Genomic DNA, 245,688 nt, shown 5'->3' with positions numbered 1-245,688 from the left:
GGTCAAGCCTCGTTTCCTCGTTAATTCAGAATTCAGTTTGCGTGATTACGAAGCTTTAGCCGCGGCTTGATACTGGCCCATGTTCATTCATGGTTTTAGCGCCACCTAGTGCTAACTAAAGCGTCCCTCCCTACATAGTGCAATACTAATGAGGGATCCTAAGTAGGGATCCATGTTGGTTGCAGCCACAGAAATCACAAGCTAATGTGCTAGTCACTGGTATTGTTACTTCATTAAGGCCAATGTAGTAATTTAGCGTGAGTAGCTAGCGCTGTGCTTTTTGGAGAAGCTGGTGTGTACCGTGACCCTGTGTTTGGGGTCGGTGTTCAAGCATGTGTCTACAGCAGAGCAGAGCTAAGGTGAGCTCATCCTAAAGCCGTTTGCACATCCTGCTCTCTGCGAGATTTCAGACACCGGCGGCTCAGGTTTCTGAGGGAAGGGGATGCGGAAGGGAGGCATTCCATTAGCGGGACAATTGATTAGCCACACAGGCATTTTTCAGCCTCCCTTCCCCCTCGGCCTGCCGGCCAGATGTGCGGAAGTGCGAAGGGTTCCTCTGCCCTTCCTCTCTCCTCTATAAATACCACCCTCATGCATTCCCTCTCCCTGCCCCCTCCCCTCTTTACAATGGGAACCAGGGCTGTATTAATAGCCCATTTCTTCATCTCCAGCATGATGTTTCTGATGTTTCCTCAGACCCTCTGCTTTTCAAACACCGCATTCCTTCTCGCTTCATGACAAGCTGATGTCGGCTGCCTCGGGCACAGGAAGGTGTTGTGTGCTAGACATTTGAGGCTCAGTTTACTTAGCCTCGCCTTTACTGTCAGGACTGTCGTCCTCGTCATAAAACGTCCTTCTCTTGGGGGAAAGGTAATTCAGCACTGGGGGAAGGAGTGACGGCAGGAGAAGGAAATTGCCTTTTATTTCCCCCTGACTTGACTAATAGCCGGGTAATCAGCAGTAAAGTGTGCTTTATTGCAGCTCTATTGTTCTCAGCTCGGTTGGGTGTGAGGAGGCTAGCGTTAGCAACAGGTCATGTGATGCCTTGGCGTCAGCGGTGCTAAGCCATTAGTGGTTTCTTTTCGTGAGCTGGGTAGGCCGGGTTTTTTTCCAGGGCTCTTGTCCTCTGTTTTGTTCCATGAAATAATACAAATGTCCACCAGTGGCGAACTTGAAATAGGTACTTTTTAAACGTAAATAAGGGAAAGCGGTACTGAAGAACTTCAGGGAAATCAGGTTCTGGTTCTGACTGGTTCAGATTGGTGCCTTCTCCTGGGTAGACTGGTGTTCGATTCCCTGGCTGGGCTAAAACACCAATCTACACCAATAAGAGTCCCTGGGCAAGACTCCAGTTCACAGCAGAGGTATGAGCCCAACACTAATATGAATAAATAAAGATGCTGCAAAGGGTTCTTCTAGTGATGCCATTGAAGAACTCTTCAATGGCATCAGGGTGTTTATGGAGCCAAAAATGGTTCATCTATGGAGTCACTCCAAGAACCTTTAAGGCACCTTTAAGAGTGTTAGTCTCATACCTCACCTGTAAACAGTTCCCTCACTAGTTAAGGTTCTTCTTGCACAGCTTCCACAAAAATGTGTGTTTATGGAGCCAAAAGTAGTTCTCAATGGAGTCACTTCAAGAACCTTTTGTAGCACCTTTATTTTCAAGTGTGTTGTCTCATACATGGTTCTTCTATGGATTCACTCCTAGAACCTTTTGTAGCACCTTTATTATTTGGGGCATTGGTCTCATACCTCATTCCTGGTTCCTCACCAGTTAAGGTTCTCCATGCACCCTTCATTAAAAAAATGGTTGTTTATGGAGCCAGAAGTGGTTCTTCTATGGAGTCACTCCAAGAACCTATTGGAGCACCTTTAGTCTCATACATTAACTGTTCTATCACTAGAAGGTTCTTCTTGCACCCTTCATTAAAAAATGGTTGTTCACGGAGCCACTTCGAGAACCTTTTGTAGTACGTTTAAGAGCATTGGTCTACCTCAACACGAGTCAAGGTTCTCCATGTACTTTTCACAAAAAATGGGTGTTTATGGAGCCAAAAGTGGTTCTTCTATGGATTCACTTCAAGAACCTATTGGAGCACCTTTATTATTTGGGGCAGTGGTCTCATACAATAACTGTTCTATCACTAGAAGGTTCTCCATGCACCCTTCATTTAAAAAATGGTTGTTTATGGAGCCAGAAGTGGTTCTTCTATGGAGTCACTCCAAGAACCTATTGGAGCACCTGTATTTTTGGGGGCATTGGTCTCTTACCTGGTTCCTCACCAGTTAAAGTTTTCCATGCACCCTTCATTTAAAAAAATGGTTGTTTATGGAGCCAGAAGTGGTTCTTCTATGGATTCATGCCAAAAATCTTAAGTAGCACCTTTAGTTTAGGGGGCATTGGTCTCCTACCTCAACTGTTCCCTCAACAGTAAAAGTTCTTCTTGCAGCCTTCATTAAAAAAATGGTAATTTGTGGAGCAACTAAAAGCATTAGTCTACCTCAACCGTAAACTGTTCCCTCACTAGTTAAGGTTGAAAAAGGTCGTCTCCCCCTCCCCCACTAGATTTGTTGTTCTTCCCCCAGTGTGGTTTTCCACACCTGATCGTGGGAATTGTAGTTTTAGTGACTGGTACGCAGCACTACTGCAAGTGTTCCCCCCCCCCCCCTTTCCCTTTCTTTGTTTGAAACTACAACCCAGCAGAACCACCACAAACCAGAAAGAGGCCTTCAACTACAGGCCCAAACTGATCTGAGGACGTCAACACCGAGCTCAGAGTACTGTTAGTGTACAAGACAAGAGTTGCTGCAGAGAGAGACGAGTTTCATACAAATTTATTATAGAAAAGTGAGGTAGTGGCCGGACATGTGGAATGACCTCATATGTAGCAGCTTATTCATGTGACGAGTCCATTTCAACACAGTACAACACACAAGACTAATAAATAGTGTTCCTGGTTAAGCTTACACACACACACACACACACACACACACACACACACACACACACACACACACACACACACACACACACACACACACACAGTGTCTCCTCAGCACTGCTCATGAGTGTGAGCACACACACACACACACACACACACCCTGTGATCTACACAAAGAGTCCATGACGTATCCTCAAGATACGCTGACAGGAAGCAGAAGTCACTGAATCTGGTGGTTTTGGGCGGACCCGCCATGCGTGAGCGTGTGAGCTCCAGCACCCTTAGTCACGTCTTCGTCAGCAGGCCACGTCCTGAGTGTGGTTTCGCTGGAGTTTCCAAAACAGCCCTGCTGCTCCTCCATGAATCAGCCATGACGCCTGGCCACAACTTTTGACTCAGAGGCGCTTCCTGTCGAGCTTCACCCCCCCCCCCCCCCAAAAAAAATGACCTGGGGGACCCCACACAGCCAGGGGCTTCCAGCCAAAGCTCGGTTAAGCTCATATCAGCCGTGGGGTTCAGCGCACCAGGGCTGGGGCTCAGGAGATCCAGGCAGTCAACGTTCAGTGTCCAACACTGAGCTCAGCCTCCAGACCTCAGCATGTGGCCACAGTCCTCGGCATGTGTGCGCTCGGCAGTGCGTCCGCCTCTCTGCCACAGTTACTTCTCAAAGTAGCGTCCTGGAGGATCCTCAGGACCGCCCCAGAGTCCATTTTGGCACGTTTGCACGGCAGGAAGTCGGGCTCCGTGGCCGTCTTCCCTCGCCGTTTTCTGGAGTGACGGTCAGCTCTGGCCGGGCTGCGGTTCTCCTGGTCGAGCTCCGGTTGTGTGGATTTTGGAGGCGCCTCGAGAACCATCGACTCCTCCCTCTCCTTCTCCTCCTCCTCCTCACGCGGTGGGTCCGAAGGGGGCTCGGCTGCCTCCTTCTGCTTCTCCAGGCTCTCCTGGATCTCCTGGTTCTCGCTGGCAACTCGAGCCGAGTGGTAGATGTCCCTGGCGGACTTCATCACCAGCGTGAGCAGGAGGCTCCGGTGGAGGCGCAGTCCTCCACGCTGCGACCGGGAGCTGTACATCTTACTGAGAGCCTGCACCATGATCCGCTTAGCCTCGGCGCTGACGTCCATGGCGTCCAGTCAAGTTAGAAAGGCTGTCTTTAGGAACACGGGGGGCTTTTTCTCCTCGGCTTGTGGCAACTTTGAGGACTTTCTCGGTCCTCGGCGGAGAGTCAGACGAGTCGAAGGTGAACCCGCTGACGGGAGGGCTTATATAGCTTCGTGACGTCGCTTGATTGACAGCTCGCCACGGCATGGCCCCGCCCCGCCCCGCCCCGCCCCGCCCCGCCTTTACGTTTTTTCCAGGAAAAGCAGAAACAGGCCAAACGTGTCCCGAGGACTCCGAGACTCCCTCCCTCACCGCGGCACGGCCGGGTGTTTTCACTGCCCGCTGGTTGGCAGGTTGCTGTCGCCGCTCTCCTCCACACACAGTCACAACACACAGCAGCCAGACGGCAGCTTTACAGGAGGAGCCGAAAACCGTCCTACTTTTCAATGGAAGTCAATGGAAACATCATTTATTCCGAGCAAATTTGCAGCATTTCTATTGGTCCAAACATCCTGACATTTTAACACAAGGTAAAGAAAAAATGTCAGATTCATAGTATGTTAAAAAAGTGAAAAGAAAAGATTATATACATAAAAATAGATACAACAATAAAATAAATATATACACATAATATATGTGTATACTTTATAAACATGTTATAACATTTTATATGTGTATAATGCAACAAAATAGAATCAACACAATCACGTTTATTTTATATATTTATTTATTTTGTTTATTTATATATATACTTTTTATTTATTTATAAAGTACTTAAATACTTATATATATATATATATATATATATATATATATATATATATATATATATATATTACTTTGCTTATGTTTTATTATATTTGACCTAATTTGTATGTATGTATATTTATTTATGAGCATGTTAACTTACTTACATACTTACCTGTTACCTGTTTAAGCATTTTTTTAATCATTCATCCAATTTGATGTATTTATGTATTAATGTATATAATAATAATAATAATAATAAGAAGAAGAAGAATAGTAATAATCATAACAATAATAATTGAATAAAATAAAAGTCCTTTACAGACACCATACGACTACTATTACCATATAATAATAATAATAATAATAATAATAATAATAATAATAATAGGCTTTAAAAAATGAAGACATGCTAATACAGTTCAGAGACAGTAATGAAGTCCAGTCCTATAACAGTTAAACAGGACGTTGATTTTTAATCAGTAAAGCTGATCAGACAGCCCCTCCGCCCCGCTGACCTCGCGCCTGTCCTTAGTCATGTGTGTATTGGAGGAAGGGGGGAGGGGGGAGGGGGTCCCCGCCGCCTCCTCTTTATGACCTTATTTGGAGTTTCCGGCCACTGCTCCTTTCAGCGGAAAGCCCGTGATGCGGAGGCGCCGCTTCCTGTTTCCATATTTAGCTGCGCAGTGGCGTCACCGCTCGATGCCTAAATATGGTCATGGAGCTACACAGCGCGTCGCACTTCCGCTGCCCTTATTCGGGGAACATGCAGCTGTTCAATCGAGCTGCTCTCTCACACTGCTGCACCACCACACACACACACACACACACACACACACACACACACACACACACTAGACACAGCTGCTGCCTCCTGCTGCAGATTGAATCTGCAGATTATAAATAAATAATTAAATAAATAAATAAATAATAATAGTGATATTGTCTGCGTATAGTACTGGACACTGCAGCGGCCACTGCGCTCAACAGCATTGCTCAGATCACTGGTTAAAAAAACGTGATTCAGTGACCAGTTTTACAAGCTGAGGTCAAAAAAGGTCAGGGTGCTTTTGCTAATGCATCATCGGGACTTTATTTACGCCAGCAGTTCTGGGGCAGTGGTGGCTCAGCGGTTAGAGCGCCGGGATATCGATAACAGGATAACAGGGTTCGATTCCCGGGCTCGGCAAGCTGCCACTGTTGGGCCCTTGAGCAAGGCCCTTTACCCTCTCTGCTCCCCGGGCGCTGGAGTTGGCTGCCCACCGCTCTGGGTGTGTGTCTGTACTCACTGCCCCTAACACATGTGTGTGTGTGTGAGTGTGTGTTCACTACCAGATGGGTTAAATGCGGAGGACACATTTCGCTGTACAGTGACAAATACGTGCACCTTTACTTTACAAGACTCCAAACAAGGGGTTTTGAGGAGAAAGCCCTGAGTGTGGTTTCACTGTTCTTTACTGGAAGACAAGAACAGGAACTGAAGACTGGAGTGAAGTTCACACCTGCAGAAATAAAGAAAAGAAGAACTTCAAGGTATGCATGAAGGAGCTGGCCAAGCCAGGGGCTGTGTGCAGGGGGCGTCTAGACGATGTTAAGCATTTGTGACCCTCTGTGAGAGGGGCCCTAACAAATGCATTAATTGAGTATTTTGGCAGAATTGTTGGAGTTGCGGGGCCCAAAATCCTTAGTAGTGCCCTTGACTGCATCTCTAAATAAAAGGCCTGATCTACATGCAGCCGCAGTAGCAAGCATACAGTCATTTGAGTGAGTTAGGACACCCCACGAACTTTCATCCTTTTTGAACATCTGGACCTTCAACCTTCACATGAACAATTCTGAGAGATGGAGGTAATATATTTATTTCTATGAGGAAACAGTTGGAGACCCCCACATTTATCACTACGTATCAGGTGCAGCACATCGGCTGCAGATGATTAGAACATGTTTAGAGAGGAGTCATGAAAACCTTTGTCTTTTCTAACATACGTAAACATCCGGACCTTCGATTTGAGCAACACTGAGAGATGGAGGTCATATTACTACTTAAAAACCCCTGCAGTTAGAATCAGGTGCAGCACCTCAGCTGCAGATGATTAGAACATCATTAGAGAGGATTTATCTGAACTGGACAGTGAAGCAGAAGATCTCTAATTGTTTGAGATCTTTTTAAATCCATTGTCAATCCTCTTCTCAGGGCCTCAGAGAGCTCTCTGGATCTGGTGTGGTGATCTTTACCACTTACTTCAACAATCAAGAGCAAACCAGACTAAACGTCTGAGGTTTCAATAAGACCGGCTCCCCCAGAATCCGCCCTAACCATGTAATCATACAAGGCTGATGTGCTGATGGTAATATGGTAATAAATGGTAATAAATGTGGCATGTCCAACGTTTTTCTCATAGAAAGTAATATATTACCTCTGTTTCTCAGTGTTGGTCACATGAAGATCGAAGGTCCAGATGTTTAAATATTTTTTAGTTTAATAATCTATCATAGGAGCCAATGGTCACATGTTTCAACAGCAGCCCACTGTAAGCAATGTGTGCTTTAGTACACACATTAAAACTTTGTCCATGCTAACTGACCATACACCACACATGATTTGACTGAAACACACTGGAGGATCCATTTAATGGGACATTAATGATCCTAGATCAGCTGTTCTTCTCTGAAAGGTTTTATGAATATGGCCCCCAGAATTTCTCAGCCCAGGCCTGAAGCCACCCCCACTCCCACTGCATGGGCATGTGTTTGTACCTGCACTAATAACTGACTCAGCTCAAAGAGGATCTGATAACTGTGTAATGACATGACTCACACACAGAGAAACCACTAAACCGCGGCGCTGGTGAACTACTGGGATGACGTTCAGAGCTATTTTATGAAGGATTTAGCATTTAGCTTAAGCTCAATTTGAAGTCTTTTCGATCAGAGGAAAGTTTAAGGGTGTTCTAATTGAGCGAAGAATCACTTTATGATTAGGATTTTAGGTCGCTGGATTCAGACAGATAATTCGGCCCCCGGGTTTAGCCATGTAGGTGCTAGGATTTTGGCAGATAGCCCATTTGATTTAGCTCAGGTAAATCATTGAATGTATTCGGGTAATTTAGCCAGATATAGCCACCAGGGTTCAACCAGGTAATTTGCCCCCCAGGAATTAGCTGTGTAGACCATAAGATTTAGGCACATAGCCCCTATGATGTAGCCAGCTAGATACTTGGATTTAGCCAGACAGCTGACAGGATTTAACCAAATAATGTGCCCCCCAGGATTTAGCTTGGTAGATTCTTGGAATTATGCCAGCAATTTAGCCTGATAGCCTCCAGGATGTAACCAGATTATGTGCCCCCAATATTTAGCTAGGCGGATCCTTGGATTTAGCCAGACAGCCACCAGAATTCAACCAGATAATTTGCCCCCCCACCCAGGAATTAGACAGCCCCCAGAATTTAGCCAGATAATATGGCTGCCTGATTCGGATCCCTGAATCTAGCCATGTTGATCTCTGGATTGAGCCAGATAATTTAGTCCCCAAGGTTTACCCATGGTTCATATGATTTAGCCTGTCCAATAAGATCATCTCCTCCATGAAACCTGGACCTAGGAATGATGTATAACACCATTTTATCTGTTGTTCCTGGTCCAGAACAGCTGGACAAGCTGCTTCAAAGCCAAACTGGCTGCTAAGGGTGTCTGCAGGCATCGTCTAGTCAAAATTATTGCTTAATATTTTCAATGCCACTTTAAGCTTAATTCGAAGTGCCGATCTGTACCAGATAAAAACAGCTCTCTTCAAAGAACTAAGTACTAAGTAGTTAGTCTTGTGCATCAACTTTAATTGGCGAACTGGAGCACACATACACTGGACAGAACTATATACACTGCGGGCCGGGTCCTCAGAAGCAAATCAAGCCTAGACTAAAAAGAATTGGCCAGTCTGAACTAAGGCCTAATCCTCGTAATCCTTCTTGTCCGGGAAACCAGCTCTATATGTCTAGAGGTTTGTTGACTCCAGCTTGTTTCTTCTGAAATCAAGGGTATTAACAGGACATTCGTTCCCTCATTACTGCAGCAACAGCCTCTACTCTTTTAGAAAGACGCTATGTTAGATGTTGGAACATTTCTGTGAGGATTTGATTGCATTCCAACACAACTTCAGGTAATTCCAAAGGTATTGGATGGAGCTCAATCACTCCAGAGCTCAAGGCTGCAGGGGCTTTATACCCCTCTAGCTTAGGCTTGGCATTGGGCACATTGGCCTTGGGCCTATTTTATTCTATATGCTTTTCTTTAGAGATCGTCAAAGCTAGTGTTTCCAGGGTTGTCAGGAACGGGTGCACTAGCTACATTTATCAAGAAGACCAAGAAAAGCCTACCAGCCAAATGCCAACAGTGTAAACACTCCACTACCCCCCCCCCCCACACACACACAGCTCAAGCCCTTAGCAGATTTGGTGGGGCTGGCATTTCCTGCAGACAGGAAACGATCTTGTGACGGCTGACATTCAGCAAGAGGAAGTGGGCCCGCTCGCTTGAGGTTAAACTCCAAAGCGTGTGAAAGGCGCTACCCTCAATCAGTTTCCACTGCGTTCAAAACTTTCCAGACTAAAGCTGGCATATCAGATGGATGGATGTTGGTGGATAAAAGAATAGTGCTGTTAGCTTTGTAATTCTTGCTGTGGGGTCGTTTAGAGTTTGAGTTGAGAGTTAGAGGTTGAGTAAGTTCAAATACTCAGTCCTCAATTGTCGTAGAATGTCCAGTGTATTGTCCTATGCCGTGCAAGCAAAGGACAAAAGTATTGGGACATCTGCTCATTCATTGGTTCTTCTGAAATCAAGGGTATTAAAGAGTTTATAAGAGTTTGTTGGAGTAACTGTCTCTATTGTCCGGTAGAAGGCTTTCTACTCGATTCTGAAGCATTGGTTAGTCAGGATGGAGGTCAGAATGCTGAACGATCACCACCTCCACACCTCACCCCCAACTCTCCAATTCCTACCAAGAATATTGCATGGAGCACCGTTAATCCAGAGAACACATTTCCACTGCTTCACAGCTCAATGCTGGGGGCCCACGCCTGGCATTAGGCATATTGACAAAATATTCATGTTTTTCTGCTACAAAGAGTCCTATTGTATTGGCAATACTTCTCAAAAGGGCCTGGACAAGCTGTTTGTGGGTGTGCATTCGCACCCAGTGTTCTCAACTCTTCAGTAAGTCAGAAGTCAGACACGCTACTTGTTAACGCATTACACAATATTTTGTGCATCAAGACATTATGGAAACACAACCACACAGCCGCTTTAAACCACTACACTGTATAACACTTGATGAACGATGCGCCCATCTTGGATTTTAATCTCTGGGTTGGTGAGGCCCCGCCCAACTTCCCCTGGTAGGAAACCCCACTCGTGGGGGCTTTCAACTTAAAACGTCCTACTTAGAACTTGGGAAATCCGACATCCAGGTTAAAATGGAACAAGTTAGTAACGCCACTCTCTGGGCATGTTGGTTAACGTTCAACTCCTGTAGATGAGCTACAATCTTTACTATAAATTATGAGGGTACTGCAGGACATCGTCAAGCCCTCAATCACATTTAAATTCCACTTTGACTCCAACCTATTCATTTATGCCCTAAAACGTAAACAGGGAGGCATTTCGGTCACAACGCTGGATCGTCCCGGGTCCAGCTCAGGACCTCCCTATTTAAACATGGGGGAGGTGGCATGTTCCCCTACAGTTACCCCATTTCCAGTCCTAAAGAAACCCAGCAGAATCTAAAGAAGAGCAAAACACAGGAAAATAAAAACAAACAGACAAAGACTCAAGATGGACTCAGAAAATAAAACTCTTTTGTTACAAACCTTTTTATTAAGATATCCAGATGTACTCTTTTGACTTTTCTTTCTTTCTTCTCTCATTTTTTTCTCTTTACAGTAGTTAATGTGCAATTACATTTTTGATAATATTGGGTCACAGTTAGGGATTCACAAAGTTATTGGCACTCTGAACACAGACTGAATGGAGTGGACTGGATGGGCACTGGCATAACAATGTCACTGCATGAGCACGGCTAGGGCAAATGGTGGTGGAGGTGGGGGGGGCTGAACATACACGCACACGCACGCACGCACACACACGCGCACACACACACGCACACGCACACACAGACATACTGCTGCGCTGGACTCGAAGAAGCAGCTTCTGGGTTACAACTCATGCTGTGAGTGCACAACTAGAACAATCAAATTTCCATTAGTGCTTCTATATAATATACAGTATATATCTTTGTATATTGTATAGGTATATAGTCATAGAAAGTGAAAAGGGTGGGGAAAGGAGGGTGGGGTCGTCGTGGACTCCCGCAACACGCACAAGAAATGCTGCATCATTTAATAAAAAAAAAACAAAAAAAGAAAAGAAAAAACAACTAAAAGATCTGCAGGAGTTCACACCCCCCTCCTGGTTTCATGTGGGTTTTAAAGTGAACTCTTGAGACTCCTCACCCCGTAGAACTGCATTCTGCGTTATTTAACAGGTATTTCGTTACTGTGTTAATGGATCTGTACATATAGTTATTGGCCACAGTTTTATTAATTTTTTTCACTTTTTTTAAACTTTTTTTTTTTCATACAAAACGTCAGCAAACTGGGGTGCCACGCTGAGGAAAACAGGTCGAAGGCAGGATGTTTGCTGGGGTTGAGAGGAATAGAAGAAGAAGAAGAAGAAGAAGAAGAAGAAGAAGAAGAGGTAAATCACAGGCATTCAGAGAGAGAAGAGAGGAGTCTGTAAATCCAACAGTACGCCAGACGCCACTCCATCCTCTCTCGCGTGCCCTCGGTCTCTGTTTCTAAATTCGTCTGCAGCGCGCAGCACCCCGGAGAGGACTTACGGCCCCACTCAAAAGCATGGAATCAATGTTTTTGAGAATAGAAAATCTGTTCGGCTGCAGGTACAACAATTAGTTAGAACAACCTCTCGAGCAGGGGCGCAGCCAGGGATTTTGGGAACCATGAAAGAGATACATTACACTGAGGCCCACAACTCTTAACAGCTCGGCCAATATACTCAATCAATACATTTTAAGGGCCCCTGTTATTCACAGGCCCTTAAGATCGTCCGAACGTTCCCTCCCAAACGTATGGCACCCCTGCTCCTGAGTGTTGCAGTTGGCATCGGCAGGTAGAGAGTTGAAAGCCCTAGGAATTCTACAAGCATTCATGGCTGCCAGTTTAACAGAGCTTCCCCAATCAGGCCAGTTAAGCCGGATATGTCGGGTTGGGTAGGGTGGTAAAGGAACAGACCATGCTAATGGTGAGAATTGGACGGGGAGGGGGCAGGGGGCTCTAACTGTAACTTTGGGCATCGACCTCATAGGTCTAATATTTAAACCTTCAAGGACCAAAACCAATCAACACAATTCCAAACTTTTGAATGGGCCGCGTGATTTGGGGGGGGGGGGGATTTTGGGGGGTGGGTCACAGAAATACAAACACGTAAACTCTCACACTCTCTTCTCACACACACTGTGGAGAGTCTGCCGTCCGCCTGGCCTCTGTGCTCATCGAGACTAAAATGATCCAAGGTGCCGTGGTGGGGGTCCGGGCAGCCGCGAACCCCCAGAAAAAGGTGCTTTTCTTTGGGCACGGAGGTCAGGCAGACGGTCAGAGCGATATGTTACAGTCTGATCCTCTCAGTACACTCTGGTCCCTTCTTTCATACAGAAAACACTCTTGTAATTTTTTTTCTCCTTTTTTTTAGGCAACTTTACAAACCGAACATCAGGCATCAGGTTTTGTCTTCTATTCGCTTTCAAAAACAACGTAAACAGGAGTTAAAGAACGGTTCCTCTGCTGTATAAACGGTAGATAAAAGGCCCTCCAACGGCTACGTTCACATTACAGTTTAATCTGGATTTTTAGGCTAAAAGTGATCCGATTTCAGATTCGACCACTTCGAGATCAGACACGTGGCCGGTGGTCGTCATTATCATCATCATAGTTATTATTATTATTATTATACAGCGTGGGCAGGGCTTCAGCAGCGGCTTTAACTTGATCGAAAGCGCGTGTGCAAGTCCTTTCAGGACAGAAGTGTGTTCACACCAACACAGATAGGGGTTCACGCACATGATTGTTAACCAGCAAAGAAGAAATGATCAGATTTGGGCGAAAAACAAACAAACAAACAAACAAACAAACAGTAACACAATAAGGCTTGTAATGTGAACGTAGCCACACTGACAGAATTTCAGTCTTCCAAAGCCTCAACAGCCCAGTTCATGGTGTGGCGCCATCTGGTGTCCACTACAAGTAGTGCATGTCGGCTGCAGTAGCGTCTTGTACACAGCAGGTGGCATCGGGAGACGCTATGCATGCAGCATATGTGATCTGTGCCATCAAAATGGAGGATGCAGGGGGAAAAGAAAAAAAAAAAAAAAGGAAAAAAAAAGAACCAACACACTGGCACCATCGCTGTCGAGTCAGGCGGTGAGCCTCAGACTGAAAATGGCTCCCTATTCCCCATGTAGTGCACTATGGAAGTCCTTGATTATTGGTTTCTGCACCCAAATACTGCACAGTAATGGTACAAAAGCACTGAACTGAACCATTAGGGATTCAAGTATAGGCTGTACATGTCTCTGGGTACACCAGGAGCACCCTCATGGGTCTTGTGAACTATATATATGAATACATTAGTGGATTTCTGAGCACGCAAAAGGTCTCAAGGTCATAAATTCAGGGGTTAACTTGAGAAAGATGAAAAAAACTGACAACATTAAGAGCGTAACACTAAAACTGTAGCAACAGTCACTGAAGCAGCGCTCTCTACTGAGCATCTCTTGTTTACTGCGGCCTGTGATTAAACTACGCAACTGGAAGCCACCCAGTGGGCGGAGAAGGGGCAGAGCTCTCAAGTGATTTGTGAAAGGAAATAAAGTCCAGTTATTAGGTATCAGGAGTTGTGATTTTAGGGATGCTGTTAAAAGCATTGGGAAAAGTACTACTGGAAAACGGGAACTATATATAGAGCTCCGTTTCGAAAAATCCAATCAAATCTTGACCTTAGAATCGAAAAAACCTGAATAGAAAACTGCAGCACTGTCTCATAGTGACCAATGTCCACTTTGGTGATATCTTACTGGTTAATTGCATAAACAGATAGTTACAATTTGACCTGGAGCATCAGAAGACTCCTAAAAAAAAGTTACATTTGCTTCGCTCTTAAAAATCTTAAAAAGGTGCTAAAAATGGTTCCTCGAGCGACGCCACAGAAGAACCACTTTCGGTTCCATAAAGAACCATGTTAATAATGGAGTTGTGTGACCGTGAAGAACCTTTACACATCAAGTAAGGGCTCTTTAATTCTTTTAAAGCCTATTATAACAGCATAATTGCTTGCTACCCTATCAGTTTCTCAACCCTGGTCCTGGAGGCCCACTGCTCTGCACTTTTTTGTAGCGGTTGTTGCTGCTCCTAACACACCCGATCCAACTAATCAGCTGATTAACATAAGCCCATTAACAAGTTAAAGTAAGGGTGTTCAAGACGGCAAAGCACCAAACTGTGTAGGGCAGTGGGCCTCCAGCACCAGCGTTCTGGAAAACTGCCATATAAGCTCTGAATAACTATAGTCTAAATTTGCTTTTTAGGATGCACGCAGGTACCCACGCATCGCGGAGCAATTCAAGAGTGTACCAGTTTGGGTGTAGAAGCCAACAGTTCCAAGACTAGCCTAGTTCACAACAAGCAGGGAATAGGAAGCCATCTAGGATTCAGTCTCGCAATCTCAAGGCCCTACAGTCATCCTGACGAGGCCAAGGCACCAGTGCCCTAACAGGTCAACATCTACACAGCACCAAACATAGCACCAAGATATGCCTGCTATTATCCTCCACCATACCAGCACTGTAATCAGTACAAACAAATGTAGAAAAAAAAATAAAATAAAATAAAAATAAATTCAAAAACAGTCTTGTATCATCAGTCATACATCTCTATATTGTTTCTTTTCCTATTCTTACAAAAAGACTTGGCAATTCAACTCTTTTGCCTTGAAATTAGTAGTATTTAAGATCAATACAGTACGCATATGATTATTTTTCATTAACATAAAAGAAAAAAACAACAACAAACAAAAACGGATGTGTGCTATTCTACGCGACTTAAAAACAAACAAACAAAAATCAAGATATTGATTTGGATGCATGTGAAATCATACATTTCTGCTTTCAGATCTAAAATAGGGTTATTTTTAGTCCTACAGTAGCCAAAGCTATCCTAACGGGAGACTTGCGTCCACTACAAAAGTCCCGCTAACAGCTGGAAGCGCAAACTTGGTTATGCAAAATGAAGAAAATGCAAGAAACGGCTAAAAGGAGAAAAAGGAAAAGGGATAAAAGATTTACTGTAAGTCACTGAGTGAAGTGACAAACATCCTAAAATAATAATAAGAAGAATAATAAAAAAAGGAAAGGTCATAAAATGTGGTAAAAATCTGTTCAACAGTCTCATCGATATTTACATCGTAAGTCAGCGTGACCGGACTGAAGCAGGGGTGCAAGCCCGCTCCTGTGCCCTACGCCGCCGCACTCTCACACACTCACACATCCACCGGTTTAGTCCAAAAGAAACAAATCCATTAACCGATTCTCTACAAAAGAAAAGGTGCACGATCCACCGCTCCTCTCCTCTACAAAATGGGTGCAAAAAGCACTGGTTCAGTCTACAAAAACAAAAAGGTGCAAAAAGCTCCATTTACCTCTAGAAGAAACCTGCAGACGGCCGGCCAGCCGCCGTGTCCCAGGAGACAGTCTTTGGGCCTTGCGTACACCAACCCACTACCCCACACATACATACACACAAAAGCATACCCTCACACCCACACACTCTCCCCCCTCTCTCTCTCTCAACTCTGTTAAGGTGCAACAAAAGGGTTATTGGTGTGATGCCCCAGAGGAACCACTACTGGCTCAATAAATAACCATTTTAATTAAGAAGGACTCTCACAGGTGTGTAAAGAACCTCTGAAAGTCAATGTAAAGGTTCTTTACCAGTTTGAAGGTTCTCACTCGCTTCCCTTTTTTAGAAAGTAAAAAGTAGTTCTTCTGCAGCATCCCCTCCAAGAACCTTTCATAGCCCCGTTATTATTATTTTTTTAAGGCTATAGAAGCATCTATTCACCTATACCTCTTTACAATAACTTTTAGGAGGTTTTTAGAAGTTTAGCCTAGGGCTGCACGGTATACAGTCACTGATATTCCCAATATTGTGACCCAGCTAAAGTGCTGAGGGTCCCGACCAAGTTCTAATTCTGGCCCTACAAAACGGTGAACGGTGCAGGCCTGTCTGCCAACACACCTGTGCACAACGGGCAGCGTCCAAGCCAGCACATACAGCAAACAACAGAGGAAAGTTGCAGCTCCGCCTTCAACCACACCAACTGGCTCTCGTCCTTGCATGTCCGTTACTTAAGGTAGCGTAGCTGAGAATGTGGCTGTGTATTGGGTGTGGCCTGAGAATGATGCTCAACCCATGAACCTCTGCTCTTGCCTTTACATGCATCTTCAGTGAAGTATAAAATCAATCACTTCCTGGAGCATCACAAGCATTTTTCTTTCTGTCATCAGGTGACCCCATCGCTTTACCACTGCACTTTTAACGTACAGTGCAAATCATAGTGCAATTGCTGGGTGTCATGATTATAATTACAGGATGGGATTTGGTCTATATCGTACAGCCCTAGTTCGTCAGACAGCAAGCCTGATTCTCTCTCCGATTTTTCCTCGGTGATCCACCCGCTCACGCAGCTGTACAGGAAAGAGCTTAGCGTTTTCAGTTGAAGGTACGGAAGCCATAGGCTACTGCATAAGTAGTGGCAAAAAAGATAAAGTGATTACTGTACACTACCTGCCAAAAACACCCGGACTTCCTTTTACATTTAGTGATCAATGTTTCAAATTTACAGTTACTTTCCAAACACGGAAACATGGAGAAAACACTACTTGTTAATCTTTTGGGTACATCTCTCATCACCACTAGCAGCTTTGACCCAAAAAGATAATTTATTTATACTTTTGTTAAAAGCAGATGTAAAACCTCCTTTTGGCCCAAAGCTTAGATTAGTTTTAGGCCACCTTTGGGCCAAGAGAACTTCAATGCATGCTTTTAACGGTTAAGGCAGTTCAGAACTGTTAAAACATTTGACTTGTGACAATCAGGGAAAACCAAGGCCTTAAAAAGGGGAGCTTTAGCATTAGCACGCTTTCTTTTTATATTTAAAAGCACTTGTGCAATAATAATAATAATAATAATAATAATAAAAATAAAGTGTACCACTACAAAAAAAGATTATATCATTTGAGTTGAAACCTACCAATCCTACTTTTCCCATCTTAAAGTAAATCCCCCCCCCCCCCCAAGGTAGGGTTTTCAGCTGGTGTTCCTTCAGGAAAACAGCTTTTTTTTCGGTAAATTAAGCATCTTCACAAGATTTGGTAGATTTCTTTCCCACAATTTTGTCAAAAGCACATATAGCTGTTTAGATCTGCTTTAGGCCAGAAGAACCTCAAAACGTGCTTTTAACTGTTGTAAAGGTGGCTTAAGACACCTGAAAGATTTGACTTGGTACAATCGGAAAACAGCGATCAAATTGGTGGACTTTGGGCCAGTTACATTCTTTAATTTCTGTATTTGAAGCATTGTGCAATAAAATAGTGTACTTTTAATTTATACATCAAGTGTAAAAAAAGTTACTTTTCTATTATAAAAACTAGCTACCTGCTATTCCTTCAAACATCAACATCAAGAATCAGTATGAACTGAGCAGGTGTGCTGATCTGAAGCGTAGCGTACCCCCCCCCCCCCCCCCCCCACACTATTGTTTAGAGCACATGGAGAAATACTTTTTGGCCCAAAAAAGTGTCTAAAAGCTGGGGCCCAAATCAGCCTTAGACCACCTTTGGTCAAAATAGCACCCAAAGCTACTTTTAAAAGCTCTGAATGCTTAGAAACCAAAGGACCAAATGGGTGGGCTTGGGCATCCCTCCCCCCTCAATGTAGGGCTTTTGGCATGTGTTCCTTCAGGAAATTGGCAATATAATATAGTGTACTGTTAGAAAAGATCATTTGAGTTGAAACCTACCCAACTCCTTTTCTTCTAGTATAGTGTTCTGTCTTTTTGGCCTTCAGCCCCCACCCCATTCCGGCATCCCTGTGTTGAGCTATTGAAAATCAAGGGTATTGACAGGCAGTGTAGATGAGCAAATATAGTGGGGAAAAAGGCCAATATGTCACACATCAGGCAATAACATCGATAAAACAGTGAAGCTGGTCTTGCTGGATTCCAATCGGGATAAAACTGCAGCACTATTCTAATCGTAATGGAAATCTCAGCAAGCAGTGGTATGCAAAGCGTCATGGGTTTTAGTAAAGGAGGTGGGGGAGCTTTAGCTAGAGCAAAGCTTCCAAAAAGCCCCAACACACTTCAGCTTGCACATACACACTCTCCTCCCTCCCTCTTCCTCACACTCACACACACACACGTACGTACAGAGAACAAGAGAAACAAACACAACTTCAATCTCAATCGAAGCATCACCCACATGCAAGCACACAGAGCCAACTATGTGCAAGGAATGTACACAGATGGTTTCAAGCGTACACACACACACACACACACACACACACACACACACACACACACACACACACACACACACACACACACACACACACACACACACACACACACACAGCTGCCCAAACAGGGGCATACACAGACAGGCTCAATCACACTCCACTGGCCCTCTCTTTCATTCTCCTGGGACACAAGCGCTGGAAACCATCCCCCACTGCCACACACATACACACCAACACCCACACTCACACTCACACTCAGGCCCCGTCTTTCAGACAGTAAGGTGACCATAACAATAGGAAGCACAACTTAAGCCCCTCCCCCCCAAAGGCCTTGTGTATGTATGCATGCATGCATACATATACATGTGTCCGTCCATCTGCATGCAACGGGGGAAGAGTGACCCAAACTAAGTCAGGGCCATACAGGGTCGCAGACCAGTACAAAACCATCATCACATACACTCTCCATACACTCGCCCCTCAGGATGAGCTGATCCAGAAGCAGGGAATGTTGCATTTCTCATTAAAGCAATAGTTAGGTGAAAAAGAAACCTTACTTTTTGTCCCGTACCTCAAATGTAGTCTAAGTTTTAGGGCCTGGCCTGAAAAACATAGGAATACTTGAGTGTTTGTTGGTTGGTATGCTGGTATTAGAGACTGTATTTAGTATTTGGAGGCTGTGTCTTAACAACTACAGCCTAAACTACAATGCTACAATTTCACAGACATTGGCTTTCAATCAAAAATGCATGCCAAGTGTCTAGGTCACGTCATCTAGGAGCATTCCAGGCCTACGCTGAAGCTAAAAAGAGCAAAGCTAAACGTGAAACACCTTGAAATTACCAGACGATAAGAACACTGCTGTGTGCAAAATTTGCGATAAGAGACTATGACACCATGAAGGCATGATTGGTCTGATGAATCTCAAGTATGTATACTGATCCTTATCTCTGAAAATGGGCTTGGTCTATAGGCCTTAAACACTACACGTGGCAGGTTAGCATCAGACAAAAAACGTTTCATATGTTTGCAGCAGATTTCAGTTCATTTGCGCCATCACTGGTATGCACTATTACTACATCACTGTCAACTACTAGATATTACTTATTTTACATACGTTTTCAATCAGGCTCAAAGTACTTCTACTTTGAACTGTAGTAACAAACCAACCCCCTAACTTGCAACCAGAAGGTTGGGGGTTCAAATCCCAGAACTGATTCTGCAAGGCACTTAAAGCACCTACTGCCCGAGACGGTGCCGCTTTGTCGTCAACACTGTGTTGCTGCCAGACTGGGCTTGGTTAGGGTGCGTTTACACTTGTCAGCTATGGTTTGACTAAAACGGACCCTGCTCGGTCATACGAGCATCACACGACACCGTTTCCCCTTAATTTTGGTTAGAATTGATTGATTACCAATGAGTCAGTATGATGACAAAGCAGACCAGGACTAAAATGTAACAATGTATAATTTTCTTATATGAACTCCAAATATAAACACACCCATAGGAAGCAAAACAACAACTTTTCATTGCATGTGGGTCCACAGTCAAGTATTAGTAACCAATAATCAGCACAATGCTATTCAGAAGTTCTTTGCCAGAAGTCATATAAGCAAGTACCTTTCAGACTACTTAACAACTTGACCCGGTTTGACGCATGATGCGGACAACTGCAACATACTAGTTGCTAATATCTGCATTAGCCTCAGAGGTAAGACTAAAGAAGCCAACTTCAGGCCAGTCTTGGCTGATTAGCTACATTTGGGGTAAGAGATTAGTAATATTAATATATTTTTAAAAAATAATAAATGTAAAAATGTAATTATATTTCTGCGTAAAAGATTTTTCCACTAATCTATCGCTTTAAACATCTGGATCCGGAACAGCCACCCTGGACTTTTTAAGTACCAGCACACTGTTACAGTTACAATGGCACCGAACCACGTACAAAAAACAACAAAACAAAAAAAGTCACAAATCAGTGAGTGGTGCAAACAGACAAGAGTCAAAGGCCAATCGTTTTTTTTTGTTTGGGTTTTTTTTTTTCTTTCTTTTTTGCTAAACAGCGTCGGCTATGGACCAGCCTACAAGAGCAGCCTTCTCGCAGCCGGTCGGGTACATCGAGCTAAGCACCAATCTTTTTAAAGATTTCAGTATGCAAAAATATTTCTATTTATCTTTCTCTATCTCTTTCCATACCCTCTTAAAATCCCATAGCTAAGGTGTCTCTTAAAACACTTAGAAAATAAAGTAAAAAAAGAAAAGACAAAAAAAGAAATGTAAAATTTCCACACACAAGAAGAGATTTTAAACAATCCCTCTCTCTTTCTCATTATGCACACGCTAAAGGTGCGAGTAGATAAATATATTTTTAAAATATGACTAAATCTTTCTGTCCCCCTTCTCTTTACAGTCCTACAAATCGTACATCTCTGGATCCACGTCTCACACGCAGAGAAACAAGGGAGGAATAATAAAAGGAAGTATCTTTAAAAAAAAAAGAAAAGAAAAGAAAAAAGAAACACAACGAGAGCTCAACAAAGGATAAAATTCTTTCGTTCTTTTTTTTTTTTTTTTCCTTCTCCCTCTTCTGGTCAAGCTGCCAGATTGTTTGAGGAAGAATAGGAGTAGAGGAGGGAATTAAATTCTTTCCAATTCTGGAGAAAGAGTGAGCCACCTACACCTTTCTCTTTCTCTCCGACTTGGTTTTTCCCTCTCTCTCCACTCTGTGCTCTCTCTCCCTCCACCCTGTCTACATTGCTACAGTGGCTACGACTCTTTTCTTCCCTCTCTTGGGCCAAAATACAATCGGCTAGTCTCGCACAGCCAAGCGCTGCTGACGTTTACATTCAAAAATGAAAGAAATGAAAAATGTATAGAATTTAAAAAAATAAAGTAAAAATCAGTACAGTGTGATCAGGGAAACCTCGAAACCTCCGCCACTTAAGAGTGTGTGCACATATATGATGTGTGTGTTCGAGAAAGCAACAAACAAAAAGGGGATTTTGTTGGAATTGGCGGAATAACTAGGAAAATCAAAACCGGATTTGTGATTATATGCAAAGCATGGAGGCAGGGGGCTTCTGTGCAAAAGAAGTTATTTAGTAATAATAAACGAATAAAAGTGAAAGATATAAAATGGGGGGGGAACAAAACAAACAAACAAAAAAAAAACATGCACCCCCGTCTCCTACGAAACTCCATGTGCTCCTCCATTATCCGTACGCTAGCCCACTGTTACCGTCCGGCAGAGTTGAGTTCTAAACCTAATAGCAGAAGACAGCCTTGGTTACCGGGAACTGGCAAATCAAGGCTTCCAGGAGTATTAAAGACAGGTATAGGGCTGCACAATATGTCGATTACTAATCATCATTGAGATATTAGCCTTGTGTTTGAGTGGGGATATGAAGTGGGGCTGTACAAGGTGAAGTTTGTTAATCGTTAGTGATCAATCAGAGAAGTGTTTCAATGGGACCGGTCAAGCCATTTAAATTATTAACAATAGTGCAAGTAATTTTGGACAAAATAAAGGTTGTTGCTAACTATGGAATAACTCCTTAAGGCCGCCCGCAATATCTTAACATGTAGCACTGTAGTCACAGTACTTGTGTTTGGTCAATATCGTGCAGCCCTAGACAAGATTTGTGGTTTAACTAAACTCTACACTCTCCAGGAACGGAATTTTGGGCACCCTTTGGAGGAGGAGGAGGAGGAGGAGGAGGAGGAGGAGGAGGGTTATTCACGAAGCAGGAATTCTCTGTAAAGCTGGAAATTTGAAGCCTGTCAAATAATCTTATCTCCTATTGGATAAGCTGGACTTTTTTGGGAGGGGGAGAAATTCAACTTTGTGAATGCTCGCTCCCCCGATCTTCAAGCATCTTCTCATCTTCAGACAAACGTCACCCACCCTTCACGCCCCCTCCACCTCCATCGCAAGCAGAAGCAGCGGAGTCCAGAGTTGCAGGCGGGGTGGCAGTAGGCAGGGTTTTTTTTGTTTTTTATAAGGAGTAGCAGAAGAACATGGGGAGAGCGGTGGGTGGGGGGGTTGGGGGTCTGAGGAGGGGGTTCCTTTTTTCTTTCTTTTATTCCCCCATCAATTCCCGTTTTCTCCAATCACTGGAACAAAGCACTGCCATCTCCGCCCACACCCTGCAGCGACTCGCCAGCCGAACCACCCGTCTCTGGAGTGCCACCCTCCAGGTCGGCCGGCTCGAAGCCCTGCTCCGCCCCCAGGGCGTCAGCCTCCATCTTGATGCTGTCTGGCAGGAAGCTGGCATAGGCGTCGCTTTCGGCCATCAGCAGCTTCAGCTTGGGGATCCAGCTTTTCCGCACCACACGCCGGGCGTTGGTGCACATATCTGCCGCGATTGCGTTCATCTCGCTCTCTTTGAAGCTGGTCGCAAAGTTCTGGCAGTAAACTGCAGATACAAAAAAGGTAGGAAGGAGAAAGGTCAAAAATCAGTACACTGTTGTGAAGTAAATTTAAGATGCATGTTAATTAACGAAGGGTTCACACTGAAGATTGAGGTGCTAGCTTCCAATTTGGTGCAAAACCAAAGAAGACCCCAAGCATCGACTACTTCTGAAGTAAGCAAGGAGTGGATCTAAAGAAGCAGGTCAACTTTCTTACTAAATGAACATGTATTGATGAACATCACCTTTTCATTCATCTATCAGATATTAAAAGGTGCACGAGCACAGGCACCCAGCTTCTACATAGCTTATGTTTATTTCTAGACCTCTGCAGTCATGAGCAGCCTAAACGGAACAAGTACCAAATGCAGGTATGAGACATCAGAAATCTGGAGAAGGTCCAGACCTGAAACTCTACCCTGCTAGCAGATTCTCTACTTCCCACTGCAACCGTCTGAGATGACTTTTAGCCCAGGACACCAGCCCAGGTTTCAGAGTTAGCCCCCCTCCCCAAAGTCTTCTGCTTTACGTTTGTTTCTCAAACCGCCATCAATCAAATGAAGGTGTGGTCTGCACTCACAAATCTTGTATTGGGAAACTCATGCTATGGATATTTTAACATGGCATAATTATCCTGAAATGTTGCCTTGGTTCAGGAATACAGGCACTATCATTTCCATAAGTGCTGACAAACTCCTGCATGGTCGATACCGTCTCAAGTGGTATAATCTGATTTATCTTTGCATGCATAAGCGAAGCCCACTCCCGCTGCTCCCAGCAGTTATACACTGTATGGACAAAAGTAATGGGACACACCTGTTAATCATATAATTTAGTCAACCGCTACACACATTAGTGAAAGAATTGGTGGTTCTAAAGAGCTTAATTGGTGAGATTTCTTCCCAGGAGCACAGTGTAAAAAAAAGTCACCAAATTTCCAAACCTCCTTCAACATCTACATCAGCTTCATGGCATGGGTTTCCATGGCTGAGCAGCTGTATGCAAGCCTTACATCACCAAACACAATGGCAAGAGTCAGGTGGAGTGGTGTAAAACACACAGACCATGAGCTCTGGAGCTGTAGAAAAGTTTTCTGAAGTGGAGTGACTATTCAAACTGCATTGTGCCAACTGTACCACGTTTGGTGGAGGAGGGACAATGCTAGAAGGTTGTTTTTCAGGAGCTGGCCTATAGGTCCCTTAGTGAAGGGAGCCCTTAATGCATCAGCAACAGTTAGGGGAAGCCCTTTTCTGTTTCAGCATGACTGTGTGCGCCCCGATGCGCAAAGCAAGGTCCATAAAGGCATGAATGGGTGAGTTGGGTGTAGATGAACTTGACTGGCACGCACAGAGCCCTGACCTCAACCCTCATTGAACACCTTAAGGAAATATTAGTACAGAGATGACAAACCAGGTCTGTTTTGCTACACTGATTGAAAGTGGATGGAAGGCGTCTGATCAGAGTAAATCTTTCTAAGAGACATTTAACTAAATATTGCTGTATGTTTATTTCTCACCCTGAGAGTTTCAAGGATTACAGGATACATGTTGGAACCCAGACAAAGAACAGTTTTACCCTTACGAATGCAACAAATTCAAGGTTTCTTGATCTTTCAACTAACATCTTTGCGATAATGCGGCACAGACATTCCTAAATCCGTGGATTTGAAAGTCAGTCTATGGTTGTGTGTGACCAAATGCTGGATTTCCGCTTCTCACCATTTATTTTTAATTGTATTCATAAATGTTTGTGAACCTTAAGACTCTGGTAAACCCAGAGTTTCTCAGGTTTAGGGTCAAAGCATCTTCTCACACTGCGCTCTAGGTCACGTGTCTGATTATGGAGAGAGCGGAGATTGTTCTGAACAGTTTGACATAAAACATGTGAGTTTTATCTTATATCCAAGTGCCGTAATGGCACATTTAAGAAGATATGCAACAATCGAGAATGTCCTTAGACTCCAGAGGGTTCAAGAAATCACAAAGACATTCATGTCCATGATCAGTTAAGTGTGTACAGCTGTGGTAAGAAGTTTACATACACTCGAGTTGTATCTGAGGACATTTTTGCTCATGCAAGCAACACCAGTGTGTGTGACCAGTAACGCTCACTGCAGCCTACAGAATGCGATTTTAGGCAGCTAGCTATTATCCAACACCCATAGCAATAATTACTCTCCACTTAAATGTACAGGTTTACATGAAAGCACTGTGTTGTCCGCTATGAATTTTGTATGCGTGTGCATGCATGCCTGTGCAAGGTTGAGAGGCGTTTCAGAAACCGAAACTATGCCCTACAGCACATGCACTGGTGACTGGTGCATCATGGATAACTCACATTTGACAGCGTGCAGGACGCGGCTGTCCAGCGGTTTGCGGCTGGGGTCATTAGTGGAGGAGCGGATACCCGTGCCACAGCTGTTGGCCAGAGTGCTCCTATAAAAAAATTTTAAAGAAGAGAGAGAGAAAGAAAGAAAGTGGTTGGTGGGTGGGGGGTTGCCCAACACATTAAAACCACTGCCAGGGTTTCTCCTGAAAGCAACAGATGTCTCAAACAGCACAGAGCCAAAGTTCATTTCTGCTTTTAACTATATAACAGTAGCCTATTGTTCAATAATTACTGCACAGCTTCACTATGACTGGGCAACACTCCCACCCCCCCACAGTAGAACTTGGTGAGAGCAAGTTATACTGCTCACTGCCTTCCTTCATACACACAAGCACATACTCACCTATCGAAGAAAGCAGCCAGCAGCCTCCTCAGCAGGACTTTGTGTCTGGTTCCTGCGCTTACATGGCAGTTCATCAGCTGGGCTCGTGAGATGAACACACCTGTGCCTACACACACACACAAAAAAAAAACATTTACTTATGTGGGTCTTTCAGTCATGTATATAAACTTTACATTGCCAGTGTTTTACTCTGGCCTGCTTGTTTGGCTGATCCAGGCTTTATTGAGAATCTAGTCTCTTTATTAGTAAGGATAAGGATATAAGGATTAGTCTCTTATTATTCAGCAGCTACAATAAATACTCAGTATTCACTGTTAATCGGACAGTAGCCGGGTTGAGGTAAGTTTTCACAAGTCACTCCCTAGCAAATACAAATGAACTAGCTACCACAAATGATTCATTAGATGCTATGAATTCTTCAGTAGGCACAAGTAGTTCAATAACTGCTATTAACCAGACACTCCAAACCATCCCAAACTGTTCAGCAGCCGCTACGCATATGCAAAATTATAAATAAATCATTCCAAAAAAATAATTTTCCTTCCATAATGGTTAAACATTTACCTCTTTTAGAGCAATGTGAGAGGTTCCCAATATGACATAAAACTGGTATTATGTTGCTATACTGCTATACTGTGACTATCATACCTCACAACATGGCGATAAGCAGACCTATTTTATTTAGACTGATCACTTAGAGGGCTCATTTGCATACTGCAGACTAAAGACGAGACGAGAAAAAAAAAAAAAAGAAAAAAAAAAAAAAAAAGAAAACCTTAAAGAATCTAAACATGGCTGAAGCTCTGTCCCAGAAGAGATTCAACAGGAAAGACTGTGACCATCTGCTGTCTGTGCATCACAAACTTCAGGATGTCTTTTCAAAGAGTATTCAACCAAGCATTTAGCTCCACTTCCTCACTGTAAATAACGTCTGCGCAAATGTTTTCTGGGTCCTAAAACGGGCGCCTGTGAATAAACTGTGATTTCATATTTGGGTTACATGAGCAAAACACTTCAAATTACAGTTGACAGATTACAGTGGGAGGAGGGGTGATATGGTAAAAATATAATGATCACAAGACCGTTTGCAGGAAAAAAAAAAAAAAAAAAAAAGACAAAACGCACAGTCTTGCTGGACAGCCACTCATGTTTGTGAGGAGAGAGATCACCATGCACCATATTCCTTTAGATTTCTTAACGATGGATTTAATGGAGCTCCACGGGACGTTCAGGGACCTCCTAAAATGTTTCCATTTTTCAACAATACCACTCACAGTTGATGGAATATTGAGGAGGGAAGAAATCTCAGTAGTAGTACTCAGCAGAATTAGACTTGTAGAAATGGAGGCATCCCATTACAGTCCCATGCTGGAATGGAGTCACCTTGCGCGTTTAAGGTGGTAGTAACTTCGGGGATGATCTGGCTATAAATACATGTGGGCTGTTCGACAGGATTCATAGATTGAGAAGAGGTGGAAAATGGGTGGCAAAGCAGATGTTAATGATGGGCAAAAAGGAGTGATTGCATTTAGGTGTGCCAGAGGCCACAGAGTGAAGGAAGTAGCTGAAGCTGCAGATGTAGGAAAGCGTAGTCATACGGGTCTACCAGCAGGGGCAGAAATCCCAGTCTAGAGGAAATTCTCCTCATTCTTGAGCAGAAGTGCGCAAAGGCCTCTTGTGTGCCACTCTGCTCGACATGTCCTTGGTATGCAGATCCCAGTTTTCTTTCAGACATTGGTGGTGAAGGACCTGCACTGACTTCTAGAAGCCGACGGTTCCTTTTTGTCAGTTTAATCTTTCGGCCACAATTCTAAGGCGAATTTCCTGTAGACTGGGATTTCTGCCACTGATGGTAGACCCGTATGACTGTATGCTTCCATGCACCTGCAGATTCAGCTACTTCCTTCACTCTATGGCCTCTGGCATAGAGAATGCTCTTCTCAATCTATTAAGCCCGCCATTCACCCCACAGGTATTCCGTAGCCTCATCATCCTTGAGCAAAGCCATCTGTAGGAGCCATATTTTATATCTATCTATCATATATCTATCTACCTATCATATATATATATATATATATATATATATATATATATATATATATATATATATATATATATATATATATATATATATTTATTAGATCTCCATCAGTGACAGTTCTGTAACTCTCAGCTCGGCAAGAAATGCATGTGTACAGTGTGTCTTTTAGTGGTGGCTCCAATAAATAATTCTACTTCCTGTAGGGGAAGCCCAGGAGCAAGGACTCTCAGTTCTTGTATAATGCTGCTTTAGGCTGCTTACGTTTAAGAGGTTTGCAATTAACTGTAACTTACCTTAGTCAAACTAATATGTGCAACATAAACCAAATATTAGTAGTAATGGATATCTAGCACTAGATATTCTTGCAGCATGAAGCAACACACACACACACACACACACACACACACAATTAGCTTACAGGCATTCAATAAAACCTGTTCTTTACCACAATACCAAGACACTACGTGTCCATACAATGTTAACTCATTCATCTGAACGACAGAGAGAGCGAGAGAAAGCGGGACAAAAGAGGGAGAGCAAGTGTGTGTGTGAGTGTGAGAGAGAGAGAGATCAGTGTTCATGGGCTACTGAATATGACTCATGGGACGTTATGATTGTAACCTAATCTCTTCATTCTCGTTCGTGGATAAAAAACATGTTCCATCAGCTCAGACTTTGCATGCCTCTGTGTTCTGCTATGGCTGACTAGCTGAGTTTGCTTACGGCCTCATTTGGAAATCGCATGTGTACTCTTCCTCCCTCGCGCGCACACGCATGCTAACGTGCACAAACACAAAACGACCCACTACTGTTGATGGACGGACAGCGCTGGCTGAGCTTGTTAACAAAATAAGGGTGCGCTTCTGTGACTGCAGTAAAGGGAGTGTAGAGGAATCGGACAGTCGCAAACTCCAGGACTGAAATAATTAAGTCAACCAGAAATTATTAAAAATCAACACATTATCGACAACATTTTAACTATATTTTCCTTGGCGTAGTTCAATAACAAGAGTTTGGTACATAGAGGGATAAACACTGTGGTCTCTATGCAAAAGAAAACCTGGCAGAACCAAAAAACGCAGACTCATTATATAGTTACACCCTCAAAATTTACACATACATAAACCCCACCCACTAGCAAAAGCACTAGTCTAAGCTGGTGAAATGCTAAAACGCAGGCGGCAACTTTAGAAGAACATGGTGGCGTTGATCCTGGAGAGCAGCTCATCATTAGAGTTGGAAACAGAAGTCCGTACTTCTGAGAACTGATCAACTTAGGCCTCTACTCTACTAAGTACCGTACTTGTTAGCCTGAAAGCCAAGTCCCCCCACAACAGCTGACGGATAAGAAATATAGTACAAATTCCAGGTACTGGATCAAATGTGATGATACTCAACCCTACTCATCACTTCCAGACTCTGTTAGTTATGGGAATATGGGTTGCTATGCTGTGCCAGTTGCCCAGAAGTGGAGCTCAAACTCTGCGCACAATGAAGCGAGGGCAAGAGGGAGCAACCAGGGAGCCATGCAAGGCTAAAAGCTTATGATAGGTGATCGGCTTTCACCATCTCCTCTCTCCATCGTCCGCTCTCTCAAAACAAACTGGACTGCCCACAGCTAAACCCACATCAGAAAGGAAAAAAAACACACGCTTAATATTTTACTGGTCAGACTCGAGAAAGCTAAACCCAGGAAAGAGTTGGGGGGGTGGGGGTGGGGGAGTGTGACCGATGGACAGATGAGTTAATGCTATGCTTGGCAAAAACCAAACTCAAAAAGCATGTGAAGCAGTATCACTGTTTGCTGCCTCAGGTTCAGGACAGCTTGCGGTCATTAATGGATGTATATATTTTGGATTGTACCAGCAAATTTTACAGGAGAAGGCCCTTCACCCAGCAGGCCTGATTTGTAAGCAAGCCAATCATCATCACAGGGTTGAAGCGCTCAGTAGATTAACTACTCAGGCTTAAACCATACGTCAGCGGCAGACCACGATCCGGGAAGTGAAGTGATGTGCTCTGACCTGTGACGAGCTCCAGTTTCTCAGCTGGATCGCCCTCCTCGTAGAGTTTGGGGTGGCAGCGGTTGCCGATCTGCGCAATTAACTCGGCCGGCAAAGACGCTAGGTCCTGCCTCCCGCGCATCCGGCTCCGAGTCTCTGAATGATCCGGGAGAGCCTCCACCCGTTCGCCTGCTTTGAGAGAGAGCGAGAGCGAAAAGCCAAGACAATGCAGAAAATAAATAAATAAATAAATAAATAAATAAATAAAATCAACCAACCAACCATAAAGAAAGAAAAAAAATAAGAACATTTATTTAATAAGGAATATAAAGACAAAAAAAGACAAAAGACAAATGATGCCAAACACAGAAATAGATAAGGGGAAAAAAAGGAAAAAGTACAGGGAAGAAAGTGAGAAAAGAAAGAAAAGGTTAATAATAATAATAATAATAATAAAGAAAACTTCCCTATTCCTTATTATTATTATTATTAATAATACATAAAATTATTAAGGAAGAGGAAAAATGATAAAAGACTCCCAAAAATAAATAAATAAGTGAACGAAAGAATGAGAAGTTTAGCGAGTCAGAACCGCAAACTAAGCTTTCATTGTCTTCGGTGGAATTACGAGCAGTTCAGAAAGCTGTGGTATTTGTTTGTGACAAAAAATGTGTCCTTTTTTTTATATATTTGTTTTTACAGGATTGGAAAACAAAACCCAAACTCTGGAGTCTTCTCTCCCAGGAACATTCCAGGTTTTTGTTCACATTAAATAAAAGTTTATAACGAGTACGAATGCACCAAACTGCCATTCCTGCTTAAAACAACAGATGTCCCAATGCTGTTGCCAGCGCTCCTTTCCACTAATTGTGTAAGAGTTTTTAAACTACACAACGCCGCTCCACTGTTTAATAACGGCCTTTATCGAAACACCTCGACTTTAACTAGGCAGAAACCCTCCAGGTTACAGACGACTTGTTTACGGATAATGAAGTTCTATATTTTCATGACCTAAAATAATCATCTGAAGCTCAGTCTTATAGAAGAGTGCAAACATCTGAGAGGCTTTGAATACACTCAGCGTTCAAAGTCGTCGAGAAGATGAGAGGACTCGCTGATTAAATATTCATGCTCCTGAAATGATTCAAGCTTTTAACAAAAAAAAGAAGAAAAAAAGAAGGAAAAAAGGAAAGGTTTAATAGAACTCGTGTAACTTTTGTAAGGAAGACGACGGCCTTGTACGAGAAAGGTCTTTCAGCTTCCCAATACCAGGCTAAGCTTGCTTAGGTCTACTTGCAGGAACGAGAGCTTCATACATGGCAACGTATTAAACCAGGGGCCGACGTTACAGGAGTAGTTTACAGAAGCCTAATGGAGATTTCCATTTACTCAAATGCGGTCAATAAGCCGAGAACGCGTTTTGCGTCGGATTTGTTTCTGTAGTTTTGCACAGGAGCTACGAAGCTAATATGGCTAACAGGTAACGTTAGGTTATCAGTATTCCAATTAGCAGCATGCAAACACACATTTACCTCAAACTATATTGAGTTGCTGAGCCATAGACTTGTTTGTTTATGTATTATCTAACATTTACGTTATCTAAGATAATGTTTGGGGCCTGAGGTTTATTTTTTTAGTTTAGCACTGGAGCGACAAGGCTAACGTAGCTAACAAATTTAGCTAAAACCAATGATATCAGTACGTTAGCCACATTAGCCTCATAGCTCCAGCGAAAACCAAAGCAGGACATATTCAACTGTTAAATCTTCTTCACTGATTCACAACTTTTGAGGAGTGTTAACACAAAACGTTAGCATTAATTGCTAGCTAGCTCACCAGCCAAGAACATGATGAGGGTGTGAAGGTATTTCGTTTTGCACAGGAGCTACGAGGCTAATGTGGCTAATAAATAACGTTGGGTTAACAGTATTCCAATTAGCATCATGCAAACAGGAAAATACAGAAACGAACAAGTCTATAAGCAACTCAGAGTAGTTTAAGGTAAATGGTGTCCGACACTTCAGTTATCTAGTTGCGGTCACATGAGGTTTATTTCTGTAGTTTAGCACTGGAGCTACGAGGCTAATGTAGCTAATAATTTTAGCTGCTCTGCACATATTAGCTACATTAGCCTCATAGTTCCAGTAAAAAAAACGAAAGAAACAAACTTTAACCTGCAAAATGATCGTTGCTGTAAGTGAACTCATTAGCATAAACGCCACAATGCAGCCCTTTACCAGCCAAGATCATGTTTGGGGCCTGAGGTTTATTTCTGTAGTTTTGCACAGGAGGCTAAACTGTGATTTCAGCAGCTCTAAACTCGTTAGCACCATTAGCCTCATAGTTCCAGTTTAAACTACAGCACACGTTTTGCAACAGGGGCTATGAGGCTAATGTAGCTAACAAGTAACACAGTAATGAGTATTCCAATGACCACCATTTAAACAGTCACGTTAAAGTCTTTAGAAGAGCTTTTCTTTGAAATTGTTAACTTACCATTAACATTAGCCCTATAGCTCCAATTTAAACAAAGGAAGCCAACTTAAACTTAGCTAATCCACTATATTTGGGGCAGGAAGGTGTTAAACTCTTAAAAGTTCGTATTCAATGCCATCTTCAATGCTAGTTTAGTTCCTCACCAGCCAAGAACATGTTTAGGGTCGGAAATTTGCTTCTTTAGGTTTTTTAAGAATTTTAGCTCAATGAAATGGTATCAACATGTACAGACAGGTTAGCTGGATTAGCTTCATGCCTCCAGTGTAAAAGCAGTAAATATCAGATGACATATTGTCTTCATCGATTCATGACATTTGAGGAAGGTTTAATGCTAGCTTTGTGTTAGAAAGTTCAGTGCAGTTTCTCGCCAGCCAAGAACCTTTTTTGGTGGTTTCCGACAGTACATAAGTGCATGATCACAATGTAATCTTCATAAATGTGAGCTAACCACTGGGCTAATTTGACTCACCTGCAGCACCCATGTTTAGCATGCTGTACATGGTGTACATGTTGCAGATTTGCCTGTACTGCTCCTCGGTGCCATCTTCAACAGCTTCTTCCTCTTCTTCATCGTCGTGGTAAGAGATGGGAGAGTCACTAGCGTAGGCGCTCATAGTGCCCGGGCTGGTGCCCTCTGGGGTGGCCCCACTGCTGGTGCCGTTACCGTTGCCGTTGGCTCCTCCCGTTGCCACTGCCAAGCCCATGTTCAGTCCCTGTTGCTGAATGGCGCTCCCTCGTGCCGCTTCTTGGGAAAATCGGGCCGCTTTTCTGATCCCTCCACCGCCAGAGCCTCCGGATCCGCCTCCGCCTTCTCGGCTGCCACCTTCCCAAAGCCTTTTGGCCACAGGGGTGCAAACTACAGAGTAGGGTGAAGCCTCAGGCTGCTCCGTTTTGACCCTAGACACCAAGGGCAGCGGGGTCAAACAGGATGCTGGGCGGCTGGCTGCAGTAGCGACCACTCCAGCTCCTCCTCCGTTGGCTGAAGCTCCGCCGGCCGTCTGAGTGACTGGACTTTGAGGTTCGGATGGTGGGGTTTCTTCTGTGTGGAGGCCTTGCGAGTCGCAGCTTGGGGAGCTGACTTTCAGGAAGAACTCTGTACCTTTCTCCATGATCTGCTGGATCTGCAGGAACCCGGCTGTGTACATGAGCAAAAACTGGTCACCCACGTTCATGCTGAGCCTCCCAGTGTAGCAGAAGGCCAGGATCTGCTGGAAGCTTTGCGGCTGCACGGCCGGTGGGAGCTCCACCACCGTGGGCGTCTTGCTGCCGGCACTGCTGTTGAAGAGGTCACGGAAGTAGGAGCTGCTGGCGGCCAGCACGGCGCGGTGGGCCTTGAAGGCATGGCCCTTCACCACCACCGACACGTCGCAGTACAAGCCCTGCAGCCGCTGCTCGTTCAGACACTCCAGGATGTTGTTGCCGAAGTTTGGGATCGCCATCTGAAGGGTCTGAGCCATGGCGCTATGGCCAGCACCACCGCAGAAAACTGAGGAAAACATCAGGAGAGAAGCAGAAGAGATGGGAGAAATATTGTCAGGGACTAAAAACAGAGTGACATTTTTAGTGATGTTATGAATGGTGAAAACAATTAACCCCTTAAAGCAGGAAGGCTTATTACACACTAAGGCGTGTTATTCAGTAACTACAGGGCTATTCTTTGGTAATAGAAGCTTGCAAAAACCCTTTCGGCCCACCGGCGGACATAGGCTGTTAGTGTTAATTAGAAATGTATTTTCAGTTATGCTCAGTTAGTCCAAGTGATTCATATATTTAGTGTATATATATATATATATATATATATATATATATATATATATATATATATATATATATATATATATAAAAATAATGTTAAATGATACCAAAACTAATGAGAAATTAACTGTAGTTCCAACAATTTATTCAAAATCAGCAGGATCATATAGCTTTACTTTAGCCTTCCATGGCAAACACCACCCCACTCCAATTGAGCTTAAATTATTACATAAAATTGTAACAACAATCTGATTGTTAATTAAGCGGCTAATAAGAATTATACAATGAGTTTCAACTACGGTTGCAATGGTATGAGATGTTTATATTTTATAATTCTTCTTCATAATAATAATAATAATAATAATAAATAGTGTAAAATTGGAAATAGTGTAAATACACCTGTAATTATCATTGTTTTGGTTGTTTTAACATCCAAGTGATGTATGTAAATGTAAAAATGTAAATGTATGGTGTATTAGTTACACCCTCACGATGAACCTCCCTCTCTACCAAGCGGATTGATTTTGGTAGGGTGGGGTGGTGGGGGGGTCGTCACTGAGAGAAAATAAGCGATTGGAAGTGATGATCAATCATTAGCCAGACTCTTAACTTTAGCCAGCATGTTAACTTTATATGGTATGGTTCACTGATCCCTTGGGAAGCCCAGAAGAACATGCAAGTCTTTTCTGGGAGATTGTGTGCTGGAATGCATGGGTCTGTGTTTTTCTTTAGGTTGGCATGAACAATTTGTCATATCTGACATGATTGAAAACATCAACAACAACAGCAGCTGGGCCTGAGGCAGACGACAGAAAGGAGTCTTTTGGAGGCCAACAGATCTGTTTATCTGTTAAGCGGGTCTAGCCCGCTGGGAAGAAAAGGGTTAAGAGCTGCATGAGTGGAAGATACAGACCACAGAGCGTTCCGCCTAGGAAGCTGAATGGTCCCCTTTGATTGACCCTTTTCACTTTAGTTTATGATTACTAAATATGATATTAATAATAGCAACAATAATATTCAGTTACAATGACCCTAACTTAGCTTTAAAAATAAAAGCATATGTAAAAAGTTTCCCTTTTGAAAAAACATTAAATTAACTGGAGCTCTTTCTAACCATTCCAGGTAATGATCATTTTCACTACGGACTAATCTTGCTAATTATTTACTACATTCATTCATTGATTGGTTTTGAAAATAGTAAAAACATAGGTGGGACCCTATGGTTGCATGTGTTTTTTCAATATCTGTAAGAAGCAAATATACACAACTGTCAATTTTCATACGATGATATACCTAAAAATGCTGCTGCAACCTTAGTTTCAACAATATTTTATTTTACTGTGATCAATCTGGTTGTGATACACAATATACTTTTCTGAGCACTTTGTGGATATGGTATATGCTTAAAGAGCACTGATCAACTGCACGTTTCATGGCAAAGAGTGTATAAAAATATCACATCAAAAATATCAATATTTAAAGACATTTTCATGATGCACTATATTAATCAGTAGCGACAGACTCTGAGAAACTGCTATACCAATATTCTCCAATACTGAGTACAGTGATTTATATTCCAAATGTGCTGCCCAACTCCTAGTACAAGGCAAACAGTATTTTAGTAGCAGTTTTTAAGACTCTTAGTAACACTACTGATGCATTTTGTCTAAATGTCATGAAAACGTCTTTAAATATCATGATACAGATTTAGTTTAGCAAATCACCCCCCCCCCATATTAAAGTAACAGCAAGCAACTTCAAATACTATTAACAAGAGATACCACACCACATTAAAAACTACCCAACTGTCAACAACAAAGTCTGACCAGAGAAACAAGCAAGTTTTAGTTTCTCCGCTTTATTTGACGTCCATAAGAAAGGTTAGCAGAGAAAGGTTCTGACAATATATAAAATAACTGAGATGTTCCTCAGTCTGTATGTTAGGGTTAGAAGAGGGTCTTTCTATGCATGCTGAGGTAAACACAACTCAGATGGTGTGTTGGCAGCACATAATTTGACTTGAGCATGAATATGCAAACTGTCAAGTACAGCATCGATGCAGATGAATTTAGTATAGTAGTCAAATTTCTTACGAAATGTTGCTACATGTGATTTAACTCTGATCAATGATGCTGAGCATCATTGATCAGACACCGTAAGACTGGCAACCTCGACATAATACCCTAAAAATAATAGCAAGCTTTATCAAATGAGGCTAGTTAAAGGCTGCACAAAATATATAGAAAACTGACATTACACTTTTTTTTCTGTGATATTTTTTTCTATATCCTTAATTTTGGAATTTGTTACCAGACTAAAAAAATAAATAAATAAATAAATAAATAAATTAAAAGAGATATATATATATATATATACCATGACATATGATTTAATTTGACTATTTGACACACTGCGATGACTACATTGAAATATATTACGCAGCCCTTTATCATTTCATAAAACATCATTTAGTGTGCATCACTTAACTCGTTATCAACCTCATAATTCCACGGATCCCGTGGCACACTTGTTTACAGTCAATCATTTTTGTTAAACAGAAAAATCCAACTTAGACCCTGAGTTTCAAACATATACATGACTCAGACTGCTGAAGTTGAGGTTATTCTGTAGCCAGTCTCGTTATTTATGCAACAAAATTATGCAACAGCTAGATTGATGAACTTAAAACTGAGTTTATAGGTATCAAACCAGCACTCAACACTACGGTATCTGGATCAGACTGGGACATCTTTACAGTACGGTAATAGCACAAACTGCATAGAAATCTTCCCCTCTCACTTGGCACATTTTTCTCCATTCTGACTTGTTGTAAACAATAGAAAAGCTAAATACTGTGAAAAAGAAAACGCCTTCCGCTTTAGCAATAATACATTCATCGTCCGCTCCCATTCTGCAGCCCTTCTTCTAAGCTAGACAAAAGCAAAAGCACAACGAAAAGTCCATATACAGTCACAAAGACAAAACTGCTACTGTTCAATAGACCCGTCTCTTCAGACAATAGCCAAGGCCACCGAGTGAAGTTCCAACAGAGGAGCGCGGGTGGGCGGGCGGTCGGACGGACGGACGAGCGAGCGAGCGAACGAACGAACGTGCGCTTCTGAACTTCTGAAAGAGTGCAGACGGGATGGTAGGAGGAAGAGTTAATGTGAACGTGATGGAGATTCAGCAGAGGGAGATAAAATGGCGCTTTATCTCAGCCCTCCACAGAGGTTGAGGCTTGCAGTGATTGAGGTCACAGTTGAACATGAATGTGTACAAACACTGCGCTTTGTCTGACACTGTAGACACTGTCAGCACTGTTTAACATGACACTATGAGGAAACTCTTCATTGCAGCCCACAGCTGTGCTCTTTCACACACTAAAATCTCACATACAATGAAAGGATCATGGTGTATCTAATATGGCTTGAGGGTTTCGAAAGAAAGAGGCACTTTTCTGCCTCATAACTCGGCAGAGAGATACTTTTCATCTCCGTGTTTGACGCTGCTGTGGCCCAACACTCGAGCTGACCGATTTTTCTTGAATATACGGCATGGCAGAGGTGTGTAGAGTAGCCCAAGCGAATAGTCATGTTAGAGAGTAGCATAACTTCATCTCTAACGACGGAGGGGGACTGATAGGGGCATTCTGGCCTAAAACTAGAGCTAACCAGGTTATCTGTCATGTTGAGAATTAGGGCTGGGTGATATGATAACATATTTCTCATGATATTTACAGACATTTTAACACACCATAAATGTGATCATAGACAAAATGTACCAGTACCACTTGATCATGAAATCAGACTTAATTACTCTTCTAGTTTCTAATAAGGATGCACCGATACCACCTACCACTCCTTTCCGATACCGATACTAGATTTTCAAGTATCTGCCGACACAGAGTACCGACACCAACTCTGACTTAAATACTCGATAGATGGCTATAAATTCTGCTAATCCTTTAAAAGAACAGCACATACCGTTTGAGTAACTGCATGTTTGAAAACTTGCAATAAAAATTGCAACAATGCAGTAAGCAAGTAGGGAAGCATAATCTTGCTAAGCTCGACCAAACAGCTTCTTATTTGGTGTTTCAAATTCAGACTTCATTAAAAGTACACTATAGTCTCCATGTAAAAAGCTGCTAAACTTCAGTGTATGGCCTTAAAACAAGCTGCTTAAACTCTTGGTTTTGGAACCAAAAACACCACATGGAAAGAAAAAGCTAAAGAGAGCTAAATGTTTCATAAACGTTCTGTTTAATGGTAATAACTATACAAGACTGGCTGTTTACAGGTTGTTTAAACGTTTGGTTTAAAGTATGCAAACCAAAATTTTCTCTGTTAAATAATAAAAAAGTACAGTAAGCTTTATGGTACTGGTGCTCTCTATTGCCAATACCAATACTATGTGTAAGTGTCAGTATCGGCGACGATACCGATACAGTATCGGTGCAACACTAGTCTCTAATGAAACCTGCAGTTGATCAGTGCTCTTTAGGCACTAACAATATTCTCGATACACTTAGAAAAGCACATTGTGTCATATTTCCCACCTTTATTAAGAATGATATCCCTCTTAGAGCACTGTTTGATATAAAGTTCTGAATTCTATTATTTAGCACCAGTGTTCACTACGACACCCAGCACTCATTAAACATCAACCAACCAACCACTGGGCGAACTCTACTTCTACTGTGTTCAACCAATCCTGACTGCTAGCCTAACTACCAAACTATGGACTAACAAATACATGCATTGGCATTAGTGCCACCATTTTCTTAGACGTGGAACAAAATCGGAAACCAGAAACGAACATTTTACCCAGAAAAGAGGCTCAATGAGGCAAAGAATCCAGACAGCCAGGTACCCATCTTCATAAGTTGACAGCTTTTAGCCCAAGACAAGTCATGTGCGTACACCGATTCATTATCGCAGCTTGTAGCTTATCGGATTTCGTTCTACATTCATAGGTGAACAAACAAGTAAACAAAAAAACTAAAATCCCCCCAAAGCAAGTTGTACTTCCTCCCACCTTCAAGATCCATCATCAGAACGGGGTTTTTCCCAAGTCTTTAAACCAGAAAATCTCACTCTCATGCTGAGTAACCTATAGCACTGCAGTGGAACTTCTTAGTAAGGGAACGAACCACTGCCCAGCAGTAGCGCTATTTCAGATTCAGTCCGTCTCTTTTTGGATCCTTTTGGTCTGAAATACAAAACGCGGATGCTCTAAAGCGAGACGTAACAGTTAAAGCAAGCAACCAAAATATACTAGAGTAAATGAACCCCCAAGAAAAGTGGGTAAGCCAAAGGTTCAAATATTAACGACTTAAACATCACTGAATAAAAGGCTGATCACTCACCCGGCTAAAAACTGTTTCACTTAATGTATATAAAATAACTCCAGTTACTAAAAAACAGCAAATCTGTCAAGTTCAGAACCGAGTAAATGTAATTACCCCTGGCATGTGGTAGAACCACAAGTGTGCCTAAGTTGAGCAGTCTTAAAAATCCATCATCCGTTTGGTGATCCTTAGTATGATGTTAATGGACCTGTTGTTCCAGAGCGCAATTTCCCCAGAAATTCCCTTTTTAATTCAGTAGCATACGCAATATGTCCAAATATTTGTAGACACCCTTGCTAATGAATGCATTTGGCTACTGTAAGTTGCACCCATTGCTGATACAGATGACCAGCTGTGTGTGTGCACATTTGTACTAGTCCCTGTAGAGAAGTACTGCCAATAGAATAGGAGTCTCTGAAGCAGATAAACATTGAGGCGTGGCCTAGAGGGGTATAAGCCCCCCAGCATTGAGCAGCTGTGGAGCAGTGGAACAGTGTTCTCTGGAATGATGGTTGGAGCTCCATTCAATACTTTTGTGATGAGTTTTTTTTTTTTAATACCCTTGATTTCTGAAGAAACAGTGAATGAGGTGTCTCAAAACTTTTGTCCATAGTGTACGTTACATATGCCGCCATAGCAACTTCTTCATCTGATTGCAACTTATGACTAAACTTTCTGGAGTATCTGATTGGAGAATTTCAATCAACTCATATTAGGAGAGTATAAACAACTGCTCAGAGGAAAATATGAGGGACGCACAATGACATCCAATAAGATCAGGTGGATTGGGTGGACCTATTGTTCCCCAGGAGAGCAAAACCTTTATGTTAAACTGAGCTATTGCTCTAAAATACATAGAAGCTTACAGAAACAAATGTCATATCTCTATGTAATGCCAATGCCAGTAAAGTAAATGTATCTGCTTTGGAATAAACCACGAGTTTCTATGTTTAATGGGGAAGCCCACCCTCACAGTAGCCAGAACAAATCATAAAATCGTTTTTTTTTTTGTGCATTATTCAGCCGAACGCTACAAACCATTCACGACGACAGTCAGATTTTATAAGCGACTTAAAATCTGACCAGTATTTTTACCACATTTATAGGATGGGAGCCTGGTCTTAGAAATAACCGTCAGGAAGCATTTTAAAGCCACCAAATGAACAGACTTGCCTCTAATGACTTTATGAAGGCCAACAGCAATAAGTACAAGCCTACAGGCAAAAATGCAGCATTAAAATCTAAATCAAACCATTTACACAAATCTGTAAAAATCAAAAAAAAAACAAAATAAAACTCTGCTATATGACTCCAATCAAATCAAATCTGCATCACATTAAGCCAAAAAAATATTTGAGCGAATGGGAACGTAACCAAAAACAGTTCTGGTTAACTGGATGCAGTGGAGCAAATAAAGACAAACTGGGCATGCATTCCTGAAGGAAACAGCAGTACTTGCAAAGCAAGAGAGAGATAAAAGTTAAAAAGTAAAGCGTGTCATTCATGACGTAGACACAGACTTTGGCTGCTAAAGTCCTGCTAGGTTGAGGCAGAGCTGTGTCCAGAAACTTTTGGCTAAAATGCAGGGTGCTCAAAAATGTTTAGGGCAAAAGCTCATCCAATACATCTGGCTTTAAAAACACAAAAAAAAACTTTTGGCTAAAATAAATAGGATGCAGAGACAGAGACAGTCAGCTAGAGAGTTGTAGAGGGATAAATAGAGACAGAGAGAGTTGCAGCCAGAGGTTCTGTAGACTCTAGTGTAACAGTTATACTGGGGGGGACAGGGAGAAAGGGTAGCTTACATTACATAGCTTACAAGTTTATCCTTAATATGTTTGAAAGTATGAAGCATAGAAAATAGACCATTTGCCATGTACAAGACCTACACAACCAAGTTTGAACGAAGTTTATACGTTAAGCGGTTCATCAGTTATTGATCCTGGAAGAGAACGGATAACAAAGTGCTTTTTATTTAATTTACTATTTTATATTTATTTATTTTAAATAGCACTACTATTAATACTACTATTTCATCCTCGTGTCAGACAATTGTGATACACATCACTTATCAAAAAAGGTCTATGTACCCAAATTGGGTACTGCCATCATCACCAACTCTACCATAGAGCAGTACTTTCAAAACTGCACTTTTCTGCATTAAAAAACAAAAATCAGACATAACTCCTGGGTCACCTTTGGCATGCCATGGTTTAAACCGACTTATTGATTTGGAAATCAATAAGTCGGAAAAGAACTAATAAAAAAAATAAAAAACTGTAAATGTGTTTAAGCCTGTACAGGCCTCACAATGTTGTCTAACAGCCTGAACACCACAACATGTACACTGAATGACATGGGGCTACTACCACGAAGAAGGGGTATGCAATAAACCCATGCAGTTTTGAGAACACCGTCAAGGTGGAGAGGGACACTCAGGGCATTGTATGGTAAAATAGTCCCAGTCCCTGGTGGTTTTGGATGGTTTATAAAATGGCTACATCTGTGTTGAAGACACCGTGACACCAGGCTCTCATCTCATCACCATCAAAAACTTAAGTCTACGAGTTTCTCTACACCAAACCATTCGACCTCAAACCTCTGACACACTGTGTACATCTCCACCACTGAATTATACATGCAGGTTTCCAGGCCCGACCACTGGAAATCCCCTTTTAATCATCACCACCTAATACTGAGAGACAAGTGGAAATTATTAAGATATCGAATGATCATCATCATCATCATCACCACCAACAACACCGCCCAGCACTGGTTCTATCACAAGATGCCACCACCACCGCCGCCGCCGCCGACACAGGACAGAACACATCATCCCCACCTGCGAGAGCCTCGTGGGTAGGAGCTGGAAAGCTAGCTCTTGATTTTAGGTGTTCACTGAATAGTGAGCCACACTGGAGGGTCATGGGTGGGTGAACAACATGGGAGTCACATTTTGATAGTGATAAAACAAGACACAAAAAAATGACTCCCTTTACTAGGTGGCAGTGGGGTTTCTGTGGTAAAAGAAGTGCCCTCTTTGTCTGAGGCCCTTCCCCACACACACACACACACACACACACACACACACACACACACACACACACAGACAAAACGGCTTGTTTACAGTTGGCCAGAGCCACAGCACACACACACACACACACATTCACACACACACACACACACACTCACTGAGAGGCCCGGGGTTTATTTAAGAACTTTTCCCTCCGGAGAGAGGGGGAGGAGAGAGAGAAAAGGGTCGTCCTGGGCACAACATGGAGACCAATTTCAAAAGTTGCACTCCAACCCAGACACCCACAAACACCCTCAAAGAAGGGCCAGGAAGGCCTACATGAAGAAGGCCAAGCCTTGAGACCTATCACAGGGCACTGATCCACTGCTCCACTCATTCTGTAGTCATACTAAGGCTGACAGGCTGACTTAACTATAAAAACTATAAGCCACTTTCCTAGTGGTCTACAAAAGCCTGAAATTAGGTGATCCCCCACAATAACAGAACAGTATCCTAAAAGTGTGTGTGTGTAGGGGGGGGGGGGGGGGTTGCCCAAATCAGACCAAACACAGACCAAAGCTTAAAGCCAAATAGAAAAGGGTGTTAAACTCCGACTCAATAGACAAGTTTAACTCCCATCCAGACCCTCTCTAAAATCTACAACAGACCACCTGACCAGCCCTGAGGCGTACATGAGCCCAAGCTTTAAAACCCAATCCATTCATCCTCTGATCATCATCATCATCATCATCATCATCATCTAGGTGGACACAGCTACCTGGACCTGCTGGCTACTTTCCTAGTGCAAGCCTGTCCACTATACAGGAGAAACGCTCTTCTTGTGGGCCACCACTCAGCACCGCATTACATTGTACTGTATTCATAGCAGGACCCCCCCCCCTCCTCCTCCTCCTCCTCTTCCTCCTCCTCACAGTACAGTACACTATCCTGAGAGTGAGTAGGGTGGGCTATCCTTTCACAACAGGCTGCCCAAACGATCAAAACACGACCCAAAGCTTAAAACCGAGTGGAAAAGTACGTAAAACTCAAACCTCTACGGAAAGGCGGCGAGGAAAGGCTCCAGCCGTGGCCGTGCCACGAGTTCTCTCCTGCTTGGCACGGGGGGCACGAACCCGGTGGGAGAATTGCGGCAGCCCTAGACACGAACAGGCGACGGATATAGGAAGGGGATGGAGAAATAAAGAGGAGGAGAAAGGACTGGGAGAGGAGAGAGGCCTCCCACTGTTGTTAGCCGCAGCTTAGCACGACGCGGCCGAGACTGGGGCTGGCCGCCCATCGTCCATGCGGTTGAAGCGGCGGAGGCAACACGAGTGCAGCGCTGGGGGAATGATTATGAGGCTGGCATAGCAGGCGGGTGTCTCTCTCTCTCTCTCTCTCTCTCTCTCTCTTTTCTCTCTTAATCGCTTTTAAAAAGAAAGCGACAAATTTAGCTATTTTACGTCCAAAAGCACAGTATAGCCCACCTTGTCTTATTCTACAGACATCAACAGGTCATCCCGGGACAAACGCAGGAACTGGGGGCGAGCCGGACTGAACCAACGTAGACGGGCAGGGGGGGGAGGTGGTGTGTATGTGTATGTATGCGTGTTGGGAGGAGGAGGAGGTGGAGGAGGTGGAGGGGGGTGCTGTTCGCCAGACATTGCCGCTAAGTACCGATTAACCACTCGTTATAAAGCTCAGAAAAACAGTCCAGCACAACACACAAACAAACAAGCGGAAAACACCGACACGCTCGTCCCCGTCCCCCGCGCACCGTCCGGCTAGGTTAACCCTTCACCGGCGCTCATTTGGACTCGGCAACAGCTGCCGCTCGAGCGCAGCCATGACGCCGCGAGAGGTCCGTGAAGTGGTTAAACTTTCTTTTTTGTGTGTGTGTGTGTGTGTCGGTACCGTTCGTCTGCGCCCATCCCCCACCACCGAAAAAAACACCGTCCAAAAAAACCCGCAGGGGGAAAAAATCGCGAGGAACATAAACAAACAAACAAACAAACAAACAGAGCAACAAATACAAACAAATCACACACAGAAAAAAAGCGCACGAGACGGAGACGTGCCCGGGACGGGACTCGTGCACGTTCCCTCCGCAACCTCACCTCACGCGACCTTCTTTTTTTCCCCCCTCGAGCGCCGTCCCGTTAATATGAACGCGGTCGCCAGCTGTGACGATACTCACCCGCTTCGCTCGAGAGCCGTTACGAAGCGTTTCGATGGACGCGTCCGACCCGCTCGCGCTCTCCCTCACTTTCTCGCTAGAAACGGCCATTCATTGTGAGGCGATGGCGAGGGCGCGCGGTCGATCGCCGAGCGATCGAGCCGCAAAGCCCCTCTTTTTCTGTTGGGCTCTTTTTTTTTTTTTTTTTTTTTTTTTTTTCGCTTTTCCCGGAGTCACGCGGAGGAGCGCCGAGTCACCGATCAGGCAGCGCGAGCCTGTATACTGCACACTGGTGGTGACGCGCACAGGGAATTTGGTTCTGGCCACAAGTACACAAGGTACCCTAAGGTACACAACCTGTCCAAATGTTTGTGGACACATTCAGCTACTTTAAGCTGCACCCATTGCATTGCCATCATTCCAGAGACATTACAGTTCCGCTGCTCAACAGCTGGGGGGGCTTTATACCCCTCTAGTCCACGCCTGGCGTTAGGCATGGTGCCAATAGGTTCAGTACACTTTGTATATCTGCTCCAGAGAGTCCTGTTCTATTGGCAATATTTCTCTACAGGGACAAGGCAAGTTGTGTGTGTGTGTGTGTGTGTGTGTGCATTTGCACATCTGTCTCAGCAATGGGTGCAGCTTAAAGTAGCTGGGGAGAGAAAGAGGAAAAGAAACAACATCAACAACAAAAAGAAAATAGATGGAAATAATAATAATAATAATAATAATAATAATAATAATAATAAACCTTTTTTAAAAATCACATTATTATAGTACATAATTATATAATTATATTTATTAGAATTTCTTTTCTCCATGTTATGATTATTTACATAACAATTCTGGAAAGTGCTTGAGCACTGGTCCCAAATTCTGTCCAAGACACCCCACATCCCCACACACCAAAATGTATATGTATAAATTCTCTTGTACCCCACATTTATGCGTGTTGCGTGTAGAAAAAAAAGTAAAATAGATAAATAATAATAATTATATGCTATATATTAATATATAAAAATATTATATTTTTTATTATTATATTATATATTATTATATCCTTTCCGTAATTTGTAGACCCAAAACATTTTCTAAATATTTTAATTCACTGTAAATAATAAATAATACGTTAAAATGTGTTTTTTTTTTCTGCAAGCATAAAAAAATAGCGATTTATATCAATAAATCTTGCGGGATTATACAGACGAGGACCGGGACGCGCGAGAAAGGCGGGGCGAAGGGGGGCGGGGCGGCGGATGGGAGCGATCGATTGTGCGCGCGCGCCCTCACGTTCCGTCGGCGCGTTCTTGCGCCACGTCGTTGCCATGGCAACAGCGGCAGAGGCAACGCCTAGTTTCCATACGTGAAACAGAGAGAAGTAGGCCGTACACACACACACACACACACACACACACACACACACACACACACACACACACACACAGGCAGCGACCTCGCAGAGATCCGCGCTAACCCAGCAGGTCCGCCGTTTTACTCGCAGAGCCGACCCTCACCTCTGCAGCCCTCCAGTAACAGCCGCACTCTCACTGTAGTGCTGATATGGGCGCCTTTAGCGGCGTCCCCCCAGGTCAGCCCCCCAAACACGCCTAATAAATGAAGTACAGCCACCTGACACCTTTTATAAAGGAGGGAATGACATTATGCAGCTTATGGCGACATGAAATGGCATTAAGTGCTGATTTAAAGCGTTTACTCACTCACCATATTGAAGCCTAATGCCTAGCTAATTTCAGAATGAAAGCATTCAACAGTTCAGGGCTTTTGTCCACGATTCCGGGTTGAAATAAGAAAAAATGAACCAAAACACAGCCTGCCTTAAAATGACCCGTTAAGTGTCCTCACGTTACCCCGGCCAGCCACATTTCCAATCGCATTTTTCCGCCTCAAAGCTCAAACACCACCGGGCTTCCGTAGCGAGGAGAACCGGATTAGCCGGGTTGCCAGATTGGTGTTCAGGGCAAACTTGGTAAAGTTTACTCACGTTTCTACTGCAAAGAAAAGCAGTGGCATTATACTGCTCTTAAAAGAGCCATATATTATTATTATTATATAAAATAATAAATATAATCTGAATTATACTGCTCTTAAAAGAGCCATATATTATTATTATATAAAATAATAAATATAATCTGAATTATACTGCTCTTAAAAGAGGCATATATTATTATTATTATATAAAATAATAAATATAATCTGAATTATACTGCTCTTAAAAGAGCCATATATTATTATTATATAAAATAATAAATATAATCTGAATTATACTGCTCTTAAAAGAGCCATATATTATTATTATTATATAAAATAATAAATATAATCTGAATTATACTGCTCTTAAAAGAGCCATATATTATTATTATTATATAAAATAATAAATATAATCTGAATTATACAGCTCTTAAAAGAGGCATATATTATTATTATTATATAAAATAATAAATATAATCTGAATTATACTGCTCTTAAAAGAGCCATATATTATTGTTATTATATAAAATAATAAATATAATCTGAATTATACTGCTCTTAAAAGAGGCATATATTATTATTATATAAAATAATAAATATAATCTGAATTATACTGCTCTTAAAGGAGCCATATATTATTATTATTATATAAAATAATAAATATAATCTGAATTATACTGCTCTTAAAAGAGGCATATATTATTATTATATAAAATAATAAATATAATCTGAATTATACTGCTCTTAAAAGAGGCATATATTATTATTATTATTAGTAGTAGTAGTAGTAGTAGTAGTAGTATTATTAAATAAAATCATAAATATAATCTGAATTATACTTTTCTTAAAAGAGCCATATATTATTATTATATAAAATAATAAATATAATCTGAATTATACTGCTCTTAAAAGAGCCATATATTATTATTATATAAAATAATAAATATAATCTGAATTATACTGCTCTTAAAAGAGGCATATATTATTATTATTATTAGTAGTAGTAGTAGTAGTAGTATTAAATAAAATCATAAATATAATCTGAATTATACTTTTCTTAAAAGTGGCATATATTATTATTATTATTATTATTATTATTAAATAAAATCATAAATATAATCTGAATTATACTGCTCTTAAAAGAGGCATATATTATTATTATTATTATTATTATTATTAAATAAAATCATAAATATAATCTGAATTATACTGCTCTTAAAAGAGCCATATATTATTATTATTATTATTATTATTATTAATAAATAAAACCATAAATATAATCTGAATTATACTTTTCTTAAAAGTGGCATTTATTATTATTATTTTTATTTTTATTATTATATAAAACAATAAATAAAATCTGAATTATACTGCTCTTAAAAGAGGCATATATTATTATTATTATTATTATTATTATTAATAAAATCATAAATATAATCTGAATTATACTTTTCTTAAAAGTGGCATATATTATTATTATATATTATATAAATAACAAATCTCTCTTTAAAGAGGAATATATTATTATTTTATATTATATAAATAATAAATATAATATGAATTATACTGGTCTTTAAAGTGGCATATATTATTATTTTATATCATATAAATAATAAATATAATATGAATTACTCTCTTTAAAGAGGCAGTTAAAGAGGGGCAAACACATCAACCAACTCCAACACAAGGGATACCTTTACTGGTCAGATATGCTTCTCACCTACTATTTGAAAATAGGAACCTATATTATCTGAGTTTTATATATAGTATCTATGAGTTTTAGCATCTGTAGTCCATTTGAAACAGAAGCTAAACAATATATTAAAAAAGAGCTGTAAAGACAATGAATTATAGACTAAACCCCACCCCACAGTACATGAGCTGCCTGTTACAACCAGTACAGATATTTACATATTTACAGCTGCCACTGTTGGGCCCTTGAGCAAGGCCCTTCACCCTCTCTGCTCCCCCAGTGCCACAGCAATGGCTGCCCACTGCTCCGGGCACATGTACTCACTGTCAGTCACTGTGTGTGTTTAATCACTAGTGTGTGTGTATGTGTTCACTGCATGGCTGGGTTAAAGGCGGAGGGCCTAATTCCATCTGTGTCCAACAGAAATGGCGAAGCTGGTTGTCTGAATTTCTAGTTCTTTTTTGGGGCAGCTGTGACCTAAAGGTTAGAGGATCTAAGGTCTAAGGCTGAGGTACCCTTGGGCAAGGCCCATAACCCCTACTTGCCCCCCAGGAGTGTGTTCACTGCACATTATTCCCTACAGGGACTTCTGTACAAACTGGTGGGGTTATTCTTTGGTGATAGAAGGTTGTAAGAACAAGGCCTGTCTCCCTCCACCCATCCTCACCCTCTTCTATAGAGGGACCATAGAGAGCATCCTAAGCAGCTGCATCACTGCCTGGTTTGGGACCTGCACAGCCTCTGACCAAAAGATTACATTGAATACATTGTGAGGATCATCGGAGTCTCTCTCCCCTCCGTCATGGACATTTACACTGCCCGCTGCATCCACAGCATTGTGGATGACTCCACCCACCCTTCACACTCCCTCCTGCCATCAGGAAGAAGGTACCGCAGCATCCGGTCCAACACGACCAGACTCTGCAACAGCTTCGTCCCCCAAGCCATCAGACTTCTCAACTCAACTCAACTTCTGAACTGATGTCTTTACTGTTACATGCACTCTCTCTCTCTCTCTCTCTCTCTCTCTCTCTCTCTCTCTCTCTCTCTCTCCAACCATTTACCCCAGATAAAATGGGAAGCATTTTTTTTTGCACAAAGCATTTGCACTAATATCTTTACTACCTCACTGGACTCAATATTTATTACACACTGCATAATTTGCACACTACCCCCAATTATTTATTATTCTCTGTCTGTACTGTGTTGTGTTGTCTGTCCGCACTTGTATTGTGTTGCACTTGTGTTCTGTGTGCACTGTGTCTATGTTGCACCATGGTCCTGGAGGAAGGTTGTTTCGTTTCACTGTGTACTCTGTATGTAGTTGAAATGACAATAAAACCCACTTGACTTAACTTGACTTGACTTGACTTGACTTGATATCATGTTCTAGTGAGCTGAAACGTCTCTAACGGTATTTACACAACATACAGTCTCCTGCTACCCTTTCACAACAGCCCCTTATCAATGTTTTTGCATATACAGATCCACATTATGGAGAAGGTGGAAGAGTTATTCATGTGCATGCTGAAGAGGACTCTCCCGGGACACCTCACTAGGCCTCATTCTTCTCGCCCCCTTGGGACGAATTATGCAACCAAATGTTTTGTAAAGATCATATAGACGGCCAGATTTAGAAACACTGAATTCAGACGTATGTGAGGACGCTTCTCCAGTCACAGTGAGAGAGAAAGTGTGTGTGTGAGAGAGAGAGGGCCTGGTTACCTGTACGTATGTACCTTTACAGACCAGACAAAACTTTTGATTCAAGCATAGTTGTATATATAATAACGTGTGTATATACAAATTTCATACATTACATACACTGATGGGATGAGCACACATTAAAAATAAAAGTGTGTTACATGTGACATGTCTAAATGCGGTAAAAGGTGTAAAAATAGCAGAAGAGGTGATTATTCATAAGAAAATTCCTCTGATTTGTCTGTATGGTTGATAATAATGAGACAAAAGTATCAAAAGACTGACAGGGACCGATGCTTTGTCCAAGAGGGTATTCCTGCCTGACCAGGCAATAAAAATATGTATATTTTGGCAAAATTTGTCCTCACCATTTTGCAACAGTTTAACATTGCATTAAAATAATATTTAATATGTAATAAAATGTACCTTTTACTTTCCAACTGATTTTTCATATACGCAAACTACGCAGTAAAAATAGCCAAGTTTAAATTCTTGTTATTATTAATTTTTGTGATGATCAAAACTAACCAATTAACACACTGTTCACATATTTGGCCCACAGCAGTTTAGCCCCACCCACTCATACTGGACTGGACTGTTGCTTTAAGGAGGAACAGTATAGGGAAGCCAATCAAAACAGGGGTTTTATATATATATATATATATATATATATATATATATATATATATATATATATATATATATACAACATTTAAGTGGGCTTAAAAAGCAGCCACAATCTATTTTTCTACAAAACGTATCTGTTTTAAGACTGATATCAGTCTTAAAACAGATACGTTTTGTAGAAAAATAGATTGTGGCTGCAGCTAATCTATTTTTCTACAAAACGTATCTGTTTTAAGACTGATATATATAAATATATATATATATATATATATATCAGTCTTAAAACAGATACGTTTTGTAGAAAAATAGATTGTGGCTGCTTTTTAAGCCCACTTAAATGTTGTAAGTGGACCTCGGGGAAGAGTCAAATACAGGGAACATGAGGGATGTGGGCTTGTGTGATGGGTTGGCTAATGGTTGTACAAAAATTAATAAATGAAAAAAATAATAAATAAACATAAAGAATTCCAAATAAATAAATAAAAGTGATTTAACAGTAGAGAAAGTCTTTGCCTCAGTAACAGATAAACGGTGGAGAAACACTGACATCTAGCGGCGGAACCTCAGTATCACCAAACCAGTCCGTCTGAACAGCCCTGACATTGCACTTATTTCCACAGGTGGAACTGTGTACTTTCCAAAACGACATATAAAAGACATTTGAACTTTATATGAAGAATATTGAGAGATGGATATGATAGTTATATGACTAAAAACTCATTTTCGTTAAAAATGATTTGTAAACAAATGACATAGGCACACATTTATTACTACTTAAGATGTCAATTTCTGGAGGAGCCTGTCTTACTTAGACCTCAGACTTCAGATTGATGAAGTGAGGGATAGCGATCAATCATCATGGCAAGATCCGAAAAGCTCTCAGAGGCCTTCAGAAAGAAGGTTGTAGGTGGGAAGGGATTTAAACATGGTCAGGTCTGGCCATCAAGCAAGAGCCAACCAAACCTTTATTATTTATTTGTTTTATTTTATTGAACTAATTTATAAATAACAAAATAATTGTATATAATGTATATAATGTATACCTTGCAATGCACAACTCATTTACACATTACAACAAATAAATGCATTTATTTTAGCCGGTAGGTATAACTGTGACCTTAAAAAATTGCCTTCACATTCATGCCCATAATAACGATATGTAAACTTTTGACCACAGCTGGATTTCAAAGCAATTGTGTGTGTATGTGTGTGTGTGTGTGTGTGTTTTATAAAGACCCTTAAGGGTCTCGGATTCCCAGACTGTCCCATAGAGAGCTGTGAGGTCACATTCTCGCGGGATTTCAGCTCCCCGTGCTGCTGGCAGCAGAAACAGCAGCTTCAGTCCCAGTTTTGAGCTTCTGCAGAGACGAGTGTGTGTGTGTGTGTGTGTGTGTGTGTGTTCTGCAGACAGACGGCAGAGGAGGAAGGGGTGGGTGGTGGTGGTGGTGGTGGTGGGGGGTGTTCATTATTTCAGCAGGGACACGAGCTGCCACGTGAGCGGTTTAAGCGAGAGCACGGGCTGCACGCGCTGCTTGTCGCCGCTAGATGGCAGCGCGCGCCTCCGGACTGAAGCTGCACCGCTGCAGTGTTTACTGCGGTACAGCCTGAATACCATCAGCAGCTGCTGATGGTACACACAGACAGACAGACAGACAGACACACAGACATCATAGACAACACATCACATGATTGTATTGAACTGATGAGACTGATGTGATCAGGCCTCTGGGGTTCACTTCCTTAGCTTTGCAGCGAAGCTACGAGGCTAACGTATCACAACATCATCCCAAGCCTGCCATGGATGCATCTGTTGAGTGTATTTGTTAAGTATTTGTCTCTGGTGTATAAACAGCTAATGTGCGACTTTGGCTGGGGGCGAAAAATGCTCAGATGTGGTTTTACAACCCTGTTTACCACCCTGTTATTTCACCTCAGAATGAAACGCAGGGTGTGTCCCAAGTAGGTACTAATCAGGAATACTACTTAGTGTCCAGTGCCCTGTTCACTGTCCCCTACAAGCGGAAATCCAGCTCACTATATAGAGCACTATTATAGGGCACAGAATTTCACAAGGTAGTGAACGATTTCGGGCTCGTTATGTGTGTGAGCTCATTGCTGTGGGACAGAAGAGTGCGTCGCATAGAGGGTTGCCAGATTGCTACAGTGGTTTCCAGCCGAACGTGTTTCAAAATCCACCAAAATACACGAAAAAACACCCAGCATTTCAGTGACAGTAAACCAAACAACCCAACATGGCCTAATAATAAACCGTCCATATGATAAAAATGTACATTAATTTATGTTATTTTCACGTGTATATTAGTTTTATAATTTATAGATTTAATGTGGTGCAACTCAAATATTTTAAAAAATATTTTTAATGCATTTTTTCTGATAGGACACGTGACCCTACATAATCAGATAGGTTCATGAAGCAATGCAGCATCACTGGGCATTCCCACACCCAGGTTCATTTCCTGCCATTCTTCTCTGCAGATCCTTTTAAGCACAGATTGGATGGGGACCATTTTCAGGTCTTCCCAGACATGTTCAATTGGGTGCAAGGCAGGACTCCGGCCGGGCCATTGAAGGACATCCACAGAGTCGTCCCTAAGTCAATCCTGAGTCATTGTCGTGTTGGAAGGTAAACCTTCAGCCCAGTCTGAGATCCCAAACACTCTGGATCAGGTTTTCATTAAGAATATCTCTGTACTACTCCATTCAGCTTACCCTCAACCCTGACCAGTCTCCCTGTCCCAGCCGCTGGAAAAACACCCCCACAGCATGATGCTGCCACCACCATGCTTCACTGTAGGGGTGGTATTGGGCAGGTCATGAGCAGTGCCTGGTTTGCTCCAGACATGAAGCTTAGAATTGAGGCCAAAAAGTTCAATCTTGGTTTCATAGGACTAGCGGATCTCGTTTCTCACAGTCTGAGAGTCCTTTATGTGCACTTACTGAGGAGAGGCCTCTGTCTGAGCACATTCCATGAAGCCCAGACTGGTGGAGCGCTGAAGTGATGGTTGACCTTCTGGAAGTTTCTCCCATCTGCACACAGGATCTTTGGAGCTCAGCCAGAGTGACCATTGGGTTCTTGGTCACTTCTCTTACCAAAGGCCCTTCTTCCCAGATGACATAGTTTGGGGGCGTCCAGCTCTGGAAAGAGTCCCGGTTGTTCCAAACTTTTTTTTTTTTTTAAGAATTCTGGAGGCAGCAGAAAGAAGGCTATTTTTTGTACAATAAGATCTGTGCCTCCACATAATCGTGTCCCTGAGCTCTACAGGCAGTTCTTGCCTCCTCATGGCTTGGTTTTTACTCTGATGACAGGTGTGCGCCTTCCCAAATCATGCCCAATCAACTGAATTTACCACAGGTGGCCTACAATTAAGGTGTAGAAACATCTCAAAGATGATCAAGAAAAATGGGAGGCCCCCTGAGCTATATTTATAAACATTCTATCACCAAGTGCAATGCAAAGCGTCTGATGCACCGCCACTGTACTCTAGAGCAGTGGAGACGTGTTCTCTGGAGTGACAAATTACGCTTCTCTGTCTGGCAATTCTTGGGTTGGACGAGTCTGGGTTTGGCGGTTGCCAGGAGAAAGGTACTTGTCTGACTGCATTGTGCCGAGTGTAAAGTTTGGTGGAGGGGGGATTATGGTGTGAGAGTCACCAGAGTACTGGTGTTTAAATATGCTGGTTTATGCCGGCCTGGGACTTGTTGACCCAGCATACCAGCATTCTGAACGCAATATATGGTGGATTTCACTGAAATTGTACCTCCATTTTTATGTTATTCACTTTTTTTTGACAGAATTCGAATTTGGGAGTACACTGTGTCACTATTTCAAGATGAATGAACCAAAAGAAACACTAAGAAGGTTCCTCCCCCTTCTTCTGTACAGTTGCCACCTTGCCATCCATCCATTTTACTACCCCCCTTCTTCCTGGTCAGGGTGGCAGTGGCTTTGGAGCCTACCCAGAATTATTGAGCACAAGGCAGGAATATCCCCACGGTAAAGGGCATCAGTCTATTGTAAGGTACTACACACACCTGCTCAGTCATACACTCACACCAGGGGGGATTTTTGGGGGAATCCACAGAGACACAAGGAGAACACCAATTATTCCCTCACAGAGACCAGAGCCAGGTTGGAACTCATAACCACAGACCCCTGGAATATTGTCACTTGTATAATATTCCTATATTACTATCTTAAAGTAATTTACACTAGGTGTCCAAATGTTTGTGGACACCACTTCTAATGAATGCATTCAGCTACTTTAAGTTGCACCCATTGCTGACACATACATGTGCAAATGCACACATACACACACACACACACACACACACATACATATACACAACTTCACAACTTCTAGTCCCTGTAGAGAAGTACTGCCAATATAATAGGACTCTCTGGAGCAGGTAAACATGAACCTATTGGCACCATGCTGTCTAATACCAGGCGTAGGCTACAAGGATATAAAGCCCGCCAGCATGTTCTCTGGAATGATGGTGCTCCATCCGGTACTTTTGGGATGAGGTGGGGTGGTCATCATCCAACATTCTGACTGAACTAAAGCCCTTGTCACTGCATGCAACCAAATCCAAAAGCAACGAGGATCCAAAATGTAGTCGAAAGCCTTCACTGGACAGAAGAGACAGTGCGTCAGATTTACACTCCATATGCATAAAATCAGCCTGTTCCCTTTATACAGAGACTTTCCTGGTCCTGAGCTAATGGTTGTTGATAAAGTCCCCTCACAGATACCCAGAAGCCCATCCCGAATGAGGCCATCCACTTCCACAGACCGGCTCAAACAAAGAAATGCAATTAAGTCTGATAATAAAACATTAGGGGAAATTTAACGGCTGGCTAACAGGGCCCACACAGTGTCCTGTACTGGGAAGGTCTTGAGCCGCAGACAGTTTCCATCCGTTCCTGGACCTGGATCCTTGAGTCTGCTTTCTGGGACGATCACAGTCACAATAACACCTGGCCCCACCTTTCACCAGTTTTGCGGTTTGCCCCAGGTACACATACTTCCCCTGGGAGTCCAAACAGCAGAGTCGCTCACTGTCTTCAACCGCAGACTGAAGACCCACCTCTTCCGAGAGTGCTTGAGCGAAGAGAAGAGTATTATGGACTTGTGTTTAGTAGTGTCTAAGCTTAGAGGTATCTGCGAATTTTTAGTCTTTTCAAACTAGCTGAAAGTTTTTGGAATTGGAATTGTTTGAAATGAGCTTAAAGTGATATTTGGAATTGGAGTGGTTTAGAATAGGTTTAAATTGATAGTGGGAATTGTTTTGGGGTGGGCTCATAGTGATAGTGGGAATTGTTTAGGGGTGGGCTCATAGTGATAGTGGGAATTGTTTAGGGGTGGGCTCATAGTGATAGTGGGAATTGTTTAGGGGTGGGCTCATAGTGATAGTGGGAATTGTTTAGGGGTGGGCTTATAGTGATAGTTGGAATTGTTTAGATAGGTTTAAAGGGGTAGTTGGAATTGGAATGGTTTGGGATGGGCTTAATTTAAAGGCTTGTCCTAAGTGAAATATCTATTTGCAAATATAGAAACCCCACTGGGCCGTCTTTCAAGATCAGATATGAGTGGTAACCAGTATGTAAGTATTTAGTGATGCAATGCTAATTGGTGGGCTATAAGCTTCCATTACTTGTCAGCAACATTAACCTCATAGCTCCACTGCTGCACTAAGAATTGGAAGTTCAGATGTTGAACATGTTTAGGGTGATCGTCTACATTTGGGGTGGGGCGGAGTGGCTTTGGGGTTGTAGGGGCGGGGAGAGGATCAGGGGTTGCAGGGGGACAGTGTAGGCTAATTGTCAATCTGCGTCTTTAAGACTGAATCCAGTGAGGACGTGTGAGTGTGTTTACTAAAGCTGCAGCCTCCAGACTCCTCCACTCACGACTCCCAACTGCTGCAGCTGCGTTCCCATGGCAACAGGCCGCAGAAGTGAGATGAGCAGCGAGCGAAAAGACATGTTAAAAAAAACACACCCCTTTCTCTTCCTTCTCACACACTCATTTGCTTCTTCTCTCCTGTTTCTCTCTCGCTCCCTCTCCTCTCTCTCTCCTTCTTAAACTCTCTCTCTCTCTCTCATTCTCCCTTCCCACTCTCTCTCCCTCCTTCCTTCTCTCGCTTTCATTTACTATGCTGTCTCCCTCTCCTTCACCTCACATCACTTTCCTCTCTTTTTCACTCTTTCACTTTTTATTACTCATTCTCTCACCCCCGCATTACTCACTCACATCCATCTCCTCCCTCTTTCTCTTGCTCCACCCATTTTTCTCTCCTCTCTCACTTCCATCTCTCTTTCCTCTTCTCTCTCTCTCTCACTTCCTTCTCTCTCTCCCCCCTCATCTTTCACTCTCTCTTGTCTCTCTCCCTCCCTTCTCTCTCTTTCTTTTCCCGCTCTATCATTCTTGTCTCTCTCCATTTTTTCGGACTCTCTCTCTCCCATCTCACCTTCTCTCTCTTGTTTCTCTTCCTCCATCTCTCTTTCTCTCTCCACATCTCCCTCTCTCCATTTCCCATCTTTCCCTCTCTCTTCCATTTCTCTTTCTCCCATCTCTCTCTCTCCCTCACTTCCATCTATCTCCTCTTCTCTCTCTCACTTCCATCTCTCTCTCTCTCTCACTGTCTCTCTCTCTCTCTCTCTCTCTCTCTCTCCTCTTCTCTCTCTCCCTCACTTCCTTCTCTCTCCTCTTCTCTCTCTCACTTCCATCTCTCTCTCTCTCTCTCTCTCTCTCTCTCTCTCTCTTTCTCTCTTCTCTCTCTCCCTCACTTCCTTCTCTCTCCTCTCCTCTCTCTCCTCTCTCTCTCACTTCCATCTCTATCTCTCTCTCTCCTCTTCTCTCTCTCCCTCACTTCCTTCTCTCTCCTCTTCTCTCTCTCTCTCTCTCTCTCTCTCACTTCCTGCTCTCTCTCCCCCATCTTTCACTCTCTCTTGTCTCTTTCCTTCCCTTCTCTCTCTTTCTTTTCCCGCTCTATCATTCTTGTCTCTCTGCATCTTTTCTGACTCTCTCTCTCCCATCTAACCCTCTCTCTCTTGTTTCTCTCCCCTCCATCTCTCTTTCTCTCTCTACATATCCCTCTCTCTCTCATTTCCCATCTTTCCCTCTCTCTTCCATTTCTCTTTCTCCATCTCTCTCCCCATCTCTCCTTTTTCTTCCTCTTTTCTTTCCCCCTCTTCCATCTCCATCTCTCTCTTGTTTTCCATCTCTCTCTCTCTCTCTCTCTCTCTCTCCTTCTTAAACTCTCTCTCATTCTCCCTTCCCACTCTCTCTCCCTCCTTCCTTCTCTCGCTTTCATTTACTCTGCTGTCTCCCTCTCCTTCGCCTCACATCACTTTCCTCTCTTTTTCACTCTTTCACTTTTTCTTACTCATTCTCTCACCCCCCCATTACTCACTCACGTCCATCTCCTCCCTCTTTCTCTTGCTCCACCCATTCTCTCCATCTCCTTCTACATCTCTCTCTTTTTCTCCCAGTCTCTCTCTCCCTCACTTCCTTCTCTATCTCCTCTTCTCTCTCTCCCATACTTCCATCTCTCTTTCCTCTTTTCTCTCCCTCACTTCCTTCTCTCTCTCTCTCTCCCATACTTCTATCTCTCTTTCCTCTTCTCTCTCTTTCTCACTTCCTTCTCTCTCCCCCCTCATCTTTCACTCTCTCTTGTCTCTCTCCCTCCCTTCTCTCTCTTTCTTTTCCCGCTCTATCATTCTTGTCTCTCTCCATTTTTTTGGACTCTCTCTCTCCCATCTCACCTTCTCTCTCTTGTTTCTCTTCCTCCATCTCTCTTTCTCTCTCCACATCTCCCTCTCTCCATTTCCCATCTTTCCCTCTCTCTTCCATTTCTCTTTCTCCCATCTCTCTCTCTCCCTCACTTCCTTCTCTCTCCCTCACTTCCATCTTTCTCTCTCTCACTTCCATCTCTCTCTCTCTCTCTCTCTCTCTCTCTCTCTCTCTCCTCTTCTCTCTCTCCTTCACTTCCTTCTCTCTCCTCTTCTCTCTCTCCCTCACTTCCATCTCTCTCTCTGTCTCTCTCTCGCTCTCTCTTCTCTTCTCTCTCTCCCTCACTTCCTTCTCTCTCCTCTCTCTCTCACTTCCATCTCTCTCTCTCTCTCTCTCTCCTCTTCTCTCTCTCCCTCACTTCCTTCTCTCTCCTCTTCTCTCTCTCCCTCACTTCCATCTCTTGCTCTCTGTCTCTCTCTCTCTCTTCTCTTCTCTCTCTCCCTCACTTCCTTCTCTCTCTCCCTCACTTCCATCTCTTGCTCTCTGTCTCTCTCTCTTACTTCCTTCTCTCTCTCCCCCCTCATCTTTCACTCTCTCTTGTCTCTCTCCCTCCCTTCTCTCTCTTTCTTTTCCCGCTCTATCATTCTTGTCTCTGCATCTTTTCTGACTCTCTCTCTCCCATCTAACCCTCTCTCTCTTGTTTCTCTCCCCTCCATCTCTCCTTCTCTCTCTACATCTCCCTCTCTCTCTCATTTCCCATCTTTCCCTCTCTCTTCCATTTCTCTTTCTCCATCTCTCTCCCCATCTCTCCTTTTTCTTCCTCTTTTCTTTCCCCCTCTTCCATCTCCATCTCTCTCTTGTTTTCCATCTCTCTCTCTCTCTTTCTCTCTCTCTCTCTCTCTCTCTCTCTCTCTCTCTCTCTCTCTCTCTCTCTCTCTCTCTTTCGGCTGTAGTGACATGCTCATTCTTTCCACCGTCAGAAGAGATGTTGCCAGGTCTCCATCCTCCGAACATCTGAAATTCACTTTGAAAACAGAGCAGCGGAGAGATGAATAAATGATGGTGTGAATAAATGAACACATGCCGGGATTAATAAGAGAGCGCTTGCTGAAGGAGCGGTTGCCATACGTTGTCAAGTGCCTGACGTAGCTTCACCCAGTCACTCTCTCTCTCTCTCTCTCTCTTTTATTTGTTCACTAAATGTGAAGAAACACTCATGCCGAACTGCACCCATAGCAAAAAACCTTCTATATAGTACTGAAAAGGGTTCTCTGCCTGGAACCCTTTCTACTGCTACAAAGAGACGACCTCTTGAAGAACTCGCTACACCCTCTTCCTCTTAAAGCGACACTGCAGCCTAATTTCTCTCGAATGCCTGTCCCACACTACAGGATTTTTATTCTTTTTTTAATCCTAACCGATTTTGTTTTTGATTGTTGTTAGTCATGAAAGTGCGCTACACTCTGTTACATCGCCACACACTACAGGATAACCTGTAGGAACATCATCGTTTACGATCAACCTGAAATCGGGAGGCCTGATTGTCCTGTAGTGTGGGCCGGGCATAAGTCATCTGTAGCATGTGGTCGATTACCGGTCGGTCAGTATTACCAGGCCCCAAGTGTCCCAAGAAAACCACCTCACCACCTCCACCACCCAAGACAAATTGGGTCCATAGCTTCATGCTGTTGGCACCAAATTCCGACCCTTACCCCCGTGTGTGCCTCAGCAGAAATCCAGACTCATCAGCCTATGCCCACAGCCTGAGCCCTCTGCAGCCTCAGCTTTCTGTTCTTGGCTGACAGAAGGGGAACCCCTTGAGGTCTTCTGCTGTTGTGGCCCATCCGAGTGGTTATCTGAGTTCCTGGAGCCTTTCTGTCAGCTTGAACCGGTCTGGCCATTCACCGTTGATCTCTCTCATCAACAACGAGGCTGTTGTGCTGACGATTCCAGGAGATCATCAGTTCTCGAAATAGTCAGACCACCACTTCTGACAGCAACACTCAGAGTGCCTGAGATTTCTGAGGCTTGCTGTGAAGCTGCTGGCCCTAAGAATCAGTAGGTAGTCCAGGTGTTCCTCATAAAGTCTTACAGCAGAAGAACTGTGATGGGCAGTTACTGCTCTGTCTTTCTGTCTCTTACAGTAACTATTTCATGCAGAATGGAAAATACTGAAATACTCAGTAAGAGATAGAAACAATAGGTCCATCCATAGCATTGTACAGTAAGCAGTGGAGGCTCTCAAAGCTGAGACAACTGCTTTAAATGGCCCTGGAATTACATCAATACGCCACATTAATATTGTAATTCATGTGGTTCAATAATCAGCTTAACAGCGACATTCACAGCCTTTCAAGACCATAAGAACACAAGAGCGCTCCAAGGCCACGTTATCAGAACCTCCTCTCCTGTAGCTCCAGCTTGCTGGTGTACAGTTGGAGACTGTGGTGGTGTATTGTCCTTCACCAGAGGTCAGTTTCTGAACGCAGAGAAGCTCTTGTTGCAACCCAACCCAACCCAACCAAGCACTTTCGAAGGTTCACCAATGCTGGGGCTCGGCTAGCAGAGTGAGATGGCAGGCAGGATGACCCAGTATGGTTCTAACCAGCGACCCTCCGGTCCTAGTGGCAAACCACATGGCCGCTGTTGAATATGGTCCAGGTGCTTGGTACTTGGGTACTTGACCTTTTTTTGGAACACTTTTGGTAGGTAGTGACCGCTGCATACCGGGAACACCCTGCAAGACCTGCCTGATGTTTAGGAGAGGCTCTGATCCTCCAGTCGTCTAGCCATCACAATTTTGCCCCCTGTCAAAGTAGCCCAGATCCTTAAGCTTGCCCATTTTCCCTGCTTTTAACACCCTCACTCTTTTATCTCTCTCTCTCTCTCTCTCTCTCTCTCTCTCTCTCTCATTCTCTCTCTCGCTATCTCTCTTTCTCTCTTTTTCTCTCTCGCTATCTCTCTCTCTCTCTCTCTCTCTCTCGTGCTATCGCTCTTTCTCTCATTCTCTCTCTCACTATATCTCTCTCTCTCGCTATCTCTCTCTCTCTCGCTATCTCTCTTTCTCTCTCTCACTATATATCTCTCTTTCTCGCTATATCTCTCTCTCGCTATCGCTCTTTCTCTCATTCTCTCTCTCGCTATCTCTCTTTCTCTCATTCTCTCTCTCACTATATCTCTCTCTCTCTCTCTCTCTCTCTTTCTCTCATTCTCTCTCCCTATCTCTCTTTCTCTTTCTCTCTCTCGCTATCTCTCTTTCTCTCATTCTCTCTCTCGCTATATCTCTCTCTCTCGCTATCTCTCTTTCTCTCATTCTCTCTCTCGCTATATCTCTCTCTCTCGTTATCTCTCTTTCTCTCATTCTCTCTCTCGCTATCTCTCTTTCTCTCATTCTCTCTCTCGCTATCTCTCTCGTTTATCTTTTTTACTCTCTCTCTGTTGTTTTCTCTTTTATATCTTTCTCTTACTCTCTCTCTCGCTGTCTATCTCTCTCTCCCTCGTTTATCTCTTTCTCTGTCTCTCTCTCTCACTCGCTGTCTATCTCTCTCCCTCGTTCTCTCTTTTATATCTTTCTCTTACTCTCTCTCTCTCTCTGTTGTTCTCTTTTTTGTTTCTCGTACTCTCTCTCTTGATCTCTTGCTGTCTATCTCTCTCTCCCTCATTCTCTCATTTATCTCTTTTACTCTCTCTCTCTCTTTCTATCTGTGTATCTCTCTCCCTCTATCTCTTTCATCTCTTTTACTCTCTCTCTCTCTTTCTTTCTTGGTATCTATCTCTCTCTCCCTCGTTCTCTCATTGATTTCTTTTACTCTCTCTCTCTCTTCTTTGCTGTTTACCTCTCTCTCTCCCTCGTTCTCTCTTTTATCTCTCTATCTCCCTCTCTCTCTCTCTGTTTATCTCTCTCTCTCTCCCTCGTTCTCTCTTTTCTCTCTCTCTCTCTCTCTCTCTCTCTCTCTCTCTCTCTCTCTTTCTGTCTTTCTTGCTGTTTATCTCTCTCTCTCTCCCTCGTTCTCTCTTCTCTCTCTCTCTCTCTCTCTCTCTCTCTTCCTTGCTGTTTATCTCTCTCTCTCCCTTGTTCTCTCTTTTATCTCTCTCTCTCTTTCTCTCTGTCTTTCTGTCATTCTCTTTTTTAGATGTTTCTCTTACTCTCTAGATCTCTCTCATTTGTTCTCTCTCTCTGTGTCTTCCTTGCTGTTTATCTCTCTCTCTCCCTCGTTCTCTCTTTTATCTCTCTATCTCCCTCTCTCTCTTTCTTGCTGTTTATCTCTCTCTCCCTCGTTTTCTCTTCTCTCTCTCTCTCTCTCTTCCTTGCTGTTTATATCTCTCTCCCTCGTTCTGTCTTTTATCTCTCTCTCTCTTTTCTCTCTCTCTTTCTCTCTCTCTCTCTCTCTCTCTCTCTCTCTCTCTCTCTTCCTTGCTGTTTATATCTCTCTCCCTCGTTCTGTCTTTTATCTCTCTCTCTCTTTTCTCTCTCTCTTTCTCTCTCTCTCTCTCTCTCTCTCTCTCTCTCTCTCTCTCTTCCTTGCTGTTTATCTCTCTCTCCCTCGTTCTCTCTTTTATCTATCTCCCTCTCTCTCTTTCTTGCTGTTTATCTCTCTCTCCCTCGTTTTCTCTTCTCTCTCTCTCTCTCTCTTCCTTGCTGTTTATATCTCTCTCCCTCGTTCTGTCTTTTATCTCTCTCTCTCTTTTCTCTCTCTCTCTCTCTCTCTCTCTCTTCCTTGCTGTTTATATCTCTCTCCCTCGTTCTGTCTTTTATCTCTCTCTCTCTTTTCTCTCTCTCTCTCTCTCTCTCTTCCTTGCTGTTTATCTCTCTCTCTCCCTCGTTCTCTCTTTTCTCTCTCTCTCTCTCTTCCTTGCTGTTTATCTCTCTCTCTCCCTTGTTCTCTCTTTTATCTCTTTCTCTCTGTCTTTCTGTCATTCTCTTTTATAGATGTTTCTCTTACTCTCTAGATCTCTCTCATTTGTTCTCTCTTTTATCTCTTTCTCTCTTACTATCTCTCTCTCTCTCTCTCTCTCTCTCTCTCTCTCAGTAAAATATGAAGAATCGCTGCATTAAGAAATTAATTTCGGTTCTTGATTCTAATTTCAAGCGTTGATTTCAATTACAGTCAGATTTGATCTCACCGCCCCCCTCAACCCCCCTCCCCCCACCCTCTCTCTCTCCCTCCATCTCTCTCTCTCTCTCTCTCTCTCTCTCTCTCTCTCTCTCTGATCCTCTCAGTAGTGAGGCACGCAGGCAAATCCAGCCTCACTCTTCCAGCGGATTCTCTCCAGCTCAGGTAAGCCGCTCTGCTGTTCTGCTGCTGTTCTGCTGCTGATCTTCTGCTGCTGATCTTCTGCTGATGTTCTTCACATGTTCCCACTGATCTGAGATCACTGATCCGGCCTCTTTTTTTCTTTTTTTCACCTCGTGGTTGCCCTGCTCGCGGGCTGTAGTCGAGCGCGTGCGTTGCTGTGATCAAAAACGTGCCGAAACCCCTTTAATTTAAAACGCTCGCTCGCTCTTCTCTGATCGTGAACGCGCCTCCGGTAAGCGGCGTGGAGAGGATGTACCGCGCGCGTTACGCATGTGTGTGTGTGTGCGCGCGTGTGTGTGAATGGTTCAGTGTAGCGCGCGGTGTGTTTTCGCGGGTTGTTGCTGTTGCGTTTGGCTTTGGGTGCACATGAAGAGCGATGGTGGACCATGTGTGTGTGTGTGTGTGTGTGTGTGTGTGTCGTTGTGACGCACCGCCAGTTCGCCCTGACAGATGTGCTGAGGGGATTTGGCATTAAAGAGTTTTTTTCACTGGAGAGCCTTGTGACACTGTGTGTGTGTGTGTGTGTGTGAGACACTGTGTGTGTGTGTGTGTGTGTGTGTGTGTGTGTGTGTATCTGCGTCGTGTTCTGCTGCTTTTCGCTTCTGATCGAACGTGCTGGTCAGGGATGGTGTGTGTGTGTGTGTGTGTGTGTGTGTGTGTGGATGTATGGGTTTGCAGGGCGTATGTCTGCTTGTGCGCGCGCATGTGTGTGTGTGTGCGTTCATGAGTGTGTATATATATATATATGTGCATGTGTACAGTATGCGCGTGTGTACGTGTCTAGGCTTTAAGGGTTCTTTAGTAAACGCAGTGGTTCTGTACAGAACCCTGGCAACCATTAAAGGAACCGTCTGAATGCTTCAGTGGTTCTTCACTATGATGGACAACCTCTCTATATAGAAGCACACAGGGTTCCACTGTTGCTACGAGTCAAAGAACCCCTATTCAGTGCTAGCTAGAACCGTACAGTTGAATGGTTCTTCTCTGTGATGGACTAGATCTTGCAAAGAACATCGTTAAAGAACATATTTGAAGTAGTTATTAGTAGGTATTCTTAATAGCACCTAAAAGGGTTCTGTTGTTACGAGTTCAGTGGTTCTTCTGTTTGATGGACAATCTCTTGTATAGAACCTTTAGAGAACCTTGTAGAAATTGTTTTATATTCTTAACAGCACCCAAAAATGGTTCCCCCTGTTGCCACGAGTCAAGGAATCCTTTTTACCTAAACTGTCTAGAACTATATAGATAACTGGGTATTTTGTGTGATGGATAGCCTCTTGTAAAGAACCTTTAAAGAACCTTTTTAAAGTGGTTCTATATTCTAAATAGCTCAAAAAAGAGGTGTTATTGCTACGGGTCAAAGAACCCTTTTTCAGTGCTAAATAGAACTGAATAGATAAATGGGTATTTTCTGTGATGGATAGCCTCTTGTTAAGAACCTTTTGGAAATTGTTCTATGTTCTAAATGGAACCTCAAAATGGTTCCCCTGTTGCTACAAGTCAGAGAATCCATTTCCCTACAATATCTAGAACTATATAAATATATGTGCATGTTCTGTGATGGATAACCTCTTGTAAACAACCTTTAAAGAACCTTTTAAAAGTGGTTCTATATTCTAAATAGCAACAAAAAGGGTTCCACTACTGCTATGAGTCAAAGAAGCCTTTCCCCTACACTATCTAGAACTATACAGATCATGCATTTTAATGAAAAAAAACTCTTGTAAAGAACCTTTATAAAATGGTTCTATGTTTTAAACAGCACCAAAATAGAGTTCAAGTATTGTAACGACAGAGAGAGAGAGAGAGAGAGTGTGCGCATGGCTGTATGTCTATGGGGGTGTGTGTGCCCGCTTGTACACTAGATGGACAAAAGTATTAGGACACCTGCTCAGTATTGGCTCACCTGGCATGGTGCCAATAGGGTCATGATTATTATTATTTTTTAAAATCTGCTCCAGAGAGTCCTATTCTATTGGCACTACAGATGTGTGTGTGCATTTGCACATCTGTGTCAGCTGTGGATGCAACGTAGTTGCAAAGTAGCTAAATACATTTATTAGAAGGGGTGTCCACAAACATCTGGACATACAGTGTAGGCATGTCTGTGGGTGTGTGTACGTGTGTGTCTGCTTGTTGTATATACAGGTATATTTGTGTGTGTGTGTGTGTCTGCTTGTTGTATATACATGTATGTATGTGTGTGTGTGTGTGTGTGTCTGCTTGTTGTATACAATGTATATATGTGTATGTGTGTGTGTGTCTGCTTGTTGTATATACATGTATATGTGTGTGTATATGTGTGTGTGTCTACTTGTTGTATATACATGTATATGTGTGTATATGTGTGTGTGTGTCTGCTTGTTGTATATACATGTATATGTGTGTGTGTGTCTGCTTGTTGTATATACATGTATATGTGTGTGTATATGTGTGTGTGTGTCTGCTTGTTGTATATACATGTATATGTGTGTGTATATGTGTGTGTGTGTCTGCTTGTTGTATATACATGTATATGTGTGTGTGTCTGCTTGTTGTATATACATGTATATATGTGTGTGTCAGTGTGTGTGTGTGGCGAGCATGATATTTCCTAGAGATCTAGAGATGCCTGTTACTTTAATGTAAGTGTGTGTGTGTGTGTGTGTGTGAATTATGATTTATGTTTCCTATAATTCAGAATGACGAGTAAACCTCAGGGTGTTCTCCCGACTCTGCTAGTAAAAACCCACCCTGCGAGCGATCGGACACAGCAGGGCTGTACTGGGGTGTTATGTCATCAGCATGTGTGTTTGGTTTGAGATGTGAGCGATTATTCCCGTGAGATGATGTAACTGATTTTCACGCATCACTAACGAGCCATTTCCCACTCTGGGATGGGACGGGGGGGCTGGGGGGGTGCGAGAGTCTCACACTGCTTCCAGGTCCTGCCTCTGTGTGGTTTTCTGAGTCCTTTTCTATTATTTACTCAACGTCCAAATGCCTCAGTATTTGGTGTGTCCACAGTCTGGAACTCTGTCTGCCTTTGACTCCAGACGTCTTGTAGAGCCGATACGTCGATACGTCTGTTTCCAGTGTTCACAAAGGTGGTCAGTAGGATGAAGGTGTGGAATTGGGGCATTTGATGAAGACTTGCATATTTTAAGCCCTTTTCAGACTGAAGTTTGAGTTTACATGAGGTCTTGGGATAATTCTGTGTTTCACAAAGGCTCCTCTGTGAGTCCTCCTGGTCAGCCTGGTTGACTGGCTTGGTCTTGCTGTCATACTGGTGGTCTAGCTGGGTTTGCTGGTCATGCATGCCAACCAGCTTGGTCTTCCTGGTCAGGCTGGTTGACTGGCTTGTTTTTGCTGGTCATACTGGTGGGCTAGCTGGGTCTTGCTGGTCATGCATGTCAACCAGCTTGGTCTTCCTGGTCAGGCTGGTTGACTGGCTTGGTCTTGCTGTCATACTGGTGGGCTAGCTGGGTCTTGCTGGTCGTGCGTGTCAACCAGCTTGGTCTTCCTGGTCAGGCTGGTTGACTGGCTTGTTTTTGCTGGTCATACTGGTGGGCTAGCTGGGTCTTGCTGGTCGTGCGGGGTGTCAACCCGCTTAATCTTACTTCTCATGCATATCGACCAGCTTGGTCTTGCTGGTTAGGTTTCTTGACAAGCTTAGTTTTGCTGGTCATACTGGTGACCTAGCTGGGTCTTGCTGGTCATGTGGGACTGTAAGATATTAAACACTATAGAGTCGTGTAAAACATTGATCCAAAAAAGTAGATCAGATAAGAATTTAGCCTGTTTATAGAAACTGTTACTAAAATAATGATTTTACTGAGGTTTACCAGTATGAATTAGCATATCTTACCTAAGCAGTGGAGCTGTATTAGTCATAGAAACACACAGATCGGGTTGGACCGGTATAAGGTGATAATTTGCGTTAACAGAATTGGATCGTAATGAGGGGTAAAAAACCATGACCGGGACATCCCTAGTAAACAGTAGCGTTAAACAGCCTCAGGTCATGCTGTTTTCACTCCATCAAGTTAAAAAATGTTCAACTCCAGCAGAAAAACTGCTCAGTCAGTGTCAGTTTTAACGTAGTAACCAACAAAACAAGAGTTAAACTGAACTGGAGTGAACGCTGGGCTGAACAGTGGGACAGATTGACTGATATTTGTAATGAAAAATGCTAGCATGCCAAACTCAGTGTTAATCCATTTAGCATCCACTCAACCCGAGTCAGCAAAGTTCGGTTGAAACCCTTTAGAAACAGACCCCTCAGCACCGGGTCTTGGTGAATAGCTTAATGTAGAAATACGAGGATTGCTCTTTGCTAGTTGTGATGTTCGGGGCGCTCACTAATCTTGCTAATGTTGCTATTGTTTACATAGACTGAGTAAGAGGAATGGTCTTTAGTCTGTGGTCTGTGGTGTTAGTCTAAGGAGACGCTCTGCTCCTTCTCTGCTTTGCTAAACTTCTCACAGGCTCTGATGTGCGCCGCTATCTAAACGTCGCCTTTAACACTGAACACATTCCCCTCAGCTTTGCATGCAGCGGTAAACAGCGTGTGCCGCAGACGTACAGGAACCTTTGAGTCTGTGTTGGAGGGACTTCCAGACATGTTGATGAAGAGGGAGGCTGAAAACCGGCGAGCACTCTGTTGAACGGTGCAGGTGGAAGTTCAATAATGATACTATTCAGAGCTTGACGTGACGACCCAGAAAGGTCTATTCAGTCTTATAACTCTCATAGCTCCCTATTTTCATTTTAGGGCACTAACGAGTGCGTCGGCCACTTTTCTTTAAGTGTCCGAATCGTGAAGTGGAATTCCAATGTGATTTTGAAGGCACTGTAACAGGTTTTGGTGAGATAACAGTGACACTGCGGTATTTATAAATGTTGATGGTATCTTTAATCAAGCAATGACAAAGATAACCTTTTCATGGGGCCCAAAATCCCAACCTGATGATAATTATAGACTTCCAACGTTGGAGAGAATATGACCGCCACCCCCCCCAAAAAAAAGTCAGGATAGTCAGGACCAAGTATAGCAAAGTGACGGTAATGCTGCCAGTCGTCTGGGGGTTAATTAATTCCACACGAGTCCCGTTTGGACAGGTGGCCTTGGGCCCGGCATGCTGTGATCTTGGAGGTCAGTCCAAAGGCCCTGTGTGGCAGAGGACGGTGAGGTCAAATCCTTTGACGGCATCTCCTGGCCTGACCGCAAGGTCTGAGGCTGTTTCTGTTTTGCAGCTCTGAGTGACCGCTTCCACGCCTCCGAGGCCACGGACCTCAATTGTCCTGCGCTGTTTTGCGTGTGTGTTCCTGGGCGAGAGGCAATCGCTTCTTTATGTGGTTAGGGAGGGAACAGAGCGCTGTGTGTATGTGTGTGTGTGTGTTGCCTTGCGGGAGAAGTTGGTCTCTCTCTTTTCGCCGCATTAAAAGGCAGTAATTATGATGCCAAGCCGAACGGTCTCCCGTCTCTCTAGATAAGTCCCTGAAGACAGCATCTCTGCGGGACGTCAGTGTGCCTTTCAATTAGAGCTTCATAATGACATAAGGAGGGGAGGGGTGGAGGGGAGAGAGAGAGAAAGAGAGAGAGGGATAGAGTACAGAATTAAAACAACAGAGTATGAAATGAGGGAGATGAAAGGTATGTTAAGGGGATGTAATCTTACATGACACTGACATAAGCCTTTCATGACAACTGACGTAAACCTACATAAGCATTCCAGCAGCAGGCGTATTCCAGCAAACATCAGTTGCCATAAGATGTTCTAGGGTGAATTACATCTGTAAAAGACTTTAGGCTTTAGGACAGGCCTATCCACGTAGGTGTCAAGTAGCCTAATGAATATGGCCCCTAGGTAGAGTACACTGCTATCAAAAGTTAAGCAATTTGAGGAATTTCACCTCTGTGGGAACTCGCACCCAAGGCCAAGAATCAGTTTGGGGGTAGGTGTCTTGTTCAATTGAGCCATTGAGGGACATAACTCCCAGTGCCCCCACTTCTTGCCAGTGCAGGGGATCAAACCAGCAGCTTTCCAGACATAAGCCTGGTTCCCGGAACTTCAGGCAATGGATGCCCCTGATGCTCTGCAGTATACCAGTAGTTTAAGGCCCAAGCTGACCCATGCGGACTGTTGAAAGAGCTATCAATGGACACCCAAGCCTCCAAACCGGATCTTGGATAAATGAAATAAGGCCCAATTATACCGGGTACATGTGTGCTGTCTACCAGTGGGAAGTCAAATCCATGGAGGCCCTACCTTGCAACCATTAAAGCCTTGCTGAGGTCTTGGTGCTATTGGAGAAAGCTGTTTTGGTGAAGTACCAATAGCATATTAGGCACAGATCATAATGTTTTGGCTCATGGGTGTGTAGATTGCTGTGTGAAGTTGAATAGATCAGGAAGCTTAGATATCCTTCTAGTATTGTTATAGGTCTTTGTTTGTAAGAGTATTGTTGGACAGACAGATGATGTAAGGGCTCAGAGTAGGACTCGAAGGACCGCTGCCATATTCTGTACTTTCATCAATAAGTAATCAGTTTAATTTAGTCATAAAGCCACTAGGTCAACGGTCGGCAGCCTGCAGCTCTTTCTCTTCTCCCTTGCGGCTCCACAGCATTCAAAAAGTACGGCTTGTAATTGCCGGAATCAATCTAATATATAGCTGTAAATGCGCCTCATTTGAAGCGTGCACGCTAGTTTCACTGCTTGCCTGGTCTTCGCCAGCTTTAACTAGAACTAGCAGGGCTTTCAGGGCTTGATGTAAGAGTCCAAAGGTGTCTTAATGTTAGGTCTTCAAAAGGTTCTTCACACTCACTCATATCTCTATTACAAACGTGGTTCTTGAGGGAACCGAAACGTAGATCTTCTATGGTATCACCCAAAAAAATCTCTTGCAGCAGCAGCTGCGTGTGTGTGTATGTATTTGGAGCACTGTCCACATTTGAGCTGAGTTAACTTTCCCTACACTGGAAGCTTCAGGCGTGATTTGTGTTGAAATGGAACAGAATGGCTCGTCCTCCCATTTGGGTTGCTGACCCCTGCACTGGGTGAATTGGGAGCACGCTGGCCGTCTGTTACACCGTCAGGGGCCTGAGGTGAACCTTTATGCAGCTCATAAATTTGCATATTGTTCCTGTTGGAGCAGAATCCCTCTTCTTTATTTTTACAACTGCAGCTGTGACCATTAGGTAATGAGTGGGTCGGCAGGACTACAATCACAGAGGGTTCTTTAGTCTACCACATACAGCCTTTATAAATGTCTGTGGTATCTCAAAACAAGGATGGTATTACAAAAATATGACGTGTCTGATGTGTCCAACGTCTGTTCTGTATCTAGTATCTAGTCCATGGCCAATAAGCTTATTCCCGCATGTGCATTTAAGAGGGACATTTAAGAGTAGGGGCGCTGTAGGCCCATCATAAGACAAGTTTAGCAACATGCTGAGTACGATTGAATGACAGAGCAAGCAAACCTGGCTGAACCAGTCTGCTAAATGTGCCTGAAAACAGTCAAAAACACTCCTAAGACCATTCACTTGACTTTGTGCTGTCAAATATTAGGCTTTATTCTCTAAACCTGTGTGATTTGAGCCTCAGTTAGCTGGAAAAAGGTCTGTGCTGTGGTGTTTAACCTGCTAGCTGACTTATCTAAGCCTAGATAGCCGGCTACAGTTAAAAAAAAATGGCAGAATCGGTCTCTCATTTCGCTTTTCTGTTACCCCCAACATCAGTCGCTCGACTTTGCTCTCTCAGATACGAGGGTTTATCATCAAATTTCGCTCAGCGGTTAGTCAACAGAAGCTGCACTGGGTTACCTGATACTCGCCCAAGCTAGCTAAGCAAAGGATGGCTTAGCAAGTGGGCTACAGATCCAAAACCACAGGGTAAAATTAATTTCCCTTGATCTGAGTCAGTCTTGTCTAAACGTTTATCTAAAGTGGGCTTTCAGTCTGCCAGACTGTTATCCTGCTAACTAAGCTAATGCTAACCAGCTTCTCTTTCCTGATTCAGAGCAATTGCAGTTGTTGTCAGACTGACGGTTTAAACATTTGTTGGTATTTAAAACTGTAGTCATTGACTTGTATTAGAGTGATCAGCGCCGCTATCGTTGCTACTCTGGACTCAGCACATCAGAAGCTGTGTTACTTTGATGTAGTGGGCGGGATAATGCTGGCGAGACCTGGTTCTGCGTGTCACAGCTTGTCCAGAAAAGCATGGCATTCGCTACATAGCGAACTGACTAGAGGACGACCAAAACACTTTTCAGACACATTACATTCAGTAACACTACTTCATAAAAGAGGTCTGTCAACTGTGGAACGGTAGCTAGGTTACTGATTTGGGGAAATACATGCTTACATGTTTACATGCTTACATGTGGTTGGTGTGGCGCAACAGATAACACCACTACCTGCCACTGAGCTACCACACCATGTGGGAGACCAGGGTTCGATTCCCGGTCTGGGTGCCTGTGCTGCTCTACACCAATAAGAGTCCTTGGGCAAGACTCCTAACACTACACTGACCCACTTCTGTAATACGAGTTACCTTGTAAGTCGCTCTGGATAAGAGCGTCTGCTAAATGCCGTAAATGTAAATGTAAATGTTTACACACCTAATAGACAAGACCATTTATATTCGACACAGATGGAGGTTTAACCTTTAACCCATGCACACAGTTGACTCACCTAGTTTAGAGGTGGTTCACAGTGTAAATTACACTTCTTGACTGTAGGGAAGAGAGACCAGTTCTCCATACTGCTCCTTTAACCTTCAGGGGAATAATGAAATGCCACTTAAAGAACATCAGGAGAAGGCCACGCCCACTTATAGTTCAAATCTGAGTACACATACAGATAATGGTATTGAGTCACAGCCCTAATGTGGAGTCCCCTTGGCAGTGTGCCTGGCAGGAGTGAAGTATGTGAGCGAATGCGCTCCTCTAGAACTTCCATTGTTATTAACTTTGCTTAATGTGTGTGTGTGTGTGTGTGTGTGTGTGTGTGTGTGTGTGTGTGAATAGCTGTGCACACTGGGAGTCTCCATCATTTGCTGAAATGAAGCAGTGCAAAAACCACCATTGCTTTAAAATGGAAATGATTATCATCACCATCATCATTTAGTGGCGTGTGTATGTGTGTGTGTGTGTTGGGGGGCTGGGGGTCTGCTATGCAAACAGTTGGAGTTTCCATCAAGGCACAATGTCTATCAGGGGACGATTGGGAAGGGAACCCAGAATGAACCTATTCTGGAATAGCTGAATAATGAGAGTTCAGTACATGGAAATGACAAACCAACGAACCTCACACGGTTGGTTCTTTAAACACTTAGGATGCCATAACAACCATCTAGTAACAAACTAGCTAACCCAAAGCATCCACCTAGCAACACCATAGCAACCCCCTAGGGTGCCACAACAACCACCAGTTGCATGAATATGGTGTTGTTGATACTGGAGAGCAGCTCATCACCTCCAGACTCTGCCAGTTACGTGAATACAGGTTGCTATGGGAACCAGACCTCCTGACCGTTGCTTTTCCTGTGTCAGTGTCCGTAGAAGGGGATCATCTCAAACAAGAGGTTCAAAGCATGAATTACACTGCCTGACTATAGGGGGAGCCCATGAGCAAAATTAACTAATTCTTCATAGCCTAGCAGCTTCAATTTCAATTTCATACATCAAACAACAACTAAACCACCTGGGTTACCATAGCAACTGCATAACAACCTCTAGCAACCAATTTGCAACACCAAAGGAACCACCAGGGATACCATAACAACAGTCTACCGAACATTAAGGAAATCAATTAACAAACCCAAAGCCAGGGTAACCATAGCAGCTACCAGCTAACCTTTAGTGCCTAAAATACTCAGTAGTTGCAGCATATTGCACCTTTTAGGGTTAAATGTATAACCAATGGTGAGGATAATGAAGATAATGTTGATGATGTTGGTGGTGATGATGTTGGTGGTGATGAAGATAGTGACGCCCTCAGTAAAAGTGATGATTACAGCAGCTCGTGCCTGTGTGCATGGTCAGATGGTCTTTTTACTTTCAGCAACTTTCATTTCCATTTCTCTTCATTCAGCAGAGCTGCTGAGGTTGTGATGCGGTGAGCATAATGCACACAAACACACACACACTCTCACACACACACACACACACACACTGTTTGCATACATTAGCATGAATTACAGTTAAGTTTTGCGTGAAGCCTATCTGAGCCTCCTGGAGCTTGGAGTGGCAGCTCAACTGAAAGCACTTTGAATTACAGTGAGTGTGTGTGTGTGTGTGTGTGTGAGTCGGTATCTCCCTGTGAATGTCCTCCATGATAAATCAAATGATGCTAACAACAGGCAACACACACACCAGGCCCTATTTGTGCTGTATTGTGGCTGGTATGGGTGAAAATCCGCACATTTGTGAGATGTAGTGGGTAACAACACCGCCCTCCACCGTGGCTAGACTAGGGTTCAATTCCCTGGTCAGAAAAGCACACCATAATACACCAGTAAGAGTCCTTGGGAGACTTGTGTAACAATTCCTAGCAACACTTTAGCAACGCTATAGCAACCACTTAACAACACCATAGCAACCACTCTGGATGCCAAACCAATCACCTAGCAATATCATATGAATCTACCACCTAGCAACAAATTATCTAATACAAAGCACCCACCTAGCAACACTATTGCAACCAAATAATACCATAGTAAGCACCTAGGATGCCATAGCAACCACATTGGGTGCCATAGCACCTACCTAGCAACACTATAGCAACCACCTAGGATGCCATAACAACCATTTAGCAATACCATAGCAAACACCTATCAACAAATGACCTAACCCAAAGCACCCACCTAGCAACACTGTTTCAACCAATTAACGCCATAGCAACCACCTAGCAATACCATAGCAACCACCTTGGGTGCCGTCGCCCACACATAGCAACATCACAGTAACCACATAGGATGCCATAACAACCACCTAGCAATACCATAGCAACCACCTAGCAACAAATTAGCTAACTCAAAGCATACACCTAGCAACACTATAGCAACCACTTAATACCATAGCAACCACCTAGGATGCCATAACAACCACCTAGAAATACGATAGCAGCCATCTTGAGTGCCATAGCACTCACCTAGCAACACCATAGCAATCACCTAGGATGCCATAGCAACCACCTAGCAATCCCAAACGCTGTGTCCAGCATCATCGTCTTTTCTGAACAACTCTGCTGTAGAAGTGTGTGACCAGGTCTGGTACATTTATAGCAAAAAGCATCAAAGCAATTCAGTAATCGAACAAAACGAAAGCGAATCTTTGTTTATTAACGTATATTTTTCTCTTTAAACATCACAATACTGTGTTTGAATTTCCTTTCCCTCCTGCAGGGAAGGGAGTATCTGCGTCCTGTCAAGTGGCGCGAGTGTGTGTTAGCGCTGGCTGTGATTGCAGTGTGTGTCATCATTAGAAGAAGCCTGTGATAGTTTAATGAGGCCTGCCTGTTTACCTTACTGTCAGTCCCCACTGCCTAACAAAAACGGCTAATTACCCACACTGCACCCACAGGGCCGCTCACAGCCGTCTTACTGTAGGCTTCGCACTTTATTAGGTGCGGTTATGAACACTGACCGGCGTCCGTGTGGGGACTCTTAACTCTTCACAGTGGTTTATCAGGAATGCAATGTACTGAAGACTGGGTTTAGTTACATTTAAAGGAAATACATGTAATATGTGATTATATAGGACAGTAGTACTGACAGCTAGCTTGAGAATAGTGCCAGAGGCTACGCATTTTATCTGGGGATGCCTCAGATCGGGATGATATCAGCAGAGCATTCTGGATGTCTGTAATAAATAAATCCAGCCAAAAGAGCACAAACTCACACAGTGTGATCTCTGTTGTTAGCATTTGTAGCTATAGCTTAGAAGATATAGGTTTAATATATAATACGAAGCATTTGGCTGATGGCGCTGAAAGGTGGAGTGGAGGAGGTGAAGCTGGGAGGTAAAGGGGAAGGAGATTGAGCTGCAAGGTGGCGGGAAGGATGAGAAAGCTGGAAGCTGGAGGGGAAGAGGTAGAGTTGGGAGGTGGATTTGGGAGGAGGTAGAGTTGGGAAGTGGATTTGGGAGGAGGTGGAGGTGGGAGGTTAAACTGGGAGGTAGAGCAGGGCAATTGAACCTAGGAGGTGAAAGATGGAAGATAGAGCTGGAGCCTGGAGGGGAGGAGGAGAGGGTGGAAGTGTAGCTGGGAGAAGGAGGGGAGGAGGTGGAGCTGGGATAAGAAGGCAGGGAGGTGAAGCTAGAGGGGAGGAGATAAGGCTGGGAGGTGGATGGGAGGAGATTATGTTGGGAGGTGACCGGGGAGGAGATAGAGCTGGGAGGTGGAGGAGATGGAGCTGGGAGGTGGAGGGTAGGAGGTGGGGTTGGAGGTTGGAGAGGAGGAGGTGGAGCTGAGAGGTGACGCCATGAGGCAGAGCGGAGAAGGTGTAGCTTTCTATCCATCTCCATATCTGCTCTACCTCGCGGCCCTGATGTTTCACAATGCGTGCCGCCGGAGTTACTCTGTACCATGGCTTGGATGTTCTCCGAGGCTAGAACTAGGCCATGACTCGTACGCTATGTGGGGATACAGTATGTCCTGGAAACATATTCGCTATTTGTTTCAGAAATTCCATCACTGCACCTCTAAGACCATTTTTCTGGCAAGACCTCATCGTCAAATTATGGAGGACATGGATGAACATCGGTGGACTAGCACTGGGCTTCAGAGCCATTCGTTAGTTCTTACTTAATTAAAACTTAGCAGTGAGAAACTTCAAATTGCAAAAGAAGACAAGGTGTCCTTAAACTTTTGACAGGCAGTGTGCATTCATAGCGGTGCTGTGTGCATGTTCAGACCTGCCTGGCATTACTGTGGGAGTCCACATGCTATAAATACATGTTTAAAGCCGGTATAAAAGCTTGGCATGTCCAATAAAACCCATTGTGTGCGGCAGGTGTGAATGCGCTAATGAGGATATTTATGATTGGAACAGTGTGTGTGTGTGTGTGTGTGTGACAGTCACCCTCTATAGGTGCAGCATAATGAGCTCAGTGCCAGTGATCAGTCTGTAAAGTATCCTATTCCCTCTTCTCTATATAACTCTCACACATTGGCCACTTTATTGGAAACTCCCTGCCCTCAGAACACTGCAGTTTAATTACAGTATTCTGGGCTGATGGCAGAAGGTAGAGGGCGCTGTTCCCTACATATTATTGGATATGGGTCGATAAGGGTGTAGCGATTTCAGCTGAAGCAATCTGAAGTATCTGAAGTACTGAATTGCTGTAGTGAGCACTTTATTAGGAACAGCTCCCCTTTGCTCCCAATACAGCTGCAGTTTCTCATGGATTCCACAAGGGGTTGGAAACGTTCCTTGGAAACGAGATTCCAGTCCATGTTGACCTGATTGAGTTGTGCAATGCCTGCAGATTTTTCAGGAGTACCTTCATGCTGTGTTCAGATCCAGTATGTTGCTTCTTCAGCATGTTGTATGTGGATCTACGTTGACCAGATTCTGTGTAAAATGCTCGTTAAAATCGTCTCCGTTTTGCTTCCTGTAAACAACAGTTCCTCATCAGAATTGTCCTGCTCCAGGGAAGGTGGTGGTTCCTCTACAACGTGGTTCTCACATTTCCGTAGCGGCTCTCTCAGAAAATGACGGGATCCGGCTAACACATTCCGACGTTTGCTTTGAGCGAAAAACGCCCACTCAACATTGCACCACCCCCAGCAGCCTGGTTTGGTTCATGGATTCATGCTCTTGGTGCCAAGTTCTGGCCCCACCATCTGTGTGCCTCAGCCGAAATCCAGATTTATCAGACCAGGCTACGCTTATCCAGTCTTCAACTGACCAGTGTTGGTTGGCCGGTGCTCACTGAAGCCTCAGCTTTCTGTTCCTGACTGCCGAAAATGGAGCCCATGGTCCTCTGCAGTTGTAGCTCATCCACCTTAATGTGTCAGTAAGGCATTCGGGATAATTCAGCTGTTCTTTAATTTGGAGAGTCCAAGTTCAGATGTGTAGATGTTCACCTGAGAATCACTGATCATCTAACAGCTCTAATACAGACCATCTCAACACCCTCAACCAGCTGCTATAGACCTGCTGCTGAGACCAGTCTGCAACTGGAGCTTTACTGGATTAGGCTGAGATTAAGGGGTCCGGGTAGGGGTTGGGATTAGGTTTTGGATTAAGGTTTAAATGTTAGGATTAGGTTTTATACACTGTGTGTCCAAATGTTTGTGGACACCCCCTCTAACGAATGCCTCCTAATGGCAGCATTGAGTGGTGGAACTGTGCCTGACCTTACAAATGCTCTTGATGCTGAATGCAATCAAATCCTCACAGCAATGCTCCTCTAAAATCTAGTAGAAAGCTTTCTTCCCTGGACAGTAGAGAGAGTTACTCCGGAAAAATTCCCAATACTTTTGTCCAAGTAGTGTACATGTATAAAGAGGATGAAGGCTAATCAGTGTGTGTGTGTGGTGGGTTGTATCGCTGCTGTAGGTGTGTGTCGTGTCAGTTGTCTGAGGCAGCGTGGTCGCTGGAACTGCACTGCTTCTCAGTGCAGCGTGTTTGATCTCTCTCAGGCGGAGCGTTCGGAGCGCTGGGATGGAGTGATGTAGTGGAGCGGTGAGAGGAGAGAGGTGATGCAGGAGGAGGGAATTAATATTCCCCACACATACAGCCTCAAACACACACACACACACACACACACACACACACACACCACAGACCTCTCTCAACCACTTTCTCTCCCTGTCTCACACTTTATCTTTCTCTCGATTTCTCTGCTTTTTTCTCACCATTTCTCACCTTGCTCTCTCTCTCTCTCTCTCTCTCTCTCTTTCCTTCTCTCCACTCTCTCCTTTTTTCTTATCTTTGCCCTGCCCCTCTCTCTTTTCACCAATCTCTCTCCCCCTCTTTCCTTCTGTCTACATATCTCTCTTAACCCATCTCCCAAATCTCTCTCCCCCTTTATCTCTCTCTCTCTATATATCTCTATATCTATCTACCTGCTTATCTCTCTCCCCCTCTCTTTTTTACATATGTTCCCAATCTCTCTCTCCCCACCTTTCTCTCTTTCATTACCCATCTTCCCAGTCTCTCTCTCCCTATCTCTTTACCTGTCTGCCCTAATCTCTGCCTCCCTCCCTCTTACTCTTGTTTCATATATTTCCCCAATCACCCCCTATTATTTCTCTATCTCCCTCTCTCAATCTCTCTCTCTCTATCTCTCTCTCTCCCCCTCTCTTTCTTTACATATCTCCCCAATCTCTCTCTCCCCCATGCCTCTTTCTCGCCTTATCCCTCCCCAGTCCTTCTCTCTTTCCCTCTTTCCGTTTCTCTCTCTCTCTCTCTCTCTCTCTCTCTCTCTCTCTCTCTCTCTCTCTCTCTCTCTCTCTGTCCCTCCACTCTGGCATTTAATCAGGCCTGATGTCACACTGTGTGTGCTCCGAACTGCCACACAGTCACTCCGGCCTGCAAAAGCACGCTGACAGTCCCGGCGCATGCGCTCACTGGAGATAAATCCCAGAAAATGACCTTTCCTTCAATAATTAATCCGTGACATCACAGTCACGCAGCCGGAGTAGCAGCGTTACTTCTGCATGGATTCCTCTGCTCTGTCAAGGCTGCAGTGACGTCATCCTTTCTATAGTGAAATTACACTACACATGCACACACACACACACACACACACACTTGCTCTCACACTCTTGACTGAGCTGATCTGAGCTGCACTTTAAAACCTCTCAGAGAGCTTTTACAAAATCGGGTGGCCGAACAAGCTTTTTATAGCCAGAGATATTCTCAGCCTCGATTCAGAAGTTTCAGTATTTTGAGCGCAGGGTGAGCGGAGTGGGCTCGGGCTAACGGTGATGTAAGCATGGACCATGGAAGCGTAGGTTTTCCAAGGTTGGGAAGGCTGGCTTAAACTGACTGCATTTAAAATGGCGCAAATTTAAAGCAACACTATGTAGCATTTTTACCTTAAACTAGCAGATTAGGGAGAATAGCGCCTCTATCGTTGCTACTCTGGTCTCGGCACGCTGCCGCTATGCACCTTTGGAGAAACTTCGGGTAAGACGGCGCTTGTAAGAACTGTGTAACGCAGCGTGACATTTGTAGAAACCTCACTTCTCTTAGCTACCATTATCTTTCTCTTAGCTTGTCCGGAAAAGCTTGTGTATGTGTTATGTGTTATGTAGGGGTGCCTCAAAGCATGAATTCCGCTTACCGACTGTAGGGGGAGCCCAGGAGCAAGAAATTCCAATTCTCGCATAGTGCTGCTTTAAACCAGTACATAAAACAACAGATGCAAAGCAGACCCGATCAGGTTATTTCGCTGACCCAAGTCTGAGTATGAGCCGATACCGATCTTTGGGTTTGTATAAATAATACAGACACACAGTTTAGATTAGCATGTGCTGCTAATTAGCTAATATGTTCTGTAAAATCTCTTTATTTTAATTGTCAGTTTCTATAATCAGACATTCTGGACTGACTGATTTAGTTTAGTCACGACTTTTCTGAAAATTACTGGTTTATAGTGTTTAATATCTGATAATCCAGTCTGACTCTCCTGCCTGACCAATCAGCTCCCAGCTCCTTTAAATCACTGCAGTCTAATCACTTCCTAATCACTTAATCACAAACTCTGCTAATGTCTACTGGTGTGACATAACTGGTTTATAGTGCGTGAATGTGCTGTGTGTGATTTGGGTTTCTAAAGCATGCATGTGTGTGTGTGTGTGTGTGTGTGTGTGTGTGTGTGTATTAGTATTAGCATTAGCATTAGCGTTAGCCACTTAGTTCTAAATGTGCTATTCAGTGCTGGTTTATAAACAGAGAAAGGCGAGCGGTTCTCCCGCTGGTAAAACAGAGCGTTTCAGTGATAGTTTTATAAAGGTTCAGATATTATGGTCTGTTTTCATGTTCCACTGTAAAATATAAACAAGCGTGTTGTTTTTTTATTAATCAGGTGGAAAACATCCGTACAAAGTCTGAAATAGGAGTATGCATCACTTTAGTGGAAATGCTATGTTCGCTTTAATGCATATGGCCCCAGGTGTTTTCCAGCTCTAACACACCTGAGCTTCTAATCAGCTCATTAACAAGCTCATGCTGAGTGAAATGTGTGTGTCAGAGCAGAAAAAAACATGGAATGTGTAAGTGTGGGTTGGGAAGCTGTGTTGGGGCTTGTCATTGTCTACTGTGAACTATTTAATATATACTTAGTTTAATATATACTTAGACAATAAAATCTTTCAGAGCTGAGTATGATGTATTCAGTACTTACAGTGGGTTACTTAGTAATCAGTTATTTAGTACATGCAATTAATTATTTAGTACCTACGAAGAATTATTTAGAATATATCATTATTTATTGGGCACAACAAATTATTCAGTACCTACAATGTAGTTCAAGTATTCTATGATCTATAATGAATTTTTCAGTATGTACTAAGAATTATTCAGTACCTACTATGAATTATTTAGTATATACATTCCATTATCCAGTACCTACTCTTAGATATGTAGGATATAGAATCAATGTTTCAGTACATTTAATGAATTATTCAGAACCTACAATGAAATATTCAGTACTTATAGTGGTTCATTTTGTTTATGCAATCAATTATTTAGTACCTACAATGAAGTATCTTTAATAATCATTCACTGTGTACTAAGAATTATTCTGTACTTACTGTGAATTATTTAGTGTATACAATAAATTATTTGGTACCTCCAAATAATTACTTAGTAACTATTATAAATTATTCAGTACCTAAAATAAATTATTCAGTACCTACAATAAAGTATCTATAATTAATCATTCACTGTGTACTAAGAATTATACAGTACCTACTGTGAATTATTTAGTATATACAATCAATTATTTGGTACTTCCAAATAATTATTCAGTATATGCAATGAACTATTCAGTACCTAAAATGAATTATTCAGTAACTCTAATGGAATATGTATTATCCACTATAAATTATTCAGTACCTACTGGTAATTACTCTACTATTGAGGATCCACTATGAATTATTCAGTGTCTACTAAGAATGATTTAGTATCCAGCATGAATTATTTTTTGTCTCCTATGAATGAGTCAGCATTTACCCTAAACTAATTAATAACGACTATAAATCCATCTACACGACTACATCCACAGGGATGTAGATGGATAGACAGGCAGACGAACAGACAGATGGATATACAGACAGACCAATAGAAAGGCAGATGGACAAACAGATGGATAGACAGGTAGACACTTTAGAAAACACAGCCAGGAGACCATCTTCACAGTATTCAAATGTGCATAACACAGCATTTACAGACAGACTTCCATAAGTCCACAGTCATTATGAACCTTGTTTAAGAACATTTGTAAGAATATTTTTAAGGCCTCACACCACAATAGCCTGCGATTGTAGATTTTCACACTCTTCATCGCACCCTAATGTAAAAACAAAAAGTTAAAAATAATATCTGTAAATTCATGAGTGCCGTGACCTGGAATTAATAGAATTCCTTTTTTCTGCTTTTGAGAGCCCCCACAATACACCACAATACGTTTCTGTTTTTTCCCTCTTTTTGTATGCGGGCCCTCCACATTAGCTCTCTGCTCTGTGAAGAGGTCATTGTGGTTATAGAAATGGAGTGGCTGCGGCGGGAGGTTGACCCGTCAGACGAGAGCGAGAGAGATATAGAGAGACACAGGGAGAGAGAGTGAGAGAGAGAGAGAGAGAGAGAGAGATACAGAGAGAAAGAGAGAGAGAGCGAGAGAGCGAATATTGAAGTATATTTTTTATTTAATATTTTTCCAGCAGCCTAAACATCTGCTTCAGTTTGGTAACAAAGGGCTTTTTTTTTTACCATTAAATGATACTATCTTCAATAGCCCATGATAGCCTTTATTGATTTATGCATCACTGCATTCTGAATGTCTGTGGTGGTCTGCAGGCAAGTGGTCTCCAGACACCAATATACGAACCTAGTGGGGTTTTTAAGTCTTTCTCAAGGATTGAATGTTCTAGTACATTGGCAGTAGATTTGTGCTAACCTACTACAAAGTATCAGTCAGTGTCCGTGGCCTAAAGGTTAGAGAAGATGATTTGGAACCAGAAGGTTGCTGGTTCGAGCCCCTGGATTGGCAGGACATGACCAAGTAAGCTTATTTCCCCCTAATGCATTTAAGAGAGCCACAGACAAGGAGTGCAGTGGGAGGTCACGCTCTGAAAACAGGTGGGGTGGAAAAAAAAGTTAGCCCACTGTAGTTGAGAGCTTATCAATGTACAATGAGTTCAGTTACAAGGGGGAGTAAGCAAACCTGGATGAACCAGTCTGCTAGATGTGCCTGAGAACCGCATAAAACACCCATCAGACCATTCACTCAAAATTTGTGTGTGTTATTTGAGCCTCAGTTAGCTGGAACACGGTTGGTCTATGCTGTGGTGTTTAGCCGTCTAGCTAGCTTCCCTAAGCCTCAAGAGCCCCAAACACAGCAGAACTTGGTCTCTCATTTTTAAGTATCTAGGATCACCCATGGCCTAAAGGGTAGAGAAGATGAATTGGAGCCAGGAAGTTGGACAGGTAGGAACTACGGTAGGCAGAGTCATAGTCAAGACCACCATCTGTGTCAGAATTTGGCTTCCACCTTTAACCCATTCGTGCATACACACTAGTAAACACACACACACCGTGGCAGCTTGCCGAGCCCGGGTATGAAACCCACAACCTTGTCATGAATAGCTCAGAGCTCTAACCCCTGAGCCACCACTGCCCCATAGTCATGGTTAACAAGCCCTTCACCTAAGGTGCCATGGTAGTTGCCCACTGCACCGGGCATGTGTTCTCGCTACTCTGTTCACTAGTGTGAGTGTGTGTTCCCTGCCATGGAAGGGTTAAATGTGGGGGTTGGAATGATTTGTGTAGATGAATGAGTTGGTAAGCTAGGGTGGCCATATTTTGGTCTTCAAAATAGAAGATACAGAGAAAACGGGTGTCAGCAGTGGCTAGGACATTGTATCCAAAAGGCTTCAATTTTTCATATTTTTGGTTCACTGTCATTTTATAAAAGCAATAAGCCACTTGAAACTGTGTGTTACTGCGATTTTATCACGGGGAAGGAAGGTTTAGACATGCTGCAGCCTCTTGTGGCTTATTGCTTTATTAGAACACCTCCTTAAGCAACTTAGCATTAGCCTCAAGGCCCTCCAGGACGCCGTATGTCAAGGAGAGTGGGGGGGTTGGTGTTCGTTTTTAGGTTACATAACAGAAGACTTGTTAATTTAAGCATATGTCACGGGCGCTAAAAAGCTTAAGTTCGTTAACTTACGGACCACTGATCCAGCGACGGGATACACAAACAAGATGCCATACACAATGGACTGATGGACAGATAGCGATGGCAGCATTTGGGATACAGGCCTGTGTGGACATACATGAAGTGTGTAAATGTGTTGGAATGACAGAGAACATGTGATGGACTTTGTGTCCACAAATTTGTGTCTGTGAGAGAGTAAAAGAGAGCGCGAGAGCGCGCGAGAGAAAGGGCACCATCTGCCATCTGCAGCGCTCTGTGCCAACAGCGTTTTCCTCCAATCATCCACTGGTGAGTGTAAGGAATACAAAAGAAAGAAAGAGAGAAAGAGGCTCTTAGTTGCTAATCAGGAATTTCCTGATGCTTCTATTTTCTTCTCATCATCTCTTTCAATTAAAAGGTGATTGCATCTCAGATTGCCTCTCTGATGTCTGACACGGAGCAAAGTGTTGGGCGGTATAACAGTAATACTGTATACTCCGGTATTGCAAAATGATGACGGTTTTAAAAATGAGGACATGTCTGAAGTGTCTTCTGTGTCTGTCTAGTACAAGGCCAAACAAGCTCATTCTCTCCTTATGCATTCAAGAAGCATGCTGTGGGAGCTCACTGATTGGTGAGGTCACATTCTAAAAACAGGTGGGGAACAAAATGTAGCCTACCATACTTGAGAGCTTAGCAATGTGCTGAATTCGGGTAAAAGGGAGAGTAAGCAAACCTGGATGCACTAGTCGACTAAATTTGCCTGAAAACAGTCTAAAACACGACTCTGTGCTTTCAGAGATGAGGCTTTATCCTCTAAACATGTATGATTTGAGTCTCAGTTAGCTGGAATATGGTCTATGCTGAGGTGTTTGTTTCAGAGCAGCAAAATATGTCCCAATTTTTTATGTCCCAGGTTAGCATTGTTAGCAATGCCACTTGATAACACATTATGCATTATCTCGTGCATCTAAACACCAAGAAAACATGTAGGAATGTTTATTAGAAATGCTAATAAACTGTATAGAGCTTTTAATACTGTTGATTTATGGTGTGGCCATCTTGGATTTTGAACTCGGGGGGGTTGGTGAGGTTCTCCTGAAGCATTCCAGTTGAAATGTCCTGCTTGGAATCTGACAGAAATAACGGTCATAGAAAAAATAAAAGTGCTACAAAGGGTACTTTGAGCGATACCAGAGAAGAACCACTTTTGGTTCCATAAAGAACCTTCACTGGATGCAAAAGGTTCTTCACATTCACGTTTGCTTTATCTCCTCAAAGTGATCCATTGTGAAAGCAAAAGTGGCTCTTCTATGGCCTTGCTCAAATAAATTTTCATAGCACCTTTATTGTTAAGAATGTAGTCTCTCGCCAGTTTATTGGTTGTCCTTACTTGGACAATTTTTGGTAGGTACTGACCACTGCATAATAGGAACACCCTACAGGACCTGCCTGATGATTTGGAGATAGTATGACCCAGTTGTCCAGCCATCTGAACCATCACTCAGATCCTTATGCTTGCCCATTTTTCCTGCTTTTAACACATCACCTGTTTTTCAACTGGCTTCCTAATACATCCACCCCTTGACAGATGCCACTGTAGATAATCAAAGATAAGTGTTTTTAAAATAAAAGATAATCAGTGTTTTTCAGTCTTTTGTATTGTTCTGCCATTAGAAAGTTAGGATCAGTAGTATAGTCCAATGTGTGTATACAGTTAGTCTGCAGTTTGTGTAGTAAGTGTGCTAACTAGCTAGAAGAAAGAGCTCACAGCTTCAGCCAAATTGGCCTTTGCGCTAGTTAACGCACTTGCTCTCCAAACTGCATTTTGGCAACCTTGTTGTTTTGTCTCTTTTGTTTAAACACCACATTTACACCAGACTGAAGGCTTTTTTGTAATAAAGGGCTATTTATTTAGAGCCGCAATGAGCCGGATGGTGCTACAAGCTGCAGGAGAACAGCTTTGCAGTAAAGGCTGTAATGGACGTAGAAAAACTGACAGGAAAAGTTAAGTAAAGCTAGAAACGAAAAAAGGCCTTATTCATTTCCTGTCCTAGAGCTGGCGGTGGTTTGTATGTTGTTTTCTCAAGCTGATATTTAGTGAGTCCTAAATCTTGAGTCAAAAAATCTAGTCATGTGTCAGTTAAGGGCAAGTCTGAGTCAAGTTGTGAGTCAGTGAACATGTGACTTGAGTCCCTAATTCTGGTAATTAATGTCTGCGATTCCAATATTGGACCGCTAATAATAGAATAATAAATCGTCCGCCAATTCACCATGCACTCAGAGTTTTTGGCTCATATCTCTCCCACTCATAAACACACATACAGTTCTTCTTCAAGCCAAGATCAATCTCTAGGCTTTGTTTGCCCCAGTAATACTGAATAAACGCTGGACCGTTTGCAGTGGCCATTTACCAAAGCTACGCACACAATAGCCTTGTAATGAAAGGCTACCACAGAGACCAACATGGACGTTGTGCCAGCAATGACCATGCAGTGTACTCGTCTAAAGATTTTTTTGTGATGTGTGCGGTTATTACAGCCGTATTTCATTTTCTGTTACCGCTCAGAAGTCTAGAGGTATCACCGGTAATAAAAATGTTTTTTTAAATTATTAAAAAAATATTATTTGGAGCTCATTGAACCAAGCAGTGAAGTCCTGAGGAAAGTGCTGGTTCTAAACCTTTAATATAGTCAAGACCACCTTTGTTGAGTGCAAGTCCAAACTTGTCAAATACAAGTCTGGGCCAATCCAATGAGAGCAAGACTTACTTTAGTCTAATTTCCATCAATTGAGAGTGAAACTGAGTTTGGAGAGAGTCCACATAAGAGTGAGAGCATCTAGACCAAGTCTAGGTTGAGTTCAAATAAGAGTAAGACTAAGTTGAGTCCAAATTATAGTAAGACCAAGTGTAGAATGAGTCCAGTTATAAGTGAAACCAAGTCCATATAAGAGTTAGGCTGATTCTAGACCAAGTTCAAATGAAAGTGAGACTAAGTCTAGACCAAGTACAGTTGAGACAGAAATCCAATTTAGTAAATCCATTTCCAAATGAGAGTGACATTGAGCCTAGACCAAGTTCAGCAGTGTGAGACAAAGTCTAGGCCAAGTCCAAATAAAAGTGAGACCAATTCTGAATTGAGTTCGAATGAAACTGAGGCTGATTCTAGACCGAGTCCAAATGAGAGTGAGACTGAGTCTAGACAGAAATACCAAATAATAGTCCAGAGTTATGCTAAAGTAAAAAGTTATGAGTAAAACTGAGTCTAGACCAAGATCAGATGAGTCTGAGACACAGTCTAGACAGAGTTGAAGGCAAAACCAAATGAGACTAAGTGTAGACCAAGATCAAATAGGAGTGAGACCAAGTCTAGGCTGAGTTCAGCTGAGAGTTACAAAGAATGTAGACAATGTAGTTCAAATGATTCAAATGAATATTGCATATACCATGGACCAATGGACTAAGTCCAATTCAGTGTGAGGCAGGATCTAGACTATAGTCGACAATTGAGTTCTTTTTGAGAATAAGCGTAAACTAGTCTTCTAGCATCCAGTCTAAATTTATTTGTTTTTTTAAAGCGTTGGATAGAGTCATTTAAAAGTAGACCATATCCATACAGATTCTGATTACAAATTCCAATAATGGTTCAGATTCCAGAACTATTACTTTCACTTTGCCAAACTTTCTAAATAAATTGTTGTAAATGAATCATTTAGTACATACCTGTTGTATTTAGTACATACCATGTTTTTATCAGCAGTTTCAGGTCTGTACTTCCATTTCTTGATCATTTGTTTTTGTCATTTAATCCCACCCCTTGTGCTGCAGTAATAACCGCTACTCTCCCGGAGGATGTGATCACAATTAGCCAGGAGAGCATCAGTGAGGTGAGGTACTGATGATGGGTGATTAGTTCTGGATTCCTAATGCCACTCCAACCCACCCCAAAGATATCAGATGGACCTCTATCAGTCCAGAGAAGTTCCACTGCTCCACAGCCCAAAGCTGAGGGATCTTTTTTTTACCTCATCAAACTATATTGGACATGGTAACCTTAAGTGTGTGTATGTCTACTCCCAAGAGCATCCCATTCTATTGCCAGTGCCTTTCTATAGAGATTATACAAGCTGTATGAGCAACAAATGTCCGTGTCACCAGTGTGTGCACATTCATATAGCTGACTTCAATGTCAATTATAATGGAGATCTGGACACTTTTGGACATGTAGTGTATGCAATTAATTATAAGTAATTACATTTAACTAGTAAACCAAACCGACAGTAATAACGGCAGATGTCTCACGGTGGAATCAGGCTGGTGTGAAGGGACGTCTTTATTAAATCGTAATTGGACATTTTCAGTCTGCTAAATGTAATTGAAGCTTTTATAAGGGGGACGCACAGACGAGGGGGAAGGGAGTCAAGAAAAGAAACACCCACCGCTCCGAGGCCTCGCGGCACTGTGGGATTTTTCATTACCTGGGCCGTAATGAATTCCCAAGCCAGCCCAGAACCGGCGCAGGTGAAGGCCCGCGTTATGAACATGCCGCTGCAGAGCCGGAATTAATTCACCGCCGGTTTCCTGCCCACTCCCATCATGAGCGCATCATTTGACTCCGGCGCGCATCACTGAAAAAACAAAAAACAACCGAAACGCCGGTCCGCTCAAGCTTGTTAAGGACCGTCTGGTATGATGTTAAGTGTTCCCCATACATATTCATGCCGCCCATCCGCTGCAGGCACGTTAATGCTTTTAGCAGGCCAAATTACCATCCTAATGCATTATTTTTTGCAAACCTGGCTTGTGGTGAGTGTCAATGTAAATTGGGGGGTGGAGAGGGTTCAGGGCTCTGTGTTCTACATTTATCTTGTATTTTACTTTTCTCCATTTGCAACGTTCGTGTGGATTTATGCAACAGACACAGCTGTTCGTCTATCTGTATTCCTAAGAAATTTAGCTGTTTTTGTTACTGTGCCTTTTTAGACCTCTGTCCGCAGTGGCTGCCCTGTATTGCGCCAAAAAAGTAAAAAAAGAATGAAACTGAGTCTGGACCAAGTTCAAATGAGGTGAGACCAAGTGTAGTCTGAATAAGGAGAAGGATGATACAGAGTCTCCCTAATATTGAGTAGGTCCCTCTTGTGCCGCTTGGAGGGCCTCCATGAATTGCATCACTGAACCTTAGGTACCCATTACCTTGTTGCCAGTTCACTGGTTGTTCTTTCATGAACCACTTTTGGTAGGTACTATCCACTGAATACCAAGACCTGTTGATGTTTTGGAGACCCAGTCGTTTTTCCATCATAATTTGACCCCTGTCAGAGTGGCTCACACCCTTACACTTGACCATTTTTACTGTTTTCAACACATCACCTTCAAGAACTGATTGCTGGCACATGCTGCCTAACATTTCCAGCCCTTGACAGGTGCCACTGTTTTTTTTTTATACAACTGCCAGTGGTGTTAATGTTATGACTGATCAGGACACATTGGGACAAAAGTGGGGTAAACACATTGGGGACCCAAAGAGCACCAATGATACATTCATCACCCCAAACACAGCACCCCTGCCCACCCTAACGACCCCCTCTTCTCACTGCAAAAAAAAAAAAGTGAAAGTTGGTAGCCCCGCTCTTTGTTCATTGTTTATATCTAAAATCTGTGTTTCCATCCCGGTTCCCCAGTTCTGTCCATGTTCTCTGCATCACGTAACTCATCAGGCCCCCATAAACCCAGTCACCTCACATCTCTATGGTTGTGCGAAAATGTAGAAGAAAATGACGGCCACTGATGTACTGAAACCCTCTAGGCTTTCACCAGAATGAGGGCTGATAGCTGTTTGGGAAAAAAACACACACTTGGGCGATACGCTGCCGTTCTGAATTCAAGGCTAACGCTGTTACGGAAGCAGCGAGAGAGCGGATTGAAGGGCCCGAAACAAACGACAGAGATAGAAGTGGAGAATAAATGATGTCCTGTGGCAATAATTCTGAGTCATGCCTGACACAGAGCGAGACACAGGGGTCAACCAAGCATCTTAGCTGCGTTACAGTGACTGACTGTGTGCACGTTAAGGCTTGTTGATATGGGAGAAAAACAACAATAAAAATATAAAGTACAAAATATTATAGCTCCATATCTGAAGATATTGTCACAGTATGTGATATGAATTACAGTATGTATTGGTTTGTGAAGATGTGCACCAGCAAAACAACAAGTAAACAAGTGAAGAAGGAGGGAGGAATCAAACAACTGCTAAAAAGTATGTGAATAATGGACTGCCGTCCAATCAGCTGTTTGTTGTTACCTATAGGTTGGTAACTGGTAAACAGCTGGACACACACACATGTGTGTATATATGTATATGTATACACATAAAACCTTGAGGCCGATGGGCTACAACAGAAGAACAACAGCAGAAGACCCCACCTCAGTTTCCACTTCTGTCTGCCAAGCACAGAAAGCTGAGGCTGCAGTAGTGTACAGGCTCAGCAAACCCGGACAGTTAAAAACTGGAAAACCGTGCCATACAAATGACAGGGTCAGAATTTGGGTCAACAGTCCAGTCTGGTGGAGGTGGTGTCATGGGTTTTTGGCACACTTTGGGTCTGAACCATCTTCTGACAGCTTTCCAGCATGCGTCAAAGCAAAAGGCTTCAACATCACAATGAGTTCAGTATACGTCAGTGGCCTTCCCAGTCCCCGAATCTGAATCCCGAAACATGGAGAACATCTTCGGGATGGGGTAGAACCGGAGATTCACAGCAGGAAATCACAGTCATCCGTGTTTCGCTTGTTGGAGTGGGTTGGGTAATTGGCCATTCAAATTGGGGGAAATGTGTAAATGTGTAAAAAGAAAAAAGCATAAATGTATCAGAGAGAAAAACATGGTCATCATTTTAATTTATATTTAAGTGCATTTGCATAATATTTTTGACCCTAAATTGTGAAATTTAACCATCATCATGTGAAAAATGTAATTGGTAAGGGATGCAAATTTGTATTTATTTTGATTTCTTCTATGTTAACTTTTTTGTTTTATAGTATAGTATAGTATAGTTAGTATAGTTTATAGTAAAAGGCCCTCTATGTTAGTCATTTTTATTATGAAATGAATATAATCAAAATTAGCGGCTCCAGTAAAAAAGATGTGTACGTTTGATTCAAGTACATTCAGTGCATTACTTTCTGCAGTATGTATGATAGTGGGGGGGTCATCTGTATGCATCCAAGCTGTCTTTGGGGGATTATTTAATGCGTGTCAGTGGACTGGTTGCTTGTATTAGTGATAATTGGAGGATGCTGTTGAGGAAGGGAATGTCAGACAGGACTCATTCAGGGCAGTGTGTGTGTTTGTGTATGTGTGTTTGTGTGTGTGTGTAGGGGTCACTTGTCTGGCCCAGGCCTTATCAGACTGACATGTCCACTCAAGCACAGCATGTCTGTAAAGCCTTCAGCTCTAAACATCCCTCCCCACGGAGCTGCTCCGAGTTTATAAAACAGATAGTTACTGTTTCAAAATCTAAGACACGTCCGAGCTATTGTAAAACGGCAGAAAACAGTAATCGTGCCGCTGAACCGTTAGAAAAGCATGGTAACAGATGGCCTTGAGTGGCTAATTGTGTTATTACATTGCTACTCTAGAAATGGAACAGTTATGCAGTGACACACTCACGCCGTAGCACCCTAGATGCCATTACTGTGATTGTACTGTAGTTCTATTAATGATATTTATTAGATTTAGAGACAATGAAGACACAAAGAGCCATGAACTAGAAAGTTATTTACACTCTGTGAAGACAAATACCTCATAAATCACTTTCTCCTCATCTGCGTCGGCCAATTTTGTGACCTGTGTTTTAATGAAAGGCAGCTGCCTTTCCTGCAATGTTTTTGTTGAAGCGTGGTTTGCAGTTAGCGTGTTAGCTTATGGTTCCTCACCTTGCAGTTAATGGTTAGCACTTCTGTTTACTTCACGGTTAGCACATTATCTCGCAGATTATAATTAGCGATGTAATTTTCTTCACATTTAGCACATTACCTCATGGTTTATGATTAGCGCTTTAGTTTACCTGACGGTTAGCATGTTACCTCTCTGTTCATGGTTAGCGCTTTAGTTTACCTCACGGTTAGCATGTTACCTCTCTGTTCATGGTTAGCGCTTTAGTTTACCTCACGGTTAGCATGTTACCTCTCTGTTCATGGTTAGCGCTTTAGTTTACCTCACGGTTAGCATGTTACCTCTCTGTTCATGGTTAGCGCTTTAGTTTACCTCACGGTTAGCATGTTACCTCTCTGTTCATGGTTAGCACTTTAGTTTACCTGACGGTTAGCATGTTACCTCTCTGTTCATGGTTAGCACTTTAGTTTACCTCACGGTTAGCATGTTACCTCTCTGTTCATGGTTAGCGCTTTAGTTTACCTCACGGTTAGCACATTACCCTAAGGGTTCATGGTTAGCGCTTTAGTTTACCTCACGGTTAACATGTTACCTCTCTGTTAATGGTTAGCACTTTAGTTTACCTCACATTTAACACATTACCCTTAATGGTTTATGGTTGGTGCTTTAGTTTACCTCATGGTTAACATGTTACCTCTCTGTTCATGGTTAGTGCTTTAGTTTACCTCACATTTATCATATTACCTCATGATTTATGGTTGGTGCTTTAGTATGTCTCACAATTGACATTACCTCACAGATTATGGTTAGTTCTTTAGTGTATCTTGGTGATTACTGTTAGCACACTGTCATATGGTTTGGGATTAGTGCTGTTGTTTACCTCACATTTATCACATTACCTCATGGTTTATAGTTTGGTGTTTTATTATGTCTCACAATTGACATTACCTCATGGTTTATAGTTTGGTGTTTTATTATGTCTCACAATTGACATTACCTCACAGATTATGGTTAGTTCTTTAGTGTATCTTGGTGTTTACGGTTAGCACACCTTATGGTTTGGGATTAGTGCTGTTGTTTACCTTACATTAGGACATTACCCCATGGTTTATGGTTAGCACTTTAGTTTACCTCACAGTTATCACACTACCCTTAATGGTTTATGGTTAGCACTTTAGTTTACCTCACAGTTATCACACTACCCTTAATGGTTTATGGTTAGCGCTTTAGTTTACCTCAAGATAATCACATTACCTCATGGTTTATGGTTAGCATCTAAGTTTATCTCATGATTGCCATTACCCTGGAGATTATGGTTAGCGTTTTAGTTTACCTCATGGTTAGCACATGACCTCATGGTTTATGGTTAGCATTTAGGATTATCTCACGATTGACTTTACCCTGCAGATTATGGTTAGCGCTTTAGTTTACCTCATGGTTAGTATGGCTTTAGTATATGATCTTGTGGTCTCAATATATTATCTTGTGGTCTCTATATATTATCTCATGTCTTCAGTATATGATCTCTTGGTCTCAATATATTATCTTGTGGCCTCAGGATATTATCTTGTGGTCTCAATATATTTTATTTTGTGGCCTCAGAATATGATGCCTTGGTCTCAACATATGATCTCCTGGTCTCAACATATTATCTTGTGGTCTCAATATATGATCTCATGGTCTCAACATATTATCTTGTGGTCTCAATATATGATCTCATGGTCTCAACATATTTTCTTGTGGTCTTAATATTTTATCTTGTGGCCTCATTATATGATCTGTTGTTTTCATTGCGGTTTCTTTACAGTTAATAAGATTCTGAAGCAGTGGTAGAAATATTTAGCAGAAACGTTGCATACATTTGATAACTGTAACTAAAAAGTTTAAGGAAGACTTCCACAGTTCCTGTACCTGTAATCTCAGACAGTGAAAGCCATTAAATAAAAGCCCTCTGATTTGTTTCTATACCCTTCCCATGTTTTGTAGCCATCAGTCAGCTTCAATTCTAGAATGTATGTCAATAAAATATGTCATTTTTCCAGGGTTGGCATTCCTTGTCGTTTCTGAGACTGAGACTAAGGATTCAGAAGAACATGTTGTGCAGCCCCACCATGGAGCTATTCTGAGACTATACTGTTTTTATTGTAGCTGAAGTCTGCTATAGGCCTCATTTCTATAAACAACCTCCCACTCCTCTCTGCTTCCGTAAGGTGCAAGAGAACTTAAGCAGTCTAAATGGAAAACAGAAGGCTCTTCGACATGTAGAGTTGAAGAGAAAAGAGGGCGCATTGATGAAGAGACTGTGGCACAAAGGGTAACACATCACCAGCGATTACTAACACAAAAACGTAACATCTCCTTTTTCACTTCCACGCCATCTATCTGTCTCCATTATTTCTTCCCTGTTCGCTTTTCCTCTCCCCTTCTTGTGTTGGCTTTTGTTATCAGAGCCATGGACCATGCTCAAAACCAGCTGCACCACTAAATAGTTCTATATACTGCATTTAAGCTGTATTCACAAATCCATGTATTGCTTTTATGTGTAATATAAAAAATTAATATTTTTATCCTTTGGTCTCAATATATTATTTTGTGGTCTTAATATACACTATATTGACAAAAGTACTGGGACACCTGCTCAATCATCGTTTCCTCTGAAATCAACAGTATTAAAAAGAGTTGATTCCACTTTTGTTGGAGAAACTACTCTCTACTCTCTACTGTTCTACTGAATGCTTTCTACAATATTTCGGAGCACTGCTGTGAGGATCTGAATGCATACAGAGACAAGAGCGTTAGTGAGGTGAGGATGTTGGATGATCACCACCCTAGCTTATCCCCCAACTCCCCAATTCATCCCAAAAGTACTGGATGGAGCACCACCATCATTCTAGAGAACACAGTTCTTCCAATGCTCCACAGCTCAATGCTGGGGCGCTTTATACTCCTCTATCCCAGGCTTGGCATTAGGCATGGTGCCAATAGGTTTATGCTTATCTGCTCTAGAGAGTCCTAATCTATTGGCAATACTTTTCTACTGGGGCTAGACAAACTGTGTGTGCATTTGCACATCTTTGTCAGCATCGGTTGCAACTTTAAGTAGATATATGCATTCATTAGATGGGATGTCCACAAACATTTTTTCTCACTCAATGTATTATCTTGTGGCCTCAGTATATTTTCTCATGGTCTCAATATATTATCTCGTGGCCTCAATATATTATCTTGTGGCCTCAATATATTGTCTCATACTGTCAATATGTTATCTCATGATCTCAATATATTATCTCATGGTCTTAATATAATATGTTATGACATCAATAAATATTATCTCATGTTCTCAATATATTATTTTGCGGTCTCAATATATTATCTTATGGTCTTAATATACTATCTCATGGTCTTAATATATTATCTCATTGTGTCAATATATTATCTTGTGGCCTCAATATATTTTCTCATGGTCTCAATATATTATCTCGTGGCCTCAATATATTACCTTGTGGCCTCAATATATTGTCTCATGCTGTCAATATATTATCTCATGATCTCAATATATTATCTCATGGTCTTAATATAATATGTTATGACATCAATAAATATTATCTCATGTTCTCAATATATTATTTTGCGGTCTCAATATATTATCTTATGGTCTTAATATACTATCTCATGGTCTCAATATATTATCCCATAGCCTCAATATAAGATATAAGTTGAAACACTCTTCCACTACTCATAACTTTAGCCTGAATGGGCAGGGCTAACTGTGTTGGTTTATTTGACAAACAAAGAAAAGAAAATGGGCTGTTTTGTGTCTATGGGCTGCATGGGCTTGAATGTAACATTTTGAAAGTTTGAACAGTGCTGACTTCTTCTTGGAAACTGGGTTTTTCTAATGTGGGTCTTGTAATCGAACTCATCCCTCAATGATACTCATCTCCAATTTTAGGTTACCAGACTCAACTGTGGAGATGAATGCTGGCGGAGCTCCAGGGCCACTATGCTAGAGTGGTGCTTCATATCTGTGACGCTGTGAGGCCTTGCAATCATGTCCTTTTTCTATGTAATTACGAGGATGTCTGTTCCGCTTCACTGCATGCTCACCCTATTCATTTCGCTTGCAATGCAAAGAGGGTTTTGCTGACATGAGTTTTTTTCTGCATATTGTGACCAGTTAACCTGACATGGTATGGCATGCTCTTGCACATTATTTATGTGACTATTCGTGTTCCACTGTTCCCATGACATTGCCTATGTAGATTAAGCAAGCCATAAAAGGGCAGAATTTCAGAACGTAGATTGATGGGATAGCCAGCAACAGCAGCTACTGGTGAGAATCTATCGGTGAAAGTTAGCAACAGGGTGGGCCCTAATGTAGCTTTTTGCACTCTGAGCATGGCAAGGAAAGGAAGCACAAAAATAGCCTCAATATATTATTTTGTGTCTTTAATAAATTATCTTGTGGCACCAATATATTATCTTTTGGCCTTAATATATTATCCCATGGCCTCAATATATTATCTCATGGTCTCAATATATCATGTCATAGTCAAAATATATTATCTTGCAGCCTTAGTATACTTGACCTCAGTATATTATCTTATGATATCTTATGTTATCTCTATATATATTATCTTTCGACCATAATGTATTATCTTGTGGCCTCAGTATATTATCGCATGGTCTTAATGTATTATCTTTTGACCTTAATATATGAACTTGTGGCCTCAATATATGATCTCATGGTCTCAATATATTATCTTTTGACCATAATATATTACCTTGTGGCCTCAATATATTTCCTTGTGGCCTCAATATATTATCTCATGGTCTCAATATGTATTTAAGACTGAAGAAAAGGGCTCTGATCTGATTGACTGCCCTACAAAACACTCCTCCACTACTCATAACTTTAGTGTGATAAATGTAGGTAAAGCAACAAGGTGGGCCCTAATGTAGCATAAAAGAGCAGAAATTCAGAACGCAGATTGATGGGATAGTAATAATCAGTTCAGTAATAGTCAACAACAGCAGCTACTGGTAAGAATCCCTCCGAGAAGGTTAGCAATAAGGTGGGCCCTAATGTAGCTTTTTGCAATCCAAGCATGGCAAGGAAAGGAAGGACAAAAGCAGCAGTACTGTGTGAAAAGAGAAGTGCTAGAATGAAAAAAAGAGAGATATAATGCTGGTGTGAGAACACATGAGGTGATAATATGATATTAAAACCACAAGCTGTTTTTAGAACTCCTTATCTCTGAAAAGGACTTAAGATTTAGTCTCACAAAAGAGCCTTTTGTTCTCATGTGAAACAGGATGTCTGGATAAAACCTTGTCTGAGAGAATTACGATATTCCAGGATGGGATTATGAGGCTGTTTTCCGTTAATCTCACATGTTCTCCTGAGTGTTTGATGACATGTTTACATAACAGTAAACATCAACCTTTCACAATGATATTTAACACCAGAAATCATCACTAATTATGGTTCCATCCTATAGATTTTTTTTACAACCTGTGATTGGTTATGCTATGGTTAGCCTATGATTAGTTATCTTGTGATTGGTTAGGCTGTGATTGGTTAGCCTATGATTAGTTAGCTTGTGATTGGTTAGGTTATGGTGGGTTAACCTATGATTAGTTTTGTAGCCTGTGATTGGTTAGGCTGTGATTAGTTATCTTGTGATTGTTTAGGCTGTGATTGGTTAGGCTGTAATTGGTTAGGCACTGATTGAGTAGCCTATGATTAGTTAGCTTGTGATTGGTTAGGTTATGATGGGTTAACCTATGATTTGTTTTGTAGCCTGTGATTGGTTAGGCTGTGATTAGTTATCTTGTGATTGTTTAGGCTGTGATTGGTTAGGCTGTGATTGGTTAGGCACTGATTGAGTAGCCTATGATTAGTTAGCTTGTGATTGGTTAGGTTATGATGGGTTAACCTATGATTTGTTTTGTAGCCTGTGATTGGTTAGGCTGTGATTAATTATCTTGTGATTGTTTAGGCTGTGATTGGTTAGGCTGTAATTGGTTAGGCACTGATTGAGTAGCCTATGATTAGTTAGCTTGTGATTGGTTAGGTTATGATGGGTTAACCTATGATTTGTTTTGTAGCCTGTGATTGGTTAGGCTATGATTAGTTCTCTTGTGATTGGTAAGGCTATGATTAGTTAGCTTGTGAGTGGTTAGGCTGTGATTGGTTAGGCACTGATTGAGTAGCCTATGATTTGTAGCCTGACAAAGATTGGGTAGCTTACGATATGTGTGTGATAGGTTAGTCTATGAGAAGAGCCTGTGATTGGTTAGTTTATGATAGATTCGCCTTTGATTTGTTAGCATTTAACTGATTAGCCTTTTCTTTGTTATAGTGATTGTTACGTTTCTGATAGTTTAGCCTGTGATTGCTAAGTTCATAATAGGTTAGCCCATGATTAATTAGGCTATGATTGATTAGCCTGTGAGTGTTCATCCTGTGAATGTTTAGCATTGTTAAACTATATACTATATATAGTTTATATTATATATTATATAATATTATATAATATAATATTATATATTATATTATAATATATAATTATAATATATAATTATTATATAAAAATATAATTTCCAGTTAAAAATACCACCCTTTACTGATGTTGCTAGTATCAGTTGATCTACCAGTTGGGCCATAATTTTTACTGGTTAATGTATAATGTTTGTGGAAAGCCAGAACCACCCTGTAAATGAGTTCTTTTTTGACATCAAATCAAATGTCTTAATTGTGACCTTCATTTCATTACTTGCTTTTAACTAATGAAGGCCCAGAAAACAGCATTTTAACCTTAACAAGTCTTCTAATATGTACTATATTACTCGACTTCTGAGGGTAAAATGCTGTAAAATGTTTTTCAAACTTTACTTGACTCTATGATTCATCAGTGGATTTACCAGGAGGGTTTTTGTCCATCCTGTGATGGGGCTTCAGCTACAAAACCGGGTCCCCATGAGCAGGAGCTGCCAGTTGATCAACTCGTCAACTTGTCCTAAACGTTAATGAAGGACAGTAAAACCTGGGGCACCTGTAGGCATCTCTGCCTACCATGGGAATATGCAATACAACATGAACACACTGTACACACACACACACACACACATATTTCATAGCCCTTGCTGATGACCAGCCATGACGCTTTGTGGTCCATGTGCAGAATGCGTGTCAGATTTGTCCTGCGTGAGTCACATGTCATTGTAAAGGATCTGTTGGAGCTTCTGATTGCGTTCTTCCCCACATGGTGCAGCGAAGACAAATTAGATCCGATAGGTATGCCGCAGCGGTAAAAGAGCTACAGAAAACCTCTGACAAAACTGCAGCCGTGACCTGTCTATAGCGTGGGGGAAAAAGATGCAGTTGTAAAGCACCTTGTGCGATTCATTATATGATAATTCATCACAAGAGGGACCTTCTGGGAAAAGAATTGTCAGGTTAGACCAACAGATAGTGACTTTCTACAGAAAATACCTGCTGAAAAAAAGAGCCTGGCTAGCTCAAGCTTCAGCTGGTTGAGTTGGTTGACCTGCTTGGCTCTTGACCATTATAGGGTATGTTTACATTTGATGGTTTAGCTGGTCTTCAAGCATTATCAACCTGACCAACCTAGACCACCAGTATGACCAACCTTGACCATGCTGGTTGATCAGCCTGACCAACATGACCAGCAAGACTAAGTTGGATGACCAGCATCACCAAGCTGGATGATCAGCATGACCAGCATTGCCAACCTGGTTGACCAGCATGAACAAGCTTGACCAAAATCACATACAGCATACACTGTGCTGGTCAAGAGCTGGTTAACCAGCTAACGGACCAGCATAGTGCATGTTGTTTCATCTGAACATCCAGCTTTTCAACCACCTTGACCATCGAAGACCAGCTTAGACCACCCAAAACCAGCTACCAGCAAAAGCTGGTCTTAAGCTGGATGTTTTTCTTCAGCATAACAGTAATGAAGCTAACAGAGCTGAATGAGCTGGATGCTGACGAGGACCTGTTGCCTTCACAAGGTGATTTCTTAGGTAATGAAGCCTAAACTAGCCAAAAAAAAAAATTCAGAGCCCATGTGGTACAGATGCAATAAAATGATGAGCTGTTTAGCTGCTGTCTTTTGGGTGAGGCACAGTTCGGATGGCCGCTAGCTAGCAGGTTAACAGACTTAGAGACTGGAGACTGTAAAACCTTCAGAGCTAATTCATTACAAGAGGAACCTTCTGGGGAAAGAACTGTTAGGCCAGATCAACAGGTAGCGATTGTTCGATGTAGCCGTAGAGCACCCAATGACATCCTTAGCTGTGTGCTTATGGTAAGGCAACTCCTGGTTTGGGCCCTTTTCACGCTATTAAAATAGACCACTCTATGCCCACCCACATACATATGGACCCTTTGTTATTTAAAGATAGAAAGAAATAGAATTTATACAACATGGTATATGCATATTACACTAAATGGAGGGTTGCTGGAGCTTCCAAACGTTGCTATGTGTGAACATCTGTCCCGATAAATTTGCGGGAGAAGGTGTAGGCGTGTTTGTGTTTGTTGAGGCACGTGCCATGCATTCCCATTTAGTCCCATATGGCGAGCAGTTGTCGAAGTGCCTGTGCAAATCTGCCTTTATTCTCCACAGGCGAATGGAGTTTGATTTGATGGTTCAACAAATGCTGTTCATTGCTAGTATAAACCAATTAGTATGCTGTGTATGTGCTCTCTGTTACATAACCGATGATTTAATGATGGCTGGTTAAAGAGAGACGACTGGAAAAGCTATGCAGAGCCTCCAGACAGGTAGAGAACGGGAATTACGGAATGACGACATGACATAAACTGTATGAATTATGGAACGATAGACAGCGTGACAGTACTGTCTGTGATAATGAGCTTTTGAGGTTGTTTTGTGGGCTGTTGCAGATAGAAAGCCGATAGTACTGTGTGCTGGGTTTCAGTGAGGCCCAATTCCCTGTGGAAGAGCATTGAATTACGGAATGGTGGTGAGTTACACAATTACGGAATGACTTGTAATGTGACGGCGGCCTCCGTGTTGGTGAGAAATCTTGATTTTGCAGTGGAACATTGTATATTGAACCGTATTAGGCATATCCATACTCCACCCACAATCGGCCTCTTGTATAGGCCAGCCATTCCATGGGAAAGTGCCACTTAGGAAATTTGATAAGTGACCACTATTGGTTCCCTAAAGAACCATGTTCGAACGAGAGACTTGTGAGTGTGACGAGCCTTTTGAAGGTTTGGAGAACCTTTGCATAATTGTAGTGGTTTTATTCATATGTAAAACGTTCTCTCTAGAACCTTTTTATTATGTGGAGGTTCTTTGAACCTTTAAAAGATCTCTCTCATTATTAAACAGGGTTCTTTAGGGTCCAAAATAGTTCTTCAGGGATTAATTAGCTGAATGTTCTCTGTGCATTATGTGGAGGTTCTTTCCATTATGTGGAGGTTCTTAAATGGGTGCTTCACCCTCATGTTACATAGACAAAAATGATTCTCCTTCCTGCAGATTCGTCAATGATTTGCTCATTTGCTAAAAAACCCTTAGACCCACCTATGGGATACCATAGCTACCACCTTGCAACACCATAGCAACAACCTGGGAACTGCTTAGCAGCACCAAGGTGACCGCTTGTTTCTTTTGGCACATGGCAAGCTTTATTAGTATAGTCACGGCCCCCCGTGGCTATGCATCATGGATCTATTTGAAAGGTTCTTTAGGAAACCAGAAGTGTTCCTTCTTTGGAATGAACGTGAATTCCAGAAGGACAATCTCTGAATGGCCTTGGGTGTGAGTGGGTGGAGCTTGCAGGACGAGGCCATTTACAGACCACTGATTCACACTAGCGCACCCCGGAAGCTCCGCGGCATCTCTCTCTCTGTGATGAAGGCTGCGAGAACCGCTTGGGGAGGATGATGGAGAGGGGAAAAGGGACAGAAAGGGTGAGAGAAGCATGCAGCTAGAGAAAGACAAGAGTTCAATTTCTGCTCTGCGTGCACCATGGGCAACGGATATCTTTAGTAAAAAAAAAAAACTATTTCAAGGGTAATATAACTACCAAGTAATAGACGCTTAAACACGCGATAGCATCATCCAAACCGCAAGTTTTTTCATAAACATGTCATGATGAATAAACAATGTCAGAATGAACAGACCAATAGGAATGCTCCAAAATTACCAAAATTACGTAAAATAAAATGGATAAAAAAGAATATGGATGAGAAAGTGACTGAGGAACGTTTCTTGTAGCCTTGATTGTTGATGTTGTATAACTCCACCCTCAGCTTCTCCTGACTCTGTTTCTTGCGCTCACATTGGCTGTCGCTAGTCAGAGCTGCGCTAACCTCGAGCCACAACACTTTTCACACTAGCGGATTTAAAGTCAGTCGACAGGTCCAGTTATTAAATCTGCTAGATATTTGACACGGGCTTGCAAGGCATTGGCGATCAGCTAGCTCTTAAATTGCAGTTCACACATAGCGACCGATGCTGAGCAAGCGCCGATTTGCCTCCACCTTAGAATTTATCTGAGATCTTCAAAGAAATTGTATGTAACGAAAACCAGGGCGAAAATCGTGTAGTGTGGATCTGGCATAACAGGTTTGCCTCAGGTTGATGCGGGCTAACCCTAGCTAACATGTTTAACTCAATGGCTGGCTTGGTAGCTAGAAAAGTATTCACATTCATTACTCAAGTAGAAGTGGAGATACTAGGGTTTAAAAAGACTCACTATTCCACTATTCACTGGTTTCAAAACTACTTGTTTTTTACTTCTAAAGTAAGGAAAACAAATGGTAAAAGCTTAGGCCGCGCCACAGGGGCCTATAGTGCACTGCCCCACCTCCCCAAAAAAACTTTTTTCTAAAAGCCATAATGACGATAATGCTCTATTAAAATGTTGGGCTGCACTAGGCTGCCTGTTTGAGCTGCAGATCTGCCCATTGAAAATGAAGCATTTTAGTAATATCAGATCTATTAAAGGAGCGTCTCTTTGCACTACTGAGCATTAACATGTGTTTCATGGAGGGAAAATATGATGAGAGCTGCCTATGAATATTGTAATGATGATGCCTTCAGAGGCATGTGATCAATAAGATTTATTGGAATATAAATCTGTAGCTTAGTTGAGACGCTTCACCTCTTTTCTTGAGTCACTGCCAGGACTATGCTACATACGTCTGCTATGTCACACTTTCTGGATGGCGCGTATTATCCGGATAGGGTTTTTTTAACAGTGACAAGCAGGAATGAAAACAAACGGAAATTAAATAGGAGTAACGAGGCTGTTTTTAAAATGTAAGCAGTAGAAAGTACAGATAATTGGGTGAAATGTAAGGAGTAGAAGTGAGGTCTGAGAAGTCAGCTGAAAAAAATTACTCCAGTATGGATAATCAACATAATAATAATAATAATAATAATAATAATCTACTAAAGTAAGGTAATTAAGTAATTGTACTTCATTCTTCATTCTGCTGAGTAATATGTAATAATTGTAATATTAATGTAATAATATGTAATACTGTAATATTATAGTAATAGTAATACTGTAATAGCTATAGTAATATAGTTATATGTATATAGTTATAGTAATACTGTAATAATATAGTGTGTAATGAGCCATGGAGTGTTACAGGGTTAGTCAGGATTTTAACTGGAAATGAAATAAATAAAGGATGGGCTTTGATTGTATTTACAGTACTGTTCTCTTCCCAACTTCATATTGAACCTGTATTAAAAAAAGGACACTGTTTATAAACCTCTGTCTTGCTAACACACTTACACACACACACACACACACACACACACACACACACACATAAATGCAATTGCCAGGTGATGTGAATGTGATACGCTCCTGTGGGTGCAATGAGCTGTGAATCTGAAGGGACCCTCTTTCCGTGTCCTGCATTTCTCCCTCTTTCCCCTCTGTCTTCTTTAACGCCCTCCGTGCCCGACTATCGGTCAAGTGGACGGGCGAGGTTAATTCTGCAGGTAGTGAGTGACTCACTGTTACAGCATAAGGCATGCAGGGTGAGGGGTGGACGGAAAACTGGCCGGAAAAACAACAGTGACTAAAAGGAGCTGGCGCCGGGCCCTCGGCACTGGAGCAGCTTGTGGATGTGTTTGTTTCTGTGTTTGATTAAATGTTGGTACTAACATACACTGAACGTACAAAAGTATCCAGACCAGTATGAGTGAGTTCAGCCACTTTATGGTGTTCCTTCAGCCACTCGATTGTGCATGCACAGCTTATTTAATTGCCATAGAAAAGCTCTGCCAGCATAACAGGATGCTCTGGAGTAGCCATGCATGAGTCTAAAGTCACCATGCCCAATGCCATCCGGTAGATAGAAGGGCATAAAGCGCTGGAGCACTGGGCTGTGGAGCTGTGGAACTGACTGCTGGAGCTCCAGCCAATACCTCTGGGGTACGTTTCAGTGGCATTTTTCATATACAATTAATCATCCATTATTAGAACCTTACCTCACTAATGCTCTCATGGCTGAATGCAGTTAAATACTCCCAGCAATGTTCCAAAAGGGCTGTGCAGGCTGTTACTGCAGCAAATTTGGAAGAAAAAAAACTCTCCCTATTATTACGCTTGATTTCAACTCCAAAAGAGCAGGCGTCCACAAACTTTTGTACATGTAGTGCATGTATATATATATATATATATATATATATATATATACATACATATGACACATGAATAATATATATGTAGTGTAAACTGTGGCGCCTGTCACGCAGTGCCATAGAAGAGCCACTTATGGTTCCCTAAAGAACCTTAGATAGATGGTTATTTAGAAACTGTGATCCATGATATATAGCTAGACGGTTTGGCAGCGCCAAACTGTGGTGGCTAGACGACTGGGTCAGATCATCTCCAAAACATCAGGCAGGTCATGTGGCTGCTGTCAGTACCTACCAAAAGTGCTCTAAAGGAGGACGACCGGTGAATCAGTGGCAGGGTCATGGGCTCCTAAGACTCACTGATGCTCTTGAAGGCCTCTCCTTGCAATGTGCAGGACCTAAAAGATCTGCTGCTAACATCTTGATGCCAGATATCACAGAACCCCTTCAGAGGTTCAAGCAACAAAAGGGGAAAGGGCCACCATATGGAGAAGATAAGACAATTTGTCCAAAATAGGAAATGTTAGATATTTAGATTGAAGGAAAAGAAAATGAACGCAGTTGTGCTGAAATGTGGGGAAACTGAGAAGGTCATGAAGGTGAAGCTTACCATTATGAAGTCAGACTATGCTGGTAATAAATGACTAGTCTTTTATACAGCTCCTGCAAATATCTGGCTTCATTACAGTTTTCTGGATGCTATTGTGTGTGTGGAGAATGTGTGTGATTTAAACACAGAAGACTTTTTTAACGGAAGACTTCTTGTTCTACTCTTCTCTCAGCAGGAACTGCAGTGAGAATACTACTATAAACCTCTCTCTGTCTGTCTGTCTGTCTCACTCACCAACCCGCCATCACTCCCTCCATGGAATTCTAACTTTTTTAGTCTGGAGACTGTCCTTGATTACAGTAAAATGCAAAACTCATAGAAATATATGAAACTGTATATTATATAGTCAGTTATGTAATGAGGTATGTGAGGTAAGTCTGAGAGTTTTTTTTCAGCATTTGTTTTTCTATAAATAGATTTTCTTTTCACAAAAACATTTGCCTTCAATTTTCAACCATAATCAATGTCTGTATGATCATGGGTTTTGACGCCAACCTGCATTTTCAACTGAAATTCAACATCTGTCCCATGTTAGAGTCCAACGTCTTTCTGCTAGGTAGGTTGACTATTTGGCAAGAGACAAATGACTGCTGCTCTGTTTAATCATTTGCTATAACTGCCTATTGATGATATAATAAAAAATCTCTAAAATTGAGATAATTATTTATTTATTTATTGACCCTACTTTAACGTAAAAGTACCCTTTCAAAGGTTTACGAATGGGTCAATATTTGTTTATGAATGAGGTAACACAAATCATATATAAGCAGTTTCTTACTTTGAAGTGGCAAAAAAAATCACACATATATATTACTAAATATAGAAAAATAAATAAATAAAAAATATGCTGTATTATATATATTTATTATTTTTATTTGTTTATTTTTTGGTGCCACTTCCAAGTATGACTACCCCTACAAACGTATGATCCATTGGTGGAGCTAAAAAAAAATCCTTAATGTAAATTGTATGAATGCTACCCTTCGCAACAAGGACACACAGTGTCATTAATGTGAAGCACCAGACGCTTTTTAGTGCCCCCATGTACAGATTCCTCAACCTGCTAAACATGAGTGAGTGAGTTAACAAATGGTGAGCAATTCCAGAACTTGAATATCACTGAATATTTATTATTTTCCAGATAAGTTAATCTTGAAAAAAAAACAGAACGGGTGGTGTCACATTTTTAAAAAAACTCCCAAAACTATAAGTGATTAACAATCAACATTGCATTCTCTGCAGTTAATTATGCTAATTATGCTGTTTTGTGCACAGAAAAGATCAGACACTTTACATGATACTGGCCCTTAATCATATAAAATCCCAGTAACACAGGCCCTTGCGGACTATTCCTTTGTTTTATTGAAGTCGTGAAAATGGTCAGGGAAGTTTTGGAAGTGGTCTTTGAGGAGTCATGGAGAGGGTTTGAAAAGATGTGGAAAGCCTGGCTCCTTAGCAGTGCTGTCCCACTGAGGGGAGGATATAATCCCCAGCAGGCGAACGCTTTGAGTCGTCCTCCACTGGACTGACTGCAAAAGTGAGAAGAAAAAAAAACCCTGTGTTTTCTAACTCGCAGTAAAACAAGCCTCTAATGCTTCTAACACACTCTGAGAGACTCCGCTCAGGTGTCCCAGGGGAACACTGAAATAAAGCAAAACTAAAATCTCAAAGACTGATGTAACTCTGCTGGATGATTTTGGATGAGTTTAAGGACACACCCGCACACATACACACACAATTCCTGCTTTGTTGTTTTGCTTTTTACAATTTGCAATCATTGGATATTTCAGATTTAAAGCCAGTGGAATGACAATGAATTATGGAATTACCATGAATCACAGGATGACAATGCATTTCAGAATGACAGTAAGTAACAGAATGAGTGAGTTATCGAATCATAATGGATATTGGAATACCACAAGAATGACAAGGAATATCAGAAAAACCTGGAGTTACAGAATGACAATGAGTATTAGAATGATGGTGTTACCTAATGATAATGAAAACTGGAATTAGAATGACTATGAAAATAGTCATGAGTTACACAATGACAAGGGATATTGGACTGACTGTGAGTTACAGAATGATAATGAATATCAGAATGACTGTAAGTTACAGAATAATAATGAATATGGAAATCAGAGTTACGCAATGACAAGGAATATTGGGCTGACAGAGTTACAGAATGATAATGAATGTGGGAATTACAGTAAGTTAAAGAATGACAATGAATATAATGATCGTTTGTGACAGAGCTGTGACAATGGGAATTGCAGAAAGTTAAAGAATGAAAATAAACACGGAAAGCAGTTAGTTACAGGATGCTAATAAATATTGGAATAACCAAGAACATGGCTAAAATTTTTGTTTTTAACTGAGAGTAAAAGAATGACAATGAATATGGGAATTAAATTGAGTTACAGAATGATAATACACTGTGATTCAGGGATACATTGTTGCTCAGTAACTCATGATAATTCTAAAAATGAAAATCTGTTAGCGGTATGCCTTGCTCCACCCTGCATATACAATAAAGACCCCTAAGCTTTAAAAGCCATTCCAATGAATCATAATCCCCTCCACTGAAGCACCTTTGATTGTCAGACCGTGAACACCTGTGATTTGTCAGAACTCCCGCAGGGCCTTCCACTGTAGCGGCATACACTAAAAATGATTCACTGCCTGACTGCAATGTTGAAATACTACTCAATGAAATACAGTAGTGGCTGAGCAAATTACACAGACTGGCCACTTTATTAGAAACCCCGGCCTTGTAGACCCACTCTTTAAGTTTTCAATTACAGTCCCTCTGTTACACAATTTATCAATCTTCCTCAACCTCATTCATCAATGGTCAGTTTCTGTCCACAGGGCTGCTGCTGACCTGATGTCATGGCAGTGTGTGTGATGCTAGTCGGCCGACAATTTTACTGCTTGGTTCAGAGTGGGTCCACCACCCAAAAACATCCATCAAGGAGCGGCTTTGTGGTCGGAATCTGACCAGAGACGAAGGTCTAGGGAATGGCTACCAACTGTACAACAGTAAGGTGGAGCCATAAGGGAAGGAGTTTCTAATACATTGGCCAGTAAATAACCTCCGGGTTTGGTGGAGCTTTGATTAATGGCCTGCAGGGTGAAGTAAATCTGTCCTGGGATTTGGAATGTGGTGTGAAGGAAGACTCATAGCTGCCATTTGCAAAATTTGATCAGTAAACCGCATGAAGTAGATTTCATAAGCATCAGTCATAAGCATGGAGTGCAGGGTTCTCTTCTCACTGTGCATTCAATTTTAATTGTCATGCCTTGTTCGGTTAAATGTTTAAAAACGGTGAGCGGCCTTATCCCTAGTGTCCAGGTTTGCGTCAGTGCACTCAAATCTGTTTCAGACCGTTCCACCTTCTGCACTGGGAGCTTCGTGCTGTAGCCTTACCCACAAGTGGCAGGCCAGTGTAGAAGTCTATTTCTATATCAGGGGTTATATAACTGGTTCTCTGGCACTCCCAGACGGTTCTGATTTCTGTGCCCATAAAATTAAACGAGATAAAGAATTGCCTGTTATATCCTGCCCTCACAAGAGAAGGATGAACACTAATGCGTTAACTGGCTAACATTCCGATACTGTATGAAAGTAGTTGGTGTGACTGACATGATACGACATGAGTGCTCACACTGCATGTAAAAACTGTGTTCTGTGTACATACAAGCACTCAATTCATCAGAATATGACGCCCTGTATATCAAAAATGTTGAGAAAGAGCATAGCTTTGCTAACCTGTGCCATGCTGTGTGCTACGACTTGGCTGTGCGCATATGTATGGGGTGTACAAAACATTTTCAGGGACTCTGTGTATTCTGTGACTCACAGGCAAAGTTAATCAGCCGGCAAATTAATTTTATAGTATCAGTAATCAACTGTCTATAACTAACGCAATCTATGATATGAAGCTTTCAGGGAAACAAGTCATTACTTAGAGAAATCAGCTTGTGAAACTGCTTAGACTGTGAGAAGAGTGGTCAAAATTCAGATATCAGCTTGTGAGACTGCTCAGACTATGAGAAGAGTGGTGAAGATTCAGATATCGGGGTATGAGACTGGTCAAAATTCAGAAATCTGCTTGTGAAACTGCTCAGGTTATGAGACAAGTGGTCAAAATTCCTGAAATGTCAGAGCTCATTTGGGCAGTTAATCCGGCATCACTTCCCCTCTCACACTGGACATAAGATTTTCAGCTGACCTATCCTGAAATTCAGTTGTCTATGGCCTAATCGGGCTTAACAACGCTTTACTTGCTTGCCTGTTATGATCTTCAGATGTCTGTGTAGAACTGCTAGCACCAAGCTAATTTGTAGGTGAAAACAGGGTTAGGAGTCTTGCTAAAGGACTCTTTAGTGTTTGTCCAGCCAGGCAATCAAACCCTAGTCTTTCATGGGAAAAGACATGTTGTTACCTACTACACCACAACAACCACTTCACAGCGAATGTTGATAACATAACATTCCTCTAACACTACTTTTGGCATTGCAGTACATGCCTGAACTTCTGAGAACATGTGCTACTTGTCCAAAAGTTTGTAGACAACTGCTTATCCAGTGTTTCTTCTGAAATCAAGGGTATAATTAAGAAGACAAGCTTGTCTTTTTTGCCTCTGGTCTTCTAGGAAGGCTTTCTGCTAGATGTTGGAACATTGCTGTGAGGATTTGATTGCATTCAGCCACAAAAGCAGTAGTGATGTCAGGTTACTGATGTACGATGATTGGTTCTGGGTCTTTTCTAGACGTACTGGAATGAGCTTCTTCAGTTGCTTCAAAGCTCAATGCCATGGTAACCTTAGTCAATCCACTGGCCAATATATTGTCTCGATCGCTGTATTGGTGCCTCAACAAGAATTGTGTGTACGTACAGGCATTGACTTACAGCAACACTAACCAGTTGAAATCATGAGGGCTTGTCTGGACAATGAAAACGCTGCCAAAGAGCCCATGAAAGAGAATACTGTGTCCGTACATTAGGCCTACACTCCCAGTCAATTATTGGGAATGTACAATTCATAGCAGTAACGCATGCTCGCTCGACACCAAGGCAGGGCTCGCGTCTCGTAACTTGTTTGAAACTGCTCGGAGCATCAATTGCACTAACAGCTGCTGCACAAGTGATGCTATCAGGAGGGATCTAGTCATTAGGTAAAGTATGAGTGCTGTGACTTATTGCGTTTTCATATTGCACTGTGGAGAATTTTGGCAATAATAGCCAATTAGCGGCGGGTTCTTGGACTCGGAGATGCGGAGCACGTTTCCAGGCTGTAGAGTAGGGAGAGTGATGAGGCAGCTCAGGCCTTAAGTGAGTCTGCTCTGATTAGCCTTTCAGTGTGTGTGTGATAAGCACATGTATAGCTCATTATAATCTGACGCTGTGAAAGACGTTCAAAATATCAGGGAGACTACAAAGGCAGGCAGGATTATGCCGTCGCAGGCTGGAACGTTGCGAATGGCAAGTGGGATCAGCTTGGAGATCAGAGTGCGTATGGCGGATTGGTATTGGGCAGATTAGAGCGTGTATGGCAGATCAGAGTGTGTATGGCTGGTTCGAATGGTTTTTCTAAAGAAGCCTCAACCAAGGCCGAGCACTGAGTCGATTCCCATCGATCCGCGACAGAGAAATGAGACTGATGAATTGCACAATTAATATGAATAATGAAGTGCCGTTGGGCATTTTACGAAAATTTTGTAGTTGTAAACTTTCAGAAGGCAGACTAAAATCTTTATTCTCAGACCTTTAAAACTCGAGGGACTGGGACATAAGGGCTCCTAAGTGTCTAAGTGTTGGCACTGTCACCCAGAGAACGCAACGTCTATACCTGGTGGTTCCACGGTTGTTTCCTCCAGCCTCTTAGTCCATGGCAATGTAAAACTTGCCTGGCTACTTGACCCTGGTGTTCCAGCAGCTCCCAGCTCATGACAGGTCTGTGCGTTGGTGGTTCTTGGGTTATTCCTGACCATCCAAACCAATTTTCTGCAATTTTCAAGCTGTGAGTGACAGTTTGGCTCTTCTCCCAGACCATCAGCAATGTGACTACACCTCCTAATAACATGTACTTATATACAATTGCTTGAACTGATGGAATCTTGGAATCTGCAGTTTTTAGAAATGGCTCCAAGAGACATTGCTGACTTGTGTCAATCTACAATCATCCATCTCAGATCTACACTGAGCTTTCCCATTGGACTTTCCTATTGTATGTCCCAGTGTTTTGGTCAATCCAATGGCTATTTTCCTAGGGCTGACCACGCCCTGCGTTTGGCTTGGAGTCCGGGACGGCTTTCCTGTGGTCTGTGATGTTTGTTTGACACAGAGTTGAACTAAGAAGCGAGGGGTATATAAGGGGCTTGAGGGAGTAGGAGAAGGAGTTTGGGGCAAGGTCCTTCTCCCAAAATGTAGCTATGTCATAACTCCACTTATGTGGGCACAGAGAAGCTAGCAGCTGTAGTCCATCATGATCATTTGCAGGAAGTTAAGACTTTACATGACATAACCTGGCAAGTTATGACTAAAATATATAGGATACCTTAGTGATTGAGCCCCATGGTACTCTACAATGGCATAGCTGATTGGAGTGGACGTGACTAAACGCTACTAAAGCTGAAGTGGAACGGAGGCTTGCTCTGTGGGAAAGGTCTAACTGAATTCCTTTTGTTTTGTTGCACATAGCGTAGCTGAACCTGCACTTGAACAGGCCTATGAATCTGGCCCACAATGCATTCTGAGAAATAATGGGAACAAAATGGAGAACAAGGCCAAAATCTACTCAGTAGAAGCTGCGGGGCCTCAGAAAAGGACCAGAGGAGCGTTCAGAGCACCAGTGAGACGATTATTTGCTGGGAAGCTCCAGAATGTCTGATGTAATTTTGCTTCTGGCTGGCAGTGGGCATGAACGCGGGCGAATGCTCAAACAGAGCGAGATGCCTTTGTGATTATGGACTCGTTCGGCATGGCTAAAGATTCCTACAGCTCTGGCTGGCTTTTTCGTTTTTCTGTTTATTGACCGTGTTAGTGTCCCTCGCTGTGAGCAGCAACATGAGATGCCCATTATTATAATCCGGAGTGTCACCTGCTGAGAGGTAGCTGTCAGTGTGGGCAACGGATGTGTGTTTGGGTATGTGTGTGAGTGTGTGTGTGTGTCTGTGTGTCACTGTGATACTGTGCTGTATATTGAGCTGAGATGAATTCAGGTCCTGTATTCCCACAAACTGACACCTACTCCTACTCTCACTGCTACTCAAGGGCAACCTTATTACTCTTATTGTGCTGTAAGAGAGAGAGAGAGAGAGAGAGAGAGAGAGAGAGCGAGAGAGAGACATGCACATGTATACAATAGGTTACATTGATCAGTACATAACAATAAAACCACTAACAGCAAGTGAACAGTCGGTTCTTGAAGCTGACGTGTTTGAAGCAGAAAAAATGGGCAATAGCGAGAATTTGAGCCGGTGAACTGATGGCAGGGTCAAAGGGGCGCAAAGCTCATTAATGTGGTCCATAGAGGCTCCACCTCATAACAGGACTAGCGGCTAATGTGGCTAGTATCTTGGTGCCAAAGCTGTTTTGCCGGCACCCAGGTGGCATTCACAATATCAGGCAGGTGGTTTTAATGTTATGGCTGATATGTGTGTACTGAACACAATATCTTGACTACTACGTAGGTTCATAGCTAGCTAATATAGCTAGCTAGCTAACTAACATTAGATATCTGTCAATACTCTGTTTGATGATGATTTGAATGATGAATCTTAAAAAAAGTTGAGATGTAAAAATGTTGTTAAATTTTGACTTTGAACTTCAATTTCTGAACTACTTTTTATTTTTTATTTACTAAAATTAACAGTTTACTTTAGTAAAAAGCTTAAATAAATAAGTTGTTTAGGACTACATATAACCTTTTTTTGTTGAGAGTGAGCAGAAAGAATTGAAACAATGACATGGTTTTTTGAGCATTTATGGTTCTACACAGAACCATTATCTTTGCTAAAGAACCCCTGTCACTGTCAGAACACTGGACTGGGAGAACATCATGATGATAATTTAGCATTAGCACCCCTATGTTGTGTTTTTTAATCACACTGCAGAGCAGTTTAATATACTGCAGACCAGTTTAGTTACTATAGACCAGTTTAATACACCACAGACCATTTTAATTCACTGTAGACCAGTTTAATTCACCACAGACCAGTTTAGTTTACTGCAGACCAGTTTAGTTTACTGTAGACCAGTTTAATTCACCACAGACCAGTTTAGTTTACTGCAGACCAGTTTAGTTTACTGCAGGCCAGTTTAGTTTACTGCAGGCCAGTTTAATTCACTGCAGACCAGTTTAGTTCACTGCAGGCCAGTTTAATTCACCACAGACCAGTTTAGTTTACTGTAGACCAGTTTAATACACCACATACCAGTTTAATTCACCACAGACCAGTTTAGTTTACTGTAGACCAGTTTAGTTTACTGCAGACCAATTTAGTTTACTGTAGACTAGTTTAATACACCACAGACCAGTTTAATTCACTGCAGACCAGTTTAGTTTACTGCAGACCAGTTTAGTTCACTGCAGGCCAGTTTAATTCACCACAGACCAGTTTAGTTTACTGCAGATGAGTTTAATTCACTGTAGAACCAGTTTAATTTACTGCAGACCAGTTTAGTTCACCACATACCAGTTTAGTTCACTGCAGACCAGTTTAACTCACTGCAGACCAGTTTAGTTTACTGTACACCAGTTTAGTTCACCACATACCAGTTTAGTTCACCACATACCAGTTTAATTCACTGCAGACCAGTTTAGTTCACCACATACCAGTTTAATTCACTGCAGACCAGTTTAGTTTACTGCAGACCAGTTTAATTCACCACAGACCAATTTAGGTTACTGTAGACCAGTTTAATACACCACAGACCAGTTTAGTTCACTGCAGACCAGTTTATTTTTCTGCAGACCAGTTTAGTTTACTGCAGACCAGTTTAGTTTACTGCAGACCAGTTTAATTCACTACAGACCAGTTTAGTTCACTGCAGACCAGTTTAGTTTACTGCAGACCAGTTTAATTCACTACAGACCAGTTTAATTCACTACAGACCAGTTTAGTTCACTGCAGACCAGTTTAGTTTACTGCAGATGAGTTTAATTCACTGCAGAACCAGTTTAATTTACTGCAGACCAGTTTAGTTCACCACATACCAGTTTAGTTCACCGCATACCAGTTTAGTTTACTGTAGACCAGTTTAATACACCACAGACTAGATTAATTCACTGCAGACCAGTTTAGTTCACCGCAGACCAGTTTAGTTCACCGCAGACCAGTTTAACTCACTGCAGACCCGTTTAGTTCACTGTAGACCAGTTTAATTCACAGCAGACCAGTTTAGTTTACTGCAGACCAGTTTAACTCACTGCAGACCAGTTTAACTCACTGCAGACCAGTTTAATTCACAGCAGACCAGTTTAGTTTACTGTAGACCAGTTTAGTTTACTGTACACCAGTTTAATTCACCACAGACCAGTTTAGTTCACTGCAGACCAGTTTATTTTTCTGCAGACCAGTTTAGTTTACTGCAGACCAGTTTAGTTTACTGCAGACCAGTTTAATTCACTACAGACCAGTTTAGTTCACTGCAGACCAGTTTAGTTTACTGCAGACCAGTTTAATTCACTACAGACCAGTTTAATTCACTACAGACCAGTTTAGTTCACTGCAGACCAGTTTAGTTTACTGCAGACCAGTTTAGTTTACTGCAGATGAGTTTAATTCACTGCAGAACCAGTTTAATTTACTGCAGACCAGTTTAGTTCACCACATACCAGTTTAGTTCACCGCATACCAGTTTAGTTTACTGTAGACCAGTTTAATACACCACAGACTAGATTAATTCACTGCAGACCAGTTTAGTTCACCGCAGACCAGTTTAGTTCACCGCAGACCAGTTTAACTCACTGCAGACCCGTTTAGTTCACTGTAGACCAGTTTAATTCACAGCAGACCAGTTTAGTTTACTGCAGACCAGTTTAACTCACTGCAGACCAGTTTAACTCACTGCAGACCAGTTTAATTCACAGCAGACCAGTTTAGTTTACTGTAGACCAGTTTAGTTTACTGTACACCAGTTTAATTCACCACATACCAGTTTAGTTCACCGCAGACCAGTTTAACTCACTGCAGACCAGTTTAGTTCACCGCAGACCAGTTTAATTCACTTCAGACCAGTTTAATTCACCACAGACCAGTTTAGTTTACTGTAGACCAGTTTAATTCACAGCAGACCAGTTTAGTTTACTGTAGAGCAGTTTAGTTCACCACATACCAGTTTAGTTCACCGCAGACCAGTTTAGTTCACTGCAGACCAGTTTAGTTCACTGCAGACCAGTTTAGTTTACTGCAGACCAGTTTATTTTTCTGCAGACCAGTTTAGTTTACCTCAGACCAGTTTAGTTCACCGCAGACCAGTTTAATTCACTACAGACCAGTTTAATTCACTACAGACCAGTTTAGTTCACCGCAGACCAGTTTAGTTTACTGCAGACCAGTTTAATTCACTACAGACCAGTTTAATTCACTACAGACCAGTTTAGTTCACTGCAGACCAGTTTAATTCACTACAGACCAGTTTAATTCACTACAGACCAGTTTAGTTCACTGCAGACCAGTTTAGTTTACTGCAGACCAGTTTATTTTTCTGCAGACCAGTTTATTTTTCTGCAGACCAGTTTAGTTTACTGCAGACCAGTTTATTTTTCTGCAGACCAGTGTAGTTTACTGCAGACCAGTGGAATAGTCTGGAAAAAACTGTTTTACTTAAACTAGTTGCTGATAACATTCATCAGGATGTATGCAGGATGTGTTGTGATTGATTGGTTGGTACAACGACTTCACTGTGAAAAGTTCCTGAAACTTTCAAAGTCACACCATACTTCTGGCCTGTAGAGCAGAAGGAGGAGGTGGAGGGCAAGTGAGGGGTGGAGATGGAGGAAGGGAGAGAGAGAGAGAAAGAGAGCGAGAAGATTAGCGACAGAGTAGAGTGAAGCAGAAGGTGGGAAATGCAGGGCTGTCCAACTACTACTGTACACGCAGTCAACACTACAGTAAACACGGAGTGTGGAGGAAGAAGCGAAGAATAGAGTGAGAGAGAAAAGAAAAAGGAAGAGAAAGACAGAGAGAGAGAGAGAGAGAGAGAGAGCGGCTGTTGCTAGGGACAACAATATTATGGCAAGTGCAAATCCTCCTACACAATCCCGACCTTCTTTTTTTTATCCTCCTCCACTCGCGCTTGATTCTATCTTTCCCTCCTCCCTCAAGTCATCTGTATCTCTCCAGCAGCGTCTTCTCAGCTCCTTCTTCCCCCTCCCCAGCGCCCTCCTGCCTTCCCTCATTCCCTCCCTCCCTCCCTCCCTTCCCTTCTTTCTTGCTTCAGTTATGGCCGGCTCATTGATTATTCACTGATTGATGGCAAAATCTCTCTCATCCTCTGCCATCTCGCTCTGTCTCCTTCTCTCTCAACACACACACTCACAACAAGCGAAGTTAGCATTTTTTGGACGTCTTTCAGAGTGGTATGTGAAGGACACAACTTTTGAAACGGTTTAAATCCTCACTGGAAACAAGTGTCAAAAGTTTCATTTCCACGCTGCAATTTTTCAAATGTTTATCAATAGTAACATTGACATCTCAAAAATAAATAAATAAATAAATAAAATTCTCATTAATATTGTAATATTAATCTCTTTTATTCAGACATGGGAGCTATATTCCCAATAAAATGTGACGGGGTGGTAAATTTCATCCTAAATTCCAGTTCCTGATCTTGTATGAGCACCAATCAAGATAAAATATAATTTTGTTATATTAGAGCTTTACCTCAAACAAGTTTCAAAAGTTCCATTTTCCAAATGTTTCCTAAGAGCAACAGGAAACATGAAAGATATGTTAACTCCCCCCAAAAAACAGTGCCTCACCTCAGGCATAAAATCCTTATTTCGACTTGGGAGCCATATTCACAATAATTCGTGACGGGGTGGTAAATTTCATCCTGCAGTTCTTTGTGTGGTCAAGTTCCTGATCTAGCGCAAATGCCAAACAAGATAAAATATAATTTTGTTGCATTAATAGAACAAAACAGTTCCCACTATCTATTTAGCCTGATGGGGTTGTCAGGTTATTTTTCTTTTTTTATATTTTCTTTTTTATTATTATTTATATTTTAAAATATTTTTAATTAAACAGAGACACCCGTTTAGTCCTGAAAATAATACAAAATAAATAAGGCATGCTGCTAATAGGTTCATGTCTATCTGCTCCAGACAGTCCTAGTCTATTGGCAATGCTTTTCTACAGGGGCTAGGCAAGCTGTGTGTGTGCATTTGCACATCTGTGTCAGCAATGGGCTGCAACCACTATATGTAGCTAAATGCATTCATTAGAAGGGGTGTCCACAAACATTTGGACATGGATATCTTTGCTTTCCCATTGAGTGGTGCTTTTCTCTCTGTCTCTCTTGTCCTCTCTCTCTCTTATTCACTCTCTGGACCCTTTGTTTAAATAATGCTTAAATAAGGGGCTCTCTCTCTGTGACCGGCCTCCACTGACCAGTTGCAACTCAGATTTTCTCTGGATCATTCCATTACAATCCCTCCCTCTCTCTATCTCTCTCTCTCTCACACACACACACACACACACACCCGCTCTCTCGCCTGCCCTCTCTTTTTGTGTGTCTAGTCTGCTGCTGTATTAAAATCTGATTAATTTAGCAAAGTCAAGTGGCTTTTGCAAACAACATTTTTCAGAAAACTGCACTGGCTCTGAAACTCATCTCTCTCTCTCTCTCTCTCTCTCTCTCTCTCTCTCTCTCTCTCTCTCTCTCTCTCTCATATCTTATCCTCGTATCTTATCAGCAGCCTGAAAAGGAGCAGTGGTTTTAGTTGGAAAAGGGCAGGAGGCCTGTGGAAACTCCTGGACCCCAAATATCCCACATCTGCGGCCTTCACCTTTACTAAAACCCCTCGGAAGGACAGAAATATAAGACGGTTCGTTCCAGCAGCTCCTGCAGAAGGAAAGCTCTGGGGACCCAGACAGGACAGCAGAGAGAAGAATAGGTGAGTATGGAGCTAAATGCAACATCTGCAATTCTAGCATGTAGGAGTGTTGAGTAAGGTTGTGGTTGAGTAAGCATAGCTGGTGATTTTCATGAAGGTTTGAGCTTCTATCTCATATTCCAGTGTATGTGGTGTTTATTGGGGTTGCTTATAAAATAATATCTCCTATTTCAGTGTATGTGGTGTTTATTGGGGTTGCTTATAAAATAATATATCCTATTCCAGTGTATGTGGTGTTAATTGGGGTTGTTTATAAAATGATATCTCCTATTCCAGTGTATGTGGTGTTAATTGGGGTTATTTATAAAATAATATCTCCTATTCCAGTGTATGTGGTGTTTATTGGGGTTGCTTATAAAATAATATCTCCTATTCCAGTGTATGTGGTGTTAATTGGGGTCGTTTATAAAATAATATCTCCTATTTCAGTGTATGTGGTGTTTATTGGGGTCGTTTATAAAAATTATATCTCCTATTCCAGTGTATGTGGTGTTTATTGGGGTTGTTTATAAAATAATATCTCCTATTCCAGTGTATGTGGTGTTAATTGGGGTCGTCTATAAAATAATATCTCCTATTCCAGTGTATGTGGTGTTTATTGGGGTTGTTTATAAACTAGTAGCTCCTCTTCCAGTGTATGTAGTGTTTATTGGGGTTATTTATGAGCTAATATCTCCTATTCCAGTTTATGTGGTGTTTATTGGGGTCGTTTATGAGCTAATATCTCCTATTCCAGTAGTATTTATTGGGGTGTTTATTGGGGTTGTTTATAAAATAATATCTCCTATTCCAGTGTATGTGATGTTGTTGTGGAGTTGTTTGTGAGCTATTATCTCCTATTCCAGAGTATGTGGTATTTACTGGTGTTATTTATGAGCTAATATCTTCTATTCCAGTGTATGTGGTGTTTATTGAGGTTGTTTATTAGCTAATATCTCCTCCTCCAGTGTATGTGGTGTTTATTGGGGTTATTTATGAGCCAATATCTTCTATTCCAGTGTATGTGGTGTTTATTGAGGTTGTTTATTAGCTAATATCTCCTCCTCCAGTGTATGTGGTGTTTATTGGGGTTGTTTATTAGCTAATATCTCCTCCTCCAGTGTATGTGGTGTTTATTGGGGTTGTTTATGAGCTATTATATCCTATTCCAGTGTGTGTGTTTTGTTTTTTGTTTTTTTGTTTATGAGCTAATACCTCCTATTCTTGTGCATTATTTGTTTTCTGAGGTTGTTGATGAGCTAGTGTCTCCTATTTTAGTGCAGGAGTGTTTATGGATGTTGTTTATAAAGTAGAATCTCCTATGGTAGTATATGTAGAGTTTTTATATGGATCTATTTTTCTATATTTCTATATTCTATCTATTTTTGTATATAAGATGTATATTGAGATTGTTTATGAGGTGGTGTCCCAAATGCTAGTGTATATAATGTTTAAGGTTGTTCTGGTAAATTATTGTTTATTGAGGTTGCTTATGAGCTAGTATGTCCTATTCTAGTGCTTGTGGTATTTATTGAGGTTGTTTGTGAACTAATTCCTGTTATTCTACAGTGTATCCAAGTATTTCTGAGGCTGTTTATGCACTAATGTCTCTGTGTACATTGATTATTAGGATTTCCTATTCTTGTGTATAAAAGCTTTTCTTTAGAGTGGAGTAATATTTCCTGTTGTAGTAAGTGGGAATTTAGAGAGTTGTTAAAGATTTGTATATGGACAACTATTATCTGTTGGTGTATAAGATTGTATATTGAGTTTTGTTAACAGACTAATTCCTCCTGTTCCAGTGTAAAGCAGTGTTTATGGAGGTTGTTTATGGGCTAATAATTCCTCCCTGCTGGACTGGAGCGTTGAGGTTGTTTATTGACTAACATGATATTATATTCTAGTGTTTTTTTTCTTTTTATAATTGAGTGTTTATTGATGTTGTGTATGGACTTATACCTTGTATTCTAGTACACACGTGTTTATTTAGTTTTATAGAGTAATATCACATATTTTAAGTGAGTGTTTATTGAGAATATTTTCTAATGTAGTTTATATGGTGTTTATGGACTAATGTCATATTGAGTTTATTTATGGATTAATACTTCTGTAATAATAAAAAAAAGTTTTTTTTTGTAGTAAAATATATATATCTATTCCAGTGTATGGAGTGTTTATTGATGTTGTTTATAGAATAATATCTTATATTTTAATCTATATAGTTATTATTGAGGTTGTTCATAGTAGTCTATTTCATATTCTAGTCTACATGGTTATGATTGAGGTTGTTTATAGAAAAATATCTTATATTCTAATCTATATAGTTATTATTGAGGTTGTTTATAGAATAATAAATACTATTTCCGTCTATATGGTTATTTTTAAGGTTGTTAATAGTATAATATCTCATATTCTAGTCTACATGGTTATTATTGAGGTTGTTTCTGGAGCAATATTTTCTATTCTAGTGTGTGGAGTGTTTATTAAGGTTGTTTATGAGGTAATGTCCCCTTTTCTAGTGTATAGCAGTATTCACTGAGGATGCAAACTAATATCTATTCTATTCTACTGTGTTTAAGAACCTTTACTGAGGTTCTTAATTAACTAATGTGATAAAGATGATTAATTAATGATATTCATGGACTAATATCCCCTTTTATAACATATATTTTTATAATAAAGTGTTTATTGAGATTTGTAGGAGAGCATATCTCCTTGTATATAAGACCATTTATTGAGAATGGTAAATGTAAATGGACTAATACATCATATTCTAGAGTGTAGGAGTGTTGAGGTTGTTTGTGGAGTAATACCTCATAGTGTGGTTTATAGAAGTAGTGTATTGTAGTTTATTGAGATTATTTGAGTATTTATCTAGGTTGTTAATGGACTAATGTAATCTCTTAAGGTATAGGGTTGTATATTGAATTTTTAATGCACTAGTACCTCCTCTTCCATTGCACAGGAGTGTTTATTGGGGTTGTTTATAGGCTAATAACTCCTCTTCTGGTGGGTTGAAGTGTTGAGTTTATTTATGGAGTAATATCTCCTATTCCAGAGTATAGAAGTGGTGTATTGTTGTTTATTGAGGCTGTTTAAGGCTCATTTATCTGTGTTGTTTATGGACTAATATCATCTGTTGGTGTATAAGATTGTATATCGAGTTTTCTTTTTTGGACTAATTTGTCCTTTTCCAGTGTAAAAGAGTGTTTATTAAGGTTCTTAATAGGCTAATAACTCTTCCTCTGGTGTATTGGAGTGTTGGGGTTATATAAGGGTGCTTACCGAGATTGTGCGTGGAGCATTATGTCTTGTTCTTCACCTCAGAAAAACAACATTACATGCCATTTGAGAAGGCGGCCTGAACATTTGCATAATGTACAGAGTTATGGATATATAAGTTATATACATAATTCTATATATAGTCAGTAGATCTGCCTATTTTAGACTACTAAGCATTAAACAAGCTGTAAATCAAAGATGGAGTATTAGGTGATTTATGTTTTTTTTATGTAACATCTAGCTTTTCCCTCTTTTCAACGTCTTCCCTCACTCAGGCTCCGTGAAGTCTGCTGCGGAACTCCCTTCACCTTTTTGCCCGGGGCCAAAACATGCTTACATTTCACACTGGGATTTACTGGGTTGCTGGGATTTCTGAACGTGTCGTGACATGCTCACACTCGATAATACGTCGCATCCAGTGATGTGCAGGATGTAAACGTTCTGTGTTTCCGGGGGAAGGATCTGAGGGTTAGAGCCTTTTTCTCTGGAGCTTGTGTGAAATCTGTGCTACTTACTTGCGTCGGAATAGGGCACATGTGACCGAGCTTACCAACTATAACCATGATGCAGGCTGAATTATTCAGATGTGCGAGCCTAATTAACTGCTGTGTCCAAAGGGAATGAACCATCCGGGGGCGGAGACTCCATCAAACATGGATAAATCCGATGAGCTCACCCGATTGGCTGTCCTCCTTCGGTGGAAAATAAACATGGGGGTTCATTTACTGGTTCAAACTGGCCTGTCAGTAGTGTTTGGCAGATATTTCAAAATCACGACTGACTGATTGATGTGTCAAATGTCTGTTCTGTGTCTGTCTAGGACATGGCCAAATAAGCTCATTCCCCCATGTGCTTTTAAGAGAGCCACAGGGTGGGGGCGCGGTGGGGGGTCACTGATTGGTGATGTCACTGATGTTTCTGTTTCTCTCAACACCAGTCGCTCGACTTTGCTCATTAGCTGAGCTAGCTCAGCAAAGGCTAGCTTAGCTAGTGGGTTACAAAATCCTTTAAACTCAGCTTTCTGTCCTTTCAACAGCAGATGCTTGATCATTAGACACCAGTCGCTCGAGTCATTCTGGTCTAAAGGTTTATCAGTTTATTAAAGTTTTCAGTCAGACAGACTAGAATTTGTTCTGTGGTGAACAGATTGTTATCCTGCTTACTAGGCTAATGCTAGCTTTCCTCTCCTGAGAGAGATGTTGCATTTATTAGCAATGCCAAAATTCCATTTTCCATAATATTTTTTCTAATTCCATAATATATATACTGAGGGATGGGGTGGGCCATCCTCCACATCCAGAGAACGCAAGCCTATGTTTGCTCCTGACAACGGATGGCTGTGGCATCACCGGGGTATAAACATGCAGTGGTGGAGTCAGCGCTTAGACAGTTGTGCCACTCGGGAGAACCCTATGATTGCTATCATTACCCATTCAGCTGTAGTTGATATCTGCAAGATAGCTACAGTTGTAGTGCTGGTCTTCACCAGCCTTCAGGAACCCTTGGAGAACCTTCAACATGACAAGTTGCATTCCCTAATAATGCGTTAAGATCTACTGACCGCCCAGTTTTCCATCATTTTGATCCCTCAACCTGTAGTGGTACCCTTCTAGCCGTCCCAGATTCCCTAAATCTTTAGATCGCCAACATTGCGAGGTCTCATTGTCCTGTTTCTCAACATCAAGGGTGTACCATGGGCGAGCCAAATCCGTCGGTGCAATGTCTGAAATTAGAGACCATCTACACTTCTGCTACAGCAACAGTATGCAGTATGAACATGGAGAATCCAGGCCCAAGCATGAGGTCTGAAGATGTTAACGTGCAAGCAATTGAAGTGCGGCAACAAGGAAGCACTGGCCCAATCGACAGTAGCAAATCAATCAGGCTGATTAGATTTGGATCATAGCAGCCTCTCCAGCTCAACCCAAAGGTACTGAATGGTGCTCCAGCAGTCCATAGAACATAGTTCCACTGCTCCACAGCCCAAAGCTGGAGGGCGTTATCCTTCTCTAGCAGATGCTTGGCTTTGGGCATGGCGACCTTAGGCTTATGTGCGGCTGTAGCTGCAGCTGCTCCAGCGTTCCATTCTACTGACAATGCTTTTCTATGGAGATTATACAGTCCGGGGTTTGTCTGCATGCAACTGACTGCCTGTCCCAGCAATAAGTGCAGCTTAAAGGAGCTCACAAATTAAAAGGACACTTTTAGACCTATAATGGAAGTCATTTTCCAAATGCTCATGCTCTTCGACATTTTAAATGATACAGCAGTGTCTTGGTAACTGCTTTCACCTGCGAGCAGCGTTCGAGCCGTTATGCTTCATGAACATCACCAATTTTTAAAAGGACTTTGCTTTATTTGACAGTAAAGGAAAAGACAATGTGAAAATGTGTCAAAGACAGAGCATTAAAGTTCTTCTGCTCTCGTCTTCACAGGTAGATGACAAAAACACATTTATAGATGGCAAAAACACACCTTCACAATTCAGCTTTTGTATTAAAGCTGCTTAAACGATTCATTAGTTTTTTTTTAATGGCCTGGCAACTTACTTCATTCAGAAGTCCCAGAAAGAAAAGGATTTTGCTTTCATTCATCACATTTGTAAAGTGACTTGACGTATGACCAGCGTGAGCCTGAGCATTTTATCATCCTGTGGTCAACCATACGTCAACGAGCTGATGACCATGCTCCTGACAGAACATTACAGCAGCACAGCTAATCTATGATTACAGCTTGGACTGGATTATTTTGACATTAAGGGGAGGAATCCATGTATTGCTTATTTTTTTATGTTCAATTGATAATTCCGAAATCGAAAAAAAAAAATTATTTATATATATATATATATATATATATATATATATATATATATATATATATATATATATATATAATTTAAAATATTTTATGCCATTTTTCTATCCAGTTTGGAAGCCTTAATCCCCATTCGTATGAACTCCCCCTGTCTCCCTATCGCTAGTGATGCCTCCCAAACCTAGGATTAGCATATGTCCCCTCCCTTTTCAAACTGCCAATGAAGAAGCATCCCTAGGTAGGCAGTAGAGTTTTGAGGAAAGCACGGCTTCCCCAGCTCCAACACAACAGCCAGCAGACGCTTTTGCTGACCAACATCACATTTACATTTACATTTACATTTATGGCATTTAGCTGACGCTCTTATCCAGAGCAATTTACAAGGTTACTCGTATCACAGAGAAGGGCCAATGTAGTGTTAGAAGTCTTGCCCAGGGACTCTTATTGGTGTAGCACAGCATAGTCACCCAGACCGGGAATCGAACCCTGGTCTCCCACATGGTGAGAGTGAGAGTGGAGAGAAAGTGCCATTAACCCACACCTGAGAGAGAAAGGACAGTTGTGCTCTCTCTGACTCCGGCTGCTGATGGCAAGCAGCATGACCTGGGATTCGAACCAGCAAAACTCGGGTCATAGTGGCAGCGACTTTCGTAAGTTGATGCTCAAATCAAAAATAGGAAATAAATAAAAAATGGACCACTGTTAAAAGCTAGGCTAGGCTAAGCTACGGGGCTACGTAGTAACGTAAATCAGCCAATACATTTTTTTAGCATGAGCCCTGAGTAAAAGAAAAAAACACTATGTTTAATTTAGCGACAAATGCCGCCTCAATGCCCGCCAAGGCCCTCGCCAAGGTCCCCAAGAAGAAGGCCAGGTTGTAAATAGGCTTCTACGTCAAAGAACTTAAGAAATGTTATGTGTTGGCATCTTTGACAGTGTAACAGAGGGATGTGATTGGGGGGGGGGGGGGGGGGGTTGAATTTTTGCCCTTTTTCTCCCAGTTTGGTACTGCCATTTAACCCATCTATTCATAGCTACCTCTAGTGCTAGCAATGCTCCCTACACTAGGAGGCAATGCTCCCTACACTAGGAGGGTCTCCTCCAATACATGTGAAGTCAGCCAGTCATCGAACTGCCGCCAGTGAGGCATCGCCAGGCAGCCGAAACGTTCGGGGGAGGTTTGTTGGCTTGGGTTGAGTAATGTGTAAATATCGGCCCATTTCTCAACCAAGATCAAATCTGAGCAACAGTCCATGCATGATTTAGTGGCTGTTGTGGTCTCGTTTAATGCGCATAAACGGCCCTTATGTGTTGGAATGGAGCAGAGCGGCGCAGGACCAGCTGGACAGTCGGGGGAGAAAGGCTTCTGAAGACTAATATAAAAGCTGCCTGTTTAAATGCATTCTGCAGTTTCTACAGCTGTCGACGTAGTGGAAGTGAAGCTGATGTCCAGGGGCGCAGATGAGTCCTGGCTGCTCGCTTTTATGAGGCCAGAGCAGATGAGCTTGGGAGCAACCCTGCGTATTTGCGTTATGAGCACTGCTCCCGAGAGGTTGCATGCCATTTTAGCATTAGGTCCTGGGAGAATGCTCCCCTGCCTAGCTAAGAAAGAGGTTTCATATATTTAGAGCTAGCGAATGAGCGGATCACGTTCAAGGTCTTTGAGTCTTTGTTATTTAGCTGCTAACTTCGGTGGGCGAGCGAAGGAATGGAGGCTCGGGGCTTTCTATCAGTCCACAAGGAACACTGCAAGTAGGTCAGTTAGTGTGAAATGAAGAAATCTAAACAACTACAGCTTCTTTTGAGGTGTTACAACTAGCATGCTAGCTCACCAGCACACTTTCTCATTAGCGATTGTGTAAATGGCCTACTTGTAACTCCACTTCTGCGAAGGGTGCCCTGTGTAAAATGCTGAAATTGTGTCACAGGATGAATTCTACTGAGAATACACATGGGGTTGCACTTACCTTGTCCCTATATAATAGGCAATTTTATCAGAAATACCTAGTGTATAGGTGCACCTTCTAGGTTTACAGTTGCAGTAGAACTGTAGAACATCTGCATCTGCATGTTTTTGTATTATTATTGGAATACTCTGTGGTCATTTGTTATGTTGATATTTGGTGCCTTGTTTATTATTTGGGTACTTTTTCTTTTGTTGACCCATTAGACTCTGACAGTCTTGTGGATTCTTAAGCACTTTTGGAGTTAGTGTTTTGCTTATCACTTTATTCTGTATTCAGAATTATTTATTTTTTCAACTTATTCAGTATTTTTACCCATTTTCTCCCCCAGTCAAGCCACTCATTTTACAGTTATAGCCAGCATGATGTGGGGGGAGAGCGCCATCATGGCTAGCAGCATGACCGGGATTCGAACCAGCGATCCACTGACCATAGTGACAGCACCTTAGTCTGCTGGACCACCCGGGGGAATTGTACAATTAGTAAGAATGTGATTTTTACTAAAATGTGATTTCTACTAATTTACCACCCTGTTATTTTGGCTTCGAATGAATAAAACGTACTGAGCTCTGCTCTGACTGGCTGGTTTACGGCACCCAGCTTTATTTTTAGCACAATAACAAGTATTTTGTTTTTTGTTTTATTTTATCACTGAATCCACTGACACACTTCCTTCCCAAGGCTTCTTTTCGAGGGAGCAGTCGTTGGAGGACCCAGATAACATGCCCATGTGGGGCCTGTATGATTAGCCCAACCAAAAAGTTTTGTGCACAGGTTCCATGTTGGCTCCACATATGGATGCCTACCGGAGTCAGTTGACAGGACCAGGAGAGGTTAAACACAGGCCCAATTTGCGTTGTATACACTGCACATGGGGCCTAGATGGGACCCATGTGAGATTGAGGTGTGCTGTAAAGATGGGGCCTGTTTGAGACACCCAACTGAGTCCCAGTAGACCCACCCACTAACGTTTCACCCATGTGAGCCCCACATGAGTATGTTTGAGAGTTTGATGAATTTTGAGAGTGTCAAGACTCATCGCAAGTCAGGACTGTTAGGTAACAGTTTAGGTGTTTTGGAATTGGGCCGTTTTCCAGCTCCAGCTTCCAGTTTTAGTTCTGCTGGATTTTCTTTTTAATAAAGCGACAGCAGTGTTTGAGGTTCACGGTTTCTCACTTCAATGTACTGAACTCTCATTATTTAACTATTCCAGAGTAAGTACAATTTCTGTTCTAGGGAACTTTACGTACACAACACTTCATTTCATCACAGTTTGTTCTGAGCATGCAATGTGATCGGTTGAGAGATATTCTGTAAGTGGTAATAATGCCCCCAATAATGGCACTGAATCTAAGCTGTGTCGCATCACTCTGATGTTCCACCTTAGTAAATACTGTAATTAAGCCATGGTCTGAACACAGATTAATCTCATCGCAGTGTTGAGTGGTCCACCACCCAACTAATATTTGGTCAGCAGTCATCTATTGATGGTGTCTATTGATGGGAAAGTTGAGGGGAAGTGCTGGGGACTGACAGATTGTGCAGCCAACGGGCTGCAGTCTATAATTAAAAACCTATAGACTGCACCTATATGGTAGGTGCACCATATAAAATGGCCAGTGAGTGCAGATGTCAAACATGTATGTCGTAAACTAGCAACTTGATGTAAAGCCAGCAACTTACTTACAGCTGCAAACCAGTTGCACATTGCTAACAGGCAAGAAAGACATGCAGGCCTGGGTGGTTGTCATCAGCCGAAAAAAGCAGAACCATTGGTTTAATACAAAACAATGAAAACCATGGATGCTTTCACCAGCATGCTAGCACAGTATCGCGCCCACTCATAAGTGATTGCGTAAATGGCCTAGTCACAACCGCACTTCTGCTTAAAGCCTCTCTGCATCTTTTATGGATCTTATAAAAGTTACAGATCAGTCAGCATCCTGGCACTTATCTGAGGCCCCACTTTCCCTTTTGACCTTTATCTGCTTTGCCCCTGCAAAATGCACTGAACTTTTTAAGTGCCTAAAACGAATGTAAGACATTCTGCTTAGTTTGGGAATTAATGGCTAATAAATGACAGTGTCATATCGTGTCATTTCTTAATTTTTTTTTTTTACTTTCCTGCTTTTGTAGGTTCTGCAGCGCTGCTTGTTGTTGTTCACAGGCTCACTATAATTGGTCCGGGGTTTTAGGACCTTAACCGGGGGCGATAGGCACGGCCCTCTGCTAGCTGTATCCAATATGTGTCTTCATTTTACAGTTGCCGTGGAGGAGCAGGGTTTTAAAGCCTCACGCTGGAGCAAAGGTCCATAAATCAGGCGCTTCGCTGACAACCAATTTAAAAACGTCGCATGCTCTCTCAACTAATCCCTGCACTTTAAAAGTCCACGATAAAAGCAGGTAATCCATTTAGACTCAACTTTTTTTTCTAGATTTATTTTATTTTATAATCCGTTAAAAATAATCCTATATCCAGCCACAGGCTAGTGTCGCTCCATAAGGGTGGGCTGTGACCGGCCCTTACGGCCCTTGGCGGACTTCTGTCCATACTGTTTAAGAGAGGAAGAGGACTAATATCTCCCCTGAGGTTCTGGAGTGCAGTATTAAAGATGTACTGCCCTGTCTGTTGGAAGAGACGATAAAGAAGGCTGGTGGGAGCTGGTATCAACCTGTGGAACAAACAGAAAGACCTTGATGTATTGTATTAAACACTTGTGCTGTTTTCTTCATTCATTCATTCATTATTCATTCGTTCATTGATTCGGTCATTTGTATACAGTAGCACGCCAAAGTTTGGGCACCCCATGGTCAAACTCGACTGTTACGGCCTGAGTAGTCCAGCGGACTAAGGCGCTGTCACTATGATCAGAAGAGCGCTGGTTCTAATCCCTGTCATGCTGCTAGCCATCGGCAGCCGAGGCCCTGAGAGAGCATGATTGGCTTTGCTTTCTCCAGAGGGTGGATAGATGGCGCTCTCTCTTTTCTTCACTTTACTGTGGCAGCAGATTGTGCACACATTGGAGAGGGCGTGGGTTGGTCCACCAGGCAGTACAGTGTAGTCAATGTCTCGTTGGTTGTGTGGCAAATTGGCCAAAAGACACAGAGTGAAGGAAGTAGCCGAATCTGCAGATGTGTACGGAAGTGTACGGTCATACGGGTCTACCAGCAGTGGCAGAAATCCCAGTCTACAGGAAATGCTCCTCAGAATTGTGGCCAAAAGACGAAACTGACGAACAGGGCCCACCGGCTGGTTTAAATGTCAATGAAAATCACTTCGCTTCCAGACAAGAATTGCTTCAAGAAGTCAACGCAGATCCTACACCACTAGTTTTTAAAAGAATGGTTGCAGGGAACTAACTGCTTATTTGGAGCAGAGTGGCACGCAAGAGGAATTTGCTCATTGCTATGTATCTTTTCTCAATCTATGAATCCCGTAGCACACTCCGCAAGTATTTGTAGCCCGATCATCCTCATGCAGCGCCATCTGCAAGAGCCTGAAGTCACTACCGCCTTAAACACGCCAGGTGACAAACATTTTTGTCCCGGGAGCTTATTAGTGCCTTGTTATCCTCCCCAAGCTTAATGTCTACACGTGTCACAATTAAAGCAATAAAAACAAACCTTTTTCTTTATGACTGATTGGTTTAATTATGCGTCAGGTTGTGTTCAACACAACCTGACCCCACCTATCAAAATACTTTCCATGGTTCAGTTGCTTCACTATTATTTTATTGCTCGTTTGCTGTTATTAGCAGCAGCTCGCGCCGCGAGAGCGGCATGAGCGTCTGTCAAGAGTCAGGTGTTAAAATCAGTGATGTTCACACACTGTCAAAACAAGAGAAAATTGTCGGTGTACTCAGAACCCTCAGAACAATAGTGGAACCCTTTTTGCTTCCTGCTTTACAGAACCACTGATCAGCCATAACATTAAAAGCACTGACAGGTAAAATGAATAACATAAATTATATGGTTGCAATGGCAGGAGATACTCAAAGGGTGGGATATATAAGCTGAGGTGTTGCAAGCTGGAAAAATGGGAAAGCGCTAGGACCCGAACGACTGTGACAAGGGCCGGATTGGGGCAGTCAGATGACTGGGTCAGAGCCTCTCCAAAACCTGGGCAGGTCTTGTGGGGTGTTCCGGGCGTGCAGAGTTCAGTACCTACTGAAAGTGCTTAAAGAAAGGACAACCGGTGAACCGGTAACAGTTCCCCACTGATGTGTTCCGTGGAGGCCCAACCTCGCCACTCACAGGACTTAAAAGATCTGCTGCTAAAATCTTGGTGCCAGATCCCACAGGACACCTTCGTGGAAGTCTTGTGGAGTTCATGCCCTGAACTCGACAAGTTGAGCTGTTTCAGGAGCTCCAAGGGCTCGTAGACACCTGCTTGTCCAGCATTTCTTCTGAGATCAAGGTTATTTATGAGGAGTTTCTCTTGGTACATTGCGGTGAAAACCTGATTGCATTCCACCAGAAGAGCATTAGTGAGGTCAGGTACTGATGCTGGATGATCGCTTCTTGATTACTAACACCACTCCATCTCATCCCAAAAGTACTGGATGGTGCTCCATTGCTCCACAGCCCAAAGTTGGGAGACTTTATACCCATCTAACTCAAATGAGGCTCCTTGAAGGCACCTTAAAGTAGGGTCCACTAATCGCTAATCGAAACGACCATATTTGAAAGTGACCTTCTTCCTCAAGAGTGGTTGGACATTGTTGGAATGCTGCTTTAGCATCATAGATGGACAACAGAGATGAATCCCAGCCAAGCTCAGACTTGAGACCTCGAGACTTGGCTGCAAAAGGAACATTGAATGTGCGGTAATTGAGACTGGCACAGAGTAGCAAAGCATGATCCAGAAATGGTAAAAAGCATCTGCAGCTGAGAACCTGGCATTCGATCGAAGAGAATTTCACAATGCCATTTCTGCAGTGAAGCGAATGCAGTCCACTTGGAGCTCAATGGACACTAAATAGCTTCAGCATGGCCGCTAAAGCTAACAAATCTAACCGAACTCTACCAGCTATTCTACCATCATTACTGCCTTTATTAGCTGTTATCATTGGTTTCTTTGTCTCTTGCTATTTCCAGCTCGCAGTCTTTTTTTACTCTGAGCTGCTTTTGCTGTTACTGCAGTAATGTTGCAGAAACATGACGCCAATCAAGCTCCTTTGAGACGAATACGGAGACAGCGAGAGAGCTAGAGAGGACAGAAAGAGGAGGAAAGAACAAGACCAAGCAACAGAGATAAAGAGCTAAGAGCTAGAGAGGGAGGAATGTGATGGGCTTTGTACAAGAGAGGAACAGAGGCCTCTTTTCTACTGCAGGGCCAAATGGTTACTAAGGCCCCACCCAACTTTATAACTAGTCCCTTATAACTAGCAATGCCCCCAACACTAGGAGGATGAAGACTAACACGTCTCATCCGACACATGTGAATCCAGCCATCGCCTCTTTTCAAACTGCCACTGATACAGCATCATTAGGTAGCCAGTGCGCTCGGAGGAAAGCGCGGCTCCCCTGCTCCCAAACAACAGCTAACAGACAACAGTCTGTGCTGATCAACATCACACTAGGAGTGATGTGAGAAGAAAGTGCCATCAACCCACCCCTGAGAGAGCAAGGCCAATTGTGCTCTCTCTGACTCCGACTACTGATGGCAAGCAGCATGACCCGAGATTCAAACCAGCGATCGTCGGGTCATAGTGGAAGCGCCTTAGTCTCCCAGGAAACTTAAGAGTCCTTCGCTAATTCTTTTTTTGTGTGTGTGCAAAGTAGCGCAGTCTACACCCCACAATTAGATACAGGTGTTGCATCTAGATACATCTGAACTATACGATGTGGTCTCTGACATTTTCTGTACTGGAAATGTAAAGACTGCGAATCTTCTGGCACAAAGAAGAGACAGAGGTGAGGCCTATGAGTGTAGGGATTAGGAGGTTTGGAAGTGAGCCTTTGTGTTTTTTGTAATAGGTATGATTGGATATATATTGGAAATATAGCTGTTGAAAAGACTAGTACTAGTCGCAACTGAATGTACAGTGAAGCTTCATAACATCACAATTAAAATGGTTTTACATCAGTACAAATTTTTAAGAAATGCTAGAACAAAGCTAACAGACGGGAACTCTCAGAGACCTTCATGTAAAAAAAACGACATGTAAATTTTTATTGAAAAATACATTTTTATTCAATATTTCAAATTAAATTTAATCTCAATCTTAAAAATGTAATTAAAAGTTAACCCAGGGTTATTTTTCCATGGTTCCTTAGCAGATCCTCCACTGGTTAGGCCTTCAGGAGCTGCACTGAAGGCCATCGGCCCTGTGGGTGGAGCTTGGTTCAGATATGAACAGCTAGAGTATTTGATTTTTAGCCATCATCACTTGAAATACTTAGCATCTAGGTACCACTAGAGTCCTTGAGATCTATCTAACAACAGCTAGAGTAGTTTAAATGTAGCTAATATCAGCTAGAGAAGTAGAAACTAATATCTACCTCTATACCTAATCCTAACCATGACCCTAGTCAAGCTAATATCAGCTAGCATAGTTAGCATCTAGGTAACACCAGTTTCTTTGTACCCGTTGTGTCTCCTGTTCTTTCGTAAATGTAGAGTAAAAAATTTCTGTCCTTATCTGTCCTTTCGAAATATGGCACGTCTGTTTTCTTGGTACATCATGTTCATACTAGATTGTTCATAACCCTTTTAAAAACAACCCAGGTGACCTTCCAAGCTGATGTAAGAGAGTGTGAGGGCTCAGCTGCTCTACTCGGACTGTAACGCAGTGGTGGGAAACTCGCACAGCATGAGGTGTCTCTGCTGGATGTCTGAGTGTGTGTTTATCTCACAGAGGTGGTCAAATCCCCGCAGGATGATGAAATCATGAACAGTTTGTTGTTGTATGGAGATTTGACTGCTCTCCATGAGCCCGTTTGCCCTTTTCCTTGAAAACTACAGCTTTTATTAAAGCAAATCTGATGTTTTGAGGGCTGGGGTTACACACACACACACACACACTTAATACTAGTGCTTTCTGAGTCTATTTGATTTTTTAACATCAGCAAGAGTAGTTAACATCTATCTTACACAGAGACTCACACAGTCACACACACACACACACACACACACACACACACACACACACACACGCTATATCTACACCTGCAATCTATCTAAACCCATTCCTATCCCTAACCTTAACCCTACTGATCCTAAATCCAATCCTAACCCTTACCTTAAGCCTACTGACCCTTAATCCAATCCTAACCCTAACCTTAACCCTACTGACCCTAAATCCAATCCTAACCCTAACCTTAAGCCTACTGACCCCAAATCCAATCCTAACCCTAACCTTAAGCCTACTGACCCTTAATCCAATCCTAACTCTAACCTTAATCCTACTGACCCTAAACCCAATCCTAACCCTAACCTTAAGCCTACTGACCCCAAATCCAATCCTAACCCTAACCTTAAGCCTACTGACCCCAAATCCAATCCTAACCCTTACCTTAAGCCTACTGACCCTTAATCCAATCCTAACCCTAACCTTAACCCTACTGACCCTAAATCCAATCCTAACCCTAACCTTAAGCCTACTGACCCCAAATCCAATCCTAACCCTAACCTTAAGCCTACTGACCCTTAATCCAATCCTAACTCTAACCTTAATCCTACTGACCCTAAACCCAATCCTAACCCTAACCTTAAGCCTACTGACCCCAAATCCAATCCTAACCCTAACCTTAAGCCTACTGACCCCAAATCCAATCCTAACCCTTACCTTAAGCCTACTGACCCTTAATCCAATCCTAACCCTAACCTTAACCCTACTGACCCTAAATCCAATCCTAACCCTAACCTTAAGCCTACTGACCCCAAATCCAATCCTAACCCTAACCTTAAGCCTACTGACCCTTAATCCAATCCTAACTCTAACCTTAATCCTACTGACCCTAAACCCAATCCTAACCCTAACCTTAAGCCTACTGACCCCAAATCCAATCCTAACCCTAACCTTAAGCCTACTGACCCCAAATCCAATCCTAACCCTAACCTTAAGCCTACTGACCCTTAATCCAATCCTAACTCTAACCTTAACCCTACTGACCCTAAACCCAATCCTAACCTTGACCTTAACCCTACTGACCCTAAACCCAATCTTCACCTTAACCTTAACCCCACTGACCCTAAACCCAATCCTTTCCCTAACCTTAACCCTACTGACCCTAAACCCAATCCTTACCCTAACCTTAACCCTACTGACCCTAAACCCAATCCTTACCCTAACCTTAACCCTACTGACCCTAAACCCAATCCTAACTCTAACCTTAACCCTACTGCCCCTAAACCCAATCTTCACCTTAACCTTAACCCTACTGACCCTAAACCCAATCCTTACCCTAACCTTAACCCTACTGACCCTAAACCCAATCCTTACCCTAACCTTAACCCTACTGACCTTAAACCCAATCCTAACCCTAACCTTAACCCTACTGACCCTAAACCCAATCCTTACCCTAACCTTAACCCTACTGACTTTAAACCCAATCCTAACACTAACCGTAACCCTACTGACCTAAACCCAATCCTAACACTAACCTTAACCCTACTGACCTTAAACCCAATCCTAACACTAACCGTAACCCTACTGACCTTAAACCCAATCCTAACACTAACCTTAACCCTACTGACCTTAAACCCAATCCTAACACTAACCGTAACCCTACTGACCTTAAACCCAATCCTAACACTAACCTAGCTCTACTAACCCAATCCTTACCCTAAAGTCAACCCTAACCTTAACCACACACACATACACACACACACACACACACACACCATATTAAGGCAGAGCATATTTTCTACTTCATTTTCACGCTATCTCTTCACCCCCCATAACCCCCCCCCCCCGCTCTCTGTAATGTTCGTGCTTCCCGCTCGCCCCAGTGATTAAACAGTAGCTGTGTTATTACTGTCTGACAGCAGTGTGTTTTAAACTCCAGCACACACTCCTGTGCCTGTGTCAGCGCCACCGCTTTTAGAGAATAATGACACTCCCCTGCCTCTACAGCTGGAACTTTCCCCTCTCTCTCTCTCTCTCTCTCTCTCTCTCTCTCTCTGTTTCTCTCTCTGCTTGAATCTGTGATCTGTGTGTAATGAGGGTTTTAAGTTTCCTTAAGAGGATTTTAATACAGAACTGCAACTTAAGCTGTGTGTGAGAGAGGATGCCTGTGTGTTTGCACAGTTGTATGAAAAACAGTACAAAAAAAGCATGCAATTGCAATTGCATGCAAAAGTTTGGGCACCCCTGTCATAAATCTTCAATTCCAAGAGGCAAAAAGTTAAAGATGAAGTTTGGGCAGACTACATGTTCAGTACTTAGTACCTCCAGTCTCGTTTAGGGGATTTTCACCCATCCTTCCTTGCAAAAGGCTTCTAGTTTCTAGGCTTCTAGCTAGGCTTGCTGTTAAGACGGTTGGAGGACTGTGAGGGCCATTGCAACACCTTTCGAGAGGTTGTTCATTGTGGAGTTTGAGGTGTGTTTAGGATCGTCATCCTGCGGCAGAAGCCATCCTCTCTTCATCAGCAGCTTGTTTACAGGTGGTGTGATGTTTGTTTGCTTTCAGAATTTGCTGATATTCAGTTGATTCCTTGTGCCACTGGCTGCAGCACAAGCCCTGCGCTTAACAGTTGGAAAGGTGGTCTTTTGAAATTACACACTTGCCTTTTTGGTTCCTGACTGCTCCAAAGGCTCAGATCATGTCACTCATCATTTATAAACAAAACGAGTTAGTGTGATGGGGTGGTAGGTCAAACTGAGGGAAGCTCACGAATTAAATCTTTTTTTATTTACACAAAGAATAAGGTTTTTATTTTGAAGTAACTCTTGTTTTGTGATATTTTCAGATGCAGGCGTCATGTTGGTCAGTTCGGACATGTAAACAAAAGCTAATATAATAGTAGTCTCGGATTCCCGGCTCATTGCTGCTTCGCCATCAGCAGCTGGCATCAGAGCTGGGGACCCAGCGCTTTCCTACGAGTGCATCAGCCGCATAGTGATGCTGCATTGGTGGCAGCTTAAAAGGACTTGTACTCACCCTCCAAATGCCAGGATCATTGCAAGTTATGGGGTGAGTCCTGGTAAGAGGGTGGGTTAACTGGCTCAGCTAAATTGAGGAGAAAATTGGGTAGAAATCTTAGTCTTAGTATATAAATAAATACAGATATTCTGTACTTTGAAATGACTGTATTTTCACATTTTAAAGGTAACTGCCGCTTTGCCATAGGCCAGCAGATGTGTGGTGTTAGCTGTTAGCTGGTGTGGTGAAACTGGGGACCCATCGCTTTCCTCTGAGCATGACGGCTGCGGAAAAGAGGAAGAGGCGGTGGCTGGCTTGAAGAATTCAACAAATTTATAAAAGCAGTGAATTCCAGACGGATCAAATATAATTTATAATAAAAGTAATTTATACTTTAATACTTTTATACTAAAACTTATTTATTTATTTATTTCAGTATATTTAAATAATTGAAGGTCAAATGAACACCCTAGTTTTAATTTAACTTAATTTTGGGAAAAGGACCACACCCTTAACCCCTCCTTCTCTAGGTCTTCTCCTTTATATACCCACACCTCACAGTCTATCCCCATTCTTACAATCTTTGCGCCCACCTCCACTCCGTCTCCTCCCTCTTCTTCGGACCTCCACTCTAACGGAGGGGGGAAAACGACCCAGACTCCTGGCCGAAATACACTTCTTCGTCCGCCCTCCCGCTTCACCTCAGGCTGTGGTCCGCACTGGGCAATTGGTAAATATTTCATAGTTCAGGCTTTTAAGGGATAATACATCTCATCAGATGTTGAGGTAGCATACGGCACCCATTTCGTGGAACGATTCTGCTATGTTAGCCTTGTAGCTTCTGCACACGTGTTACTTCAGTTGGGTTCCTGTGTTGCTTTGCGGTGCGATTACTTTTTCATTAGTACTAGCCCATGTTGCCACTATTAGTGCAGCATCTACAGCAACACATTGTTCTGCATAAAGGATTGTAGCTGCAATCACACTGTTGTAAATTATCATATATTTAATCATTTTTTTCTACCTCGTTCAATTCAACCAGAATAGTGTGTATAAAACCAAGATGCCATTTTATCTCTCTCTCTTTTCGGTTAAATTGCTTTGTTCACTTTAATTAGGTGTTTAAGAGTCTGCCAGACAGGCTGCAAATATTTCAAACTTTTTTCTTCCCCCTCCAAAAAATCAACAACAACAACCCAACAGAAAACAGTCAAGAGCTAATGAAAGTATCGATTGGCAGGAGACTGGAGAGTGTGTGGGGGAGGCGACTGTGGCGTATGTGTGTGGAATCCGGATGCCGTGTAAATGGTGTTTCGCTCAGTTTTATGGGTCTGAGTTTAAGAGCCCATTAAAAACACACGTCCTCCAACTCTCCAATCGCAGCATGACATTACTGCCTTTGTCTCAAATTGGTCCGTTCCCACTTTCACGCCAAACTGTTTTCAAACCGTGTCCGGTTTGAAGTGCTTGTTTAGTGCAACATCTAATTGATGACCGTATTTCCTTCCCTATTAGCACCCAATGTGGTCAGTCAGCCAAGACAGGTTTGGTGTCTGAAGTTTGCTTCTGTAGTTCGGTGCAGTAGCGACGAGGCTGCCGTCGTTTAGCGATGTGCAAACAGCATTCCCAAATCACCACCCTGTACGCCATCGTGAATAGTGGCTGTGTTAGCGTGCTGGGTTTTTTCTGCGGTCCGATTGAATTTATTCCAATTACAGATTCGGACTTAAGCTACAAGTAATGAAGCACGCAGGAAGTAGCAGTTACCAGATGACAAGCATCACGTGAGTCTGGCCAGAGTAAGAGGAGCAGCAGTGTGTTACCTGAGTTTCCTAAGTTTGCGTTAAAATGTGTTACAAAAATAATACCGGACACTTCACGTCACATTCACTTATTAAAGAAGGGGCGAGAGGACCCCCAACACTACATTCTCCTCCCTGTGTAAGTCACTCTGACTAAGCACATCAGCCAAATGCTGTAAATGTAAAAATACAGAACCCTACTGTATCAGGATTTTCTACTTTCAGCCTTGTAGTGCAGTTGAAGTGTGGTTCTGTGCCAGGGGGTCCTCTCCAGCAGGCAAGTATGTGCGTTTGCATCCCTGTAGTATGTATATGCCCTGTTAACTATGTTAACATATGCAGTGCCGTATGTGCCGTATCTCCATGCTATCTGCTCAGCGCTGGAGTAATTGGAAATCCCTGGCCTGCTCTTGAACTACAAAGGACTGACTGAGGAGCTACATTAATTCTTTATCTGTGTGCAGCTTGGGTTTTCCTTCAACTCAGCTAGCAAGCAGATGGGCCCGTGTGAGAGTGTGTGTGGGGGGGTGGTGGAGGCATGGAGTGGGATTGGGGTGGATGGCGTTCGAACACTATAGCAACATAGGACTGGTATTAGGGGTGTAAGCATGTATGCATCAATCTGAGGATGCTGCAAAACAACTGTATTGGTTTTAGAATGCTAAAATCCAATAGCATGTAGCATGTCAATGTATTTTAGTATTTTAAATGTGTTAACATTACAGGTTAAAGGTGCCAAAGAATGCATGTATTGAATATTGAATAAGGTGTTATTTAATGTATGTGACTTTGAATAAGGTAAAAGAAAAATGCCCAAATGGAGTTGTATAAGCCTATTTACCACCCTGTTATTGTGCCTTCAAGTAAAATACGCTGTTTTGTCTTTTACCGTGGGCTTCTGGCAAACTAATGATAAGCTCTGCTTATATTTGACAGTTTCCTTCACTGTGACGGCCCACCTCCCAATTGATTAGAGTTATTTTTTAACATTTGTAAGACAGCAGTGTGAGAATTTCAACTCCACATCATCATCATCTGAACTGACCACTAATCCCTGTTGAATTGCTGAGAAGATGCACTTTATTGACCAGATTTCTGCAAATCGAGCTGACCTGAGGAATCGTGACAGCCCTACTTGAGATCGATGCCGTTTTACACCTCTATTCAGTATGTACTGCAGCCTTCCTGAACATCACTGATCGAGCTTCAACTCACCACCCCTTACACCCGAGTGTGTATTGATTGGGCTGTTGCGTTCCTCTTGTGTGTGTTTGGAAACTCGAAGCTGCGCTAATGACTGTACACTCCCACGGGGATCAGACCACAGCCCACTTATTGACCTCTGCTGGGCACTAACCTGTCCATAGTATCTCAAATGACCCGTCATTACTGGCTGTAGATGGGGGAGGAAAGGCAGCAAAGACCTAAAGCAGTCCCTAAATCATTGCACCTGCAGCAGCTGCATCGTTTAACCCCTTTAGACCCCAACAGAATTCTAAGCACTCTTATAGAATACTGACCTTCATCAGTTAGAGAGTTCGAGGCCTACTTATCAGTGATTCAGAGAGAACGTTTTATAATGAAACCAGGAAAAAAGTAAGTGGGAATTAATGAGCAGTGGACATGATAGGCTCTTAAAATGTGTCATGGGACCAAGGATGATGTTGGCTTCTAATTCGCCAGCTTCAATTTCCAGTCCACCTTAAATGGGAAATTACACTAAGCAGCTAATTTCAGCTTCAGTCTAATCTCTATCTAATGTGCAAGACTCAATCATTAACCCTGGTGTTTTCGTGTGTGTATAAAAAAAATTGGAAACCCTTATGAAGAAGCCTCAGACATAGATGTCAGAAAGATATTGACCCTAACATCGCTCAAACATGGAATTTCAGTTGAAAATGAAAATTTAGTTTATCAAAGCACAATGTTGAACAGATGTTGAATTTTGGTCGTAAATAAAAATTAGAATGGATGTCAAAGCCCAATGTTGAAAACATGTTAGTTGACCTCAAGCTCTAATGTTAAAATGATGTTGAATTTTGAGCATCACACCTTATGATTAAAGGTCGGTATTCAGCATTAGTATGACATTGGCCTGGTTTAGAAGACACTGAATTTGATTTACTAAACAGTTTAAAACTAGATAAAAATTAATGCCAGCTGTCTTCAGTGTTCTACATCAAATAGATGTTGACATTAGACGTTGCCTTGACATTGAATTTTAGTCACCAGAAACAAAACATGAACGTTTTAAGGTATGACAGGAATGGTGTATGGCCAAGAGATTGCGCTGTGATGGATCAGATCTGAAGTACCCTCAGGCATAGATGTCAGCTATGATATTGACCCTAACATTGGACAGATGTTGAACTTTGATCAAAAGTTTTTATTGAGTTGATGCCAAAGCCCAAAGCCCACTGGACAGATGTTGGACGTTTATTGAAAATTAAAATTGAGTTAATGTTAATACCCAATATTGGACAGGTGTTGAATTTTGTGTGAAAATAAAAAAAATTATTAATGTTAAATCAAGCGTTGGACAGATGTTGGACTTTCATTGGAAATTAAAACTGAATTAATGTCAAAGCCCAATACTGGACAGATGTTGAATTTTGTTTAAAAATGAAAATTGAGTTGATGTCAAACCCAACATTGGACAGATGTTGGATATTCATTGGAAATTAAAATTGAGTTAATGCCCAACATTGGACAGATGTTGAAGTTTGGTCAAAAGCGAAAATTGAGCTGATGTCAAAGCCCGTTGGACAGATGTTGGACTGTCATTGGAAATTAAATGAATATATGTCAAAAACCAACGTTGGGTTGACCTCAAGCTCCTGAATGTTGGTCACCATATCTCATGACTAAAGGTTGGTATTCAGTATCAACTTGACTTTGGCTTGAAAGACAATGGTTTGGAAGACGTTGAATTTTGATCACAAATTAAAACTAGCAAAAATGTACTGTCAACAGTCGTCAGCATTCAACATCAAATTGACGTCGTCATTAGACATTGCCTTGATGTTGAAGTTTAGTCACTAAAAAGAAAAAAGAAAAAAGCATTTGTGGAACGATAGGAAGGGTGTATGGTTGAGCGAGTGCGCTGTGATGGAATCGATGTGACCAGGCCGCACGGGTCAGAGGGAGAGCATGCAAAAAGCAGAAAGAGGTGAAATAGATTCCTTTACTGTAGATGGGGAAGTGAAGGGAGAGGGGGAGAAGGTAAGATGTAGAGACTTTAGGAAGCAAAGAGAGATTAAGTGAAGAACAGAGAGGCAGAGGGGAAAAAAGGAGGAGGTAAACAACACGATTGGAAAACGGGAGTGTGGAGAGAGAGCGAGATAGAGAAAAGCAGCTGGGAGAAAGCTCTCTCTCTGTCTGTTCTGCTGCCATCTGTTTCATTTTCTGCCTCAGAAGCCAGCGAAAGCGTGGTATACCTCCGTCTGCAGCCACTCCGCTGTGTCTGTGGGACATCCGTCTTTAAAAATGCAGCCGGAGAAGCGCTTTCAGAAAGGAAATGTGGTAAATGTGGTGTGTTCTTTAACACTGTATGTTGTGCAGGGAGGCTGCTTTGCTTTGAATGAGGCATGAATGAGGCCTTGCGAACTGAAAAGGACAGACAGCCAAATCAAGAGAACCCTAATGTCTTTATTGGTAATGTCTTTGTTGGTACTAGATACTGTTTGTGTTCTCCAATCATACCCAGATACTACTATGGCTACTTGCCATATATTGCATTTACACACTGTGCAACAGTAAGTACGTGACTTTGGTTGTGGTGAAAAATGCTCAGATGCAGTTTTACAACCCTGTTTACCACCCTGTTGTTTTGCCTCAGATTAAAGCATGTTAGCTGGGTTCCAAAGCCTAGGCTGCAGCCTCGGTAGGGTGGGTCCTTAGTTGGACTGTCCTACGAAGGCTCCTTCTTAGTAGCCTATTGGTCACACAAATGGAATAGTCTAACCAGTCTACATGGTGATGTAACCGGAAAGGCCCCAAGTCTTGAAGTTGCTTTTTTATTTCTTCCCAGAAAGAAATTATAATCATAACTTTTTTTTATTATTTTTATATATATATATTTTTTTTAACTATTTACCACTAGCTTTTATAATGCTAAATACCTATTGACCTATCACAATGCTAACTCTTCAGTTTTTCTTCTAGCTTTTATTTAATTAAATAAAAAATAAAAAAATTAATTCCCCACAATTTTCCCGCATTGTATGTGCACAGAGAACTATTGGTAGACTGGGCTGGGAAGGATACATCAGTTGTAGCCTCAAAATCACTCAGAACGAGGCTACAACTGATGCATTTCTAGGCTGTAAGAGAGTACGAAGGGTCCTTCACTTTGGAACAGCCTCCTTGGACATAGTGGCCTAGGGGATGCAGCCTTCCTTGGCTGCAGTCTAGGCTTCTGAGCACAGCTGCTGACTTATTGATTGGTACTTAAAACACTGTGACTGCTCTCAGAAGCTGCATGTTATCACATAGTTTTAACACTGTAAGGAAAACACTGTCATTTTCCCCCCAAGTCTTACTGGATAGTGTTGCTGTCCTCTTGTTGTGTCATTTGAGCCTGATATTTTTGAGCAGAGAGAGTAAAAAGGCCTTGCTCAAGGGCCCAACAGTGGTCACTGGTCACTCCTTCTACAGAATCTTGAAGTCTTGGTGTAGTCATGGATGATCAGTTATCGTTCTCAAGTCATGTTGCAAATGTAACTCGGTCATGCAGATTTCTCCTGTACAACATCCGGAGAGTCGCCCAGGTGCTCGTTCCGTCTCTCATCACTTCAAGACTCGACTACTGCAGCTCTCTTCTGGCTGGTCTCCCTCTGTGCACCATCAGGCCCCTGCAACTCATCCAGAATGCAGCGGCTCGGGTCGCCTTCAACGTTCCTAAATTCAGCCATGTCTCCACTGCTGCGTTCTCTCTTCACTGGCTTCCTGTAGCTGTTGCCCGCATCAGATTCAAAACCTTGACTCTGGCCTACAAAGCCAAGAACGGACCAGCCCCTCCATACTTGATGGCAACGGTACGGTACGGCTCGGCTCAACCCGCCATTCCTCAAAATCCACAGAAGACAAGCGTCCAGGCTTTTTTCTGTCCTGCACCAAAGTGGTGGAACGAGCTTCCCCTGGGTGTCCGAACAGCAGAGTCGCTCGCTGTCTTCAAACGCAGACTGAAGACCCACCTCTTCCGAGAGTACTTGGGCAAATAGCAGAGTACTATGGTCACCTTATTGGCTTGTGCTTAGTAATGTCTAAGAGGTTTTTCTTGGGTAAACAGCAAAGCACTTTTGTAAGTCGCTCTGGAGAAGAGCGTCTGCTAAATGCCTTAAATGTACATGTAAATGTAACTTAGCAGACCTGGGCACTGAACCCATAACCCTGTGATCAATAACCCAGCTCTTAAAACACTGAGCCACCGCAGCCACACTAATCGATTAGCTTATGTGGTTCCTGACAACTTTTATCCACAAACATGTGCAAATGTTGATCCTCACCTACTATTGCTTCAGGATTTCTTACATTACTATTGGTCACTTTGCCAACTCCCAGTGACAAAAGAGGTCTTCCCTCTTTCTCACTGTCTTTCTCTTCATCTCTAATGTGTTTTCTCCCCATTGCTCTCCTGTTTCTCTGAGCTCTTTATCTCTTTTTGCTTTTGCCCCTTTCTTTAAAGTGGATCTCCTGTCTTCAGGTTTCTGGGCTAACCAAGTAGCAAGCCTGCTTTAATTAGCTTTAGTTTACTGTGTGTGATTTTGGCCAAAGTCAAGTCAAGGACTTTCCAGAAGAAGAAAGCCAGGCTAGAACATATCTAGACAGCAGAAGTGCTATATTGTGATACTGCGAGGAGAGAGATAGGAAGATGAAGAGTGGGAAATGGGACGAGGACGAGGGAATTAGGAAGAAAGAGAAAGAGAAAGGTGAGAGATTAGAAAAAGATAGATAGGAAGAGGAAGGAAGAGAGAGGAGGAGGAAGAGAGGGAAAAGGATAGAGATAGGAAGAGGAAGCGAGAGGAGGCAGACAGAGAAGAAAGAGCAAACGAAAAAGAGAAATAGTGAAAGAGAGTGAGAGAGACGGTTGTCATGGTAACAGCACTCGCGCCACCGCCCTCGGGGAGGATGGTCCTGCCCGATGATTAACAGCCAGGGGGGTCGCAGGTCATGCCCGCTCCATTATAACGGGGGCTGACCTGGACCTGCGCTGCAGAATCAATCATACGCTAATCACTGTTATGACTCTGGCCTCGGCTAAACGCTTGATTGCTGAATCCACAGTTAATACGTTCTGTGGAGTAGTTCATGTGCTCTACGCTGGAACCTTTAGAGCCTACAGCTACTGGTGTTCTGCTATTCCAGAGAATGTAAAGGAATGTAAAGGGAGGGGACCTGACACTCCATTGGGTTGCCCTGAAGCTAGAGATTGTGACATCTACAGCGCCAAAATGGCAGCCACTTTATTTAGTATTTGACATGACAGTTGACCCTGACCATGTCCTCTCCACCATTAATGAATAAAAAAAACACACATTTTAGGCATCTCAGAAGGCCTCAGGCAGCATATCCATACCCATTTCATGTAACAGCTTTCTGTGAGGAAGCTTTTTAGGAGGCCTATTTACAACCCTGTTATTTTGCCTTAGTATAAAACATGCTCCCTTTTACGAAGAACCTGTGAAGAAATGCTGGGGTTGGCATAGAGATGACGATCACAGTAGCCATGAAGCACAGCATAGTGTAGGCTAACCTAGCCTAGCATAGCTTTATGCACTGTAACAAGAACATTTTGTAATTCACAAGTCTTGCTGCATAGTGCTGCTGTCCTCTCCGGGTTCTTGCAGTGTACAATCAGCACAGTGTACGGTTAGCTAGCTAGTTAACTGCATGACTGCATCCTCCAGTCAGCCCTTCTCCAATGGGTGCGTCATCTCAGTAAAATAGCATGAGCTTTTATTCTTTTAAGCCTTTTTAGCCATTGTGTTTAGCTGTCCCCTTAGCACTAGAAGGCCTCCTAACACTAGGAGGGAGTTGATATGTATCCCCTTCAATACATGCAAAGCCAGCCACCATCTCTTTTCAAACTATCAAACCTTTCAGCCACTCTCACCCACTCGGGGCCCAACGGAGCGCCTCCAGGGCCCCTTTAAAACATAGATAAATTATCGCTGTTCTAATTGACTGCCCTGTATTATGCCTCATTCAAAAAGCAGTCAAGCTGAAACACTTCTTATAACTTCAGCCTGAGTAAGTGGAGCCAAACTGTTGTGGGTGGATGTATGCAAATATGTAATATGTAAATGTATCTAAATTGTTTTTGATATGTGAGTTGTATTCTCTTATACTGAGCTCTCGCTGTATTATTTAAGTGGAACTACTGATTAAAATAACCCAAAGTTCCTCCTCCTCCTCCCAATTCAACTTCGTATAAGTTCCCATCTTGACCTTCGGCATCCATGACAAAGTTCCGCACTCCACCACCACCACTCTGTCACCTCCATGTTACTCATTCATGTCTCTTAGTCCTAGCTCCACTTTTTAGAGCGGGGTCCGGCCTTTTAGCTCAAAGCAGATGCCTGAACTGCTGCCGAGTTCCCTCCCTCTAACAGTCTCCTCCTACATCACCATCATCATTCACTGATGGCATGGTCAGAACTTGCACAATGTTGATGCTTTGAAACCATGCCTTCCTTCTTGTCAGCAGTGAGTGAGTGCATAGTGAGTGGGCTGAGATCACATGGCCCAAACTCGTACGTTCCCATTGACTGTCCTAAAAGTGTTTCAGTGAATCATAGTAGGCCCTACTGAGTCTAATATTTACGCTCAGTAATTATCAGCCACCTGGTTTCAGGTTTATTCATGACCTCAGCAGGCCTAAAAGCTTGATTGCCGACAGGCTGCTATTTTGGAGTGGGCAATAATTTTTTTTAGTCCCCCCAAAGACTGACAGAACAGAGATAAACAAGCCATGAAGCCTCAGTATTAGTCCAAACAAATATGCTCTAACAGCTAATTCACTGGAGCTGAGCGAACAGCACATATGGTACTATGTGTTCATGTAGGCTGCCATGAAAGTGGCCCTTATGAATGGCATGGCCAGGAATTTTGTGAAGTGTGTTCGAGTTGGCAGAATGACTTATAGTTACTGTACAGTACATCTTCACATAATGTGTTCTTTTTGCAGCTATGATGGGAACAACTCCAGACACTGGACCTTAAAACATGAATTTGTGGCATGTGGCTAAGGAAGGCACAGTAAATACACTCACAGTATTGGTCAGTATAAGTGTAAACATGTTAGCTAAGGATGCATTGCATTGTAAAACATTGGCAGCCCTAAAGGCCTCAAACACTAATGTACGAGAGCAAACGGGGTGCTAACTGGGTACTAGGCTAGGACAGCAACACTATCCAGTAAGACTCTGGAATAAATACTGCAAATAATTACAGTTCTTGTTACAGCATTAAAAGACTCACTAGGCTAGGCTATGCTATTAGCATGGCCGATAACACCAACTGCCAGTTCTGTTACGTCAGCTAGCATCACACTGGCTGATGGGGAAAGGGAGTGCCATCCTGCCCACCTAGAGAGAAAGAGAGAAGCCAGTTATTTTTTATGGGACTCCTGGTGACAGATGGCTGTGGCATCACCTTTACTTAGACAACAGTGCCATGCTAGTCAACTAGTTTGGTCATATTGATCAAGCTATTCAACCAGCTTGATCAGGATTGGTCAAGCTTGGTCAAACTGGTCATGCTCATAGATCAGGTAAATTGTCAAACTCTAAACAGATACATACAAACCCTATGCTGGTCAAGAGCTAAGCTGGTCAACCAGCATAACCAGCTTGAGCAGCCTGAGCTGGCCAGGCTGGATTTCTCAACAGGGTAAATGCTAATGTTGTTAGCAATTACAGAAAGCTAGCACAGAGTAGTTAGCACCACACAAGTAATGCAATCAGAAGTAGCAGATCTGTAAGACCTGTGCAACCCATGCTAACACATCCGAGACCCAAGCATGCTAATGCTGCAAAAGCTAGCCAGTTATGTGCCAGTTAGCAACTTGGAAGGTATACACCAGAGTAATAGAAGCTGATGTCATCAGAGATGGCTATAAAAAAGAAATAGTACGACCTACATGACCCATTTGCTATGTTAGCATGTTTGAACCCTCTTAAGCTGTAGCTTTTCCAGTGAGAGACGGGTAGACGGATTAGAGGCGAACAGAATCAGAAAGATGGGCAGGTGGACACGAGGGACACAAGGATAGAAGGAGGGGATATTCTCTGTGGCTGAGAGGCTGGAACAGTGAGAAATGGTGCCATTCGTTGCCGATAGCAGGAGAGAGAGAGAGAGAGTGAAAAGGGGATAGAGAATATTTGTGAGAGCGAGAGAGAGCGAGAAGAACTGAGTGGGAGCGAGAGAGATCAGCAGGAGGTCTTTCAAATGAATCTGACTGAGGGAACACTGCACAGATATGCCTATCGCATACCAGGGAGGGGACAAAAGAGCAAAGGGACGACGGAGAGAGATGAAGAGACCGGGAGACGGATGAGTCGAGGGATGAAAGATGTACAGTGCATGCAGAGCTACACTTAACGCCGTTCTGAGGAGTGTGTTTAGCCAAGCGATGTAGCGTATATTCAGTCTCCAGTCAGGATCGTCTTAGCATCCTGTTGATCCTTGAGACTGAAGGGATAGTTTCACCAAAAGTGCTACTGTAGCTAACAGTGAATGTAAACAATTAGCCCCCATATAGCATTAGTAAAGTGCTGTAATGCTAGCTTGCACTGACAATTTGCTACATTAGTAGAGCCGTAGAATTTTACAGGCTTCTGTACTGGTATATTTAGTCTCCAGTCAGGATCGTTTTAGCATCCTGTTGATCTTTGAAACTGAAGGGATAGTTTCACACAGTTGCTAACTTTCAACAAGCGCTAGCATGGACCATTTAGAAACTTCTAACTTATATGCTAAGAGTTGTGGAAGCTGGTGCAATCAGAAGTAGCAAAAAATGGTGACTGCAAACAACAAAGTTGCTATGTTAGCACGTTTGAAACCCATACAACCATTAGCCCCCAAATAGCATTACTTAAATGCCGGAATCCATTCACTGCTTGCAACAAAAATAGGGCTGGCCTGATTAGCATTTGAGACTGAAGGGATGTGTCCTTATGTGATGTCATGCTAGGCTATAACCCCCCCGCTTTGAGGTATGTTGAGTGGAACTGTATTCTCGGGAATGGTGATGATGCTCCATTCAACACGTTTGCGATGAGTTGGGTGGTGATCATCCTACATCCTGACCTAACCAATGTTCCTGTGTCTGAATGCAATCAAATCCTCACAGTAGTGCTGCAAAATCTGGCAGAAAGCCTTCTTCCCTGGACAGTAGAGACTCTTAAAAAATCAAACTCTTATTTTATATTCTTGATTTCAGAAGAAACACTGCATGAGCAGATGCCACTATACTTAAGTCTATATAGTGTATCCTGTGGAGTTCCACAGGGTTCTGTACTGGAGCCTATAAACCTGATGTTAATCATGACAGAGGGACAAAGTATGGGCTTAAATACAAGGCTCTCAGGGCTTGAGCTCGGATCGGGTCGGGGGGGCAGAAACAGTATCGGGACGTGTCTAATGCGGACTGTTGTACTGAGATATCTGCGACGTTTATGGGATGTGATAATGACAGTGCTGTTCGTGTGGGTGTGGGTGTGTACGTGTGTGTGTGTTGGAGAGGGGGATGGGATGGGAGGGGGATGCTATTCGCTGAGCTGTGAAGTTACATAAGCTGACCTATCTTTCTTCTAATCAGATCAGTGCCTACGAAATAATCCAGAAACAACTGAAAAGCAACACCAAATGCACTCGGCCTAAAAGAAGGGCAGAAGATAAGAAGATAGGAGAAGAAAGCAGGGAAGAACTGCAACTCCCAACAACCCCCCCCCCCCCCCCTCCACACACACACACACACACACACACACACACACAAAAAGTGAAACGTGTGCTGAAAATAAGAGCCAGCCGTGGCTCATGGCTTTAGATAGCTGGGGATACATATTTCATGCTTTGCGCCTCTCTATCTCTCTCTCTCTCTCACACACACACACACACACACACACACACACTCTATTTCTGGCCTCAGGAGTTCACATCAGGGGTCCCGTGTGTTGATCATCGCATCACATCTACATTCACATACAGTATATAGCAGGAAAGAGCGTTCACGCATGCGTTTAACCCAGCGACTCCATATGAAATAGACCAACAGTTACAGTGTGGTTGATTTACCCTGCTTTACCCTGAGTCCCTGAACTCACAAAGCTCATAAAGCCCACCGACTCAAAATTCACTTACTGTGGAAGCCAGTGGGCAGTTGCTGTCGTGTATCTGAAGAGAAAAGTATTTTGTAGAACACTTTTAGCCTTAGCTTGAGCCTGGCCAGCTTAAGCTGGTCAAGCGGGTTGACCAACTTAACTCTTGACCAGCATAGGGTATGTTTTTTGATGGTTTAGCTGGTCTATCAGCGTGAACATCCTGACCAAGCCAGTCAACCAGTTAGTTCAAGCTGGTTGACCAGACAGACAGACGGAGCTGGTTGACCTGCATGTCCAAGCTGGTCCACCAGTATGACCAGCGTCATCAAACTCTTGCTGGTCATGCTGATAGACCAGCTAAACCACTGAGTTCAAATGGAAACATACGCCAACAGCCATCTTTGCTTCCTGTTAGCCATTTCCACAAGAACCCATGCTAACACAAACCTGGCTTAGTGACTAGCTAATGGAGACATAACGCTGTGTTTACTCTGAACAGTTCTGCTATTTGAGGGGTGTGCGATGTACATGTCGGATGCTGTGTCCTCCGTATAGTTTTATGTGAATATTCTGTGAATATTTTAACTTACAGCATGGAGGTAGCTGTTAGCCTGATAACTGTATACCATGCTTGGTCATTCCTGTGGAAAGGTCACTGTATGTTAATGCAGTTTCTGACTGAAAACTTATCTGCATTTGTACATTTTCGGCTGTCCTACACCATGAAAAGCACAAAGCTGAGGTTAGCTTTTCCCTCCATGTGGGCTAAATGCCCCATTTAAGGTGGAACGGATCAAAACACGCTTAAGTTTCATGCCAAAAATGGACTAGTACTAAACCTAGATAGGTGCTGGAGTCATATTGTGAGAGCCGTTTCTGTGATTGACAGGGGCCCTAAAAAAAATGAGTATTTGAGTGTTTTTTTAATTGTTAGAGTTGTGGGACCCTGTGCAGTATCTTTTCATAGGGGACCAAAATCCAGGGCCTGTCTGTCAGGATGGTGTTTCATATCAGTGTGTTGATTTAGATAATGGTTCAAAAGGCAGTCACGGGTGGACTGTAGACAGCAGAACATTTGAATGAACTTACATTTACATTAAAGAGCATTTAGCAGGTGCTCTTATCCAAAAAGACTTACAAACGTGATTCACTGTTTACTCAGAAAATACCATGAGCTAGTTTGTATCCGCTAAGATCCAAATATACCTTAGCTTAAATGCTACTAAAGACAAAATAGAGACCCTATACTCGACACTACACTTCGCCCAAGTACTCTCGGAAGAGGTGGGTCTCCCTTCGGACACACAGGGGACGTTCGTTCCACATCGTCATGAACATTATCATGAACTTCATCATGAGTGTATTAGTCTTGATCTGAGTGGCTGTAAAAAACCTAAGGTCAGAAGGACAGATGCAACAAACCACAGCAGGGAGAGAGAGAGAGAGAGAGAGGGGGAAATATGTGAACTCAAGGTGAAGTAAACCTTAGCTAGGTAGTGCAACCAGGAACAAATGGTGTAACCATCAGTATCTCATTATCATTTAAAAAAACAGGAACGTAAACCAGACATTAGAAAGAGGACTGTTTCATGTTTTCATGTGTAATTTATCACCTTTGAATATGTAATTAGTCTTTGTTGCTTGATACCAAAAACAATGATGATCTGCAAAATTGGTAGTCATAACAATACATATCTGTTCACCTCCAATTCTGATTAATGTCAGTACTCATTTCCAGTACAATACAGATGCAGTGGATGGATGGAGCTACACAAAGCTATCATTAAACACAAGGGGCGGTTATTAAGATGTGAAATGCTCGTAAAGTGTCTATTTGAGCATGATGTGTGTACATTAGTATGCATTGGCTTTGCGTGCGAATGTATCCGGCAGCACAGACAGCCTGCTCGGATCCGCTCATCTGTAAATCCAGGACTTGGCTGGTCAGCTCTGATTATTTGGGCTTCATTAGCACATGTGTGTGAGTAAGTCGATGGTTTTGAGCCTTCTTTGTGGAAGGGCATTGCCTCTTAGACACATAAACACACTTACATTATTGTACAGGGGGATTCATGAGCGTGACAGTACAGTGTAGTGGGGTGAACATGTTTTTCTAAGACATGTTTGGTGTCTGAAGTGCTTCTTTAGTTTTGCACTGAAGCTGCAAGGCTAATGTAGCTAACAAGTAATAAAAGCTTGTACTCCACCAACTAGTGCTGAGGAAGCTGCGTGCCTGGGGCATTACACATTTAGTCTATTTTTATAGATTACATCACATCACTTCAACACTTGCCATGTACCGAGGTTCCCAATCCCAGTCCAGTCAAAAAACACCATTTACTTCACAGTACCTACAGTTCGTATATGAAAAGCAGCCATCACAACAGCCTGCGTAGCCTATATTTAGCCTGGGCCATTCATATAGAGGATATAAGAAGTGTTTTGGCCTGCACTGCTGTTTAAATGAGGTACAATACAGGGCAGCCAATCAGAAGAGAGTTTGTAAAAATAATTAGATGTAAAGGCACAGTAACAAATAGAGCCTAGGAAAAATAGAGGCTGTAAAATTATGTAAAATTTGTTACAGATTGTTAAGATTTTTAAAGTTTTATATTTAAATGTAGAATATAAATGTTTTAATTTTGGGGAAATTATTATTTTAAACCTGTAAAGAAGCAAAGGGTAATTATATAAAATCATTTGATTCCTTTTTTTCTAAAATGAAACGATCTTTATTTTTATTGATAAAATGATTTCAGATGTTTGAGAGGTAGTGCATTGGTCTACTATGGCAGGGGCTCCCAATACTAGTTCTGGGGACTCAAGCATTATGCATACTGTGTCTTTGCGTTTTCTCTCATCCAGCACATCTATTGGTTTAACACATTAACCAATTAGCAAACGAAAAGTCAGGGGTGTTAAAGTAGAGAAAACAGAGAATTGAAAGCTAAAATAACTGACAAAAACAGAAATAAATGATACAAAACACACAAAAATTGTAGATGACAAAACAGAAAATAATAATGGACAATCACACATAATCACTGTCCAAACATAAAAAAGAAAACTGACAACAAAAAACTAAAAACAAAAACAACTAACAAGACAAAAAAATATATAACTGACAAAACAGACAAAAATAACAAAAATAGTAACTGACAAGACAGAAAATAAAATTGGGCAATCACATATAAATGATCACTGTCAAAACAGAAAAAAGATAACTGACAAAATAGACATAATTTACTGAAAAAAAGAAAAAAACTAAAAAGAAAAATAACTGACAAACTGACAGATAACTGACATAATAGTAAAAAGATAACTGACCAAACAGAAAATAATTATAACTTGTAAAACAGAACAAAAATGGCAAAAAATGGCAAAATATACAAACCTTGAAGAAAACACTTGTCATTTATTATGTCAATTAATGTCATTTATTTTGTGTCAGTTATAATTGTCTTTTCACCAGATCAGATATCCGCTAGCCCACATCTGTTTGGGGCTCGTGAGGTCACCATTCCATCTCTGCCTCTTTACCCCTAATGCTTTTTACTCGTTCAACCACAGTGTGAGGTCACTACCTGGTGCCATGCTTTCAGTGATGTCATTCATTAGATGTTCATGAGGCAGGGATATAAAGAAAGGCAGATTTAAAGAAGATTAAGGACATGCACACACACACACACACACACACACACACACATAGCTATTTAAACACATACGCATGCTAGAGCAGCCCTAAAGCCCAAGCGATGGATTAAACAGCAAATGTCTTTACATCTCAGCTGACATACCAGGCCTGCAGTTAATGCGCTGTTAAAGTGAGCCTGAGCCTGGATTATTTGCATTAATGCACATTATTATGTGATGATGTAATATTTCTGCACTGCGCAAGGTGTTCATTCTGGCCTGCTCTTCTGCAAGCTCAGCAGAACCGCTCCTACTCATATGAGACTCGCAAAAACACCTCGGTTGGCTCTACACCACCAAAGTTCAGCCTGAAGTTCTCCCTCTCTGTCTCTCTTATTGGTATTTACATATGAAATCTTCTGAGTTTAACATGCAGACCTCCTCAGCACTTCTGCTGTAAGCAAACTAGCATCCGAAGCAAATCTAAGACACCTCTGACGTCTCGGTTACAACCTGGACGTCAACTTGAGTTATAAAATTAACTGAAAAAAGAGAATCCAGTAATCCACTTCATCAGGGTTGGGCAACGAGGGCCGGAGTCCAGCACAGTTCACGGATTTCCCTGCTCTAATAGACCTACTAAAGCTGGCAGTTAACAGGTGAGTTGCATCAGGCCTGCTGGAGCAGGAATCTGTCACTGCCTGTGTTTACTACCATCACTTAAAACCACAGATATTTATATGAGTGGGGGATCCTGAGGGCCTTCTAGGCCTTCAGAGAAGACCTGATTGTATCTGGGAATTAGAAAACGCCGCCTGTGTCAGGAGCCTACGCAGGATCATGGAGTGCAGGAATACCCCCTGGAAAGGGGACCAGTCCATCGCACGATACCACAAACACCTACTTTATATAGACGAATGTATTGGGGGACCAGCTCGTGCACTGTTTTCAGGATGTTGGATGATCATCACCCCACCTAATCCCAAAGGTATTGGACGGAGCACCATTCATCATTCACTGCCCCACAGCTCGACGTTCAAAGGCTTTATTCCCCTCTAGCCCACGCCTGGCATTAGGCAGCATGGTGTCAATAGGTTCATGTTTATCTGCTTCAGAGAGTCCTATTCTATTGGTAATACTTCTCTACTTCACTCACAAGTAGGGGGCCAATGGGCACAGGGTGAATACTCCTTACAAGCAGTGAATTCCCAACCCTAGAACTAGTCTTATTCCATTGTTACATTTGTGAATCTGGCCAGTCAGATTTCGGTTCTCAGTTGTATCTAGGTAGATACAGCCAGGCAAGCTCTCCTATTGGTTGGGTCTTCACAAACAGAGCTGACGCCTCATATTTAGGCAGTGAAAACAACTAGTCACATATTTCATTTGATCAGTTCATGGGAAAAACTTGTGCAACTCTCGAGCAAGAAGCATCAAAGCCAGGGGTTGTCAGGGGCTACGTCAAGTCTGTCGCTGGCCGAGAACAATTCCGAATAGAAGCCAAGCACCAGGATTGCGACCTATGGCTCACTTTTGGAGGTATCCTCAGGGATTTCCCTCTCGAACTCTTAAAGCCTATGTTGGACCAATGGTAAGACCCTGGTCTTTCCCCCACTTTTGCATTATTAAAGATGATTTTATTATGGTGACTTAAACAGAAGAAATAACGACCCAGTAACCCCCCCCCACCACACACACACACAGGGAAGCACTTTTTGTTCACGTAGGGTTCTATGGCATTTGGTTTTACGGCAAATAAAACACTAAAACCGCTAATGGCCCTTTTTATAACATTGGTTCGTTAACCTCCTCGGCTATCCCAAAGTAACCATTGCGTGCACCTCCTTCCTCTAACCGAGTTCCCCTTAAAAAGAATTGTGATAGACCTCTATGGGCAATTCGATCGAATTGCATGAGGGTACTGCTTGCATTAGTCGTAGACTTCCATTCTCTCGCGAAAGAGATCCTAACTGATCAGGACGCTACCTTCATGTAACAAAATATATGAATTGCTGGGGATAAAAGTGATTACCAGTGTTTACCTTAGATGGAGTACAAATAGATGGCCTGGTTGGACGATTTCATGAGTTTAGCTGGATTTAACTGGCTTGTATGTGAAGAGTCTAAGAACTGGGATAGGTGGCTAGAACCCCTGTTGTCTGCAGTGCGAGAGGTCCCCTAAGCCTCCACAGGGTTCTCCCCATTTAATTAGTGTTTAGTTGGAGGCCAGATAGCTGGGAGGAGGGCCTTTCGAACCGCAGAAATGAAAATCAGTACATTCGTAACTCATAGTTGACCTCGAACGACCCTTGCCACTTATTGATTCATTTTGAGCTTGAAAAGAAGACCATCTCTCCTTGATGCATGGCCAGTAAACCACTTCAACCTTCTAAAGGCCTGGAGAGCAACCATGTGGCTTGACCTTGAGGCTCTGTTGTTGTTTGGTGGTGAGTTGCTGGGTTCGGAGATCCCAAGAAAACTCTGTAGTCTGGTCTCCTGTGGCAACTGGTGGCCATATGGGTCTCATAGAGCACCACATTGGGACCCCTCCCAGTGTGGTTGCGTGTTAGATAAACTCTATCGATTACCTGTGAAGAACTCCTGCTTTGTGAAATGTCTTTGGGGCTGCAGAACCAATGACTCACTTGCTGCAAAGTCCACAGAAAAACCCACACACAGGTAAGGACATTGGGGTATATATGCAAGGGAAGACAAATAAGGAACCTAAGGAATAAGGAGCACAATTACAGGCCAGTGCTACATACAAGACACCAGTGAGGAGCAAGGCCAGAGGAACGGGGCAACAAACCGAAGCACATGGCCAAAAACAGGAGGAAGAATGCAGCCTAAACAAGGAAGGAAAGCAGACAGACAAGGGCATCTCAGGGCTGAATTGTACACTGTCTTGCTACATCTGACCTGTTTGATTCCACTGACCACCGGTTGCTAAGTAACAACAGTAATTGCTTTACTGTCAGCTGCTGCTCAGCTAAATGCTAACATGCTACAAGTGATTCATGGTGGAACTACTTTTTTTGGTGGAAGAAACTGTGAGTGAGAAAGCCTGACATTAATAGCATCATGGCTGCGATAGGGTCGCAAGCTAAAGCGATCACTAGGGTTGTGCTGTGTCTCAGGGGCGTCTTTCAGAAGGCGTAAGAGGAAGCGAATGAAGGTGATGGAGAAGAAGAGGCATTAATCCACCTCTGCTATGACTCAGTTGCTGTCTGTAAACGAACCGTAGACTCCAGCAGCAATCAATCAGGCTGTCCCTGTAATGGCTAATGAAGTTATTTGTCACGGAGAGAAGGCATGCAGGAGAGACTGGATGAAAGTTATCAAATGTCCAGCAGTTCTGACCAGGCCATCTGCGTCTTGTTCTTTTAGGGGGTTTCCATTTAATCTTTTAGAAAGTTGAAGCAACAGAACAGAAAGTGGTCCAGTGGGCTAAGGCGTTGCCGCTATCATCCGAGGATCGCTGGTTCGAATCCTGGGTTATGCTGCTTGCCATCAGCAGCTGGAGTCAGGGAGAGCACAACTGGTCTTGCTCTCTCAGAGGTGAGTTAATGGCACTTTTTTTCCACATCACTCCTAGTGTGATGTTGGTCAGCACAGGCAGACCAGCTGTTGTATGGGCAGTTGCGCTTTCCTCTGAGATCGCTGGCTGCCTAGGCCCTCTAACTTGGAAACCAGTCCCTCACTGACTGATCAGAAGAAGAAAATATCCTCCAAGGACTATGCATTTTCCAGAGTCCTCAGAAGAATAGCCCAAACTCCATGAATGCAGAAGCAAGCGGGTATCCCTGCTAGGTTAAAAGCCATCACTAGATGACTGATGTTCCCTCCCTGGAAACTGGCTAAAAACTAAATGTCAGGACTAATTCCAATCCAGTGGATCACTAGTTCTTTCGAAATTTGGTTAAATCGCTGTCCAGTCCAACTGCATTCCCAGTTTTGCTGTGTCGCTCACTTTGGGGAAATGACGTCAATGCATCATTGACATATCACATGGAATTAGTGATTGGAATATACTAATAATTGCTTAGGAGCACCCTAGAAACCACCTAAGATACCATATCAACTTCCTATCAACCATCACTTGGGATAACAGAGCCTATGATCACTATGGAAAATCAGACAGTAACACCCTATGAACTACACTGGACCCCTTAACCTTCACCTATAACATCATACAGACCGCTTAGCAGGCCCTAGCAACCACCCGAACTACCACAGCAACTGCCTAGTGATCCCCTGGCAGCCACCTGGAACACTACAGCAATTCACCATTCTACCTAACAACCTTCTACCAACTCACCAGCCTCCGCCCTTAAATATCATACCAACCTCATAGCGCACTGTAGCCACCACATAGAGTCACATAGCAACTGCCTGGCCACACCAAAGCATCCAATTGAAATGCCATTGCAACAGCTGCCTCGCAATCCCCGGGCAACCCCCCGGAACACTCGCACAGTTGCATTGCAAGGGAATTTCAGCAGGGACTTTGAAGGGAACTAGTAATATTACTTTTGCCTCATGTTTACTGGGGTCCTCAGATGGGGCAGAATCATGTGAATTGTGACCCCATTAAGTGATTGTTTATTTAAAAAATTAGAATGAATAAAATCTATGTCTATCCCTTTTGGTGTCATGTCAGCACTTCCACCTCAGCCGCAGCATTAAAGCTTTATGATATTTAACAGTTTCTCTGAATTTTCTGCTTTTTCATTAAGATTTTAATGGGCACTTCACATAAAAACCCACTTCTTCCACATTTCTCCATCCCCCCCGCTCTCTCTGCCCTGGACTTGCACTGGCCTGAGGTCTACTTCATTATTCAACAGCAGAAGCTCCCTGCCCCCAATTTACTCACAGAGGAAACAGCTAAGATCCTGAGGAACGCTCGTCTGTTCTAATGCTAATGACTGTTTTAGCCCTGAAAACACACTCTACACACACACACACAGTTACACACGCTTCCATCTAATAAATGTTTTCGATTCAGGCAAATCAGCGCCAGGCGGATGCTCTGTCACACTGTTTTGCGCAGTGTAGAACTGTAATCTAAGGTGGCATGTACACCTTAGCCCATCTGTACCGCTAAAAGAACCCCCCCCTACACACACACACACACACACACACACAAGACGTGAGAAGTGAGCTTTACACCCTAACTGTATGCAATCGTATCTTTTATTCAGTGTATCTGACCTGTAGCTCTGTATGAACCCAGTGCGTGCTGTAGTAGCAGTCTACACTAGTGACTAGGACAGCTAAGCTACACTGCCACAAGCTGTAGAAATGGAGGAGCTGGCTAATGCTGCGTGTACATCCAATTGTACAATTTTACAACTGACGCTGTCCCAAAGCAGCTTTACAGAATCAGTAATCAGTAAGAAGATGAGATCACCAAGACACTGAAAACCTAAGACCCCCAGTGAGCAGCCAAAGGCCGCAGTGGCAGGGAGGAAAAACTCCCTCAGAGCTGGAGGAAGAAACCTTAGGAGGAACCAAGACTCACAAAGGGGACAGAACATCTTGGTTAATTCTGTTGAATTCTTGTTAAATTACCACAGATTTAATCTTTACATCAAAAAAAGAAATGTGATGTGACATTCACAGGATTATAAATTTGCTAAGACTTTTGTGAAGATGTTTGGCTTGTAGATGAGTGCTGACTTCATGGCTGCAGAAAAGGCCCGGCCGCAGGCGTCGCCACGTCTGAGGATATAGCATGAACTGAACTGTGCTAATGGGGAGGATGTAAATGCAGCGCTATTTTTAAACTGTGGCGGCGGATTGCAGCCTCTGTCAGGCCGTATGACGGCCCGGAGTGCGGCGGAGACATGTCCGTGACATTTATCTCGGCCATTTTTCATTCCAGTGCTGCAGAGGAGTTTTGGAGCCATGACTTCTGTGCGTTAGCATCATGTGCGCAAACGCAACCTGACAGCTGATATCATTCCTCTGGCCGCGCTCAGTCGGAGCGGCTTGCCTGGAAAATCCACCGCTGCCGAACACATGAAAGCGGAAGGAGAGAAAAAGAGAGATACGGTAGAGAAAGCCGCCCCATGATCAGAGGCGCTTTGTCAAAGGGCTCCAGAGCTTTAATGATTCTTTCACTTCAGAAATAAACCCCCCAACACCGTGATGATCTAGCGTTTCATCTGCTTCCTCTCCCCCCTGTTCGCTCATACCCTCCTGGTCAGTAGGGGGGGTGTGTTTTGGGTGGTTTTTGACAGAGGCTGAGTGAAATCCATTTTGATGTATAATTCATCTCCAGAGCATCTCTAGTGTTGGCTCGTGGAATCTCGTTGGATGGGAAGCAGGAGGCTTTAGGTCATTATTTCAGTGTCGTTTCAGAGTTAGCTTAACGATTAACATCCTTTCTAACTTTTCTGCCACCTGCATCATCTGCACTCCTGCTCTCCCGGCCAGGATTCAGGCCTAGTTTAGTGTGTTTGCCCTCTGTTGGAATAGTTTCGACAGATGCTGTTTTTTAATGGAGTCATATCTTTTCGTTTTGTCGTGCTATCTCGCTCTCTCGCGCTCTGTCTCTCTCTCGCGCGCATGTGCACACTCTCTCTTAATTTACACTTATTCACGCTCTTTCTGTATCTCTCTCCCTTGCTCTGTCACACTCGCTCTCTTGCTCACTCTTGCGCTCTCACGCACTCTCGCGCTTTCTCTCTGGAACAAAGTACAAACTAGCATGTCATACATTTTGTCTTAGTAGTGTGCTTTCTCTCTCTCTCTCTCTTCCTTGCTCTGTCACACTCTCTCGCTCAGTCTCCTGCTCTCGCGAATCGCACATGCTGGAACATTGTATACAATGAACGACACATTTTGTCTTAGTAGTGTGCTTTCTCTCTCTCTCTCTCTCTCTTGCGCTCTTGCTCTGTCACAACTCTCGCTCACTCTCCCGCTCTCGCTCACTCTCACGTTTTCATTATAGAACATCGTAGATAAACTAGCATGTTATACATTTGGTCTTAGTAGTGTGCTTTCTCTCTCTCTCTCTCTTGCTCTGTCATACTCTCTCGCTCACTCTCATGCTCTCGCTCATGCTCTTGCTCACTCTCGCACTTTCATTCTGGAACGTTGTATACACTAGCATGTCAAACATTTTGTTTTTGTAGTGTTCTTCATCTCTCTCTCTCTCTCTCTCTCTCTTTCTGGCTCCTAACGTACATATATATACCAGAACATTATGACTACCCCTGGTTTGGACTGATCCCGACCCATTACATAAGCTACTGTGTAGTTCTGTGTAGTTCTGTGTAGACTTTAGTCTCTCTGTTTCTTTTCATACTTTCAGTGGTCAGAACCACACAGGACTCACCACCACAGAGCAGGTAGTATAGGGGTGGGTCAGTCATTCTCAGCACTGCAGTGACACTGACTGACATGGTGGCCGCGTGTGTGTTAGTAGTGTGTGTTGCGCTGGTGGTACGAGTGGATCAGAGACAGCAGTGCTGCAGTAAGTGTCCCCTCACTGTCCACACTATTAGACACTCCTACCTAGTTGCTCCACCTTGAGAGGCTCTGTGATCTGTTGCTGCACAGTTTGTTGGTGTTGGTCATCCTCTAGTCCTTCATCATCAGTGCTCACAGGACGCTGGACTATTTTCAGTCCAGCTACACGTCTGTGTCTCTCTCTCTCTCTCTCTCTCTCTGCCTCTCTTTCTCTCCTGTTTTTGTGCCTTTGCTCAGTCTCTCTTTCCATCTTTATCTTGCTCTGGTTCCTAAGTGATGGCTAAATTAAGCACTTCTAAATTCAAATACACACTCTCTCTCTCTCCCTCTCACGCTTTCTCGCTCTCTCGCGCTCTCTGTAAAGCCTCTATTAAAAGTTCACCGGCCGTGTGCTGTAATGGCATTTCTTTCGGAGGCGAGGGACGACATTTAATTCCCGGTGCCGTGGGTGGTCTGAATTGGTGCAGCCAGTAAACCTCCGCAGCGGGTAGAGCCAAGCTTAGGGATCAAATTATGTGAGTCTGTGAAGTCTCAAGTGTGTGTGCCTGCTCCTGTACCCTGAGGCGAAGCATTCAGCTGTCATGGCCACTGTTGACATGCCGTAATAAAGAGGGCTCAGCGTTTACCTAAGCACGGAGAAGACACCAAGGACACTGTATCAGTGCTCCCTCAGGAGGGATCACTTATACATCTTAGACCTGTCTTGTTTACTGAGTGTCTTGTTTTGAAGTCGGAAAGTTCTGTCCAGATAATATTTCGGTGGTGTGATAGTGTGTGTGTGTGTGGTGTGGTAGGAGTGTATTGAGCACAGCAGTGCTACTCTTTGTTTTGTGACTGCTAAACAGATAGCTAGCAACATGGCAGGATAATCAGGCTGAGGCTGATTCCCTTTCAGTTGCAGAAGAAGATCTGACTTCTGACTAGTCTTGAACTCTCAGATCTTGAGAGTCCTCTCAGATTGTATTGTGGTGTCCGGTGTAAAAAATTCAGCCTCCAATCTACTTGCCATGTAGTCATGGCCGTCTCAATTTTAAGTAGTAAATATTAAGCATATTCAGCTTTTACAACTCAACATTCCTGTACTGTTGAAAGAATGCTGATTCTTTCCTATGAAACCCGATGCTGACATCATGCCTGGAAGTTCATTACCAATAGGTGACCAAAGTGGAGAACCAATCGCAGAGCCATGTTGAACACAGCCAAGCTGACCGTAAAAAAGAGATCCAAGCTAAATGAAGAACTGAGCTGAACAGAGAACCAAATGGAGCGTCATGCTGAATGGAGAGCTACGATGAACGGAAAACCAAATGTGGCACCAATAAACTAATGGCTCTCCGTTTTTATGTTTTGTGAACAGAAAAGAACACCAAATAGAGGGCTTAGCTGAATAAGAAACCAAATGAAGGGCCAAACTAAATGAACAGCTAAGCTGAACAGAAAACCAAATGGAGAGCCAATGAACCAATAGCTCTCTGTTTGGGTTTCTGTGTAGGACAAAACAGAACGGAAAACCAAATGAACAGCTAAGCTGAATGAAAAACCAAATGAAGAGCCAAACTAAATAAAGAGCTAAGCTGAACGGAAAACCAAATGAAGAGCTAAGCTGAACTGAAAACCAAATGGAGAGCCAAACTAAATGGAGAGCTAAGCTGAAAGGAAAACTAAATGAAGAGCCAAACTAAGTGAAAAGCTAAGATGACCAGAAAACCAAATGGAGAGCCAAACTAAATGGAGAGCTAAGCTGAAAGGAAAACTAAATGAAGAGCCAAACTAAGTGAAAAGCTAAGATGAACAGAAAACCAAATGGAGAGCCAAACTAAATAAAGAGCTAAGCTGTACAGAAAACCAAATGGAAAGCCAAACTAAATGAAGAGCTAAGCTGAATGGAAAACCCAACGGAGAGCCAAATTAAATGAAGAGCAAAGCTGAATGGAAAACCAAATGAAGAGCCAAACTAAGTGAAGAGCTAAGATGAACAGAAAACCAAATGGAGAGACAAAGTAAATGAAGAGCAAAGCTGAATGGAAAACCAAATGAATAGCCAAACTAGGTGAAGAGCTAAGATGAACAGAAAACCAAATGGAGAGCCAAGCAAAACAGAGAATAGAGCTGAATAGAAAACCAGAGAGCTAAGCTAAATGGAGAGCGAAGCTGAAGAAAATCAAAAGGCAGAGCAAAGCAAAGAAGAGAGCCGAGATCCAAGCTAAACAGAGAGCTGAGCTAAACGAAAAACCAAACAGAACTCCAAGCTGAACGGAGAGCCAAGCTGCACGGCAAACCAAATGAAGAGCCAAGCTAAATGGAGAAACCAAATGGAACATCAAGTTGAACGGAGAGCCAGGTTCATCAGGAAGACCAAACGGAACGGTATGCTGAGCGGAAAACCAAATTCAGAGTCATGCTGAATGAAGAGTGAAGCCAAACAGAAAAACCAAACACAGATCCAAGCTAAACAGAGATCTGAGCAGAACTGACAACCGAATGTAGTGCCAAGCTGAATGGAGAGAGACGAGCGGCACAGAAAACCAAGTGGAGAGCCAAGCTAATCGGAGAGCCGAGCTGAATAAGGAAACAAACAGAGAGCTGAGCTGAAAAGAGAACCGAGTGGAATGGAAAACCAAATGGAACACCAGGGTGAACGGAGAACCAAATTGAAATGAATGGAAAACCAAACGGAAAGCTCTAAGTTCTATGGAACAGTATGCTGAATGGAGAACATAGAGCTGAGCTGAAATGAGAGCCAAGTGGAACAGAGAACTGAGCTGAATGGAGAGAGACAAGCTGCACAGAAAGCCAAATGGAAAGCCAAGCAAAACGGAAGCTAAGCTGAATAGAGAACCGCACAGAGAGCTGAGCTGAAGAGAGAGCCAAGTGGAACGGAGAACCTAGCTGACTGGAGAGAGACGTGCGGAACAGAAAACCAAAAGGAGTTCCAATCCAAACCTGAATGGAACACAAAGGTGAACAGAGAACCAAATAGAAAGGTATGGAAAACCAAACGGAATGCTCTAAGTTCTACAGAAAACCTTATAGAACCGTATGCTGCACGGAGAACATAGAGCTGAGCTGAAATGAGAGCTAAACAAAGATACGAGCTGAATGGAGAGTCCAGCTTAACTGAAAATGGAAGGTAGGGCCTAACTAAGCATAAAACAAAGCTGGAAAATGGAAAGCTGAGCACAACGGCAATCCCCTCATACAGGGAACTGAACCGAGAGCCAGAGAACAGAGTTGAACATAGAGCCAAGCTGAAGAAAGATCCGGGCAGAATTGAGAACCGTTCAACTTTTGATTGAATTATGCTGCCCTAACTCCAAAAACTCTGTATCTCAGTTTAAGTTGACCTGACTTTCATAGTTTTACAGTGTGGCTGTGGTCTAGACTTTGTCTAGACTTGGAGCCGAGTCTGGTTTTCTAGTCCTTTTTGACCGAGATTCGATATTTACGGCCTGAACTGAAGGCCTAGCTTTTATGGTCAGGGTTTGCCACAGGCTAGTAGGGTACAGTAAGGGGAAATCCCTCTTTAAGTGGAGAGTGCGTAGGTGGGCAGAGTGAGTAAGAGAGAGAGAGAGAGAGAGAGAGAGAGAGATGGTGAGCTTTAGCTGGTAATAAAAGGAGTAGATGCTTTTTTTGAACATAATTCAGCCTGAGAGTGCTTTAATATTCAGCTGTGCGTTTGGACGTCCTCCAGCTGTGTGCTCTGTCCTCTCACTCACATACTGAGAGGGACTACACACACACGTACCATCACATTTGCTCGCACGCTCATAGAAGGAGAGGTTCACTTGTATCGCAGCGCAGCGGCCAACCTCGCAGGCTAGCGGCACTTTCTTCACCGCTAGTGTGAGATGTTAATTTGTGGAAACTATATTTATTAGGAGCACAGCGGAACTCACACGCTCAGCTTTCCCGCTTTGCTCGGCTTCGGGACTTTGTGTGAGAGGTTGATAATAGCCAGATCTGATACAGCCATGCAAAACTTTGGGGCAGGCTTGCAAAGCAAGATAAGTCTAGCAAGCATGCTCACAACCACCCCTCATGTAGCATATAGCTCTGTGCTTCCAAACCCTTGATGGATGTGGAGGACCCCCTGCCCTGCACATTTTAGTGGTTTCTTGCTCGAACACCCTACCTTCAGCTTAGGAAGGGCTTGTTAATGAGCTGATTAGCTGGATGAGGTAATTTGGGAGCTGAGTAAACACTTAAATATGCAGGGCAGGAGGTCCTTCAGGACCAGGGCTGGGAACCACAGATATAGCTGACTAACTTGATGGAAAGTCCAGCTCAAGACCAGCCTTTTCTGGTTAGTCACGTTGGTTAGTGTTGGTTCATGCATGCCCAGCTTCACCAAGTTGGTCATCAAGCAGGCCATACTGGTTGACCTGTTTCATAAAGCTGGTTGACCAGTTTGATCAAGCTGATGAAACTGGTTGACCAGCATGTTCAGGCATTTCAAGCCTGACTAGGGTAGTCATGCTGATCTTGCCAGTTGACCAGCATGGTCATTCGTGTTTCGTGGTCATGCATTTATTCTCACACCTGTTCCGTAACCACAACCTATGCTGACCAGTTTGGTAAAATTGCAGTTCTAATTTGGTCAAGATGGTCATGCTAGTCGACAAGCTTGGTCATTCTGGTTGACTAGCTTGGTCAGGCTGGTCATGCTGGTCGACCAGCTAAACCATCAAACCCAAATAAAACACATACCATATGCTGGTCAGGAGCTGAGCTGGTCAACCAGTTTAACCTGCCTGACCAGCTTGAGCTTGATTGAAAATCTCCACCCTGGAGAGCATTTTTCAAAAACCTTTATTTACAGTGGCCTAAAAATATTATATATAATATATAATATATATTGACGGAGCCTCAGACTTACTCTCGCTTGGACTCTGGAGTCTTTCTCAACCAGTCATGGCCTTTTTGCCATGAACTGAACAGAAGTAGTTTTTCCCAGCGCATTAAACACAACAGCTAATGTTGCTAAGGGCACAGTAGGTCTTCAAGGGTTCGTTTGCAATACTGATAAATAAAGTGCAAGCCTGCAGTACGCACAGGAGGCCCCTAACCAATCGCAGCACGTGTAAAGAGCCAAACAAATGTTTTGTAATGGTTGTGGATGCTTTTCTATTCGAAATAATGGCCTGTGATTGTGAATCTCCTCAATGTATCACATTCTGTATGGCACAGTGCATAACAGGCTGCAGCATTAGATAACGCTGAGTTATTTTGCTGCTGTATTTTGCATCTTTCACTCCAGATTATTCTCCTACACGAGTGTTTCCTTCTGTCAGCGAGCCTTTTATTTCGGTGCCTCTTGTAGAGAACGTGTATACTTATGCAGCTGATATCCCAGATGCCTCCCACTATCTCAGTGCGAGAGTCTGGGAGTGTGTGGAAGTGTATGTGTGTCGTCTCCATGCTCCTTAACTCTGCCAGATCCTGCTGAGAGCTTCTGGAGGAGCTGTCAACTCTCTCTCTCTCGCTGTTTTCGCCTTGACATGTCCCCCCGGCACAGCGGTGCCATTATGGCGACACACCCGAAGCTAGCTTGGGCCTCACAAATGTGTTAAATGCGCAACTCTTCTTTTTTATATCAACATATTTATATTATTATCTATGGGATGGTTCCATATGGCAGTGAGAAGTGCGGTTAACACCGGGATTCCCAATCCCAGTTCTGGGAAACCCACACTGTGCACTGTGTATTCCCCCGTCTAGCACTCCTCAATCAGCTCAGTAACTAATTTACAAGCTACTTGTGTGCTGCGTCAGGTGTGTTAGAGTAGGAAAAACAAGTTTAAAGCATGGGGTCTCCGGAACTGGGATTGGGAATTCTTGTGTTAACACCTTCCTGCTGCGTTTGTATTGCAGTAGGGCCCATTTTCCACACTTTTACCCAGATCATTTGCTCTGGGAATTGTGTTGTTATAGTTATGTGTTGCAGAGCAAGCCGTTATCTAGTTGATATTCTTCAGATAACCTATCCTGCAGGGTTCGAGATATCTACACCCTTCCAATTCCAGATTTGGGATTGTCTACAGCTTTTTGGTTGGAGCAATGTATTTTTACAGTTTTTGTCCCCATAGGGATGAATGTCACAACCATACAAATACACTAGTAACCAACCACATGGCATACAACAGCAACCACTTGACAACCTGATAGCGACTACTTTACTTTAGCTGCCCCTTAGCAGTCAAATCTGTGATGGCTGAACAACCGGGTCAGAGCATCTCGAGAACAGCAGATCTTACGGAGTGTTCCCAGTATGCAGTGGTCAATATCTACTGCAGGTGGTTTCAAGATGAATGGACCAAAAAGCAATACAAACAGCAAACACCTAGAATACCATATCAACCACCTAGCAAAACTATAGCTAGTTAATGTGATGGAAGTGGGGAAAATAGGAAAATCTGGGTCAGAGCATCTCCAAAACATCTTGTGGGGTGTTCTGGGTATGCAGTGGTCAGTACAGTGGTCAGTATCTGCCAAAAGTGATCCAAGGAAGGACAGCCAGTAAATTGGCAACAGAGGCATGGACTCCCAAGGCTCATTGATGTGATTCATGGAGGCCTCACTTCACAACTTACATGACTTAAAGGATCTACGGTAACTTCACCTTCAGGTGAAGGCCTTGTGGAGTCCATGCCTCGACAGGTAAGAGCTGTTGGGACACCTACACAATATTAGGTGTTCATTTTAAAAGCCCTTTTATTATTTGAGCTGTACTGAAGCAAGGCCTAGGCCTTCTAGAAGTCCTTGATTCGTCATTGACTGTGAACAGTTGCACCCATTGCTAACGCAGATGTGCAAATGCACGCCCACATACCTGGTCTAGTTCCTGCATGTAGAGAAGTACTGCTAAAAGAACAGGACTCTCTGGAGCAGATAAACATGAACCTATTGGCACTATGCTGCCTAGAGAGAGGTATAAAGCCCCCCCAGCATTGAGCCGTGAAGCAGTGAAAGAACTGTGTTCTCTGGAATGATGGATTGATGGGATTAATTGGGGAAGTGGAATGGTAATCATGCAACATCCAGACCTCACTGAATGCAATCAAATCCCCAGTTACTTCAACAAAAGCAGGATCATCTCTTTTGAATTCTTAATTTCAGAAGAAACAATGAATGAGCAGGTGTCCCAATACTTTTGTCCATATAGTCTATATCCACCTATACAGCCTACCACAGTTTAGCTCCACCCATTCACATTGGTTTTAGAAATTCTTCAGTTCGGACTGCGTCTTAAATAATGCATGACTTGAATTAATGCTTTTTTGAATTCAGCACAGCCAATTAGAACGCAGCTCATTTACATATATCAGTAGCTAAATAAATACAGGTTAAAAAAGCAAGGATGTGTTAGATGTCTACTCCACTAGACTCTGCGCCCCCTATTGCATACTTGCATACATATGTGTGTATGTATGTGTGTGTGTGTGTGTATGTCAGTATGTGTGCACAAGCTTACAGAATCTAACTGCCTGTCACTCTGGCCTACTGAGCCCCTCCGTTCAGGGAACCTCAATTTGTTTTCGTCTTCAATCTAAGAGTCCAAATATCCTTGTAATCCCCCCACCCCCCTCCTGCCCCCTTCTCCTCCTCACCTCCCTGGCTCCCCCTTTCTTGTAATTGAAAAATGGCAGGCGAGGAGATTAAGCGGGGCTTATCCGCTCTGAGGTGTGTTTTATCGTGCTGCAGCAACCAGCAGCTCTCCTCCAGCTCTCTGCGGGAAACGACCTCCTCCCCACCTTTCCTTTATATACCCCCCTACTTCCAACGCACACACATGTCTACATGACTCTGGGGTTCTCAGTACAGCTGGGCAAAATGGAAACACAACTATCGTAATAAACAGATCAGCAAAATTCCCCAGTAACAATTAATGTGGCAATATTTAAGAAGGCTTCATTTTAGGGGCATCCCATCACTGTATGGCCCTCAAATACATACAGCCTACCTGGGTTTCTATTCGTTTATATTAAACAGCCAGTCAAGTTAGAGTTTATTCTACCGAGTATCATACTGTAGTGCTTCCCTGAGGTAGTCAGTGTACCCTGTAGTTTGTTAGCATGTTAGCATGATCCCAACAACTGCCCAGCAGTGCCAACACACCATGCTTGTGCAATCCAACATGATTTCATCATGATTTCAAATTGGCTCTTCCTTGGACGGGAAGGGGGAGAGACATAAAAACTAACTACAATTCCCAGAATACCATGTATTTTCATACTTTACGTGCTGACGGCTTGCAGCTTGAGGTTTCCGGATTTAACTCATGCTTGTGAATTTTGGCTTTGCATTATGTTCACCAATATACGTTCATCATATATATATATATATATAAACATACCACGCTTGTCCAATCCAACATGATTTCATAAGTTGGCTCTTCCTTGGATGGGAAGGGGGAGAAACATAAAACTAACTACAATTCCCAGAATACCATATATATATATATATATATATATATATATATATATATATATCCTAAACTGTCCAAATACCTCTCTTTTTGTACCCTAAACTGCAAAAATGCAGACACAATGTCCTCATCCAGTCTAACATGCTTTCCTGTGATAAAATAAGATGTAAAAAGGCCAGAATGTTGGAAACACTTTATATTTTCTTGTTTATCTTGCAAGTGGGACGGTCAGAGAGAAAAAGTGAAGAGAAAAGGGAAACTGGACGCATGTGAGACATTCTCTCTAGGACAGGCCATATTGATACTCCTAACTCCACTTCAGTTCCCAGAATACCATGCAAATCCACACTTTACCGTCTGACGGCTTACAGTTTGAGGTTTTTCTGGGTGGAACTCGCGCTTGTGAAATTTGGCTTTGCATTGCGGTCACCAATCATTCGTCTAAAGCTTACAGAGTATTTTCTGTATAACTGCGTGCACCGAACCATTATGTCCGTGAATTTTCAGTTACAGTTCAGTACAAATTCGCAAACCGTTGAACCACTAATCCATTTCCTGGAAAGTTAACGGACGATTCTATGAGAATATACAGTATGCATTTTGTCTGTATTCTGGAAAATCCATAATACATATACAGAACATTCATTAATTGAATGATTTTATCTGTTAAATCTTGCCTCTTGCCTAAAAAAACAGGATTTTATATCCTCAACTAGGGTGTAACCTCAAATGACTGAAAATACAGCCAATATAAGTGACCTGCACATTGAGCAGGCATCAACAAAAATCCGGTTGGTGTTGTGTTAATAATGAGCAACTTTTTGGGATGTGACCAATGAGTGATTTAGGTTTATAGCATTTGGCTAAGGGTATGATCCAGAGTGACTAACGTTTGAATTCTGTTACATAGGTAATAGATGTAATTGGTTGCCCAGCAAGGGAATCAAACTCTAGTCTGCCATGGGGCACAAAATTGCATATCCTGAAAAAATGGCCAAACTCAAAACTGGGTTGTATAAAGGTCTGAAAAGTGGTTCTTCAGCTCATTTGGCTTCCATTCCATTTAGTGTCTTAACATCCTAAATAAACCATCTAGTTCAAACCATGCCTTCAACATAAGATAATATGAGAGCACACTGTCAGAAGGAGGGAACTCTGAGAACTTTGGGCTGGAGTTCAAGTAGCTTCTGTTTTGAGCTAATAGGCCAGATCCCTCTCTGATAAAAAGAGCTAGGACAGAAAAATGACTAACTTAATGGGAGGTGAAGGGGTGCGGAATCTTTGTAATGGATTGATAAAGTAGAGATGGGCATTTGTAGGATGTCAGATTAAGAGGAGGAGGGGCTTCAGGAATGTTCCTTCCGCCTTGAAGAACCCTTTTGCTATAAGACTGAATTTTATACCTGTGGTGATACCTATGGCATGTGGCATCTCCAAAAATATTAGCAGCAGATCCTGTAAGTTGTGCGGTGGGACCTCGTCAGAACCTTGTCTGCACATGACCCTGTCGTCAGTTCACCAATTGTCCTTCCTTGGAACACTTTTTCAGCAATTTCACATCCTACCACACTTAAACTCTATGAGCTTTTTAGTACGATCCATTCAAGCTCGGGCATTGGTTTAATAGGACCGTGTCCTCATACTTTTGTCCACATAACGTATGACAAATGAAATGTTGATTCTGATGGGAAACTGAAGCCCGGCTCTAGCCGTGGGCACAGCGCTGGAGTTCAGTTTGTTCTAGGAAGTGTGTAATGTGAGGAAGCACTTGAAGAAACGGAGGTACTTTTGGAGAGCTTCGCCTCAGGCCTCGACTGGTGGAGCTTATTGCATTTTAAGCTCATCGCTTACGAGATTGGAGACGTTCAATATTAATGTTTCTTCAAGAGAGGCTACCTCTGCAAGAGTTCATTACGGAGCTGTTAAACCAGGCTCGGGCAGACAAGGCCAAACGGAGAAGATCATTCCGGCATGAGCAGTCATTGCGTACGCTGCAGCATCACCATGTCTGATCACATGGGCTGATGTAAAGGAGTGTTCAGCAGCGCTGTGTGTAAGCCAATACAGTATGTGTGCTTTATGGTGTTGCTGGGCTGCTGGATGTGTGTAATATGTGTTTAAGGTGCTCTGCACCACACACGCCTACCTTCTCACCGCCCCTATATATTTTTTCTTCAGCAGGGTGGCCAGATGTGACCCTCAGGGCTTTTACTTCACCCTGATTATGTGTGCACCAGTGGATATGGCTAGCGAGAGAAAGAGAGGGTGAGATAGCAATGAGACAGAAAGGTAGAGAAAAAAGAGAAAGACAGGGGGGAGTGTGAAAATGAGAGACAGAGAGAGAGGAATTGTGGGAGAGAGACATGGGGGACATGATGTTGCATGCAGAAGCAGTTAGAAGCTCTGTATATAATGAGTGATACAGCAGCACTTACATTTACATTTACATTTATGGCATTTAGCAGACGCTCTCATCCAGAGTGACTTACAAAGTGCTTTGCTATTTACCCAAGAAAAACTTGAGCTAGTTAGAATAGACTAATAATTCAAAAGATACCTCTAAGCTTTAGACATTACTAAACACAAGACAATAAGGTGACCATAGTACTCTAATCGTCCAAGTATTCTTGGAAGAGGAGGGTCTTCAGTCTGCGTTTGAAGACAGCGAGTGACTCGGCCGTTCGGACACCCAGGGGAAGCTTGTTCCACCACTTTGGTGCCAGGACAGAAAAGAGCCTGGACGCTTGTCTTCCACGGATTTTGAGGGATGGCGGGTCGAGCCGAGCCGTACTTGAAGCTCAAAGGGCTGTAGGTGCGGATCGGCTTATGACCATTGCCATCAAGTATGGAGGGGCTGGTCCGTTCTTGGCTTTGTAGGCCAGCGTCAGGGTTTTGAATCTAATGCGGGCAACAGCTACAGGAAGTGAAGAGAGAACGCAGCAGCGGAGAGACATGGCTGAATTTAGGGACATTGAAGACGACCCGTGCCGCTGCATTCTGGATGAGTTGCAGGGGCCTGATGGTGCGCAGAGGGAGACCAGCCAGAAGAGAGTTGCAGTGGTCAAGTCTTGAAATGACGAGAGACTGAACAAGCACCTGGGTGACCTCTCTAGAGAGGAAGTGTCGAATTCTCCGGATGTTGTACAGGAGAAATCTGCAGGACCGAGTTACGTCTTGATCGGGGCAGCTCTAGCATTGCAGAAATTTTATATTCTACCACACTAAAACCCAGTGAGCTTTTTGACACGGCCCATTTTACTGGCGGCATCGAACTGTGCTATGGTAGAACAGGACATGTCCACATACTTTTGTCCACACAATGTAGAACAAATGAAATGGTGATTCTGATGGGAAATTTGAGCCGAATGAGTTTAGTTTGCTCAAGAAAGTGTGTAATATGAAGACGCACTTGAAGAAGATGAGGGGAAGAGAGAGAGAGATGTGGAGGGAGAGACTTGGGTGACATGATGTTGCTTGCAGAGGCAGCTCTGTAAGTGATGTGTGATACAACAGTGATACTACAACAATGCTTTGCTGCTGAGCTGTTGTTGCTCCTAGAGGCTTCCATTCCACTACAATAGCATTTACGGTTGATCAGGGCAGCCCTAGCATTGCAGAAATTTCATATCCTACTACACTTAAACTCTGTGATCTTTGCAATTTGATCCATTTTCCTTCCATCGTCGAACCGTGCTATGATAGAACAGAACCAATAGGAGAGGAAATGAAAGACAGGGACTGTGTGAGAGAACATTTGGCAGAAGAAACTGACAATAATAAAAAATACACCTCAAACGCTGTTCACAGCTTCTTTGCACTTTTTCCTCATTCTGTAAAAGTATTGTAGAAAAGCAGTGGAGTGCTGGAGGTGGTGTGTTACTCGCAGCAAGCTGTGATGATCCACTGTGACCGAATTTACAAATTACATCCACAATGACGTTCACTACCTCACTACCTTCAGTCCTCTATTGCTTTTCTACAGCGGTTCTGTGAAAGTGCTGCGTAAAGTCATGAACTGCATTATTATGATTTTAATGATTCAAAACTTTTGAATGGTGTCCCTCCTCATCTCCTCACCCGCTGTGGGCCTCTGGGATGCGGGGGAGGTGTGTGTTAGGTAGTAGTGGTGGGGTTTGGTGGGGGTGGATGTACGAATTTGTGTGTGTGTGTGTGTGGATTAAGCAGGCTGCTGAGGACGATATGTTCTGCTGAAGAACACTCATCGTTTCATAAGAACCAGCCTCACCACCACCTTCCAACACAACTGAGAGACCACTTTCCTCTGCTTCCTTAACTCTCAGGTTTCAAAAAACAAGGCCATTCACTCTCCAGAATGAACTGTTTATGGACGAAATTCCGTAAACGGACTGTGCAAAGCGGTCTGATGCACTACCACTATGGCCTGAGGGTCATGAGTCATGTCGTTTTGCCATCTGTGGCCGGAGTCAGAGGGAGCACAATTGACCGTGCTCTCTCTGGGTGGGTACATGCTGCTTTCTTCCCTCATTGCTCTTAAGTGAAAAGAGTGTCTGTTAGCTGATGGGGTGGAGCTGGGGGTTCTGCAAGAAGATTCTGGGTTCAGAAAAATTAGAAAGCATCTGAGGAACACCTGACTCATTGTAATGTTTATGAAACCAGCTTGAGATTACTTTTGCTTTGTGACCTTGTGCATCATCATCGTCATCATCTGTAGCTGTTAGAAATTAGTAAATTGAGGAGATGCATATGGTCACCAACAGTACTCAGATAGGCTGTGGCACTCAGACAATGATTGATTGATTGATTGATTGATTGGTTGGTTGGTTAATTAACAGGCCCAAGAAAACATCCCCCACACCATTACACCACCTCCACCAGCCTGGGTTGTTTGGTAAAAGCCAGTGTGGGCTGAAGCCATGGATTTACGCTGTTGCGACCAAATTCGGACCCATCCGTGTGCCTCAGCAGAATCTAGAGTCGTAAGACCAGGCTAAGTTTCTCCAGTCTTTAACTGTCCAGTGTTGGTGGGCTCGAGCCCACTGCAGCTTCAGCTTTCTGTTCTTGGCTGACAGAAGTGAAACCCGATGTAGTCTTCTGCTGTGAGAGCTCATTAACCTTAAGGTTGGATGTGTTGTGTATTCTGAGATGCCCTAGTACTCCACTGTAGCCTTTCTGTGAGCTCAATGACCAGTCTGGCCATTCTCTGTTGACCTCCCTCATCAACAAGGTTTTTCCATCTGCAGAACTGCTGCTCACTGGATGTGTTTTTCTTTATTGCGCCATTCTGAGTAACTCTATGGACTGTATGTGCTGAAAATCCCTGGAGATCCGCTGATCTAGAAATACTCAAACTACAACTAGGGGGCAGTGGTGGCTCAGCGGTTAGAGCGCCGGGATATCGATAACAGGGTTGTGGCAAGCTGCCACTGTTGGGTCCTTGAGCAAGGACCCCCCGGGCGCTGGAGTTGGCTGCCCACCGCACGGGGGGTGTGTGTACTCACTGCCCCTAACACATGTGTGTGTGTGAGTGTGTGTTCACTACCAGATGGGTTAAATGCGGAGGACACATTTCGCTGTACAGTCCACACTGTACAGTGACAAATACGTGCACCTTTACCTTTACCTTTACCTTTACAACTTCTGACACTAGGAATTATCCCACTCTAAAAATCCCTGTGATCATACTCTCTGTTTTTTGGTGGTTGATGCAAACTTTAGCTGAAGCTCCTGGCCAATATCTTCATATTTCTATGTATTGCACTGCTTGGCTCATTAGAAAATACCATGAATAGTTGAGTTGTTAAAAGCTATAACTACAGTACATTAAAATACAGCACATCCAATCAGTTGTTGCTTTACACTGCCCAGCTGCCCTGAGCTATGCCCTCTGGTCATTCAGCTTGATGATGCTAGTTGACCAGCATGACTAGCAAGACCAGCTTGGTCATGCTGGTCATGCTTGTCAACCAGCTTTACCAAGTTAAATGACCATCATCACCAAGCTGGTCAATCAGCATGACTCGCATGACAAGCTGGTTGACCAGCATGACCAGAATCAATTGCAGCATACACAAAACTGGTCAGGAGCTGCCTAACCAGCTAGCTTACCCGTATAGGGTATGTTTTTTGCCAGCTTTTCAATCACCTTGATCATCACAGACCAGCTCAGAGCATCCAAAATCCAGCTACCAGCAAATGCTGGCCTTGAACTGGATTTTTTAGCTGGGTGTGCATTAGCCTGGCTGTAATTCTCACTGACAGTAGCTGATCATCTGCTTCAAAACAGTGCTATATTACAGCCACCAGGATGGAGAACAGTAGTGGTGTGAATTATGATAAACATAACTGAGTAACCAATGAAAAACGTCACTATTGTGGTACAGAAAAGTGACTTTAATGGTCTTCAGGGTGAATCCTGAGAAGAATCCTTCTGAATACACTCACATCTTTACAGATGGCGTTGCTATGGGGATATGAAAAGATGACCAGACCAATAGCACGCCCTCCTTGGACCTGTTTAACTACATAGAAATTGGTCATACGCTGTATCCCCTACTGTAAGTTGCATTGAGTCCATATTTATAGATCACAGTGCACTGTTGTGTCATACAGTATTCCTATAAGTGAAGCAACCTCAGGAAAAACAGTGGGGGCAGCACAGCCTGTAGTGTGTAGTTATCACTGGTGTGAGAGGAGAGAGACTTATCAGATCATGTGTGGGTGGTTTAGCATAGTCCAGAACTGTGCGAGCTCTCGCACACCCTCTGACACACACACACACACACACACACACACTCTGCCCTCAAGATCTGAGATTAACTAGGCCATCCTACACAGTGTCAGAACAAGCTGGAGTGCTTGGTAAAAATAAACAATGGAAAGTGTGTAAATAATAGCATCTTGTAAGTAAACAAACGCCAGTGTGCTATCAACCGCTATATCCATCTAACTCCTATCTATTGACAAATAGTGCATGCAAATGTGAACACTGTACCAGCTGTACAACAGCTGTATGGTGGTGGTAGTATCATGCTCTGATTTAGTATGTAGTATTCTTTAGTATGATCTCAAACCAGCAGCTAAATGGTTGAAATCTGGACACACTTGGGTGTTTCAACAGGACAGTGACCCCAAACACACATTTAAGGTGTCTGTGGAATGGATGAAGCACAGGCTTGACCTCAACCCTATTGAGAATATGTGAACTGTGCTTAAAGGTCAAGTAACCAATCAAATTAATTCTGACAAGAAGACCAATTCTGACAAGAAGAGTGGTCAAATGTCCAACCAGAAGTCTGCCACAAGCTTGTCGATGGCTACCAAAAGTGTCCAGTCAAGGGCAACTTGCTAAGTCACTTCTTGTGATGGAAATTTGCACCCCACCACCACCCCTGCTCTTCTTGATGGTCCAAGTTATGCTCAACCTCTGCTCGGCAAGTGGGGGTCTGGCTTTGGGTCCCGTCTGCTTGAAGCTCCCCAGAACTCCAGCCCAAATTTCTCGAGTTCCCCTTCCTTGCGTTAACCAAGCACACCTCACAAACCAGTTTCTGACCATTTATGTATCCTTTTTGACCTTGTGCTCTTCTGAAATCAAGGTTGTGCTGCAACAACAGCCTCAAGTCTTTAAAAGGCTAGATGTACAAGCATTGCTGTGAGATGTTGATTGCATTTAATCAAGAACATTATTAATTTCAGGTACTAATGTTGGTTGCTACTCCAGCTAATACCATAGTCATTGCATGTCTATATATGGGCTGTATTTTTCTAGGGAGGTTTCTATTGCATCAGCAAGTGCTTAAAAATAGCTTAGTTCACAAATAAGAATGGGTGTCTAGATACTATATGTAGATAGATATGTTGATCTAAGGGCTTATTTGTTACTAAGCAAATAGAAATAGAGAATTTGATGCCTGTGTATGAATTTATTCCCAAACAAAATTGTAAATGTAAAGAATATTTTATTTTCACACACACACACAAACACACTTGTGCACCATGCACTTAATCCCATTCCGAGTACCCATGAGCGGGCTGGCATCTCTCTGATGCTTTTTTTCCCCTTCCCCTCAGCCTTGCAATAGAATCAGCAGAATATTGGCTATATCAGAAAGGGCTGTTCTGAAGGAGTTGAGCAGTTTATGGAAAAGCAGGCAATGCTACAGTCAAAACCTAGATAGCAAACAGGACAGACACTCTAAAATGTTTGCTGGAGCAAGTTTAGGCAAGGCCCAGACAGCATTGCTCCAAGCCCTGCTGTTTGCACATCTGTTTCCTGTTGTTTGTGTACTGCTAATCAATGCACATTTGTTTGCATGGAGAACATTAGCAGCATTACTTAATTTAGCCATTGCTCGATTTTTGCTAACTTTGACAGGTGGCATGAACTCACTTATCCAGTCAGTAGCACCCTCTGGCATTGGCATTGCAACAACCTAGATGACCGTCTTCATGCCTTTTACTTGTGTATGAACTTCTGTGGTGCATTAGTCAAGATTCCAGCAACATTACACTTCCATTTCCATTTAAGGCATGTAGCAGACACTCTTATCCAGAGTGACTTACAAAAGTGCTTCACTGTTTACTCAGAAAATACCCTTAGCTAGTTTGTATAGACTAGGATCCAAAAGATACCTCTAAGCTTTGATGCTACCAAAAGCCAGTATGGAGACCTCAACACTTGACACTACACTGAGCCCAAGTACTCTCGGAAGAGGTGGGTCTTCAGTCTGCGTTTGAGGACAGCAAGCGTTGGACTCTGCCGTTCGGACACCCAGGGGAAGTTCCTTCCACCACAAAAAAAAAAAAAGCTTGGACGCTTGTCTTCCATGGATCTTAAAGGATGGCGGGTCAAGCTGGGACATGCTTGAAGCTCAAAGGGCTCGTGGTACTGATTGGCTTTTGACCATTGCCATCAAGTACAGAGGGACTGGTCCATTCTTGGCTTTGTAGGCTAAAATCAGGGATTGGAATCTGATGCGGGAAGCAGCTACAGGAAGCCAGTAAAGAGAAAACAGCAGAGGAGTTGAACATGGCTGAACTTAGAAATGTTGAACATGTTGTGCTGTGGACTATGAAGTTTAACCCCTCCTGGTCGCCTCACTGACCCTGATGGGCATCCATATGTGGGGTCAACGTGAAACTCGAGGACAAAACTTCCCACATGGTTTAAATTCTGCGTCAATTTCAGTTGACATGTGCCTTTTGCTGTGATTATCTCTTGGACAAGGGATATGTGGGATATGTGAGGCCTAGCATAAGGTGGGACAGGTTGCCCATCACTGTTACCCTTTCTGTCTGAGTAACTTGTCATTCTCCATTGCTCTGAATGCGCTCAGAATCCCACTCAGAGTTACCCTGAGAACCAGGGTAAAATGGGTCGGCAGAGTGCACGATTTCAATCAGAGGACTTTGTCCCAGAGCCTTTGTTCAGGACTCCACCCTGCTGTCTGTGTCCTGGACTAGAGAGACACGCGTAAGCTGATTATCTCACAGCAGCAGGTGGCCCCTCGCTCATATCTGTGGCGTTCCATCTCGGCATGAAGGGTGCAGGGACACCTCTTGGAGGAGATCATTTACACAAACTGAACTGATGAGACATTCCGAGACATCGATCCTGGTAGCCTCCAGTGTGTTCCGTAATGGCGGTGACATTTGGACGCAGTTGGACGCAGTTGGACGAGGAACTTTCAGAGAGAAAGGCTCTCCGAGCAGTGGAAAGACATGGTCTTCAGTCGGTGTTTGAAAACAGCAAGCGACTGGGGAAAAGTACCCAGGGAAAGTACGTTCCACCACCTTGGTCTTCTCATCTGTCTCAATTTGGATGGTGGGTTGAGCTAAGAAGTAATGATAAAAACCGATCAGCTAGTATTAGCTTTTAACCTACTCAGCTAGCATGTCCATGTGGAGACCAGTTGGCCCCACAAATGGACGCGCACCAGAGTCAGTGATGAGACCAGGAGGGGATAAACATGGGTTGTATGCTGCATACCTAGGGCCTATGTGAAATTAAGGTGGGCTGTATTGATGGGGCCTATTTGGGAAGCCCAACAAACACATGTACAAACCCACTCAGAGCCCACCTAGAACCCACCTAGCCCACATTCCACCCATGTTATCCACATGAGCCCCACATGGGCATGTTGTCTCCTGCTCACTTCCTCAGCTTTAGCTTCCTTATTTATGGCCGTTTGAAAATATGGTGATTCACAGCCGTTACGGGGTTGTTTTGGTATTTTTGGAATTTCCTCTGTTTTGGTTATGCTGGATTATGCTGGACACCTTTCCGTCTTTTGAATCTCTTTAAGTAATGACGTCTGATGACTGCCTTGGTTGTTTTTTGGTTTAGTAAAGAGGTGGCAGGCAGTGTATATGCCGGTAACACATGGTTTAGATGTTCAAAGCTGTACATGTTCTTTGTTAGTTTCTGCCTTCCTCAGCCTCTTTCTACGCCAGTCTCTCTTTCTCTTGCTTTCTTTCTCTCCCTCCCTCACCCGCTCCCTTGTTCTCCTTGATGCCTGAAGACAGTCAGTGCCCTAGTTTGGGAACGGCAGTGAAGGTTTGCTACCGTCGCCCTCGAGTGAAAGGAGCAAAACAATAGCAAAATGAGCCGTGGCAGCAGGCTGCTTTCACGCACAGTGAATCAGGCTCAAACGCAGCTTGCGGAATCCTCTGCCCAGGTGGACGGCTAGCAGATCAGAGACGTCAGTCTGTATAATCACTGGTAATGAATTAGGACCAGTGTTGTTGGCAGGCATCAATTAGAGGCTAGCATTTTTTCTTTTAATTTTCCATGTGTTGTATTTTGTATGCTTTCTTCAACTGAATTATGGATTTGATAAAGACAGAAACTCATGTTCCACATCTAGTGTGACTCTCTAGCTAAGCTCTGAACTGCTTATGCTAGCTAAAATATAGCATAAACTTTTATTTTTGTTCTTATTGGCTAAACGGTCTTTATCATGCTAACTAACAAGCTAGTAGAGTAAACTAGTGAAGCAGGGTATGTAAAGACCAGAGTCATAGGGTTTCCTTACCTTTCCCACCAAAAATACTAGGCTCTTGAGTGGCCCAGTTATCTGAGGTGTGAGATATCAGGAGTTTGTCGAGTCCCAAAGAGCATAACTGGGCTGGATGACTCAGCACAATGCTAGCCAGTGCTGGTGTCTGTTAGCTAACAGAAAAATGAGTGTTCTCCTCCGAGCGTGTTGAGCTGTCCAATTACTTTTCACATGACTCGAAGGAAGTACATGCTAGCCCTCTCCATTCATACCACTGGTAGCATCATGTGATAGCATAGGGGAGGCTAGAAACTAGAAAACTGGGAAAGTAGAGCATGTTTTAGTCATTTTTCAATCATTTGCACTGTGTTGGACAGAAGGATGACAATCTCCGAATCATCTCATTAGAATATTAGGACACGCCCAGACAGCCCTGTGCTTTTGCTCAGTAGAATGGTTTATTCGCTGTTTTAGCATGTTTATCTAGTTGCTTTTCTGCTGATTTCTTTATACAGCACTCAAATTTAATTAAATACAAATGTGTTTAATATTTTACAATATCAGCTTTTCCTGGAACTTGAAAAATAAAGAAATATCCCACTGTAGGTTGCGTGTTACAGTGATTTTCCCCAAGGGTTATTGTTAGGCATCACTGCCGCACACCACCTCAAGTGGTTTAATGCTGTTAGAAAGCAATAAAACAAGTAAAACACAACAAAATCTGCTGTCCAATAAATCATTTAATGTATTATTAATAATGAACACAATAAACAGTTCCCTCAGCCAAGCCCTGTACTTTATTTAGAGCAGGATGTGGTTGTCTAGCAACCTAAAGCCAATAGCATCCTTTTTAATATCTTAGTACACTTGCACAGTGATCCAGTTGGTGTGTGTGTGTAGTCATATGTATGTGTGTGGCGAGTGTTTTGCAACCTGCAATCCTATACCTTTGTATGTGTGTGTGTGTGTGTGTGTGTTTGTGTGTCTATGCATATGTGCGCTCCTGTTCTTTCACATTCTGATCCAATAAACCTGACAGGCTGAGCCCATTTCAGTGCCTGCCATGTTCAGCCATACAGAAAATAACACACACGTACACACATGACTGCTTTCATCCTCTACAGCTCAAACCCTCGGCCTGTATTGTCCTCTATGGTGCTACTATTGAGACTCAGATGAGCTGTAAGGCTGTCTTTACATTTGTAGCTCGGTTCCCCAAAACCAAGACCAGGTGTAGTGCTGGTTCATGCCCTGGTAGCATTCACAGTAACGTACATACATTAATTGAGCAATTCATTAGGAACACTATACTAATACTACATAGTGCCTTATTTTGCTCTCTCAGTTGATTCCCTACTCAAATTTTCATGGCATGGATTCTACAAGAAGTTAAAGATAGCACTCCTTTGAGGTTCTGGTCCATGTTGGTCCATCCCTGCAGATTTCCCCAATCCACCACATCTCAAATCATCCTGCTGGAAGTGGCCGTTGGAAGATGGATAAGCTGTGGTCATGAACGGAGGCAAACAGTCAGCAACAATAGTAGGTGGACATGAGCCTAAGGTAGCTATAGCCAATGCCAAGCACTGGAGGGATGGAGCTCCATCCAATACCTTTGGGATGATTTCAGTATCAGTACCTGACCTCACCAATGACCATAATCTATGGCTGATCAACTCTTCACATCTGATCAGCTCAAACTCCTCATTCAACTTCAGTCCCCGACCTCACTAAAGCTCCCATGGCTGAAAACGATCAAATCCTCATGACAGTCCTCAGGAATGTTCTAACATCTAGTGTAAGACCTTCTCAGAAGAGTAGAGAGTGTCACTGCAGCAAATGTGGGACAAACTACCTATAAGTACCCTTGATTTCAGAAGAAACATTGGATAAGGAGGTGTCTACAAACATTTCCAAAGCATTGGATCAGTGCACCTGTGTTCTTTGGACAGATGGAAGGCTTTTAGGAAGAGATGGAGTGGTGTTTGTGATCCAGATCTGATCATCCAACGTCATACCTGGCCTTACTAATGCTCTCGCAGCTGAATGCTCTCAAATCCTCACAACAAATCTGTAAGATAAAAGATACATTGAAGAAGCAGGCGTCTACAAACTTTCCTCCAGCTTTGGAGCACTGGTACTGTGGCCAGTACCTTTACGATGCGTTTAGTATCAGTACCTGACTACACAGGTGTCTACAACTCTCTCCCGGCCTTGGAGCAGTGGAAGTGTGTTATCTGGACATATGGAGCTCCATCCAGTACCTTTTGGATGAGTTCACATTGGATGAGCAGCTGGCTACAAACATTCCCAAAGCATATGAGCAGTGGAACTGAGTTCTCTGGAGGGATGGAGCTCCGTCCCGCACTGATCATCATCCAACATCAATATCTGGCCTCACTAATGCTCTGTGTAAGATCTCAGAAGAGTAGAGAAGAGTAGAGAGTGTTACTGCAGCAACTTTAGGGCAAACTATGTATTAGTACCCTTGATTCTAGAAGATACATTGAACAAGCAGGTGTCTACAAACTTTCCTCCAGTTTTAGAGCATGGAACTGTGGTAATACCTTTGGAATGAGTTTACATTGGACGAACAGTCGTCTACAAACCTTTGGGAGTATATGTTCTTCAAAATGTATCTTCCCAGTCTTTAATGACCAGACTTTTTTAAAGCTTGGTGTGACCCTGTGTGTTTAAAAGCTTTTACAACTCTGATCCACAACAACTCTGTAACCGACTGAAATGGATGCGATTGCTAAGAGCTCTCCATACAGACTAAAGGGCCTGTCAGGCTGATTTGTGAAGCTTTGCTCTGTAGCAGCAGGTGTGTGTGTGTGTGAGTGCGTGTGTGTGTGTGTGTGTGTGTGTGTGTGTGTGTGTGTGTGTGTGTGTGTGTGTTAGGGGCGGTGTCTCTGTCTGTCTGTTTGCATGTACATTTATGTGTGTGTGTGTGTGTGTGTGTGTTGTTTGTGTGTACTTAACTGACAGATACTGGCACTCTGAGCCCCGCCCTCTAATTGCAGCGATCTATCAGAGTCATCCTCCCTCCGGAACAATGCGCTTCTGACAGCACCCCGAAAAAAGAGAGAGAGAGAATTAATAAGGCCTATCATTATCAGAGAATACTGCACGCCTCCAGAGGGAGAGGGAGAGAGAGAGAGAGAGAGAGAGAGAGAGAGAGAGAGAGAGATGAGAGAAATGGAAGAATTAGAGAATTCGAAGAATGGTTAAAGAGAAATGCGGATAGACGAGCAACGAGCAGAAGAGGGAGAATGAGAGAAAGAAACAATCCGAAAGAGAAAGAGAGGGAGGAGAGGGAAGACAGCTAGTGAGAATCTGCAGAAATAAGAGGACAGGAGTTTTTCCCCTTTTATTGTTTATATAATAAACATTTATTATATATGGATACTTCTACACCAATCAGCCATAACATTAGAACCATGGATGAACTGAAAAACACTGCTTATCTTCATCTCCAGTGGCTTCATCTGTGAAGGAGTGGGATATATTAGGCAGCAAGTAGAAGAACAGCCAGCTCTAGAAGGTCATGTGTTAAAAGCTGGAAAAATGGGCAAGTATATGGATCTGAGCCACTTGGACAAGGGCCAAATTTGTGATAGCTAGACGACTGGCTCAGAACATCTCCTGAACATCAGGCAGGTCTTGTGGGGTTTTTTTCTGGTATGCAGGGTTAGTAGCTACCAAAAGGAGGTATTCTAATGGAGGCCTTACACAACTTACTGGACCTAAATGGCTTGGTGCCGTCAGAGGTCTTGTGATGTCCATGTCTCGAATGGTCAGATCTGTTGTGGCGACACAAGGACGACCGTCTCAATATTAGGTATATTATTGGTGGTGATGTTAGGGTTGATCAGTGTATATACTATATATACACATATATACCTAACAGTGATGATGCTCGGATGACACTAGCAAGACGTCACTGCATGGACTGTATTAGCGATGGAAGGTGTTCACTATAGAGGTTAACTGCTCCACTGTGGCATTCCTCTCTGCCATCAGTGGCCCTGTGGAGCACCACTGTTATGCGGTTGGGAGACACTCAAAGTATGCGAAGTACACCTTCACTGTGGCAGCCGAAGAACTTCCCATGAAGTTAACGGTTTCTAAGATGTTACCACCCTTCGCCCAGTTCCCTATTATCATGGCCTTTTGGACATATGTCAAATCGAGTACAGTACTTTGTCCATAAGGATCAGTTTGCACTGGTACACGTAAAATACTGGAAAACAGTAAAGCATGACTGACTTATTTAGCACACATTTGTTTTACAGTATGGTAATAAACTGCTGAACACTACTAATGCTAGAGAACGTGCAGCAGGGTGTCTCTGTACAGTGTCTCCGTACAGGACGGAAACTTAACCTTCACTTAGAAAAAATCAATAACACGATATTTCACCAGGGGTGTCAAATATATATAATATGTATATAATACATATGGGTGTATGTATGACTCCATGTCCTGTGTGTGTGTGTGTGTTTCTTTAGACTTGAGGCAGTGACTCACCCCTCTGCTGCTCATTAGCATTCTGGTCACTCTACGCTTAGAAAACCACTCTCTACACCCCTCTCTCTCTCTATACCTCACTCTTTCTTTTTCTCACCTCACTCTCTCTCTCTACCTCCACCCCCTCTTTCTATACCTCTCTCTCTCCTTACTCTCTCTCGCCTCTCTTTCTACCTCTCTCTCTTTCTTTCTCTACCTCTCTTATCTCATTCTCACTTTCTACCTCTGTCCCTCCTTACTCTTTCTCTATTCCTTCATCCTCTCTCTCTTTCCCATCATTCTTACTTTCAACCTCTCTCTCCTCACTCTCTCTACATCTCTCTTTCTCTCGCGTTGATCTCTCACTCTCTCTACATCTCTCTCTCTCGTTGATCTCTCACTCTCTCTACATCTCTCTTTCTTTCGCGTTGATCTCTTACATCTCTCTACATCTCTCTTTCTCTCGCATTGATCTCTCACTCTCTCTACATCTCTCTTTCTTTTGCTTTGATCTCTTACATCTCTCTACATCTCTCTTTCTCTCGCGTTGATCTCTCACTCTCTACATCTCTCTCTCGCGTTGATCTCTCTCTCTCTACATCTCTCTTTCTTTTGCTTTGATCTCTTACATCTCTCTACATCTCTTTCTCTCGCGTTGATCTCTCACTCTCTCTACATCTCTCTTTCTCTCGCGTTGATCTCTCACTCTCTCTCGCGTTGATCTCTCACTCTCTACATCTCTCTTTTGCTTTGATCTCTTACATCTCTCTACATCTCTCTTTTTCTCGCGTTGATCTCTCACTCTCTCTACATCTCTCTTTCTCTCGCGTTGATCTCTCACTCTCTCTACATCTCTCTTTCTCTCGCATTGATCTCTCACTCTCTCTACATCTCTCTTTCTCTCGCGTTGATCTCTCACTCTCTACATCTCTCTTTCTTTTGCTTTGATCTCTTACATCTCTCTACATCTCTTTCTCTCGCGTTGATCTCTCACTCTCTCTACATCTCTCTTTCTCTCGCATTGATCTCTCACTCTCTCTACATCTCTCTTTCTCTCGCGTTGATCTCTCACTCTCTACATCTCTTTCTTTTGCTTTGATCTCTTACATCTCTCTACATCTCTTTCTCTCGCGTTGATCTCTCACTCTCTCTACATCTCTCTCTCGCGTTGATCTCTCACTCTCTACATCTCTCTTTCTTTTGCTTTGATCTCTTACATCTCTACATCTCTCTTTCTCTCGCGTTGATCTCTTACATCTCTCTACATCTCTCTTTCTCTTGCATTGATCTCTCACTCTCTCTACATCTCTCTCTAGCGTTGATCTCTCACTTTCTCTACATCTCTCTTTCTTTTGCTTTGATCTCTTACATCTCTACATCTCTCTTTCTCTCGCGTTGATCTCTTACATCTCTCTACATCTCTCTTTCTCTTGCATTGATCTCTCACTCTCTCTACATCTCTCTCTCGCGTTGATCTCTCACTTTCTCTACATCTCTCTTTCTTTTGCTTTGATCTCTTACATCTCTCTTTCTCTCGCTTTGATCTCTTACATCTCTCTACATCTCTTTTTCTCTCACGTTGATCTCTCACATCTCTCTACATCTCTCTTTCTCTCGCTTTGATCTCTCACATCTCTACATCTCTCGTTCTCTCGCTTTGATCTCTCACTCTCGCTACATCTCTCTTTCTCTCACATTGCTCTCGTCTCTCTCTACATCTCTTGCGTTGATCTCTCATTCTCTCTACATCTTTCTTTCTCTCGCTTTGCTCTCACATGTCTCTACATCTTTCGTTCATTCACATTGCTCTCGCTCTCTACCTCTCTCTCTACAGACTTCTCTCTGTCTCTCTCTCCTCGATCTCCCTCTCTCTTTTTTTCTGTCCCCTTGTCTCTTCTCTCTCTACTTCTCGCTTGTTGTCCTCTTTCTGTGTTTCTCTCACCTCGTTCTCACTCTCTCTCTCACTACCTCTCGCTACACCTCTCTTTTTCTCACACTCTCACCTTTCTCTCACACTCTCTAGCTCCTTGTTCTCTCTCTGTGTGCTTCTTACTAAGACCCCAGTGTTTTCTTCTCTCTCTCTCTCTCTCTCTCTCTCTGTAGAGAAATGAACAGGGGTTTTAATGCACTACGTTTCTCTGTGCAGTAACTCAACGGCTGTGTGGTTTATGGCCGGCCCCATCAGTATTGTTCAGGGCCATAATGTGAACTTTAACCTTTCTTCAGCCCTATTAGTGAATGATCTGTCGATCTGTGCAGGCAGACAGAGCCTCAGTGTTACTCAGTGTATTCTAAGGCTGTGTGCTCCATGGAGTTTGACAGGACTGTTAAGTTAGCAGCTGCAGGTCTGCGGAGTCTGTTTGTGCATGCTGGATTGAGTGTGTGTGTGTGTGTGGCTCAGAGCTGTTGTGGCCGGTTATCTTGTTAGCAGCGGGTGTGTAAGGCGGGGTTAGGGCAGAGTGTGTGGTGGCGGTGCAGGGGGAAGCTATACGTCACTGTCACACTGCAGCCAAACCTACAGCAGCCAAATACACACCACCCGCCATGGTCTCTCACTCTTAAGGCAATACTTCAGCCAAGAAACAGGGTAAACCTTTTAAAGGGCAAACCCAGTTATCCCTGAACAGCAAATCTAGTCGATTAGCCAACTTTAGTTCTGTATCTACACTCTTTACAGTATAGGCTACAGTATATGCCCAGTTAGATTATTGGCTACAGCTGGTAGCTTCTCTGTGCCCACATGAAAAGGGTTGGACTGACCAACACAAAGTAAGTAAATAGGAAGGTTTAAAGAACTCTTGTTGTCTCTTGAAGCTGTTTCTAAACAACTGCATATTCCAAGATCACCAGAAACAATTGTACATGAGTTCAAGTCATTGGGAGACGTGGCCACTTTACCAAGGTCTGGTAGAAAACCCAACCTGTCACCCTCATCTGAGAGAACATTGGTTCAGATGGCTAGAAACAAACTAAGTCCCACCAAGGTACAGGCTTGGACTAAAACTGCCATGCAAGTCAAGAAGTCCCTGAGACAAAATTCACACCTGGACTAAAGTTTGCAGCTGATCACATGGACAAAGTGGACAAAAAAAGGCCTACTAGAGGGAGGTTTTATGGTCAGATGAGACAGATGAGAAGATGAGAAGGCTCAGGAGTTGTTTGTCCACAGTGACCAGAGCTAAATCTGGACTACTAAGGGTGAGGCATTCAACCCCAAGAACTGTACAGCACTGTACCAACATGTTAAGCATGGTGGTGGTAGCAACATACTCTGGGGCTGTTGTGCTGCCAGTGAAGCTACAGTGGAAGTACATTACACAAAGTGGATGGAATAATGAGGAAGGAGGGGTACCTCAGAATTACCTGACCAGTAGTACCTGACCTGAAGCAAGGGTGTCTTTCTTGGACGGTAGCCTCTGCATTGTCCATTGTGTTGTAAAACTTGCTTGAATGTGGACAGTGATGCTGGGGTTCTAACAGCGTCCAGTTCATGGCAGGCCTTTGCCCTGAGGGTCCGTGGGTTGTCCCTGACCAAGTGGGTGTATGTATACTTTTAAAAGTCCCAATGATAGTAATATAAAAAACATGGGGCTTCTGACATTAAAATTGGTAGAAATTATTGGTTGATACAAATATACTAGTAACACCCAACCAACCACATGCCGCAACCAACTGAAATATCACAGCAACCACCTGAAACCTTTGCAACCACCTAATATACCTAAGCAACCACGTAGGAACACTTGGACAACACTATATCCCACAATTTACAATATTTTAGCACCAGAGCAACTGCCTGAAACCTTAACCACCACCTGAAATACCTTTGAATCCTCCCTAGCAACCATCTGGGATACCATAGCAACCACATAGGAAAGCAGGAGCAACACCATGGCACCCACTTGTTGGCTTGGCTCTTAGTTTCACACTCTAGTGTTGAACCATACTGTTCAAATTCCCACTGACTTTCTGCAGGAGCACCAATGCACACCTACAGTAGCACACATGGCTCTTTCTAATAGTTATTACATACATGGCATTACACATGTAATTGCGTTACCGAACACAACTCGACAGTTAAATTGTAGTTGTCAGAAAAGTCATCAGGCTGCCAAAGGAGATGCTACACCCTGCAATTACACACCCCTATAAGACCAAATTATGGGCTGGAAATGAGAAGTACATTAAAGAGAAAAAAGATAGCAGGGAGTTCAGCACCACGGACAGCAGCATTTCCCTCTTTTACCATATGCCCCATGCTGGTGTAGTCAAGGCTGCTGTCGCTATTGCGTGTGGGTGTGTGCACTGTTCAGATTCTGTTAAAATAGATATCTACCATATACAGTACTGTGCACAGGTTATGGTCATGCATTGTGTTGTCTTATTCAATTTTCTTGTTCTTATTTTTATGCTAGAATTTTGTTGGCTAACATCCCCCAGTTTTCAAGATCAATGGCGTTTATCTCTACTGGGCTTGTTGGGCCTGTATTCAGCTTTTTGATTGGATGCATGATTTCGATGTAACATTATATGATTATATATATATATATATAACATTATATTATATAACATTATAACATTAATTATACTTCCCAAAAGAAAGGAGTTAAAAAGTTTGTGTACCCCTCTTATGTAAATATGATACAAATACACTAGTAGCCCCCAACAAACCTCATGGAGTATCACATCAATCACTCATAGCAACCACCTAGGACCACATTATCAATATTATAGCATCCACTTAGGGACACATTAGCAACCACCTGACATACCATAGCAACCAATATAGCAAACACCCAGCAATACCACAGTAACCACCTAAAATACCATAGCAACTGTCATAGCAACCACCTGGAATACCATAGTAACCATCTAGGAACACATTGCAATACCATAGCACCATTTAGCTACACCTTAGCAATCACTTGACACACATTAGCAACCACCTGAAATACCTTAGCATCTAGTAAGGTTACTGACCACTTGGGATACCATAGCAACCACCTGAAATACCATAGCAACTGCCATAGCAACCAGCTGGGATACCATAGCAACTGCCATAGCAACCACCTGGGATACCATAGTTACCATCTAGGAACACATTATCAAAACCATGGCACCACTCAGCTACACCTTAGCAATCACTTGACATACATTAGCAACCACCTAAAATACCTTAGCATCTAACTTACTGACCACTTGGGACACCACAGCAACCACCTGGAATGCATTAGCAAGATGATAGCATCCACTTAACAACACCTTAGCAACCCCCAGCCATACTATAGTCACCGTCTTAGCAACCAGCAATATGGAAAACTGTAGTAACCATCTAAGAACACATTACCAATATCATAGCATCCACTTAGCCACACCTTAGGTACTGCCATAGCAACCACATGAAATACCATAGCAACTGTCATAGCAACCACCTGGGATACCATAGTAACCACCTAGGAACACATTACCACTACCATGGCACCTCTCAGCTCCACCTTAGAAACCATCTACCATACTAAACACATATGTGACCACCTGGAACGTATTAGCGACACGATAGCATCTGCTTAGCAACACTTTAGCAAACACCTGCAATACCACAGCAACCATTTAGAAAAACTTCATTACAACTGCCTGGAAGTGGGAACCATTAAGGCTGGGCATCCATTCTTCCCTTTTTCAGATGTTCCTGTTATTGTTAGCCACAGTGGGCATGATCACACTAACACACTCCCCATAGCACTTCAAGAAAGAAGGAGAGGAAGCGACGGAGAAAGTGTAAAACAGCAGCTGCCTCAGGCCTTAAACACTGCCGGAATTTACGTACTTGTTTATTTTGGAGAGAATGGTGCTGCTTTAATCTCAGAGACTAGTTTTCGTAGCACAGATTAAGCTTAGTCCGACACTGAAAAGGGATTTTCAGCAGAGGAGTCTCATTTGCAGTGTAATTTAATCCAAGGCTGGGTGTATTCTGCCCTTTATACTTTATAAAGATGGCATTGTTCATGAACTATCCCTTTAATACTTTAATCCCTGAAGCCCTGCTGAGCATATGAGCAGGCCTATAGGTGGTTCACAGCTTCATGAAGAGTCACTTTCCATTTTCCTTCCCCCCTTTTCGTCTCCTCCCCCCCTCATTACTTCTCCTATACGTCCAATAAGGCTGTTTCTCGGCATGCGGTGGGATATAATAGGACTGGATGATAATGCTGGATGATCTGTGTGGTGAGAAGGCCAGAGGAGCAGTATCTGGAGATTATTAGGCATTATCTGTTCGGCTGCAGTATCTTCACTCTGCTCTCAGTCAGGATCTCAGAACTGAAGAAGAGGCTGAGAGGGAAGAGAAAGGAGAGAAATGGCAGAGTATAGTCGGTGTTGTGGCATCAAGGGCACCGCATTGTCAGTGTGTTTCATACACACAGGGTTTAATATGCCCTCTTTGACTTCATCTGTACACATCCGTCTGTCTATACTTGCTATCTAAACCAACCCTTGGGCAAATGAGGTTTAGTTTTTAGCTGTTGGCAATAAACCCATTAATTTATTATGAAATAATAAAAAGAATAATAACAATGATAATAATTATTAATATTATTAGACATTACAGAACTACTAAGACTTCAGATTAATGGGTTAAATATCTATAGAAACTGGGTCATTCAATCACAGACCCAACCCAGTCTGCCTCATAATAATAACCATCATCATCATCATCATCATTATCCTCCTCCTCATCATTGTCATTATCATTATAGTGATTATGATCATCATCACCATACGGCATTAATAACTTATTAATAAGTCTCTATTTAAGGGGAACTACAGTGAAACTTTATCATCATCATCATCATCATCATCATCATTAATACCATCATCATCTAAATAATGCATTAAAAGTCTCCGTTTGAGGGTACTACAGTAAAACTGTATCATTATCATCATCATCATCATCATCATCATCAATTAAAGTCTCTATCATCATCATAATCATCATCATCATTAAAGTCTCTATTTGAGGAGGGACTACAGCAAAACTGTACCATTATCATCATCATCATCATTATTATCATCGTCATCATTATCATCATTAACACCACCACCATCATCATCATCAATTAAAGTCTCTATCATTATCATAATCATCATCATCATTAAAGTCTCTATTTGAGGGGAACCACAGTGAAACTGTATCATGATAATCATCATCACCACCACCATCATTATCGTCATTATCATAATGCATTAAAGTCTCCTTTTGAGGTAACTACAGTAAAACTGTATCATCATCATCATCATCAATTAAAGTCTCTATCATCATCATCATCATCATCAAAGTCTCTATTTGAGGGGAACCACAGTGAAACTGTATCATGATAATCATCATCATCATCATCATCACCACCACCATCATCATCATTGTCATTATCATAATGCATTAAAGTCTCCTTTTGAGGTGAACTACAGTAAAACTGTATCACCATCATCATCATCATCATCATAAGGCATTAATGACTATATTGATGAAAAATTATAAATAAATATAAATATTAAAAAATAATGATTACTAGGTTTCTATTTGAGGGGAACTGCAGTAAAATTGTTCATTAATGACAGCTCTCAGAAATTACTTGGAACTTTTTAGTATGTGACAAAACGTCCTCAGGCTTGGCCTGTAGTGTCTTGTTTACCGTGTGTGTGTGTGTGTGTGTGTGTGTGTGTGTGTGCTGACGTTCTAAGAAAAGTGTTCTCTTTAAATATCAAGGATTCCTTCTGATCACAGTATGAACTATGCTGTGCTCTTGAAATGCTCCAAGAGTCTGGACATGCCAGGCTAAGTAGGTAAAGAGTTCTGTGTAAGTGTGTGTGTGTGTGTGTGTGTGTGTGTGTGTGTATGTGTGTGTGTCTGAGGGTCCAGGTTAAGGGCAGTAATGTGTGCTCAGCGCTCTCCTGTATGGTTAAAAGTGGGATTTGGGACATTCCTCACTTTTTCTGTGGTTTAGTCACCTGAGACATGCTACTAATGAGAACTGGGCCACACTGTGCGTCCTCTAGCAGGGCATGATGGGATGTGATGACCTCATTTCCTGCCCTACTACACTCACTTCCTCTCCCCCAGCCTGGATTTCCCCTGACCTCCTGCTCTGTGGACTAGATCAGTAAGGGAATAATCTGATAACCAATCAAAGGTAGATGGTCGATTACAGACCCCTGATGCAGTCGATCAACTGAATGAAGGCAGGTCAGAGTGCCCCTGGAGCAGAGAAGGTCAAGAGCTTAGTCGACCTGGGTATTAAACCCACAACCTTGTGATCAGTAACACAGTGCTGAGCAATCTCTGCCCATTCGTGGCTTAGGCTAGGCAAGTGTGAATGTTAGGAGTACATTTTATTCCCCCCAGCCCCAACTACCTACTGATTCAGGGGATGGAATCTGAGCCCTCCTGGAAATTACTCTTACTTTGACTCTAGCTTAGAAAGGCAGGGTCAGGGTCAGCGTGCCTCTGGAACAGAGAAGGATAAGGGCCTAGCTGAAGTGGCAGCTTAGTGGACCCGGGTATTGAACCCACAACCTTGTGATCAGTAACACAGTGCCGAGCCACCTCTACCCAATTGAAGGTTAGGTTAGGCAAGCATGGATATTAAAAATAAGAGCTGTTCCTTTACTCCCCCAGCACCCCCCCCCCCCAGTCCCAACTACCTGCTGGTCCAGGGGATGGAACCAGTGACCTTACAGAAATTCTTCTTTTTAACTCCAGCTTAGAAAGCCAGGGTCAGTGTCAGAGCCCCCCTGGAACAGAGAAGGTTAAGGGCCTGCCAATAGTGGCTGCTTAGTTGACCCGGGTACTGAACCCACAACCTTGTGATCAGTAACACTGTGCTGAGCCACCTCTGCCCTGTTTGGCAAAAGGCAAGTGTGAATGTTGAGGGAGCAGAAAGAGCTATTCCCTCCACCTACACTACCTGCCGGTCCACAGAATCAAACCAATGACCTTCAGGTCCCAAGCCTGCTTCTCTAACCTTTAGGCCAACGCATGCTGCTGTCAGTTGCGTAGCGATATGGGGCATGGAACTATTTTTTTTTTTTCAGCACCAACATGTAAACACGGAATTAGCCTCATGAAGTACTTTTTTTCTTTTTCTCTGTGTGTGTGTGTGTGTGTGTGTGTGTGTGTGTGTGTGTGAAAATGCCTTTTGAGTGGTTGAAATGTTGGCGATTGTGTCTGGGCCGTGTTTACCAGTATGCTGCTGTTAGCGCTTTTAGTCCTGAACAGAACACTCCCCACAGAGCAGCCCAGAGTTTCACTCACACCGCCAGCACTTCACCCACAGTTCAAGGAGCATTTCTCTCTCTCTCTCTATCTCTCACTATCTCTCGCTCTCTCCAAGTGGCGTCAGAGACGAGAGATCACAGCGGAGATCACAGCATAGAGACACACTGACCATAAATGTAGAATGTTCAAAGAGCCAATGAGCTCCTATACTGACTCCCTGGCTTATGAATGATAAAAATATATGTATATTTTATATATGTATACATATATTTATTCAGTGGCATGCAAAAGTTTGGGCACCCTGGATCAACTCTGTTACTGTGAATATCTAAGCAATAAAGAGATAAAGCTCAAATTTAAGCACTGTGCATGCTCAGTACTTTGTAACACCCCTTTATGGTGAGTTTCACAGCTTGTAAACTCTTTGTAGCCTCTTAGAAATGTGGGATTTTTGCACATCCTTCCTTGCAAAAGACTTCTAGTTCTGTGAGACTCTTGGTTTGTCTTGGTGCACCGCTCTTTTGAGGTCTATCCACACATTATCAATGATGTTTAGGTTAAGGGACTGTTAGGGCCATGGCACAACCATATTGCACCTCTTGAGGTAGTCCATTGTGGAATTTGAGGTCTGTTTAAGCCTATTATGGCTGCAGCACAAGCCTAAAGCATGATCCATCCAACCTCATGCTTAACAGTTGGAAAGGTGTTCTTTGCATGAAATTCTGCACCATTTTCTTCTGTTTTTTGGGGGGGTTTTTTGCTCACTGTAGCCAGAATTTTAGCGTCAGTGTCGCTGCATAGTAGAATAGTGCACCTCTGCTCTAGAGCCTGGAGTGTTTTTCAGTCTTATGCCTTCGGGATGAGTTAGACGTCTGCTCGTTTAACTGTTTACAGTAACAGAACCTTGACCAGGCTACCCAAACGTTTGCATGTCACTGTATACATTCAGCCCTTCAATTCCCGGTGTTAACATGGCACCTTTTGTTTGAAACCACTAATTTTTCAAGCAAGCTGAACTATTAAACTACAGGTGTTTATTGTTGTTCAGGTGTACGCAGTATTGAAAATGATAAACCAAAATGAAGACCACAGTGTTATGCTATATTAACCGTTGTGAGTCTAAGGGCATTTTCTCAGTTTTTGCAGATCTTCTTATATTCGCCCTTAAAGGCACTGCAAGATTATACCCACGTGTTTTATATAAAAATATTCAGAACAATCTCAGCTCTCTCTGTAATGAGATCCCATGTGACCGAGAGCACAGCGCAAAGAGATACTCTGATCCTAAACCTGAATAATTGAAGTCTGATTTTAGACATTTTTCATTTTTCTTGTAAAAACATCCCTTCACTCATGTGTACGAATTGTTTTGGTGCTTGAAATGGGTTTAGCAGAGTCTTAGCTTCACAAAAGCAGTGGAATGCATGGATACAGTAGTTTAGAAATGGTGAGAGGCAGAAGACGAGTTTCTGAGTGTCCATTGGTCAGTTTCACACAAAACATAGATAGACTCGGAATTACGAACTATAGGCAGATTAGGGACACACGAATCCACCAGTTAGACATGGCAAGAGGCAGAGACAAGTATCTTGACTCATCTTCACAGCTTTGTTTAAGCCTTGTCTTAAAATAAGATGCAATAGAACGGGTGGGGCTCTACAGATTCAGAAAATGTTTAAACCGTATTGCTGTGCTGTATTATTGTAAAAATCTGATTCTGATTAAAAACATTAAATTTTACTCGCTGTTGACTCCAGAGGAGGATTAATTACATGTGTATAAACACAGTAATCACAGTCATATCAGAATATTATGAGCACCTCTGGTTTGGAATGAACAATGTAACAGAGGCCACATGATAGGGTTTGCCGCATATATAAATAAGCGAGTACACCAGTCACCAGTAGCTGTACGCAAAATGATTGTTATGGGCAAAAGACGCAATTTGACTGATTACACCACTAACTTTGACATGAAGCAATTTTTGCACATTGAGTGTCTCCCAATGGCTTAACAGTGGTGCCCCACAGGGCCATTGATGCCAGAGCAGAACAATAACTGGTGGTACAGAGCCTTCCAGCTCCCATGACTTAATACAGTCAGTCCATGCCACAATGACTCATGAGGGTGGGTATCCCACTATTGGGTAGATGGTCATAATATTCTGATATATGCCAGATGTTGATGTATATGCTTTCTAGCTTTGATGTAAAACTGAATGTGATGCTATAAGCCAGTTTAGGCTGAGACTCAGCATTTTGCTGCAGCTGCGGCCACGAGAGACCGAGCCTCAGCTCTCTGCTTTAGCCTTACTGTCACTACAGTGAATCGACCGCACCCGACGTAGTCAGCGGAGCTGATGAGGTCATGACCTGCCTGGTGCAAAGATTGTGACGCAATGACTGGTCACTATGCCTCACCACTGACCCACAGTTACCAGTGGGGTTTGAGCAGGACTGAAGGGTCACAGCTCTAATGACCACTCCGTCTGAAGCCTTTGCAGCTGTGGAACTGAAGCAAATGTCAGGATGAGCAATTCCTAGTCTAATCTCATTTTCTCTCTCTCTTTCTCTCTCTCTCTCTCTCTCTCTCTCTCTCTCCTACCTTTCCCTCTCTTGCCTCTTGCACACACGTCCTCCCTCTCTAACAGAAAAACTGGTCAAATGTTGTAGTGCTGGGGCCCCTGGGGAAATCTCAGAAAGGAGACCAGCTCAAATATTTCTGGGTGTGTGGGAGTGTGTGTTTGCTGGAGGGATTGTCTAGACTACTTGACTACAGTGCAAGTAAGTGAACCTTTTGCAATTACCTGGATTGCACTTTCTGCATTGATTACTAATCAAACTGATTATCTGATCATTATCTAAGTCACCATGATAGACAAACGCAGTCTAACTGAACCAGTAACACAGGTGTAATTGGCTGTTCGTTTTGGCAGTCATTTGTGATTGGATCACCTGAGACGCCTGTTAATATCTTTGCGATAATACGGTACAGAAGCACGGCCCTGAATCTATAGAGCCCTCGCATTCAATTGCATCTTGTTGCCAGATCAGACGTGACCCAGTGGCTACTAAAAAAGGGAAGTTATGACGGGTATGAGGGTTCACTTACTTTTTCTAGCCTGCTCTGTGGATGTTTAATCAATGTGCAAAAAAAGACGACATGAGCTAGAGTGCATTTCCGAGTTATGAGGCTGTAAAGACGAGTCATGATACTTGTCTTTGCCTCTCACCATGTCTAACTAGTAGATTCATGTGTCCGTCATCTGCCTCTCATCCGTAATTGCAGAATTCATGCGTTCATCTATGCTTTGTGTGAAACTGACCAATGGACACTCCGAAACTCGTTTTCTGCCTTTTGCCGCTTATATAATTTTGTAACTACTCAAACATTCCACTGCTTTTGTGAAGCTAAGACTCTGCTGATCCCATTTTAAGCACCACAATAATTCACCCACATGAGTAAAGGTGTGTTTTTACAGGAAATAATATGAATTCCTAAAATCGGACTTCAGTTTTTCAGGTTTAGGGTGAGCGTATCTCTTCACTCAGTGCTCTAGGTCATGTAGGGTCTCGATATGGGCAGAGCTGAGATTGTTCTGAACATTTTCATATGAAACATGTGGGTGTTATCTTATAAGCAAGTGCCTTTAAGAAGATTTGCACAAATCGAGAAATGCCCTTAGACTTCAGAGGGCTAATGCCAAGTGGTAACAGCAAAAGGCTACAATAGGCTCCACAAACTGCAAACTACTCATGTGTCCACCATCAGAAAAACCCTGAGAAGGCACCGTGTGTATTGAAGGACACCATGAAAGAAGCAGCTGCTGCCAAAAAAAAAACCCAAAAAACACTGCAATTCATCTTCAGTCCACCATGAAAGTGTTCAGTGGGCAGACAAGACACAATTTTAGTTCAATTCTATGTCTGGATACCAACACCAAAACCATCCCAGCTGTGAGGCATAATGTCAGGAGCACTTAAGGCATCCCTGATTTTTGGGAATGGTCCAAAATTCCTCCTCAGTGTCGTGCAAATCTTTTAAAATTTTTCAACTACAGGAAATGTTTGTTTTGTCAAGGTGATTGCTAGAGGTAAGAGGGATCTACAGGTTATTAAGATAATCCTTTATTAGTCCCACAGTGGGGAAATTCTCAAAAAGTGATGTCAGAAGTCTGAGTTAGAGAGAATTTAGTAAGTTAGAGAGTAAGTTAGAGAGTTAGAGTTAGTTAGTAAGTTAGAGAGTTCACTTACTTTTTCTAGCCTGCACTTTAGATGTTTAATCAGTGTGCTAAATGCATGACATGGACGCTACAACTGTTTGTGTGCTATTAGTTTAGCTAGACTGTGTTTGTAATCAATGCCAACATCAAGGTACTCCAAAGGGTTCTCAATAAAAAAAATAAAATAATTTAAAGCATTTCTATTGGTCTATTTATGTAGACGTATTTTCACAGTGTATAGATCAGCTGCAGGGTTACAACGATGGAGAAAACTGAAAACGGACAAAAATGGAGATAAATGTTTTTTATTGGCCAGCAGCCAATATCCACTAGTTTACTAGCATATTCAAGAATGGGAACTGCTTCAGTACTAAAATATAGGATGGTTGCAGAAGTAGGTTGAACATGCTGGTCTAGAAAGCACTTTTTTGTTGTTAAATCCACTCCTCCAACTGTTTTTCTTCCCTTTACGATGATAAATGACAACAAGGGCAAGCAGAGAGAAATATATATATATGTATGTAATGTATGGCGTAGACTCACACTAGAAGCTGCAGATTTTGCCTTCACTACAGCAGTCATAACGGAAAGGTTTGCAATGCTGCATGCCCACGCGCCACATATATTAGCAGAGGTACAGCAAACCCTTCTCGCCTCGCACTCCCAGAACGTGTTAATACAGCTGGCAATAAGACGCGGAGCACGGTATATAATACGGCCCTCATATACTCTTTTATAACACGAGACTTTTTCCATGTCTTTTCATATTGCTATGCGCCAAATCGCCCCCACATAGGCTCTGATACACATTCCACAGAATGCTTCCACAACACAGGAAATATTGCTGCGAAGGGGAAAACATGGCATTTTGGAAAGTTGGGAGTGGTTCATTTAGCCAAATATATCTATTAGTTCACTAATGTGTCCTCTAGTGCACTGATATGTCCTCTGGTCCACTGTTATATCAATTAATCCACTACTAATTTATCCAGGAGTCCACTTCTGTGTCCTCTATTCTACTAATATATCCAGCAATCCACTACTGTGTCTTCTAGGCCAGTCATATATCGACTAGTCCACTAATGTGTCCTTTAATACAGAAATATATCCACTTGTCCACTATTTTGTCCTCTAGTTCACTCATTTATCCAGCGGTCCACTTCTGTGTCCTCTATTCTACTAATATATCCAGCAATCCACTACTGTGTCTTCTAGGCCAGACATATATCGACTAGTCCACTAACGTGTCCTTTGGTACAGAAATATATCCACTTGTCCACTATTTTGTCCTCTAGTTCACTCATTTATCCAGCGGTCCACTACTGTGTCCTCTATTCTACTAATATATCCAGCAGTCCACTACTGCGTCTTCTAGGCCAGTAATATATCCACCAGTCCACTTATGTGTCCTATAGTCCAGCAATATATCCACTTGTCCACTATTTTGTCCTCTAGTTCACTCATTTATCCACTAGTCCACTAATGTGTCTTTTAGTCCAGTAATATATCCGCTATTACATTGTGTCCTATGCCCCTATAAATCTCCTACTTTACTAATGTGTCCCCTACTCTACTAATGTATTCACTACTCCATTTGGTTACTAGTCCACTATTGTGTCCTCTAGTCAACTAATATAACCACTACTCTATGTTCAGTATGTACACTACTATGTGCACTAGTCCACTAATGTTTCCTCCAGTCTAATAATATATCTACTATTACAGTGTGTCCTGTAGTTCTCTAGTTTTGTCCAGTAAATTATCCTCTACTTTACTAATGTGTCCACTACTCTACTAATGTATTCACTACTCTACTATGTTTACTAGTCCCCTATTGTGTCCTCTAGTCTACTAATATAACCACTAGTCCACTAATGTGCCCTTTGGTCCAGTAATATATCTACTATTACATTGTGTCCTGTAGTCCTATAATATGTAACCCCTACTTTACTAATATGCCCCCTACTCTACTAATGTATTCACTACTCCACTATGTATACTAGTCCACTAATGTGTCATTTAGTCTAATATTATAACCACCATTAAACTGTGTCCTGTAGTCATCTAGTGTTATCCTGTAATTTATCCACTACCTTACTGTGTCTCCTACTCTACTAATGTATTCACTACTCCACTATGTTCACTAGTCCACTATTGTGTCCTCTAGTCTACTAATATAACCACTACTCCACTATGTTTACTAGTCCACTAATGTTTCCTCTAGTCTACTAATATAACCACGACTCCACTATGTTCACTAGTCCACTGTTGTGTCCTCTAGTCTACTAATATAACCACTACTCCACTATGTTCACTAGTCCACTGTTGTGTCCTCTAGTCTACTAATATAACCACTACTCCACTATGTTCACAAGTCCACTATTGTGTCCTCTAGTCTACTAATATAACCACTACTCCACTATGTTCACTAGTCCACTAATGTTTCCTCTAGTCTAATAATATATCTACTATTACAGTGTGTCCTGTAGTCCTCTAGTATTGTCCACTAATGTATCACCTATTTCACTAATATGTCCCCTACTTCACTAATATATCCATTATAAGACGGAACTATTCCATGTCTTCCCGTATTTCCATGCGTCAAATCACCTCTACATAGAGTGTAGAAAGTGCTACGTTTAGCCTACCTGTGCGTAAGTCGGGCTTGTTCGGTGAGTACGGATCATTATGACTCGGAATGAATGAGATATTGAATTCAAAGAAGCTCATCATATCTAATTAAGTAACGGCCTTAGAGAGACAGTAATCAATTGTAATTGGCACTCTGAGTGAGAGCACTCTTCAACACTGGATCAAATGGTTCTGTTGCACTGAAAACACTCGGTTGGAGCGAGCCTTTTCCCAAGTGCTTTTTATATGTAAATGAAATGAGGCTGGTAAACCTTCTCAAGATCGATATTCCAAACCCGAACCGGTACGCGTGTTGAATTCCTACAGTAGCGGCATAATTCCTCTTTTTTTTTCCTGTGCTAACTTTCTCACCCCCGTCTTTTCCTCAATCTCTTTCAGTCTTCAGAACACAGAAACACTCACTCACACACTCACACACACACACACACACACACACACTTTGGCCTCTCTCATTGGAACGTACCCCTCTCTGTAGCTGAGCCCCAGCTCTAATTAAAGCTTCCTCTGGGCTTCAGAATGTGGAGCACCAAACCAGATCACATCTCTGATGAGCTGAAGACAGGGAGAGAGGGAAATAGAGAGAGAGAGGCGTAAAGAGCCAGCAGCTCCAAATACTGCCAGTCAGAGCTTGAAGTCTTTGGCCAAACCTGACGGTAGATGACTATTCATCGCTCTGTAATATCTGTGGGGTTCAAGTTTGGCATTTAGTCTCCCAGCTTTAACAGATTCTAGCCTTGCTTTGGTCTTTATCCATGCTTTGTTCAGACTCCCTGCTTTTATTACCTTAATCAGTTTGTAATCTTGCACCCCTGGAGCCGCTTGTGTTGTTGTCAGTGAGGTCCACGAGCTCAGCAATTAAACAGAGCGGGGTTTTAAATGTTCTTTAAAGGCATTGATTGATAGATTCACAGGGGAATGCATATTTGGTTTGTTCAAGACATGATCGGTACGTTTGGCAGAGTGTGAAAGCTGCTTCCAAGCCCAGGAGCAGCACAGAGTACTGATCCCTGGTTTCCCCTGTTTGACAGAGGAAGTCCATTTCAGGTTAAGAGACATTTTGGAGGTATTCTGTGGTGAAGGCTGTTTGTGAAAAGTTACAACCAGTCTGTGTGTTATGATAGCTGTCTGTCTTCTAAAGTAGCTAATGCTAACGTTACATTCATGCTTAATGACTAATCCATGCCTCGTTATGGATTAGTCACGCTATTGAACAGAAACCCAGGAAGGGCAGGAGAAACGGTGTCGCTACCCAATTTGCATACCTGACCCGATTCGTGCTGAGCTTGCACCCACATGTCCACTTGTCCTCTAATGTGTCCTTTAGTCCAATAATATGAATCCACTATTAAATTGTGTTCTGTAGTCTTTTAATATTGCCTGCTGAGGTATCCACTACTTCACTAATATGTCCTCTAGTCCACTTATATGTTCCCTAGTCCACTAATGTGTCCCCTAGTCCACTAACATGTCCACTAGTCCACTAATGTGTCCCATAGTCCACTAACATGTCAACTAGTCCACTAATGTGTCCTCTAGTCCACTAATATAGTCAAATAGTATATTCACTAATTCGCAAATATGTACTCTAGTCCACTAACATGTCAACTAGTCCACTAATGTGTCCCCTAGTCAACTGACATGTCCTTTAGTCTAGTAATATATCCACTATTACATTGTATCCTGTAGTCCTTTAATATTGTTAACTAATGTATCCACTACTTCACTATAGTCACATTATATCCCCTAGTCCACTAATGTGTCCCCTAGTCCAGTAATGTGTCCACTAGTCCTCTAATGTATCCTTTAGTCCAGTAATATTTCTACTATTAAATTGTGTCCTGTAGTCCTCTATTATTGTCCACTAATGTATTCACCACTTAACCAACATGTCCTCTAGTCCACTAATGTGTCCTCGAGTCCACTAAAGTTTCCACTACTGCACTAACATGTCCTCTAGTACACTAATGTAGTCCACTAATGTATCCACTAGTTCGCTAATATGTCCTCTACTCCCACTAATATGTTGTTGTAGTCCTTCAGTCAAAATGTAAACAAATGGCTGTAGGTTTTATGGCCCAGTTCCTGAGTTCCATAACTGATCACAGTTACACACACTTATACAGAAAGCAAGATAGTTGATAACGGCCAAGTACGAGTTTGGGAGGCTGCAATGTGGGGTTGCTTGGCGATAGTTCATCAAAAGAATATGCCTCGCAATCTTTGCTGAGTTTGTCTCTGTATGGTGTCCTCACACTTTGTCTTTGCTTCTAAAGTCTTATCACTTTCAGTGCTGCTAAAGATTACAAAAGTAGGTTTGCTTTTTGGTCATCATTTATTCATAGTTTGCACCCTCTCCTTGAAGTGGCTCATAGTAGACCACCTTTGATGGTATCAGAGAATGTTTGCCGCGAGACTGGTTAAGCTTCAGAGTAATCCTAGGCTCTAGACTTTCTTGTTGCATGCAAGAGAGAGAGAGAACGAGAGACAGAGAGACTTTTGTATTTGTGCCATGAGATACTTCAGTGACCTTGGACTTCACAACACTCCTACGTTAGAATGGCTTATTTAGCGGGCTAGCCGCAGAAAACCTGTTTTTAAACTAACAACTGAACTGTTTTAGAGCACCAACTGTAGGCCTACTGTTTAACTGCTGCATTCATTTAGCACAGTTCAGCCTACCTGCAAGAACCGACATTGCTGTCTATTAATGGAAAGCACGACGGGGTCTTGAAGCTTGAGGAGAATTAAAAGAGCTAAGTCTCCAGTGGACTGTGGATAGAGTGATGGATTTGAGACTGTTTAGTCCACGAATGGTTTCCAATTTGTGCCTTGCCCAGCGGATAACGGGACTTGGCACAATACGGGAGGATTTTTAATCCCATGCTCTATGGACATTTCTCCCGGATTCTTTCCTGCATGCAAATCAAACGCAGGATGAACGCGGGCGGGGGCATGTTTGTGTGTGCGGCTCTAAAAATGAACTCTAGCGCAGTTTGGTGATTAATGATGTGTGCCATGTCTGAAAGGCCTTTTGAATTCTAGAGCACAGTGTGAAACATAGGTGGCACAGAAAGATGAATGAGCTTCATTTTGTAGACACCTTGTCTGACTCTCCTGGCAAAAGGCAAAGAGTCAAGGGGATGTACAGCTTAGGAATGATTTGCTCCTTTGGGAAAAGTATCAAATTTCAAATTTTCATCATAATATAGGAAGTACAGTTGTCTGGATTGTATATTTAGACCATTTCTGGGCAGTAAACAGGTGTCATGGAATAGTACACTGATCAGCCATAACATTAGCACCACCGGCCTAATATTGAGTAGGTATCTGGCACCAAGACGTAGGCAGCAGATCCTTTAAGCCCTGTAAGTTGCGAGTTGGGGCCTCCATGGGCATCAATGAGTCTTGGGTCCTTTCTTGGACCACTTTTCGAAGGTACTGACTACTCCATATGAGTTTTTGATGATTGGACCCAATGGTCAAAGTGGCTCAGGTCCTTATGCTTGACCATTTTTCCTGATTCCAACACATCACCTTTAAAAACTAAGCCACTGTAGATGAAGATAATCAGTTACTATTACAGTCACTTCGTCTGCTACTAGTACTAATGTTATGGCTGATAAGGGTATATTTATTCTATATTCTGCTGTATAATTCTCTTTACATGCCTGAACTTGAAAGGGGTGGATAATCTCTATTCATTAACCTTAGCTCTGTTCTTTCCCTCTACAGGAAGACTGTAGCAGCGTCCCTCCAAGTCAGGGTCCAAAGGACCTATGAGGAGACTATGTGGTGGTCCAGCGACAGTCAGTACTCCAGACCTACGGAAAATCAGATAACATGGGGACTCTGTTCGAATCTGTGACAAGGCCACAGCTGTAACTGCACAGTCTCCACATTCTCAGACTATCCCACTTGATCTGACTGCCTACTCCTCTGCACTCTACAGACTCTACCCCGTTCCCTTTCTCCACAATTACCATAACAACCCTTAGCTCTTCCCACTGTCCCCCATCATGAAGAGTAAGTTGTGCATCCTTTCCTCTCCCTGCGGTGCTTTCCTCCACCTTTCTTCTCTTCTCCTGCTATTTTCAGTGCCAGCTCTGGTGAACGGTGACTGCTGGCTCATCGAAGGGGATAAAGGCTATGTATGGCTGGCCATCTGCAGTCAGAACCAGCCACCGTACGAGACGATCCCGCAGCACATCAACAACACCGTGCACGACTTACGTCTCAATGAGAACAAGCTCAAGGCAGTTTTCTTCTCCTCGCTCAGTCGTTTCACCAACCTGACAGACCTGAACCTCACCAAAAACGAGATATCTTACATTGAGGACGGGGCTTTCGCTGGCCAGGCTAACCTGCAGGTGCTGCAGCTGGGATACAACAAGCTGACCAACCTGACTGAAGGCATGTTGCGGGGTTTGGGGCGCATGCAGTGCCTATTCTTGCAGCATAACCTCATTGAGGTCATTGCCACCAATGCTTTCTGGGAGTGCCCAAGCCTCAGCAGTCTGGATCTGTCCTCTAACAAGCTGGCCCGGTTAGATCCATCCACGTTCACGGTGGTGGGACGGCTGATGGTCTGCGAGCTTGCAGGGAACCCATTTCATTGTGGATGCGAGCTATACAGCTTCCTTACCTGGCTGGAAGCCTTCAACAATGTCACACACACTTACGATCGGCTGCAATGTGAGACTCCGCGGGAGCTTTTTGGCTATCCGTTGCTGAGCCCTGTAGGAGGACATGGTCGCAGCGCTCGCAACATCCTCTCTTCCATGTGCCGAGATGGAGTTTTCATTCCAGGGATGACTTCACTGCCGCCAGATTCAGACTCCTCAGGCCTAGGGCCTGATATGTTTGACCGCATTGGGCCATACCATCAGCCCACGACCTCGTCCTCCTCTGAGAATTCTTTTAGCCCCAACATAAAACTTCAGCATGTGTCACTTTCTTCAGCATCCCTGCTGGTGCAGATACCCCGACCCTATAGCAAGATGTATATCCTGGTACAGTACAACAACAGCTATGTTTCTGATGTGATGAATCTGAAGAACAAGAAGGAGTTAATTACTCTCAACAAGCTGAAGTCCAACACCAACTACACCTTTTGTGTGGCCTCAATACGTAACTCTCAGCGCTTCAATCACACATGTATTTGCTTCTCCACTCAAGCTCCGACGCCAGATTACATGCTGTCAACCCCCTCCACTACTACTCATTACATCATGACTATCGTGGGCTGCTTGTTTGGTATGCTGATTGTTCTTGGCCTGGTGTATTACTGTTTGCGGAGGCGTCGAAGGCAGGAAGAGAAAGAAAAATCCATCTGTGTGAAGAAGACCATTCTGGAGATGCGCTATGGACCAGAGGTGGCGGCAGCGGCTGCAAATGATCCGACAGCGGTGCAGAAGCTCCATGAGCAGACCCACCACCAGCACCACCATGGCAAGCTGCCCATGTCCTCATCCTCCAGCTCAGGCTTGCTTGGTCATGGCTCTGCCAACACGAGCTCCTCCCGACTGTCCTCCATCCCTCAAGTGGAGAAGATGGCTACTGCCTTCTCTGAGGCCATGGCAAGCAAGGGCAACTACATGGACATTAGGACTTCAGGAGCGGGAGATGACAGAGGGAGAGATGGAATGATGCAGGCTGTTAGAGCGGAAGACCTCAGGGAAGAAGACGGAAGTGACCTTGTAGATGACTCGGATGACGATGGCCGAGGATCAGCGTCAGAGATCTCCACTATTGCGATGGAAGTTGACAAGGTCAACCAGATCATCAACAACTGCATCGATGCCCTCAAGCTCGACTCTGTAGCTGCTGCCGTGTCCTCTGCGACTACAAGCGTGAATCCCACCTCCCCTCCACCTACCAGCAGCTCTTCCTTAACCCGAGGTCTGATTCCACTCTCGGGTGGCATGACGGATGGCTGCCAGGTGATGCCGTCCCCAAAAATCCCTCCTCCACCTCCTCTTCCCCTAGCAGGTCCCCTCTCTGAAAGGCCAGGGATCACAGGAGGGGGCTTTGTGTCACCTCCTTACCGGCCTCCACCACCAGCTACAGCAGTGAGACCTATCCAGAGACAGATGAGTGCAGATGCAGCTGTCATTGTCAGCTCTTCCAAAAAGCATTGTGGCCCTGCTGGAGGAAAAGCCCGTGTTTACAGCCTGGATGTCCCAGAGCCCAGAAGTCCTGATCCCTGCCAGTATCCGGAAAAGGGAAGTCCAATAGGTTGCGGGGAACCCCTCGAGAGGCTTCCTTTAGTTGGTGGTAATGGTGGTGGCGGCGGTGGGGGCTGTAGCATGGATGGAGGCACTGTAGATGGCATGGGCCTTCAACAGCATCTGGAGGTGCATCCGGACTACCACTGTGCGGAGCACCGTCATTCTGTCCCCGCTCTCTACTACGAGGGCTCCCATGACTCCCCTGCCCAAAGGGCATCTTTCCTCAAACCCCTATCTCGCACCAAGAGGGACGCTGCCTCCTACTCCCAGCTCTCGCCCCGCCACCACAACTACTCTGGGTACTCGTCCAGCCCAGAGTATTCCTCTGAAAGCACCCTGCGAATCTGGGAGCGCTTCCGCCCCTACAGAAAAGGCCCGCGGGAGGAATCCTGCTACATCACAGCTGGAAACGCTCTGCGCAAGAAGGTCCAGTTTGCGAAGGGCGAGGACTTGCATGACATCCTCGACTACTGGAAGGGTGTGTCGGCACAGCAAAAGCTGTAAGCTCTGAGGCAGTGGAGGCTCTAAAGCATGGGCCTTCTGCGCTGCCTGATTAGCTTGATGATCCGCCGTGGAAGAGCAGCCAAGGGGATGGTTGCTGTGTACAAAAGCAAAGTTAAGTTTGTCAGGGTCTGAGGACAAGTTGTTTTGATCGGTCTGTGTACAGGATGAGTCATCAAAGAGCCAGAAAGTGGGAGAGAGGGAGGGAGGGAGAGAGAGAGAGAGAAAGAGAAGGCGAGCAAGAGGGTGAGAGCAAGCATGACAATACATTTAGATCTAATTTTAGGCCCGAAAGCTGAGACCAACTCTCATAATAGTCATGTTCAATGAACATATTCCAGGGGGCATATCATTTGTTATGAAAGAATCGCATTTGCCCAGTATTCATTTGTGTATGCATCGTTTATGTCAATAGCGAGACCTTTGTAGCCCGAGTCCTCATTGAGCCTGAGAGAGGGTGCGCATGTGTACTCCCACACAATTCGCAGGGCACTGCATTCATTTGTGAGCCAGCCGTGAGGAAGAGTGTTTGTGCATATGGGTGTATGCGTTCAAAATGGAGAAATGCGCTGATGTTCCATAAAGCTGTCAAAAGCAGACTTTTCAATCTATACTTGAGAGATCCCACGAGTGGCGACCAGATTTACATTTCAATAGTATTTGTCATCTAAAAACGAAACCAGGAGAAAGGTGGAGGAAATCTGAAAAACAAAGCCGAAGAAACACCCCAGGGAGCTTCAGTACTGTCAGGATCTTTTGCCGGCCGCATGTAGTGTTGAACAGGAGGATCCGCAAAAAAAGGAAGCGTAAAGGAAGCGCAAACCAGGGCAGGTACGAATGTATAGAATGCACAATGTACAGATGCGTATCAGTTCCATATCACAGGCCATCACTGATGTTATCCATATCACTGGTTTCTCCGTCGTTTCCGTTCCCCTGCACCGGCTGGGTTACACCTGGTGCATTTGACAGATTTGCATTTGCAAGGCATTTACAGCGGAATGCAGCGATGATCACATGACAGAGCAATGTGGCCTAGCCTGTGCAGTGCCAGGGTCAGCTACTACACGGTTTTCCAGTTGTTTTCCGGTTTGTCCTTCAAGCCATGAATCAGTTGACCTAGGGGAGTAAGACCGGACCAAGAGGGGAGTGGGTAGAGACCTCGTTATTAATAACTATAGATCTGTGCTCATAAATATTTATACTCATAAAACTACACAGTTTCATCATGTACCTTCAAAGCTATCATTGGTACTAAAAATGACTTCAATTCAATTAACTCTGACGCCTCTATTTTCAGCCGTCACTTAATTAAGGAACGTCCGGTTTGATTAGGTTAACTAATTAGCAGTTAACTATGGCTGGTTCATGCCGTCTGTATGTGTATGGAGATGTGGGGTAAGTGCGGGGGGTGTTAACGGCCCAGGCCTCAAATTTGATTTAAAAGGAACACTCTTGCCGTTGCCCCCAGTACTCTCATTTAACCTACAGCTTCATGGACCAGTCAACCAAAAAATGAGATGATGAGATTAGTGACATCAAGGGAGGGGTATACATACGTTAACAGTTCTACTGAGTTCTTTCATATTATTCTGTAATTGACTATAATTCTTTATCCATTTTCTGTCAATCACTTTGAGTCATTTTACTACTGATTCTGGATGCTCTGCAAGAAAAATGACGTAACTGCTGAAAATGATACGTCGTCAATGAGTGATTATTCATTCTTACCCGCGTCATGATCCCAACAACTAAGGATTAAGGCTATTCTGTTACTCTGTGTGCCAGTGCCTACTCTTTATTATCATTAGGCTCAATTGAGAATTGACTGTATTTTTACTGTTATTTGCTTTGTTTTTGTTTTTTATCCTATTCAATTGTTCTTTCTGTTTCTGCTTATTTTGTTAATCTGCCTCCTTCTGTTCCATTTACCGTCCCACACCCCATCACCATGAATGACGATTCCAGAGCCCTCCAAATATGGGTCAGGTTCCAGGTGTCTGCCTCCAGGCACGTACGCTCTCTTGCTCTCTCCTTCCGGTGTTTAACAGTCCAAGCTATGTGATTAAGGCAGGGATCAGAGCTTGCTCTCAAAAGTGGCGTGTTTACAAATACGGCCGCGGCTTAGGCCGCCGCATTCGAAGGGTTCTCTCCCAGAAAGGACGACGTTGCGAGCGTTGTGGATATGCAGAGCACTGTGTCTGAACCTTAAGAGGAATCTCCACACAATCAGTCACGTTAACAGGAATGCAGAAACAGCCGTCAGAACCATCCATTTCCCATCAGTTGCGCAAAACAGTTGGAGGAACTGCTACCGGAGACTTACTGTGACAAACCCCGCCCCCCTCCCCCAACAAAAAAACAACCGACTTTTCATGTATTATTTGCATTGCTACATTGAAGAAATAACTAGTAACTAAGTAGTTACAGACAGGCCACCAACCAACGGTGACAGCTAGCTCACTTTTATGACAGTAAGGTCTGATGACCTGCTGTATGTTTTTAGATGCTGGTTTATTTTGCGCCTCCCTTCCTTGACGAGAAAATAAAAAAAAATGAACATTCCTGTAAAAATCTGCTGTTAATTCAACTTGGTTTAACAAAAACAAAAGCTAATGAAACAATTTACATGCAATCTTAGGGGGATGTTTCATTCTATGCTAGTCGTTCATAAAAATGTATATTGATTGCTTCTTTCCGTTGTTGATGGGGGAGTAAGACTCTCCGCGGTGCTCTCCTGCTCAAGGCCAAGATCATTCAACTTTTACCTCTTTTATTATGCTCGGGCCAAACAAGCACACTTATTATTACCCTGACAGGTTTTCCAATATCCTTAAATGAAGTCTTCCCCTTGCCTTCTTTTAAATCAGCTTTTCTATTAACCCAGGCTAATGATTCTCTCTCTCTTTCTCTGTCTCTCTGCACTGCTGTAATTTTGTTGTGTCCTTTTTTTTAATATAATTTGCATGCTTGTCATTCTTATTCGCCTCTGGACTTTACATCTCTATTGCATGTCATAGTTTTGACCCGGCCGACCAGTGCGATTGTTGGCATGTGAACATTCTGAGCTGGGCTGTCCTTTAAAAAGCTCTGAAATTTGCGGCTTACGCTGCGGATAATTACCCGATCCGGCCAAATGTCAGCGGTTTATTTACTACACTCTGACAGTAAACAGACTGAACATGATAATTGCCTCTTGGGGACATCTCAACATCTCATCTTTACCAAACAGCATTGACCGCGCTGGATGTCAGAGGTCAAAGGAGCGCCTCCTACAATAACAGCCGGCTTCGGGCCGCATGAATAGCGCTTGCGCTTTCTGCAGATGCTGGCATGTCGTATTTGCCAGCTTATGGTGGCCTGACTTTTCTGTAGGATTGTCTTCAGAGTGGTTGAGGCAGTAGTGTCAGCACTGAGTTGTCCCGAGGACTAAGGCGCTGCCACTATGACCTGAGAATCGCCATCAGCACCCGGAGCCTGAGAGGGCACAATTGGCCTTGCTCTCTTTGAGTGGGTAGGTGGCTTGCTCTCTCTCTCTCTCTCCACATCACTTTAGTAAGATGCTGGCCGGCATGGGCGCCTGCTAGCCGAAGCATCAGAGCTGGGTACCCGGAACATAAATTTATAGGCGAAAGATCCTACAAAACAGAGACAACCTTCAGTGACGTAATAGCCAAAAAACTTGGCCTTCTTCTGATGCAATGCATCCTAAGCTTCAATGATAGGGCCCATTGCAGTCACGTGGAAGCCTAAGAAAAAAATTAGAAAGATTAAGGACCAGTCACAGGCAGGAGGGGGTCTCAGGACAAATGACGGGCTGAGTGGGACCAATCATAATCAAGCGAGAGGGATCAAATCACTGCATTATTTGGGCCAAAAAGACGTCATTTTGTTTAGAAACCAAATGGATTTTGGGATTGTTGATGCACACTGCCAGATTTATGGTCATAGGCTGGTATAGGGATACTTGCTGCACTTTTCATGTAAAATGACAACAGCCTATTGTTATTGCCAGTGATACTTGTGAATGTTAATATGTACTTATTGGGTGATATGTGTACAGTGGCAAGGTAAACATTTCTTTCATATTTTAAAGAAACATTACTCTGTTATTTTTCTTTTTTTTTCTTAAAGGTTTGCAATAAATTGGCCTAAAGGAATCAGGCATCCTGAATTGCCAGATTTTTATAACAGCCCCTTTGGCAAGGATCACAGTTTGTAACCAGCAAGTCTTTTTTTTCTTTCTCGCAAAAGGCTTCTAGTTCTGTGAGGTTCTTGGTTGAACTGCACTTTTTGGATGTCTGCATGTCTGTATATCTACTAGATTCTCACGATATTTAGGTTGAACAACTGTGAGGGTCACGTTAAAACTTTCAGCTTGTGCTTCTTGAGGCAGTCTATTGTGGATTTCAAGGTGTATTCAGGATCATTATCTTGCTGTAGAAGCCATCCTCTTTTTATTGCTCTGCCTTTTTCCAGAATTTGCTGGTATTTAATTGAACTCCTTCTTCCCTCTTCACGTTAAATGCTACTCGTGCCTCTGGCTGCAGCACAATCCCAAATCACAGTTGATCCACCCCCATGCTTAACAGCTGGAGAGGTGTTCCTAAAATACATCAGGCTTGTTTAGATGTTTTGCCTTGAAAATGTTCGATACTGAATTTAGTGGTCGTATAGTCATATAAGCTCCCTTAAACATCTTGAGAGTTTAAGGTGGTAGTAACTTCAGGCTCCTGCAGATGGCGTTACACAGGAATGACCGGGCTATAAATACTTGTAAGACGTGTGGCGAGATTCATAGATTGGGAAGAAGTGGTACAGTGCAGCGAAGGTCTTGTTGGATGTCGGAAAATGGGTCGCAAAGCAGATGCTAATGATTGGCAAAAACGAGTGACTGCATTTGATCGTGCCGAAGACCGCAATGTGAAGGACGTAGCTTCTAGAATCTGCAGCTTATGTGACTACCTTTTTGTCCAGGGAGCTTATTTTCAGGTGCCACTGCTTGGTACACTGTTAAAAGGAAAAGTTCCATTATGGACCTTTGGAGGGTTTTCAAGTTGAAACTGAAACTCTTAAGGGGCTTTGAGGAACCTTCAAGAAAAGATTTTTAGAAGAAAAAGGTTCCTTGAAGGTTTCTCAAAGCACCATAAGAGGTTCATTCACAGTTTTAGACTGAAGAACCTCAGGGATCTTGTACTTTTAACAGTATAGAACAGTGCCCCACTACCCCAGACTCCAGTTAAAATCTCTTCCTCGCCTTTCAGCGATCAGTTTGCTAAGTCCAGGTCTAAAGGGTAGAGTCTCATTTCCTCAGACAGCCATACTTAACTGGCCAGCCATGTCCTTGTCTGCGTGACGCATCCAGACGTTTGATTGTGAGGTGCTTTGGGACAGTTTTATTGACTATTGTTATTGACTTGAAGTTGCTACACTGGACATTTATGGAATATCGAGTTCTACCGTTGCGTTGGAGAAGTTGCTTGTAGGATCCACAGGCAAAGCGGTGTGACATTAATCATTGTCAGCTTTCAGCGATGTTACACAAAGCAGAAAGTGGATTACACTTCCACGGCAGTTTCAACACTTTATAAGCTCCTTATCCTGCGCTCCGTACTAGATCCCTCTTGGAAGGAGATTGGCCCGGAGAGAGCAAAACACATACGATTCACTTCACTTCGAATCTTCTACTAAAATATTTAACTAACGCTCCTTAATGCCTGCTCAATCAGTTTTTCCTCAAAGCACTTATTGATGGCGTTAGAAGCTGAAATGGAAGCTACCTAATATGAAGACCTGGAAGATCCAGGTTCTGCCATCCTTCATCTTTAAAAGGCGTTTAAGGGTTTGGACTTTGATGCAGGACCAAATGTCACGGGCCTTGCTAATGGCCTTACTGCCACCTAATCCCCTGTGTCAGCTGAGGACCATAGCTAGCTTCAGTTATCCATGTTGCTCTTTGAAGCTCTACCTTATGCCACTTTGCCTTTACTTATTTGACCCTGAAGAACATATTTCCATGCATCTTATATCTGGATAATGTCCAGATATTGCTTGTGGACTTTCCGTTTACACCAGGCCGCAGACATCGGATGCCAGAAATTAGATTCTGGGGTCATGTTTACACTTGCCGTTAAAATAAGATCAGTATGTTATCTAAACCTGCTGCGGACAACCTTTCTATGTTCATAATCTGAGGGCACATAAGCTCCGCCTACAACTTTTTTTCAGGTGATTTTTAGCCAATGGCAAAATAAGTTTCACATAACTAGTGTCTGGGTCTGGATTTTGACCACATGCACTTATATTTAGTGGTCAGATGCATCTCCAGTGAGTCTGATCGGGTAATATGCAAATCAGCTTGTGCAGTTATGCAAATCATTGCTCCTCACCTTTCTGGTTCTATTCCAAAGGTAGTTCCTCCCGGAAAAAACAACATTTTGGCACAGTTAGTTAGTTAGTTTGTTTGTTTATTTCCTTACACCTGCAGCCAATGTTTACAAGAAGACGACAGTTGACAATAATTAGCCTCCTGTGCTAGTCATCGCTGACGCACACTATATGTCCAAATGTTTGTGGACACCCCTTCTATAGAATGCATGCAACTGCTTCAGATTGCACCCATTGCTGACACAGGTGTGCAAGTGCACACATATGCTCAGCTTGTCTAGTGTCTGTAGAGAAGTACTGCCAATAGAATAGGACTATCTAGAGCAGATAAACATTCAGGCGTGGGCTAGAGGAATATAAGCCCCCCAGCATTGAGATGTGGAGCAGTGGAACTGTGTTGTCTGGAATGATGGTTGTTGCTCCATCCAGTTCTTCTGGGATGAGTCAGGGAGTTTGGTATGATGAGGTGAGGTGATGATTGATCATCCAACATCCTGACTTCACTAACACTGTTCTTGGCACTGAAGGCAATTAAATCATTACAGCAATGCTCCCCTAGAAGAAAGCCTTCTTCCCTAGACAGTAGAGACAGCTACTCCAACAAAAGCAGGATCAACCCTTTTTTTTTTTTAGAAAAAACAATGAATGAGCAGGTGTCCCAATATTTTCGCCCACACAGTGCAGGGGTGGGCACGGTTTGCTGTTTTCCCTGCTCTAACAGACCTAAAACAAAACTAGGTAATTAGCAGGTGGGGGGGGGGGGGTGACTTTTCCAACTTTCCAATTTTAGTCATTTCCAAAAAGCAGCCAAAGCAGGGGTGGAAAGGTGTCCTAATCATCACCTGCAGACTGTTTGAATGAATCCGCTATCTTAGCACTTCGTGGTGTCAGCACACTTTGTGGCGTCAGCTTTTTTTTTGGCGCCAGCCACAGTTCTCTCTTTCTGTCCTTGTGTCGGCAGGGAGCGCTATATACTTTTAACGAGTGCTGACTAGGTACTAGCTCCTCAAGTGGTTGATACTCTCCATTGTGATGGCAACTGCTACCTGCCTGCTGTTACAGCTTTCACCTGTACACCGGTATAGACAGATATACCGTATATAGATATACTGTATCAACATACTGTGCTGTATGATGCCAGGTGTGACAGACAGAGACAGTAAAAATAGAGAGAGAGATATGATGGACCGAGGGAAAGTGTAGGAGAACCTAGAACTGAGAGAGAGAGAGAGAGAGAGAAAGAGAGAGAGATAACCGAGTCAGAGACAGAACCCGAGAGATAGAAAAGCGATTGATAGAAATAGTAAACTGAGAGAGAACAAAGTGCGAGAGAACCGAGAAAGAGAGAACTAAGAACTGAGATAGAACTGAGAGAGACTAAACAGAGAGAGAGAGAAGAGAGAAAGAGAACCGAGAAAGTGAGAGACACCTGGCAGATAAAGAGAGAACCGAGCAAGAGAGCGAGAACGGAGAACTAAGAGAGAAAAAGGGAGAACCAAGAACTAAGAGAGGGAACAAATAAAAAGAGAAACCCGAGTAAGAGAACCGTTAGCAAGAGAGAGAGAACTGAGAAAGAGAGAACCGAGCACGAGAACCAAGAAAGAGAGAACTGAGAACCAAGAGAGAAAGAGAACCAAGAGAAAGATAGCTGTCAGAAAAGAGAGAACCGAGAAAGAGAGAACTGAGAAAGAGAGGCCTGAGCAAGAAAACCAAGTGAGAGAGAACAGATAAAGAGGGAGACAGAGGGAGAACCGAGTAAGAGACTCAACCGAGAGAGAAAACCAATTGTCAGGATGTGGATCTAACTTTCAGTTCCTACCCACTATATAGGAGAACCAAGAACGGAAAGAGAGAGAAAGACAGAACTGAGACAGAGAGAGAAACAGAGAGAGAAAAAAATGTGAAGGAAAAAGTGAACCGAGAGAGAGAGAGAGAGAGAGAGAACCAAGCAAGAGAGCAAGAAAGTGAGAAAGATCCAAACAAGAGAACTGAGAACCAAGAGAGAACCAAGACAGAGACAGCCGACAGAGAAACAGAGAACTGAGAGAGTGAATAGATAAAGAGAGAAAACTGAATGAGAGAACTGAGAGAGAGAGAGAGAGAGAGAGAGAGAGAGAGAGAGAGAAAACTAAGAACTGAGATAATAAAATAAAGAGAAAAAACCGAGTAAGAGAGAGCCAAGCAAGAGAACTGAAAAAGAGAGAACTGGAAAAGACAGCCCCGAGCAGGAAAACCAAGTGAGAGAGAACAGAGAGAGAACCGAGTGAAAGAGAGAGAACCGATTGTCAGTGTGTGGACTTAACTGTCAGTTCCCACCCACTACATATGAGAAGCAAGAACTGAAAGAGAGAGATAAACAGAACTGAGATAGAGTGAACCGAGAGAGAGAAAACCGAGAAGGAAAGAGTGAACCGAAAGAGAGAGAGAGAGAGAGAGAGAGAGAGAGAGAGAGAGAGAGAGAGACAGAGAGAGAGAGAGAGAGAGAGAGAGAGAGAGAGAGAGAGAGAGAGAGAGAGAACCGAGAAGGAAAGAGTGAACCGAGAGAGAGAAAACCGAGAAGGAAAGTGAACAGAGAGAGAGAGAGAGAACCGAGAAGGAAAGTGAACAGAGAGAGAGAGAGAGAGAGAGAGAGAGAGGGAGAGAGAGAGAGAGAGAACCAAGAAGGAAAGAGTGAACCAAGAGAGAGAGAGAGAGAGAGAGAGAGAGAGAGAGAGAGAGAACCGAGAAGGAAAGAGTGAACCAAGAGAGAGAGAGAGAGAGAGAGAGAGAGAGAGAGAACCAAGAAGGAAAGAGTGAACCGAGAGAGAGAGAGAGAGAACCGAGAGAGAGAACCGATTGTCAGTTCCCACCCACTATATAAGGCTCCTGTGAGACGATGTTACCAGGGTTAGCGCAGACTTTGATGAGGCACATGAAGCGCGACCACATCTCTTTGAACTGCCAATAAAGGAACATCACTGGGCAGCAGGTTCTAACGTGCAGGTGTGAGTAAACAGTAAACAGATAGAGGGGGCGGAGCCACAGACTCAACATCTCACCCAATATTTCAGCTCCAGCTCATTTACTGATGCTTTTGAGGCTCAACTCAGTAGGTGACTCTCTAACAACATCGGCCCAATAGGCAAGACTACTTACTGTGATATGCGGCCTGATAGGTGTTGTTACCATGTGTGAAGAGGACACACACGGCTCTGCCCAATCAAATGACTAAACCCGCGACCCAAACAAAGTGTCTAAGTGTAAACAAGAGAGCTTTTGGTGAACAAGGCTTGGAGCACCTCTGAAAGCCGGATAATTGCAGAATTGCTCCCTCACTCCCTCCGACTCTCGAGGGCCCAGTCTGCCGGGCGGCCATGTTTTCCCTCACTTCAGCGGAGGCTCGTTCCCGTTCTTTTTTTCTCCGTGCTCAGCGTGTCTGCCGGCCTAGCGGACAACTTGGTGGGAAACAGAAGGGACGCGGGCCTAAACGGAATCCTTTAGAGCCTGAGGGAAGGGAGCGGAAAGGGCCAATCAAAGAACAGCACCAGCATTCTGCCCCCGGGCTTTGATAGCCTAATTGAGGCGTAAATCTTTTTTTTATCAGCCTGTGATGGAGATACAGAGCGCTTATGTTGTAAAGTGGAATGAAGAGGCAGCGAGGGTAAGAGAGAGAGAGAGAGAGAGAGAGAGAGAAGAAAACACTTAGGCATGAAGAGCAGAGTGAGAATGGATGTGTGAAAGAAAACACATTAAGTACTCCTTCGAAAGCCCAGAAGATAAAAAGACAAGTGGGTGATCAGGAACTATCTGATACAAAGAAAGGGCGAAAGAGAGAGAGGGGGGGGGGGGGCGGGAGAAAGTGTATAGGGAGAGTCATGAGAAAGTGCTAACAGCAGGAAAACGTGTGAAGAAAAAAACATGCAGGGTCTTGCTTGCTTACTGGTTCTCCAGTTAAGAGGAACATTATGAGATTTTTTTTAGCCCAATTACCCAACCCTCTCAGCAGTACTCTCCCCCTATTGCACGTGTAATGCTCCCGACACTGGTAGAGTGAGGACTGACACATGCGCAACCAGCCATTGCTCTGAGGAAAGCACCGGGTACCCAGCTCTGATGCACCAGTGTGTGTTTATACTTTTGACTAAACCAAGCCCTGGTGCAATTGCGAAGGGTGCCTTTCGAACTTTAACAAGCGGGCAGAGACCGCCTGGGGTCACTCTTGCCCGCAAAATCTAGTATCAACCATGCCCGCTCACTCGGCTATCAAAATCATGGGTTAATACTGATATCAAGACAAGACGACATGATTTAATAAGCCAGGTTTAAGGACCCAGCAAGTCATTTATCCCGCTAGCTATTGCATGGATAATGCAGGACCCACTGGGACAGACCTTATGCAGACTCGACTGGCAGCCTTCTGTCATACGTGCATCAGCTTTTGTCCCTTTAAGTTTGTTTGCGAGTATATCAGTATGAGCACAAAGCAAACCAGGACTACAATTCTAGCTTGGTCCGGACCAAGAGAACAGAACTACAAGAATAAACACACCCTGGACCCTGGAGTGTTGGACATTTGATCCCTTGCTTTCAAAAACAATCGGCAGGGCAAGACTAACATTTCGTGATCTGTCCAAAGCTGGTTGTTCCAGAAGTCCTGGTCTTGGTCTAGGTGTTTTTTGGGTTCTGATGGGTTTTTTTCATGCCAATGAAAATCAAACCTGTGCAGTCTCTTTCTGATGGCAGATGCTGTACTTTGACATCTACTGTTTCGAGCGCTGCTTGCGGTCTGCTCATGGGATAAATCGCTAGGATGGCTTGACCTGACCACGCTGGCGGTTGTTTCACTTGTATCCGGATAGTATCTGGATCTACTTTCGGGAGACTGTGAACAGTTTAGAAGAGCGGTGGTGGTTCTTCTACAACGCTGTGGAACCATAGATGGTTCCAATTGAACCGCAAGGGAATACTGATCTCACCTACCGGTAAATAAGCATGAGCAAGAGCGCGACCAGACACGTCTCAGAACCCCTCTAAATATGGTTAGAGAATACAATGCGTCTTGGGGGTGTTTACACTGGGCTTCTCGTGCAGACAAGTAAAATCTGAAGGTTATTCGATCACCAACTACACTTGTTAATGCCAGGTGTAAACAGGCTCTAACTGTCCTGAAATAGGATCACGCCATAGTGACCCCACTTACTTCAGCAGTCGAGAGCAAGCCAAACTATATGTCTGAGGTTAAAATAAGGTTCTCAAAAAGGTTCTCATGGCGTGTCCTAATTTCTTCACAGGTCCGAGGTCGTTTACACAAACATGGTCCCACTAAAAAGGTTGGACTTAATTGCCTCCGCAGGTACTGTGTCACGTCCGCATAACTTGAGACCACTTTTAGCGGCCAGGGCTGCCCACACGTGCACAGCCTGGTAACCATGCGTGGGAATCAGAGGCCCTAACTAGCATGAGCGTCACGCAAGGGCCATTTCTAATCCCCAGCACTTCCCTTTCCCCTCGCCGCTATCGCTCGCTTCTCAATTAACTCCGTATCGGAGCAGCCTGATGGCCCTCTGATCTCCCACTCAATGCCATTGTAGAGCGTGACACTCAACGCCTTTGGGCTTAGATGGATATCGGCTCGCTGGGGCTGCATTCTCATTCTCTATCAGCGCTCTGAAAGGCCAGGAGGGCCGGTTAGGAGGAGAATGGAGTGGGTGCTTATTTGGTTCGGATCAGGAATCAGAATTCAAAGCTTGGCGACCTGTCCTGGTGCTCTCAGTTACATAAGCACTTGCAGGAACTAAGCTTGTTGCCTCTCAGAAACAGATACCATACTTGTGATCACAGCTGTTTAGCGGTTAGCCTTCCTTTGGAAGCACGCTTTTTTGAGACATACTAGACGGATTCAGATCCAGAGTCAGGTCAGAAGAAATTTTCCACAAGTTACCTTTCCATAGAGGTTACACCGGCCATATTCAAGCCCGCACTGTTGCTAAGGAAGCAGCGCCTTGTGTTGCTCATGGTGTTCTGGCACAAAGAGAATGGACATCAAAGAGTGGGAGTGTGTGGGGGTGGTGTTTTAGGGATGTGCGTCTAAAGCTGCTTTCAGATAGTTTCATTCTTTCCGCAGCCTTTTTACTCAAGTTCGAACATTGAGACCGTACCATGTTGTTGAAAGGCTGGACATTGGCACTGCTCGAACTCGGTTGCCAGATTAGGTCTTAGGTCTAGTGACTGACAGTAAGACTTTGTACATGGTTTCATTTAATCAACCTCACCTAAAACAAAATGGTAATTTAAGTACGCCTAATCCTGCCAGATGGGGAGAACATTTTGTTTTGTGATGTTTGTCAAAATAATGATTTCAATTATCAAGATTTTTGATTTATTTTGACTGAATTTTTTTTAATGATGACAATTTCTCAGGTTTCTTAAGATTAAGTCATTTTGTCAAAGTAAATACTTGATTTATTGAGATTTTGACTAGTTTTGTTGAAACAATTTGTCAAAATAAGGACATTAATTCTTGTTATTTTGACTTTCTGATTAAATAAGGACTAAAATTCTTGTTATTTTGACTTTCTGTTGAAATAAGGACATAAATTCTTGTTATTTTGACTTTCTGATTAAATAAGGACTAAAATTCCTGTTATTTTGACTTTCTGTTGAAATAAGGACATTAATTCTTGTTATTTTGACTATTCTGTTGAAGTAACGACTTTCTTTAGACTTTAACTGATTTTGTTGATAATAATGAGCTCAGCAAAGGAAGCGCTCACATGCTAAGAATGTGCTCACATCATAGCAAATGAAGCTCTTGTATGCTAACAACATGCTCTCATGCTAATAATGTGCTCACATTATAGCAAAGCAAACGTTCACATGCCAACAGCGCGCTTACATGCTAACAACGTGTGCACATTAAAGTTAAGGAAACTCTACCATGCTAACAATGTGTTCATAATACTGCAAATAATGTGCTCCCATGCTAACGGGGTGCTCAGTATTGCGCTACATACATACACCGCAGCAGAGAAAGTGAATAAAATATGAATTTTCTTCTTGTTTCTTGTTCATAAAAATGTTTTACAGCCCCGGGTTAGAAGATCCAAACCCTCTCTTGAGCAGGAGAGCATGAATCCGAGCCTTCAGGAACTGAGGCTCAGGAACAATACAAGAACGGCTAGCTAGCATTCTCCCGTTATTCTGTTGGCCCCGTACGTTTTTTAAATTATTTTTATTTTATTATATAATTTTTTTTCCCATTGGTCAGACATTTGGTTTCCTATTCCAAAGAAACTGAACCAGTAAACAGAAGACAGTGAGCTAGATCTGTGAATTTTGTACTCTGTAAAAAATATATAATGGGTGTTTTCTACCAAGCTCGAGATCTAGATGTAATTTTTGTTGTTTTGGGTTTTTTTTGGAGGGGGGTTGGGTGGGGGGGGGGGTTGGGTGGATGGAGGGAGGGAGTGTGGGCGGGTGGGTTGGGATTGGGGGTCGTTTCATGGGTGAAAAGCTTTGTGAAAAGGGTTTGTGACGTTGTATAGATGTGGATTTGGCCTAATGCTTTGATCCATGTTATTTTTTGGTTTTCTTTTCCTGAAGGTTTGAGAATATAGAAAGTGTCAGAAAAAAAGAAACAAAGTGTTATATTTGCATGACTTACTGTATTTTTCAAGAGAAGAATTATATCAATGTGTATATTGAGTGGACGTTTGTTGAAAACAAAAACAATTAGGCATCGAAATATCTGTCCGAACTTACTCTAATTTCGAGGGTTTAGGTTTAGGTCTGTTTTTCTATCTCTGATGTGTACTGCTTAACTAATGACAACGTTTCCGGATCCAACTTTCGTTCTCCTGTCATTGTAGTAGTCGTCATCACTGCAGGTCCAAGAGATAGCTGCTACATTGGCTGACATGCTAAAAGTGAGCTCATATGTGAATACTGAGCCCCACATTGTAGCAAGGGAAGCTCTCCCATGCTAACAGTGTGCTCATATTATTGCAAAGAAAAAGCGAGGCATCGGATTTGCATTTGACATGGAAAAGCTTTGGAGTCGTGTTTTCATGCTGCCAGGTTACGAAACCTGGGAAATCCTCCAACTGGGAATTCTCCTGCTTTCCACCTAAAAGGGAAACCACCTTTTTTGAGGTGGGAAGGAGATGGGCCCTCACGGTACAGGCTTTTAAAAGGTGCTTACATTCGAATGAAAGAGTTGACTTTTTAGTGCTTCGTTCATTTTAAAGATGGGTGCAGACTGCGGAAATTTAAAAGCATTAATGTAGCGTGGAATATTAAAATATTAACTATCAAGAAGATCATAAACAAAAGGCATGTGATGATGTTCTTGATCAAATTAAGCCCAGTTCATTGGGTCATGGCATATAAAACGCAAACTGGTCAAAGTCCAGTGATTTTTCCTCTAAACAGCTTCTGACGTTTAGATAACGCACATTTATAACACTTACACTTATTCAGAGCGACTTACAAGGTTACTCGTATTACAGCGTTGGGCCAATGTAGTGTTGGGAGTCTTGTCCAGCATAGTCACCCAGACTGGGAATTGAACCACACATGATCTGGTAGTTCACTGGCCGGTAGTGGTGTTACCTATTGCACCACACCAACCACATCAACAACGTAGATGGTCTCTTACATTAGCCAAATGTCAGAAGCTGTTTAGAGGTGAGGAAAAGTCACTGACTGAACTGTGAGCAGAAGTTAGCCTGTAACATTACAGAAATGATGTTCCAGGAACATTCTGGAAAATTTGTGATGTATGAATGGTTTTCATCAAAGCGTTAGTACGTTTCCCAGTTAAGGAAAAACTACAACAGTACAATGAAAACACTGATAACACTGATTCATAATTACACTGATAAATACTATTTAATGAATGTGTCAAAAAATGTTATTTTTTAATAATTTTTTACACAGATACGCTTACTTTTTAAAATATGCCGACCAAATGCGAAAAGCCCATATTCAATCAGCTGTGAGAATAAATCAAAAACGGGAAATAATTGTACAAAAAATGTAGGAACTTCCAGAAAACTAAGGACTTCAGAGGTTGTGTGGAGTCCATGCCTCGACCTTTAATTTTATGGCTGATCATAAATTTAAAAAAAAAAAAGGACAATAACTCTAACCTTTTGAACTGTGCTTTGATTTGTACATCAATTTTATACAAAATATTAATCTTTTTTACCTTCATGTAGAAATGATGCTTACATTCGGGTTAACGCAAATTCGGTATATCACTTTTTTGACTTTTTTGGCATCTACATTGTTAATGGTATAGCTATCTAGTACACTTTCGAGTACGGTTTGATTGGAAAATAAGTCACACTAAGGCAGAAGCATGCGTTTTGATGTTCGTTTCACAGGGACTTCTCAAAACACGCTATTACATATTGTTCTATGGCTGCTGCGACGTCACAGAACAGGGACTCGGAGGAGGCTCTCAGAAAAGCCCTACAATTTAAGCAGAAATTACAAATTGAAGGACCATTCGAGTGGATTTTTCCCACTATGAAGTTGGAAACTTCTGAGCCATAAATGCAGCCCAAGCTCTGAACTGACATTGTCCGTAAATTGTATCTTCCTGACCCACTTTGAATACATACGGGATTGGCTTAGAACATTGCTAGTAATTTAGCACCACCTGTTTTGGTGCAATTTAGTGCAATTTGGTGCAATTTAACATCTTTACTAAAAAGAAAACATTTTGTCCTTTCAGGTCACTATGATCCGTTCTTTATGCTCTGGCCTTCTGCTGAGAAAACGGCGAATGGCTGTTTTCATCAGTTTGAGAAGTTAGCACTTTCGAGTTTGGCTTTTGCCGCTCTGATCGATATATTAGTGCATTCAGTACATTCCCTGCATTAACCTTGCGGGTGTCCTGCAGCGTCCTTCTTTCTTTTGAAAAAGACTGAAAACAGTACCTCACACACATACAAACACACACAGCAGCTCAGATCAATGCTAAATCCGTCTGACGGAAACGCCGGCCAACGCCTGCATGTATTCCAAGCATGTAGTCCCACCGAGCACAGCAGTCCATTAGCAGTGAATGGGACAGTTTGAGAGATTCTGGAAGCTGAATTTTGACGGTGAGGAGGGGGGGTATTTGCCTCTAGGGGTTTCTGTGGTTGCCATTTCCACTTCTGGCCAGTCGATGGATCGATTGGTTGGGGCCAAGAGACCACACAGGCAAAGGCTACAGCCAGAACTCCACAAAGCCCACGATAGCCTATTTGGAATCTGCACCAAACCGCTGGATTTTCGACTCCACACATGCTGGAAAAAGCAACGCATTGAATTGGCAGTATCCTTCAACAGTTTGGAGAATATTTTTCTGTAAAATGTCTCTTCACTGATACCTTCACAGGCTGGGACAAGAGCGTTGTTAGCAATTTAACGCCTCATTCTAGATAACGAATTTATCAACCAATTAACCAATCAGCCGTAACATTAAAACTAAAGCTGAAGTGAATATCATGGATCATCTGGTTACAGTGGCACCTGTTAGGGGATGGGATCCACAGTCAGTACTTGAAGGTGATTTGTTGGAAGCAGAAAAAACAGACAGGCGTAATAATTCGTCAAGGGCCAGATTGTGGCGGTTAGGCAACTAGACGACAGGTCTTGTAGGGTGTTCCCGGTATGCAGAGACAATTGGTCTCAGGGTCAGGGTCACGGTCGCCCAGGTTTAGGGATGATCAATCCATGGAGGGCCCACCTCACAACTTATACAAGGATCTGCTGCTAACGTCTTGTTGCTAGATACCACAGGACACCTTCAGAGGTCATGTGGTGTCCATGCCTCGGCCTATGCAATATTAAGCAGGTGGTTGTAATTTTATGGCTGATCGGACTGACACATTTATCTGCAACCAAATGGGATTTAATTTATTACAAACAAGCTGAATTTATACATTAATATGACATAGCAGATTAACAATGATTCTTTACCAATTAGGGCTGCATTCTAGGACCATTTGTCCAAGCCAGGAACCATTCAGGCGTCCACATTGTTAATGGTGTAAGGAAGTAAAAAAGGGTTCTATATAATATATGGTTCTTTGACTTATGATAGAGGATAGAGGAACCATTTTTGGTGCTGTATGCACTGGTAAAAGTGTAAGACTGCATTGAGGAACCTTCAAGAAAAGCTCAAGGGTAGATGGGTACATCAAGGGTACACCAATCTGAGGAACCCTGTTAGCAGACAGAAAGCCATTTAAGCATCCAGTGCTGGTCTGAGTTGTCATGGTTTTATGTAGAACCATTGTCCTCTTGTGAGTACAGTCTTTAAAATTGTTCTCAGAAGGGTTGCATGGAGTGATGCCACAGGGTTCCCTGAAGAACCTTTCACAGCCAACACGCTCACGCATGGAATGTAGGCTAGGTGGGTTCCAGGTGGGTATTGGGACCCAGATGGGCTTCCCAAATGCGCCCCATCCATTCAACCCACAATTATCTCACATGGGTCCCATCTAGGCCCCATGTGCAGTGTACAACCCAGATGGGGCCCATGTTTAACCCCTCTTGATCCCATCACTAACCCTGGGGGACCTTGGTTGACATGCATGTGGGGCCTACATGGAACTCACGGACAAAACCTACTGGATTCCAGTTGGGCTACCAAAACAGGACCCACATGTCCTGTTAACTGGTTTAAGAACTTTAAGGACCGTATTTATGTAAGATATAAGTATAAAGGCCTAAAGAACTCCAGCATCACATAAGGGTTCATTACCAGTTGGATATGTTTCTAAAAACCATGTGTCAAGAGGCCAAGAACCGTAATTATGGAGGAGCCTTCAATTTTTTAAGTGCATCTGCACCCAGTGCACCCAGTAGATGTATCTGAAAGGGAATGCGCGTCATGATGCATGCACCTCTCGGTTTCTGTAGCTTTATTTGAAGTCAAGATTCAAAGGCGAATAATTTATGAATTAAGCTCCCGCATCAGCGTGGATTTCTCTCAGAGGTGAAATCCAGGATTCCGACTTTTCTTTCTTTTCTTCGTACTTTTAATTACGGCTGCCGAGCTAAACATGGCAGTACAAACCAAAGCTTTTCCATGGCAGCGAGTGGAGCAGTTTGATCCGCAGTAAGGCGTTTTTACAATAGCCAATGTTTGAACTGAACGCTCTGACAGAACTTAAAATGACTTCCAGCCATTTTGAAGAAGCTTCATCAACAATTTATTCTTTCAGATCGACTGTGTACATTTCTTTTCCTCTTCTTTCTTCCTTTGACTACAGCTGCGAATTCCGGAAAGGACACTTTTTTGGAGAGAGAACACAGTTCTCGGAAACTGGGTTACTTACTTACTCACATACTGTATCTTTTGCTGTTAATGACATTTAACGTTTTTTTTTCCCGCCTCACAAATTCTGTACAAAAGATCTATTTCTATATTTGCAATAAATTTTTAATTACAAAAAAGGAAACTTCCCGACTGATTGTGGTTTTTACTCTGTCCGAATGTTTGTGGACACCCCTGTTGTAAACTTGTATACCTGTTGTATGTTCGTGCAGTGAAGAAGAAAATGAACTGGAGTAAGTAAGTAACTCCAAGTAAGTTCTTCCCCAAATATTGTGTCTCAGTACACAGCTTTGTAGTTAGTTTACAGCTTTAGGGAGAGGCAACGATGTGTATTCTTTGATTAGATGGTCAGTCTTTAGGACTTTTACAATCTAGGCAATATCTCGCTGACTCTGAAGCTTCTGACCCTTTAACCTCTAGGCTATTAGTATCTCCTGAAAGTCTCCAGCCCCCCCAGCATAGTGCAGCTGTAGAGCAGTGGAACTGTGTTCTCCGGAACACAGTTGATGATGGTGCTCCATCCAGTACGTCTGGGATGTTGAGTTGGAGAGTTGGGGAGTTGGGGATGAGGTGCGGTGGGGGTCGTCCAACATCCTGCCTTCACTAAACGTTCTTGTTGCTGAATGCAGTCAAATCCTCAAAGCAATGCTCCTTAAAAATCTAATAGAAAGCCTTCTTCCCTGGATAGTAGAGACAGTTGTCATATCCTTTTCATAAACAACGAATGAGCAGGTGTCCCAATACTTTTGTCCATACTTTTCATTTTGCTGTTGGAGCAAAACCTTGCAAGAGGGGGAACAAAAAATACTGTTACATGATGTTTAAACTAAATATTAAGGATGTGAAATTGGTTGAGGCATGGAAATGTTCAGATACAGTTTAACAAGTCCATTTACCACCCTGTTATTTTGCTCTAAAATAAAACACTTTTAGGAAAGGCTCCTGAAAAACAAACAATGATTAGCTCTGTGTTTATTGGCGGGTTTACAGCAACCTAGCAATAACCTTCAGCTGTTAAAAAAGTAACACTTTGGCATGATTTTGTGTTAGCCCTAGCATCGGGAGATAGTCGTTTTGATCCCCAGTGATTCTCTCAAAAGAGAGTTCATTTAGTACACTACAGGAAGTCTATGGGGTGCTACAGCTTAGTTGTTGTTTTTTTTTTAATTCTCTCTGTTAGACTAATTCTCAAACCAGTCATCAGGGACCCCCTGGACAGTCTAGACTTTTGCTCACAGGGCCAATTTTAACTAGAAGATGACCTCTGGTGTTCATTGATCTGCTGGCAGTGGAGCTCTGGGAGATGCTTTATGAACTGATTGAAGAACAGTGTGATGTTTTCTTATTTGACTTAATCTTGCTAAATTCGTAAAGCTTAGTCCTGAGTGCAAAGGTGATCACTATAATGCCAGGAAAAGACCCAAAGTCTCAAAAAAATAGTAACTCGCAGTTTTAACAATATTGCTGGGCAGTTAAACAGAGTAAGAAGACTGGTAAAGGTACACATTGGTGAAGGTAGCCAACCAAGGAAGACAACACACTGATATATGGTAAGTAAAAAGGGCTCACAGACACACCTAATAGGCAACAGATTGTGCTGGGAACCAATGAGAACAATACACATCATGCATAAATTAAACCAGACAATTTTCTGTAACTGCTGAAATTAAAACCTAACCCTGTGACCCCAAACCTGGGCTTTTACTAGTGGCAGAGGCGCTTTATGGGAGGGTGGGGAAGTTAGGATGATTCTAATGGCCCATGACTGACAGTTGTTGTGGGGCCCAGAATAATATCTGCATCTTAATGGGGTCCAAAATGTGAACTAGTGGCCCGCATACCACTTGGAATGATGGCCCAGAAGTGGCCCAGGTTTTCAGAACCCAATTTCTTTGATGCCCTTAAATGACAATGTTGAGTAAAGATACAAAAACAGTCATTACAGAACAGAACATTAATAATAAACCTAATTTTCTTGTAAGGCACACAACACCTTTCAATAAACAGTATATTCTTGCCATTTTAATATGATTTTTCAGAAGAAATAACTACAGGGGAAATATATTAAATTATTATTTATTTTTATTAATTATTATTTATTAAGTATTATTTTACTTTTTCCATTAGAAATTTTTGTCATTTTATTTTTTCCAGAGAAACAAAATATTATTACATTATATTATATATATATATATATATATATATATATATATATATATATATATATATATATATATAAAACTTCTATTAAAATCTACTACAAACATGTTTCTTTATGGAACCAAAAGTGGTTCTGGTACACTGTGCAACGGTGAGGAGACATGGGATCCGTGGGCCAACCCCCAGGGTACCATGCACACTGGCCTAATGCTAATGCCATTCAGGACAACGAGCCCTGGGTAGACCATAAAGGTTAGTTTAGCCTTCACAGGAGGGGAGGAACACATCGGGGTAGAGACTCTAAGCCAGGGACCGGTGAGCTTATAATTATGTTGGTGCTGGTGACGGGTGGTGTTAATAAAGGTCCCTTCGGGGGTTTGCATTAAGCTTATCTGTGTCTGTGTCTGTGCTTGGCTGACTACCGGGTCAATTAGGTAATTATCTGGTAATAGGGGATATACTTTTTTTTATGGCACCCCTGCTACTAGAAAGTTTTCCTGTCAAATAAACCCCAGAAAAGTACTGTTAAATTACATTTATTTAATTGATTTAATTAATAAAATTGATTTATTTATTTCAAATGCATAAATAACCTGTCAAAATAAAAGCAATTGCTTTCTCCACATGGATTTTAACTTTTAACTTGCCTCTAATAAACACCTTTGCTCAATAACCAAGATATAACTGCAAAAAGAAAAAGAACAGGGCATTATCCTAAAAACTCTAAAATAGAGATAGCCCATGCTGACACACCCACAAAAGGCAAAACACACAGTCTTCTCTTAGACCATAAGACGAAAAAAAACCCCATACAATTATAATGCTTAACAAAACTACTACTAAAAGTCCCTAAATAGAAATCCCAAAGGCACATGTATTTAGTCACATGTTTTCTTGCAGTTATTGGACAGAGATAGATCAGCATAACAAAAGTAATTATGCTTAAAATTATGGAAAATGTTTTCCACTTAATACATAATTTTCTTGTAAAAGCACACAACACCTTTCAGTGTATTACAGTGTATTAATTTTATATGATTTTTCAGAGGAAATAATTACAGGGGAAATATATTAAATTATTATTTAAAATATTCTCTTAACTTTTGTAAACATTTTTGTTATTATATATATATATATATACATATATATATATATATATATATATATATATATATATATACAGTGGGGAGAACAAGTATTTGATACACTGCTGATTTTTCAGGTTTTCCCACTTGCAAAGCATGTAGAAGACTGTAATTTTTATCATAGGTACTCTTCAACTGTGAGTGATGGAATCTAAAACAAAAATCCAGAAAAATACATTGTATGATTTTTAAATAATTAATTTTCATTTTATTGTGGGAAATAAGTATTTGATACACCAGAAAAAGAAACTTAATATTTGGTACAGAAACCTTTGTTTGCAATTACAGAGATGAGACGTTTCCTGTAGTTCTAGACAAGGTTTGCACACACTGCAGCAGGGATTTTGGCCCACTCCTCCATACAGATCTCCTCCAGAGCCTTCAGGTTTCGTGGCTGTCGCTGGGCCACACGGACTTTAAGCTCCCTCCAAAGATTTTCTATTGGATTCAGGTCTGGAGACTGGCTAGGCCACTCCAGGACCTTAAGATGTTTCCTACGGAGCCACTCTTTAGTTGCCCTGGCTGTGTGTTTTGGGTCGTTATCATGCTGGAAGACCCAGCCACGACCCATCTTCAGTGCTCTTACTGAGGGAAGGAGGTTGTTGGCCAAAATCTCACGATACATGGCCCCATCCATCCTTCCCACAATACGGTGCAGTCGTCCTGTCCCCTTTGCAGAAAAGCATCCCCAAAGAATGATGTTTCCACCGCCATGCTTCACGGTTGGGATAGTGTTCTTGGGGTTGTACTCATCATTCTTCTTCCTCCAAACATGACGAGTGGAGTTTAAACCAAAAAGTTCTATTTTTGTCTCATCAGACCACATGACCTTCTCCCATTCCTCCTCTGGATCATTCAGATGGTCATTTGCAAACTTCAGACGGGCTTTGACATGCGTTGGCTTGAGGAAGGGCACCTTGCGTGCACTGCAGGATTTTAATCCTTGACGGCGTAGAGTGTTACTGATTGTTTTCTTTGAGACTGTGGTCCCAGCTCTATTCAGGTCATTGACCAGGTCCTGCCGTGTAATTCTGGGCTCATTCCTCACCTTCCTCAAGATCATTGATGCTTCACGAGGTGAGATCTTGCATGGCGCCCCAGACCGAGGGAGATTATCCGTTATTTTGCATTTCTTCCATTTTCTAATAATTGCACCAACAGTTGTTGCCTTCTCACCAAGCTGCTTGCCTATTGTCCTGTAGCCCATCCCAGCCTTGTGCAGGTCTACAATTTTATCCCTGATGTCCTTACAAAGCTCTCTGGTCTTGGGCATTGTGGAGATGCTGGAGTCTGACTGATTGAGTGTGTGGACAGGTGTCTTTTATACAGGTAACGAGTTCAAACAGGTGCAGTTAATACAGGTAATGAGTGGAGAACAGGAGGGCTTCTTAAAGAAGAAGTAACATGTCTGTGAGAGCCAAAATTCTTACTGGTTGATAGATGATCAAATACTTATTTCCCACAATAAAATGGAAATTAATTATTTAAAAATCATACAATGTATTTTTCTGGATTTTTGTTTTAGATTCCATCACTCACAGTTGAAGAGTACCTATGATAAAAATTACAGTCTTCTACATGCTTTGCAAGTGGGAAAACCTGAAAAATCAGCAGTGTATCAAATACTTGTTCTCCCCACTGTATATATATATATATATATATTTTTTTTTTTTTTTCCAGTGTACGGCATCACTCAAAGAACCTATGGTCAAACAACTCACAAATCAACAAACCCCTCACCAGTCCAGGTATTTGACGTGTTTTAGCTCAGGCACGCCTGATTCAGCTTAATGGAGCCCTTGATTTGCCACCTGATTTGCAAATGTGTGCTCTGAATGAGGACCTCTATTCAGGGGGTTGAGTAATGAGTCGTCAATAAAGGTGGTATTCTGTGTTGAATGTGGAAAAAGCACTTGTTCTATTTAAATTGCTCCTGTTCGATTGGTTTATTGCAAACAGGTGAATTCGTACAAATGAGCCCTCAAAGAAGCCTTGCTTGTGTGCCTGCTAGCTAAGTAATGCACTTCCTGTCAAGAGGCAAGAGTTGCTCTTGCAGTAGGAATTAGAGTAAAATCTGAACAACAGGCAGCGTAGGGGTCTTCCAGGACCTTGGTTGGAAACCACTGGTGTGGGCAGTACATGCTATTGTGTATTTCTATTTATTGTTTGGTCCATAAAAGACTCATCAGTGGAGAAACTATCAGGTTCAGGTTGTCGGGTCTGGACTGGCTATTGGGAATAACGCAAGACTGGGCTGGACTGTCTGCCAGATCTGAAGATGTGTGAAGTCTCTGTTCCACCTTAAACAGTGGCACAGGGAGTCATAGGATCGCTGGTTCGAATCCCAGTCATGCTGTTTGCCATCGGCAGCCGAGGCCCAGAGAGAGCACAATTGGCCTTGCTCTGTCCTCGTGGGTAGATGGCGCTCTCTCCCCACATCGTTTCGTTGCAGTGCTGGCAGTGCTGGCAGTCACTGGCGTCTGCAGGCTGGTGCGTTGGAGCCGGGTATGCGGCGCTTCACTTCCAGGCACGTTGGTTGCCTGGTGATGTTCAGAAAATGACTGCGCACTCGTCGGAAAGTGTGTGTGCTAGTCGGCCCTCACTGGTGACGGGGGGCAAAAACATCCGCACCCGAATTTAAGTGCTGGGCAATTTACACTGATCGGCATTAGTACCACTAGGTCAAATGATTACCAGATCTGCCCTTTTGAGGCATGGATTCTACAAGACCATTGAAGGTGTCCTGTGGAATCTGACACCAAGATGTTAGCCGTAGATTCTTTAAGTTCTGTAAGTTGGGAGGTGGGGCCTCCATGTACATTTTGCTTTCAGTATTAGCTAACGGTAAGTAATGCCTTTATTTTAGAGGGATTTAACTGGACTCTTTCTGTGTGCGGGCGTTGTGTTTGTTGTAGGAGTATCTCATATTCTCTTGTTACGAGTGGGTATATCTGTCCCACTCATCATGTAAAGGACTGGAAGTTGTTCAGATTTCACTCTAATTACTGCTGAGTAACTCTTGCCTCTTGACAGGAACTGCTTTACTCAGCTAGCAGGCACACAAGCAAGGCCTCTTTAAGGGCTCATTTCTACTTATTCACCTTTAAACATTAATAATGTCCTTTTTTAGCCGCTTTATTAGAAACCCATTCCATGTAGCTCCACCTGGCCTGTAGCTCATCTAGTCCCCCAGTTTCCAACCACGGCAGATCGTCAGGTCTTGGCTGGATATTTGGGATTGGTGGAGCACTGTGTCTTTAGCAACATAGAGTACCAATGTCACGGCTGCGCTGAGCATGGACCACCAGCCAAGTAATCTCTGGTCAACAACAGTCCTGTGGTCAGAAACTGACCATGTTGTGCTTTTCACTGGAACTTGAACCAGAAGATGGCAATGGAATCATTACATTACAAAAGTATTGGGACACCTGCTTATTCATTGTTTCTTTAGAAACCAAGGAGGGTCTTAAAAATGAGAGAAGAGTAACTGTTTATAATCGATTTTGGAGGAGCATTGCTGTGAGGATTTGATTGCATTGATTGCATTCAGCGATACAAGCATCACCGAGGTCAGAATGTTAGATGATCACCACGCCACCTCATCCTTATCTCCCTAACTTATCCTAAAAACATTGAATGGATCACCAACCATCACTCCAGAGAACACAGTTCTTCCACAGCTCAATGCTGGGGGGCTTTATACCCCTGCCATTAGGCAGCATGGTGCTAGTAGGGTCATGTTTATCTGCTCCAGAGAGTCCTATTCTATTGGCAGTTCTTCTCCACAGGGACTAGGCAAGCATTTGCACATCTGCATCAGCAATGGGGGCAATGTTAAGTAGCTGAATGCATTCATTACACACAAACATTAGGATATATAGTGTAAATAACTCAAAGGATTAGCATTCAGCTACCTTATGCTAACAGCACTTGTGAAATTTGTTTAACTACGAAGTAACAGTGAAATTCTAATCAGTTGGGAATGTTGAAACAAGGCAAGGTGTCTCTAAACGTTTAACAGTGCAGTTGAATGGCTTCAGCTGGAACTAAAAGGCTGCTCAGCAGATTAACAGTGGGCTTTTAGCAGTGTTTGTATGAGCCCAGTGGGATTGTTCCAGCTACTGTACATGTCAGTGTGAATTAGCTCTGTGGGGGAAATCTCCGGAGAAAGAGAAACTCGTCCCCTCCCCTTTTTAAAACACCCGTTTTAGTGTTAGCAACACAATTCATTAATTATTTAGGCAAGTGATTAGCCATATCATTAAGGCCCCACTGTGTAGGGCCCACTCATCCCTCCAAAACAGCTCTGACCCGTCAAGGCTAACCCTAACTCCACAAGACCTCTGACTTTTAGCAGCAGATCCTTACAGCAGTCCTGTAAGTTATATAGTGGAGCCTCGGCAGCTCATGACCTTGTTGCAATTTCACTGGTTGTCCTTTCTTAGACCACTTTTGAAAAATACTGACCACTGCATACTGGAAATACCCCACAAGACCTGCCTGATGTTTTGGAGATGCTTTGATCCAGTTGGTTGGTCCTTGTGAAAGTGTCTCAGATTCTTTCGTTGGGCACCAGGACGTTAGCAGCAGATCCTTATAAATTGTGAGGTGGGGCCTCAGTGGATCACATCAGTGAGCCATAGGCTGCCATAATCCTGATCCCTGGTTCACCGGTTGTCTTTCCTTGGGGAACATTTGGTGAGTACTCACCACTGCATATCAGAAAACCTCCACAAGGTCTACCTGATGTTTAGGAGATGCTCGGACCTACAGCCATCACAGTTTGGATCTTGTTAAAGTGTCTCAGATGCTTTAGCTGGCCCATTTCTCCTGCTTTTGCCACATCACTACCTTCAAGAACTAGCCAATACAGTTTCGTTTTTTCTTCTCAGTCTTTAGACAATGATATCCTTTTACAACATTACCGCCCAGTGGACATATAAGTATTACACACTCTGATCAATAAGGGAAATAAGTTCTAACAGCTCAAGCTGGGTTTTGTTGGGGTTTTATTACAACAGTTGGATTGTAAAAAAAGGTCTACAATGCGGATACAACACCTGTTAAAGGGTTTAACAGTATTAAGTGGTACTGTCGGCTGCCATACAGCATCCTGATTTTTGTTCAGAGCTTTTGCAAAATGGACATGAGTAAGAAAGTGTGGAACTGAGCGAAAAAGAGAATGTGCGCTTAATATAACCTATCAAGACACATTGGTTGAGCAGCAGGACAGTCAGCAGATAATTACTTTTAGCCTCCTGTACTCACCTGGCCACTGCGACGCACTGCTAGTGCCCATATTATGTATATTGACTAGATTGTGGATGATTTCACTTGTCAATGTGAATCCTTTATGCAGTGCAGGACACCATGAGAAGGAGCCAGGAATGCTCACGGAACCAAAACAGGAAAGCAGGCTCTTCCTGTGACCAGAAGGAGAAGCGACAGAGATGGACAGAGCAGGAGGTAGAGGAGAAGAATGTTTTCTCACTTCCTCTGCAGGGACTTCTCTGTGGGAACTGGGAATGTGCCAGGAATCCAGAGAGGCTCTCAGACTTTGTGTGTCCGCGTCTGTGTATGTATTTAGCTCTATGTTGGAACCACGTTCCCCACCAAGGATGAAGAAAACAGGAACGTTGTGGGATTTAGGGGGGATTTAGGGGCTCATGAGGAAACATGTTGTATAGGTATAGATATATACAGTCGCATGCCAGCACTTGAGCACCACTGTTGAGGCCCCTGTTCATCATCAGTATATTTAAGTTAAAGTCATTTTAATATTCTTAGGGGGCCAAAAGTACTGCCCTGATGTTCTCAACAAGATGAGCACTTCCTTAACACTTGGTGTAGGTAGCCTTGTTGATTATAAAATATATATATTGGGAGTGTTCTGATGTTGTCAAGGTTTTCTGGCCAAGGGTTAAAGATTAGGAGACTCAGTTTCACAGCCGATGAAAGTGTTCACTATAGATAGAGTATTACAAACGGGAGTAGAATTTCCACGATGGCTAGCAGTGCTTATATGCCCCGTCAGCAACAAGCCAAAACAAAAGTGCTAACCATGGTGAACTGTATGGGTAATGGATGAGGTGTACTATGTAACTCTATAGTAACAACAATAGGGTTAGACAATCAGCAGACAGCTGAACAAATGCGACTTGGCTTCTTGCATCTGCGCTCAAAGGCCGCAAAGGTGTCAGTGTTCTACAAAGGCGGTGAAATTATGAACCAATTAAACCGGGTTCTGTTAGGGCTTGGGCGACTGAGTTATGGTCTTATATGGCAGGCTGATTATGAATATACTGGCCATGATAAACTGTGCATAGCCTGAGGTTGTGTGTGTGTGTGTGTGTGTGTGTGGATGTGTCGAACTTCAGTTGTCACTCCCTGGAGCCTGAACAGAATGAGAGGATGGGCTAAATAAATAAAAAATGCTCGTTCTCACTGGTGCAGGGGAGGGTGTAATGGAGCTAAATTACCCCGACAAGCACACAAGTGTGAAGAAAAAAAAAAAGACACAAATATCCACAGTTACAGAGCACAGGCCAGCTTGATTTAGGGCGTGTCAGTGTGTCTTTGCTATGGTAACAATGGGAAAAGTTTACTTTGCACGGCTCAAACCTCGCAAACGTCATCTACTAAGTCTCTTAATGAATCATGGGTGTGTTTTGGGCGTAACGTGCAATAAACCAAGTCACTCGCCGTTCCCTTTAAGAGCCAGGTGTGGTCTGACTTTGGCGGATTGCTATTTCAATGGTGTAAAGCGGGTGTAAGTGCGTTGGGCTGCACATGCCTGTGTTGACAATTCACTGCCAAGATAGCAACGAACGTCTGACTGTTGACGTCTGCCTAGGTTGTTTTCAGTCAGTGGAGCTCCTGTGTTTTCCGTTGCAGAGATAGCAATACACCAGAAATTGACCTGAACACCCCTCATTTCAAACCCACCACGTCCATCAGTGCAGAAATGTTCGCAAGCAGCGTCGCAATATAAACGATGCAGATGGAATTCGTGAAAATAGACTGTTGGTACATTTAAATAAAAAATAGATATTTAAAGATCACTCTTCTTCAGGTTTTGCTGTCCACTATTACCGTACCCCGAAAGGGAAGTCTGTTGTAGACCAGAACCCTTTAGGGGTTGCTGAAGTCTGTTATAAACAAAACTGGACATATCAAATATTTTGAGTTTGTGAATATTTGTTAGTTTCTAGATTCGAAAGGGATCTTTGAGTGGAACCAGCACCTCATGAAAAACAAGCAAAAACACACAAATAATAACCTGCACTGATGTTGGATTTACTTATTCCTCTTGTTGAGTAAAACTTCACTTTTCCAATTGGCTCCTGGTATCATCTTTTGGCATATTGGACAGGTTCTGCACCCTCAGTCACCGTCAGCATGTAATAATTCCCCTTGGGAACCTTCTTTTAGCTAAGCAGGTATGTTTTATTTTGTGGTGGACTATTTGGCCTCAGTGTTAAAGGCTGGAAAAGCAAGTTACTGTTACTGGTGTTGTTAAGTGGGACTATGTGCTGGCTCAGTACTGCAGTGTTCACTCTTACCTTAACACAGAGAGATTATCTAATACCAGGGGATTCACCCTCAGTTAAGAATCTGTTTAAAGTCATAAGAGTTGTTCTCACCTAATTTAGTAAGTTTTAAGGTATAATTAAGGAATATATTGATTATAATTAGAAATTACAGTTTGTACTAAATCAGGAAATTAACTTGTGAGAAGTTAATAAAATAGTTTAATAAAATAGTTTTTAAGAGTGTCAGTTTTTAAGAGTGTCACCTAATTTAGTAAGTTTTAAGGTATAATTAAGGAATATATTGATTATAATTAGAAATTACAGTTTGTACTGAATCAGGAAATTAACTTGTGAGAAGTTAATAAAATAGTTTTTAAGAGTGTTTAAATATGTTTATTCACTAGTAAAAAATATTTTTTTCCAAAATAAAAATTTAAGTTGTAACAAAGTAAAAAAAACAGTTTGTCATTATAATAATTAATATATAAAATAAAATCTTTTTACTTTAATTCAATGATATATTTTTTTCTTTAAGTAAATAAATATTTTGATGGATATTGAATCAAAATGTATGAAAAACTATATATAAGGTGTAACTAGTTAGAGTGTAGATTTGTTTAAGTTGGTGTAAGTAAAAAATATTGTTTCAGTGTAGGTCCCCTTCTCAGAAATGCAGTGTTTTAGATAGTTAATAAACCATCTGCCAACTATTCTGACATCAAAAAATATCAGAAAAAAATCCCTTTTCCTGATATTTCTGTACATTTTCCTTTTCTTTTATTTGTTCATTCCTCTATGTATCCCCCTCCCTGAGATATATATATATATATACTAATGTACACAAACGTAAAGCTGAGTAAAAGAAAAACACTAAGTTAAGAAAGTTCAAGAATGCAGTAGAGTTGAGTAGAATTGCATGTGTAAAGTGCATTGAGCAGGTACAACAGTAAAGTTGGTGAAACCTTTTGGTGAAGGTTACAGTATACTTTATTAAAAAATACACTTTTTTCATTATTTTTATAACATGTCTTTTAAGGTGATGAATTTGAAATGATAGTTTTGTGTATTAATAAAGAATGCATGCACTTCTAAACATCTTTTAACAAAAGCATATTTAATTGTTATGTCAACTGAATTGTATGGAAAAAAATCTATTTTAAAAAATGCCTTTCAAAATATGCTTTAACACAACTTAGAAAGTATACATCCTTCAATGCATTTCTTCACAGATTGAAATACACTTTAATTGAATTCATTTATATTAAAGTATGTTGAATTGTAATGACATTTAAGTGTATTATTTAAAATGTATTTTAAAGATTAGCTTTTTAATATAAGAATAAATGAATAAATACATTTTCATTCATTTATGCAATAAAGTCTATGTTTTTGTCCTTGTAATCTTAATCTGAGTTTGTTTCAATAAAATATGGAGACCTTTAGAGTGTGCCTTATGTTTGGGCAGTGCAACCTTTATGAGTAAAACAAGCCCAACCCCCAGATCTACCCACCCTTGTAAAGGTGGTCTTTTCATGAAATTTAGGATCCTCACCCCCCGAATATACCTTTGCTTATTGCAACCAAAAAGTTCTGTTGCAACTTAGTCAGTCCACAGGACTTGTTTTGCTGTTCCTTTAAAACCTCCTGATGCTGAAGTTTGTGGTTCTATGGAATTGAAAACCTGAGGTCAACTGAAAACCAGTAAGTAGAGTCATCTTTAATGCTGCTCTTTCTTATCACTGAGGTGTGCTGAATACCTTTGCTGCTAAATGTTTCCTGTGTGCAGCAGAATCATAAGCTGTGAGTGAAGGTGGACAGGCCAGATAGGTAAGGCCAGACTAACAGCTTTTTACCACTGCTCCCAGACACTCTCTGAGCCATTTAATATTTCATATGAGGTAAAAAAGGAGAAGATGGTGGGAGTTTGAGTCTAAGTGTTTATTATTTATGCTTCCCTTTCTCTGGAAATCTTTAGTGTTTGTTTTCTTTGCTGATTGCCAGAAGCACCACCGTCATTAAAATATCAATCTTATATACAACCATGAAGGGTCCTAGTGTGCCATTACTGTGACTGAGGAACAGTTCCTTTAGGTTCTCGTTTTTGGTGTTTTGAGTGGTCCGTTGTTGAGTATCAGCAAAATATATTTGCGTTAACTCAATTAGTTTAGTCAAAAGTTCTCCTTTATCATATGTTTTACTCCTGTGTCTCAGTTTGGTTAGCAATACATATTGAGTCTGCAGCTGAAGCTACTTAAATACTACCCTGTATTCCCACCTGTAGGTTCGGATTCCCTGATCACTGGGGGAAGGCTTTCATATTCTTTCCATATTCTCCTGACCATGGATGATGGCTATAGTGTTGATGGGACTTAAACATATGACCTCCTCACTCTTGATGAACAGACAGTTAGACAGTTGTGCCACTCCAGAGCTGTGAAACCATGAACATATCTGTAATGGAAAAAAGTATAGTTTTTATAGAGTATACTTTCACAGCTCTAGACCGGCCCTACGGTCTAACTGCTGCTCATCAAGCATGTGGATCATGCGTTTAAATCCCAGCAGGGGCCCAGGGCTCCATTGTCAAAAGCCTTTCAGTATGGGGACATTACGTGATAGGGTGAGTTCTAACCTTTCCCATAACCTAATCCTTTACTCTTACCTTAACCATAACCTAAACTTTACCTAGCCTGAAACCTACCCCTATACTTGACCTTTTTGATCAGCTAAACTTAACCTAACCCTAAACCCTAAAAAATGGTGGGAATAAACAGTAAACGGTAAACAGATTGAGGGGGAAGAGCAACAGAGTAAAAATCATACACAGTATTTCACCAGATTTGTCTTAGTATGTTGTAAATAAACAGGCACATTTGCACTTATTTAAAATATGTTAAAAATACATTAATATCATGCTTTCAACAGATGCTTGCAAGTAAACTTTGTTCATACTTTATTATATTAATACATTACATTTAATTTAATCTACTTCTTAAATACTTGTCCATTCTTGGCTTTGCAGGCCAGCGTCAAGGCTTTGAATCTGATGCAGGCAGCAGCTACAGGACGCCAGTTTAGCGAACAAAAGAGAGGAATGACATGGGTGAACTTAGAAACGCTAAAGACAACCTGATGATTTTCAAGGGCCTGATGGTACACATAGGACAACCAGCCCCTAGAGAGGTAAGGTTAAATTTCTGATTCCACAGTGCTCTTCCACAGACTCTTCAGATCTGGTACTGTCTGGACTGCTCCTTTAGGCAACTGTTGGCATAGCTGGATACGAAAGTAAACGATGCCCAGGAGAGGAAGAGGAAGAGGAAGGCTAGAACATAGCCAAGCTTTTTTCAGCTGACACTTTCAACAATGTTCTTGAGAAATGGCAGTTCATGGCAAGTGTGGAGGTCAAACTGAGATCTAAAATGCCAAAAAAACATTTGTAAATGTACTACCTCCTACACTTATTGAAGTGTATCGTAATCTGTTCGAAAGGATCTTTGTAGAGTGTTTTTTAGCTGAAACAACAGAAGCCATATCGCCCTCTACACTTCCTGTAGAGTACTGCAATCTGTCAGAAGTACTGCATGGACTATAAAATTACAGAGAGTGATTTTTTAGATAAACAACACATTAATGCAGCTTTAATCAGCTTCTCTCCAAAATCGGTGGCTGCCGACAGCTAATCGTCTTAATTGATTATTCCCTGCAGCCATTAGTGGGTCTGAAACTACTAAGGGATTTATTTTAAATTTGTACTAGCATTTGTATTTGCTGTAATGTGGGTTCAGTGTGTGTGTTTCTGAGGGCCGTTGTGTTAAAAGCTGCCTTGACACCGTGCAATTTGCTCTGAATGTGGTGTGTCATCTCTCACATGGTTTTAACAGCCACGGACGGATTCATTTCCCCACTTATGCAGAGATTAAGGCTCATTTAGGCCTTTCTTTTCACTTGTCCTTTCCCTCCTTCTCCCTTTTCTCGCTCCTTCAGCCGCTCCCTCCTCCTGTGGATTTTCCATGTTCATGTGGCTGTTAAGCGGAGTGTGTCTAATAGAGAATCCATGCTTTATCTCTTCAAGCTGTCTTTCCTAGCACATGTACACACTCACACACAGACCAACATGTCTAGCTAGAAGCAAGTTTCACACATGCCTTCTATCCACCATGCTGTCTCGTCCCTCTCTAGGGTATTCCGATCCGTTTGGTTCCACATTGTACTGTTTTAGGTGGTTTCTGTAATTCATGGAGAGAGGCCTGTCACAGCACTCTCAGTGTGCATTGTGTTACTTCCAGAGGGCTTTATTTTTTGCTATGGCCATGTTGCATGAATGACAGCACCTCAAGGCTGCCTTGCAACAGAATGAAACCTTCTCATAACCAGCTGCAGACAGAGAGTTGCATGATTTAACAGGTATTCCAGGTTCTTGAGTAGGCCATGCATTAAAAAAACACACAAAAAATAAAAAATAACCCATGTAGACTGCGATAACAGTTGGCTAAAGTCAAAATAACGTGATGATCAGAACCAATCCCAGTCAGGGGGAAGTGTCAGGACACATAAAGCTGTCAGTAGGACCAATCTTTGGCCTTATGTCCACATGTATCTGGATATTTTTAAAAACTAAGATTGTCCTCCCTCTGTTTTTAAAAATATTTCCGGCCACACTGAGACGAAAATGCTGGCATGAGCGTGGGCTGGCACAACGCCAAAAAGAGACATCCTAACCTGAGAAAGAAGGAAGCAAACACGAAGGTTTAATCCCAAATGAAATCTAAATAGAGCAGTACATAGCTGCTGTCTAATGAAAACCATGCATCTCCATTTTTGTCTGTTTTTAGATTTGAAATGGTGGTTTGAACCCTGTAGCTGCTTTTGTACACTGTGTAAATACTTTAGGATGAAAGGACCAATAGAAATGCTCTAACATGACTTTGAATAACTTCCACTGTAGAGATACATGTTTTTTATTGGACAGCGATGATACATTTGTAATATGACAGTATTTACATTTATTCATTTGTGAAAGTCTGAAATCTAGCGCTATCTGCATGTAGTTCACTATATAGGGACTAAGGAGGTATTTAAGATTTAGCCAGAAACATACATGAATTGTGACATTTCATAAAGTTCCATCTCCCCCGTCCACGTGACAAGACTGGGTTTTCAAAAATCTCCTGCTTGGAGAACGATTTCAAAAAGTTTCATTTCAATGACCAAAAACAATGATTTTGTGTGGACAGGAGGTCAGCATGCAGACAAAAACCTCAGTTTTTAAAAATATCTGGGTGTGTGTCTGGGTCCCTAGTCAGAGGTAGGTCTCAGAACAAATAATGTGATGATTAGAACCAATAACAGTCTGGAGAAAGTCTCAGAACACAGGAAGTGGGGATTAGAAACAATTACAGTTAGCAGAAGGTCTCAGAACAAGAGTGGTGGTTAGAACGAGTTTAAGAGGATTCATCGAATTTAAGACCGCAGCAAAATGATGTCTTGGGAGAGAGCGCCATCTATCCACCTTGGAGAGAGCAAGGCCAATTGTGCTCTCTCGGGGCCTCGGCTGGCGATGGCTAGCAGCATTACTGGGATTCGAACCAGCGATCTGGGTTTTACGTGTAGTTGTGTTCAAAAATGCGCAATGTATTGTGACCTGCATTCTAAGCATTTTCACAAGGGGGCGCTACACAATGATAGTCAAGTTTTCTTGTACCGCCAGCATCCTTTTTTACAGTCAACTGTCATGGTGGACCAGTTTGATCAATCTTTGTCTTTATAAACCCCCTGAGTACTGAGTGTTTAACTGCCACTGTAACGCAAAGAATGCACTTTGAGTTGTACAGCAGGGTTGTGTGTTTGCAGAGCGTTGGCAAGATGGCAAAACTTGCATTAAGTATGTTTGTGATCTACATTTTTCACAATGTCTATAAACACTATTTCAAATGGTTTAGTTTTATATTTTTATGTTATTTATATTAGATTTTATTTTCATTTTTATTTTATTTTATTTTTGTTATTCATTTATCTTGTAAATTGGGGAAAAACTGTGTTTCAACAAACTGTTAAATGTGATAATAAATAGCCTTAATATTAAAAAGCATTCAAAAGCTTGGTTGTCATAATTGTTTGTTTAGTATAAATACAGAGTGTTTCTGGCCCAGAGCTTTTTGTATTCCCCGCAGTTCTTAATTGATTCATTATGTAGGCCAAATACTCTACTTTATCTGAAAAAATACATCCAAATGAATAAAGTATTCCCAAAACCACTGCAGTGGCTTCATGCTTTTATTGTTTTCTCTCCATTCTGTAGTCGTTCTGTAGCAGTCCACAGTATGCTAACCTTACACCAGAAGACACTGAAAAGGCCAAAAGTCTGACATGCTTCCACATCTAAAGACAAGTTGTCAGTACTCACAGCTGATTTTGCAAAGACTGAGCTGAGAATCTTGAAGGTTCACTGTTTGCAGCTAGATTCCTCCGGCCTGAAACATCACGCAAAGACGTGAACTCAGATGCTTGGATCTATGCAGACTGGGTTTCACGAGTAGTTGTGTTCAAAAATGTGTGACGCAAGCACAAGCTGCGTTCTGTGCATTGCCACAAGGTGGCGCTACAGCCAAGCTATCTTGTACCACGGACAACATTTTTTCAAATCAACTGTCATGGTGGACCATTTTGATGAATCTCTGTTGTTATCAACCCCCTGAGTACTGAGTGTTTAGCTGCCACGGTAACATGAAGGGGTAACACTGTAGGGGTTCGCTTCTACACGGTTAAAATGATTAGATCCTTGAGAATCTTGAATGTTCTTTAAAGCGCTATAAGAGGTTCCTCCACAGTTTCATGTTGAAGAACCTCCACAAAGCTCAAGAGTTACACAGCTACCTCTAGGTTCTTGTAACTGCTAGCTTTGTGACTCTTGACCCTCATAAATGCTTGCTTGGGAACCTTTTTACTGCTAGACTTGTATCTCCTGAGCCTTGTAACTGCTAGCTTTGAAGCTCCTGAACCTTGTATCTGCTAGCTTTCTAGCTCCTGAACCTTGTATCTGCTAGCTTTGTAGCTCCTGAACCTTGTAACTGCTAGCTTCGTAGCTCCTGAACCTTGTATCTGCTAGCTTTGTAGCTTCTGAGCCTTGTAACTGCTAGCTTTGTAGCTCCTGAACCTTGTAACTGCTGATTTGTGACTCTTGAACCTCATAAATACTAACTTTGCTAATTTGTAACCTTTGAGCCTTGTATCTGCTAGCTTCTTAGCTCTTGAGCCTTGTATCTGCTACCTTTGTGACTCTTGACCTTTGTAAATGCTTGCTTGGTAACTCCTGAACCTTTTTACTGTTAGTTTGTAACTCTTAAACCTTGTAACTGCTAGCTTTTTAACTCTTGAGAATTGTAATCGATCACATATGTAACTATTGATTCCTGTTACTGCTTGATTTGTAACCCTTGAACCTCGTAACATATAGCTTTGCAGCTCTTACATCGTGTATCTGATACTTTTGTGACTCTTGAACCTTGTAAATGCTTGCTTGGTAACTCCTGAATCTTGTAATTGCTAGATGTGCAACTCTTGAACTTTGTAACCATTAGATTTATAACTTTTGAACCTTGTTAATGCTACCTTTATACTTATTGTGTCAGGTAGCTATGTGGCTGTTAACCCTTTTATTATCCTTATATAGCTGCATTGTTCAGTCCTAGTCCCACCCTTCTTCCACCACTGTCTTCTTTTTTAAATGAGTAAAAATAAGGTCATCAAATATTCTTTACTTTTCGTTTTACCTTTACTTTCTATGTTCGACTCTTTTAGTAGTCTTTTAGTCTCTGAATATTATTACAACGGCAGTGAACTTGCAAAACAAAGAGATGGAATGAATGGTTGGATCTCTTGCCCTGACACTGCACACACTGCGTCAGCCTGAAGTACCAGCAGCTCAATGAACACATCACTGCCAGAGAAGAGGGAGCCAGGGAGCAATTGATACAATGAGTGGGCTGGTGTGTGTACACATGTGCATGTGTATGGCCTAGAGCCCAGAACACTGCCTGCCATTACTGTTCTTTCAGAATAACATGCACTCTGTGAGCTTTAGGCTGATATCTGAGTCACTGCATATACACACATCCACTCACACATACAGTACACCAGGGAGGTAGCCGGATACATTGTTTACAAGGAACATATAATGCATTCTAAACAGATACAATTATTTGTGCTGTGCGGCTCCCTGTGGAAGTTCGGATCTGTAGGAAACAACTTGCAACCTCCTTTCTCTCATTATGACCAGCAGGAAAAAAACCAACAACATACGGTATGCATTTATTTGGTAAATTTTCACATATTCATATTCATATATTTAAGAAAGGTTAGCATGTTTAAATTATAACTGTTAGCAAGCAAGACAGTCAAAACAACCTTTACAAATGATGGCCTATCAATATTTCTGTTGAATATCAAAGCCTTTACAAATGAACAACACTATACAAATTATATTGAAAGTTTTTGAAGGCAATTATTGGGGATCAAGCACTTTTTTTTATTGTGTATTCCAATGTTCACTCAACCCAGTTGCCTGAACACATTCACTCAAATATTTGGAAACCCAGCCCAACACTGGTTACTGGGGCCAGTGAAGATTAAATGTGTAAATATAATTATTGATTTAATTTGTCTCCATAAAGATTAAATTATAGTAAAATAAAGAGTAATGTCTGAATAACTGAAAACCCACCGGACATTATTAAGAGTTTTACATATTGAGAGCTTAATGTTCTTAATTACTGTTGTTAATTATGTTGGTTAAAGGCTTTCTGGAGTAGGCACCTTTTTTCACTGCTCATGGGTTTTCATCTGCGTGTTCAAACCAC

At 42.6% G+C, this 245,688-nt stretch overlaps 3 protein-coding genes across 9 annotated transcripts; 1 reads left to right on the top strand and 2 right to left on the bottom strand.

Moving 5' to 3' along the window:
• Positions 1-2,821: 2,821 nt before the first annotated feature.
• Positions 2,822-4,182, bottom strand: ier2a (immediate early response 2a). The gene has a single exon (XM_072693587.1). The coding sequence runs from the start codon at positions 4,064-4,066 to the stop codon at positions 3,539-3,541; it is 528 nt and encodes a 175-aa protein (XP_072549688.1). The 5' UTR covers positions 4,067-4,182; the 3' UTR covers positions 2,822-3,538.
• Positions 4,183-17,683: 13,501 nt separating this feature from the next.
• On the bottom strand, positions 17,684-59,890 carry nacc1a (nucleus accumbens associated 1, BEN and BTB (POZ) domain containing a). 5 transcript variants are annotated; one of them, XM_072694244.1, is made up of 6 exons: positions 59,885-59,890; positions 32,584-33,600; positions 29,640-29,810; positions 25,575-25,680; positions 25,181-25,278; positions 17,684-22,848 (listed from the first exon to the last, which is right to left on the bottom strand). In XM_072694244.1, the coding sequence occupies exons 2-6, from the start codon at positions 33,569-33,571 to the stop codon at positions 22,544-22,546; spliced, it is 1,668 nt and encodes a 555-aa protein (XP_072550345.1). In that variant the 5' UTR covers positions 33,572-33,600; positions 59,885-59,890; the 3' UTR covers positions 17,684-22,543. The 5 variants fall into 5 exon arrangements, with proteins under 5 accessions (XP_072550345.1, XP_072550344.1, XP_072550343.1 ...); XM_072694243.1 differs by lacking the exon at positions 59,885-59,890 and adding an exon at positions 46,128-46,194; XM_072694242.1 differs by lacking the exon at positions 59,885-59,890 and adding an exon at positions 44,427-44,501.
• A 3,476-nt stretch (positions 59,891-63,366) lies between these two features.
• Positions 63,367-216,194, top strand: elfn2b (extracellular leucine-rich repeat and fibronectin type III domain containing 2b). 3 transcript variants are annotated; one of them, XM_072692976.1, is made up of 3 exons: positions 63,367-63,451; positions 117,941-118,141; positions 204,295-216,194. In XM_072692976.1, the coding sequence occupies exon 3, from the start codon at positions 204,579-204,581 to the stop codon at positions 207,291-207,293; it is 2,715 nt and encodes a 904-aa protein (XP_072549077.1). In that variant the 5' UTR covers positions 63,367-63,451; positions 117,941-118,141; positions 204,295-204,578; the 3' UTR covers positions 207,294-216,194. The 3 variants fall into 3 exon arrangements, with proteins under 3 accessions (XP_072549077.1, XP_072549078.1, XP_072549079.1); XM_072692977.1 differs by having other exon boundaries at positions 63,378-63,451; positions 117,944-118,141; XM_072692978.1 differs by lacking the exon at positions 63,367-63,451 and adding an exon at positions 63,664-63,701 and having other exon boundaries at positions 117,944-118,141.
• The last annotated feature ends 29,494 nt before the right edge of the window (positions 216,195-245,688 follow it).

This window comes from Salminus brasiliensis, chromosome 12 (genome assembly GCF_030463535.1).
Source record: "Salminus brasiliensis chromosome 12, fSalBra1.hap2, whole genome shotgun sequence".
NCBI classification, from domain to species: Eukaryota; Metazoa; Chordata; class Actinopteri; order Characiformes; family Bryconidae; genus Salminus; species Salminus brasiliensis.
The sequence above is the reverse complement of the archived record's forward strand: the minus strand, read 5'-3'. Positions and strand labels throughout refer to the sequence as shown.

Excerpts from the sequence above, each read along its gene's own strand:
- ier2a (XM_072693587.1), bottom strand. The coding sequence starts at position 4,066 with ATGGACGTCAGCGCCGAGGCTAAGCGGATCATGGTGCAGGCTCTCAGT.
- nacc1a (XM_072694244.1), bottom strand. The coding sequence starts at position 33,571 with ATGGCTCAGACCCTTCAGATGGCGATCCCAAACTTCGGCAACAACATC. Across the intron at positions 29,811-32,583 it reads GCTAAACATGGGTGCTGCAG|CAGGCGAACGGGTGGAGGCT; the intron begins GTGAGTCAAATT and ends TCTCTCTCAAAG. Across the intron at positions 22,849-25,180 it reads CGTCCTGCACGCTGTCAAAT|TTTACTGCCAGAACTTTGCG; the intron begins GTGAGTTATCCA and ends TTGTATCTGCAG.
- elfn2b (XM_072692976.1), top strand. The coding sequence starts at position 204,579 with ATGAAGAGTAAGTTGTGCATCCTTTCCTCTCCCTGCGGTGCTTTCCTC.